The sequence below is a fragment of the Anas acuta genome, chromosome W, assembly GCF_963932015.1.
Source record: "Anas acuta chromosome W, bAnaAcu1.1, whole genome shotgun sequence".
NCBI lineage: Eukaryota > Metazoa > Chordata > Aves > Anseriformes > Anatidae > Anas > Anas acuta.
Window position 1 is genome coordinate 25497936 of NC_089016.1, and position 288358 is coordinate 25786293.

Sequence of the window (288358 nt, forward strand, 5' to 3'; positions counted from 1 at the left end):
CAATGATATGACTAAATTAATCCAGAAGGCAATATAGAGCTCTAAGCAGGCCTTAACAGAGGTCAACACCTCTACTGTCTAGACTGTTCCAGCCTGACTCTTTGGTAACTTCAGTAAACATGGACAACAGAATACCTTTCCTCACAGTTTTTGATACAAAGCCTTAATCATACCCAACTGATCTCTTGTCAGGGAATATTCAAATTTCTTAAGCCCTGTAAGGAGGGGAGGAAAGACTATTATTACATAAATGATCAATGTAGTCATTTTCCACAGTCTCATACATCATACAATCTAGAATTGTTTTTTATATATTATTATTATTATTTTGTCTTCTGAAGTGACTTAATCCTTCAGCACAGCCAGCAGATTATCCCCAATAGTGCTTGCTTCTGCCTTGGACATCATCTTCCTAACCATTAGTGGCATTTCAGTGATCTTCAGCAGCCCCCTCCTCACTTTTCCTTCCTGTCTCTGTTCTCATTTGAAACTGTTCAAGGCAAGTCTCCATCCTTAGTATTTTCCTTTATTCTTCTTGTTTTTAACTCTATGCTTATCCATTCTCAAACCTGGTAGAGCCTTAGTCCTGGCTGGAAACCCCATATATGTTAGTTAGTAACGTAAAAGTGAGACAAGAAAGGAAAAGATAGTAGGAGTGGTGAGAGGAAGAAAGATGGAGACAGTGAGAAATAATCTCTCTCTGTTTTTGACTCTTCTTTCCCAGGTGATCCTTCTACCTGCTAAATTAATATCAAAGCCAAGGGGAGCAGAAAAAGGTTGGTGGGGGAGAAAATGACAACCTTAGGGAAAAAAAAATCCTGATACAAAAAAGTGTCTGTCCCTTGTCTAATTCCTGCAGTGGCCTGTAGCTGATGGTGCTGAGAAAAATACAGCAGCAAGCTCTGACATTTCATTTCTGCAGATAATTGAAAAAGGGCTTGCTGTAATTCATCGCTTCTTGTCACTCAAACCCTTTTTGACAGGAGTACCTGCACTGCCTTTTAACAGTGGCACCACGGTGGCTGTAATTGGACATGAAAAATGATGTTGCATTTCTACTCGCAGAGGAGATTGGGGTGGGGGTAGGTGGGGCAAGTGGTAAGTTGATGTGGGAGGTTGGCATTTGGCATTAGTTGAATGGGTTGGTTTTAGGCAAAAGGAGGGAAAAGCCAAAATGAAGTGTAATGAGTAGAGTGATTTTGACCAAGGTGTGCAAAGGCAATAGTAAAAGTGGTTTTCAGCAGAGGTGAAGACACAAAGGACGAAAAAAAAATGAGCAGTGTGATGCACCTGGAGTTCTTACACCTCCATCAACCCAACCACCTATGGCATTTGTGGAGAAAAGACCTGCAGCACCCTGTCCTGCAGTAGGGCAGATTCACACCTGTACTGTTACACAGTGCCCTTAGTTCCAAAACACCGACAGGGGATCTGAGGCACAGAGGTTGCCTGAGGCCACACTGGTAACCAGATGTGAATAAAACTCTGATTTTCCACAGTTGCTTGTCACTTCTTTGAAAAGTAAGCCTCTCATATGGAACCAGAAACCCAAATTATATTTTCTGGCTCTTGCCTAAATCTCTTTGTGCCTCAGTGGCCCTCAGCACACCTCTGTCTTCACAGTGATGTTGAGTAAGGCCCTTCCAAATAATTACTGTAGCCAAGTTGGGCCCTGCATCATGAATAGGGATAAAAAAAAACAAATTGTCCAGACTTAAAATGGTTTTATGACTATTAAGCATTCTGGTACCATAATGTTGGGAATCTTATAAACACCCCAAATAGATGTTCACAGTTGATGTAGGGAATGAACATTTTTAGTCAGGCCATAAAGGGTAAGAGAGAGGCTAAAGAGGAGATAAGCTCGTTCTGGTTTATCTGATTGATAAAACGCTGTGCTTCTTTCACTGTGACAGCTCAGCAGGGATAATCTAGAGTGAGGAACCATGATCCTATTTCAAAGGAGAGAACAAAGAGCATCCATGGGCAGAGGAAAGGAGGACCACTGCAACAAACAGAAGTGCAGCTATTCCTAGAGGAGAGCCTTCCAGTGTTCATCCAGTCCATCTGTCAGTTAAATGCTGGATCAGCCCACCCAGTTCTTTCCCTGTGATGCCAAATCTCTTTTAAAGATTTTAATGATAGGAATCACTAAAAGCTCACAACCATATCTATAGTTCCTGTGATCCCTTATGGCTGCCCATGGCATTAATCAGATTTGCTGATTGGCATTGGTATCAACACTTTTCTGTTTTCCTCAAATATGAGGTGTCTTCTTGGGCTAGCTAGGGCTCTTATGATTGCTACTACAAGTTCCTACAGAAAGGCTTGTGTGAGAGACATCATTCTTGACTGTACTGGCAGCTATTGGCACATGCATTTCATGACACTGGAGGCATTTGAAGATGTGGAAGAGAAGTTTCATTGGTGTCTGCCTTGGATCTGCCGAGACAGGAGTAAAATGTAACACAAATCCCTTATATACACAGCCAGATCCAGCAGGTACTAGGTGTTTGGATACCAGCCTAAATTGTGCTCCATGTAGTAGGGTGAATGTAAAGCACATGATGGATCCTTCCCAAAGTCTGGAGAAACTGTGCTTTAGACACTGAGACATGGTGTTTTTAAGGCTGCATGTGCTGGCTCTCTCAAAAGTAACTACCAATTCTGGGTTCGAGTTCTCACAAAACCAAGAGGCATCCTCACTAAGTGGCACTGTCTATCTGCAGTGTAATGACATGAGCTCTTCCCTCAGAAGGCATTTGAAAGCAGTAATTTGGGGTCACCATCCTTTCCAGTTCAAGGCAAAGATGGCATTACACAACCTCATTTACTCCAACATGTTTTCCTCCTGTTGTGAGCCCAGTTGAGTGCTGTAGGACTCCTTCTTTCTCCTATCACACTGTAAGGCTCCACCAAGGCAGGACAGATATTAAAGATATCTATACCACTATTCCTCGAAACACTATTCAGGGGACTGTGCTTTGGAGTAGAAAAAAAAATTGGTTTCTTTGCATTAAAACCATGACAGTTCTCAGCTGAAGAATAAGCAGAGAGCTTGAACCTCTGAAATCCCTTCTCTCCAGGCAGGTGCTTCCCCAGACTGGGGAAGGTACCTCTTTCTGCCATTTTATTTCCCCACTTAGCCTTTTTCTGCTCCCCATGCCACCTGCTTGCTCCCAGAGTGGCTGTGTAAGGAAAGGGGGGAAAAAAAGTTCCAAAAATAGAGAGCAGAAACTTAATTATTTTCCTCTCAGTGTTTCTCCCTATAATTGGTGTCTTTCATGTCAAGATGATCTCAATTTGTATTATGGGCTCTGTGCATGCAGTGCTTTCTCTTTGGTCTATAAATAAATTTTCAAGTGTATAAATCATAGTGTACATTAAATTACACTAGCCTTTTACTTATTTCCTCATTTTTTTCTTCATCTGTTGGATACCCATTCCCTCCGTCTATTTTTCCTTGTCTCAGAGATTCTCTTCTTCTCCTCCCTCATGCCCCAATCTCAAAAAATAAGTTACCAAATATCATCTCCTCTCATTTTGCTAAAGGGCCTGATGGTCTTTGCCTGATGGCAAACTGACCACATCCAGCTCTTCACAAGTAGGAAGAGCTATTTCCAGTTCTTCCAAAGGCTGGATCCAAAGGTTACTTGAGTTCAGCAGTGATTTTTGCAGCCATTAGCACACCTCTTCTAAATTCTTAGCTCATGTGACTATTTCTCTTTCTGATTGCCTGGGATGCAGGTTCTGGCTATTTTGGCATAAGCAGCAGGGACCTCCTCTCACCACAGAAGTTAGATTAGCTGTTGTATCCACATTAGTAACCCATATATAGACAGTGAGTGCAGCTGTCAGTTAACAGCTCTGGAGTCGGACCTTGGTATGTGGATGATGTCAACACCAACCTGCAGTAAACACAAACCAGTTACAATGGGGGAAATCAGAGCAGGGAGACAGAGGTGTATTCAGCTTTATTATCCTGTGTATGGGGACTAAGATGTGGTTCATCTCACCTAACTCTAACCTTCCTGCATAGACTACTGACTACCTTTGTGATCAGTGGAGAGGAACAGGCACTGCAGAGAACTATTCATCAAATTCATCTCAGACACCAGTCTGAGGAGTGGCTTAAAATCACATGTTTTAGACATTTTTACTTATATGACATAAATCACACTCATGACCTATGTTTAACAGATCTTTAAATGTCTATAGCAGCTAGCTACTCACATGTGGTTACAGGAGAGCTATGGCAGGCTGTCTGTCCTGCTGATGCCAAATACGTTGCCTCCGGCCCTGATAGTATCTTATGATACACGTGTGAACAACATATCTTTATAATTACAGAAGCAGGGTCTGATACAAGGTTTATCCAGTACCAAATTCTTTGCTGGTTTTAGCACTTAAAATGTCTGGAGCTTTTTAGAGGATACAGGCATACAGGAGAGCAGAAATTACTCAGTAGTGTCTGGAGCCATTGATCCTTCTTTATCCAAATGTGTATCTAACTGTAGTCAGTTTATGTCTAAGTACATTTTCCTCTTGAGACAACAATGCAGCAGGATCTGCTAGGCTCACCATCATCTTAACCTACTTGTCAGCCAGTTTGATAACTTTTTATTACTAAATATTTGTGCAGAGCAATCAGAATAAATCTAAATGATTATGAACTACTTCCAAAAGAAAAAAAAAAAAAGGAAAAAAAAAGAAAAAAGAAACCTAACAGCTTTGCAGCTTTGCTGCCCAACTGCAATTAGCCACAAATAAGGGAAGGGCAGATTCACCCCTACTGTTCTCCAAGGTAATGGAAACACTGGAGGAGAAGCATAGAGATGCTAGAAAATGAGTAGTAAAATATTTAGATATTAAATAGTAGTACTAACTAGATACAGGACATGACAACTAAAAAGCTTGCAAGTCATTCATTGCAAAGCCAAGAGATATAAGATTAAATTTTCCAATGTTTTCTAGAGAAAAGACGATGATTCAGATCTATACCTGTCTGGGATTGGGAAGAATCAGGAATAAAATTTATAATCCCTGCATCTGCAGGCTAAACCCTGACTCCAGCACAAAGCTTCATCAGGGCTGTGGCTTTTGGCGCCAGTGTCTGAGAGCACAGGGGTGGTTATGGTCAATGATTTTTGCAGGCAAGACATGGAGGGCAGCTCTGAGAACCTTTGCATTCTGCCTGAGAGCCAGAATAGCTTTACTGGACTTGCCACAATTATTGTGGGATCCCTGTGGGGGACATCAATCTCTGTAAAATATGCATATTCAATTTAACCCCCATCTGCTTCTTATTTGTTTGTTTGTTTTAATTTTGAGGTGAGGGAGGCATCCTGTGACACTTATCAGCAAATTTTTGGTCTTTGTTAGGAAGATTTCCATTGCCATCTAAATTCCTGCTCCTTGTGATGCCTGTTTGAGTTTACCCTTTCCATAGCTGCCAAACCTAAGGATAATTTCAGTCCACTCAGTTGTGGTCACACAGAAAAAAAATATTTTGAGTAGTTCATCCCCATACTGTTTGTATTGCTTTAAGTGACATGGAGGAAGGGTGGGGAGAGGCTTTCAGAAGAAAATCTCAGCAGTTTCCAATCCAATCTGCATCCCTAGCTATTAACAGGAGGGGAATATCCTCACCCTGTGCATCAGACACCCACGTCATGTTAGGCACCACCAGTTAAGATGGTTGTGGACATCTGCTGCCCCTTTCTCCTGGGAGCGAGCAGCTCTGGGTATAAGGGTATGTAGAAGGAGACACCTCCTTTAAGGGTGTCTGGTCAAGGACCTTTTCCAAGGGAACAAGGGATAATTAGAAAGGGAGGCAGGATTCCAGCAGGGTTATCCGCCCCACTTCTAAGTGGAGAGACAATGACAACTAGCTGATAAGATGTGAACCAGGGGGCCCAGACTGGGAGGGTACAGAAACAGCAGAGCTCTGCAGCCATGGGGGACAAAGCCCCTGGGCCTGGGGCCGGCTGCTGAGGGCCAAGCATCTGCATCTTCCCCAGCCTGGTGTCCACAGGGTGTGCATGTGCATTTGCCAGCAAGCTTCAAGCTGAACAAGCCAGTGAGGAGGCGACCTGTGAAGTGGGCAAGGGGCCTGGGTCCAGGCAGGGGTGCTTGGCTGGCTGTGTCTGCTAGTACGTGAGCATGGTGTGGAAGTGCTGCTGAAGGCAGCCCTTGGCTGGGCAGCCCGTGTGACTGGCTGTGTCAGCGTCCTGTCTGTCCGCGTGCATCCATGTGTCTCTGGGGTATGTGCCCAGCTTTGCTACCTGCTGGGCCTGCAAAAGGGAAAGCGGCAAACATGTCCCCCAGCCTGGGCAGAGACCCTAGTCCCCAGCACCGGGCTGGGCCCCAGCAGCTGGGCAGGAGCTGGGCTGGGCCCAAATGACCGGAGAAGGTGGCTGTGCTCTGCACCTCGCCTAACACCGGTGACAGTGATGGTCCCTAGTGCTTCTCTTACAGAGACAGAGCAACAGGGATAAGCCAGAGAACATAAATCACATTCACAGCACAATGGCAAGGTTTTTATATGTACTTGTGTTCTGATGTGAGAAAGGAAAAAGGCATCTGAAAAATCATAACAGGGAGAGGTTTTGACTTGCATATTACACTCACCCTCTTAAAAAAATCCTCAACACCCAGCATTTCCATAGCATGTGGACAAGCCAGATCTAAGTCTCATTCACCTGGTATGACTCTGATACTCATACAACTGACTGTCCTACCAAGCCAATAGTTGAGGTGGAATTTACTTTCCCATTTTCTTTTCACCATGACAATCTCAAGAAACCTTTGCAATTAAAGTTTCACTGAACCATATGTTCTAACAAAGTACTTCTGTTCTGACACAGTGTTTCCAGAGGGAACTATTAGAAATTTAAAAAGTTACATTTAAAATTTCATGACCTGTGTGAAATGAGTCAGATCCCTCACCTGGTGTGATTCAGCAGAGCCCCTGTTAGGTAAGTGGGGTGACACTGATTCACCTCAAACCAAGAAGCTGCCCAAGCAGCCTGTGCTCTGTTGCCACTTCTTTGCTTACTAATTGCCTTTTTCCCTCCTCATGGAGTCTATTTTGATGCTAACTGATGCACAGTAAAATACAAAGCAAGGCTCTGTATAACAAGGTTTGACTCCATTGCTAAATATCTGTCTCTCTTTGCTTTCTTTTACAGATGAACAGACCAATCCAGGTGAAACCAGCGGACAGCGAAAGCCGAGGAGGTAGTTGACTGCATTGCTTTCATCCACAGTGCTAAGTTGTCGCCTCTGGCTTCTCTCAGGCAATGTGCTGATCAATTAGTAACGTAATCACTGCCACAGAAATTCCCTCTGCAGAAAAGATTCTATTTATTAAATCTCCTTTACTTCATCTCACTTTCCTCATATTCAATTATTATCTGATTTTAAAAGGCAGGCAGGTGCCAGCGATTGCCTGGGAAACAAATAACTGCCTTGTTAAGAAGTGAAGCATCAGGCACTGACTTAACAAAGTTTAACAGCAGTGACGGCTACATAGGTTTTTCAAACCTATGTTAGGACAAGCTGCAGAGGTGTGTAATTTCATTAGGATAAAGCAGATATTTTACGTTTTATCTGATCATGTTGTTTCTGCTTGAACTGAAGCAACTCTGTTTTTGGAAAAGTAAATTCTGAGGAGTTTTCTGTACCTTTATCAGCTTATGTAGATAAACCTGTTGTGGAAGCTGAAGACTTCTCTTAGTACCAGGGAGTTATTCAGGATTTTCACAGGTGTAGCTGGAATCAGGATCTAGTCCTTTGCTTTTCCATGCTGCATGGTGGATTTGGAAGGCTTTGCTAAGAGACCACTCAATGGATCACAAGTGAGAAGGTGTTTTCTGTGAAAGGTTTTCTGACAAAACTGATTTTGTGATACTTCACCCATAAAATGGTCAGTTATTCAGGACAAGTTATTCTGTTTATTTTCTTGTATCAGTACATTTCTATATATACATATATATACATATAACGACATGATACTTCTCAATCCCTGTCTCTTTGAGTGACAAAAAAGGAGAAGCTTTTGTCCATATATGTAGTAAAAACACTAGTGCTTCTGTATCATATAAACATGGGAGTAGATTTTGTCATTTATTAATGTATGAAATGTATGAAAACTCTTTAATTTCCACCATGGACGTAAACTCTTCTTCACTTATGTGACTACTATCTTTGTGTTGGCATTAGTGGAAATCACCAGCACCAACTACTTAAAAGGAGCAAAACACCTCGCAGACAACAGTCCCTGAAATTGTGCTCTTTTTCAGTTGAAAGCTTTGGATTCCAGAGGATTTGACTGTGTAAATGTGGGGCTGAAACTCTTCAGTGACTCAAGTCATTGGAAGACTTTGTACGTAGCTCGTAGTTAAAGGGCTGGTGTCACGGAGTGGTGAAACCAGCAGGTTGGCAGAGGCTCTGTAAGGAAGGTCTGTGGTGCCGTGTAATTGCAGAGCAGGTCAAAAGCTGAATGCTGGAAAAATGTCAGAAAACCCAGGGATAAATATGGCGCTTTTGGAGTCCCCATAAAGTAAATTCAAGGGAATTCGGCCAGCAGTGTGCAGAAAATGTTTGACAGGCTCTGTGATGGCAAGTTCTGCTAGCCATAGCACACTTCTAACCCGCAACAAAGGCATGACACATAACACAGCATCATCCAGTGTTTTTTAACAGAACAGGATTAATTTGCCCCCTTTTCCTTCCCCTCTGAAGATATGGCTCTGTGTCTGGGTAAGTGTTGGTAAGGCTTATCTGCCTGGGCAAATGAGGGGACATTATGCACATTCCAGTGGAGCTCCTGCTGACAGCGAGAATGAAGGGAGGGCCTTTTGTCTATTTAATTAGACATACCAAAAAAAAATAATTAAGCTGGCCAACTTGCTTAGTGCGCCTACACAGTATGTAGCTCCCAATCACTCTTTTTGTTTGTTTGTTTGTTTTTAAATGCAAATCACTGATAGAGAACACATCTGGCTTTCTGGGGAGGGTTTTCAAACACTTACTAAGAGCAGCTGCTTTAAGGAGGGGTGGTTTGACCCTCACAGGACTTGGGTGGTGGTTTGATTCCGCATTATCCGTCACACCAGTAGTTCCCTCTCCATTGTATTTTAGCTAATTATCTCCCCAACTGTCCTGGTTTCAGTTAGAACAGAATTAATTTTCTTCCTAGTAGCTGGTGGAATGCTGTGTTTTGGCTTAGGATGAGAAGAGTGCTGATAACACCCCGATGCTTTAATTGTTGCAGAGCAGTGCTTATACTAAGCCAAGGACATCTCAGCCTTTTGCTCTGTCCTGCCAACGGGCAGGCTGGGGGTGCAGTAAGAGCTGGGAGGGGACAGACCCAGGACAGGTGACCCAAACTAGCCAAAGGGGTATTCCATACCATCTGACGTCATGCTAAACAATATATAGGGGTGGCTAGCTGGGGGGAGGGGGCCGGACTGGTCGGGGTTAGGCTGGGCATCAGTCAGCGAGTGGTGAGCAATTGCATTGTGCATCACTTGTTTGTACATACTATTATTACTTTCGTATTATCACCATTGTATCATTATTATTATTATTGTTATTATTATTTTTGTTATTATTATTTTCCTGTCTTATTAAACTGTCTTTATCTCAACTCACGGGCTTCACTTTCCATTTCTCTCCCCCGTCCCAGAGAGGGAGGGGGGAGGGTGAGCGAACGGCTGTGTGGTGTTTAGCTGCCGGCCGGGTTAAACCACGACACCAACACACACAAACTTTATATTTTCTTTCCCACTCCGTTCCTGTATTGCTCCTGTCGGTGGTGATCATAATGCAGGGTCCAAGCGGGTATGCTCTTCATTGGTGTGAAAGGCACATTGTCCTAATTCCCCACTGACAGGCTGCTTGTGGGCTGGTGAGGTTTCGAAATGGCATGACTCAAGGACAACTAATGGGGGAAAAGAACAATTGGCACCCAAGGGATGCATTGCATGAAAACTTATGTTCTTCATGAGACCACTGGTTAAAGCAGGTGCAGCAAATAGAATGCTAAAAAGGAGGCTGTGAATCTTAGGAGCACATCAAAAGACTTCATTAGGTCTGCAAGATAAAGGTCAACTTCAACAACAAAGAAACTTAAGTTGTAGCTTATTATACCCCGTCCGTGTATAGGGATGGGACATGAGGGAAGTGGGGAGCTTGGTAGATGAAGCATCTCTTCTGCACAGCACAGGTCTGCAGTCTGCTCAGAGCACTTACTCTGAATATGCCTCTGTCTTTTGGCTTGTGGGGAATTTTGGTGCCAGGTATTAAAGAGAGGATGCAGTACTGTTTGAACCTGCAGCTTGCCAGGAGGCTGTACTGGAAATGGTGAGTGGTGTTCTTGAGGAAGTAAGGTTGTGTTTTATACAAGGGCAAATACCTGCATTTTGCTGAAGTGTGAATCCTTGACTTTCCCAGTCAGTTCTCCCAAAACCCAAACCTGATAGGAGTCTGGAATTTACTCCAACAACAACGACAACAAAAAGAGATTCTGCTCAGCCTTTTTACCCCTTTTTTTCTGCAGTCTGGGTTTCGCTGGTCTTTAATCCCTTCTGCGTCCTGATTCTTCGTTGAACCAAAAGTTGGTTTGTTGGCATTTAGTGTGTGTGAGCATGAATTTAATGTATCAGACCATCTAGATTTGGGGAAGACTTCAAACTGTTGCTTGGCACAAATTTCACTCAAACCAACTAAACAGAAATACTGAGTGCCCCTTATTAGTTTTGCTGTTTTTATTATTCTGTTTGTTAATCCCCATATTGGACTAGGAGCAAGACAAAGAATGCAATCCTTTTCAATAAATCTGGCATTATTTACATTTGCCTAATCTCACAGGAACTAGAAATGAATGTATTTTCAGTACATTTCTCTTGGGAAACAGTCTAAATTAATGGGATATTTTTGAATCTTGCATTCCTGCCTGTTTGTGCGTATGCAGATGATCAACTGCAAAATGTTATATAGGAGTATTCCTTCTATCAAATGGTTCATGAAGCTCCAGATATCTCACTGGAAGGTCAGAGTCCTTTGACATTTTATAAAGACCTTAGCAATGATGGAATTCGTAGAACATGATAAAAAGACAAAAAATCAGAGTGTAACTCTAGTTTTATTGAGTATATCTTAAAAACTTTTGTTGGCCTTTGTGTTACCCAAATTTTAGTTTGACTCCATAGAAAGTACTTTGCCATAGGTTAGGTTGTCCCATATGTTTTTAGGGGTGTAAGTTATAATTCCACATTACATTCTCAATATATCCAGACAAATCCCAATTAACCTGATAGAATTTTCATTTCATCATTTCTGTTGATTATTTTTCTTATTTCTTTGCCTTGTGCTCAGCTCTAAAAATAGCCTGTAGCTATCAGTGACTTAAAGTTTTGCAAACTTAGGGAAAGATCTCAAGTCTGCTTTCTGGTTTCAGGCAAAAGTTTGAAGCCATTTCTTATTTTATCCGCAATATCTCTAGCTCTCACTAGACAACTGGCAGGGTTAACCTATGATAAACGCAGCCCCTAGGTACCACTAGCTTTTTCTGGGAGTAACATTTTTAAAAAGGAAAGGACTCTCCTGCTACTCTAGTTGCACTCCATTAGTGATGCTTAGATGTGCCATTGCCTCCCCATTTCTCTCAAAGGACAAGGGAAGGTCCATAAAGGAAGGCATGCAAAGGTGCACACAGTGTGCTACCCAGGCTCAGTGATAACCTTTCTACCCAGAAACACTTCACAGTTGTTTCTGAGTCCTTCTGTATTTTATGAAAGACATACAGCAGGTTCCCGGACTACAGAAAATAAAAAAGCCAAAGTCCGAAGTAGTTTAGAGTTGAAAGGCTGCAGTGTCCTGCAGAGAGGGAGCTGAGAGATTTACAAGAGAGGCTACAGTTCATCACATTGCAGTGTTTTCTGCATGCAAGACTTCACAAACGTACAAAATCCTTTGTGTCTGTCTGTGCTTGCAAGCAAATTTGTTTGTGTATGTTTCAGGGAAGGCATGTGCAGTGTCTTTTTTATGTCTTTTTTTTTTTTTTGTCTGCTGTTTAGGGAACATGATAGCAGCTGCTGGAAGGTTTAGACTGTCATATTTCAACTGACTTGCATCATTTCTCTGGCTGTTATTCAGGGTGCAGGCTCTGAAATTATCTGCTTGGTTATGGTTTATTTCAGCTTCAAAGCAAAATGTCCACTTACAATAAGCAGCAAAACTGTGGTGCCTTGCTCATGCACTATGGTCTGTTTCTTTTTATTCCCTTCCATCAGCTTAGCAATGATGATGGGACCAGAATGGCTTGTCTGCAGTTTCTAAGGCCTATTTTCCTTCTGGGGCAAAAGTCTGGATCTATTTATTTCATCTGTGACATTTCTAACTCTCACTAGATATCTGCTGCAGCTGGCAGGGCTTATCTGTGACAAACAGCCCCAGGTCCCACTAACTGTTCGGCATTTATCTATTTTCCATTTAAATATTCAGAATTCTGCAGCTTGTTTTGATGACTACGACCTCTCATGAAGCTTCCTATCCAGGTACTAGCCAGATTCAGGCCTGTTTAGGTGCTGAAAATAGGCAAGTCTGGATGTCGTCAGCTCAGTTTGGCTTTATGCAGCTATAACAAAGCCACATGGAATGATTTTCTTCTTCTCTGGAAATGCTTTGCAAGGAATAGATCTGGCTGCCCAGCAGGAAGGTATGAAGAAGAGAGTTAAGGATAAGTATGGATATGGCATTCTTGGCAGAGCTCAGCATCTCCCCTCGTGCACTGCTGGAGGTTAGGCTATTCCAACATGCGAGAAATTGTGATGTTTGAGACTATGCATAGATCAGAGTTGTACCTTTGTACATCTTATCTCTTTCTTATCCCTGAGCCATGTGTCTTTCCTGGCACGTTGAGCTCCTTGGAAGCCATTTTAAAAGCAGTTTCCCAGTTTGTATCATTGCTGGCCTTCCTTAATAACTTCCTATTCCACATACTGGAGAGAAGGATGTCTTGTTTCCAAATGGTGATCCATTCAACCCCCTTTTACATTAAATGCCCAGATTTTTCTACTCATTTTTTTCTTTTATGGTCCCCCCACCCATTCAGCATGAGCGGGAAGACGGCACTGGCAAAAAAAAAAAAAAAGCGAGATAATGGGAAGAGAAAGATCCAAGCTGATTTTCCCTGAACACATTCCGGGGGCCCCCATTAACTCTGTCAACATCATCATGAGCCCAGTAGTACTCTCACCCTCACCATTTATAGCTCAAGTAGAGTGGTGTGGCACAAAGAGAGAATTGTGATGATCACAATCACTGCACGTACCAGACTTTGCTGTGACCATGGCACTTCCCAGGATAAGACTACTGGTTGGACAGTAGCAGCTTTGGCTTCACATTTTCTGAGGCCTGGATTCAAGACCTCCGGACAAGTCATTTACTACACACTTGCCATATTCTCCTTCTTTTCCCTCAGTGTCCACAGCAGTTTAAAAAGCATGTATCTCCTTCTTTATCTTCCCTTGCAATTTGAAATGAGATTTTTAACTCCATGTCACAGCATACTTCTAAGTCCCATAGTCTCATACATCTCCTCTTCCTGAGATTTGCTCAGAATATGGTTAATCAACTGTTTTCCACCTTTCTTGCAGGAGGAATTTAAAAAAATAAAATAAAATAAAAAAACAACAAAATGCAACCCACACCCAAATCCAAATATCTTCTCTTTATTAGTTATGTATTCAAGATTAAACAGCTCAGTGGTGCTGAGTTGCAGTAGCTCCACATGAAGGAAAAAGAGAAGGAACAACTGTTTAAAAATAATCTAATACTATGTCAAAAATCCACTGAGAGGAGAGATGAGCTCATGAGTCAAAAGGAAAAAGCAGAAGCTAGAGCCTATGCAGAAGACCTTGATATCATTCTGGGAGGCAGTCTTCTTGCCTTAGAGGCTGGGGAAGTGTCAGGACCCCCAGAAGCCTTGGCACAGTATCACTGACAGGGTGGGCACCTGAGTGTTGCAGGAAGCACGGCCGAAAGCACAACAGACACCAGTAGAGTCAGATCATGCTCCATCTTATTGCCCGAATAGCCTAACTTTTATAGTGAACTTAACAGGGGCGGATAGTGTCTCACACAAGATTATTGGTCAAAAGCACTCAGACAAACAACTACAAGAAAACAACCCCACCTGCAAGAAAACAACCCCCTTGTGATTAGCAGTCACGTAGACCTTGTCCTTGAAGCCGCCCCACACTGTAACCTGTGTCACTTATACTACTCCTATTACCCATGCTGTTAGTGTCAGTGGCATCCTCCTGGTACATTTTCTGTCTTTGTCGCCCCTTACTCTCCCCCTTTTCTTTTTGCCACTGACCATTCACCACAAATGGATGAGACACATGATTGTTAGTTAGGAAAGAGAGTGTAACGTCTGCTATACGGCTGCAGGCAGTGCCAGCTGCAACCGTAGAAGCGGTTTGTGAAAGAGCCTGCCGGTGGTCATTTGGCAGTGTAATCTGTGGCTCTGCACTTCTGCACTGCAATAAAGGTAGTAATAGAGCTAAGTCATCATTAGTAATCTGTACAACGTGGCAACCCCACTGAATATTATCCAGGAACATTTGTACATTTATCAAATTATGTAACAGCATAGTTATAACACTGATCTGGGGACGAATAGTCTTTTTTGCATTGCAAGATAAACCTCTTATAAAAAGAATGCTAGAGAGAAGCAGCACAGCCGCCGCTGCCTCCATGGTTACGTCAGACAGGCTGCAGGGTCCTGATCTCCGCCCCTCTGCTATGTGCCGACTCGCCACACGGTGAGGGTCGGCTGCCGTTGTCCACTGACGCCTCTGGTCTCCCGTAGCAACTCGATCTCGGATGTCCCGCGTCGCACCGCGATTACTTTGTTTCCCGTGTCCCTCCGCGGCTCCCACATGTTCCGCGGTTCCCACGGCTCCCCTTTTCCCGCGTCATCCCGCGGCTCCGTTTCCCCCGTCCCCCCGTGGCTCCGTTTCCTGCGTCTCCCCGCGGTTTCTTTTCCCCGCGTCTCACCATGAGTCCTTTGTCCGGGTCACTGCTTGGAGTTTCTCAATGTCTCTCAGGTTTTCCGGCTTCTGCCAGGTCTCTCCGTGTCTCTCAGAGTCGTCCATGGCTCTGAAGCGTCTCTCAGGGCTCTCTCCATCTGGTAGTAGTCCCTTCGTGTGCCTCGGGTCTCCCGGCACTGCTCCGGTCTCTCGGTGCCTCTCCAGGCTCCCGGCCTGTTCGGGTCTCAGCAAGTCCAGGTCTCAGCGAGTCCGGGTCTCAGCAAGTCCGGGTTTCGGTCTGTGCAGGCCTCAGCCTGTTCGGGTCTCAGCCTGTTCAGGCGCCATATGTTGCAGGAAGCACGGCTGAAAGCCCAACAGACACCAGTAGAGTCAGATCATGCTCCATCTTATTGCCCGAATAGCCTAACTTTTATAGTGAACTTAACAGGGGCGGATAGTGTCTCACACAAGATTATTGGTCAGAAGCACTCAGACAAACAACTACAAGAAAACAACCCCACCTGCAAGAGAACAACCCCCTTGTGATTAGCAGTCACGTAGACCTTGTCCTTGAAGTCAGCTACTGGTAACAATATTTTTCTGAATTCCTCAATTGGGCGATATGGGAACACTGTCACGGGAACTTCTCATAGTTGCCCTGGTAGCTTGGTTTGCTCAGCTGCAGCAAGCCATGGGATTTTTGCTGTTTCAAAAATCCCTCAACACCTAAGGAATGGCCATCAGAGGTGCTGTAGTACTGGGAGGGAGAGATGTCGGTGCCTTCGAGAGCATTCGCCTCCCTGATCATCTGGTCAAGGGCTGCGGAAGAAGCTGGGCCTAGGACTGCAAGGGCTACCTTGGATATCCCATAGTTTTGAGCATCACTCTGGCATCTTCTAGCCTTTATTTCCTGGTTTCCTTCCAATGTGAACAGAAATTCACTGAGTCCAGAATCAAGAAACTCACCCAGATTTGGGCGTTTTTCTTTCCTCGCAGTCCAGGTGTAGCCACAGTCTTTGAGAGGCAGAGCTGGGCTTTAGGCCTCACTGTGTGTGACGGAGCCTCTACAGCAATTCCCAAAGCCACTGGGTGCAAAGGGAATTTGTTCTCCAGGCCAGAACGTCTGTTAAAAACAGCGGTGTTTTTCCTTTAAACCTTATGAGTCTGATAAGCCTGATCTAGAAACAGCATTTTACTACTCATGGAAGACTTCTCTTTCTACCTATGGATTGTCATGGGACTGATTGCAGGCAACGAGAAATGAAAAATCTCCGAGTATATTGTGGAAACTCAGGACTGCATGACCCTACTGAGAGCTGATTCCCTGTTGTGTTCACAGGGCCCTGTTTTCAAGCAGGCAGAAAGTACCAGCAGTGCTGCATGCAAATGGATCAGTTAATTCAAAGTAGCCCAGGATGACCCTGTTTGTGCTCCCTTCTGTCTGGTAAAACTTCATTCTGGGGGAGAGAAAAGGCTCTGGCTCTTCATGTGTAGTGTTTTATATTTGATGACACTGCTGATGTGCTCCACTCCATGCTCACCTGCTGAAAGAGTATAAGGGAAATCAAATTTTTGTTCACGTCTGCCTTTTCCATCATGATTGAAATCGATGGAAGGGTGCCCATCAACAGGAACTGGAAAAGATCCACAGGACATTGTGTTCTAGCACATATCCTAAGGACAACCTTTTAAACCAAGTAGTAAGGGAATAAAAGGGGGGAGAAAAAAATAACCATATTGCACATTTTTCATAAAGCATCTTTAACCTAATAGTTTACTGACAAGAAGGAGCAGAGCCTAGAGCAGAGCCTGGAGAGAGGCTGGGGAGCTCATTGCCTTGAGGTTTTGATATCAGTTCTTTTCTCTGCAGCTGAGCTACCACATGACTTTTGATCAATTATGTAACTTTGATTCTCTTCTCACCCTTCCTGCATTGCCTGCTTAGGTTATGATTTGCTTTGATTTGCTCGTTTCTTGTGGTTAGTGCCTTTGGCATTCCTGCACGCAGGGCAGTCAGTGTCACAGGGTTAAGACACCAGTGCAAGCTTGTAGCTGTGCCCAAAATTATGCATACAGGGCTAAAAATCCAGTATGGTGGATAATAGGCCCCTCACACTGCTCAGTGATGTTTGGAGTTTTTTCTGTTGAGCAAAAATGGAAGAATTAGTGAGTGGAGAAGAGTGGAGGAAATAAAAAATGTAATCCTATTAAAAAATACCGCTTTTGTAAATACAGCTCAAGCTCCTAGGTGAACTCGGGGACACGTTATAATCCTAGTATCTTTTTCTAATGTAAAGGTTGTTTGTCAATGTGTTTTTAGACAGAATTAAAAATACATTTATAGTACAATTATAATACAATTAATTGCAAAGCATTTATGGCACTGAACAGTTAGAATGCATTATGATAATCACTCCTCATGCATTCAATTTATTTCAAAGGTTTTGCTGATCATTATAATTGGCTTGTTATTACACAGGGATATAATAACACCTCTCTGTATAGTAGTTTATAGCACATCAATAGCAAATGCATTCCCTTTACTGGAAGCAGTGTGCATTTTATTAGAATATAGCTGAATAAGTGCAATCCATGTAGACAAAGGAAGTTTCTAATTAACTGTCTCACAAAAGAATTGAAATAACAAGACATTTATTATGTATTTTTCTATTGACAAACTTGTAGTTATGGTTATGTGGGCATTTCTTTAATAAATAGTAGGTATGTTTTGCTGTTCTTTCAGAGAAGCATTTGGGGGAAAAGGAAAGTACAGGCCATTTTTCTACCTGATGTTGAGAAAAGTAAAGGTGACTAATGCTCACGCCTTGCAGATTTAATTTGCTTGTTGAGACTTTCCAAGCTTGTTCCTTGCGAGTTTGGTCTTGTTATAAGTTAGACCACACAATTTACTGGTCTATTGAAATTATTTTATTAGTCAAGTAAGCAGACACAAGCAAAACAGCGCTGGGCGGCTGGGGAGTCTCCGCTCCGCCACGGCACGCAACTTCCCCTTTCCAGTGTCGCTGTTTTATAGCATTCAAGGTCTGGACTTGTCAAGACCTGTTGACTTGTTGACTTGTCGAGACTTGTTCTGAGGCTTCGCAGTCTGTTGTTGGGGGTCGTTATTCTTCCTCCGGTGATCACGTGTTGTGCTTGTGTTCAGGTGGGGGCAAAACAGGATATCTTGCGGTGGGTGGATGGTATCTTACAGAATCTTTGTTTTAACAAGGATGTTTACCCAACCCCCCTTCCCCATTTGTCCCCATGTTACAATGCCGTGAGTGGTGAAACCTTATCTCCTCAGTAGATTCTTTAAATTCTCAAGGACAATGAACAAACCCCTACTAATTTATCACAGTCCATATTAGGAATCCTCTTCACTATAGAAGAAAGAGGAATGATCAGGCAAGCAGGAATGAGACTGTGGGAAAGACAAAATCAGGGAGGTCCTCCAGGGGATGTGAAATGGCCAAATACCAACCCTAACTGGGATCATCAGGCTGCTCAGGGGAGGCAAAATATGAGGGATCTTAGGACCATAATGATACAAGGGATAAAGGAATCGGTTCCAAGGGGACAAAATATAAATAAAGCTTTTAACGAGTGTCAGTGCAGAGACGAATCTCCAACTGAATGGTTAGACAGGCTGAGAAAAAGCCTTCAGATGTACTCTGGTATAGATCCTGATTCCCCTGCAGGAGGGGCACTGTTGAGAACCCAGTTTGTAGAAAAATCCTGGGAAGACATCCAAAAGAACTTGGAGAAACTTGATGATTGGCATGAAAAAGGATTAGAAGAATTATTGAGGGAAGCACAAAAGGTCTTTGTGAGGAGAGATGGGGAAAAACAGAAGGCAAAAGCAAATGTTTTTATGGCAGCAATAAGGGAAAGTCAAAAACCAAGTGGACAGGAAAGCAGGAAAGGATCAGGAAAAAACAGGGTGAAAGAGAACCCATGGATAAATGGAAAGGACAACAAGATAGAATCCCTATCTATTACTATTGTGGCAAAAAGGGGCATCTTCAGAGGAACTGTAGAAAAAAGAAACAGGATGAAAAAATGTTTAAGGAAGACTAGGGGTGTCAGGGGCTATATCTTTTGGGGACCCGAACATCGAATGAGCCCTTAATAAAATTATTAATAGGTCCCCAGAGGGAAGAGGTGTATTTTTTGGTAGATACTGGGGCAGAGAAATCAACTATTAGAAAATTACCAAAAGGGGTTAAGGAAGGAAAGAGGAATACCATGGTAGTAGGAGCAAAAGAGGAGCCCTTTAAGGTTCCTATATTGGAAAATATAGAAATAGAATCAGAAAAGAAACTATGTCTCAATGACCTATTGCTGGTGCCTGAGGCTGAGCACAATCTATTAGGAAGGGACTTAATAATAAGATTAGGGTTGGAAATCAAGAGCCGGGAGAGAATTAAAAATTCAGCTATATACCCTATCCCAAGAAGATGAGGGAGAAATAGACCCACAAGTATGGTATCAAAAGGGAGATTCAGGAAAATTAGATATGGAACCCTTGGTAGTAGAAATAGTGGATCCACAACAGCCAATAAGGATTAGGCAATATCCTATCCCATTGGAGGGGAAAAGAGGACTCAAACCAGTTACAGACAGGTTGCTCCAAAAGGGGATGCTGGAACCATGTATGTCCCCACATAATACCCCCATTTTGCCAATAAAAAAGGCTGATGTATCATATAGGTTGGTTCAGGATCTTAGGGCTGTGAATCAGCGAACCATAACCAAATTTCCAGTGGTGGCTAACCCATATACTTTATTAAACTACCTAACACCTCAGCATAAATGGTACAGTGTAATAGATTTGAAGGATGCTTTCTGGGCCTGCCCATTAAGTGAAGGGTCGTGGAATTACTTCGCCTTTGAATGGGAAGACCCTGAAACAGGAAGGCGACAACAGCTTAGATGCACTGTACTGCCTCAGGGATTTACTGAATTCCCAAATTTATTTGGCCAAACCGTAGAAAAATTATTACAACTTTTTGAGGTAAAGGGGGAAGTGAAATTGTTGCAATATGTGGATGACCTATTAATAGCTGGGGAGACTGAAAAAGAGACACGGAGAACCACTGTTGAATCACTTAGTTTCTTAGGGAAAAAAGGGTTGAAGGTCTCAAAATCTAAATTAGAATTCGTGGAAAAGGAAGTAAGGTACTTAGGACATTGGCTTAGCCAAGGAAAGAAAAAAATTGGATCCTGACAGGGTATCTGGGATTTTAGCCCTGTCATCACCCAAAACGAAGAAGGAAGTGAGGCAACTGCTCGGCCTCTTGGGATATTGTAGGCCCTGGATTGAAGGGTTTAGTGAAAAGGCAAAGTTTTTATATGAAAAATTGACTGGAGAAAAAATTAAGTGGAATGAGGAAGATGAGGAAAAGTTGAGGTTGATCAAGAAAACATTAATAGAAGCTCCAGTGCTGAGCCTCCCAGATTTAGAAAGACCCTTTTATTTATTTGTAAATGTTTCTAACCAAACTGCATATGGAGTACTAACTCAAGAATGGGCAGGAATCAAGAAACCTGTGGGATATTGTTCCAAACTATTAGACCCTGTGAGTAGGGGGTGGCCAGTGTGCTTACAGGCAATTGTGGCTACTGCCTTACTGATTGAGGAAGCTAGAAAAGTCACTTTTAGGGCACCTCTGAAGATATATACTCCACATAATGTTAGGGAAGTACTCCAGCAAAAGGCTGAAAAATGGTTAACTGATAGTAGGATGCTGAAGTATGAGGCCATCCTGATCGACTCCCCTGATTTAGAACTAAAAGTAACTGCTGCACAGAGTCCTGCACAATTTCTATATGGGGAACCCCTAACAGAACTACAACATAACTGCGTGGAAGTGATTGAATTGCAAACCAAAATCCGACCAGATCTCGAGGAGGCAGAATTAGAAACAGGGGAAAAATTATTTATTGATGGATCATCCAAAGTAGTAGATGGAAAAAGAAGATCAGGATATGCCATCGTAAATGGGGATATGGTCCTAATAGAATCGGGACCACTCAGCACTGCCTGGTCTGCTCAAGCATGTGAACTTTATGCATTATTACAAGCCCTAGAACTATTGAAAGGAAAAAGTGGCACTATTTATACAGACTCTAAATATGCTTATGGAATAGTCCACACATTTGGGAAAATTTGGGAAGAAAGGGAACTCATAGGCACCCAGGGAAAAGGGCTGATTCACCAAACTTTAGTTACTCAAATATCGCAGGCATTGAGAGGACCTAGGGAGATTGCTGTGGTACGTCAGAGGACATCAAAAGGGAACTGGCTTCCACATAAGAGGGAATAACCTAACAGATAGAGAAGCTAGGGAAGCAGCTCTTAAGAAGCATGATGTAGTCCTACCCCTACAAGAAATGGATAATCATAGAATCATAGAATCATAGAATATCCTGAGTTGGAAGGGACCCTTAAGGATCATCAAGTCCAACTCTTGACACCGCACAGGTCTACCCAAAAGTTCAGACCATGTGACTAAGTGCACAGTCCAATCTCTTCTTAAATTCAGACAGGCTCGGTGCAGTGACCACTTCCCTGGGGAGCCTGTTCCAGTGTGCAACCACTCTCTCTCTGTGAAGAACCCCCTCCTGATGTCAAGCCTAAATTTCCCCTGCCTCAGCTTAACCCCGTTCCCGCGGGTCCTGTCACTGGTGTTAATGGAGAAAAGGTCTCCTGCCTCTCGACACCCCCTTACGAGGAAGTTGTAGACTGCGATGAGGTCTCCCCTCAGCCTCCTCTTCTCCAGGCTGAACAGGCCCAGTGCCCTCAGCCGTTCCTTGTACGTCTTCCCCTCCAGGCCTTTCACCATCTTCGTAGCCCTCCTCTGGACACTCTCCAACAGTTTCATGTCCTTTTTATACTGTGGTGCCCAGAACTGCACACAGTACTCGAGGTGAGGCCGCACCAGCGCAGAGTAGAGCGGGACAATCACCTCCCTTGACCTACTAGCGATGCCGTGCTTGATGCACCCCAGGACACGGTTGGCCCTCCTGGCTGCCAGGGCACACTGCTGGCTCATATTCAACTTGCTGTCTACCACGACCCCCAGATCCCTCTCTTCTAGGCTGCTCTCCAGCGTCTCATCGCCCAGTCTGTACATGCAGCCAGGGTTTCCCCTGGAAAAGGGACACAAGAGAAAAAGTATACAGAAGCAGAAATAAAAATTGTAAAGAACATAGGAGCAGAACTGAAAGAAGGAAAATGGATTCTGCCTGATGGAAGAGAAATACTGCCAAAGGAACATACTAGGCGTCTACTTTTACGGCTACACCTACAAACCCACTGGGGAACAAAAGCAGAGTGATCAATTTCTAAAATTTTATGGGTGTGTAGGAATATATGAGATAGCCAAACAAACCGTCCAAGGATGCTTAACATGTCAAAAAGTAAATAAGAAGATGATTAGTCAAGCACCTGCTGGAGGAAGAAGAATTGCATATCGACCATTTGAGAGAAAACAGGTGGACTTTACTGAACTACCAAAGAGACGGCTATAAGAACGGTGGAAAAGAGGTGGACACATGCATCACGAGTAAAGGGACCCGTAACAGGAACCTGGAAGGTTGAGTCTACTCCTGGAGATCTGAAAGTTAAGCTTAAAAGAACTTGAAGTATATCAGGGCATACCTACCCTTTGGATGCTAATTGTATGTATGTTAAATCTTGTATTGATTAGAATATTAGCAATCATTGGAAACTCATATAAAGGCCCTAATAGAAGGATTTGGGGACCCCAAAGTCCCATAGGGGGAGTGCCACCTCCAGTAGAGATACCCGCAACATCTTGAATTACCTGAAAATTTAATAATAGGTGGGAAAATTTACCTAGATGATTGGTTATCTGCTTTGAAGCAAGCCCCCACTAACTCGTGGAAAAGTTGAACGCAAATAGAAGAACCATCGGGTGTGTAAGTCTGGACCATTTCCTAAGAAGCATCAGGGAGAGGGCAAGACCGGAGAAGGGACCGGTATTGCGGCTCAAGAAGGTTTACCAAGGGCTGCAACCCCTTAGGGTAATAACCGCCAGGTAACATGGCCTTTACTGGACCTCTCCTAATTACATGCTATTGGTCTCAGAATTGTAGTGAATGTATTGTTAACACCCGGAGGGGAAGAAGGCAGGAACAAACACTACTATGCCTATTAAACCTATGCTATGGAAACCAGAGTATGCTCGATGTAATGAAAGCAATAAGATAACCAGTTATGAGCCAAAAGAGGTCCCCTATCAATGGTGGATAGAGGTAAGAGTTAATAATGAAGGAGGGTTAATTGGGAAAAGTACAATTATTATACACCTTGCGGAATCATGAAAATGAAACACGAGCTAAATATGGGATTCCAACCATTGCTAAAAACTTGTTTATAAAACTTACAGAGAATATTGTGAAAGCATTCTTTTACAGTTCAATTGGCCTTGGCCAAATTCGAAGCCAAGACACGAATTAATGACATTCAAAAGAAGAGGAGGGATTTTTATATATGGAGTGGTAATTCGTGTCAGAAAAATGGTTGATATTAATAAAGAAGGGGGAGATTTGGGAATGTGGCAATGGGGGTCGGAAAGCCTCCTGGTTGGTGATAACATCAGACTCTTAACGATGAGGTCATCAGGAATGTAAAGAGTTTAGAGGAAATAAAGAAGGGTGATTGAGGCGACACCCTGCCATCTGGGGTTGCTTGTTTTCCCCTCTGTTAAGGCATGGAAGTTGCTGGGGGGGTTGCTGGTTAGAACTGTTAACATTTATTGTTTAATGTTATATGATAATAATATTATTAGTGTGGTTTCAAGGGTTAACGAAACGCGGGAAAAGCAATCACGTTTTGTTGCTTTTGGGAACCTTGTGGTGGGCAGAGCATGTGCAGAAGAAGAGGGAGACAGTCAAAGCTGCTCCTGCAGTCTGGAACAAAAGGTTGCTAATGGTGATGGGGAAACCGTGAGACTTTCACCCACAACGACCACCACAAAGAGAATTATAATATGAAGCGGGATAGGATATCCATATGTATAGGCGTACTCGGGTTTCTTGTAAATATGTAACAGCAATGTCCTATATATATTTGGAAAGTTTGACGGTGGGTGTGCGTGTTGGTAGAGCATAGGCTCCCCACGCAACCAGCGCTGTTTACTTGCCTTTTATAAATATTCTTTTATGTTACTAAATTCAGAGTTGAGACTTCATTTATAACAATAACCATGCTTTGGTTTTACCCTTTTCTGAGTTTCATATAGTACACATCCCCCCGATCTCCCCCCATAAATTTGTAATTCAACACCACTCTAGGAAATGGAAAATCAGCATGAAACTATTAATCTTATATAATCTTGTATTGCTCACCTGCAGGACAGAGGGCTTGACTGCCCACAAGGGGAAAGGGGATGGACCCTTGTCTCAGCTCAAAGCACAGAGGCGTCAGCCCCTGACACCCACAGTGCCACCAACCCCCACAGTGTCCCTGGGTAATAGATTCGAGGCTTTCAGGCAGGAAAAGGAAAAGGATGAGGGTCTGGACAGTAGTCAGAACCCGGGAAGCAACCCCGAGAAGCATGACAAGATTGGGGGAAGTACCGAGCATAGGGAGCGGGGCTGGACGGGGCACTGCATCAAAACCAGTGCCACAAAAAAAAGGGCAGAGAGTCTTAGTGATCAGAGACCCCTTGCTGGGGGATACTGAGGCTCCCATTTGTCACCCGGATAACCTCTCCAGAGAGGTGTGTTTTCTTCCTGAAGCGCATGTCAGAGACATTAGGAAGGCTCTGCCACAGCTCATTAAACCGGAAGACTACTATCCTCTTATAGTCATTCAGGCTGGGTCCTGGGAAGCTGTGGCCAAAAAAAAAAAAAGAGTAATATTAAAAAGGACTTTGCATCCCTGGGAAGGTTGTTGAAGGGATCAGGGGTGCAGGTAGTGTTCTCCTCCTGCTGGGTGACTGAGACCCAGAAAGAAGGAAGAGAATGGGACAGGTGAATGCCTGGCTGAGTGTGTGGTGTCTGGACCAAGGATTTGGGTATTTCAACCTTGGGCAGCCCTTTGAGAAGCCGGGTATGGGCTGCTGACCGACTCCATCTCAGCAAGTGGGGCAGAAGTGTATTGGGGAGCAAGCTCTCTGGGCTGATTACTAGGGCTTTAAACTAGGTTTGATGGGGGAAGGGAGGGGAGTTAGACGTGACAGAGAAGGGCTGGGGGAAGTTGTCACTGCTGTCACTGTTGAAGATAGTAGGGAAAAAACGTCTGAGTTGTCCCATGGGATCGTCCGAGGGCTCCTCAGTGAAGGTAATGATCCCGATACCCTGTCCAGAATCTTCTCTCATCCCTCCAGGGGTAACTGTGCCTGCTGCTTCCCTAATGTGCCTGTATACCAATGCGCGAAACATGGGAAATAAACAGGATGAGCTCGAGATTTGTGTTTGGTTGCGGGGCCACGATCTTATTACGATCACAGAGACGTGGTGGGACAGCTCACATGACTGGAATGCTGTCATGGAGGGCTATGTCCTTTTTAGGAAAGACAGGCTGGGGAAGCAAGGGGGTGGGGTTGCCCTTTATATGAGGGAGCAATTAGAGTGTACTCAGCTCCACCTGGGGGAGGGTGATGGACAAGTGGAGAGCTTGTGGGTGAGAATTAAGGGGTGGGCTGGTATGGGGGACACTGTTGTGGGGGTATACTACAGGTCATCAGATCAGGAGGAGGAGGTCGATGAGGCCTTCTACAAGCAGCTGGTAGTAGCCTCATGATCCTGGGCACTGGTTCTCATGGGGGACTTCAATTATCCAGATATCTGTTGGGTAAGAAACTCAGCCAGGCACGTGCAGTCCAAACGGTTCCTACAATGCATTGAAGACAATTTTCTGATGCAGGTGGTGGAGGAGCTGACGAGGCAGGGGGTGCTCCTGGACCTCGTTCTTACCAACAGGGATGGCCTTGTTAGGGATATGAAGGTTGGGGGCAGCTTGGGATGCAGTGACCATGAGATGATGGAGTTCAAGATGGAACTTGGTGGAAGAAGCAAGGCTAAAAGCAGGATTGCTACCCTGGAATTTTGGAAAGCCAACTTCGACCTCTTCTGGGACCTGCTTGGGGGTATCTCATGGGCTAGTGATATAGTATAAACTCACTTTAGGATAGAATAAAACTTGTGGTTAAAAGTTAGCAAGGACAAAGTAAACGACATCTTGTTATCTGTAGACCTTTTGTTATGTTTAAGCATCTTGTTATTTGAAAACATCCCAGTATCTGTTAACCGTTAGTCAGGCTGAGACTTGAGATAACTTGAGTCAATTGTCTTGTCTTGTTAACTGAGACTTCCTGTTATCTGCCGACCCTCAGTTAAACTAAAAGCCAACTCAGCATTTTTACAGCTTGGAAAACAACTGATTAAGCAAAGGTGAAAAGTGCATTACGAGGAAGACCTACGGCCTTCCTCCCAAAGACCACTGCCCACATCCTGGAGACCCCGGCCCACAATTCTTGGAAGGTTTTGCGCAAGCGCAAGGACTGATAAGCTAATTAGCATACGAAGCGAGGGTAGGCGGGGTTAGGTAATGAATATGTATGGATGCTAATTGAATATTAATTGTTTCGCTGTATAAATATGAGGTATTTTGTCACTTCGAACATGCACGATAGGCGGAAGGATCCCCCGTGCATCCAGCGCTGCAATAAAGAATATACCACTTAAAGAAATTTCGGCTTTGATCTTTAAATCAATTTGGCACCCCAGATGGGACAACCTCTCTGCCGTTCCGCAGGACCCGCTGGGGACAGGACTCCCTAGGGTACCCCCGGGATTTCCCGGAGGGACTCCTCGACTCACCGGATCACTGCGGAGGCAGACAAGGACCCCATCATTGTAAGTGAGTATATTCTTTATTCTGGTTTGGTTTTCTGGTAGACCGGTCATCTGGGACTGTCCAGTAAGTCGGAAGGTGACTTCTGCAGGACAGTGTTTGGTATATACTTTGTGGTTAGTACCACAAGTATATCTGGGGACCTTGAGGTCCATCTGTATCTGGAACTGTCTGTTAAGTCGGAAGGTGATCTTCTGCGAGGCAGTGTTTGGTATATACTTTGTGGTAAGCACCATAAGTATATTTGGGGACCTTAAGGAAAGAGCTCGCTTTAAGGTCCATCTGGAATTGTGTTGCCTATTTTGGTTTTCTGACTCATGGAGTATGGTATTTAACTCTGGTTATTGTTACTGCGATTTTGGCTATTTTCTTGGTGATAATAATAAGTTTCGTGACGTTGTTATCGTTAAAGATAAAAGATATCGTTACAGTGTTACATATTTTGGTTTTCTGACCTATCGCATGTGGAATTTGACTCTGATTATTGTTATTGTGATTTTGGCAATATCTCCTGGTAATAATAGTAGTTTTGTGACATTGCTATTGAAAGATACCTGTGTGCCCACAGTTTTGTAAGTGATACATGTATTCTGAAAGTGTGAACTGGAAAATGGGGGGATGAGTAAGCAGTGAAATTCCTAAGAAAAGTACGTTGGGCTGTATTTTGAGTTATTGGAAGGATATAGGGGGGGCTCCGGGTGGAAGTGAAAATAAGAAAACTCTGACAAAATATTGTAATCAATGGTGGCTGCTTTATAAGCTGGAATGTTGAAAAAAGTGGCCTTTTAATGGAGCTTTAAACTATAATACTTTGCTAAAGTCAATGTTGTTTTTGAGAAGGAAAATAGGATGGAATGTTGTATACTGATGTTGTTTCAGCATCTTGGAGGGAAAAGGTATGGAATTAAGTTGGTCCCTGACTGTGCTTTTGATGCTGGCATTAGAAAAGTACAGGCTGGAGAAAGATAAAGGAAGTGTTAAAAGGGTTATTGCAAGTGTTAAAGGTGTTTGAAGTTGAATGAGCAGGGAAAGAGGATGTAGGAATGTTAACAGTTCTGCCTCGGCCTGGGGCTGAGACCTTAAAATCTTGGGTGTTAGCCCTCTGGGGCAAAGGGATCATGATGGGTCCCAGAGAGTCTTCACAGAAACAGAAAAGCAGTTAACTCTGAAAACAACCTGAGTTCATGTGTGAGCTCAGATTGCCGATGGGATCGCTCAGGGAACTGTGGACAATTGCATTTTCCTGACCGACCCCCACTAAGACCCTAATCATCCTGAGAATTATGAACGGTTAAGTAAATACTAGAATCTGGACGAATTGGGAATTGAGAATATGCTTCCAACAAGGTCTAAAAGAAACCCCTGTGGAATTTTTGGACCAACTCTGAAATGTAATGGGGAAGAAAAAAAAAAAAAAAAGAAAAAAAAAAACAAAAAAAAACGGTTTGGACCTGGCTTCAGAGGACAAATCGACTAGCCTTTTTCTAGGGTAATCATCGGCCCCTGATTTCAACAAGTCTAATGGGGACCCGGGGAATCTACCCTAGCAGATCCTCCACTGATTATAATGAAGTTAGGAGAGGAACAGAATTGAAATTTCTTACTGATATGGGGCAACGTATTCAGTTCTAAATCAAGCATTAATGCCTTTACGGAATGATTATGTTAAGGTAAAAGGATGTAACCGAAAAGGCTTATTTTTGTGAACCTTTGAAATACAAGTTGGGGAAATGTTATATATGGAGTGGTAATTCGTGTCGAGAAAATGGTTGATATTAACAAAGAAGGGTGATTCAGGAGACTCCATGCAGTCTGGGGTTTCTTGTTCTCCAGGTGGTTTCTTGTTCTCCAGCTATTAAGGCATGGATGTTTTTGGGTGTTTGCTGTTGTTGTTACATTCAAAGTTGTTTGACTAATTAAACAGTTGTTTTGAAAAGAACTGCTGTGGAGAGAAGGGTATTAGAGGGGAGCCTGCTCTTAAAAAAAAAAAAAAAAAAAAAAAAAAAGGCAACACTATGAAGTTACATCAGTACAGAAGCAGGAAAAAGAAGTGAAGAGGAACAGGCTGGCAGAATGGGGACTGTTAAGTTATGGAACTCAAAGGATTGTTTGTTACCTATCCTGATTGTACGTATGTATAGGCATACTCGGGTCATTATGTAAAGCAATGTTCTGTATACATGTATTTAGAACGTTTGATGTTTGTGTGTGCGTGTTGGTGGAGCGTAGACTCCCTGCACACCCAGCGCTGTTTACTTGCCTTTTATATACCTTTTAGAAATATTTGTTTTATAAGTATTACAAAATTCAGACCTCATTTATAACAGGAAACAAATGGGGATACATAGGTTTTTATATCTACCTAGATCTCCAAAATCTCTATTAGGTTGAGATCTGTTAGAACAATTAGAAGCAGAAATTATCTTCGAAAAAAGGAAAGTGGAATTAAGGATAGGAGAAGAACAACTAATAAATGTGTTAAGCCTGGCACTAATACAAACCGACCCTAAAAGTGAAATACCCTTAGAGATCATAAATCAAGTATATCCAGGAGTTTGGGCCACTGAAGTCTCTGGAAGAGCTAAAAATGTGACCCCAATAATTATTAAATTAAAGCCAGGAGAGAAACCCATTAAGGTTAAGCAATATCCTTTGAGGATAGAAGATAGGAAAGGAATTAAAGAGATAATTGATAGATTTATACAGTATGGATTATTGATTGAATGTGAATCAGAATACAATACACCCATATTGCCAATTAAAAAGGCAGATGGAAAAAGATATAGGCTAGTTCAGGATCTGAGGGCCATAAATAAGATCACTGAGGATATACATCCAGTAGTGGCAAACCCTTATACTTTGCTTACTAAATTAAGGAATAGTCAAGTCTGATTTACCGTACTGGATTTAAAAGATGCCTTCTTCTGCCTGCCTTTAGCCACTGAAAGCCAAAACCTATTTGCCTTTGAATGGGAAAACCCTGACTCAGGCAGAAAGACACAGTTACCGTGGACAGTGCTACCACAAGGATTCAAGAATAGCCCCACTATTTTTGGAAACCAATTAGCAAAGGAACTTGAAACTTGGATACCTCCAGACACTGAAGGGGCTTTGTTACAATACGTGGATGATCTCTTAATAGCTACCGAGACAAAAGAGAGTTGTATTCAATGGACTATAAGTCTCCTTAATTTTCTGGGTTTAAATGGATATCGAGTCTCTCAACAGAAAGTCCAGCTGGTTCAACAACACGTGACCTACTTGGGATTTGGAATTTCGGGAGGTCAGCGAGAACTAGGAACTGAACGTAAGGAAGTCATTTGCCAGACTCCAGAACCTCAAACGGTAAAGGAGCTACGAACCTTTCTAGGAATGACAGCTTCTTTCCTTAGCGGAACTCTGGATGAACCTATAACTCATGATTGTATAGAAACAATGGAGACTCTGTATTCTAATCGACCCGATCTTAAAGAAGAACCTTTAGAAGATGCTGATGAATCTTGGTATACTGATGGGAGCAGCTTTGTAAAACAAGGACAACGTAAGGCAGGATATGCTGTTACAACTGCTCAACAGGTAATCGAGTCCAAACCATTACTCCCTGGGACGTCCACCCAGAAAGCACAGGTAATTGCACTTACGTGAGCACTGGAACTGGCAGCAGGAAGGAAAATAAATATTTGGACAGATTCTAAATATGCATTCGGCATGATACGTGCTCATGGAACGATTTGGAAAGAACGTGGATTGCTGACTGCTCAGGGAAAACAAAAAAGAAAAAAAAAACATGCTGAAGAAATTTTAAAATTGTTAGAGGCTGTAAAACAATCAGAAAAGGTAGCTATCATGCATTGTCAAGGACTCCAAAAGTGAAACGCTGATTTTGAAATTGTAAATCAATTGGCAGATCAGGAGGCTAAACAGGCAGCTGAAATAACTGAGGTGAAGGCATTGTCTTTAATACCAGACGGTAAAATCCAAACTATATACATGAACCAAAAAGCCAAATTATACAAAAGAAGACTTAAAATTAATTGAAGATTTGAAAGGTAAAATGAAACCAGATAGATGAGTATATTTAAAAGATAACTGTGTAATAATACCCTCTAATTTGATATGGCCCATAGTTTTTACAGAACACAATAAAACACATCGGGGAGCTGACACATTGCATAAGAGCATGAGTCAGACATTAGTGGGATGAAATTTATACACAACAATACAACAAGTAACTTAACAATGTAGCATCTGTTTACGTAATAACCCCAATACCAGGACAAAATTTGGAATAATTGGTAAAGGAAATTATCTGGGACAACAGTGGTAAATTGATTTTTTCAGAACTCCCTAGAAAAGGGGGGTTTTGTTATTTACTGGTTCTGACTGACATGTTTCCAGGATGGCCCGAAGCTTTTCCTTGTTGAACAAACAAAGCAAGAGAAGTGGTTAAAGTCTTGCTAAATGAAATAATACCATGCTTTGGGATTCCAGTAGCAATGTCTTCTGAGAGAGGTTCAGATTTTTGTGTGCAAGTGGTACAACAGATAAGTAAGATTCTAAAGATAGATTGGCAACTGCATACTCTTTATAGACTGCAGGCAAGTGGACAGGTAGAAAAATGAACCATTTAATTAAACAACAAATAGTTAAAATCGGACAAGAGGCTAATTTGTCATGGCCTCAATCCCTCCCTTTAGCATTACTTAGAATTAGAGTTAAACCTAGAGTAAAGAAGAATTTGAGCCCCTTTGAAATTTTATATGGAAGGCCATATCAATTTATATTTAGTGGAGAGCATCTAATGCAGCTGGGATCAGAATATTTATATACTTATATAACTGAACTTCAAAAACAATTAAATAAAGTACATAAATTTGTGTTAGGGACTAGGGCTAGAGGGTTGGATCAACCAATCCACCCCTTTAAGCCTGCGGAATATATGTATAAAGACTTTTTCAGGACAACCCCTACAGGAAAAATGGAATGGACTGTATCAAGTGTTGCTGACAACTCACACTGCTATCAAGATTAGAGAACAAGCCGCTTGGATCCACTATTCCCGAGTGAAGAAGGCTCCAGGAGCTCCCTGAAAAGTAACACTAGGTGACAATGAACTGAAACTAAAGCTTAGTCGATCAAGATGAGGACATTATGGTCGGGAGTATTTGGTAATATGGTTGGTAGAAAATTTGTTCATAGAATTGTTTTGTTTTTATGGCTTATAGTTGTAATTGTGATTCAAGAAGGTGCCTCTGTGATAATAGAGAATGGTGGGTGGCCTTGAACTAAAGCCGTAACAACAGAGGATAAGAACTTTAATGGAAAGTTATCAGTTATGGTCATCTGGTGAACAAATGGTAACTATTTATATAAACCATCAGAATGGTGAAAATTAGGAGAAGAGTGGACACAAGATGTATCCTGAGCTCTTAGTTGTATGCAAGCACAGTTATGGTTGCAGGCAACGGCTGCCTTGATCATTAGGGAAGGAAGTAAAGGCATTTTTCCAGCTGAAGTCCAAAAGGCAGTCTGGGACAATGCCAATGATTTTGAGAAGTTCCAGTCCTCGTGGACCCTGGTAAATTGTACTTACGCCCATTATTAACATGGCTACTGCCTTCGTGCTTACTATACGGATGGAGAATGGGAAATGGCAGTCTGTAAATCTAGAATCATGAATCTAGAACCAGGGAACAATGAGGATTTATTTATGAAAGCAATACAGTTGAGGCTCAGGATGTATGTTTTGACACGGAGCAAGGTATCTGTCACTTTGAAATTCATCCAAATACTAGCCAAAAGAATGTGCTTGTATATGTCGGTCAAGGGTGTGTGTGTTTAAGAACTGCTTGTGATTTTGTAGAAGTAGATAAGGAGAACATAACTCTCCATAGCAAACATCATTCTAATTTCTGTATTTGTAACTTTGTTAGAATCGTCGGGTGTGATATTCTATATTTGGCACCAGCGGTATCCCACCAGCTGATCAAGTCTAACAACACAATGTATCATAAGTTACTACTGTCCATCATGATCAGAGTTTTGCAAAGAGTAAAACGAGACACAAGTCACAACTGGTGGGATACACTTTTTGGATGGTTGCCAACTGTAACTGGGATTTTGAACACATTGAGTCACCCAATTATTGTTTTATTGATATTAGTTGGTGTAAGTTTAATATTGTCTTTTATATTACTTGTTTGGAATTGGAAATTGTTACAACGAATGTCCATGTTAACCTCCTTGACAAATGTGCATGGTCAGGTACTGAAGGGTACATATCATAAAGACTGGGAAGAAAATTTCCGTATTAAGTAAAAGAATTTACTAGATTTTCCAGAAAAGGGGGGAATGATATAGTATAAACTCACTTTAGGATAGAATAAAACTTGTGGTTAAAAGTTAGCAAGGACAAAGTAAACGACATCTTGTTATCTGTAGACCTTTTGTTATGTTTAAGCATCTTGTTATTTGAAAACATCCCAGTATCTGTTAACCGTTAGTCAGGCTGAGACTTGAGATAACTTGAGTCAATTGTCTTGTCTTGTTAACTGAGACTTCCTGTTATCTGCCGACCCTCAGTTAAACTAAAAGCCAACTCAGCATTTTTACAGCTTGGAAAACAACTGATTAAGCAAAGGTGAAAAGTGCATTACGAGGAAGACCTACGGCCTTCCTCCCAAAGACCACTGCCCACATCCTGGAGACCCCGGCCCACAATTCTTGGAAGGTTTTGCGCAAGCGCAAGGACTGATAAGCTAATTAGCATACGAAGCGAGGGTAGGCGGGGTTAGGTAATGAATATGTATGGATGCTAATTGAATATTAATTGTTTCGCTGTATAAATATGAGGTATTTTGTCACTTCGAACATGCACGATAGGCGGAAGGATCCCCCGTGCATCCAGCGCTGCAATAAAGAATATACCACTTAAAGAAATTTCGGCTTTGATCTTTAAATCACTAGATTACTAGCAGTCAAGGATGCTTGTGAGAGCTGGGAAACATTTAAACAGCACATTCTTCCAAGCTCAGGATCAGTGCATCCCTAAGAGCAGGAAATCGGGGAAGGTGGGCAGGAAACCTGCGTGGATGAGCAAGGAGCTCATCAACAAGATCAAAAGGAAGAGGAAGGTCTATGAAATGTTGAAAAAGGGCATGTCCTCTTGGGAGGAGTATAGAAGTGTTGTCAGGGCCCGCAGGGACATGACGAGGAAGGCTAAAAGCCCACCTAGAGATGAGGCTTGCAAAAGAGATAAAGGATAATAAGAAGGGGTTTTTTTTTAAGTATGTCAACAGTAAAAGGAAGACTAAGGATAATGTGGCTGCCTTGCTGAATGAGGCGGGTGTCCTGGTAACGAGAGGTGCTGAGAAGGCGGAGATACTGAATGCTTTCTTTGCTTCAGTCTTTGCTTCAAGGACATCCCCCCCCCCCCCCCCCCCCCCCCGCCCAGGACTCCTGGACCCTGGACGGAGGAGAAAGGGTCTGGGAAATGAAGAGCTCCCCCCTGGTTGATAAGGCAGTGGTTTGGGAGCATCTGAGTGGGATCAGTGCACACAAATCCATGGGCTCCGATGGGATGCATCCATGTGTGCTAAGGGAGTTGGCAGAGGTGATTGTCGAACTGCTCTCTATCATCTTTGAAAGGTCCTGGAGAACAGGAGAGGTGCCTGAAGACTGGAGTTTACCCAATGTCACTCCAGTCTTCAAGAAGAGCAAGAAGGAGAATCCAGGAAACTACAGGCCAGTCAGTATCACCTCTGTCCCTGGAAATGTCCATGGTTCATTTATAACAATATCAACCATTTTTCTGACACGAATTACCACTCCATATATAACAGTTATCATGAGATAAAACCATAAAACAATCACAGCCCTTGGAGGACCGGGAGCTCTGTACAGCCTCTCATGTGTCAGATCATCATAGGGTGCCTGGTTATTTTATAAGATTACCTAATGTTAATCTCACCACGGGAATTGACTGCAATAAAAATGTTACCAACTTTCTAATTTTAATTACTGGTTTTCTAAAGATAACTACTTCAATTCTGTAAAAAAACAAATAAACGAACAACAACAACAAAAAACCCACAACCACTCCCCATGGCTTCTCTGAAGCTGGGAGTACTTCAAATATCAAAGTTGTGGATTGGATGACTTTCAATGTCTTTAATTCTGTGATTATTAACTCCCTTCTTCCCTCCTATTTTCACCTGGGCTTCTATACACAAAACAGTATTATATCAATATATGATAACACCATTTCTTCTATTTCTTTCCACAAACTGCACCCAAAAAAAATGTGACATTAAACAGATGAAAAAAACTGAAGCAGAACTCAGCCAATTCCAAAAACCTCCCTTTGTTATCTCACAAAGAGTGATCTGCTCCAAAGCCCCACTCCCTTCAGAGATCCTGGTTAACTTGTTTCTAGTCCAGTTTAGGTCATTCTTTTTATATTTTTAATCAAACCTCATTTTAATCCAACTAAGGTTGTTGTGTTACAACAAAGGGATACAGAGGGAATCTCTTATAAGAGTTGTAACATTGTAAAAACAAAAATAAATTTTTTTAAAAATTACGTCCTAATCACACTGTCATTGGATATTTTCACAGCATTGTAGTTTTATGTAAACAAAACTACAGAATAAATACAGTTGAAAGGAATTTTAAGAATTGATTTCTCATGTTACTCACTAACATGGTACAATTCGCTTACACATCAGTTATTTTCTATATGCATACATAATCTATTACCTGCATTTCTCTTGTGCTTTTAGCATAAAAATGGTTAGAGAAAAGTCAAGATGTGTATTTTTCCTGAGTTCACCTGTTCCTGCTGTTTGTTTCTCACCTGAAGTCATAATCTTGTCTTTGACATCATAATCGTTTGCACAGTCACCAATTGAGATGTCACAGAGGATTATGGCCAGGTGGGGAATAAGTAGCAGGAGCAGATGAACCCTTAAGAAACAAAAACCTTGTTTTCATGCTGTCGTGGTTTAACCCGGCCGGCAGCTAAACACCATGCAGCCGTTCGCTCACCCTCCCCCCTCCCTCTCTGGGATGGGGGAGAGAAATGGAAAGTGAAGCCCGTGAGTTGAGATAAAGACAGTTTAATAAGACAGGAAAATAATAATAACAAAATAATAATAACAATAATAATAATACAATGGTTATAATAGGAAAATAATAATAATATGTACAAACAAGTGATGCACAATGCAATTGCTCACCACCCGCTGACCAATGCCCAGCCTAACCCCGAGCAGTCTGGCCCCCTCCCCCCGGCTAGCCACCCCTATATATTGTTTAGCATGATGTCAGATGGTATGGAATACCCCTTTGGCTAGTTTGGGTCACCTGTCCTGGGTCTGTCCCCTCCCAGCTCTTACTGCACCCCCAGCCTGCCCGTTGGCAGGACAGAGCAAAAGGCTGAGATGTCCTTGGCTTGGTATAAGCACTGCTCTGCAACAATTAAAACATCGGGGTGTTATCAGCACTCTTCTCATCCTAAGCCAAAACACAGCATTCCACCAGCTACTAGGAAGAAAATTAATTCTGTTCTAACTGAAACCAGGACACATGCAAATGTCCTTCATAATAGAGAACAAAGGAACAAAGGAAGAAAAATACAGTGGAGAGAAAATACTAGAAGCAGGATTGTTTCTAAATGCATGATCTCCCTGAAGTTTCCTCAGAGGAGTCAGCTGCTGATTAACAACTGCATAAATCATTACAAAAATAAAAGAGAACTTGACATCTGATGATTGAAACCCCACCCAACCCCACATACACAGTTCTCTATTCAACAGGAAATCAGCAGAAATACTAGGCACTTGGAAAGAACTTGTAACCTTCAGAGGTATTTATAAACATTATGCCTGAATATTCCTGGCAGTAACTAAGCACTGTTATCCTTGTTCTATTGATGAGGACATTGAGGTTAAAAAAAATTCAAATACAAGGGGATACCCTGAATCCTAGTCACAATTGGACTGTGGAGTGCATAAGCATTAAAAAATTCAAAGCTGAAGTGGCCCAGATTTCAGAGTACAGAAATCCCAGAAATTTCTATTCCTCCAGTCCTACAGGAGGCTGTTACAGAAAGGCTTCTCTGGGTTCCAAAGGGTTAAGAGAATTATGAACTTCTTTTTATTAAGAAATCATTCATAAATTAATCTCTCTAAAATGGATTCTAGCTATCAATCTGAATGTCAATATTCAGTCACTAAAATTAACAAAAAATAATTTAAAAATTAAATAAAACTGCAATCCAGATCCAAAACAACAGAATCTTACACATAAAGAGAAATCCAACTGGCTACACTGACTCTTCCTTAACTGTAATGTTGCAGCAAAAAACATCTACCAGATGTTCTTCTGGTTCCATTTCTAGCCTCTTTCATTCAGCTTTGGTTATGCAGTGCTAAATTGTAAATTGGCTAAATGGTCACGTGTTGCAGGAAGCATGGCCAAAAGCACGACAGACACCAGTAGAGTCAGATCATGCTCCATCTTATTGCCCGAATACCCTAACTTTTATAGTGAACTTAACAGGGGCGGATAGTGTCTCACACAAGATTATTGGTCAGAAGCACTCAGACAAACAACTGCAAGAAAACAACCCCACCTGCAAGAAAACAACCCCCTTGTGATTAGCAGTCACGTAGACTTTGTCCTTGAAGCCAGCTGCTGGCAACAATATTTTTCTAAATTCCTCAATTGGGCGATGTGGAACACTGTCATGGGAACTTCTCATAGTTGCCCTGGTAGCTTGGTTTGCTCAGCTGCAGCAAGCCATGGGATTTTTGCTGTTTCAAAAAATCCCTCAACAGTCACGTTCTTGGCACTGCTGCTATACCCATACCAGCAAAATCAGAGTTTCTGCACCACCACAATTAATAAATATAAGAAATTCATTTTTGGGAACAGTCAAAAAAAGTTGGTGTTCCATATACTTTTGTTCTGCCTGTGAGAAACAATCCGTAGCCAATAACTTAGGCTCAGGTGAGGATCTCAGTGAAGTAGTAATTTATTCGCGATTTCAATGGCGGGCACCTCACAAGCAGGAGCATGGGACTACTAGTTCCAAAACACAGTTTATATACTTTTTGATGACAGGACCCTCCCCTGTTTCCCCACTGAGTGGGTAATCCAGCTTCACAATCTATCTGATGCTTCACAAACAATGCATGGCCTTCAGTTGCCAGCCTGTTAAATTTCAAATTTCTTGACTTTTTTACTGTTTGCAGTGGTAATGTTTCTTCACTTATCTGACTTGACTTACCACTGTGATTTTCACCTAATTGTCCTAAGGAGTCTGTTTGTCTGCATTTTACAAGGTCACCTGCTAAGCTTTCTTATCACTGTAAGCATATCTCAATACCACATTCCTTCCCTCTAAACAATGTAACTGCAAAAACAACATCTCTATTCCCACAATTCCCCCCTTTTCTTCTTTAAAAACTTGATTTTTGAAAAACTTTTCTCTAAGGTGTAATTTGGTAGATATCTTCTTCTTCACTTTCTTTGTTTTCCATCTCCTCATTATCACCTTATCTAAGTAAGGTGGTGGCTCCATCATCATTTGCTTCAATACTGTGGTTTCAGTAAACCACTGTACTAGTCCACTTACACAGGGGATAATGCAGCAACCAATGGCTGTCAAAATTCCTACAACTACGATCAAGGATGTAAATATGCATAATTTTTCTGCCAATTCACTGGAAAGTGTGGTAAGCCCTTGCAATGACCTAGTTACTGAGCCATCTGGGAGAGTACTGTTGGGTATATTATAAATGAAATCTCAACTCAATCTGAATTTAGTAATATTTATAAAAGGAAGATTTATAAAAGGCAAGTAAACAGCACTGGGTGTGCGGGGAGCCTATGCTCCACCAACACGCACACACAAACATCGAACCTTCTAAATACACAGAATATTGCTTTTACATACTAAACCCGAGTATGTCTATACATAAAGAAAAGGTAACAAACAATCCTTTAAGTTCCATGACTTAACAGTCTCCATTTTCCATTCCTTTTCTTGATTACAAACAACTCTCCATTTTCCATTCCTTTTGAATAATATGTCTCGCTTTAAGTTGTTAAGCAACTCAGCCTTCGGGCCTTATGTATCCCGTTCTTCCCGGATCGAAGAAAAGAATATCCATCTCCTTTTCAAGGCCAATAGGCCTGGGTCAAAAGGCACGTCCAGGTCAGCAGGAGGCATAACAGCAAAAGCCTTCGATGGCTGAGGATGCAGCACAGGGGTGATGGCGTAGCACTCGGATCACTAAACGAGTCCTCAGCTCCCTCACTATCTGGCAAACCACATGCTTCTGACTGTGGTGCCACAGGGCTCTTTAAGGCCTCAGAGACTGCTCACCAGGTGCCGAGCAATCCCACTGAAACCTTGTCATTTTAAGTTGCATAGTCCCACACCTTGACCTCAGTTTGGTCCCATGTTTCAGGATCATAAACTGTCCAATTGTTAATAAGGAGAATAAGCTGTAAGGCTACCAGGACAGTCTTTGTTCCTAAGGACGTATGATTCCCCATAATGCACAACTGCTTACCAGTGAGAGGCAGTTGTGTGCGTGGGTCCACTTCTCTCAGCTCGAGCTTCTCTCCAGCTCCAGTGCGCCTGTTTCCATCGACTTTCTGTACGAGCTTCTCTGAGCGGTTTGCTGAGTCTGGCCGAACCTATCTTCATGAGGCAATCAATGTGCCTGTTCCCGTCCTGGTCTCCATTCTGCCAGCCTGTTCCTCTTCACTTCTTTTTCCTGCTTCTTTATTGATGATGTAACTTCATCCTGTTGCCTTTTTTTATCTTGAGGGCAGGTTCCCCTCTTATACCCTTCTCTCCACAGCAGTTCTTTTCAAAACAACTTTTCATTGGTCAAACAACTTTGAATGTAACAACAACAGCAAGCACCCTGAGACATCCATGCCTTAACGGCTGGAGAACAAGAGAACCATCTGGAGAACAAGAAACTGGAGACTGCATGGAGTGGTAATTCGTGTCAAGAAAATGGTTGATATTAATAAAGAAGGGGGAGATTTGGGAGTGTGGCCATGGGGGTTGGAAAGCCACGTGGTTGATGATAACATCAGACTCTTAACAACGAGGCCATCAGGAATATAAAAGAGTTTAAAGGGAACAAAGAAGGGTGATTCAGGAGACTCCATGTAGTCTCGGGTTGCTTGTTCTCCAGCCGTTAAGGCATGGAAATTTCTGGGTGTTTGCTGCTGTTGTTATATTCAAAGTTGTTTGACCAATGAAAAGTTGTTTTGAAAAGGACTGCTGTGGGGAGAAGGGTATAAGAGGGGAGCCTGCTCTCAAGATAAAAGAAAAGAAAAGAAAAGAAAAGAAAAGAAAAGAAAAGAAAAGAAAAGAAAAGAAAAGAAAAGAAAAGAAAAGAAAAGAAAAGAAAAGAAAAGAAAAGAAAAGAAAGGCAACAGCATGAAGTTACATCATCAATAAAGAAGCAGGAAAAAGAAGTGAAGAGGAACAGGCTGGCAGAATGGAGACCAGGACGGGAACAGGCACATTGAATGCCTCATGAAGATAGGTTCGGCCAGACTCAGCAAACTGCTTAGAGAAGCTCGTACAGAAAGTTGATGGAAACAGGCGCACTGGAGCTGGAGAGAAGCTCGAGCTGAGAGAAGCAGACCTGTGCACACAACTGCCCCTCGCGGGTAAGCAGTTGCGCATTATGGGGAATCATACATCCTTAGGAACAAAGACTGTCCTGGTAACCTTACAGCTTATTCTGCTTATTAACAATCGGACAGTTTATGAGCCTGAAATATGGGACCAAATTGAGGTCAAGGTGTGGGACTCTGCAACTAAAAATGGCAAGGTTGCAGTAGGATTGCTCGGCACCTGGTGAGCAGTCTCTGAGGCCTTAAAGAGCCATGTGGAACCACAGTCCCAACGTGTGGCTTGCCAGATAGTGAGGGATCTGTGGGCTCGTTTACTTATCCGACTGCTATGCCATGGGCCCCTCTGCTGCTACAGCCATCGAAGGCTTTTGCTGTTACGCCCCCTGCTGACCTGGACGTGCCTTTTGACCCAGGCCTCATTCGCCTTGAAAAGGAGATGGATATGCTTTTCTTTGATCTGGGAAGAATGGGATACATAAGGCCCAAAGACCGAGTTGCTTGACAACTTAAACGAGACATATTGTTCAAAAGGAATGGAAAATGGAGACTTGTCAGTAATCAAGAAAAGGAATGGAAAATGGAGACTGTTAAGTCATGGAACTTAAAGGATTATTTTTCACATTTCTTGATTGTATGTATGTATAGGCATACTCGGGTTTAATATGTAAAAGCGATGTTCTATATGTTTAGAATGTTTGATGTTCGTGTGTGCGTGTTGGTGGAGCATAGACTCCCCATACCCAGCGCTGTTTACTTGCCTTTTATACCTTTTATAGCTTTTATACCTTTTATAAATATTTGTTTTATAAATGTTACAAAGTTCAGATTGAGTTGAGACTTCATTTATAACAAGCTGAAATCATTTTTGTTCAGTTTGGGAGGGTTTTGTTGTGCCTTCCCTCCTCTCCCTCCCGTCTTGCTGTTTCGCTGAGTAAGGATGCCGAGCTGTGCGGTGACTGAGCCCCGTGCCCCGCGGGAGATCCCCTGCCCTGCACTCCTGCCCTCAGCACCCAGGGGCTGCCAGCTGCCCTCAGGGACACCAAAAGCAGCCCTCAGTCAGGGTCAGCACCTCTGAAGCAGTATCTTCCAGCAGCCAGAAGCAATTCCCTTGCAAAGCACTCTGCAGGGGACTTCATCCCTCCCTCCCAGGCCATCACACTCTGCAGGCAGTGGACTAGCACAAGTCATGCCCACACATCTCTGAATGGCTTGTGGCATCCCCCAAGGTATTGCCCGTGAGAGCACTACCTAGGCAGGGCTAGCACCAGCTAGCAGCAAAACAGGGATAACCAGGGCACAGCACCAGTGTCCGAGCCCCCATGTCAGGCAGTAAGATGTCTGCAGGTTTTTGGCCCTCCCCAGCTACTAGAACTGCCCCTAGGAACCATAAGCTGTGGCTTCATGCTGGTGAAAGAGTAATCAGAGAGCAAGTGAAAAATCAGTAAGAGAAGGAAGCAGCCTGTGTGACCTCAGTGAAGCAGCCAACCTCCCCCTGCATCTGTTTTGCCACCTGCAGCTCAGCTGTGATGGTTGGGTAGGGAGGCTGCATACAGCTGCATTTGTAATGCTCTTCAAGATGTGGGGGAGATGACTGTAATTAAATGGAAGCGGTTAGGCTGGGCTGCTGTGTTTGGGGAGGAAACCTTACTGCAGTAACGCTGTGGCTCTGCAGTCAAGCACTCAGACATCAGGAAAGAGGTTAAGGTTGCCTCCGTGATCTTAACTCTTCCTTCTTCTGAATGTGTATCATAATAAGGCTGTCGACCAAACCCTCACTTGGTGGAAGTCTGTGTAACACCACTGAAGATTTAAAAAGTGTGAATTTATATTGCATTATATTAGCAAAGGAACATTACACTAGCAGGAAAAGAGGCTGACATCAATGGAGCTGTGCTGATTGACACCAGACAAAGAGCTGCAGTTTCCAGCAAGCACAGACTGGCTTTCCAGGTAGTACGATGTCGCTACAGGTGACTTAGATATAGCATTGCCATATTTCCACAACCTGTTTGTCTCCGTGAATGCTCACACTGTTTTCACTCTGTCAGAGTAGTCCATGCTATCCTTATCAACTTAGATAGTTTATCTTCTCCCTATGGCTCATATTGTAGTCATCCAGGCTCCTACTATCAAGTCTGAATTTGCTTTTCAAACAGCAGGGTAGCCTTACTGAGGTATAATTCAGGGGGATATGGCAATTCCATTACTATGAAGCTCATTTAGCTGCACACTTGGGTGGTCTATATACTCCAGTAAATTTTCACTGTTTATGCTGTGGCTGTAAATAACCTCTTGAGTGCTGTTCTGTTCCAGATAGGTTTTCATCCTGTTCTCAGCACCAGCATAGTAGAATGCCTTCCAATTATGCATTAAGCAATATGGCCAGTTTCTCTCCAGTGCAGCCCCTTTTCTCATTTTCTTCTCAAGGGGGCAAAATTAGGTACAAGACCACTTTGGTTTTGTTAGTTTTGTTTTGAAAGTCTATCTTAGCGCCTGTGCTTGAGGTCTGCATCAGATAAGGCAAGCTGAAGAGGCGTCCCTAGATCTACAATCGAAAGGTGGCTGTGGTCTGCAACAGCCATAGTTTGTGTGGGAGTTGCTTCCCCAGAGGTGTTGAGAAACCACTGACTGTGCTGTGAGCCCTTGGTGCTTCAGTGCTGATGCTGTCATTCAGACCCTCTGATTCTGGAGGGAAGTTGTTGTTCATATGGGGCCAAGTGCAGAATATTTACGGAGTCCAAATGCATATAGGGTAAGGAGCACAATCATGGGGCTCTTCTCCTTTGCTCTTTAGAAGAGCTGGGGACTTCTGGACTGAAGTGTCAAGCTCAGAAAAGGTTTTGCAGGGAGAGGTAGCAGAGATGCTCACAGAACTAACTGTTTCCACATCTTGTTCCTCCATCCTGAAGGTGCAGGAGACCTTGTAGATACTACAGAGTGGGTGGGCTTCATAGCATTGGTTTCACTCCCTGACATATTCCCACATCCAGTCTGCAACTTGTACTGGGTCTGGCTGGAATGTTAACTTTCCCAGCAGCAGCCCATACAGTGCCGTACTCTGTACTTGTAGCTGAAACAGCAGTGTTATCACACCAGTGTTGTGTCTACTGCTGAGCAGCAGTGGCACAGCATTGGGCCTTTCTCTAACCCTCCTAGGGGATGGGCAAAAAGTGAGGAGAGAAACATCACTAGGGCAGCTGACCTAAACCAATCAAAGGGATATTCCATACCATGTGATGTCACACTCAGCAATAAAAGGTGGAAACAGGAAGAAGAGGGGAGGGGTGGGCTCTCATTGAGAAGACGTCGGTCCTCCTCTCAACACCGGCTGCGTGCGTTGAGGCCTTGCTTCAAGGACGTGGTCAATCATCGCTCATTTGTGGGAAGTAGAGAGTAATTTTTTTCCTCTGCACTTCCATATAGCTTTCATTTATTTTGTTTGTTTGTTTTCCTCCCTTCTTTTTATTTTTCCTTTTCCCCTCCCTTTTCCCCTTTCCCTTTTTATTTCCCCTTAGTTAAATTGTTTAGTTCATGGTAGTCTGTCTTTAATTGTTATTATTATTTCCCTTTAATTAAATTATCCTTATCTCAACCCGTGAGTTGTTCTTTGCTTTACTTCTCCCCCTCCTCATCTAAAGGAGGGGGAGTGAGAGAGTGGTTGTGGGGTTTAGCTGCCCAGCACGATAAAACCACCACAATATATGGACCAAATTCAGATACCTCCACCCTGTCTGTGACCATCCTGGGAGAGATGTTTTGATCCCATCAAAAGCCCATATGTGCATTCACTTTCTCAGTGGCCTGATCCAGCTGTAGATCAGGGTGGGCATCTCCCAGCAACAATCTCTGGTGAATAAATACAGCCAACCAGCACAGGCTGCCTGTCGTTGATCCTACAGCATCTTCCTACAACATATAACTTAGATTACAGATTAGTTTTATCTCAAGGTTAAATCTCCTTGAGGCACGCACTCGATATAACCATTCTTTTGCATGACCCACCAGGTATACCCTGGTCCTTGGGCGAAGACAATCTCACGAGTGGGTTTGCCTTTTCCCGAGGCAGGAGCAACCCACACTGCCTTCCCCATCCACTTTCCTACATGCACTACGAGGACTTTAGCTCCTTTCACAGTGTGTAGGGGTTTTGTTTCCACAGGACCAGCACGGCTGTCAGATCCCCCTATTGTTAACTAGCCAAGTGGCTTCTTGTAGATTTATGTCCCATTGTTTCCATGTCCCAGCACCCAATGCTCCTAACATAGTCTTTAACAGTCCATTGTACCTCTCAACCTTCCCAGAGGCTTGTGGGTGATAAGGGATGTGATACACCCACTCAATACCATGCCTCTTGGCCCAATTTTCTCTGGTGTACAATGACGCCACAGCACTTGCCTTTATAGACCCAAGATAGTGTTTCGGGCCATGGCACGGTTTACGGGGTATGTTTCCAGACACCCAGTAGTTGCTTCTACCATGGTGTGTATGAACCGTTTGCTTTGGCATGTTTGTGGGAGTGGTCCGATGTAGTCAATCTGCGAGGCCTCACCATATTAAAACCCTAGCCATCTCCCCCTGTTCCAGGGAGATGTTACCTTCATGGCTTTCTTGATTGCAGCACAGGTCTCACACTCATGGGTAACCTGTGTGATGGCCTCAATGGTCAGGTCCAACCCTTGATCACGAGCCCATCTGTAAGTGGCATCCCTCCCCAGATGCCCTGATGTTTCATGGGCCCATCGAGCTACAAACAGCTCACCCTTACGTTCCCAGTCTAGGTCCACCTGAGCCACTTCAATTTTCGAAGCTCGATCTACTTCTTTGTTGTTCTGATGTTCTACAGTAGTGCGACTCTTGGGCACGTGGGCATCTACATGACGTACTTTAACATCCAGGTTTTCTACCCAGGCAGCAATATCTTGCACAGGGTAGCAGCCCAGATAGGTTTACCTCTGCGCTGCCAGTTGCTCTGTTTCCATTGCTGCAGCCACCCCCACAGAACATTTGCCACCATCCATGAATCAGTGTAGAGACACAGTGCTGGCCATTTTTCTCTTTCGGCAATCTCTAGGGCTAGTTGTATGGCTTTTACTTCTGCATACTGACTCGACTCGCCTTCCCCTTCCATGGCCTCCACAACTCGTCGTATGGGACTCCACACAGCAGCTTTCCATTTCCGATGGCTCCCTATCACACGGCAGGATCCGTCAGTAAACAACACATACTGCTTTCTGTCTTCTGGCAACTCATTATATGGTGGTGCCTCTTCAGCACGGGTTACCTCTTCTGTTGGCACTCCGAAATTTCTGCCTTCCGGACAGTCTGTGATCTCTTCCAGGATTCCTGGGTGATTAGGTTTTTCCCATTCGAGCCCGCTGTGTAATTAACGCTATCCACTTACTCCACGTAGCATCAGTTGCATGGTGTGTAGTGGGAATTTTCTCTTTGAACATCCAATGTAACACAGGTAGCCGTGGTCCCAAGAGGAGCTGTGCCTCTGTACCCACAACTTCTGAAGCAGCTCGAACACCCTCATATGCTGTGAGTATTTCTTTTTCAGTTGGGGTGTAATTGGCTTCTGATCCTCGATAGCCCCAGCTCCTGAACCCCAGAGTTTGACCTCGAGTTTCTTCTGGGGTTTTCTGCCAGAGGCTCCAGGTGAGGCCATGCTCCCCAGCTGCAGTGTACAGTATGTTTTGCACAGCTGGTCCAGTATGGACAGGCCCAAGGGCTACTGCACAAGCTATTCCTTGTTTGATTTGTTCAAAGGCCTGTTGTTGCTCGAGGCCCCACTTGAAGTAGTTTCTCTTTCGAGTCACTCGATATAGAGGACTCACAAGCTGACTATAGCCTGAAACATGCATTCTCCAGAATCCCACGAGGCCTAGGAAAGCTTGCATTTCTTTTTTGCTAGTTGGCGGAGACATTGCTGTTATTTTATTGATCACATCCATTGGAATATGGCGACGTCCATCCTGCCATTTTACCCCCAAGAACTGGATTTCCTGTGCAGGCCCCTTGACCTTGCTCTGTTTAATGGCAAAACTAGCTTTCAGGAGAATTTGGATTACTTTCTTCCCTTTCTCAAAAGCTTCTGCTGCTGTGTTGCCCCACACGAGGATGTCATCTATGTACTGCAGGTGTTCAGGAGCTCCCCCTAGTTCCGGTGCAGACTGGATCAGTCCATGGCAAATGGTAGGACTGTGTTTCCACCCTTGGGGCAGTCTATTCCAGGTGTATTGATTGCCCCTCCAAGTAAAATCAAACTTCGGCCTGCATGCTGCTGCCAAAGGGATGGAGAAAAATGCATTTGCAATATCGATTGTGGCGTACCACTCAGCTACCTTTGACTCTAGTTCGTACTGAAGTTCTAGCATGTCCGGCACTGCAGCACTCAGCAGTGGCATGACTTCCTTCAGGCCGCGATAGTCCACCGTTAGCCTCCACTCGCCATTAGACTTTCGCACTGGCCATATAAGACTATTAAAGGGTGAGCGAGTCTTGCTGATCACTCCTTGACTCTCCAGACGGTGAACCAACTCATGGATGGGAATCAGGGAGTCTCGGTTGGTGCGATATTGCTGTAGGTACACTGTTGTGGTAGCGATTGGTACCTGCTGTTCTTCAACGTTCAGCAATCCTACAACAGAAGGGTCTTCTGAAAGGCCAGGCAGGATAGAATCAAAAGCTCAAAATGCTCAAAGCAGCTATTGCAAAAGCCCAGCGGAACCCTTCTGGGTCCTTGAAATATCCTCTCCTGAGACAGTCATTGCCAAGGATGCATGGAGCATTGGGGCCAGTCACAATGGGATGCTTTTGCCACTCATTCCCAGTTAGACTCACTTCAGCTTCCAGTACAGATACTTGTTGGGATCCCCCTGTCACTCCAGAGATACAGGTGAGTTCTGTCCCTTGGTAGCCTGATGGCATTAAGGTACATTGTGCGCCAGTGTCCACTAAAGCTTTGTATTCTTGTGGTTCTGATGTGCCAGGCCATCGGATCCACACAGTCCAATAAATCCGGTTATCCCTCTCCTCTACCTGGCCAGAGGCAGGGCCCCTCTAGTCGTGACTGGAGCGTCTGCCACTTAATTCTTGCAAATGAGAGGCAGAGGTCCCTTCATCAGGGTCAAGAATAACATCAGCTCTTCTACTGCCTCTGGGGTACTGCCCAATAGAAACTGGAGCATCATTTTTCTTAGGAGCCCCTCTTCTTGCTGCTGTATTTCCTTTCAGTTCACGTGCCCAAGCAGCTAGGGTTGAAGTAGGTACACCATCCCTTTTCCTCCTATCTTCCCTGTGGTCACGCAGATAAAACCACAAGGTGCCACGTGGTGTGCATCTTGGGTACTCTCTCTCTTGAGCAGAAAAATGCTGATTCTTAGTGGCTGAAATATCACTCCGTCTAGATGAGGGGGAATATGCTCGTTCTACGAGGTGGTCAAATCTTTCAGACAGTTTCTCCACAGCTGAGACACAGGACTGTAGCGGAGCAGAGAGATGATTGTCTTCATATATTTGAAGCTGGCAGGACAGATTATACACTGTTGGTCCCATCCCCTCATCCCACTGAATTACTGCCAGTGTACTGGCATGTGCTGATGGTGCACTCCGCACAAATTTATGCCACATGGATGTTGTGCACTGGACTTCATCGGGGTCTTGAGGTGTCTGGGCATTGTCCAAATCACTATAAATCATCTCCTGCACAGCTAATTCCCGCAGATGCTGGAGACCTTTATCTATAGTGGTCCACTTGCCTATTTGATATACAATATCTTCCTTATGGGGATATCTTTCTCTCACAGCCGCCAGGAGTCGTCTCCAGAGGCTGAGGGCCTGTGCCCCTTTCCCAATTACTTTGTCAATTACCCTTTCTCTAGAGAGGGATCCCAACTGCTTGACTTCATTTCCTTCTAATTGTTGGCTATTGGCCCCAGCATCCCAGCATCGGAGCAGCCAGGTGAGGATGTGTTCACCTGGGCGTCGACCATAATCCTTTTGTATTTCTCACAACTCACTCAGGGATAGGGATCCAGTGGTTTCTGATTCCTTTATGATTTCCATCTCTTCTTTCTGCTGTTTTTGTGATGGCTCTGCTTTAGAGGTGCCTGCCATTTCCCCTTCTCCCTCCTTCTTAGGAGAGGCTTCTTCCCTTACTAAACGAGCTGACCTCCGTTTCCATTGTTTTGACTTGATGATGGGGGCGACTGATACCATAGTTGGTTGGTCCTCTGGGTCAGCCACAGCATGTGTTATCTGGTCATCAGATTCAGAGACTTCCTCCCTCTCTTCAAGTTGCTGGATGATGTTAAACAGTGTTTGATAGGAGTAAGTCAGGACCCAGCACAATGCTGCAAGCTGTCGTTCTCCGGCATTAACAGGGTCAGGACATACAACTCTCAAACATTCTACCAGGTTTTTAGGATTTAGCACTTGTTCTGGGGTGAAGTTCAAAACTATTGGAGGAGACACTCGTGACAGGTATCTGCCAACATCATCCCACACACCTTGCCACTCACCACAAGACTGTTTCGGGACAGATTCCCAAGTAAGTTTTCTAAACAATCGACTAATCTTAGAGAGAAGAGGAAACCCATTATTCAGAATTAGAAATAGCAATATATGAGTTACACATGGATCTTCAAAATACTCAAAAACTGCTGTAATTAGCCCACTGTGAAAGAAGGAGGAGGTACCATTCCTGATATTATTCATAAACTGGTGTCCAGATGAGAAAAGGAAGGCAGTGTAGTTCTGAATATTCTCTAAAAGATAGTTTCCATGAGACCCAAATGATAACAGCGCACAGCCTGAATGCCAGATTAAACTCAAGGCCAGTGTTTGGCAGCACAGCGAATTAAAAAAAATGAACACAGATTGTTCGTTTTTTTACAAACTGCTGTTCTAGCTACAAGTGCAGAGCTCAGCACTGTATGGGCTGCTGCAGGGAAAGTTAACATCCCAGCCAGACCCAGTACAAGGGCTCGAGAGGGCAGGGTGTTGACTTCTCTAGGAAAGTAAATCTCTAGAGGAGCCACCAGCAAAAGACCAACATCTCCCAGGCCTCGTAATTCCCAAGCAGCTCTCACACAGTAGCTGCTTACAGGGCACATAATTTTTCAGGCTGCCACTGTGTCCTGGTTTCAGTTAGGACAGAGTTAATTTTCTTCCTAGTAGCTGGTAGGGTGCTATGTTTTGGCTTAGGATGAGAAGAGTGCTCATTACATGATGATGTTTTAATTGTTGCAGAGCAGTGCTTATACCAAGCCAAGGACTTTTCAGCTTCTCGCTCTGTCCTGCAAGCGGGCAGGCTGGTGGTTCAGCAAGAGCTGGGAGGGGACAGACGCAGGACAGCTGAACCAAACTGGCCAAAGGGGGAATTCCATACCATCTGAAGTCATGCTAAACGATATATAAGGGTGGCTAGCCAGGGGAGGAGGGCCGGACTGCTCGGGTTTAGGCTGGGCATCGGTCAGCGTGTGGTGAGCAATTGCATTGTGCATCACTTGTTTCGTACATATTATTATTCTTAGTACTATTGTCATTATTATCATCATCACTTTCCTGTTTCTCTCCCCCATCCCAGAGAGGGAGGGGGGAGGCTGACCGAACGGCTGTGTGGTGTTTAGCTGCCAGCCGGGTTAAACCACAACATGCTGTTACTCAGTTTTCATCTAAGCAGTCATGCAACAAGCAACACTTTCAAACAATGGTGTGTTGATTAATTGTTATGTTAACAATGATGCAATTCCCCAGATAGACTTATTACTCTTGTTTTGTATTATTTTGTGCCTTATGATTAGATTTTATTATTAATGGGTACACTTGCATTTCATTTTGTTGTGACTTCCTTTCTTGGGGAGGGGGAATTCTTGATGCAGTCCAAAAATGTTTGTGAATAAATGTTTAGTGGCAGACATCACGCGTGTGTTGCAGGGCTATAGGCGTGTTTTCAACCTGATGATGCAGTAGTAAATCAATTAAAACTATGATTGCTTGTGACTCGCGGAAAGCTGACTCCACAATCAGTATGATTGTATAGTAGGTATGTTTATTCAGCGCTGGGCAGCATGGGGGGTAGTCCCACCAAAGTCATGCGCACCTAACGCAGCAACTTGCTGTGGTTATATGCAGTAAAGAGTTACATATGCATGAAGTTTCCCAATACACCCATACATATGTATAACCTGTCTCCACTTAGTATTAAAATTAGCTACAAGAAGTCATTTCCATAAATTCCTATTGTCTGCACTTGCTCAGTGCCTTGTGGTGGTGGGCACTGAGGGTCGTGGGGATGAGGTAAGATGCCTTCATCAGGGCTGAACTTTTCACCTCATCTCTTTGCTCATGTTCTCTGAGGCCTTGGTCACAATCTGGGCCAGAAGGTTGGTTTGATCTGGTTCTTGGGGTCTGAGGGGCTCCTGTTATCTCGAGGCCTTGCATGTTTGACATTCCTTATCTTGTCCCTTTGTAAGCAGTCCTCCTTATCTCTGACCCCTTGGTTAAAGTCTGAACCATCAGGGGCTCCTGTTATCTGGAGGCCTAAGCGCAGCACAGGTGCAGTACATTGCAAATATAGCACCTAATCATTCTTAATCAATCATTCTCTAATTTCTAATCCCAATGATTCAGTTGGGGCAAATTCTCTTGTGCCTCTGGATTTCACATTGCCAAAGTCAGGCTGTATATGTCTAATAATATATTACCTGTGCAGGAATTGTCTGGCTGGTATCTGCGGGGAGAAGAGCTGTGCACATAGCTAAGGCAGGAGCAAGGGCTAAACCAGCACCAGCATATCCTGCAGCTCTGCTCCCACCCAGAGCACAGGGCCCCATCCCACCAGTGCTTTTAACTCCTTTTGGCAACATTTGACTAGTATTCCCTTTACTGGAGGATAAAATAAATCGAAAGCACTCTACACAGAGAAGTTCATTCAGATTAAGATATGGTGTGCATTAAACGTGGAATAACTTTACAGAACAGAATCACAGAATCACAGAACTGTAGGGGTTGGAAGGGACCTTGAAAGATCATCGGGTCCAAGCCCCCTGCCAAAGCATGTTCCTCAGAGAAGGCTGCCCAGGTAGGCGTCCAGACAGGCCTTAAATATCTCCAGAGGAGACTCCACAACCTCCCTGGGCAGCCTGTTCCAATGCTCCGTCACCCTCACCGTGAAGAAGTTGTTTCGCATGTCAGCGCGGAACTTCCTGTGCTCTAACTTGCAGTCATTGCCCCTTGTCCTATCCCCACAAACCACTGAGAAGAGGTTGGCTAAATCCTTCTGTCCCCCACCCCTCAGATATTTATATACACTGAGGAAATCCCCTCTCAGTCTTCTCTTCTCCAGGCTGAACAGACCCAGGTCTCTCAGCCTTTCTTCTTAGAGAAGATGCTCCAGGCCCCGTATCATCTTGGTGGCCCTCCGCTGGACTCTTTCCAGGAGATCCCTGTCTTTCTTGTACCGGGGAGCCCAGGACTGGACACAGTACTCCAGGTGAGGCCTGCCCAGGGCAGAGTAGAGGGGGAGGATCACCTCCCTTGACCTGCTGGCCATGTTCCTTTTAATGCATGCCAGGATCCCATTGGCCCTCTTGGCCACGAGGGCACACTGCTGGCTCATGGCCAACCTGTCGTCCATCAGGACCCCCAGGTCCTTCTCCTCAGAGTTCCTCCCCAGCAGGTCATCCCCCAGCCTGTACTGATACTTCGGGTTGTTTCCTTAATTAATTCCCTGTCTGGATGCTCTTTTTTTCAGGCAGACTGCTGTAGCCCAAATTAGATTAATCGACTTTGGGTATTCTTGCTAGCTATTACTTTCTCCTATTACTAAACCTCATTAATATTAGTTATTAGAAATTAATGATTCCAGAATAATTCCCCACATTTAGTTATGTCCCAAACAGCAATGGGATGTGTCTGCTGAGCAGAGTTAAGCACTTTAGTTTAAATATCAGTTAAAAAATCTTCTGTCCTAATATTCTGCTGGTTTAAAAATCTTCTGTAAGAAGAGCATATTCAGAAACCACTGCTCAGCAGACAGCAGTGCAGGGGAAATGAGGTGCAAAGAATGAGAGAGCCTGCAAAGACACAAGCTAAGGACAGGACATTACCTCCCTGTCTCCCACAGACCGATCCCAGGCTTCATCCCAAAGCCAGAAGTGTCAGAGCAGGAGCACTGCGCCATACCATCCCGAGATGCTGCTGCATCTCAGTGCGTGCAAGTCTGCAGGTACAGGCAGGGAAACCATGTACATGACTGTGTGCTTGAATATAGATTTCAGAGACAGTGTGCATAAATCTGGGTAATTTATACAGTGCCACAAATACAAACAGCAGCTGCCACCCCTCTCCTTTCACAAACTCATATACACAAATGCACCACTTAAATTCAGACAGGCTTGGTGCAGTGACTACTGTCTGAATTTAAGAAGCGTTTGGACTGTACACTTAGTCACATGGTCTAAAATTTTGAGTAGACCTGTGTGGTGGCAGGAGTTGGACTCAATGATCCTTATGGGTCCCTTCCAACTAGGGATATTCTATGATTCTATGATTCTATGATCCTACCTCAAATATGAATAATGTAATGACAAAGTGAGCTGCATTTGTATGGACATCATTGGTATCAGCAGTTAGGAATAATAGTTGTCTAATTGTAGTCTTTCATTGTTTGCTATGTCAAAGCGTGGGCAAATAATTGCAAACATCAAAACCCTTTCAGAGTGTGTGCAAAGCCCCAACCCCCATCAGCTGCCGTTAAGCTTATCTGATCCACCACACACACGCACTTACCAGGCAGATGAATTAGCTAGATGGGCTGTGCTATTAGTATTAGTATTAGTATTAGTATTTTTTCTTTTGTTTAGTGTTTTCCTTCCCTCAGGGTTGCATCTGGGTTGTGAAGGGTTGTTAGACTTTTTTATTATTATTATTGTTAGTCATATTTTTCAACATGTATGTGAACACTTTTTGGGTGAGATAATTTAGACAACAGACATCAACAATTATACAAAATAATATGGTAACCAGCAACTGAAAAAAATAATAATTGATTCTCATGGGCTGCTAAGTGTTACAATTTGAATGTCTTTCTATTAAAATCCTTGTAATAGACACGGAGAAAGCAGGGAGGAATGGAGAGGGAAAGAGGGAGAGGGAAATCTGTTCTTTTTCAAATATTACTCATAAGATGGAAGAGAAGAATGCAAGCGGGACTGATTGCCATTAACATAATCCCATTTCTAGTATTATTTTATTAATATAAACATCTTGGCTCTGGGAATGCCTCCCGGATCATATAAACTTACTGTATTTTGCATTGGGTTTAGGGGAAAATCAAGGAGAGCGCTAAAAAAAAATGAGCCTATTTATTATATTCATTCTGAATTGCCACCTGTACAGTACCTGAGTGGAGCAGCAGATTTGATTATCAAATACAATTAAAGCCTATTTTTGTCGATGTGGACTACCATGTAAGTGCATATTGTATATATCCATCTAGAAGACAGCAACAGCACAATCATGTGGGCTATGTACTCTGTCTTGCTGCTGGAAAGGACTTGCAGTGATTTTCTCTGGTTCACCCTCCCACAGAAAGGTGACCATCTCACCATCTCAGTGCTCTAACAACAGCTATTAGAGAGACCACATCTTGTGCAAGGAATTCGTAGGTGCATGGGTAGATACCTGCTTTAAGCCTTCACAGGGTCTCAGCTCTGTTTGTTTTGGTTTGGTTTGTGGTTTTTTTTTTGTCTCACTTCATGTGATAAATCATATTTATTTGTTATCAACATATAGTATCTTCAGAGACTCAGCAGGTTACATTGTTTTTGCTGCAAGCATTTGCTGTTGCATCTGTGGCTTTCATGGGTGGCAAACGCAATATTGTACAGGATGTGTGCGATCAAACTTCTGTAATAAGACAGTTTAGAGGGCTACATAATCTCTCCCAGGAAGTAGTAGAAACCCTGCAGTGGTGGAGAAATTCAAGCAAAAGGGGGATTTTTACTGGGTACAAGGAAGAAAGTCCTCATGATGAATCTTCATAGATCATGGAGGTGGGTCCCAAGGGGAGGACATGTAACTTGTAATTTGGGCAACTTAACATGAGGATAGGCAAATTGTTATGGAATGTTGGGCTGGGAAATGTCCTATGTTTTTAATGGGTAACATAACCTAAGAAGTCTTTTTCCCCTCTGATTGCTGTGAGTCATCCTCATAGTGCTCCCTGACACTTGTCCTCAGTCTGCTTGCTCAGAACTTGCTTCTGTCTGTGGACAGAAGAATGTGGATGCACCAAAATGTACGTACATTGAAGACCTCAGAGCAATCAGAAATGGGGATGGTACTGAAGGGAAGATGCTACAAAGTATGTGTTTGGAAATGTTATAGACTCTGTTTTTTTCCTAAGGGAAAGGTATAGCCACTACTGAGGTCACAGTTGGTCAGACAGCAGAACACGTCTGGAAATCAGGAGAGCAGAATTCTGGTCTTATTCTTGCCAAGTAGTATGGGCAAGTAGGTTGTGGGGAGGGTTCATCTCCCTTATCTTCTGTCTTGTGAAGGTTAGGTGATTATTCCAAGCTGGTTATCTGAGATGTTTCGCCAGTCAATGAAGAAGCAGATGGGTATTCCCACAGGGTGTTTAATTCACTCCTAAGACAAGTGAGGATGAATCATTCTATGGAAATTCACTGGCATCTCCCCGCATATCTTGTAGAGTCTGGCCAGCTAGTTTTAAGTAAATTCCTAGAAAACAAATGTTAGGGGAGAAAAATGCCTCCTTTTGGATATAATTCCCCTCCATGAAGGAGAAATGCAGACATTCCCTTTAACTTCAGGAAATTCTGAATTTGAGGACCTGTAACTAGCTTCTTGTCATCTGTTAATCTGAAAGACGTCCAGTTCCATTTCCCACTGTTCTCTGCCAGCAAAAATTGGTCTGAATTGAAACAGCCGGATAGAAAGCTACTTTATTAGATGGTTATTATATACAAAATGAGTGCTGAGGGAGACAATTTTTTTTTCAGGCAAAAATGTTAATTTTTCATGATTCAGACTCTGGACACAAAAGTAGTAAACTTGATGAAACTTTTACTGGATAAGTTTCTGAGGTGGACTTTCCAAGATGGACTTTTTTTGCAACAGCAGGTGCTTCAGCATATAAGCCATGCTCTGATGACATGGAAGACACCTGTGCAGTTGAGTTGTCCTAACAGCGGAGCTCATGGGAATTTTAGGTCAGGAAGGGTGATGATGTCAACCCATGCATTTGGGAAAGGTCATGGTCCAGAATCGAAATAATGCACAAAGCCTTGACGTTTTCTGCTAAATGAAATTCTTGTTTTCCAATTCATCGTAATTAAGATTGGGCTGAGAAAGGCATGTCGTGGGGAAGCACTGTACCATGCAAGTGCTTTTACAGAGAGCAGAAAAAGCTCCAAACTTTCCACATCTTAAGGACAGGAAGAGAGAAGAACACAGAGAAACAAAAACAGAAAAGAGAGTAAACAGTGAGACAAGTTTCATAGCAAGAAGAGAAGTGGTTTCAAAGCATGTACAGTCTTACTGTTGTCAAAACTGTATGTGAGAATCATAGCAAGGGGGACACATTTTAGAGGAATTTCAGGGAACATCCCGAGATGGGATTGCAGCTCTCTTTAAGGAGCTCCTACCATGCATGAAGGGGCAACATGGGAGAAAACAACAAGATACTTGTCTAAAAAATTCAATTACTGAGTGTTAGGGGATGTTATCAGCAGATAACCAAAGATGGGAGCTGGCATTTTAATAGCAAACGAGAGATGTTAGGTAGAGGGGAGATAGACAGTGAAGAGCATTTCAGAGGTCCCTGTATGGACATTAAACCATAACAGCTACTCATCACTACTATAAAACTACCAGCAGCAGTATCCCCAGGCTAAGATGCAAGACACTTCTTGGCAAGCTTGTGTACCACACCGTGCCATCGGACAGAGCCCGTTCTACTGAAAAATGAATCCCTTCGAGTTCCCTGGAACAACAGCGGCTGGAGGGGAAATAACAGTAAAATTCTATGGCTGTAATAAAATGTGTTAGCCATCTCAACACTCATTTCAATCAAATAATGCAGCCTATTCATATTTGAACAGGAAATATTGTTTAATGTTTATGGTAATGATCAAATAAAATTTTAAAAATTAAACATGAAATTAAACATTAAAGTGAAGTTCCAACATTTGGCACTTGGGATGCTATTTCCAAACCACAATATGGCTGCAGTCACCAGGGTCTAACCTCTTACCCTCCCTTCAACACGGATCAACACAGCCAAGTGCAAGGTCCCTGACTCCCTATGGGTTAGAATAGGCGGGAAGGCCAACAAGGCAAGCATCCTGGTCTGTTATAGACTGCTGAACCAGGATAAGGAGACGAATGAGGAGTTCTACAGGCAGAGGACAAAAATTGCGAAATTGTCAGCGCTCGTTCTTGTGGGGGACTTCAACTTCCCAGATATATCCTGGAAGCACAACACAGCCCAGAGAAAGCAGTCTAAGAGGTTTCTGGAGAGTGTAGAAGATAGCTTCCTGATGCAGCAGGTTAGTGAGCCTACCAGGGGAGGTACCCCGCTAGATCTTCTCTTCACAAACAGGGAAAGGCTGCTGGGAGATGTTGTGGTTGGAAACTGTCTTGGGCAGAGTGACCATGAAATGGTAGAGTTCTTCATTCTTGGAGAAGCCAGGAAGGGGACCAGTAAAACTGCTGTATTGGACTTCTGTAGGGCCGACTTTGAACTGTTCAGGACACTGGTTGGTAGAGTCCCTTGGGAGGTGGTTCTGAAGGGCAGAGGAGTCCAGGAAGGCTGGGCGCTCTTCAAGAAGAAAATATTAATGGCTCAGGAGCGGTCTGTCCCCACGTACCCAAAGATGAGCCGGCATGGAAGAAGACCAGCCTGGCTCAACAGAGAACTGTGGCTTGAGCTTAGGAGAAAAAAGAGGATTTATACTCTTTGCAAAAGAGGGCAGGCCACTCAGGAGGACTATAAAGATGTTGCGAGGCTGTGCAGGGACAAAATTAGAAAGGCCAAAGCTCATCTGGAGCTCAATCTGGCTACTGCCGTTAAAGATAACAAAAAATGTTTTTATAAATACATCAACACAAAAAGGAGGACTAAGGAGAATCTCCATCCTTTACTGGATGCGGGGGGAAACTTAGTTACAAGAGATGAGGAAAAGGCTGAGGTGCTTAATGCCTTCTTTGCCTCAGTCTTTAGTGGCAAGACCAGTTGTTCTCTGGATACCCAGTACCCTGAGCTGGTGGAAGGGGATGGGGAGCAGAATGTGGCCCTCACTATCCACGAGGAAATGGTTGGCGACCTGCTACGGCACTTGGATGTACACAAGTTGATGGGGCTGGATGGGATCCACCCGAAAATACTGAGAGAACTGGTGGAGGAGCTGGCCAAGCTGCTTTCCATCATTTATCAACAGTCCTGGCTATCGGGAGAGGTCACACTCGACTGGCAGCTAGCAAACGTGACGCCCATCTACAAGGGCCGGAGAGCAGACCCGAGGAACTATAGGCCTGTCAGTTTGACCTCAGTGCAAGGGAGGCTCATGGAGCAGATTATCTTGAGTGTCATCACGCGGCACTTGCAGGGCAAGCAGGTGATCAGGCCCAGTCAGCATGGGTTTATGAAAGGCAGGTCCTGCTTGACGAACCTGATCTCTTTCTGTGACAAAGTGACGTGCTTGGTTGCTTTAGGGAAAGTCTGTGGATGTGGTCTACCTTGACTTCATCAAGGTTTTTGACACCGTCTCCCACAGCATTCTCCTCAAGAAACTGTCTGCTAGTGGCTTGGACTTGCGTATGCTTTGTTGTGTTAAAAACTGGCTGGATAGCCGGGCCCAAAGCATTGTTGTAAATGGAGTCAATTCCAGTTGGAGGCCAGTCACTAGTGGTGTTCCCCAGGGCTCGGTACTGGGGCCAGTCTTCTTTAAGATCTTTATTGATGATCTGGATGAGGGGATCGAGTGCACCCTCAGTTAGGTGTGTGTGTTGATCTGCTTGAGGGTAGGAAGGCTCTGCAGGAGGATCTGGATAGGCTGGATCGATGGGCTAAGATCAACTGTATGAAGTTCAACAAGGCCAAGTGCCGGGTCTTGCACCTGGGGCGTAATAACCCCAAGCAGAGCTACAGGCTGGGAGATGAGTGTTTGGAAAGATGCCTGGCAGAGAAGGACCTGGGAGTATTGGTTGATGGTTGGCTGAATATGAGCCAGCAGTGTGCTCAGGTGGCCAAGAAGGCCAACAGAATCCTGGCTTGTATAAGAAGCAGTGTGGCCAGCAGGGCTAGGGAAGTAATTGTCTCCCTGTACTCGGCTCTGGTGAGGCCGCACCTCGAGTACTGTGTTCAGTTTTGGGCCCCTCGCTACATGAAGAACATGAGAGAGAGTCCAGAGAAGGACTCTCGAGAGAGAGAGTGTCCAGAGAAGGGCGATGAAGCTAGTGAGGGGTCTGGAGAACAAGTCCTACGAGGAGTGGCTGAGGGAGCTGGGTTTCTTCAGTCTGGAGAAGAGGAGGCTCGGGGCGACCTTATTGCTCTTTATAAATACATTATATATATACATTACATTTCAAGGCCTATTGGCCTTGAAAACGAGACGGATATGCTTTTCTTCGATCCGGGAAGAAGGGGATACATAAGGCCCGAAGGCCGAGTTGCTTGACAATTTGAAGCGAGACATATTGTTCAAAAGGAATGGAAAATGGAGACTGTTAAGTCATGGAACTTAAAGGATTGTTTGTTACCTTTTCTGATTGTATAGGCATAGTCGGGTTTAGTGTGTAAAAGCAATGTTCTGTATTTTTATAATGTCTGATGTTCGTGTGTACGTGTTGGTGAAGCGTAGACTCCCTGCACACCCAGCACTGTTTTCTTGCCTTTTATACCTTTTATAAATATTCTTGCCTTTTATAAATATTCTTGCCTTTTATACCTTTTATAAATATTCCTTTTATAAATATTACAAAATTCAGATTGAGTTGAGACTTCATTTATAACAATATGAAGTACTGTTATTATTTTAAGGAAAAAGGAGACCACCAGGTGCCTGTGCAGACACTCCTTGGCAGCCTATGCCCCTCCACCGTACAGAGGTGTTACCACTGACTACCACCCCTGTTTCCCGTATGTCATCCCCTTTTGTTCACTGCCATTTAGATGCTCGCAGGTTGGCTTTTTATTAAGGTAAGGGTAGGCTGAAGATTCCATATGTGGGTGCTTGAGAGATCCTCCCCTTCACGGCAAGCTCAGCTTTCTCAGTTTCAGTTCAGGCTGACATTATATCAAACTGTGTTTCTCCCCAGTGGAGACAACCATGGATTATTTACAAGATACAACAAGAATGTCACACTAAATGAAGACAAAAGACATGCAGGAAGTGTGATTGCTGTCTGAGCCTTCTTAGGAACTGCTTATTAAGGAAATTGTCCTTTTAAGCAGCAAACAGACACCAGAATTGGCCATATTAGGTAGTAGGGATAGGATCTGACTTGCTACCAAGCACCATCTATTGATAACGTTCCTCCAGTGGTAATAATGCAGATGCTAATGAGCACATTAATAATGAATGTCAGTTTGTACGTTTATTATGTCCCCTATTGAAAGGCTTGAAAATGTTTACGAACAAGAAATTGTGAAGCCCCAAAGAAGCCCTTTCTTCCGTGTGTTACCATAAGCAGAGGGACTTTTGTCATCTGTGATAGCAAAGGGAAGTGGCAGTGAAACTGCTGGATTCCAGTCACTAGTGTTGCTGATTCATGATGTGAACTTGGGGGAGTTATTTCAGTGCTCTGAGTCTGAAGTTCACCATCTGTAAAATCAAGATAATTATATTTACAGGGATTACCTCATAGAGCTGCTGTGAAGATTAATTAACGCATATATATTTACAAAGTGCTTTGAGAACTTCAGGTGAAACCTGCTGCATATGTGCAAAATATTATTTCTCTAAAATATCTTGAACCCTCAGGAGCAGCAGAGTCTTACTGGCTGTTACCATGTTTTTGAATGCTTTTACTTTTTGTCTAAGGAAGTTGTTTTGTAGGTAGCAGTTTCATATTGTGTTAATGGTGGAATACTTTGCAAATAGTAGCTTTTCCCAGTTCCTTTTGACTTTTCCCAGTTCCTTTTGACTTGTTTTCCTTCTCATGTACTAAGTACAAGAAGATTATGGGTCCGTTGAACGGTAATTTTAGATTAAGTCGCATCTTTTGAGATTATTTTATTTTACCTCTGTAGATTTTATCACAAAGAAAATCTGTGTTTATTTGATATTGGTTGTTCCAACTGTGTTGGTTGTTTGTGATTGGTCAGATAAACTATGATATATATCTGTACCACTTCCATTATAACATATCTGCAGGCACAGTTAAGGATCAAAGACTATGTGTGTTTAATTTATATGCCATGGGTGGGATTCAGCTCTTCTAAATTTAGCCATCTGAATATTAACTGCTTAAGTCTAAAGTGGTCGCTTGAACTTACTTTACACTTAGTTGAAGGAGATGGGCACTTGCCCAGAGCAGTTTTCCCAACCTTTCTTAGATAAGTAGATAAGTAGATAAGTAGACACTTAGATTACATCTAAAGATGTTTAGATGTAGAGCTTAGTGATATGGTTTAGTGGAGGACTGGTTAGTGTTAGGTCAGAGGTTGGACTCAATGATCTTGAGGTCTCTTCCAACCTAGACAATTCTGTGATTCTGTGATTCTGTAAATCAGCATCTAAGAGTGTCAGGACTTGATAACACAAAACTCATATGCATTTAGCAGTTCTTATCTCTGCTTATCTGAGCTATTCTATAATTGTGCACTTTAGTTTTATTGTGTCTAAAGTTCTTAAATTGTGGTATTTTCACCTACTTTCTTTTAAGATAACTTTCCCATCTTCGGAATTCAGTGCAAAGAAGCCATTCAGCAGAATTTTTCTTCCTTAATTTTCCTCTTACATGCAGTTAAAGCCCTATGAATCACATCATTCAATTCTTCCATCTCTTGGTGGTTATAGATACACCTCCAGATAACTTCCACATCCATACACACAAGCTTTCTTCCTAATGTTTGCCATTCATTCTAGTCACCTTTGCAAAATTTCTGTCTCCTAGATCTGTGAAAGAGTGAAAAGAATATTTACACGTGCACACAGCTATATACAAATGTGACTTGAAGCCAGTGTGTTCAACTCATGGCAGGAAGCAAACAAGTAGCATATACATGTATCTAAGCATCTTCATATACCTTGTCTACTTCAGAGTACCAACTGACAATCTACCTTTATATGCACACTCACACACAGATGTATGTATGCATATATATATAAGTACATATATATATAAATTTGCACTGGAGACGGGGAGAAGAATTCTTTTGATTTTCTCTGGACATCTGATGCTCCTTAAGGCAGTTATCATCCCACATTAATTTGTCTTGTTCTGCCTCAGCTCACTCCTTTTCATCTTAAATGCCATATTACCAAATGTTACGAGCTCCCCATCTCCTTTGGCAGACCCACAGTCCACCTGGGCATGTAGGGAAGCATGCCATAATCCTCCTTGACACGTCAGCAAACATCTCATCAGGGGCTCAGCTGTGTCACCTCCAATGATACTGATACTGCATGGCAAGATCACTCCTTGACTACATTACACCCCATCCTGCCCTCCAGGAGGTGGGAAGGGCTATGCTAATTGGTTCTGGCCCTCCAAATCGAGAGGAGAAATTGCCTTCATCCAGTGCATCTTGCCAGATCTGTAGAACAGAAACTAGGGTGCTGCAATGTATGTAAACCCATCAGTGCATATGCAAGATGGCAGAAGCCCATGTCAGTGTGTACGTACATGTGGTGAAATAAGGTACAATACCTGAGATGATTCAGGTATGCCTGAATTTATTCTCAATCTACAGAAGGCCCTCTGTCCCAGCCCTTCGACATAGACTGGGGACCCTGCAATATTAGATCCAGGGACAGAACTGAGGTTGTCTCATTTTTTTATATATGGTCTGCCTTGCTTTAAGTTGAAACCATGCCAACAAGCCTGCATCACAGGTTTCTGTTGCATTCAGCACAGTGTCCGCCAAAGACAAGAGCATCTCAGCCTGGCCATGGGGTTATGAAGTCATGTGCTTGAGCCCTGCCACATAGCTGTTACTTCTGTGGTCTTCAACGCCCACTCTGAAGGCCTGGCTTCTCTGCAGACTCCTGCACCCCAGGGACCCCAGAAGTCAGTGGGGGTGAGTATACAATTCAGGAAAAACACAGAAAATCAATATGTTTCAAAATACCCTAGCTTTTCTTCAGTCTCTTGAAAAAAATGAAGTTTTCTAGTTTGCTAGAGGGTATCACCTACTCTGCACAGCTAACAGAATACTAAATGCGGGGAGACCCAGGAACTCCTGCTCTTGCCTAGATCTTGCTCTCAGCCTGTGCAGAGCCTGACCCTGAATAAATGGACCAGAAGAACAGCAAGGGGATTAAAGCTCCAGTTGTTCTCTGACCTGGCTCTGTACGTCCACTTTATCAGCCACAGACACTGTTGTGCTGCTTTGTCACTGTACTAAAGGGAAATGAAGGATCGAGTGCTGCAAGCTTTCCTCCCTGCACATTCATTCTTTTATTTTTGTCTCTCTCTCGCTTTCCTTCTTTTCCTTACTCCATTTCCTGCTTTAATCATGCCTCACTAAACTCTGTGTTTGTTTGCATTTGACGCCAGATGATGTGCAGAAGTTCATGGCTTTAGGTTTCCCGAGCATGCAGATACTTCAGGGTACCTTGTCCTTTGCTTGGCAAGAACCAGGAGCTGACACCTCCAACAGAACTGGATTCCTTTTCAGAGCATGTGTGCTCAGTGACGTTGCAGAAACATATCAGAAGAGAAATGAAGGTGGGCACACTATGTGAAACAGTTAAAGCAACACTGAATAAAGAAGATAGGAATTAAATCTAGTAGCCTGGTTAGGATCAAGCTTTTCAGTAGCACCAGGTGTTCTGGAAGAAGCAGAAGGCAGTTTTAAGATAGCCTAACACCAAACCAGTTCCTTGCCAGTTTTCCTGAATTAGATGTTAGCTTTCATCCTATGCAATAGATATTTTGTCTCCCTCTAAGACTCAGAAACAGCTAGTCCTTGTGGAACAATTTCTAGCAGAGAAAACTCCTTTCTACCGTGTGCCAAATCAAATAACTTCTTCTGCAGCTCAGGGTAGGGAAGTAGGGGATTAGTAGGACCTTAATACAAGTTTTTTTGGCGGGTTGTTATTTGGTTATCAAAGTAATGCTGAGTATGTGGTAACATTTTGCTTGTAACTGCCTGGGTTTAAATGCACGCACACACACACACACACACACACACACAAACACAAACACATACAATCAAGTTCTTCAGTGCTGGGGGAGTGAGGATCTGTCAGGACTATGTCATGGCAAAGGTATCCCATCAGCTAATAGGGGAGATTTTCTGGGCCTTGGTTTGAGAAGCAGACAGATGACTGACAGGGGTTAAAAGCTTCTTGCTTTCTTTTCTGCATTGCCTCCTTGATGGTAAAGAGTTCCATGTCCCTCACACACAAGGTGCTCTCTGATTTCAAAGTATTTTGCTGGAAATACTGTACAATCTGTAATCATAGAATCATAGAATATCCTGAGTTGGAAGGCACCCATAAGGATCATCAAGTCCAACTCCTACCCAAAAGTCTACCCAAAAGTTTAGACCATGTGACTAAGTGCACAGTCCAAACACTTCTTAAATTCAGACAGGCTTGGTTCAGTGACTACTTCACTGGGGAGCCTGTTCCAGTGTGCGACCACCCTCTCGGTGAAGAACCTTTTCTTGATGTCCAGCCTAAACCTCCCCTGCCTCAGCTTGACACCGTTCCTGTGGGTCCTGTCACTGGTGATTAAGAAGAACAGGTCACCTGTCCCTCCACTCCCCCTCGCAAGGAAGTTGTAGACCGTGATGAGGTTTCCCTTCAGCCTCCTCTTCTCCAGGCTGAACAGGCCCAGTGACCTCAGCCGCTCCTCATATGTCTTCCCCTCTAGGCCCTTCACCATCTTCATTGCCCTCCTATGGACACTCTCCAACATTTTTACATCCTTTTTGTACTGTGGTGCCCAGAACTGCACACAGTACTCAAGGTGAGGCCGCACCAGTGGCTGAGTAGAGGGGGACAATCACCTCCCTTGATCTACTAGCGATGCCGTGCTTGATGCACCCCAGGGTACGGTAGGCCCTCCTGGCTGCCAGGGCCCACTGTTGGCTCATATTCAACTTGCTGTCAACCACAACCCCCAGGTCCCTCTCTGTGGGGCTGCTCTCCAGCGTCTCGTCACCCAGTCTGTACGTATAGCCAGGGTTGCCCCGTCCCAGGTGCAGGACCCAGCACTTGCTCTTGTTAAACTTCATGCGGTTGGTGATTGCCCAGCTGTCCAATCTGTCCAGATCTCTTTGCAAGGCCTTTCCACCCTCAGCTGAGTTCACAACTCCTCCAAGTTTGGTGTCGTTGGCAAATTTGCTCAAAACACCTTCTAGTCCTACATCCAAATCATTTGTAAAAACATTGAAGAGGACTGCCCTAAAATGGAGCCTTGAGGGACCCCACTAGTGACCATCCGCCAGCCTGATGTGGCCCCATTTACCACAACCCTTTGAGCCCTGCCCGTCAGCCAATTGCTCACCCATCGGATGATGTTTTTGTTAAGTTGTATGCTGGACATTTTGTCCAGTAGGATCCTATGGAAAACTGTGTCAAAAGCCTTGCAGAAGTCCAAAAAGATCACATAGAATCACACAGAATCACACAGAATTTCTAGGTTGGAAGAGACCTCAAGATCATCGAGTCCAACCTCTGACCTAACACTAACAGTCCCCACTAAACCATATCCCTAAGCTCTACATCTAAACGTCTTTTAAAGACTTCCAGGGATGGTGACTCCACCACTTCCCTGGGCAGCCTGTTCCAATGTCTAACAACCCTTTCGATAAAGAAGTTCTTCCTAACATCCAGCCTAAAACTCCCCTGGCACAACTTTAGCCCATTCCCCCTCGTCCTGTCACCAGGCACGTGGGAGAACAGGCCAACCCCCACCTCTCTACAGCCTCCTTTAAGGTATCTGTAGAGAGCAATAAGGTCGCCCCTGAGCCTCCTTTTCTCCAGGCTGAACAAGCCCAGCTCCCTCAGCCGCTCCTCGTAGGACTTGTTCTCCAGGCCCCTCACCCTTGTCGCCCTTCTCTGGACCCGCTCAAGCACCTCGATGTCCTTCTTGTAGCGAGGGGCCCAAAACTGAACACAGTACTCGAGGTGTGGCCTCACCAGAGCCGAGTACAGGGGGACAATCACCTCCCTAGACCTGCTGGCCACACTGTTTCTGATACAAGCCAGGATGCCGTTGGCCTTCTTGGCCACCTGAGCACACTGCTGGCTCACATTCAGCCGACTATCAACCATCGCTCCCAGGTCCTTCTCTGCCTGGCAGCTCTCCAACCACTCATCTCCCAGCCTGTAGCTCTGCTTGGGGTTATTGTGCCCCAGGTGCAGGACCCGGCACTTCCCCTTGTTAAACTTCATGCAGTTAACCTCAGCCCATCGGTGCAGCCTATCCAGATCCTCCTGCAGAGACTTCCTACCCTCAAGCAGATCGACACACGCACCTAACTTGGTGTCATCTGCAAACTTACTGAGGGTGCACTCAATGCCCTCGTCCAGATCATCGATGAAGATATTAAAGAGGACCGGCCCCAGCACCGAGCCCTGGGGAACGCCACTAGTGACTGGCCTCCAACTGGACTTGACTCCATTTACCACGACTCTTTGGGCCCGGCTATCCAGCCAGTTTCTAACCCAACGAAGCGTGCGCCAGTCCAAGCCTAGGGCAGCCAGTTTCTTGAGGAGAATGCTGTGGGAGACGGTGTCAAAAGCCTTGCTGAAGTCAAGGTAGACCACATCCACAGCCTTTCCCTCATCCACCCAGTGCGTCACTTTGTAGCCATCTTTCAGGTTGATACAGATTTGTCTACAGATACTAGGGTTTTGGCATTCATCAATATCTCCACAGTTTCCCAGCTGGACAGTCACATTTATTTATATTGCATTCCTTCAGGGGCTCATCACCCCAGTCCTTGCAGTGTCTCTGCTGGTTACACACTTTATTGATATCTATGCATTCTCCACTTCTGCACTTGAATTTGCCAGGTCCAGAGCACTGAATAACATTGTTACAGTTTGCTTCATCAGTGCCATCCAGACAATCTCTCACACCACTGCACTGCCTACTTCCATGGACATAGTTCCCATCTTCACATCTGAACTGGTCTAGCCTGCAGGTCCGAGAAGGGCAGTTAATTTCATCACTTCCATCCTTACAGTCAGGATCTCTGTCACAGTCTTTTTCACCATCACATTTCCAGGACACTGGGATACACTGGGTTGACTGAGGACCACAGCTGATTTCATTTACCTGGCATGTTCTCATATGACACAGATCAGCACTCTCGTCAGACCCATTTTCACAGTCCGGATCCCCATCACACTGCCATCTGTTTGGCACACACTGACCACTGTTGCACACAGAGTCAGATTCAGCACACGTCTTCTTCACCTGTGTCACTTATACCACTCCTATTACCCATGCTGTTAGTGTCAGTGGCATCCTCCTGGTACCGTTTCTGTCTTTGCCGCCTGTCGTGTTAAAGGGATGTAGCTGATTAACCGTTACGGGCCCGGTTGGATTCAGAGTACTGAACCAGTCGGACATTCACCAAAAACACATTAACCGCCTGGGGGTCCAGTCAGACATTCACCAAAAACGCATTAACGGTCTGGGGGTCCGTTCGGACATTCACCAAAAACTTATTAACCGTCTGGGGGTGTGGGTAGTTAGGGTCTGGTGGCCGGAAGATGTCGCGCTGTATGGAAAGGTGGAGCCCCTCCCTTGATGGACAGTAGTGTGTGGCCTGTGATGTAAGCAAGTGGAAGTGACGCTATGGGCCTCGGGTATATAACCCCATGTGACTCAATAATAAACGCCATTTGCCATCCACCACATTGGTGTCTGTGAGCCGATGGACCGAGCGGCCTGGGGTTGGTCGCCGTGCCGTTCCTGAACCAGGTCGCCACTGCCCCCTGAAGGCAACAGGGGGTCCGTTCAGACATTCACCAAAAACGTATTAACCACCTGGGGGTCCGTTCAGACATTCACCAACAACGCATTAACCGTCTGGGGGTCTGGTTAGATTCAGAACACTGAACTATCACGGATAACCACCCTCACCCTAGTTGCATTAATGAGAGCTATCACAATGCAATCAAGTATGGTTTATTACAGCAACAGATAATCAGGTTCTTTTGGATTGCCGGTGATAGTGACTATCTGCAAAAGCAAGCTAGTATGCATGAAATACACAGGTGTTATAGGTGTTACAGATGTTATACAGGTGTTGTAGGTGTTACAGATGTTACAGATGTTATAGATGTTATAAGTGTTACAGGTGTTATAGGTGTTACAGGTGTTACAGGTGTTACAGGTGTTACAGGTGCGCAGCCTAGAAATAAACGCGTTAAAAGGATCAAAGACTCTATAGAGATTTATAAGCAAGTATCTCACCCAAAGGCGTCCCAATGGGGGGGGAAGAGAGGCTCAGCCCGTTGACTGATCCCAGGAATCAGGAGGTCCTAAGGATGTTGTATGTCCTCGGGATAGTATCTCCCCTGACGATGGTATCTTCCCTAACATCCCCTCTCTCTTGGGCCAATTTATATTATTTTCTATCTTTTAGGTGGAGCTTGAGTGGCTCTAGTCAAGCATATCTTAGTTATGATTGGTGTAAAGTTTTCCCGTCTCCGTTTAAAGTAATAGGCTCCGAGAAATTCAGAGCGCATGCTCAGTGAGGGGTGGTCGCACCTTGGAGGCGGGTAGCTTTTGGGATGGAGGTGTGTTTGGGTATTATAATGATATTATAATGAGCAAAAAGTACACTAGGGTACAGCATTTGTCAAAACATGACAGGTCCTTGGCTCAGGGTGGCAAAAAGTGCAGCTTTGTGCACAAGAACAATCGAGGCCCCACCTGATTACAGAGCCTAGCCGTGGTGTCTCCACTCCACTCCACGCTCCGTGGTGTTCCTTAGAGCTAGCACACCAAGTTTCCCCAGCGTGATAGCATCTAAGGTTGGGAGCCTAGGGAATGCTCAGGTAATGCAGTTGTGCCCTACCCTGAAAGCCTCTTCAATGCTGTACCTTTTCCTTAAAAATGTGAATGTTAGTTTTACTTTCCTAGTTACTTCAGGCATTTACACCACACCACCCCTTACTCTCCCCCTTTTCTTTTTGCCACTGACCATTCACCACAAATGGATGAGACACATGATTACTAGTTAGGAAAGAGAGTGTAACGTCTGCTATACGGCTGCAGGCAGTGCCAGCTGCAACCTTAGAAGCTGTTTGTGACAGAGCCTGCCGGTGGTCATTTGGCAGTGTAATCTGCGTCTCTGCACTCCTGCCCCGCAATAGAGCTAAGTCATCATTAGTAATAGTTATAACACCGATCTGGGGACGAATAGTCTTTTTTGCATTGCAAGATAAACCTCTTATAAAAAGAATGCCAGAGAGAAGCAGCACAGCTGCTGCTGCCTCCATGGTTAGGTCAGACAGGCTGCAGGGTCCTGATCTCTGCCCCTCTATGTGCTGACTCGCCACATGGAGAGGGTCGGCTGCCGTTGTCCACTGACGCCTCTGGTCTCCCGTAGCAACTCGATCTTGGATGTCCCGCGTCGCACTGCGATTACTTCAATTTCCTGCGTTTTCCTTTGTCCGGGTCGGTGCTTGGAGTTTCTCAATGTCTCTCAGGTGTTCCGGCTTCTGCCAGGTCTCCCGGCGCCGCTGCGATCTCCCGTCGCCGCTCCGGTCTCTCGGCCTGTGCGGGCCTCTGCCTGTTCGGGCCCCATATGTTGCAGGAAGCACGGCTGAAAGCACGACAGACACCAGTAGAGTCAGATCATGCTCCTGCCTTTTTCTTGTCACAGTTAAAACATTTAAGAGCAAAAATAGGATACACAAGATACACAAGATACACCGGGCCCATATATTAGGCACCACCACTCAAAACTTGGATAAAACAGCACTTCTTTTCAGTCTGTCACGCACTTCATTCATCTCTGCCCACTCCCCTTGCGGAGAGTACGGAACAACGGATTGGAACTCTGCACTCGCTTTGCAGCAACGCTGCGTCTCACTCACACAGCACAATCGCACACGGAGGCCTCCAGCACATCTCATTCATACCACAGTAATATAATTTAGAATGATAACCAACCAAACAAGTATTGTCTCTGACTGTGTTCTTCGTGAAGTGACTTGTAACACTTTGTTTCAAACCCTTACATTTACACAAATACTTTCAACACAAAATACATACATAAAAACACATACAATTATTAACACTACAGTTAGTATTCCTCCAGCAGCTGAAAACATACCGTTTGTCTGCAGTTTCAGGAGATCCTTGCTCCTGCGGTGAGCAGCTGAGAGTGGAGCCCCCTCCGAGCAAAACACTCAGGGTGCACCTAGGGGCGTCCACGCTGCAGCCGATCCCACAGCCGAGCAGAGTGTCTCCTGCCTGGCTCACCAGAATGACTCACAGAAAGCTGACTCCACAATCAGTAAGATTGTAAAGTAGGTATGTTTACTCAGTTCTGGGCAGCACGGGGCGGGTAGTCCCACCAAAGTCGTGCACGCCTAACGTGGCAAATTACTCTAGTAAAGAGTTACATATACATGAACATTCCTATACATATGCATAACCTGTCCCTTTGTGAACAGGCCTCCTTATCTCAGACCCCTTGATTAAAGTCCGAACCGTGAGGTTGTTTTTGATCTGGTTCTTCGGGGTCCGAGAGGCTCCTGTTATCTGGAGGTATAAGTGCAGCACAGGCACAAATGTAGCACATATTCATTCTTAATCAATTGCTCTCTAATTTCTAATTCCAATGTTTCAGCTTGCTCTTTTCCGGATTGTCTTGGTTTCAGTTAGAACAGAATTAATTTTCTTCCTAGTAGCTGGTGGAATGCTGTGTTTTGGCTTAGGATGAGAAGAGTGCTGATAACACCCCAATGTTTTAATTGTTGCAGAGCAGTGCTTATATCAAGCCAAGGACATCTCAGCCTTTTGCTCTGTCCTGCCAACGGGCAGGCTGGGGGTGCAGTAAGAGCTGGGAGGGGACAGACCCGGGACAGGTGACCCAAACTAGCCAAAGGGGTATTCCATACCATCTGACGTCATGCTAAACAATATATAGGGGTGGCTAGCCGGGGGGAGGGGGCCGGACTGCTCGGGGTTAGGCTGGGCATCGGTCAGCGAGTGGTGAGCAATTGCATTGTGCATCACTTGTTTGTACATACTATTATTACTTACCTATTATCACCATTGTATCATTATTATTATTATTGTTATTATTATTTTTGTTATTATTATTTTCCTGTCTTATTAAACTGTCTTTATCTCAACTCACGGGCTTCACTTTCCATTTCTCTCCCCCATCCCAGAGAGGGAGGGGGGAGGGTGAGCGAACGGCTGCGTGGTGTTTAGCTGCCGGCCGGGTTAAACCACGACACGGATCCACGGGTATTCTACTATTAATGTTCAAAGCCTGACAGACCCTGTCCTCCGTGGATCAAAATACATGGGGTCTTAAGGGTTCTTTTGGTCATTCTATCATATAATACTGGATCATTTTTAATTTACTCTTTAATTTTCTGGGGCCCCTATTGTTCCAATTTCTAATCATTATTCATAATGGACTTTTTGCTCCCTTCTTCCTGGTCCTTGGTCTTCGATTTTATCTGACCCATCTTGGAATTTTACTTGTGGCAATTCCCACAGCCCTTGGTTGCCCCCAGTGAGAGTGTCTTGCAGGGGGTTTAGGACCTGTCACCCACGTATCACTCCCTTCACCGGCCCCGCCCCCCCACAGGAGATTAGAACTGGTGAGAAAACAAAAAGACCTCCACGCTGACTTTAGAAGTCTCAGTTACACTCTCACACACACAAACACTGGCAACCGCACCTTTACCCAACCGGATGGTATCTTACGAATCAGTCATCTTTGTCCAGAATCCAATCAGACGGTATCCACCAGCGTCTCTGCTGTCTTCGTCTGGGATCGAACCAGACGGTATCCACAAACGACTGTCGTCTTCGTCCGGTTCGATCCCGGACACCGGAATCCAACCAAACAGTATCCAAACGACTCTGTCGTCTTCGTCCGGATCTTCGCGCGCAGAATTACGGGCAAAAAACAGCCAGCAAGGGAGCTCAAAAAAAAATCAAAAAAATCAAATTCTTTGCTTACCTTTATTCAGGTTCAGGATGGCATTAGTCCCGATCCGATTCAAACAGGAGCCACCAAATGGGGGGGCGCCTCTCCTAGATTAAATCAGAATTCAGGAACTATAGCCATCCCGGACGAGCCCCCAAATTGTTAGAAATGGCTCAGGATTCAAATTAGGATTAAATAAAAAAATAGGATTTATTAAAAGAATATAAAAGAATAGAGGTAAGCAAACAGTGCTGGGTGCACCGGGAGTCTCCGCTCCACCAGGACGCACACCAGTTATATCAAGTAGCTGATTTTTATGCTCCTAGACTAATACATATTCATTACTACTTCTAAAAAAAAACAGGTTATTATAATTAGCTTCCGGGGTCCAGTCCCTCCTACTGGAGCATGCGCATCAGTCTCCGGTGGTCCCTCTGGGGGTCTCTAGGGGTCTTTCATGCTGAAGGCTCGTAGTCTTCCTCTCCAAGTTTTTTTCTCTTCCTTCCCCTTTATACTCCTTTGGCACCGTACCAAGTTTATAGAACATCTCCTGCAGGTCTTGTCTCCCAGCCGTTCTTCAGCTTCTTTTTTCTTCTTCTTAATCTCTTGGCCACCTGGCCAGATACCAGAGGCTTGCATAGTATCCCATAACAGTCACTAGTTATCAGTTGTTCTGAAACCACCAGACATCAAAGACTTCATACAAACACAAATAACTTTCTTATTGACACTTCACCAGTAATTAAAACATTCTTCACCAGCCATTCACAGGGACAGTCATACCTATAGCAGTGTTAAGTTAATCTCGAAGAAGACAAAAAAAGGCTGTAACTGTTAGAAATAGAAGTCCGGAATAACAAAAGCAAACAGGTTCATAAATTTGAGGAGTATTTTCTGAAGACTTGATAAATTGACTAGAATGAGGGGGAGACTGGGACACACTGCATCTGTGGTTCAAGAATTAAATTGCCAGTGCAGGGCCCAGAGGCAGACAGGACTGTTCTTTATGGACACGAATTGTTAAAACATTCCTCACAGCAGCAAGTTGGGGGGAAATAAACTAATAGTGAAGGTTACCAAAGCAATCTGTGAGAAATTAAGAGCAGGAAAAACAAAACGAAAGAGAAACAAACAAAAGGAAAGAGAAACTTCAAAGTGGCTTTCACGAAGATCACTATTGCAGTTGGTGGAGAAAGTGGTGGCACTCAGCTCTGAGACTATGATCAATATTAAGTGAAAACAATAATAATAGCATCTGAGATTTTCTGCAAAGCCCATGAGTTTGGTACTTAACTTTTCATGGGGTAGTTTTACATTCCCCATAGACTCCCTTGCAAATCCCTTATGGGGAGATTAATTTTACTCACCCTTTGTCTGCCTCACACTTAATCAGTTCCCTCTCCAGAAGAGGTGTGGGTTTGCTCCATTCATGCCTCATTTTAACATGAAGCTGTAACATCTAGTGAACAGAAGCTGGGACCTATGGTCCCATTGCCCAGCATTGCTTTTCTAAGAAGAACAGCTTCAAACTTCCTAGAAGATGCAGGAAATCTCACAGACTCGCAGACGTGGGAGAATTTGTCTCCTTAAAAGGTCCCCTGAGCCCGAAGCTGAGAGAGCATGACACGTGCTGCAAACGCCTAAATCGATGAGATCTCACCTCAAAAAGTCATGCCTTCTGAGCTTCATTATTTAAATGTTTCTATGCCTGAAAATAATTATGCCAGACAACTATCATGAAAACAACTTCTCCTTAGCCAAGAGATGGTCTAATGGGCAGCAGTAAATAGAAGCTGTGTCTGGTAGCTCTCAGGTCCAGTCGTGGGGTTTCTGTTGTGTTGATCCATTAACTGTTGCCATTTCTGAGTGAGGATGGGGTGTTTCATATGTGCCACTCGGTCTTCAGCAACATCAGGATGTTATAAATGGCTCAGGATTCAAATTAGGATTAAATAAAAAAATAGGATTTATTAAAAGAATATAAAGGAATAGAGGTAAGCAAACAGCTCTGGGTGCACCGGGAGTCTCCGCTCCACCAGGACGCACACCAGTTACATCAAGCAGCTGTTTTTATGCACCTAGACTAATACATATTCATTACTACTTCTAAAAAAATAGATTATTATAATTAGCTTCCGGGGTCCAGTTCCTCCTACTGGAGCATGCGCATCAGTCTCCTCTGGGGGTCTCTAGGGGTCTTTCATGCTGAAGGCTCGTAGTCTTCCTCTCACCTTTGTACTCACTCGGCACTATTCCAAGTTTATGGAACACTCTCTGCACACTCTCTGCAGGTCTTGTCTCCCAACCGTCCTTCAGCTTCTTTTTTCTTCCTCTTAATCTCTTGGCCCCCCTGGCCAGATACCAAGGATCCACATAGTATCTCATAACAGTCACCAGCAGTCACCAGTTATTATCAGTTGTTCTGAAACTCCCAAACAGCTTGATGACTCACGAGCAATTAAAACATTCTTTCCCAGCTATTCACAGTCATCTATATAACATCTATAGCAGTGTTAAATCAATCTCGAAGAAGACAGAAAAAACCTGTAACTGTTAGAACTAGAAGTCAGGAATAACAAAAGCAAACAGGTTCATAAATTTAAGGAGTGTTTTCTGAAGACTTGATAAATTGACTAGAATGAGGGGGAGACTGGGACACACTGCATCTGTGGTTCAAGAATTAAATTGCCAGTGCAGGGCCCAGAGGCAGACAGGATTCAAACAGAATTGTTCTTTATGGACACGAATTTATGGACACGAATTGGAATTGTTAAAACATTCCTCACAAGGATGAGCTTTGCCAGCTAACGATGCCTTTGCCAGGGGAATACAGATGCAGTTCAACAGCACATGGCCTAATGTAGACTCTGACCCATTGAGTGTGATTAAATGGGTCTCGCTTGGCTACAGCATAATATTAGAACCATTTTTTTGCACTTTGCAAAGCAAAATATTCAATTAAGCAAACAGAAACAGGAAATTAATAAACATTATATTTCTGTGTTTTTCTTCTATCGGTTCATTCAATTGGCTCTTCCTAATAAACAAGATCCATCCAGGATCAACAGGTCTCCTGACTGATTTTCTCTTATCATCAAGGGGAGTCAGCTTTGTTGTTAATCTTTCCATTTATTTAAAATGCCCTAGATTTCATATTCAATTTTTATGGTCCCTGTTTCTGATTGTTTCATTGAAATGTGAACTTCAAGGACTTTGATAAATGGATTGAAAGGTTGCCTTATTTCTCTATCCCTTCTGCCTTTGAGTCCTCTGCAAAATGCTATTTTTCAAATTATAAAGCAGGGGACTGCAGTAAGTATTCATCAGAGTAAGGCACAGAAAGCTGTAGGGGCATAGCAGATTAGATAGTCCCAGTGAGGGGCCAGCAGTGAGTGCTGATATGAAACAGTCATGAGCAGAAATTAAGACAAAAGGACATAGGCTGGATACCAGTGCAGTCTTTCTGGCAGTGGTCTCTGTTAGCTGAAAGCAGTTTTCCACTGCTGTAGTCTGCAGATCAGCGGTGGTCTGGAACCCAGGGAGAAGGGCCTTCAGTGGGTTCGTGAGACTGCTGAGGATTTCATTTACTTATTTGGAACTCATTTACACCATTTTTCTAACTCCCATTGCAAGTGTGCTGATACAGGTATGCATGAGGCTGTGAGAAAGGCTGATCCAACTCTGCACAAATTGTTGTCTAAAATGCAAATGATCCCTTAGCCCTAGAAAAAGATAGGATCACCATTGCTGGGGTATTCGGCATTCCTTTGAACAAAGCATTGCAAATAAGTATCTTCCCCAGAACAGGTTTTCATGAAATGAGTCACAGCAAGTACATGTAAACACCCGGAGCCCCTGACTCTACTTCCAATTCAGCAGAGTCCTGTTTGGGGGATGCAGCTTTCTAACAGCCCCCAGTGAAACTAGTGGAGCCTGCAGCCATGTGTTGCCAGGAGGGTTTCACCCCTTTGCTGGAACTGGCATAGCTTCACCTACACTCAGACCATCCTCCCTGGATCCAACAAATTGCCACAATACTTTCCCCACTGAAGCCACTAGCAGGCCCACACTGTACCTCCCTTTAATCAGTTGGACTCAGGGCTTAGATAATTGCAGAATGAGAAATCTTAAGCACTAAAGAGGTTTCCTCCTGGATGAGCTGAAATTGGGTTTCTGTTCCTCCTGCGTTGCTGTAGTCATTGATTGTACCAGAGCCTACAGGGGAGCACCCAAGGATCTTGTTGAATCACGCTTGCACCACAGCAGCTGTCCATTTTGTGGTGGAGGCAGTCGGTCAGGAACATCCCCATGTCACCACACATGAGGTGTGCCACCTGGGACAGCCAGCTGTCCTGCCCTTCCCCTGCCCAGTTCGAGTATGCCCCCCAGAGCCCCTCACTGCCCCAGACAGGCCTCCCCTCCATCTCCTGGGCTCACCTGGCCCCACAGGCCCAAACATCTCACTGGGAGCTGAGCTGAGGGGTGACCATGTCCGCAGCCCGCAGTGCTTCACAAGGAGCTGCCTCCTCAGTGCGATGTGACGGTTGGAGCGCAAAGCTCTTCCCAGCAGTCCCAACATGTGATTACTGCACTTGTCCCTTCACACACCTCCGTAAGGGCAGCCAGGAGCCATGTTCCTTCTGGTGCTGCACTTTGCACTCCTTTTTGCTGTGTTACTATGGCAGAGGAGGGAAATGTTCAGCTGCCAGCTCTGAGTCATCGCCACCCTACCAAACACAGATGTGTCCTGGGCTGATCCTTCAAAGGAGCTGCTGAGCACACAGCCCATTTTTCTCCTTAGCTTCTTAGGTGGCCACAGACTATACCTTGTAGCAGGAGCCGCAGATGCTATTAATAATCCCTGTTTACAAGAGGCCTCTTCAAAGCACAGGATCCAAAAGCACTTGATGCATTCTACTACCTGCATGTTGCCAATCCACGGCCTCGTAGGGATTTCACAGCTGTCACTGATGCAGGCTGAGCTCCTCATACCTGCAGAGCAACAGCACGGACAGACCTCGGGTTCTTCCTTGACATTTTGACAGGCATATTTAATGCTTTAAAAGGGAGGAGCTAAAATCTAAGAGCAGCTGCTTTCTTTGACTACTTTACAGGCCATAGTCTTTCTCCATTTTTGGCAAGCATGACCTACAAATCTGATTTTGTGTTCTGACCATTTAAAGGAGAAATTATATGTCTGTTCTAAATAGGGGTTCCTAATTACCCTTTAAAATCCTTCTCCACTAAGGTTTCCAGAAATTGTAAGGTGTTTTCCCTGGTCACTGTGCATCTCCTGACATGGCTGAACAGACTGCGGAAGGATTCTTGTGTTATTGAGCTTTTAGAAATGCTTATGAAAGAATAATTTTTGTTTGTTTATTTTAAGAGTCAATGCAAGATCCACATTTTTAGGGGAAACTTACATTTTTACCCCACTTCTTCAAATTAAGTTCTCTGTCCAAATTATCAAAAGCCATACTGCATTTCTTAGATCTTATTTTTTTCTAACTGTCGTGGTTCCGCTCGAGTGGGCAGCCGAGCTCCACCACAGCCGCTCTCTCACTCCCCCTCCTCAAAGAGGAATGGGGAGAAAATATGTAAAAAGGGCTCAAAGGTTGAGATAAGGACGAGAAAATCATGCAGTAATTATTGTAACGGGCAAAACAGACTCGGCATAGGTAGACAGTAAGATTTATTGCTTATTACTAACAAGCTAGAGAAGTGAGAAAAAAAAGAAAGAAACCAAAAGCACCTCCCCCCCCCCATCCACCATCTTCCACCTCCTCCCCCCGAGCGGTGCAGGGGAACGGGGGAATGGGGGTTATGGTCAGTCTACAGCACTTCTTCTCTGCCGCTCCTTCTCGGTCACTCTCATCCCCTGTGCTGTGGGGTCCCACCCACGGGATACAGTCCTCGATGAACTGATCCAGTGTGGGCTTCCCACAGGCAGCAGCTCTTCTAGAGCTGCTCCAGATATGGGTCCGTACCACAGGGTCCATCCCTCAGGAGAAAACTGCTCCAACCTGGGTCCCCCACAGGCAGCAGCTCCTGCCAGGTCACCTGCTCCTGCGTGGTCTCCTCTCCATGGGCTACAGGTCCGGCCCGGAATCTCCTCCGGCAGGGGTCTTCCACAGGCGGCAGCCTCCGTCGGTGCAGGGCCACCTGCTCCACCGTGGTCTCCTCCACGGGCTGCAGCATGGAACCCTGCTCCACCGTGGTACTCCATGGGCTGCAGGGGGACAGCCTGCTTCACCATGGTCCTCACCACAGGCCGCAGGGGACTTCTGCTCCGGCGCCTGGAGCACCTCTCCCCCTCCTTCTACACTGACCTTGGTGCCGTTCCTCACTCCCTTGACTCTCCCAGCTGCTGTGTGGCGCAGTGTTTTTTTTCCCTGTCTTAAATATGCTCTCACAGAGGCGCAAAACAACATTGCTTATTGGTTCGGCTCTGGTCAGCAGTGGGGCCCTTCCCAAACATGGGGCAGCTTCTAGATCCTTCTCACAGAAACCACCCCTATGGCCCCCTGCTACCAAAACCTTGCCACGTAAACCCACTACACTAACCAAAGGCATTTTCAGTTGGATCTAGATCAGTACTTCATCTTATAGTTTAAAACATATAACTCTTTCCTTTCTCTTGTTAGTACCCAGCATGGTTCAGTGCCACAACCTTCTGATCTAAATATTAACAGATTTCCTCTTTTCTTTTTCTTCCAAATGAGTCACTGCATATGAGGAGGTTATTTGTGTTTTTGTATTTCTTTTTCTTTTTTTTTTTTTCCCCACTTATTTCAGTTTTAGTTTTGTTAGCTGTTTTTCACAGAATCACAGAATCACAGAATTGTCTAGGTTGAAAGAGACCTCAAGATCATCGAGTCCAACCTCTGACCTAACACTAACAAGTCCTCCACTAAACCATATCGCTAAGTTCAACATCTAAACGTCTTTTAAAGACCTCCAGGGATGGTGACTCCACCACTTCCCTGGGCAGCCCATTCCAATGCCTCACAACCCTCTCAGTAAAGAATTTCTTCCTAATATCCAACCTAAAACACCCCTGACGCAACTTTAGCCCATTCCCCCTCGTCCTGTCACCAGGCACGTGGGAGAATAGACTAATCCCCACCTCGCTACAGACTCCTTTAATATATTTATAAAGAGCGATAAGGTCGCCCCTGAGCCTCCTCTTCTCCAGGCTGAACAAACCCAGCTCCCTCAGCCGCTCCTCGTAAGACTTGTTCTCCAGACCCCTCACTAGCTTCATCGCCCTTCTCTGGACTCTCTCGAGCACCTCGATGTCCTTCTTGTAGCGAGGGGCCCAAAACTGAACACAGTACTCGAGGTGCAGCCTCACAGAGCCGAGTAGAGGCCATTTTTCACACAATGGCCTCCATAAAAAGCAATGTATTGGTTTGAAAAGCATGGCCAAAAGCTATCCATCACTATTTCTGCCTTCTGAACAGAAATTTCTGGACTGTACAACAAGAGAAGCTTCTAGTCCTTCTATACCTATTAGGTTGCCCCAACCTAACCATAAATGAGGTATCAAATATGCAATGACATAAAGGGGAGAGATGGTTAGTTTCCTATCTAAGTAATGGTCAGCAAGGAGCAAGATTCTCATTCTTTACATTGCTACACAAAGAACAGATCTATTTCAGAGACTCCCCAGGACAGGAGAGAACTAATAAAAAATAGTCATTAGTACAATTTGTATTGCACATTCATGATCTGTTTCTTTTTGGTTTTGCTGATTTTTTTTTTCTTTAAAAAGGAAGGAAGGAATTTTCCTTCCCACTATGAAATACTACCAACAGGAGGGTGATTTTATGGTGACCGTCTCTTGTAGATGAAGAAAGATGACTGTTTTTTTTCAGTAGCTGCAATGTTCATATAGCTTCTTTATTAAGAATTTGCAAATTCAGTGGGTTCCAAGAGAGAACCTGGGATCAAAGAAATGAATATTAAGATGAGAAATATAGTGGGACACCTCTGATGGGAGCTTCAGTAGTTACTTTCATCTTGTTTATATGGTACAACTCCAAGAAAAACGATGTAAAAATGGTCATCTTCATTCAGCAACACTCATAGACTCATAGAATCTCTGAATCATTTGGATTGGAAGGGACTTTAAATATCATCTAGTCCCAAGTCCTATGCTATCTGCAGGGACACCTTCCACAAGTACAGGCCTGTAATAAATGGCTAAGTCCCAAATAGGGTTACAATCAAAGTTTACAATTTATTAAAGGAATAGAGGTAAGCAAACAGCACTGGGTGTGCCGGGAGTCTCTGCTTCACTAAGACACACACCAGTTACATCAAGCAGCTGATTTTTATGCTCCTAGGCTGATACATATTCATTACTACTTCTAAAAAAAAACAGGGTTATTGTAATTAGTTTCCGGAATCCAAACCCTCCCACTGGAGCATGCGTATCAGTCTCCGGTGGTCCCTCTGTGGTTCTCTCGTGCTGAAGGCTCATAGTCTTCCTCCCTCTTGTCCTTCTCCTTTGTCCAACTTGGCTGTATGTCAGAGACTTGTGCAGCGTCCCCTGCAAGCTTTGTCTTTTAGTCATTCTTCATCTTTCCCCTTCTCCTTAATCTCCTGGCCAGATAGCAGAAACTTGCATAGTGTCCCATGCAATAGTCATAATAGTTAGCAGTTACTCTGAACACCCCCCCCCCCCAGATATCAGAGACTTCAAGGAAAAGCCTACAAATACATTTTGCTTCAAGCTCTCTATTGACACAAATTGCTAAAACATTCCTTTGCAAGACACAAGAACTATATACAAGATACAAGATACAATAACTATATACATTAACCATTCTGTTTTTCTTAGACTTGTGGTTATACAAGGGTATGTAAGACAGAAGGTCACATTTCATCATGCAGCCCTAGCATTGTTCCATATTGACACGAATCAGATGAACACATTTCACAATCCCCCATCTCCTTTTTCATGGTATTGATTCGTGTTTTCCTTTCCAGTTGAGTCAATACTTGCCAAATTGATACCAATTTTGGATCTTCTTTTGTTTTTATTATCATCAGGTAATGGGTTTTCACTTTCCCTGGTGCTGGGTCAACGGGTACTGCAGATATTTGCATTCCTTGTATAACCGAGTGTATTAGTCATCTTTAATATAAGGTATTGTATTTAATACAATATTTTGTATTTGTATTTTTGTATTTGTATTTTCTACCTTGGGCAATTCAGTGAAATCAACTTGTACTTTCTCAAAAGGCCTATAAGCTGTGTTGTTGTGTTTTTCTCCCTCCCGTGGCTGCTTGCTGAAACACTTTCTCATCTATCTTCTGACAAGTTAAGCAACCTTGTGTAATTTGCTTTGCTATTTCAAAAAACCCAATGCAACCAAATTGTGTAAGTAAATGATCACTTAACGCCTTTGTACCCCAATGTGTTTGTGCATGCAAACGTCCCAATATTTGCCTTGCATAAGCTTTTGGCAATATCTTTCGCCCCTCGGGCAGTGTCCATTTTCCTTGTTCTAATTTATCCCCTATTTTCTCCAGTTTCTCCAGTTTACTAGTTACTGTCCTTTGTTTCAATTTACACTAAAACCTTTTTACTGTGGGTTTTTACTATCTTTTCCTAATCTTCTTCCCCAATGTCCCAATTCAATTCTCTGGGATTAAACTCTTCTTCCCACATACAAACTTTCCTATTTCAGATTATTAACGAGCCCCGTTTCAATCATAAAGGCACAGAACTTCAGGAAAACAGCTGAAGCACTCAGCCTTCCATCTTCTATACAAACATTACCACCTTTTCCACAAAACTTTACATTTCAACAGGACCGAATTTCAAGCCGAATGCCAATTTTTCTCATGCACTTTGTTAGTAAGCCCATACAAATCAAGGAATCACTCCTGTGTATCCTTCAATATGGGGGTTTAAAGGGTATTGAGGCCTAAATAAATTCACTCTCCCCCTTCTTACCAAATTCCCAGGGCTCAAGCCTGAACCACCAAAGAAATGACTCCATTCTACCGCTTTGATAATCAGTCAGTCCGCTCCCCCCCAGTACTTGGGAAAATGACCAAACACCACAGCAAGTACACCAACACTTCTCAACTGTTAGTTACTTAGATAATGCTCCCGCCTTTTTTCTTGTCACACTCAAAGCATTTAAGAGCAAAAATAGGATCACAAGATACACTGCCAGGCCCATATGTTGGGCACCACCAATCAACACTTGGATAAAACAGCCCTTCTTTTCGGTCTGTCATGCATTTCGTTCGTCTCTGGCCGCTCCCCTCACGGAAAATACGGAACTGCGGATCGGAACTCTGCACTCGCTTCGCAGTGACACTGCGTCTCACTCACGCAGCACAATCATGCAATCACACAAAGAGGCCTCTAGCACATCTCATTCATACCACAAGAATATAATTTAGAATGATAACCAACCAAACAAGTATTGTCTCTGACTGTGTTCTTCGTGGAGTGACTCATTCCACTTTGTTTCAAACCCTTACACTTACACAAATACTTTCAACACAAAATACCTGGACATTTAAGAATAAGACATACAATTATTAACATTCCAGTTAGTATCCCTCCAGCAGCTGAAAACATACCATTTGTCCACAGCTTCAGGAGGTCTTTGTCTGCTCCTGCAGTGAGCGGCTGAGAGTGGAGTCCCCTCCAAGCAAAACACTCAGGGTGCATTTAGGGGCATCCGCTCCGCAGCTGATCCCGCAGCCGAGCAGAGTGTCTCCTGCCTGGCTCACCAAAATGACACACAGAAAGCTGACTCCACAATCAGTAAGATTGTAAAGTAGGTATGTTTACTCAGCGGTGGGTGGCATTTGGGGGGGGTGGGGGTAGTCCCACCAAAGTCGTGCACGCCTGTCGCGTTAAGGGGTGTAGCTGATTAACCGTTACGGGCTCAGTCGGATTCAGGGTACTGAACCAGTCGGACATTCACCAACAACGCGTTAACCATCTGAGGGTCCGTTCAGACATTCACCAACAACGCATTAACCGTCTGGGGGTCTGGTTAGATTCAGAACACTGGACTATCACGGATAACCACCCTAGTTGCACTTAATGAGAGCTATCACAATGCAATCAAGTATGGTTTATTACAGCAACAGATAATCAGGTTCTTTTGGATTGCCGGAGAAAGTGACTATCTGCAAACGCAAGCTATCATGCATGAAATATTCAGGTGTTACAGATGCGCAGCCTAGAAATAAACGCGTTAAAAGGATATAAGCAAGTATTCAGATCTCACCCAAAGGCGTCCCAATGGGGGGGGAAGAGAGGCTCAGCCCGTTGACTGATCCCAGGAGTCAGGAGGTCCTAAGGATGTTGTATTTCCTCGGGATAGTATCTCCCCTGACGGCGGTATCTTCCCTAACATCCCCTCTTTCTTGGGCCAATTTATATTATTTTCTATCTTTTAGGTGGAGCTTGAGTGGCTCTAGTCAAGCATATCTTAGTTATGATTGGTGAAAAGTTCTCCCATCTCAGTTTAAAGTAATAGGCTCCAAGAAATTCAGAGCGCATGCTCGGTGAGGGGTGGTCACACCTTGGAGGCGGGTAGCTTTTGGGATGGAGGTGTGTTTGGGTATTATAATGATATTATAATGAGCAAAAAGTACACTAGGGTACAGCATTTGTCAAAACATGACAGGTCCTTGGCTCAGGGTAGCAAAAGTGCAGCTTATCGGTCTTGGTGTGCACAAGAACAATCGAGTCCCCACCTGGTTACAGAGCCTAGCCGTGGTGTCTCCACTCCACTCTATGCTCCGTACTGTTTCTTAGGGCTAGCACACCAAGTTTCCCCAGCGCGATAGCATCTAAGGTTGGGAGCCTAGGGAATGCTCAGGTAATGCAGTTGTGCCCTACCCTGAAAGCCTCTTCAATGCTGTACATTTTCCTTAAAAAATGTGAATGTTAGTTTTATTTTCCTAGTTACTTCAAGCAATTACACCACAATGCCTAACGTGGCAACTTGCTTTGGTTATATCCAGTAAATTTCTAATTCCGTGTTTTAGCTGCAACATACTTGCTCTCTTCCGGATCCACGGGTATTCTACTATTAACATTAATGTTCAAAGCCTGATAGACCCAGTCCTCCGTGGACCCAGATATCGGCCTAAATACATGGGGTCTTAAGGGTTCTTTTGGTCATTCTATCATATATTACTGGACCATTTTTAATTTACTCTTTCATTTTCTGGGGCCCCTATTGTTCCAATTTCTAATCATTATTCCTAATGGACTTTCTGGTGGTATGTCTGGTAGCCCTATCTTTGGACCACCCATGGGATCAGAAGGCTTGCTTTTCTTCTGTCCCATCTTCTGAGGTGCCTCCGTACACACACGCTCCCCTTGTTTGTGGCCCACGCCCTCGCGGGCAATGGGAACTGCACTACAAGAGGGTCCGCACTCGCTTCGTTCCTCAGGAACGTCTCAGTCAGTCACACCTCAGGAAACCCACCCCGACTGAACAGAACCACTCACCAATACTTACTCAATCTTGAGTCTTCGTTCGGATCTTCGTGCACAAAAATTATGGGGTACTGCGGGATTCTTTTGCCTGCTTACCTGAATTTAAAGTTCGGACGTACAGGATTTGGACAAGGGATCAGTCACCCAAGGGCCATCCGAAGATGGGGCGCCCCCCTCAAGCTCTGATTCCAGACCAAATTTTCCTGTATCCGAGTCACGGCACCAAATTTTTATAAAAGCTAGAAGTCATTTGTACTTATCAAAACAGAATTTATTCAAGCAAGCAGTCAAGCAGGTAAAACAGCGCTGGGCGGCCAGGTAGTCTCTTGCTCCACCAACAGCGTGCCTTACCCCTGCCAGGGTCCCCTTTTATTGTCTAGTGGTCCCGGGTTGAGTGGCACATCCTGGTTTCTTCTGTGGTTGCGCAACCAGTTGCTAGGGGGTCGTCACGGGCTCTCTGGTGGTCATGGGGATGAAGGTCATAGTCTTCCTCTGCCTGGCGGATTGATCGTCCTTTCATTATTTGGGCATTTCAGTTACTGCAATTGTTATCTTGCAGCAGGTAGTTATCACAATTGTCTGCTCAACAGGATGTGGTGGTTGGAGATAAGTTACAGAGGTTAAACAGCTTATCCTGTTACCCCCACCGGTTTGATAGACAAATTCTTTATACAATCTTTATTACAATAGGGACTGGAGCCAGGTTCAGATCTGGCTTGCACAGCTTTTCTTTCTCCAGACACCCAAAAAAGCATTGCTAGCCAAAAAGAATTATTAGTGATCGTGAAGGTGGAGGTAGAAAGAGCCTACAGATACTGGTTATATCTTCCCACATGGACAGTGAAGCTCCAGTAGCTGGAAACTGTCATTTTTGAGACTTAGATTTTGTCCTTGTTATATATGGAGTGGTAATTCGTGTTAAGAAAATGGCTGATATTAATAAAGAAGGGGGAGATGTGGGAGTGTGGTCATGGGGGTCGACAAGCCCCATCATTGATGATAACATCAGACTCTTAACGATGAGGCCATCAGGAATGTAAAAGAGTTTAGAGGGAACAAAGAAGGGTGATTCAGGAGACCCCATGCAGTCTCAGGTTGCTTGTTCTCCAGCCATTAAGGCATGGAAGTTGCTGGGTGTTTGCTGTTGTTGTTATAGGCAAAGTTGTTTGACCAATGAAAAGTTGTTTTGAAAAGGACTGCTGTGGAGAGAAGGGTATAAGAGGGGAGCCTTCCTTCAAGATAAAAAAAGGCAACACCATGTGATGAAGTTATGTCATCAATAAAGAAGCAGGAAAGAGGAATTAAAAGGAACAGGCTAGAAGAACGGAGACCAGGATGGCAACAGGCACATTGATTGCCTCTTGGAGATGGGTTCGGCCAAACTCAGCAAACTGCTCAGAGAAGCTCGTACTGAAAGTCGCTGGAAATGGGCGCACCGGAGCTGGAAAGAAGCTCAAGCTGAGAGAAGTGGACCCGTGCACACAGCTGCCCCTCGCGGGTAAGCAGTTGTGCATTACGGGGAATCATACATCCTTAGGAACAAAGACTGTCCTGGTAACTTTACAGCTTATTCTCCTTATTAATCAGACAGTTTATGAGCCTGAAACATTGGACCAAATTGATGTCAAGGTGTGGTACTCTGCAACTAAAAATGACAAGGTTGCAGTGGGATTGCTCGACACCTGGCGAGCAGTCTCTGAGGCCTTAAAGAGCCATGTGGGACCACAGTCAGAAGCATGTGGTTTGCCAGATAGTGAGGGAGCTGCAGGCTCCTTTACTGATCCTTCTGCTACACCATCGCCCCCCCCACTGCTACAGCCATCGCAGGCCTTTGCTGTTACGCCCCCTGGTGACCTAGACGTGCCTTTTGACCCAGGCCTATTGGCCTTGAAAAGGAGATGGATATGCTTTTCTTCGATCTGGGAAGAACAGGATACATAAGGCCTGAAGGCCAAGTTTCTTGACAACTTAAAGCAAGACATATTGTTCAAAGGGAATGGAAAATTGACACTTGTATGTAATCAGGAAAAGGAGTGGAAAATGGAGACCATTGAGTCGTGGAACTTGGAGGATTGTTTGTTACCTTTTCTGATCGTGAATATGTATAGGCGTACTTGTGTTTATTATGTAAAGCAATGTTCTGTATATTTAGAATGTTTGATGTTCCTGTGCATGTGTTGGTGGAGCGTAGACTCCCCACATGTTGCAGGAAGCACAGCCGAAAGCACGACAGACACCAGTATGGTCAGATCATGCTCCATTTTATTGCCCAAATAGCCTAACTTTTATAGTGAACTTAACAGGGGCGGATAGTGCTTCACACAAGATTATTGGTCAAAAGCACTCAGACAAACAACTACAAGAAAACAACCCCACCTGCAAGAAAACAACCCCCTTGCGATTAGCAGTCACGTAGACCTTGTCCTTGAAGCCAGCTACTGGTAACAATATTTTTCTAAATTCCTCAATCGGGCGATATGGGAACACTGTCATGGGAACTTCTCATAGTCGTCCTGGTAGCTTGGTTTGCTCAGCTGCAGCAAGCCATGGGATTTTTGCTGTTTCAAAAAATCCCTCAACACCCGCACACAGAGCGCTGTTTACTTGCCTTTTATAAATATTCCTTTTTTTAAATATTACTAAATTCAGATTGAGTTGAGCATTCATTTATAACACCCTGAATCTGGGAATAAATTTCTTCAGGTACTGCCCTCAGGCAGGAGTGGGATAAAGGGCTGTCCTGGTTTCAGTTAGAATTAATTTTCTTCCTAGTAGCTGGTGGAATGCTGTGTTTTGGCTTAGGATGAGAAGAGTGCTGATAACACCCCGATGCTTTAATTGTTGCAGAGCAGTGCTTATACTAAGCCAAGGACATCTCAGCCTTTTGCTCTGTCCTGCCAACGGGCAGGCTGGGGGTGCAGTAAGAGCTGGGAGGGGACAGACCCAGGACAGGTGACCCAAACTAGCCAAAGGGGTATTCCATACCATCTGACGTCATGCTAAGCAATATATAGGGGTGGCTAGCCGGGGGGAGGGGGCCGGACTGCTCGGGGTTAGGCTGGGCATCGGTCAGCGAGTGGTGAGCAATTGCATTGTGCATCACTTGTTTGTACATATTATTATTACTTTCCTATTATCACCATTGTATCATTATTATTATTATTGTTATTACTATTTTTGTTATTATTATTTTCCTGTCTTATTAAACTGTCTTTATCTCAACTCACGGGCTTCACTTTCCATTTCTCTCCCCCGTCCCAGAGAGGGAGGGGGAGGGTGAGCGAACGGCTGCGTGGTGTTTAACTGCCGGCCGGGTTAAACCACGACAGTCTTTTTGGCGCCCAACGTGGGGCCCGAAAGGTTGAGATAACGGCAGATCTGACCAGAGTGTGTTAAACTAAAATTGGTGTAAGGATTAGACCTGCTTAATAGTCACTTGTCATGATGCTGATTGCTTTAATATCAACTCTGCTGCGCCTGTTTTCCAAATTGAGTATTATAATACATTATTTTCCGTATTTGCTCTCTGTAGTGTTGTTTATCCTCTCCGGGCCCTGGTTTCAGATCATTATGGTACTGAGTGTTATAGCAATTGCTTATGAGACGATAAGATATCAGGTCATGACTCTAACTTGGTATTTATACTCAGTAACATCGTGGACTCTGTACTTTGGAAACAGTATCTTGGGAACTATTAGCAATTATACCTATTGTTTTTCTCCATTAGAGAGTCAATCTGTGGAGGGGAAAGGGGAAGATATTTTTTCTTACTTGATTACTCTCCCTTTCTCCTTCACCACCCCTGTATCCTCCTGGATCACTCTGCCTTCCTCCTTCACCACCCTCTTATCCCCTGAGCTTGTCACAATAGCTCTCCAAGATATTGAATATCCTTGGGATACTCAGACCACCATAGTCTTGTTGTTCTGCCTCCTGAATGCACTTCAGGTTCTGCTTAAAGTTAAACAACTACTTAGGAAGCTCATCCGGAGATCTGCCCGGAGGCAGGATAGTTGTGGGTGGCAGGGAGTATGGGTGGATATGGGCAGGCATCTAGAGCAATTGGCACCCCCAGTGTTTTGGAAATTCACCCCTGAACAATGGCAAAATCCTCAAAAACTGGCAGAATGCTTGAAAAAAAGGTGTCATGATTCTGGCAGTTCCAAAGTAACACAAATCATTGTAACGTGCTGGGGCCTGGCTCATGCCTATCGAGCTGCCATTGATACTGCTATCAACTTAGTGACAGACCCTGCGGCCACTCCAAGCCCTGTGACAGATCCAACGGCCACTGTGACCCCTACGGTGGACTCTGCAGCCGCTCCAGTCCCAGCTCCTGCAGCCACTCCAGTCCCAGCTCCTGCAGCCGCTCCAGTCCCAGCTCCTGCAGTCGCTCCAGTTCCAGCTCCTGAAGCCGCTCCAGCTCCAGCTCCTGCCACTACTCCAGTCCCAGCTCCTGCAACTGCTCCAGCTCCAGCTCCTGCAGCCGCTCCAGCTCCAGCTCCTGCCGCTACTCCAGTCCCAGTTCCTGCAGCCGCTCCAGCTCCAGCTCCTGAAGCCGCTCCAGCTCCTGTGGCCGTGTCAGAGAAACGAGCTGTAGCAGTGCAAGTTGACCCTGCAGAGGGTATTCCAACCCCTGTAACGGGGTCAGAGAAACGAGCAGTAGCAGTGCAAGTTGACCCTGCAGAGGGTATTCCAACCCCTGTAACGGGGTCAGAGAAACGAGCAGTAGCAGTGCAAGTTGACCCTGAAGAGGGTATTCCAACCCCTGTAACGGGGTCAGAGAAACGAGCAGTAGCAGTGCAAGCTGCCCCTGTAGAGAAGGTGAAAAAATGGTATAGAGATTCAGGTCGTTTAGAACGCAGAGAGTCTTCCGCCAATCCAGGTAAGGCTTCTGCCAAAACTAGGTATAGAGATGACGAAGATGACGACGACGCTGGGCCATCAAGGATTCAGGAGGAGGAAGATGAGGATGCCGAAAAAGCAACAGTAACTACCCGAAGCCTAAACGAGCGCGAGCTACGAGATGTGCGAAAAGATTTTGGTCGCTGTATAGGTGAGCAGCTTGTCACCTGGCTGCTCCGGTGCTGGGACTCTGGAGCCAATTGTGTGGAATTAGACGGCAGGGAAGCCAAGCGGCTGGGATCCCTTGCTCGAGACGCCGGCATTGACAAAGCAATTGCAGATGGAGCACAATCCACCAGCCTCTGGAGGCGTCTCCTCTCAGCTGTGAGGGAAAGGTATCCCTTCAAGGAAGAACTTTTATGTCTACCAGGCAAGTGGACCACTATGGAGAAGGGAATCCAGTACCTGAGGGAATTAGCCGTACGGGAAGTGATTTATGAGGATCCAGACCTCAGACAAACATCCAAAGACCCAGATGAAGTCAAGTGTACACGACCCATGTGGCGGAAGTTTGTACGGAGTGCACCATCATCATATGCCAGCTCATTGGCAATAATGGCCTGGAAAGAGGATGAGGAACCCACAGTGGATGAAGTGGCTAAACAACTCCGGCAGTACGAAGAAAGTCTCTCCTCTTCCTTACAGGCCTGCGTCTCAGCTGTGGAGAAACTTTCTGAAGAGTTCCACCAACTTAAAGAGAATCTATCTTCCCCCCAACCTGAACCAACCAGTGTCCAACGACTGAAAGAGAACACCTGGGAGAAACTTTCTGAAAAGTTTCACCAACTTGAAGAGAGATTATTCTCCTCCGCACCTGTACAGAGCAGTGTCTCAGCTATCAGGGGTAGGCGTTCACCCACACAAGGAAGACGATATGGTGGGTACTCACCCCGTGCCACCCTGTGGTTTTACTTACGAGACCATGGAGAGGACATGAGAAAATGGGATGGAAAATCTACCGCGACCCTAGAGGCACGGGTACGTGAGTTGCAAAAGAAAACACTCAGGAAAAAGGGATTCTCCGAAAAGTTTGCTGCTCCAACTTCCAGCAGACAGTCCTTCAAACACAGAAACGAAGAAGATTCTGACCAGGATTAGGGGGGCCCTGCCTCCAGCCAGGGGGAGGAAAGGGACAATCGAGTTTATTGTACTGTGTGGATTTGATGGCCTGGCACATCACGCGCACAGAAGTATAAGGCTTTAGTAGACACCGGTGCACAATGTACTATAATGCCATCGAGCTATAAAGGACCAGAGCCCATCTATATTTGTGGAGTGACAGGGGGATCTCAGCAGTTGACTGTATTGGAGGCTGAAGTGAGTCTGACTGGGAATGAGTGGGAAAAGCACCGCATTGTGACTGGCCCGGATGCTCCATGTATCCTTGGCATAGACTATCTTAGAAGAGGATATTGCAAGGACCCAAAAGGGTTCCGGTGGGCTTTTGATACAGCTGCCTTAGAGACAGAGGGCATTAAACAATTATCTACCTTGCCTGGTCTCTCAGAGGACCCTTCTGTTGTGGGGTTGCTGAGGGTCGAAGAACAGCAAGTGCCAATCGCTTCCACAACTGTGCACCGGCGGCAATATCGCACTAACCGAGACTCCCTGATCCCAAACCATAAGCTAATTCGTCAATTGGAGAGCCAAGGAGTGATCAGCAAGACCCATTCACCTTTCAATAGTCCCATATGGCCAGTGCGAAAGTCTAATGGCGAGTGGAGACTAACAGTGGACTATCGCGGCCTGAACGAAGTCACGCCACCACTGAGTGCTGCAGTGTCGGACATACTCGAACTTCAGTATGAACTTGAATTGAAGGCAGCCAAGTGGTACGCCACAATTGATATCGCTAATGCATTTTTCTCCATCCCTCTAGCAGCAGAGTGCAGGCCACAATTTGCCTTCACTTGGAGGGGAGTCCAATATACTTGGAATAGGCTGCCCCAGGGGTGGAAACACAGCCCTACCATTTGCCATGGACTGATCCAGTCTGCGCTAGAGCAGGGGGAAGCTCCTGAACATCTGCAGTACATCGATGACATTATTGTGTGGGGTGACACAGCAGAGGAAGTTTTCGAGAAAGGGAAGAAAATAGTCCAAATCCTTCTGAAAGCCGGTTTTGCCATAAAAAAAAATAAAGTCAAAGGACCTGCACGAGAGATCCAGTTTTTAGGAATAAAATGGCAAGATGGACGTCGTCAAATCCCAATGGATGTGATCAACAAAATAACAGCTATGTCTCCACCAACTAACAAAAAAGAAACACAGACTTTCCTAGGTGTTGTGGGGTTTTGGAGAATGCACATCCCAAATTACAGTCTGATTGTAAACCCACTCTACCAAGTAACCCGTAAGAAGAATGAGTTTGAATGGGGCCCTGAACAACGACAAGCCTTTGAACAAATCAAGCAGGAAATAGTCCATGCAGTAGCCCTTGGGCCAGTTCGAACAGGACCAGATGTAAAGAATGTGCTCTACACTGCAGCCGGGGAGAATGGCCCCACCTGGTGCCTCTGGCAGAAAGAACCTGGGGATACTCGAGGTCGGCCCCTGGGGTTTTGGAGTCGGGGATACAGAGGATCTGAGGCCCGCTATACTCCAACTGAAAAGGAGATATTGGCAGCATATGAAGGAGTTCGATCTGCTTCGGAGGTGGTCGGTACTGAAGCGCAGCTCCTCCTAGCACCCCGATTGCCGGTACTAGGCTGGATGTTCAAGGGAAGGGTCCCCTCTACGCATCATGCAACTGATGCTACATGGAGCAAGTGGGTTGCACTGATTACTCAGCGGGCTCGAATAGGAAACCCCAGTCGCCCAGGAATATTGGAAGTGATCATGGACTGGCCAGAAGGCAAATACTTTGGGATATCATCAGAGGAAGAGGTGGGTCGTGCTGAAGAAGCCCCACTGTACAACCAGTTGCCAGAGAATGAAAAGAAATATGCCCTGTTCACTGATGGGTCCTGTCGTATTGTGGGGAAGCATCGGAGATGGAAGGCTGCTGTATGGAGTCCTATGCGACGAGTTGCAGAAGCTGCTGAGGGAGAAGGTGAATCGAGTCAGTTTGCAGAAGTGAAAGCCATTCAGCTGGCTTTAGACATTGCTGAACGAGAAAAATGGCCAGTTCTCTATCTCTACACCGATTCATGGATGGTAGCAAATGCCCTGTGGGGATGGTTACAGCAATGGAAGCAAAACAACTGGCAGCGTAGGGGCAAACCCATCTGGGCTGCTGCATTGTGGCAAGATATTGCTGCTCGGGTAGAGAACCTGGCTGTGAAAGTACGCCACGTAGATGCTCATGTGCCCAAGAATCGGGCTACTGAAGAACATCAAAACAACCAGCAGGTGGATCAGGCTGCTAAGATTGAAGTAGCTCAGGTGGACCTGGATTGGCAGCATAAAGGTGAATTATTTATAGCCCGATGGGCCCATGACACCTCAGGCCATCAAGGTAGAGATGCAACATACAGATGGGCTCGTGATCGAGGGGTGGACCTGACCATGGACGCTATAGCACAGGTTATTCATGACTGTGAAACATGTGCTGCAATCAAGCAAGCCAAACGGTCAAAGCCTCTTTGGTATGGAGGACGATGGCTGAAATATAAATATGGAGAGGCCTGGCAGATTGATTACATCACACTCCCTCAAACTCGCAATGGCAAGCGCCACGTACTTACAATGGTGGAAGCAACCACCGGATGCCTGGAAACATATCCTGTGCCTCATTCCACCGCCCGGAACACCATCCTGGGCCTTGAAAAGCAAGTCCTATGGCGACATGGCACCCCAGAAAGAATAGAATCAGACAATGGGACTTACTTCCGAAACAACCTTATAGACACTTGGGCCAAAGAACATGGTATTGAGTGGGTGTATCACATCCCCTATCATGCACCAGCCTCCGGGAAAGTTGAACGATACAATGGCCTGTTAAAGACTACCTTGAAAGCAATGGGCGCTGGGACGTTCAAAAACTGGGATACGCATTTGGCAAAGGCCACCTGGTTAGTCAATACTAGGGGATCTACCAACCGAGCTGGACCAGAGAGGGAGGGGGGAGGGTGAGCGAACGGCTGCATGGTGTTTAACTGCCGGCTGGGTTAAACCTCGACATGGGCTTTTATATTTGCTAATCTGGCCAGAGCAGTTTTGGTGGGGAAAATAATTTGATCATCGCATATGTCTGTTGTGGCGTAATGACCACACGGACACCAGGGTTCTTTTAGGATCAGTAACTGCTGCTACTTTTTTGATGACATAGCTTCATTCTCTCTTACTGAGGGCCTAACTTCATCTCTCATATTGAGGGGGTAACTTCATTATCCTTGTTGCCTCCCGATATTGAGGACAGGCTCCCCTCTTATATCATTCGCCCACAGCAGTACTTTTCCACTATTCATTGGTCAATAACTTTGCCCGGCTACCGCAAACACCCAGCAACTTCCATGCCTTAATGGTTGGAGAACAAGCAACCCAAGACATCTAGGCATCTCCTTAATCACCCTTCTTTGTTCCCTCTAAACTCTTTACATTCCTAATGGCCTCATCCTTAAGAGTCAGATATTATCACCGACCATGGGGCTTGTCGACCCCCATGGCCACGCTCCCACAGTCTGTATTGTTGATTTACACTTGCTAAAGACCTTGTTTCACAAAGCTTTTTAGGTTTATGCTTAGTGATCATTTATTCCAGAGGAGTGGTCTTCTGCTGCAAGTACTTTCAGCATGGACAATTTTCATGGCAAGAGAAAGACAGTAGTACTGTTAATATGGTCTAATTACTATTAGATGAAACAGAGCGCTGACAACAGAAAATTACTTAACAAATATTTATCTTGTTCCCATCATAGCATTGTTCTGCAATCTCCTTCTGTTACCCAAACTTTTTAGATATTGAGTTCCTTCCTGTAAGACTCCCCTTCTGTGCAGACTAAGAGATGCCCCTCCTCTTGCAGTTATTGTATGGAAGTACACAGTCCCTGGTCCCCTTCTCTCTCTGCTCGTGCTCCTTCATGAGTTGCATGTTATGGAGTCTCAAGTATGAGTGTGGAATGGTACATGTGGGATCAAGTTGTGGCTTAAGGCCAAGATTTTATCCAACTCCTAGATGAGTAAGGAGACTAGTGCATAAAGCCTGAAAGAAACCAAAGGAAATAATGCTCCTTCAGAGAGTGCAGGACCACCCAACAATACCATCTGTACTGAAGCAGAGCCTTAAGTCAGTCAGTACAAGTTAGTAGGTCATGTTAGGCTGAACTGTGAAGATCTTTAAAAGATCACTGAAAAGAAGAGACTCGGTAAGGGGACAGGCAACGCTGGGCTTGGCCCTGAACACATCCATCTCCCTGCATGCCAGGGAAGAAAAGGATGGAGAACACCTCTACTGGTGCAAGCCACCGATACATCATAAACATCCACTACAGCCAGTGTAAATTTGCTGTGAGTTGAAAGGACAGCAGCCCAAGCTCAGAGTCATGGGACTGTCTCCACAGGCATATCAGGCAAAGTCTGACTAAACCTTGAATGGCCCCAGTCCTCACTCAGGCTCACAATACCACCACCAGTGGCATCCTCACAGTGTTCCAGTCCTGCAGCCTCTGCACACCTGGAGCAGCTGAGTGAGCAGAGAGGTCCCATGTCTTCTCCTGGCCAAGCCCACCCCTGAAACCCAGCTGCAAATGGAGCTACCAGGAAGATCAGTGCCTGGAGTAAACTGCCTCTGCAGAAGGAGGCTGTTTATGAACTATTTTTTACTGCTGGCATAGCACCGGGCTCGTTTTCACCTTTCTTAAAGGTTAACCTCATTTCCCTCTATTAGTTGTTTTTACCGAATGCCATTCGGCACAGAAGGTCTGTCATAAAGAGCTCTGTCATAAAAGTGGCATTTAGAGACAGTCAGAGTTGAAAGCTGGAGGAGTGAGAGGGGAGGGTGGAAGAAATAATCTTCAATAGAATGTTTACAGGGGGATAAGCGACATAAAAGGGATCTCACTTTCCCCAGTGAAAGATCTTTGGCTCTGTGTGCTGAGGGCGATGCTTCCCTGAGTCTGAAGTGTGCCCAAATTTAGAGAGATGGAGTGCTTGGGGGGTTCCAACCTGGGGCAGGGGGCATCCCACATCTATGGTAACTCCTTATTGGGTCTAGCAGGTTCAGGTTTGTGCTGATTGTTGATTTTGGTAAAGGAAAGTTCCTCTGTGGCCATGGGTGTGTTGGTTATAAATTTTATCCCACCTTTTGTCATGCGCTTCCATTTCTGCAATGGTATTTCACATAACACTATTTAATCATAGTTTTCCTGCATTCCCTCACTGCTCATGGGCAATCACGAACTGTATGAAATTTAACAAGAGCAAGTGTTGATTCTGCACCTGGGATGGTGCAACCCTGGCTATACATACAGACTGAGGGATGAGAGGCCAGACAGCAGCCCTGCAGGAAAGGATGTGGGGGTTCTGGTTCACAGCAAATTGAATATGAGCCAGCAGTGTGCCCTGGCAGCCAAAAGGGCCAGCCATACCCTGGGGTGCATCAGGTACAGACAGTTAAGGAAAGGGATTGACCTGCTCTGCTCTGTACTCATACAGCCTCACCTCAAGCATTGCGTGCAGTTTTGGACACCACATTGTAAAAAGGACATAAAACTATTGGAGAGTGTCCAAAGAAGGGCTACGAAAATGGTGAAGTGTCTGGAGGGGAAGATGTATGAGGAGCAGCTGAGGTCCCTGGGTTTGTTTAGCCCAGAGCAGAGAAGGCTGAGCGAAGGCCTCATGGCAGCCTGCAGCTCCCTCACGAGGGGAGCATAGGGGCAAGCACTGAGCTCTGCTCTCTGGGGACACTGACAAGACCCGAGGGAATGGCATGGAGCTGGGACAGGGGAGGGTCAGGTTAGATATTAGGAAAAGGTTCTTCTTCAAGATGGTGGTTGAGCACTGGGACAGGCTGCACAGGGTCACAGCACTGAGTGTGCCTAGAGTTCAAGGAGTTCTTGGACAAGGCTCTCAAACAGATGGTCTGATTTTAGGGTGATCCAGTGTGGAGCCAGGAGTTGGACTCGATCCTTGTGGGTCCCTTCCAACTCAGGATATTCTATGATTCTGTGCTCTGAGCTGCTGTTTTAAAATTTGGAGTCAGGCTTGCAAGAAAGTCTTCCACTCAGAGGAAGGAAGGGTTTTGGTGAAAATAAGCTAAGAAAAGAGGCAGAATCAGGAAAATATGTAAAGGGAAATATATAGATTCCCAAACCCTAGCACATGAAAGGTGTGACCAGCATCATTCAAGCTCTGCTGTCCTTTTCCTCCATCGTCACCAGACCTCCCCTGGCACTGCTGTAATACACCGTTCTGCATCAGGGAGATTTTCCCAACAGTGTGTGTGTGTGGGGGGAGGGGGGTGGAACGACAAACTTCAATAAGCTTCAGCTTTAACCTTGGATCTCTGATGTTTATTTCAAGCACTGGTGTAGCATTGCTTGGAATATGTTCTTTCGCATACACACCTTGGGGTAATGGTCTAAATGAGTGTGAGAAACACTCTGTAATCAATAACTTAGGCTCAGGTGAGGATCTCAGTGAAGTAGTAATTTATTCGCGATGGCAGGCGTCCCACAAGCAGGAACATGCCTACTAGTTCCAAAACACAGTTGATATACTTTTTGATGACAGGACCCTCCCCTGTTTCCCCACTGAGTGGGTAATCCAGGTTCACAATCTGTCTGATGCTTCACAGACAATGCATGGCCTTCAGTTGCTGGCCTGTTAAATTTCAAATTTCTTTTGACTTTTTACTGTTTAAAGTGGTAATGTTTCTTCAGTTATCTGACTTGACTTAACACCGTGATTTTCACCTAATTGTCCTAAGGAGTCTGGTTGTCTGCATTTTACAAGGTCGCCTGCTAAGCTTTCTTACCACTGCAAACGTATCTCAATACCAGATTCCTTACCTTTAAACAGTGTAACTCTGCAAAAACAACATTTTTATTCCCACAAGAGTATGTGGATAAGTTAGGCCAGATCCTGCCAGGCAGCATTCTGAAGCAGACCCATTCATTTCTTGGGTCATTTGTTGAGCTGGCCAAAGCATTTCAAAGTAACGGTTATCTAGCTGAATGTGAAGTTTTGTAAAAGGCAAAGCATTCCCCTGGAACACGTCCGTTTCAATGAGATTTTTGCCAGGGGACGGTTTTTTTTTTTGAAATGCATCAAGTTCTCATTTCAGGAGGCACAAACCTGTCATTTTAACGGAATCTTTTTGATTAATTTTGTTTCAAGTCTGTATTCTATTAAACCACTAAGAACATAAGAGTTTCTGTTTGGGGTTAGACCAAAGGATTTTTCTACTCCAGAAGTGCCCATTAAAAGAGTAAGAACAGGGCTTTTATAAAGAGTGACCCTTCCCTTAATATCCTTCAGCTACCAGCAGACACGGATTCAATGATTAAGATAGATTTTGCATATGGATCTTCATGTTTAGTAGCAGCAAGTGGATGCTCCTCATTCCTTTGGATCTAATTTATGACTTTTACCTTCAACAACATCCCATGGCAGAAACTCTTTCCTTTATTCATAGTTATAAATGAGGTCTCAATTCAATCTGAATTTTGTAATATTTATAAAACAAATATTTCTAAAAGGTATAAAAGGTATAAAACCTATTACCACTCCATATATAACACTACATGTAAGGTCCGCTTTTCACTCTCTGACAACACCAGGGCGAGACTGAGCCTGAAGGGCTGTTTGGTTTTCACACTCATTCAGACCAAAGCTTAGAAGCTTCTTGACAAACTCCGCAGGATCACTGGTGTCAAGGCCGGTTTGTCAGGAAAATAAGTTTCAGTTCTTAAACTCATCCCACTTGTGGCCTGTCAGGGCTTTGAAACCTTTTCCAGAAGCCCAGAACGCCACGACATTAATCCATGATAGCACTCAAGCCTTGAGCACTGAGGGTTGTTGGAACAGCAAAGACACGAGAGAAAAGGGGGTGGGAAGGACATATTTTCTCTTGCAGGAGCTGTGACATTTCAGGTCAAATTAAACTTCGGTTTTTAAAGAATTCAGTGGAGGTAATTGAAACACTTCCTCACAATTGCCTGAACCTAAGTGTTATCTCTCTTTTCTCCTATATATCATCTATTTTCCCCCGAGCCTGAGACAGCCCTGCATGGCCACAGCCTCCTTAATATTAAAGATGGTGATTAAATGGGATTCGCCAAAAGACAAAGGGCTGAAAACCTGCCAATTGTTAATCCCTCTTTCACTGTGCTTAAAAATTCCATTTCCTTCATTTGAAGAAAAGTGTGGGGGGAGGACGGAGAGAGATAGAAAAGAGAATTATACGCCTATGTCTAATGTAAATTCTGGCATTGCAGGTCCTGTTCTCTTCTCCTTCTCTTGACGTCTGAATATATTCCTTTATTACCATTATTACAGCTTTCTGATTGCATTAAAATTTATCCACACACTTCTCTCCACATTCCACTTTTCTTTTGCCACTTTTTTTGCTAATTCCCTTTTTCTCTCCCCTGTTCCCTCCCCACTTTCAAATTATACAAAATGTCATTAAAGATCTCCACAAAAATGCCTCAGCTCCTTTCTCTCTTGCTTTTTATAAACTTGCTGGCTTCTTTCCTCTCCATCCTTTCAAACAAACAAAGAAAATGAAGAAGGAGAGGCAAAAGAATATAATAATAATAAAGGAATCCAAGCAGCATGTCTTATAGGTCTCAATAACAAATCTCCTACATCATTCAGCTCCGGGCCTAATGCTCACTTCAGTTATGAAGCCATATTTCACATGGAAGTTTTGTGTATTATTTGTTTGATGCTTGTATCTGGAATCCACAGCTAAAATCAGAGTGGAGTGTGCCAGGCTGTGTACGTAAGCGTGGAAAGAGACAGTCCTGCCTGAGACTATAAGCAGAAAAATTGGAAGGTTTGAAATAGAAATTTAATTTCACTGTGCTTTACTGAGCAAGAGCTGAAACCCTGTCAGGATTTGCCTATGGATGTGAGCAGCAGAGTTGGGCATGGGGTGCACGTTGGGTGCAAGACCTGAATTTAAATGGGATCCACCCATTGAACCCTTCAGACATCCCATACACTGCAAGGAGGCCTTGAAAGTGATGTTTTATCCCCAAAGGACAGACCCACACCACCTAAACATATCCAGTGTATCTTTCCTTAAGCCTGTCCTGCTTTATCTAGGTGGAATTTTATCTAGGCTCCTTTCCTATAACGAATACCATCTGACTTACAGGTATTTAAACTATAGACTTGGGGCATGACACAATGCCAGTATGATCAGGAGGGGGTGACTGATCCCCCTAACCTGTCCCTGTGACCTTCCTAGCCCAGCTGGGAGGAAGAAGCTGCTGTTGTGAAACTTTCATTCATTCTCTCTAGCTCTTCCTAGGATGCTGAAGTGGGTTTTGTTTCTTTGTTTGTTTTTATTATTTTTTGCTGTCACCTTCGATTACACTGATATAATGAAATGACTGAAACTGGATGAAAAATGGAATTTTCTTTCTATAGGAAATACTTATGTCTTAAAAAATGTGCTTCAACTTTGAACTGGAGAGGCCAAAGTTCTTGTGAAATGGAAATACTTCAGTTGTGAAATGTTACAGGGTTTTGTGTCAGAGGAATACAAAGGCTTTGTCTTAATAACATCAAAACATAAAATATATAAAGCAAAATGGTTGTAGTTTTCAGCAAGATAAAAGAAAGTATATTTTCACACACAGTATTGTTATATATGGAGTGGTAATTCGTGTCAAGAAAATGGTTGACATTAATAAAGAAGGGGGAGATTTGGGAATGTGGCCATGGGGGTTGGAAAGCCCAATGGTTGAGATAACAGTAGACTCTTAACGACCAGGCCATCAGGAATATAAAAGAGTTTAGAGGGAACAAAGAAGGGTGATTCAGGAGACTCCATGCAGTCTCAGGGTTTCTTGTTCTCCAGGTGGTTCATTTGTTCTCCAGCCATTAAGGCATGGATGTTTCTGGGTGTTTGCTGTTGTTGTTACATTCAAAGTTGTTTGACCAATGAAAAGTTGTTTTGAAAAGAACTGCTGTGGAGAGAAGGGCATAAGAGGGGAGCCTGCCCTCAAGATAAAAAAAGGCAACAGGATGAAGTTACTTCAATAAAGAAGCAGGAAAAAGAAGTGAAGAGGAACAGGCTGGGAGAATGGAGACCAGGATGGGAACAGGCACTTTGATTGCCTCATGAAGATAGGTTCAGCCAAAGTCAGCAAACTGCTCAGAGAAACTCGTACAGAAAGTCGCTGGAAATGGGCGCACCGGAGCTGGAAAGAAGCTCAAGCTGAGAGAAGTGGACCCGTGCACACAACTGCCCCTCGCGGGTAAGCAGTTGCTCATTATGGGGAATCATACGTCCTTAGGAACAAAGACTGTCCTGGTAACCTTACAGCTTATTCTCCTTATTAATAATCAGACAGTTTATGAGCCTGAAACATTGGACCAAATTGATGTCAAGGTGTGGTACTCTGCAACTAAAAATGAGAAGGTTGCAGTGGGATTGCTCGGCACCTGGTGAGCAATCTCTGAGGCCTTAAAGAGCCATGTGGGACCACAGTCAGAAGCATGTGGTTTGCCAGATAGTGAGGGAGCTGCGGGCTCCTTTACTGATTTGACTGCTATGCCATGGGCCCCTCTGCTGCTACAGCCATCGAAGGCTTTTGCTGTTACGCCCCCTGTTGACCTGGACGTGCCTTTTGACCCAGGCCTATTGGCCTTGAAAAGGAGATGGATATGCTTTTCTTCGATCTGGGAAGAACGGGATACATAAGGCCTGAAGGCCGAGTTGCTTGACAACTTAAAGCAAGACATATTGTCCAAAGGGAATGGAAAATGGAGACTGTTAAGTCATGGAACTTAAAGGATTGTTTGTTACCTTTTATGTATAGGCGTACTTGATTTTAGTAACTTATGGAACTTAAAGGATTGTTTGTTACCTTTCCTGATTGTACGTATGTATAGGCATGCTCGGGTTTAGTATGTAAAGCAATGTTCTGTATATTTAGAATGATTGATGTTCGTGTGTGCGTGTTGGTGGAGCGTAGACTCCCCGCACACCCAGCGCTGTTTACTTGCCTTTTATACCTTTTAGAAATATTTGTTTTATAAATATTACAAAATTCAGATTGAGTTGCGACCTCATTTATAACGGTAGGAATTAAGATGTGTTAAATTCCCCAGAACCAAAGGCTGCAGGAGTTGTATTCAAATCTGAGCTGTCTCTGAAAGATGAGTGTAAAAGCGTGATGTAATTCAGTGTTTGTTTGAGGTATCATTTGGTAGTACAAGACAGTCTTCTCCTTCACCTCCTTCTTCAGGAAATCCATCAAGCTGGCTGAGGGGTCATCTGTAGATCTGCAGGAGCTGGAAACCCAGTCATGGAAAATCCTGCAAAACTTAGATACAGCACAGCTACATGCCTCCACACTTCTGTTCTGGGTCTCCCTTGGTGCTTTTCTTCCATGAATATCTCAGTGCACCAGCTCATGGCCAGGGCTATTCCCAGGAAACTGCAACCATAAGCACGGGCTGTTAATATTTAGGGAAAGATGTGTGTTGTTGTTGTTGTTCTTGTTCTTATTCTTGTTGTTTTCCATGATTGGAAGGTTGATTTGAGTTCAGTTATTCTTTCTATTGTGGAGAGACAGAGAAGAGAAGCTGGGTTCCTGGTCTATACATCAAATTTAAAAAGATCAAATTTTGAATCCTGAGTCTTTTCCCAAAAAAACACTGCCTCATGAATCATTCTCAGAAATACTCTAGTTGGGTGTTTCAGATAATGAATAAACTTGTAACAATTATGATCTGCTAGACACAAATCAGGCAGAGTCCTTGTGCTTTTCATGACACCAGCTCTAAGACTTTTCTCACCACCAGATTTCCTAAGTAAAGGCTACTAATAAAGTGGGTTGTTGCAAGTTGTTTTCCCGGCTCCATATCAAACGCCATAATACCTGTCATTTAAGATCTGCACAGGGAGTAGCATCTCTTGGCAATGGACAGTTGTGATGGCACTGTTCAGCAAGCCAGTACTGTTGATATTTGTCTTGGGGTTATAATATTCTCAGCTGTGCAAGGAGGTTCTGCTGTTAGAAGAATTGCTTAGTCTATCTCTTAATGGAAGGGTTTACTTGGCCTGTTGCCCTGGTTTTGTCCATAACCTGTCCTGTATCTACACAGAGGAAGCCTGAGTGTGCTTTCCTCTGAGCTACAAGCCTGTAGGTGTACACTTGGATTTCACTTCTCTGCAGGTAGGTAGTGGGTACTGCAACAGGAGCACAGGCCAGCAAAGCCCAGAGAGTGATCGTCCTCCTAGTCTGAACTTTCTTCTCCATCTCCTTCCATTTTTTGTCCCAGCTCCATTATTTATGTCCCTGCTCTCCCAGACAACTTCTGGACATGGTTCAGCAGCTGGCAAGGACCAACAAGTTCTTCCAGTACTCTGTCAAGCAGGTCTCTGTGCTCAGGAGGATAAGCCAGCAGTATGGTTGAGGGCCTTCAAAACAGAGAATAAGCCCTGACATGTTTAATTTGAAAACATAATCTTAGACTATGGGTTCACCAGCTGGCAAAATGTTAAATTTCTTTCCAGTTACTCATGAGGCCAACAGTTATCATCTGTGTTCTCTTGGACACATTCACCTAAATTACTGTGACAATGTGTTCAGGGGTCATACCACTGAAGGGCTTAAAAATCTCTCCCCAGAAGACCCCTCCAAGATGCATGCTTGGTGTTATTTGCAGAAGTAGGGCTTTCCATTCAGAAATGAACCTTGCCTGGATTTACCCTCACCGTGGAGCTGGGGGAAGCTTCAGCCACCTTAATCTGATAGAGACCACCAGAGGGTTCAGCCAGAGATCTGACCACCAGCTGGCCAGATGACATTTAGTGTTATTGCCAGAACTGTTTGCATTTGTGGCTCTTGGCAAACACTGAAGAACCTCAGCAATGCCAAACTAGGTGTGGTGGAAACACCCATCTATTCTTTTTACAGATGGGGAAACTGAGGCTGCCTTTTTCCCTGGGTGTTTATTATATCCCATGTTTCCACTGAGGCCCTTGTCCTTGGCAGAGACGTATTGTAAGTCTTTTGTAACAGTAACTACATGGTTTTTTGTCTTGCTAGTGCCAAGAATAACAAATCACATTAAGGGAAAAGTGATTTTGCTTTCCATAATATCCATATCACAGCTTGAGATGGGACCCAGGAGTTCCAAATACCAGTCGGAAATGTACAGATGGCAACTTTGGCCAAACTCTTGCATATCCTCTTGGGTCCACTCTTCCATAACTGAATCAGGAGTGATTTCCACTCTCTCCCAAAACAAGATGCAGGGCCTGTCAGTGGAAACCAGTTAGCAGCATGCTCAACATAAACAAAAGGAAGCGGTTTGTAACACAATGCATGATTAAGCTGCAGAACATCTTGCTGCAGGATGTGCTGGATGCTCATAGTCCTCATGGGTTCAAATCCCAGTGAACAGTTACATTGAAGAAAGAAAATTTGAGGGCTGTTGTATACAAAAATACCACTTTAGGCTCTGGAAGTCCCTAAACTGCAGAGTGCTGAAGTCTGGAGAATATCTGGGGAGATTAACAAAATTGTTTACCTTGTTTACTCTTTCCTAGACATCTGCAGTTGGCCATGGTCAGAGGCAGTGCTCTGAGTCAGACACACCATCTCTTGTACAGCTGTTCTTCCACTTTGTGTGCAGTATCCACATCCAAGTCAAGGCCCAGAGTGCAGGCAAGCAATTAAACAAGAGAAATCCTTCAAACTAAATTTTTCATATTTAACAGTGGAGAGTAATGCACCTGTGGGACAAACCTTCCTTCTTTGTGCAGGAGAATTATACTCCCACACCTGGGCTTATATTCATTTGCGCTTGTCCCCATCACACAGCTATTCAGATTAGCTGTTGTTCTTTCTAGCCCAGGTGTCTCAAAGTCTCTGTCTCCAGCAGTCGGAGATCGGCAGCTGTGCAATCATATCTGCTAACACATGGGATATAAAGAATCTGTTAAGTAAAACTGAAAAGGGGAGGGAGGAGGGGAAGAGATCAGCACAAAGAAATCACTCCTGCTAAGATATGATTAGGGATGCCCCACAACACCCAGCTGCAAGGAATGGGTGAACGTGGCAAACATTTTAAAGCCTGCAGCAGAATTAGCCCCTGTCCTGGTTTCAGTTAGGACAGGGTTAATTTTCTTCCTAGTAGCTGGTAGAATGCTATGTTTTGGCTTAGGATGAGAAGAGTGCTGATAACACACCGATGCTTTAATTGTTGCAGAGCAGTGCTTACACCAAGCCAAGGACATTTCAGCTTCTTGCTCTGTCCTGCCAATGGGCAGGCTGGGGGTGCAGCAAGAGCTGGGAGGGGACAGACCCAGAGCAGCTGACCCAAACTAGCCAAAGGGGTATTCCATACCATCTGATGTCATGCTAAACAATATATAGGGGTGGCTAGCCAGGGGGGAGGAGGGCTGGACTGCTCAGGGTTAGGCTTGGCATCGGTCAGTGGGTGGTGAGCAATTGCATTGTGCATCACTTGTTTTGTACACATTATTAGTAGCAGTACTCTTATCATCATTATTATTATTGTTATTATAATTTTCCTGTCTTAATAAACTGTCTTTATCTCAACTCACAGGCTTCATTTTCCTGTTTCTCTCCCCCATCCCAGAGAGGGAGGGGGGAGGGTGAGCAAACGGCTGTATGATGTTTAACTGACGGCCGGGTTAAACCACAACAGCCCCTTATGGGTATTGTTGGATATGTGGACGGGGAGTGAAAAGGGGGGAAATAGGTGCCTGTGCAGGTGGAAGGAAGATTCATTTGCTATTGTTCAGAGTTAGGTAGAAGTAGGTTTTTGCTGTTTCCAATGTGGGTTGGGTTTTTGTTTTTTGGTGTTGTTTTTCCCCCATCCTAATTTTTGAAACACCTCCGTTTTGCAAGATTCATGTATTTTCCAGCAAGGTACAACAGAGAAGATAATTAGCTAATTTACAACTAGCTACAACAGATTTTGTAATCGTTTCCCCTGTGGAAAGGGATGTAATCATCATGGAGCTGTAGGACTGCTGTGAAAATGGCAGTAGGAGTGTGCAGCCCAGGCCCCAGGAAATGCCCTGCTTTTAGCCTATTGATCCATCTGATTAGCACGGGATGAGCTGAGCGGCAGGGCACTCTGGCTGAGCGCTGGGTTGAGCCTGCAGCTTGGAGTTCAGAGCTGGATCTCAACCCAAACTTTCATGATGTTCAGGGGCTCACAGCTCACCCCTCTGCTCTGTAGTTCCTTCTTTGGATACCATGATTGTCTGAAATACCCCATGTTTATAGCTCCTCCATGGATTTGGCACGTTCCTGACCCTAGTGTATGGCTGTCTGGTCCATCCCTCCCTGATGGACGCCCTTAGTGCCATTGCCTCTCCCTTTCCACCAATGAACTGATCAGGAAAACAGGCAAGGAAGATCCACTCTGTTTCTTTTTTCCTTTGTGGTCGATGTGCCCCTCAGTCCTGTGTACTGGCATTTTCTTCTTACCCACACCTGCATGGCAAACATCTCTGGGCTGCTCATTTGTTCATTCGCGGTTCCAAGGAGATGAGCCTAAAGGCCTTCCCAGTGCCTGGGCTGAGGCTCTGCAGCTGGTCCCTCACTGTGTGTGCAAGCAATGTTTGGGGAGGAGGGAAACAGCATCAGGGGCAAATAATTATTAGCTATATAAATAATGGAATTAATTAGCATCTTCTTTCTGAAACAAAGCCATACGTCAACCTGGTCGTGATGCTTAGAAAGCCGAAGGCATTGAGTAACATTAAAGATCTTCTCTGGTGAAAACCATGTTCCCACAGAAGACGTGTTCCCATACAGAAATACACAAATGTGAGGTTTGCTCTTGCATGGAGAAGCACATGCACCATCCATCTGTGATGCTGTAGCAATGAACTCATGATAAAATAGGGATGCTTGTAGGTTTTAGAATGAGAGGTTTGATGGTTGGAAGGGACCGTAGTGACCTTCTGGTTTGCCCTCCTTATTAGCCCGGGCCACAAAGGTGGTGGATCTGTCCCTCTTTATTTCCAAGGTCTTGGATATGATGTTCTAGATGGTAAAGCCAGCTTATGCTTTCCTGATACAAGGATTCGACCTCTTTGTTTTGCATGAGGAATACAAGAATACAAATGTATTTATATACTCTTATCTAAATGTACCCCCACACGCACACATACATTATCAAGAGCTATCTGGATAAACACAAACCTGTGTCATGTCTCTCTGAGAGTGACCCTAATTTTCCCTCAGTCCTTCCACAATTGCTGTGATTCTTGTTCTTGTCCTTTTGCTCCACAGAGGGTCAAACATCTTGTGTTGCAAGAAGAACGGCCGAAAACATGACAGACACTAGTATGGTCAGATCATGCTCTCTCTTTATTACCCAAATAGCCTGACTTTTATAGCGAACTTAACAGGGGCGGATAGTATCTCACACAAGATTATTGGTCAAAAGCACTCAGACAAACAACTACAAGAAAACAACCCCACCTGCAAGAAAACAACCCCTCTTGTGATTAGCAGTCACGTAGTTCCCATCCTTGAAGCCAGCTGCTGGCAACAATATTTTTCTAAATTCCTCAGTTGGGCGGTGTGGGAACACTGTCATGGGAACTTCTCATAGTTGCCCTGGTAGCTTGGTTTGCTCAGCTGTCATGGCTCCTTGCTGTTTCAAAAATCCCTCAACAATCTCGCATCTCATTGTCCCTTCTGTCTCTTTAATTAGTGCCCATCCTCCCCCTTCTCCCCCTCGCTCCCGTGTTCCCCCTTCCCATCTCCTCTTGGCACTTGGTTTGCAGTGCTCTATTATTTCACCTTTCATGCGTGTCATTTCCTTTGCCTGGGCCTGTCTGACCCCTCTGCCTTATGCTTATCATAAAAACATAACATTTAAATACAAATAGAACAGGGAATAATTTAACCCCTATTTGCACTGGAGAAAGTGCTGAGGCTTTGTATAAACACAGCTGGGGAGACTTATAGAGAGCGTATATTTATCTGACGTTACATTTCTTCACTGCTGCACCTTGCAGACAGTTTGTCCTGATTTGAACAAGCCTCTGTGGCTGGCAGAGCGGTCAGGAAGATGTGCAGGCTAGTTTTGGGGGAATATTGGAAATGTCACCAAGGGGACACCTCTGAGATCTTGTGATTGCTGAGGCCTTTCTCTCCCTACCTCTCTTCCTGGGAGGAACAGGGAGTGCTGGCTCCTCTAGTCGCTGTGGTTTGTTTATGGCTAACTGGGGCAGACTTGAGATGAATTTAGTTCCCAACATTATGGGGGTGCCTCAGGTCACTCATGGTGAGGGTCTCTGGCTCTTCTGGGAAAGATTAGCACAGAGGAATAACCATCTATGGTTATTTCCCTGGGCCAAGTATGCATGATGGACTCAGGTTGTTGGGAAAGACTGATGATGGGGTTAACACTAATGAAAGAAAACAAAACTGTAGAGAGAAGAGGCTTACATGAACACCCCACTGAGCCCCTATGCTTCAGGGCAATGTGACTGCTGGTAAGGGCTGCCCCTACAGCGAGGCTAGAGAGGTTTCTTCACTGACACGTAAAATTTGGGCATGAAACGCAAGGGTCCTGAGACACATCCGTATGGGATGTCCCGTGAAAGAGGAAGAAGCATGGGACTCATTGGGATGGTAGGGGTGGACCCTACACCCTACAGAGCTGTAGGACGGCTTGATCTGGGGACTGCTGTGAGCTTGTATGCAGCCCAAACCTCTGTTTTTTGTAGCATGTAGAAGTGGCCTGAGTGACGGCCTGTTCCCATCCAAGGACACTGCACAGGTCCAGCAGGGAGCACCCGCAGGTGCACATGTGCTCACTGCCGCTGACACCAGCACATCCTCTCTGCTTTTCATGCTGGCAGCCCCACAGTCTTGCTTGGACACATGTACAAAGCAGAAGTAGTTGCCGTGGTGAACAGCAGTCAGTTTTTTGTCTGGGACCTGGCAGAGCAGCACACGGGCCATGCAAAGTATGAGAGGCTCACACAAGCACATTAGGGGATAAACTCATTAGCCAAGATTGGGAACGTGCTGAATGGGCCCAGCTGCTGGCCCCCTCCCTCTCTCTTCCCATGCTGGTGTGAGAAACACTCTGTAGCCAATAACACAGGCTCAGGTGAGGATCTCAGTGAAGTAGCATTTTTATTCGCGATTGCAATGGCAGGCGTCCCACAAGCAGGAGTGCGCCTACTAGTCACATAGTACAGTTTATATACTTTCTTTCTCGATGACCGGGACCCTCCCCTGTTTCCCCATTGACTGGGTAGTCCAGGTTCACAATCTATTCAATGCTTCACAGATAATACATGGCTTTCAGTTGCCAGCCTGTTATTTTTCAAATTTCTTTTGACATTTTTTACTCTTTGAGGTGGTAATGCTTCTTCCCTTACCTGGCTTGACTTGATACCATGAATTTCACCTAATTTTCCTAAGGAGTCTGGTTGTCTGCATTTTACAAGGTTGTCTGTTAAGCTTTGTTATCATTGCAAGCATATCTCAATACCACATTCCTTCCCTCTAAACAATGTAACATCTCTAGAAAAAAACTCTTTCTTACATGGTCACATACATCCAGTAAACGCTTTTCTGTTGAATATCAATTTAGTACTTGTCTTTCTCCCCCTTCCCCCCCCCCCCCCCCCCCCCATACATTGGGCATTCCCAAGAAGCAGCATGTCTGGTACTTCCTGTGCTTATGTTAACAATTCTGGTACAAAAACAAATGTTTTGTTCCCTCACTGGGCATGCAAGGGATGCAGGGATGCTGTTAAAACACTCTGCTGAGCTCCCTGGCAGGGCTGGGACGTGAAAGGTAAACACAGCACTTTGTTAGAAGAACTTCTCTGAGAAAAAATGCATGTTAAACTGACTCATTTTTTATAAGCTGAATGTGTGATCATGTAGATTTTTGAAATGGCAGGTGTGACAAATGATTCCCCTGACGGCCCATGGCATGGTTTTTTGGGAGGGAGAGAGGGTGCTGATCTGGAGGTGGGGCTGGAGGTGGTGTCCAGGCGGTGCTGAGCCCTGGCTGGCCTCAGGGTGCCGCTTTGGGCCACCTGCCCTGGAGCAGCTGGGCCAGCAGCCACTGAGGAAGGTGGTCCTCGCCCTCGGCAGAGACTGTTCCTGGTGGTCTGATGGCCACCTTGTGGGCAGCTCACAAAGCACTGCATCTCCTGCCAGCCAGCTCCGGGGACAGGCGTCATGTCACCCCTCCCGGTGTCCTGCAGAGATGCAGAAAAGGGGGCTGAAATAAAATAAAATATAAAATTAAGTGTTTCCTAACACACCTGGTTTAAGCTTTGCATAAACTAAACCAGACAAGGCAGTTTCAGGCCAGTTACACACTACAGAGTTTTGCTGACAGAGGAGGGATGTGATTTTTTTATAATGATACATTTATATTATCATAAAGCCTGGTGAATATACAGTTACAGAGCTATAGAAGTGCTTCTGCTGATACAGCTTATTTCAAACAGGGGAAACTGTATAACGTACAATATAACAGACACTTCCTCTGTGCTGGAAGTATTTACTAGACACAAACTCCCTTGTCAAAGCCCTTTGCCAGTGGTGTTCCCAGCTCACTCCCACCCATCTGCTCCCATCTTCCAGGACAGCTGTTCTCACTTTGCAGGTGGGTTTTCCTCGTGTATGTGGACAACCCTTGGAGTTTGGACTCAGCTTTCTCCAAGGCTTTGTCTTTCCCTAGCCTAAAAGACACCCAACAGCACACATTCAGCTTCAGTTGACACTTTATACCTCACCTCTGAGAGTCTCTTTTGCACATCAGTTTAGCCATCAAGTAAAGTGATTTCTGCTGGCACCTACAAAGTGTTCCATGAAAACAGGAGTTAGGTCATGCAGAAGAGATGTTTCTAAAGCTGAATTCCCACCTGGCTCTTCATCATTTGGTTACTTGACTGAGAAATGTCATTGGTCCACCACAGGTGAAGGAAAGCCAAGGAGGTCCCTCAGGCCCACAGGGATGTGACCTGTAGGGAGCATTTTAACTACTGAGTTCATTCTTTGCCATTATTGGATTGAAATTACTCAAATCCTTTCTAAAAATACTGGGCAAAGCACTGACAAGTACGTTTTGAGGAAAAATATCCTGTGATTATACAGGTTCCCCTGATACAGTTCCTTGGGGTTCACAATCCATTCACTGAGCCTAATTGCCAATGCCATTTTAACTCCTGGATGGAGCCAGGAACAAAAACCACCCTGAAAATGAACCTTTGCGATGTCCAAAGCAGCTTCTCTTGAGGTGGGGACAACACACACAGGACTAGTTAGGGCTTTGTGCATTATCATTAAAGCCTCAACTTTGTGTTGCCAGCAAAGACCTCAAAGAGTCCCTTTGCCTAATCAATGCCAATATAAAGTGGGCATATTTCTTGCTTTTAACATGTCTATCAGAAGGTTATTCCTGGTTTTTCTCTTCTATCAGAAAAGCACACGTACCCTCCTCAAACTATTTTTCCTACCATTTCAGCAGCCTAACTGAAAGCAACATAACTCCTTGTTTTCTGTGGGCAGTGCACTCTTGGTTCATGTGGATAACTCCACTGCAGGACTGAAAGCTCCTAATATCCTCAGTAGATATCAACTGCGTGAAAAATTATCCTCGTCCAAGGCTAGAGTAATTTGCCAATTTGCAGGTGCATCTCGGAAAGGGGAATTTTGATCAAACACTGGTTGAAGCAGAACAGATTGTCTACACTAATGATTTCTCAGTGAACATAAGTGACATAAATCACCCAGTTAGTCAGCCAAAACATATTTGTTGCAAAACAATGTTTTGTTCATCTTTCGATTAATATGTGCATTAAAAATAAATAAAAAATTCAAAGTGTTTATTTACATTTATTTATTCAAATTGGTTACATCTGCTCTGTAAACTGCTCTAAAAAAAATCATGATTCACTCATTTACATAGTGTTTAATGAATGATAAATAAGACATTAATGAATCGTGTGAAAATGACCTGTTTGCATACAAGATGTAAACTATGTAAATTTCTCTCTTTTTTTTTTTTTTTTTCTTTTATGGTGTAATGGTAGTAGTCTCTAAATATAAACCTGATTTATAGGCATCCCTCTGAGCCCCCTGAGATCTTTCTAACAACTCAGTAGCCCTTGGTTTGGTCTGTTTTCACAAACATTTTCTCAAGGTGTTTTGTTCTGGACTGAAGCTCTCCATACTTGGTATACGTCCAAGTATAAATAATCTTCATCTTTCAAAATACAATTATCTGTCAGCAGACCCCATCCTGCTTTAACATGAAACAGCATCTTCTTGAGCAAACTCAGATATTAGCATTCGTATAAGTTAACTTTGTTTCAAGAGACAATATATGTTTTCAAAACTTTGGGTTTATTTCAAATTAACTTTATATATATATATATAAATATAAATATAAATGCATCCAAACTTGTAGGTACGTGTCTGTGAGTGGGTATGAATGACAAATCTCAATTTACTGGCTGTGGCTTCAGTTATATCCTGATTCAAAACAGCTTATGTTAAACATTTATTTTTCCTGTGACTTATTTAGTATTGCGAGGGCTGCTTACTAATTTATGTTGTTTTTCAGTTGGACTTTATTTATGTATGCTATCTTTATTCACATTTCACTTAGATGGCAGTCTGAGCAATGTTGTCATTTCAGTTACTGCAAGCTGACTGCAAAAATTGATCAGAAAAAGCTGATTTGGAAGACTTTGGTGCCTAGATTTTGAGACGCAATTAAAACATTTTAGATATTTCTGGCATTTGGGAGGTTTTTTTTCTTCTTCGAAATTGTCAAATTATTTTCAAGTACTCACTGAAATTCAGATGTTATTAAGGTGTTTTGAGCAAGGCACCTGAAATGACTATCAGCTTCTGAAATATGTCACCTCAACGAAATCACTGTTTCTTCTGCATGTGATACTGAGCTATCTTGGCTTTCACATCCCTCCAGAAATATGGTAAGCACCTCCTTATTTTGTTCCAGAAGACAGAAAACTCTTTGTGGGCATGATCAATAAGCAGCAGTCAGAAGATGACGTGCGCAGGCTATTCGAGGCATTTGGCAACATTGAGGAGTGCACAATTCTTCGGGGACCTGATGGCAACAGCAAAGGTAAGACAATGGCTTATGGCACACCATGGCTTTAGCTTCGAGCTAGACCCAGTCTTGGTGTATATATAACTTCCTGTCACAACAAAGTCACTAGGTGGCTGCCAGGTTGGCATCTCTTATGTTAGGAAGGGTCACATTTGCCAAGGGAGGTCATTTCTTTGCTGATTGCTGTCTGCTTGTTCATGAGAACAGAGTTGATTGCACCTAAAAACATCTTCCTCCACAACAAGCTGTGTCTGACCACATGCAAACTGCTGCCTATTGCTGTTTCTTTACAGGACAGCCTCCACTCTGAATGCAAAACCTTTATATTTGCTCAAGATCTGCTCTCCTCACCAGCCTTAGGAAAGTTGTGAGTTTCTTCCCCTATTGAACAGGCTCATTCTTTCCTTAAACAAAGCTGTATTTTCTGTTTTACATCCTTACCAGCTCCGCCATTGTCTCTGCTTATTTATCACCCACCAGCCCCAGGTCCTCCTCTTCTTCAGTTGGTTCTTGCACACCAACCAGTGACCACTATTTCAAGCATACAGGATCTGATGTAAATAGTACACTCAGTAGGTATTTGCTGCTTGAAACATCTCAATGCTTAATTGCAAAACTAGGTGTCTTACCTCCTTCTGCCAGTTTTTGGCATGTCTCGTTACCTGGATAGCACAAGGAAACCTTTTCTAGAGTCCAGGCTTCTCTGTTAAACATAAGGGTCTTTTTTTTTTTTCCCCTGTCACTTTCTAGACAAAGTAACTTCAATTTGAATAGGAAGCCCTCTTCTCTTGACAGTATAATGTGTCCATTAAATATTGATCTGCATATAATACATCATAAACTGTGCTAGAATGTGCAGTACCAGGGAAGAGACTGGTCTTGCTGATGCAGTTCATATCTCACTGGATATTTTGACACGTGACAACATCAACCAGCATATTTTTGCAACAGGGAGGTGAAAAATCCAAATCACAGTTATACACTGAAAAAAAGATACTGCTATTCTGTAAAATCACTGTTAGCCAAAAAAGATTTCACTCTGGCATTATAGGGCAGTATTTTGATGTATGTCAGGAAAGCCCAGCCTTCCTGATACAAATAGCTGAAAATAAACTGTGGGTAACTTCTTTTGATTTTATGGCTACTTTAGTTTCATGACACCCAAAGGTTTGATACACCAAGAAGAGTTTCAACTATCATAAATGGCAGGCAGTTTGGCACTCCCATCACTGAACAAATCAATAAATTGGGGAAAAGCAAAAAAAAGTCTGTCTTCCTCCACTTGGAATTGTACAGAACAAAATCTATGACAGACGAGCTAAACAGAGTAATAATGAAGGCAATAATGTCTGAGATCTGTAAGAAACAGATTCCAAAGGAGATACAACCCCCAAACTTGTATTCATTCTTGCTCTCTCTCTTTTTTTTTTTCTTAAACAATTTCATTATAAGTCTGAATCTGAGTGGCAGCTCCATATTGCTAACCAGTTTAATTATTAGTGCTAGCAGGCTTCAGTCTTAGGCTTGTATTTCACTGAGATGTTCAGGATCAATACTGAACCTTGACAGAGTTAATATTACCAGCTTCCATTTGCAGGTGCTATTTACTGAGAATGTGAAGCTCCCAATTTCCACACACACAGATATATACACACACACACAGAGCATTCAATCCAAACTTAAGGGTAGTGCTCTTATCGTAAGACACAGTCAGGTGAGCCACAACTCCCACAAACTCCCAGTCTGTAATGTTTTCCATCTGCTAGAAATCAACATGACACATACTGCTTATGAGATACTTATTTTGGGTAAAACCCATAAGGCATAAATTCCACCTAAATTGAGTTTTAGGAAGATTAACTAAGTGCATAGACTTCAGTCCTAGCAAAGCCATTACATGAAGCCTCACCAGGCATCCCTGTGATGAGCAAGCTTTGAAGACACCTCAATGAAAGCAATGTTTGGAGGAGGTAGGTCCCAGCTTCCCAGTGAATAACACGACAGGCCAGTCATAGTCAGAAAGGCATCTGAGACTTTCCTGAAGCCCTGGGAGGATGTCCAGAGCCATGTCCTCCATGCAAGCTCCATCTCCTGCACGAGTCACCCAGAGTCAAGCATAACAGTTACTAGAGCATGCAACCAGGTGGCAGGAGAGCTGGGACCAGGACATTTTTCTGCCTTAAGGGAAGTGCAGAGTCTGTCTGTCCTGGGAGAGATAGGTGTCGTGGTTCCACTCAAGTGGGCAGCCGAGCTCCACCACAGCCGCTCTCTCACTCCCCCTCCTCAAAGAGGAATGGGGAGAAAAAACGATGAAAAGGGCTCAGAGGTTGAGATAAGGACAAGAAGATCACACAGTAATTATTGTAATGGGCAAAACAGACTCGGCATAGGGAGATAGTAAGATGTATTGCTCATTACTAACAAGCTAGAGAAGTGAGAAACAAAGGAAAGAAACCAAAAGCACCTTCCCCCCCCATCCACCATCTTCCACCTCCTCCCCCTGAGCGGCGCAGGGGAATGGGGGTTATGGTCAGTCTACAGCACTTCTTCTCTGCCGCTCCTTCTCGGTCACTCTCGTCCCCTGTGCTGTGGGGTCCCTCCCACGGGATACAGTCCTTGATGAACTGATCCGGCGTGGGCTTCCCACAGGCAGCAGCTCTTCCAGAACTGTTCCAGATATGGGTCCGTACCACGGGGTCCATCCCTCAGGAGAAAACTGCTCCAACCTTGATCTCCCACAGGCAGCAGCTCCTGCCAGGTCACCTGCTCCTCTCCATGGGCTACAGGTCCAGCCTGGAATCTGCTCCGGCAGGGGTCTTCCACAGGCGGCAGCCTCCGTCGGTGCAGGGCCACCTGCTCCACCGTGGTCTCCTCCACGGGCTGCAGCATGGAACCCTGCTCCACCGTGGTACTCCATGGGCTGCAGGGGGACAGCCTGCTTCACCATGGTCCTCACCACAGGCCGCAGGGGACTTCTGCTCCGGCGCCTGGAGCACCTCTCTCCCTCCTTCTACACTGACCTTGGTGCCGTTCCTCACTCCCTTGACTCTCCCAGCTGCTGTGTGGCACAGCGTTTTTTTTCCCTGTCTTAAATATGCTCTCACAGAGGCGCAAAACAACATCGCTTATTGGTTCGGCTCTGGTCAGCAGTGGGGCCCTTACCAAACATGGGTCTGCTTCTAGATCCTTCTCACAGAAACCACCCCTATGGCCCTCTGCTACCAAAACCTTGCCATGTAAACCCACTACAATGGGACATGAATGAGCCTGCCTGTATCTCTCTGGGTAAGGCTCACCTGTGTGCATCCAGGAGCGCAGGAGTACTCAGGTGAGGAAGCCACCATGAAATGGGATCCAGTTTAGTAATCCAGCAGGACCCACAGGATTGCAGCTGCCTGGACAGCCTCTTGGTTCTGTTTAGTTTGTTTTTAATTCTGCAGTTGTCTACTTTAGTAACTCAGAAAGTAAAGATTTCCCACAACACCGGAAGTCCCTCAAGAGGAGTCTATCACCCTCTGCAGTCATAACCTTGGGCTCTGACTCTGCAGTCTCCTCCATTCCTGCAGAAGAGCTGACAAGACAGTCAGAGAAGCCCTTCCAGCTCTGTAATCCTGAAATAAGGAAAGAAAGAAAAAACATACGAGCACATGTATCTCTCTGTTTGGCACAGGTTATATATCTCTCTATGTGTCAAAATCCCTTAAAACTCCAGAGCTGTTCCTGTCACGGGGACACTGTTGTTTTGAAGAGTGGTATGATTCATGTCCTCAGCTCATGAGATCCTGGAGATCACCTCAATTCTGGTGATAAGGGGCAGAAAGAAGATTATGTACACATTTGGTGTTGTGTTCAGAAGCCATCCCACTGAATGCACAAATAAAGGGATCAAAACGTTAGGGTCTCTGCTACTACTGCCTTGCCACCATATACAGGTGAAAGCTGAGTTTTCACCTGTTTTTCTACTTGAAAACATATCAGAAGCAATGGAGGGATCTCATTAGCATCTCAGGTATTAAACAAGATAAATTCCTTCTGTTCCCTTCATTCCCATTTTTATCCAGCTCCGTTCATCCATCAGGTTGCTCAGCACAGGGGTGAATTTCACCTGAATAGAGTGAAACCCTCAACATGACAGCAACATGGAAGCCAAAAATCCTGCTCTAAATACAATGGGTGACTGAAGCTGGAAAGCTTTTGTATATTTGCTAATCAGCATCTTCTTTTTAGAGGCAGAAAGTAGAAAAGAATCTGCAAATAATTAAACACCCTAATTCTGGATTATCTCTGATTAATGAAGAGGAAGGTACAATATCTCGGGAGCCTGGGAATGCTGGACTGCAGTTATGTCATAATTGATCCCTATTGTTTCCAGCTGAAGTTTATCTATATCATTTTCTCACAATTGTCTCCTCTCAGCTCCTTATAAATTATATTCAACTAATAGCAACAGCTGCTATGCTTTCCCTGAAATACAGTCTGAGCATAATGGTAAGGAGGAATGCAAAGTGAGGGACTCCTGACTACAAACTACTTTCATATGCGTGTGTTCTTTTTAGAAGGGGCTACTATTGTTTCCTTTGATTCTACTTCTGCCAGCCTGTAGCGATGATTATAGAGACTTTTGTTTCTCGTTTTTCTAGTTTGCAAGTGTTTTAGCACTGCAGTTTGCACCATGCACTGTATGGATCTGTGAGGGCATGCTGACCTTCTAAAGATGCTACAAAGGGAATAAAGGACAGCTGTCCCATTGTTAGGGCTGGCATCCCTTGTGCAGTGACCTGTGCCCCTTCAGGGTGTTATAAATGAAGTCTCAACTCGAGCTGAATTTAGTAATATTTATAAAAGGCAAGTAAACAGCGCTGGGTGCGTGGGGAAGTCGACGAGGTAGTCAACTCCACGCCTCAGGACTGCCTCCACCAAGACAGAAAGAAGGGTGATTGTTGTGGGCAACTACCTTCTCAGGGGAACAGAGGGCCCTACTTGTTGGCCTGACCCTACCCGTATGGAAGTCTGCTGCCTCCCTGGGGCAAGGGTCAGGGACATTGCCAGAAAGCTTCCCAACCTGGTTCGCCCCTCTATTATCCTCTTTTAATAGTCCAGGCTGGCAGTGATGACATTGAAGAGAGAAGCCTGAAGACTATCAAACGGGACTTTAGCGGACTGGGACACTTAGTGGATGGAGCGGGAGTACAGGTGGTGTTTTTGTCCATCCCTACGGTGGCAGGGAGGGGTACAGAGAGGACACCAAAAGCCCACCTGATAAACACGTGGCTCAGAGACTGCTGCCAACACAGATTTTGTTTTTTTTTGACAATGGGGCACTTTACTCGGCACCCGGCCTGATGGCCGCAGACGGGTCCCTATCTCTAAGGGGAAAACGGATCCTAGGCCGGGAGCTGTCGGGGCTCATTGAGAGGGCATTAAACTAGGTAAGAAGGGGGATGGGGCTGAAACAAGGATTGTTAGAGCTGTGCCGGGGGAACAATGGCAAGGCTGGGAGAGAAGGCAATGGCCCAACTGAAGTGCATCTACACTAATGCATGCAGCATGGGCAACAAACTAGAGGAGCTGGAAGCCATCATGCGGCAGGCAGGCTACGACTTGGTTGCCATCACAGAAACATGGTGGGACCACTCTCATGACTGGAGTGCTGCAATGTCTGGCTATAGGCTCTTCAGAAGGGACAGGCAGCACAGAAGGGGTGGTGGTGTGGCTCTCTATATCAGAGAGAGTTTTGATGTCGTGGAACTTGAGGCTGGGACTGATAAGGTTGAGTCCCTTTGGGTTAGGATCGACGGGAAGGCCAACAAGGCAAGCATCCTGGTGGGGGTCTGTTATAGACCGCCAAACCAGGATGAGGAGACGGATGAGGAGTTCTACAGGCAGCTGACAGAAGTTGTGAAATCGTCAGTGCTAGTTCTCGTGGGGGACTTCAACTTCCCTGACATATCCTGGAAGCACAACACAGCCCAGAGAAAGCAGTCTAGGAGGTTTCTGGAGAGCGTGGAAGATAGCTTCCTGACGCAGCTGGTTGGTGAGCCTACCAGGGGAGGTGCCCCGCTAGACCTTCTCTTCACAAACAGAGAAGGACTGCTGGGAGATGTTGTGGTTGGAAACTGTCTTGGGCAGAGTGACCATGAAATGGTAGAGTTCTCTATTTTTGGAGAAACCAGGAAGGGGACCAGTAAAACTGCTGTATTGGACTTCCGGAGGGCCGACTTTGAACTGTTCAGTACAGTGGTTGGCAGAGTTCCTTGGGAGGCGGTTCTGAAGGGCAGAATAGTCCAGGAAGGCTGGGTGCTCTTCAAGAAGGAAATATTAATGGCGCAGGAGTGGTCTGTCCCCACATACCCAAAGATGAGCCACCGTGGAAGAAGACCGGCCTGTCTGAACAGAGAATTGTGGCTTGAGCTTAGGAGAAAAAAGAGGGTTTATAATCTTTGCAAAAGAGGGCGGGCCACTCAGGAGGACTATAAGGATGTTGCAAGGCTGTGCAGGGACAAAATTAGAAAGGCCAAAGCTCATCTGGAGCTCAATCTGGCTACTGCCATTAAAGACAACAGAAAATGTTTTTACAAATACATCAATGCAAAATGGAGGAATAAGGAGAATCTCCATCCTTTACTGGATGTGGGGGGAAACCTAGTTACAAAAGAAGAAGAAAAGGCTGAGGTGCTTAATGCCTTCTTTTCCTTAGTCGTTAGTGGCAAGACCAGTTGTTCTCTGGATGCCCAGTACCCTGAGCTGGTGGAAGGGGATGGGGAGCAGAATGTGGCCCTCACTATCCACGAGGAAATGGTTGGCGACCTGCTATAGCACTTGGATGTACGCAAGTCGATGGGGCCAGATGGGATCCACCTGAGGATACTGAGAGAACTGGCGGAGGAGATGGCCAAGCCGCTTACCATTATTTATCAACAGTCCTGGCTATCGGGGGAGGTCACACTCGACTGGCGTCTACCAAATGTGACACCCATCTACAAGAAGGGCCGGAGGACTGACCCGGAGAACTACAGGCCTGTCAGTTTGACCTCAGTGCAAGGGAAGCTCATGGAGCAGATTATCTTGAGTGTCATCACGCGGCACTTGCAGGGCAAGCAGGTGATCAGGCCCAGTCAGCATGGGTTTATGAAAGGCAGGTCCTGCTTGACAAACCTGATCTCCTTCTATGACAAAGTGACGCACTGGGTGGATGAGGGAAAGGCTGTGGATGTGGTCTATCTTGACTTCAGTAAGGCTTTTGACACTGTTTCCCACAGCATTCTCCTCAAGAAACTGGCTGCTCATGGCTTGGACTGGTATACGCTTTGTTGGGTTAAAAACTGGCTGGATAGCCGGGCCCAAAGCATTGTTGTAAATGGAGTCAATTCCAGTTGGAGGCCAGTCACTAGTGGAATTATTACTCCATATATCACAAGGGGAACAACTGGGTATTTTCAAATTGAGCAAAAGCTCAAAAATCTTTAGTAGTAATAGAAGGGGATAGAAGGCAGAACTTCTCAGATTTCTTCCAGTTTGTTCTAAAAACCACCTTAGCATATGGAAATTATTCTTCTCTCTGAGTCAGTTTGCTTGTAGCTAAGAATTTTATCAATACTTTTCCCCTCTCTAGTGGTGCATGTAATCCTTCGAAGTGTTGATCATTTCTGTACTTTAGCACATTTTCATAAATGCACCTCTGTGACCTAAAACCTTAAGTAGGAGTTCAGGCAGTGTGAAATTCCTCACATGGCAGTGCAGGCCAGAGGAGCACTGCCTGCATTTCTCTGATGTCTGCAGGAAAGCACCCATAGAGGCACTGGCTCTGCAAATTGTGATATAATATTTGCTGTAGAAGACTGATTCAGATTTCAGTGGTAGCAAGATGGCAGTCATCACATGTAGATCTCTCCCATCTCTACTTTTTTATTAGAAGGTATTTCATGCTTTGTTTAAAGCTGTTTGGAGCCTGGACAAGCACTGAGCAGTCTGTGTAATGGAACGCTACCAAGCAGTGATACAAGACAGAGACATTATGTGTTTGGAGCAAGCAGAATGCCTCTATATCTGGCCTGTGGTTGCTTGTAACAAGCATGTGCAGCTTTCTGTTGACTTTCACACAGCTCCTCACTGTTTCCCATAACACCAGAGGGAGGAGCATTCAGCATTATGTCAAATACAAATAGAAGGAAAATTGTTTCACACAATAAATTATAAAACATATATTCATGAGACGCTATGGAAGTCAAAAGATAAGTAGATTCAAAAAGTACTCAGTAAGTTTGGGTCTGACAGTGCCTGCTGCAGACAGTATAGGGTTTTGTGATGCAGCTGTGTTTAATGGCTGGGCTTTGAGAAGGAATAACTGGTTTGCTATACTTTCTCCACTAGCTTCTTTATTGCCAGTTCTGAGAACAGGACACTTAGCTAGATAGACTGTTGTTGGTACCTCTGCAACCTTTCTAATATTCTTTTTCCTCTTCTAGGGTGTGCATTTGTGAAATACTCTTCACACGCGGAGGCCCAAGCAGCTATCAATACCTTGCATGGCAGCCAGACAATGCCAGTGAGTAGCTCTGTAACATGGCACGTGAGGATTTGTCCAGACTTTGCTGTCCTGTGGCCTGATGGAGGAGGAGGGATGATTTATCTATGCTTTGCTACTCGTCTTCTGGGAAGGATGGCTTAAGCATGTGGGACCTTGGGTGTGTTTAACTCATCAGAGGGAAGGCCAGGATGACACTATCAGTTCATCACACCTTCACAGAACTCCAAGGAGTGCTGTGTTCCATCACCAGCAGTTTTGATGCACTGAAAAAAAAGACATGGTTCACAGATGCAAAAAACATTGGGTCAAATTCACCATGAGCTTAAGGACTTAAGTTTCAGAGGGATGAATCATGCACAAACTTGTGTCTAGGGGCTTTTGTTTTCCCTCTCCAAAGAGTCCCTGCTTCTACATGAAGGAAATTTTTGCCAAAACTGAGCAGAAAGCAGCATGCTCACATGATAGCACTAGAAACTAGAGATGCATCACACCATGATGTGCACTCTCACTGCCTTTCTGCTGCTAAAGTGCCTACCTGGGCATAAATGTGGTCCCTTACATCCAGCTTTTGAAAGACAGTCAAACGCTACTGAATCTTCCAGGAAATGTTTGAGGTAATGCTTGGACTAATGTCTAGTAATACGTTTCCAAGCTGATAGTTCAGGGAAGTGGAAAATAAAATGGAAATGTGTTTTCTATGCAAAATTATACTTGTACACCACCATGCAGACCTGGAGGAATATAAGACATTCCATTATCAGCACAGAAAGGCAATCTGGTCCCATATGTTTTGGTTTATTATAATAGTATATTATTATTACTAATTATTCACAGTGTAAATAAGGAAAGGCTAAGAAGCATGCTGAAGACTTGTAAAGGATACAGGGAATCTCAGTATTCAAAATCTCCCTTTCAATAAGAACCTCTGATCTCAATTCATAAGTTTATCCAAATAATTTTAAAATGGGCTGGGTGGATTGGCTCTAGGTCTGTGCAGGGTTGAAAATGGGAAGTTTGTCACAGGGGAAGAGGTTTCTGGTAGCAGCGAATCATCAAGACTGTGCTTTTAAGAACTCAAGCTCAGACAGGTCAGATTAGAAAATGGCACTTTTACCAGTGAGGTTATTAAAAGGTGGCATCTAATGACTTGCTGAGCCTGCAGCGGAGCAGGGGATCAGGACAGGCAGGGCTTTTTTTCCGGCATCGAGCCCACTTGAGGGAGCTGCCAGGACCCAGCAGCCCTTGCGAGGGAGGCTGACGAGGCGTAGGCGGAGCCAGCAGTGCCCCCTCCATGGCTGTTCAAAAGCTGCCCCTAGGGAGAGCAAGCGACCAGGGTGGGCAAACAGGGCGTGGCACATCAGAAAGGAGTGGCGCGGCAGTTCGAGCAGGGAGGGCAGAGCATTCCCCCCACCCACCCATATGAACACCTCCTCTAATGGCGGTCTACCACTAACTCAGCTGCAATGGTGTACACAAGGCACAGTGCTTTCTCTAGGAAGTCTGTACACACCCAGACTGACTGCCCGCGCAAAAACGCAGCAGTTTGGGTCTCTGGATGCAGGGAGTGTCTGCCTTTTGCTGCCATCTGTGGGAGGCAGAGAGACTGTATGTGTGTGAGGTGTGAGCAGGTGAATGACCTGGTTCACCTGGTGGCAGAACTCAAGGAGGAGGTGGAGAAGTTGAAGGCTATCAGGGAGTGCGAGTGGGAGATAGACTGGTGGAGAAACTCCCTGCAGGGTCTGAAGGACAGGTACTGGGGTGAGACACCCCAAATGGGGGTGGACCCCCTCCCCTGTCGCTGTCGCTGAAGGCTATCAAATGGGACTTTAGGGGACTGGGATGGTTAGTGGATGGAGCAGGAGTAAAGGTGTACTATAAGGATGTTGCGAGGCTGTGCAGGGACAAAATTAGAAAGGCCAAAGCTCATCTGGAGCTCAATCTGGCTACTGCAATTAAAGACAACAAAAAATGTTTTTACAAATACATCAATGCAAAATGGAGGACTAAGGAGAATCTCCATCCTTTACTGGATGTGGGGGGAAACCTAGTTACAAAAGAAGAGGAAAAGGCTGAGGTGCTTAATGCCTTCTTTTCCTCAGTCTTTAGTGGCAAGACCAGTTGTTCTCTGGATGCCCAGTACCCTGAGCTGGTGGAAGGGGATGGGGAGCAGAATGTGGCCCTTACTATCCACGAGGAAATGGTTGGCGACCTGCTATAGCACTTGGATGTACGCAAGTCGATGGGGCCAGATGGGATCCACCTGAGGATACTGAGAGAACTGGCGGAGGAGATGGCCAAGCCGCTCACCATTATTTATCAACAGTCCTGGCTATCGGGGGAGGTCCCAGTCGACTGGTGTGGTGGTTCTGCTCGAGTGGGCAGCCAAGCTCCACCACAGCCGCTCTCTCACTCCCCCTCCTCAAAGAGGAAAAAGGGAGAAAATACGATGAAAAGGGCTCAAGGGTTGAGATAAGGACAAGGAGATCACGCAGTAATTATTGTGACGGGCAAAACAGACTCGGCATAGGGAGACAGTAAGATTTATTGCTTTTTACTTGTTGCAGGAAGAATGGCCGAAAACACAACAGACACTAGTATGTTCAGATCATGCTCTCACTTTATTACTCGAAAAGCCTGACTTTTATAGCAAACTTAACAGGGGCGGATAGTGTCTCACAGAAGATTATTGGTCAAAAGCACTCAGACAAACAGCTGCAAGAAAACAACCCCACCTGCAAGAAAACAACCCCCTTGTGATTAGCAGTCAAATAGATCCTGTCCTTGAAGCCAGCTGCTGGCAAAAATATTTTTCTGAATTCCTCAGTCGGGCAGTGTGGGAACACTGTCATGGGAACTTCTCATAGTCGTCCTAGTAGCTTGGTTTACTCAGCTGCAGCAAGTCATGGCCTCCTTGCTGTTTCAAAAATCCCTCAACAATTATGAACAAGCTAGAGAAGTAAGAAACAAAGGAAAGAAACCAAAAGCACCTTCCCCCCCCATCCACCATCTTCCACCTCCTCCCCCTGAGCGGCGCAGGGGAATGGGGGTTATGGTCAGTCTATAGCGCTTCTTCTCTGCCACTCCTTCTCGGTTACTCTCGTCCCCTGTGCTGTGGGGTCCCTCCCACGGGATGCAGTCCTTGATGAACTGATCCGGCGTGGGCTTCCCACAGGCAGCAGCTCTTCCAGAACTGCTCCAGATATGGGTCCGTACCACGGGGTCCATCCCTCAGGAGAAAACTGCTCCAACCTTGATCTCCCACAGGCAGCAGCTCCTGCCAGGTCACCTGCTCCTGCGTGGGCTCCTCTCCATGGGCTACAGGTCCAGCCCGGAATCTGCTCCGGCAGGGGTCTTCCACAGGCGGCAGCCTCCGTCGGTGCAGGGCCACCTGTTCCACCGTGTTCTCCTCCACGGGCTGCAGCATGGAACCCTGCTCCACCGTGGTACTCCATGGGCTGCAGGGGGACAGCCTGCTTCACCATGGTCCTCACCACAGGCCGCAGGGGACTTTTGCTCCGGCGCCTGGAGCACCTCTCTGCCTACTTCTTCACTGACATTGGCACCTGCAAGGCTATTACTCACTCCTCTCACTCTCCCAGCTGCTGTGTGGCGCAGCGTTTTTTTCCCTGTCTTAAATATGCTCTCACAGAGGCACAAAACAACATCGCTTATTGGCTCGGCTCTGGTCAGCAGTGGGGCCCTTACCAAACATGGGGCAGCTTCTAGATCCTTCTCACAGAAACCACCCCTATGTCCCCCTGCAACCAAAACCTTGCCACGTAAACCCGCTACAACTGGTGGCTAGCAAACGTAACGCTCATCTACAAGAAGGGCCAGCGGGTAGACCCAGCTTACTATAGGCCTGTCAGTTTGACCTCAATGCCAGGGAAGCTCATGGAGCAGATTGCTTTGAGTGTCATCACGCGGCACTTGCAGGGCAACCAGCCGATCAGGCCCAGTCAGCATGGGTTTATGTACGGCAGATCCTGCTTGACGAGCCTGATCTCCTTCTATGATAAAGTGGCATGCTGGGTGGATGAGGGAAAGGCTGTGGATGTGGTCTACCTTGACTTCAGTAAGGCTTTTGACACTGTCTTTTCCTCCCGAACCCTGAATCTTCTCTCTTCCACCTCCATTCTCAGTTGCTGTGAATAACATTATCATCCTACCTGTCAGTCATGCTCCTACCTAAGTATCATCTTCAGCTTGGTTTTCTCTTTCTCTCTGTGTCTTCACATTTGGGCAACAGCCAAATGTTGAAGAGGCATTCTGCACAACTCGTCTAAGATATGGCCTTGTATGTTCACCCACACAGAATAAACTCTCCTTAGTGATTCATCACTCATACCAAAATTGCAGCAGCCTTTATGCTACCCTTAAAGTACACAGGGTTAAATATTATACTACTGTTGCATCTCTCTGGCTATCTCACCCACCTCAGAATGGCACCTCAGAATTTCTTGTTCTTGTGAATTAATCCCTGAAAGGGGTAAAACTAATTTTACCTATGTGTTGTTTGTTTGTTTGTTTGTTGCACAGAAGCAGATAAGGTGAAGAGGAATTAAGAATGTAATTCATTTTATTTAGCTTTAACAGCCTGAAAATTTGCAATCTATTCTAAATGTTTTCCCACAAAGGAGGGAGGGGGAGAGAGAGAGGGAGAGAGAGAGGGGAGGAGAGAGAGAAAGAGATTTCTAGAGATTTGTGCATTCTAGAATATTTCCAGGGTAGGTACATTTTTAATAAATACAGAACTAAAAATACATTATCTTCTAAACCTTGTTACTCTTAATTGGAAAGAGAAACCTACTTTTTTTTTTTAATTCTGTTTTGTAGGTTTTCTTCAAATAGACAAAAAGGAATTATTTATTGCTTTCATATTTCTAAATAGCAGGAAAGAATTTCTAGCCTACTGGTGTAAGAACACTTACCATTTCATAATGCATTAAGGAAGGTGAATGAATCTGCAAGGACATAGACTGAGCTGAAAAATGCAGACCTGCTCGAGGAATTCAGCTTTGAAGTTTAGGTTGTTTGGATACCTGACTTTGATCTGAGGGTCATACTAATACCTGGGTTATATACAGAATTCTTTTTAATTAGAATTGGCTATGGTGTCACCAGAAGTCAGTGATTCTGTTGCCCTGTGGAAAGCAATAACTTTAGCTCAGTGAGACACCTGCTAAGTAGTGTATGGGCAAGTAAAACCGAAATCAAGCTTCCACTCCAAATAAATTACAGTTCTGGAGACCTGTGAAGGGAAGTACCTGCAGCAACTCTCTCTGTTTAGACATTGCATGAAGAATCCCCTCTACTGAGGGAGCAGCATTATCAAAGGGTCTGTCACCCCAGCCCTGCATGAACGACTCCTTTCTCCACTCTTGTTTCAAGTTTGTCTAAACCAGCTCTCAGGACTGTACAGTTGAAATTGCTCCTAGTGACTGCTGTCCTACTCATCTTTCAGATGAGATGTGAAATCGGAGCCCTGAGTACAGCATGTCTCACAAGAGGAGAGGGATGTTAGTCCTGGTCTTCTGGCCATCTTCCAGTATGGGTAATTACATCTCTATGTAGCTAAAATTCCCTCTGCTCTACAGTTTTAATTGGATGGTAGTTTCTTTCTCACTTGTCTAAAATCCCAGGTTTGGGTTCAAGCCCCCTGCTGGCTTATTCAGCAGCCCTCTTTTTCAGAAGAGCTACACAAATTCACACCACCACCACCCCCAATCTAGTTTTGTTTTCAAATTTAGGAGACATAATACCAAATACCCTGATCTGATGGAGCCTGAAGCAAAGAAATCCCCCTTTGGCTTTCGAGGCCTAACATCAGGGATCCTTTTGTGGAAATACCACCTTGAATGGCCTGATGAAGATCAGCATCCTCCCAACTCTGCTTTGCAGTCATGAAGAGTGCTAAGGCAAAATGTCCAACACAAGCAACCCTGTTCACATGGTGAAACTTAAGAAGGTAGTCTGCCCAAATGGGAAGTATCCAGCAGTGTCTATTCATTTAATACCTGGTATGCGTGGCTGCATTTTGGAAGGTACTTAATGGGATCTGCACATTCAGAGCTCTTATACTCAAGAGCTTTATTCACTAGAGCTTTAATGTGACAAGTCATTTTAAAATATTTTTAGTCCAAAATTTTAACTGGCTCCATTTGAGCTAACCATGAGATAACAGTCCACCTGTATGAGACAGACATCGCTGCAGTACTTAAATATATGCTTACATCCAATAGGACATTATGTTTCTCTTTAAGCTTAATTAATCTTAATGGCTGTGATTAATTGGGCCCAAATTCATCAGTTTTGCAAGAAAAATATGTCTAACTGTTTCTAGAGGTAGGTAACATACTAGTCAGAGAAGACTTACAGGGCTGACAAAGAAAGGAAAAGAAAGAATATATTCTGCAAGGAAACATCTTCACAAAATTTTGTCTATGAATATTGTTCTAGGGAGAAGCAGATTTCCCTGATGTTGTACAAGTCTGTTGGAAACATTAAACTTAATTTGTGCATACCCTCCATTTGGAAGGGCATAACTAATGGAAACCAGTCCCAACATCCAGGCAAAATATTTGTTTTCCTTAGCTTTTAAATTGAATATCAATGGATGAATATTTTATTTTTAGTTGAATATGAAATTTCACAAGTGACCCATCAAGCTCCTCTTTTCAAGAATGACTTTATTTCACATGTCATGACAGTCTGGGAAATTAGTTTTTCCCACAGAGGACTCTGATTAGGGATTACAAAGTGAGTGTGGTGCAGAGTGATTTTTCTTCAATCTTTTTCCTCACCCCACCAGCCTGGAGAACATCTGACTGCTGACTAAGGGGAGCAATTCATTACTGTTCATGGGAGGGGGATGGGAAGCAAGATAGTCATATTAAGTAGACTTGCTGGTCCAAGAGAGAATGGGGAAAGCATAATAATACTTAGCCCTTATATTATTCTTTTCATCAGTAGATATCAAAGCACTTGAAAAAGAAGGTTGATTTGATGGGAAAGGAGATAAATGCCAATTCTAAGTAGCCTACTGCAGAGGCGCCAGCAGGAAGGTTCACTTTCATAGTAGTCTCTTTTGACTGTGGATCTGCAAGGCAGAGAAATAAACATCTTTTCCTTGGTAAAATGCAGAATTAACACAGATCTCATGGTATATTTCAAATACTATTGATTTACCTACTGTAGCTCTTTTGGGGGTTGGGGAAATGTAACATCCAGTCCAACAACCAGGGAGAGCAAGGGTGAGGCTTATGTATTACTAATAAATGACCAAGCAGACAGGACCTATTGCCTTTGTCAGCAGACGACAAGAGATTTACACCATGGTTTAACTGCTCACAGAAGCAATAAATATTCCAGATGAAGGGCTCTGTAGTTTATACACCACTGAAAATTGGATGCATTCTGTGGTATTTCTAATGTTATCTAGTGGATACCACAGAACATTAGAAACTGTTCGGGCACCACTGTGGGTGCGAGACCCTCTGATTTCGGCGCGGGGAAGCAAGTGATCAACTCAATATGAGTGGTAATACAAGCTTCAACTTTATTGCGCAGATATCCGTATATTTATACACACAGCGATAATTATGCCTACTGGTCACTATCCTATTGGCTAAGCCTAGAAGTGTTGCAAAAAATACTGTTTCTCCTACTTGCAGTTACAGCGTATAAGCTACTTCCTTATCTTCCCAGGCCTCAGATCCACCTGTTTATCTCTCTCTCAAGGACAGACTGCTCCTTGCATATTTTCACAAAAATGCTTCTCATCCGGCCTACTCCATGGCTATAAACTCTGTATTTTCTTTGCCTTGCTTGTACAATTCCTCTAGGGACCCGTGCCCTTGCTCTTTGAGCCATTCTTCAACACCTTTCTGCCCTGTGTATATGATAGTGGTGGTCAAAGAGGCCTGAAGTCCTGCTATGACAGGCAACCCAGAAAAACATCTCATAAGAAGCAGTCTTGGATCCCATTGGGTCAAATGGCTGCTGTGCAGTGACTGTAACTCACATCAGGAGGGAAGAACACTCCAGGGGCAAGAACTTCATATGGAGCTTACCCATGTTTTCATGATGTCATCTACAATAAAAGCTTGGGGTGAGAAACAAAGTTGTGTTTTTGCAATAGAAGGTGCTTTTGCAGTGGAAAATTCCACTAACCTTGCAGAATCAAAAGTGATTGTGCAGCCTAGCAGTGTGGAGTATGTTAAGCAGATAAGGGGAAGGTCCTACTGTCACAAAATAAGGAGGATACCTAAGGAAAACAGGATGAGCAGCATGAAATTAGTAAAAAAAAAATCACGGGACCTCTAGTCATGAGAGAAGAAGGGAAAAAAAAAGTAAAAGGAGAAATTAACAGTTGGTCAGATCAAATTGTACATATATGGTATAGAAGTGCATCGAGTAGGTTGTGAACCTGTAGTACTCAGCCAATGAGGAAATGGGGGAGAAATCAGGTGTCCGGTAATAGGGAATATAAGGCTATGATAAACTTTTACTGTGCACTCCTAATTGGCAGGATGCCCACCATTGCAATTGCGAATAAAATAGCTTCACAGAAGTTTTTTTTTTTTTTTTTTTTTTTTTTGCCGAGGCGATCGGCTCCGGGGCAGACGCGTTCTTCAGCGGAGCGGGGGATCGCGCCAGGCAGAGCTAATTTTTCCGGCATCGAGCCTACTTGAGGGAGCTGCCAGGACCCGGCAGCCCTCGTGAGGGAGGCTGACGAGGCGTAAGCGGAGCCAGCAGCACCCCCTCCCCAGCCGTTCAAAAGCTGCCCCTAGGGAGCGCGGCGACCAGGAAAACAGGCAAACAGGGCGTGGCGCGTCAGAAGGGCGTGGCGCAGCAGTTAGAGTGGCAGTTCGCGCAGGAAGGGCAGAGCGCTCCCCCCGCCCATACGAACACCTCCTTAATGACAGCCGTTAGCTAGGTGATAATGGTCTCCACCAGGCACAGTGCGCTCTCCAGGAAGTCAGTACACACCCAGACCGACTACCCGTTAAAAAATGCGGCAGTCCAGGTCACCGGATGCAAGGAGTGTCTGAGCCTGTTGCTGCCATCGGCGGGAGGCAGAGAAACTGCGTGCGTGAGGTGCGAGCAGGTGGATGGCCTGGTCCGCATGGTGGCGGAGCTCAAGGAGGAGGTGGAGAGGTTGAGGGCCATCAGGGAGTGTGAGCGAGAGATAGACTTGTGGAGTAACTCCCTGCAGGGCCTCAAGGAGAGGTACCGAGGTGAGACACCCCAGATGGGGGTGGACCCCCTGCCCTGTCACCGTTGGGCAGAGGGAGGGGACCTGGGAGTTGAGGAGGAATGGAAACAGGTCCCTGCTCGACATGGCAGGCGATGCCCTCCCCTTCCGGCCCCACCTTCCCAGGTGCCCTTACGCAACAGGTTTGAGGCCCTGGAGCTCAACAGACCAGTAGCTGAGGAAGAGGTAGCAAGTGTTCCCGGGAGGATGCCTAGGGCGAGGAAGTCAACTCCACGCCTCAGGACTGCCTCCACCAAGAAAGAAAGAAGGCTTATTGTTGTGGGAGACTCTCTTCTTAGGGGAACAGAGGGCCCTATTTGTCGGCCTGACCCTACCCGTAGGGAAGTCTGCTGCCTCCCTGGGGCCAGGGTCAGGGACGTTGCCAGGAAGCTTCCCAACCTGGTTCGCCCCTCTGACTATTATCCTCTTTTGATAGTCCAGGCAGGTAGTGACAACATTGAAGAGAGAAACCTGAAGGCTATCAAATGAGACTTTAGGGGACTGGGACGGATAGTTGATGGAGCAGGAGTGCAGGTGGTGTTTTCGTCCATCCCTACGGTGGCAGGGAGGGGTACAGAGAGGACACGGAAAGCCCACCTGTTAAACACGTGGCTCAGGGGCTGGTGCCAATACAGAAATCTTGGGTTTTTCGACCATGGGGCACTTTACTCGGCACCCTGCCTGATGGTCGCAGACGGGTCCCTATCTTTTAGGGGAAAAAGGATCCTGGGCCAGGAGCTGGCAGGGCTCATTGAGAGGGCTTTAAACTAGGTAAGAAGGGGGATGGGGCTGAAGCAAGGATTGTTGGAGCTGTGCCAGGGGGAACAATAGCAAGGCTGGGGGATAAGGCAATGGCCCAGCTGAAGTGCATCTACACTAATGCATGCAGCATGGGTAACAAACAGGAGGAGCTGGAAGCCATCGTGCAGCAGGCAGGCTAAGACTTGGTTGCCATCACGGAGACGTGGTGGGACCAGTCTCATGACTGGAGTGCTGAGTTAGAAATGGCTCAGGATTCAAATTAGGATTAAATAAAAAATAGGATTTATTAAAAGAATATAAAAGAATAGAGGTAAGCAAACAGTGCTGGGTGCACCGGGAGTCTCCGCTCCACCAAGACGCACACCAGTTACATCAAGCAGCTGATTTTTATGCTCCTAGACTAATACATATTCATTACTACTTCTAAAAAAAACAGGTTATTATAATTAGCTTCCGGGGTCCAGTCCCTCCTACTGGAGCATGCGCATCAGTCTCCTCTGGGGGTCTCCAGGGGTCTTTCATGCTGAAGGCTCGTAGTCTTCCTCTCCAAGTTTTTTTCTCGTCCTTCCCCTTTGTACTCCTTTGGCACCGTATCAACTTTATAGAACATTTTCTGCAGGTCTTGTCTCCCAGCCATCCTTCAGCTTCTTTTTTCTTCTTCTTAATCTCTTGGCCACCTGGCCAGATACCAGAGGTTTGCATAGTATCCCCTAACAGTAACTAGTTGTCATCAGTTGTTCTGAAACCCCCAGACATCAAAGACTTCATACAAACACAAATAGCTTTCTTATTGACACTTCACCAGTAATTAAAACATTCTTCACCAGCCATTCACAGGGACAATCACACCTATAGCAGTGTTAAGTTAATCTTGAAGAAGACAAAAAAAGGCTGTAACTGTTAGAAATAGAAGTCCGGAATAACAAAAGCAAACAGGTTCATAAATTTGAGGAGTATTTTCTGAAGACTTGATAAATTGACTAGAATGAGGGGGAGACTGGGACACACTGCATCTGTGGTTCAAGAATTAAATTGCCAGTGCAGGGCCCAGAGGCAGACAGGATTCTTTATGGACACGAATTGTTAAAACATTCCTAACAGCTGCAATGACTGGCTATAAGCTCTTCAGAAGGGACAGGCAGCACAGAAGGGGGGGTGGTGTGGCTCTCTATATTAGAGAGTCTTTCGATGTTATAGAACTCAAGGCTGGGAATAACAAGGTCGAGTCCCTTTGGGTTAGGATCGGCAGGGACAACAAGGCTAGTGTCCTGGTTGGGGTCTGTTATAGACCGCCGAACCAGGATGAGGAGACGGATGAGGAGTTCTACAGGCAGCTGACAGAAGTTGCAAAATCTTCAGCGCTTGTTCTCGTGGGGGACTTCAACTTCCCTGACATATCCTGGAAGCACAACACAGCCCAGAGAAAGCAGTCTAGGAGGTTTCTGGAGAGCGTGGAAGATAGCTTCCTGACGCAGCTGGTTAGTGAGCCTACCAGGGGTGGCGCCCCACTAGACCTTCTCTTCACAAACAGAGAAGGACCAGTGGAGGATGTGATTGTCGGGAGCTGTCTTGGGCAGAGTGACCACGAAATGGTGGAGTTCTATATTCTTGGCAAGGCTAGGAGGGGGACCAGTAAAACCGCTGTATTGGACTTCCGGAGGGCTGACTTTGTGCTGCTGAGGACACTGGTTGGTAGAGTCCCTTGGGAGGCGGTTCTGAAGGGCAGAGGTGTCCAAAAAGGCTGGGCACTCTTCAAGAGGGAAATCTTAATGGTGCAGGAGTGGTCTGTCCCCACATACCCAAAGATGAGCCACCGTGGAAGAAGACCGGCCTGTCTGAACAGAGAATTGTGGCTTGAGCTTAGGAGAAAAAAGAGGGTTTATAATCTTTGCAAAAGAGGGCGGGCCACTCAGGAGGACTATAAGGATGTTGCAAGGCTGTGCAGGGACAAAATTAGAAAGGCCAAAGCTCATCTGGAGCTCAATCTGGCTACTGCCGTTAAAGATAACAAAAAAGTTTTTATAAATACATCAACACAAAAAGGAGGACTAAGGAGAATCTCCATCCTTTACTGGATGCGGGGGGAAACTTAGTTACAAAAGATGAGGAAAAGGTGGAGGTGCTTAATGCCTTCTTTTCCTCAGTCATTAGTGGCAAGACCAGTTGTTCTCTGGATGCCCAGTACCCTGAGCTGGTGGAAGGGGATGGGGAGCAGAATGTGGCCCTCACTATCCACGAGGAAATGGTTGGCGACCTGCTACGGCACTTGGATGTACACAAGTCGATGGGGCCAGATGGGATCCACCTGAGGATACTGAGAGAACTGGCGGAGGAGATGGCCAAGCCGCTTACCATTATTTATCAACAGTCCTGGCTATCGGGGGAGGTCACACTCGACTGGCGTCTACCAAGTGTGACGCGCTGGGTGGATGAGGGAAAGGCTGTTGATGTGGTCTACCTTGACTTCAGCAAGGCTTTTGACACCATCTCCCACAGCATTCTCCTCAAGAAACTGGCTGCCCTAGGCTTGGACTGGCGCACGCTTTGTTGGGTTAGAAACTGTCTGGATAGCCGGGCCCAAAGAGTCGTGGTAAATGGAGTCAAGTCCAGTTGGAGGCCAGTCACTAGTGGCGTTCCCCAGGGCTCGGTGCTGGGGCCGGTCCTCTTTAATATCTTCATCGATGATCTGGATGAGGGCATTGAGTGCACCCTCAGTAAGTTTGCAGATGACACCAAGTTAGGTGCGTGTGTCGTCCTGCTTGAGAGTAGGAAGGCTCTGCAGGAGGATCTGGATAGGCTGCACCGATGGGCTGAGGTTAACTGCATGAAGTTTAACAAGGGGAAGTGCCGGGTCCTGCACCTGGGGCGCAATAACCCCAAGCAGAGCTACAGGCTGGGAGATGAGTGGTTGGATAGCTGCCAGGCAGAGAAGGACCTGGGAGCGATGGTTGATAGTCGGCTGAATGTGAGCCAGCAGTGTGCTCAGGTGGCCAAGAAGGCCAACAGCATCCTGGCTTGCATAAGAAACAGTGTGACCAGCAGGGCTAGGGAGGTGATCGTCCCCCTGTACTCGGCTCTGGTGAGGCCGCACCTCGAGTACTGTGTTCAGTTTTGGGCCCCTCGCTACAAGAAGGACATCGAGGTGCTTGAGCGAGTCCAGAGAAGGGCAACCAAGCTGGTGAGGAGCCTGGAGAACAAGTCCTACGAGGAGCGGCTGAGGGAGCTGGGCTTGTTCAGCCTGGAGAAAAGGAGGCTCAGGGGTGACCTTATTGCTCTCTACAGGTACCTTAAAGGAGGCTGTAGTGAGGTGGGGATTGGTCTGTTCTCCCACGTGCCTGGTGACAGGACGAGGGGGAATGGGCTTAAGTTGCGCCAGGGGGAGTTTTAGGTTGGACCTTAGGAAGAACTTCTTTACCGAAAGGGTTGTTAGACGTTGGAATACGCTGCCCAGGGAAGTGGTGGAGTCACCATCCCTGGAAGTCTTTGAAAGATGTTTAGATGTAGAGCTTAGGGATATGGTTTAGTGGGGACTGTTAGTGTTAGGTAAGAGGTTGGACTTGATGTTCTTGAGGTCTCTTCCAACCTAGAAATTCTGTGATTCTGTGATTCAGAAGGTCCTGTCTGAAGAAAATTATTGAGGTCTGTTGTGGTTTTACCATGCTAGGCAGCTAAACACCACAACTGCTCTCTCATTCCCCCTCCTTAGATGAGGAGGGGAAGAAGTAAAGAACAACTCACGGGTTGAGATAAGGATAATTTAATTAAAGGGAAATAATAAAAATTAAGGAAAGATTATTATTAACTAAATGATTTAACTAAAGGGGGAAAAAAAAGGAAAAAAAAAAAAGGCTATGTGGAAGTGCAGAGGAAAGAAATTACTCTCCTTTCCCACAAATGAGCAATGCTTGACCACGTCCTTGAAGCAGGGCCTCAACGCATGTAGCCGGTGTTCGGGAGGAGGACCAACGTTTTCATAACAAGAGCCCACCCCCACCCCCCTTCTTCTTCTTGTTTCCACCTTTTATTGCTGAGTGTGACATCATATGGTATGGAATATCCCTTTGGTTGGTTTAGGTCAGCTGCCCTGGTGATGTTTCTCTTCTCACTTTTTGCTCACCCCCTAGGAGGGTTAGAGAGAGTCTTGATGCTTTGCCAGCACTGCTCAGCAGCAGACACAACACTGGTGTGATAACACTGCTGTTCTAGCTACAAGTGCAGAGCACAGCACTGTATGGGCTGCTGCAGGGAAAGTTAACATCCCAGCCAGACCCAGTACAAGGTTTTTCTCACAATTTGGGGGCTCATCCAGGATTTGAACACAGGACCTTATTTCTCACATTGGTTTTCAAAAACGTGAGGGATCGGCAATTTCCTAAGGCAGGTCTCCAGCCCTAACACTTCCAGGGCAAACAGAGATAAAAGGAAAAGTCAAAGGAAAAAGACACAAACTTATTTTCACTTCTCTTTCCTGCTGTCTAGAACAGGTCACATCTTCAAAACGCATTTGCAAAGAAGAATACTCATTCAGCTTATTCAGTCTGGAAATCCTCCAAGCTGTATTGTGCCCACTATGCTGCAGCCTCTGCTCTGCAAACCACAACAGCTCTGAACAGCCTAATCTGCTGTGGACCACTGTCTCCTTCCAGTACAGCTACAAATAGCTTTAAATCATAGAATCATATAATCATAGAATATCCTGAGTTGGAAGGGACCCTTAAGGATCATCAAGTCCAACTCTTGACACCGCACAGGTCTACCCAAAAGTTCAGACCATGTGACTAAGTGCACAGTCCAATCTCTTCTTAAATTCAGACAGGCTCGGTGCAGTGACCACTTCCCTGGGGAGCCCGTTCCAGTGTGCAACCACTCTCTCTGTGAAGAACTTCCTCCTGATGTCAAGCCTAAATTTCCCCTGCCTCAGCTTAACCCCGTTCCCGCGGGTCCTGTCGCTGGTGTTAATGGAGAAAAGGTCTCCTGCCTCTCGACACCCCCTTACGAGGAAGTTGTAGACTGCGATGAGGTCTCCCCTCAGCCTCCTCTTCTCCAGGCTGAACAGGCCCAGTGCCCTCAGCCGTTCCTCGTACATCTTCCCCTCCAGGCCTTTCACCATCTTCGTAGCCCTCCTCTGGACACTCTCCAACAGTTTCATGTCCTTTTTATACTGTGGTGCCCAGAACTGCACACAGTACTCGAGGTGAGGCCGCACCAGCGCAGAGTAGAGCGGGACAATCACCTCCCTTGACCTACTAGCGATGCCGTGCTTGATGCACCCCAGGACACGGTTGGCCCTCCTGGCTGCCAGGGCACACTGCTGGCTCATATTCAACTTGCTGTCTACCACGACTCCCAGATCCCTCTCTTCTAGGCTGTTCTCCAGCGTCTCATCGCCCAGTCTGTACGTGCAGCCAGGGTTTCCCCATCCCAGGTGCAGGACCCGGCACTTGCTCTTATTGAACTTTATGCGGTTGGTGATCGCCCAGCTCTCCAACCTATCCAGATCCCTCTGCAAGGCCTTTCCACCCTCAACAGAGTCCACAACTCCTCCAAGTTTGGTGTCATCAGCAAACTTGCTCAAAATACCTTCTATTCCTACATCCAGATCGTTTATAAAAATATTGAAAAGTACCGGCCCTAAAATGGAGCCTTGAGGGACCCCACTGGTGACCGCCCGCCAGCCTGACGCAGCCCCATTTACCATAACCCTTTGGGCCCTGCCCGTTAGCCAATTGCTCACCCATCGTATGATGTTTTTATTTAGCTGTATGGTGGACATTTTGTCCAGTAGGATCCTATGGGAAACCGTGTCAAAAGCCTTGCTGAAGTCCAAAAAAATCACATCAGCTGGTTTCCCTTGGTCCACCATATGTGTGATCTTATCATAAAAGGAAATCAGGTTAGTTAGGCAGGACCTACCCTTCACAAACCCATGCTGGCTGGGACCAATGACTGCTTTGTCCCCCAGGTGCGCCTCAATAAGTTCGAGAACCATCTTCTCCATGATTTTACCAGGCACTGACGTGAGACTGACAGGCCTGTAATTGCTAGGGTCTTCTTTCTGACCCTTCTTGAAAATCGGCACATTTGCCAGCTTCCAGTCTACCGGGACCTCTCCAGATTCCCAGGATCGTTGAAAAATAATTGAGAGAGGTTCCGCGATGACGTCCGCCAGCTCTTTCAGCACCCGGGGATGAATCCCATCCGGACCCATGGACTTGTAGGGATCCAGGCGGAGTAGCAAATCCCGCACATGTTCAGGGTCGGTTGGGAGTTTGTCATCCCCACCGTCCCGGTCCTCCAGCTCAGGGCACCCTGGGTCCCGAAGCCCATCATCGGCATTGAAGACAGAGGCAAAGAAGGCGTTAAGCGTCTCTGCTTTGCCTATGTCATTGTCTGTGAGGAGTCCTTCCCTATCAAGGAGCGGCCCTATGTATTCTTTAGTTCTCCTTTTTCCATTCACATATCTAAAAAAACCCTTTTTATTTTCTCTCACAGACACAGCCAGCTTCAACTCTAGATTAGATCCAGGTTACCAAACAGTTTCTTGGATCAGGGTTAATTAAATGAGTGTTGAAATCTAATTAAGGACTGGTCCAGGTGATAATTAGCAGGAAATGTATGCATTAAAATATTCATTTGTCAATGAGCTGCAATTAAGAGTGTGATTTGGGGAAGGATCAATAACTATATCATGTGATTTAAAAAAAAAAAAAAAAAAGTTGCCCAGTCTTGAGCAGAAATGTGGGGGAATCTTGACTGGATTTTTTTTTTTATCCCCCCCTTCCCCCCCTTCACTCCTGTGTTCTGTTTTGCTCTCATGATAACTTCTGAAGACTGCTCTCCACACTTGAATAGAGCATTCATCTCTCCCTGCCTTTGTTTTCCTGAAGTACTTCTTTCAACCCCTTCTTCTTCACCACATTGTTCAATTGGGTTATAGATTTATTAGAGAAAGAGTAACAGGTCAAAAAGAAAGATTCTTTGCCAATGAAAATCACTTTCTTCCAGAGCAGGCTGCTAACCCAGGCGAACAATGCTCATTGTGTGGCCTTAGATTGTTTTCTTTTTTAGCAAGTTAATTCCTCAACTCCTTATTCATAACTGAGGATCTGGAGAGGCTATTGAATATGCAAAGCCTGGATTTATATATATGGTACGTCTGTAGTTGTTGTTTACTACACTATTCCCAATTTCTCATGGAGCAACTCTGCTTTCCCTGAGACTGTTTTTGTTCTGGTTGCAGGTACATAGGTGTATGTGTAAGCGTGTTAACTACACTTTGTGGGACTGTGTTAATTACAGTCCCACGTAATCCCACCTCTGCAGGAACACAGAGGGCCCCACAACAACCCAGCTCCTCTGGCACGGAATTGGCATTCCCCTATTGCTGACTGTATTTCCATCAGTGAATACCGGTGTGTCAAAAGGGAAGTGTACCATGGGAACATCATGATTTCAGCTGCTCTTTGTCAGTCTCCTGACAGCTCACCTGCCCTTCTCCCCAGGCACGGTGGCAGCCTAACTCCCAAGGCAACAGTCTGCCTGCTGTCAGGGCTGCATCCCTGTCCCCCTGGGGAGACTGCGCTGTAGGGAATCAAGCAACCCATGAAGTGAGGAAGTCCTTGGAGCTAGCCAAAACAATCTCAGTGCATGCCTTCCTAAGCAGATCTATTTCTTCCCATCTATGCCTCCTATCAGAAATTTAAGAATCACAGTCACTGACCTTTCATCTCATTTTGGGGAGGAGAGGGATTCCTTTCATTCCCAAAAGCTCTACATTTTTCAGACTCCTGCAGCCATCTGTCACGATCATCAGTAGTTCTGCATTAGTGTTGACTGCAGACAGAATCCAAGCATTGTGTAACTTGCCCAGAAAAAATGTAAAAAAAAAACAACATTTGGCCATTTGGGCTCTTTTGTAGTAGCCTCTCTATTCCCTGCTGTTCATGGATGGGGAACTCAGATCGATCAGGTCCTATTTTTGCTCCCCTGATTTAATAGTGCTACCTAGATGCTGCTTGGTGAGGGGACTTCTGCCCTACCCCGCATACTGAATCCTGCCTCGAAGGCTTGGCAGGGTTTTCGCACTAGACATAGGGGTTATGAGACACCACAGTGTGGAAGAATGTGACCATCTTAGTGGTCTGGCATGCACAGAGCTAACACATTCCGTCAATTCACAAATCCCACAGCATAACTCCAGCAAAAGCTTCTACATTTTGCGGCTCCCAGGTCCTCGCCCTCTGTTGAGAGCTAACAGGCCAGAAGGTTTTCTACAGTTTGAAAGAGTAAGGCAACAACTTTTGCAGAGAGTATATTTATGACAGACTGGAAGTTTGAATTTTGGAGGAAACTAGGAACTGGGCTGCTGGCCTCAGATGTTCATCCTCCTTAATGTCCTTTTTTTCCTTATGCCCTCAACCTCTTGCAGAGGTCCAATTCAAAAGGCCAGAGAGTTTGTGTGGGAAAAATCTCTGTCATCTGGATCCAGCACTACCTAGTCTGCGTGTGCTGTATGGATTGCATGAGCCAATGTGTACCTGGCTAATTCCCTTGCATGTCTCCTTTTGTGTCCTGTCCTGCAGGGAGCCTCTTCAAGCCTGGTGGTGAAGTTTGCAGATACAGACAAGGAGCGTACGATGAGACACATGCAGCAAATGGCAGGACAAATGGGCATGTTCAACCCCATGGCCATCCAGTTTGGAGCCTATGGTGCCTATGCACAGGCAGTAAGTATAAACATTGCCTCTATGCATGTTCACAGGGACAGGAATAGCATGTAGAAAGCACAAAAGCACACGTGAGCAGAGAGACAAGTACAACAGCAAAAGAGGAACAAGTGATTTCTTCATTAGTTGAATGATGGGAGCAAACTGAGCTGTGTCATCCTGGGGTAGGTGAGGGCATCTCCCAGACAAGCTCCAGAGGTGCAATAGTTGCTTGTAGTAGTAACCAGTCCATGTGTGTACCTATGCAAGACAGTTCCCGTGGCATCTAAGCCATTGCTGTTAAATCCAAACACAACTAACCTTTGAGTTTTGGGAGCAAAATAGGCCCTGAATTTAGCTCACCCTAGTTCTCTGTCCCATGTCAGAGTTGTCTGGCCCCAGAGAAGGTTTTTAAAGGCATAAATAACTTTCCTGTTCTGCTAGGCCACACAGATGGAGCTGAACAGTGGACATGGCTCTTTGCTCCATTTGGCCAAACTCCTTCTGCCCTGTGCATCATTGGGGGTAACTTTGGAGTGATCATGGGATAAAATAGCAGCTGCTGAAAGAAGTGCTTTTATGTTTATGGAAGCATGCTAGTTTATACTAAAATGGAAAAGCAGATATATGCACACACACAGTTCTGACTCCCCAAAGCAGTATTGTTTAAGCACCCTGGGAGAACACGTCAGCTATTCAAAGCATTGTTGTGATGTCTAACTTTTGGTATCTATCTTACACACCTAACCTAGACGGTGGGCCTTTGGGACATTCATGACTGGACAGGGAGCTGGGCTCCTGACATAGTCCCGGAATGGATGCTTCTAGCATAAGTACCTTTCCTTAGGCTAAAAATAACAAGGATCTGCAAGACAAGATCAGATTCAGGTCTCTCTGCCAGGTAGAGATGATCCCTGCAATAGGCAGACACAATACTGCCAGGTGACTTTGTATGACTTTTCTGGAGTTGGGAAGATGGGAAAATGCAGAAGAGCAAGGCAAGAACAAAGGAAGGAACCTTGGAAAGTGACAAATACTGTATAAATTATTTAATTTTAAAATTATTTAAAATAAGATCAAAGTCATAAATCAAGTTTGCATAAAAAATAGGGTGGGAGTGTTAGCCACAGTCTCCTGGCCAAATTCCAGTCATGGCACTGATTGTATCCTGCAGCAGGGGACAGGCATAGATTTAGTGAGTGAAAATAGACAGATGGGGACAGAGGCAGAATAGACAATGGTAACATTTGCTTTCTGGCCTAGAGCAAGTCCTTTCCCCTCAGTAAATCCCAGCTCCCCTCCCTCTGAAAAGGTGAAAATGGCTTTGGCTTCTAAACTGCAGACAGTAACTGCAACACATCCAGCACTGCACAGATCTCAGTCATAATCAGAAGTGGTCACCTTGGGATTTTGGGGTGGCAATGACTCTATGGTGCTGACCATGAAACCTAGCTGGTCACCTCTGCCTCCCTGCTCCAGCTCCTGGGGAGCTGAAAGGGTTTTTCTGCTAAATGATTTGAGGTAGTGCTGAAGGGAAGAATCACTCTTTCCAGTGTTTATTCAATTTGTACTGTAAATTTATTTTGGATATATCTATATATACATATATATTAAATCTAGCCCTACAAAATCAGGGAAAATTTTGCTTTATATAGACTGTGTTCTCCATAGCATTATTTTATTTAAATGACCAAAATAGGACAGTATACTTGGTAAATGCTACCAGTTACGCATATCAGTTGTTCTGATCTGTTCTAGAAGAGGAAGCTATTTTGAAGTCATGGTACTTCGTAGCAGGGCTAATACCATATTTCTGATTGTCATTTCCTTGGTATTTCAGGAAAACTGAGTAGCAGGGAATGAACCATGACATGGCCATTTGCACATTTGGGCTCTGTTATACATTCCAAGTCAATTTTGCTTTATAAGATTTATTTATGGGGTTAATAAAAGGCAAGTAAACAGTGCTGGGTGTGCGGGGAGTCTGGGCTCCTCCAACATACACACACGTTACATCAGGTGGCTGGTTTTTATGCTCCTAGGCTAATATATATTCATTACTACTTCTAGAAAAGGCAGGGTTATTATAATTAGTTCACTCGAGTGGAACCACGACAACATGACCAGCTGTAGGTCACTACATATTTTGTGTGTTTGTTCGTGCAGCTCTGATCAGGTTTGGAGGAACACAGAGAAAAGTCAGCAAAGGCCAGACTGGGACTGACCCCAGCCCTTGCAACTGCATCCATCTCAGAGAGATGCTACTTGGATCAGCAATGTTAAATGGATCCTATAGGCACAGATCTTGGCCATCATTTCTGCAACCAGCCAATTATATCCTCAGCTGTCCCCAGGTGAAAATACCTGGCACAGAAAATGAGATATGGGTCAGTACACCCAGTGCTGGAGTCAATCCAGTGTTAAAGATGGATGGATTCCCCTTTTTTCATTCACTTTCATTGGCATACTTAATAAAATCACCTGCTCAGTGCCTCATTTGGAGAATAAACTCAAATGATGCCTAGAAACAAATGTACTCCTTAAAGGGGAATCAGCATTGTGCTATAATGGAAAAGATTGTCTAATCATTCCATCAGTAATTACAAAGAACAGGATATCACTAATTAAAATGTGAAAGAGTCTTATGCAAGGTATAATAAAAAAGGGTAATTAACAGTCAAAGGAGAAGCCACCACCTTGTCACCAATCTGCATGAGGCTACAAAAAATAACAGTACTCAGCTCTACTACAGCACTCTTAATCTGTAGATCTGAAGGCACCCCTGCATGGGGAGACAGATATCCTGTGCCTCAGTTTATAGCTGGAGAAACCAAGGCAAGTTTACGCAATTTGTCCATGGTTATACAGCAGGTCAGTGGCAGAGCATCCTTTAATTTTGTCTCTTCACAGATGGTGACAAGGAAATTTTCAGCATTTGAGTGAGAGAAGTGATTTAAAGGATTTGTTTCAGTGTGTATATGTAAGAACAGTCAATTTAATATTTCAATATTAAACAGTAAGGGACAGATTTTGTCATGACTTCGTCAGACTTTCTCACAACTTTGTCATGACTTTTTTGTCGTGACTTTTGAAGTCTGAGAAACATATCCCATGTGCTTAAACAACAGCATCAGAGGGTTTTCTTGATGGGAGAGAAAGTAAAATTACAGAGAGCATCAAAACTCATCCTGAAGACAGAAAAGACGTGAGTCACTTGTAATCTTTATAAAAAAAATAATTTCCTTCTCTGCTGTTATCATCAAATTGTGTTACCAGAGGCTGGGGAATGAATAGAGTGAGGTTTCAGTCCCTGCTCATCCTCTTTCAGTGGCCATTTGAAAACACCTCTCAAAAGCAAAAACAAACAAACAACAACAAGAAAGTAGCCAACAAGGAAATGCATCAGGATTTGGTTTTTGGTTACTATATATCTATTTAAAAAACCTCACAACATGTCCTATAATTCTGACTTATCTTCCCCATCCTTTCTCTAAGCATCCACCGTCAGTCACTACTGGGGGTTGGACACTGTCTCACAGGACCTCAAATGTACCTTGTCTGGCTCTTTGTACAGCTCCAGGGAAGGGAGACAAGAGGCAGCTTCATCAATGATAGCAAAGTCTGGTTTTAATATAGGAAGCATTTCTGGCATAGTTACCCATTTTCCACCCTTCTCTTCCAAAATTCTTACTGCAAAATGCCTGAAAATATAGCCCAGGTTCCTTGTTTCTGCCTTTTGTAGGTGCTTTAGAAGAGGCAGCATTTTGATGACATTTTGGAAAAAAAAATAAATAAGGAAATCCCAGCAGCATGAGAAAGAGTGATTTTTCTCACCACCAGATGAAAATGGGTCAAGTTATCCCCAGAGAACTACCTCAGCTTACTGCTCTGGAGAAGGGATCCTCTCTCCTCACTGCTCCACATGCACTGGTCTCCCCTCAGCAGCCACCAGTGTTTTCCCAGAGCTTTGATACAAGCAACATAAGCCATGAAACCTCTCTGCTCAGGAACATATAAAGTGTTTTCTCTGCCTTTCTCATCAAGGAAGGGCCTGGCAGTCAGAGTGTTGAGTCCAGCTCACAGGAGGCCTCCACACAGGGGAACACAATGGGGATGTGGGGGCCATAAAGACCCCAAGATGCAATGATACAATTTGCCTCCTGTAGTGAGAAGGAAGGCCAAGGTTGGGGGGAGTACCACAGATGTGGTGAGCTGACATCTCAAACCAGAGGGATCCCTCACACCCCGGTGTGTGGCCTCCATCCTGGTGCTGGTTCCCCAGGCTGTTCTGCTGGTGATCGCGTGGTATTTTTTCCCTGCTCTCTTTGTTCCAGCTGATGCAGCAGCAGGCCGCGATCATGGCATCGGTGGCGCAGGGTGGCTACCTGAACCCCATGGCAGCCTTTGCCGCAGCCCAGATGCAGCAGATGGCGGCTGTGAACATGAAGGGCCTGGCGGCTGCCCCCATAACACCAACCTCAGGTAAGGGGCCGAGAGGGGTAGAAAGGGCAAAGTGCAGGAAATGCTGGCCACGTGGCAGAGGAGACATGGAAGGATGTGTTAGCTGTCAGCTTCTCCTACAGTAAGTGTTTTCTAAAATGGTGGTCTTGCTGGTGAAGGCCACCAGAAGGAAGGAGCAAGGTGACCAGATCCATTTTGGGGGCTGGAAGAGGGAACCTCTGCTGGGACTGGGTCCAGCTGGGGGTCAGTGTCTGTATCACGAAAAAGGTGTGATAGCAAAGTCAAAGAGGGGACCAGTAGTGAACTGTTGGGCTAGTAGTACGCTGTGCTGAGCAGCACTCACTGGTTGGTGAGGAGAATGAGGGGGCTGAGACCCACCAGAGATGGGATGCAATGGGTTTTGGAGGAAGGAGGGAGCATGCCAGAAGGGAAGGCATTGGGAAGGGCTCCCAGCCATGAACCTTTGTGTTATCCCTTATACAGCTTCCCCTTAGCTCTTAGCATCAATGGAACAACATCACAAAACATCCCAGTGACCTGTGCTGGTTTATTGGTTGTTCATAGACACATGAAGGATCAGTGCTAGTGCTGTCACAACCAAGCATGTCCAAAAACAAACAAAATAAGGTTTGTGGTGAGATGCTATGTTGTTAATGAGATGAGCTGTGTCTTTGGCACACGTAAGCATTGTGCTGGTGTGAAATAGTACTGAGGTGCTCAGGGAAGACCTTTGGTGCTACCTGGAATGCAAGCATTTGGCGAGAAGGTTTCTTGCTGCTGGAGCAGAGACAGGTAGTGAAGGGCTGCCAGGGTCTAGCTAGACTGTGACAGGTCACAAGAAGCCTGTGCTAGGAGGTGGGTTATGTTATTCAGAGGCAGAGAATTAATCTGGGATGGAAACAGGACTGGCTTTCCTGGGGCTTGAAGCACAGGTCAAGGAACTGGGCAGGACAGGTAGTCATGCAGTGGCGGGTGGCCTAACAGCCAAGCACTAGGGTGGCAGCTGGGGAAAGCAGGGCCAAACTGTGAAAGAAGTGAGAATTTTGAGAGCTTTGTAATGTACTGCTGACTCTGGTAGGGGAGCAGAAGATTCAAGGATGTAACTGCAGAAAAGGACCATTTCTAAGGGACAGTTTGGGATAGAAGTGTCCCAGGGGTGATGCCAGTTGTTCCTATGAGAGATACTGGAGGTGATACTGAGCTCAGTGACATGGCATTGCAGTGAGCAATGCACTGAAGCACTGAGCTAGCCTGGAGAGGAGCAGTTTGACATGGGTTTGGGTTGAGATGTGGCAGGACTGAGCTAGGCCTGAGCCAGCCGTGGTGCAGCCAGTGGTGGGAAGGCAGGATCTGGGACTCCTGCAGAGAAGAGTTGTAAGAGAGCAGCTTCACTGCTGAACATGGAGAAGTCTGCACCAGCACTGGAGCAGGAAAGGGCCAACTGACAGAGCAGCCAGGAAAGATACCTCATGGCTGAGAAACACTGGATGGCAGGGAGATAAGGTACTGCAGCAGAGCAGGCTTGGAGGCTGTTGAATACAGTTCTAATGAATCCAGTTCTGCTAACTCTGCCTGCCAAAAAAACCCTCTCCATTAACACACAGCTTAGCATCTCTTTGCAATCTGTAGCTGGGAACAATGTCAGCAACACCTGGGTCAGATTGTATTATATGAGAGGGTGGAGGGGAAAGGGGAGAAAGAAAGATAGATCTCATTCCACATGAATTTATGGAGAACCAAGAAAAAGTGCTTGACTCAAAAATCTTACACCACACATTTTGAAATATATGTTTACACAACAATAAATTTATAAACAAAGAGTCGATGAAGCTACTGTGAATCCAAATAGAAAAGTAGCTTAATTATATGTGCACCCTTTAAACCCACTGCTGGAAAGATTATCATATTTGCATTAGCTAGATTTGTTTTGTGTTGGTGGGAGCAGAGAGAATGACAAACGTTCTTTAGTCACATGGTCTAAAATTTTGGGTAGACCTGTGCGGTGCCAGGAGTTGGACTTGATGATCCTTATGGGTCCCTTCCAACTCGGGATATTCAACAATTCTATGAAACAAAGAATGCCTGGAATTCAAATGTTCTCAGGTCCTGGAAAGCTGAATCCAGGCTGTGGTTCATGATGGCCTCACCCCAAAAAGCACAAGCAATTTTGCATATAAATGTCTTGAGAATTAGCAGTCCTGTGATATAGGTGTGTAAATGCCAGTGCAACAGCCAAATCCTGTGTCTGCCATGATATCCAGGACATGAAAAATATCCTAGCTCTTCTTCCGTGTAAGTTCTGCTCCTCTTCTGATGTGCCCACTGTCTTCTGGGAACTGTTAAACTCTTATTGTCAGAATACAGGAGGAAAGAAAGGTCATGTTTTTTACATGCTTTCCAGAGCACCCATGACTGGTCATTACTGAAAATAAGATGCTGGTTTAGATGATCCCTTGATCTCTTTCATGGTGGCAGATTTTGCACTCTCCTTATGACATATTTTCAATCATGGAGCACATGCACTTTGGCATTATTGCAGATTTACCTTAAATGTGTTGCTTCCTTCATGAAAATCCTCTGTAATGGGTTGTGGAAATGTCCACTGACAATTATTCCTTGGGTGAAATGTTTAGACTTTGAAATGACTCCTTGTATTACTGCCACACTCACAAAGCTTGTGATAAGATGCATAGAAAATGTTTCACATACGTCTGAGCAAGCAAGCCTACAACACTAGCAATGATTTCTGAGTAGCCAAGAGATACCTGAAGCCTAAAGTGAATTTTCCTGATGGCTTTTGTTAGCATTCAGAAAGCCAAATGGAAAATGATCATTCTGCTTCATAGCAGGATTTCCAGTCATTGAAGTATATCTTTGTTCTGACTTGGAATGAAAATGAAACATTTCAAACTTCTGTGAAAAACAAGTGCTAGAAAAAGTGTTTGGAACATTGAGAAAAAAAAACATGTTTTGATCTTTCCTAAGAAAAAGAAAAACTGCTAGAAAAAAAGACTTTGGTAACCCAGAATTCCTAAAGGCATTGGAGATAGTAGCTGGGAACCGTGCCTCTGTGTTGGTATATTCAGGCCCTTTGTGTTCTCACCTCCCTTTCAGACCAGAACCTGCTCCTGCAGAATTCCTAATCCAGCCCCCAGGACAACAGGTTTCTCAGGTCATGGCCATGAGTTCATTGATGTTCATGAGTTCCCATGAGACCTGGGAACTTCAAGAGTCTTGGATCCAGGCAGATCTAACAGACTAGAGGCAGGGTGCATCTCACGTGGCTTTAACCATACAAAAATTAGACACCCAGTTTGAACTAGTCATCTGGCTTGCCTGCAGTCAATGCAAAGCAGTAGGCAGTCCCAGTGGGTAACTCAGACCAGAATAACTATGCTACTTGCCTGCATTTTGATGACGCCTGTGATATACTGAGTAATAATTTGTTCCAAGAAGATGGTTGATATTAATAAAGAAGGGGGAGATGTGGGAGTGTGGCCATGGGAGTCGACAAGCCCCATCATTGATGATAGCATCAGACTCTTAATGATGAGGCCATCAGGGATGTAAAAGAGTTTAGAGGGAACAAAGAAGGGTGATTCAGGAGACCCCATGCAGTCTCAGGTTGCTTGTTCTCCAGCCATTAAGGCATGGAAGTTGCTGGGTGTTTGCTGTTGCCGGGCAAAGTTGTTTGACCAATGAAAAGTTGTTTTGAAAAGGACTGCTGTGGGGAGAAGGGTATAAGAGGGGAGCCTGCCCTCAAGATAAAAAAGGCAACATGAAGATATAGAAGTATCTTCAATAAAGAAGTAGTAGTTACTGAACCTAAAAGAACCCTGGTGTCCATGTGGTCATTATGCCACAATGGTGTGAGCAGTCCCTTTCTTTGTGAGAAAATTTAGAAGATTTTTCATTTACTGCATTTTCAGAAGGCTGGTGGTGACAGTGACTTGCGGAAAAGGGACTCCACAATCAGTAAGATTGTAAAGTAGGTATGTTTATTCAGTGCTGGGCAGCATGGCGGGGGGGGGGTAAGTCCCACCAAAGTCGTGCTCACCTACTAGTTCCAAAACACAGTTGATATACTTTTTGATGACAGGCCCCTCCCCTGTTTCCCCACTGAGTGGGTAACCCAGGTTCACAATCTATCTGATGCTTCACAGACAGTGCATGACCTTCAGTTGCCGGCCTGTTAAATTTCAAATTTCTTTTGACTTTTTTACTGAAAGTGGTAATTGACACTTTTGAAGTGGTAATGTTTCTTCACTTATCTGACTTGACTTAACACCATGATTTTCGTCTAATTGTTCCAAGGAGTCTGGTTGTCTGCGTTTTACAAGGTTGCCTGCTAAGTTTTCTTATCACTGCAAGCATATCTCAATACCACATTCCTTACCTTTAAACAATGTAACTCTGCAAAAACAACATTTTTATTCCCACAATCGCAAATGTAGCACTTATTCATTCTTAATCAATCGCTCTCTAATTTCTAATCCCATGTTTCAGTCCCCCCTTTTCTGGAAAATCTAGTAAATTCTTTTACTTAATACAAAAATTCTTCCCAGTCTCTAAATGTATCCCTCAATGCCTTGCCATGTACTTTCATCAAGGACTTCTACAAAAGCACAAGCAGTTCTTAAACACACACAGCCTTGACCGATATATACAAGCACAGTCTTTTGACTAGTATTTGGATTCATTTCAAAGTGGCAAACACCTTGCTCAGTGTCAAGATATACGTCCTGAGCATCAATTGTGTTGCTTTCACAGATAAAATCCTTGTTGTTCCCGGGTAACACATGATTCCAGATTTACAGACTGCCATTTCCCATTCTCCATCCGTGCCAATGTTCTATGCTCCAAAGGACAGAGCACTGTCTCCTCATGGTTTAATCCTAGTGCAATGATGGGGTAGATAACATAAACTGTGGCATTACGTATAGTAAGCACAAAGACAGTAGCCATGTTAACAATGGGATCATAGGTAAAATTTACCAGAGTCCACCAATATTGGAACTTCTCAAAATCATTGGTGTTGTCCCAAACAGTCTTTCAGACTTCAGCTGGGAAAACGCCTTCACTTCCTTCCCTAATGATCAAGGCAGCCGTTGCCTGCATCCATGACTGTGCTTGTATACAACTAAGAGCTAAGGATACATTATCTGGAACCATACTAAGTGCATCTATTATTAGTTTGTGGTCTTGGTCTTCAGCCTTTTCCCATCTCGGTAACACCTTTGAGACTTGCCATTGGCTAGTTCCCAATGCCAATAAGGATGATTGTAGGGGCTGTTAATCATTTGGCACCCAATTTTAATTTCATTCCCTATGGTTCTTTGATGTGTTCATTCTTCTCCTAATTTTTGCCATTCTTTTAATGTATATAAATGGTCACCATTTGTTCACCATATAACCACAATTGCTAACTTTCTATTAATACTCTTATCCTCTGTTGTTACGGCTTCAGACCAAGGCCACTCACCATTCTCTATTATCATAGAGGCACCTTCCAATTCTTGAATCACAATTACAACTATAAGCCACAAAAATAAAACAATTCTGCTATTTTTTCTGCAAATTATATTACTAAATACTCCTGACCGTAATGTCCTCATTTTGCTCGACCGAGCTTTAGTTTCAATTCACCATTACCCAGCATTACTTTCCAGGGGGCTTCTGGAGCTTTCTTCACTTGAGAATGGTGAATCCAGGCACTCTGTTCCTTGATCTTAATTGTGGTGAAGGTAGTAAGAAGCACCTGGTATAGTCCTTCCCACTGTGGTTTCATAGTTTTTTCTACAAAAGACTTAGTTACCTCTCAGGCTTTGGCAGTCCTAGTGGGGAAAACCTCTGGCCATCCTGAAAAGGTATCTGTTAACACCAGTAAGTATCGACACCTCCCTTTTCTTGGAAGTTCAAAAAAGTCAATTTGCCACTGTTGTCCGGGCCCATGGCCTTTTCCAATTTGACTCAGTTTTGGTTTGGGGGCATTTTTGGGGTTCATCTGGAGAAAAAGATCACACTGTTAAGTTATTTGAGTGATGGTAGCATATAAGTTCCTGCCAATATTTTTTCCAATTAGATAGTTACACAAAGCGTCTATTCCATAATGTGTTTTATGGTGTTGCTTCTTTACCAGTGGCCACAATAACTTGGAGGGGATGACTAGCTTCCCCTTCCCTTCTTTGGTAAGAGCCCAACCCTCTTGGTTATATTTTCCTTTTTGTCTTTCGATTCATTTTCTATCCTTTTTGTTATATGCAAGCTTACCTTCAAGGGGAGTTTGCCTGTCTGGAATCAGGGCTCCCTCAGTTGCTACCTCACCTTCTGCTGCTTCTTTTGCCTCTCTGTCTGCCAGATCATTTCCTTCCTCCAATTCTGAGCTCACCTTCTGGTGTGCCTTAATGTACATGATTGCTACCTTTTCAGGCAGCTGAGCTGCTTCCAATAATCTCATTATTTAGTCCCTATAGATGTTTATTTTCCAGATTCTGTTATGTCTTTGCAAGTGGTAACTGCATATACAGCACGTCACTTTCCGCTGACGACGTAGCTGCTTCCATATTTCCACACCATCAAAAGGAGTGTCCTTCAGATCTGGACGGCTGGAGTAGGTAGCTTCAATGGTCTCCAGGCAGTCATGGTGTACTGGCTCCCCTTGGTTTCTGCTGATTTCAGGACCCTTTGTGGGGAAAGCCAGTGACCACCTTTCACTTCCAGCACTGTGGACACTGTGTGAGACACTAGCACAGTTATTTTCTGTCCCAAGGTGAGCTTGCGTGCCATCCCTTGGCGGCAGCATCCAGCTGCTTAGAAATATAAGCAACTGCCCTTCGATATGGGCCCAGGTCCTGTGCTAGTATTGCCAGGGCAATCCCCTGTTTCTCATGGGAGAAGAGGAGGAATGGTTTATTTACATCTGGAAATCCCAGAGCTGGAGCTGACATTAAAGCCTTCTTTAATTGGTCAAAGGCTCGCGTGGCCTCCTTTGTCCATTGGAGGTCCCTGTTCCCATTTGCAATGAGCACATACAGCGGTTTTAAAAACGATCCGTAATTATAGATCCACAATATGCACCATTCCCAAAAAGGTTCGCAGTTCTTTTATTGTCTCTAACCCTCCTAGGGGATGGGCAAAAAGTGAGGAGAGAAGCATCACTAGGGCAGCTGACCTAAACCAATCAAAGGGATATTACAGGCCTGTCAGTCTCACGTCAGTGCCTGGTAAAATCATGGAGAAGATGGTTCTCGAACTTATTGAGGCGCACCTGGGGGACAAAGCAGTCATTGGTCCCAGCCAGCATGGGTTTGTGAAGGGTAGGTCCTGCCTAACTAACCTGATTTCCTTTTATGATAAGATCACCCGTATGGTGGACCAAGGGAAACCAGCTGATGTGATTTTTTTGGACTTCAGCAAGGCTTTTGACACGGTTTCCCATAGGATCCTACTGGACAAAATGTCCACCATACAGCTAAATAAAAACATCATACGATGGGTGAGCAATTGGCTAACGGGCAGGGCCCAAAGGGTTATGGTGAATGGCGCTGCGTCAGGCTGGCGGGCGGTCACCAGTGGGGTCCCTCAAGGCTCCATTTTAGGGCCGGTACTTTTCAATATTTTTATAAACGATCTGGATGTAGGAATAGAAGGTATTTTGAGCAAGTTTGCTGATGACACCAAACTTGGAGGAGTTGTGGACTCTGTTGAGGGTGGAAAGGCCTTGCAGAGGGATCTGGATAGGTTGGAGAGCTGGGCGATCACCAACCGCATGAAGTTCAATAAGAGCAAGTGCCGGGTCCTGCACCTGGGACGGGGAAACCCTGGCTGCACGTACAGACTGGGCGATGAGACGCTGGAGAGCAGCCTAGAAGAGAGGGATCTGGGGGTCGTGGTAGACAGCAAGTTGAATATGAGCCGGCAGTGTGCCCTGGCAGCCAGGAGGGCCAACCGTGTCCTGGGGTGCATCAAGCACGGCATCGCTAGTAGGTCAAGGGAGGTGATTGTCCCGCTCTACTCTGCGCTGGTGCGGCCTCACCTCGAGTACTGTGTGCAGTTCTGGGCACCACAGTATAAAAAGGACATGAAACTGTTGGAGAGTGTCCAGAGGAGGGCTACGAAGATGGTGAAAGGCCTGGAGGGGAAGACGTACGAGGAACGGCTGAGGGCACTGGGCCTGTTCAGCCTGGAGAAGAGGAGGCTGAGGGGAGACCTCATCGCAGTCTACAACTTCCTCGTAAGGGGGTGTCGAGAGGCAGGAGACCTTTTCTCCATTAACACCAGCGACAGGACCCGCGGGAACGGGGTTAAGCTGAGGCAGGGGAAATTTAGGCTTGACATCAGGAGGGGGTTCTTCACAGAGAGAGTGGTTGCACACTGGAACAGGCTCCCCAGGGAAGTGGTCACTGCACCGAGCCTGACTGAATTTAAGAAGAGATTGGACTGTGCACTTAGTCACATGGTCTGAACTTTTGGGTAGACCTGTGCGGTGTCAAGAGTTGGACTTGATGATCCTTAAGGGTCCCTTCCAACTCAGGATATTCTATGATTCTATGATTCTATGATTCTATATCGCTTCTTTATGATCTTGCCCCAAGGTCTGTTGTCCGGCACTAACCTCATAACCCAGGTAGATCACCTTCTGCTTTACCACCTGAGCCTTCTTCTTCGATACCCTGCACTCCTGTCCCAGAAAGTTTAGGAAGCTTGTGGTCCAAGCCACTCATGCTTCTTCTGTCTGGATGGCTATTAGGAGGTCATCTACGTGCTACAACAGCCTTCCTTCTCCTGGTAGGGCTTCCCAGGTCTCCAAGTCCTTTGCAAGCTGTTCTCTGAACAAGGTGGGTGAGTTCTTAAAGCCCTGAGGCAACCTTGTCCATGTGAGCTGTGTTTGGCGCCCACTCTTAGGGCTTTTCCAATCAAATGCAAAGATTTTCTGTCTGGCTTCATGGAGAGGAAGGCAAAAGAAGGCATCCTTCAGGTCTAAAACAGTAAACAGTTAGCTCTGGTGTTAAGCATGTTGATCAATTATCGGGCTAATTCCTTCTCTATCTTCTGTATAAATGGCTCAGTCTTCAAAATAGGACTATAAAAAAGTTTACAATTTATTAAAGGAATAGAGGTAAGCAAACAGCGCTGGGTGTGCCGGGAGTCTCTGCTCCACCAAGACGCACACCAGTTACATCAAGCAGCTGATTTTTATGCTCCTAGGCTGATACATATTCATTACTACTTCTAGAAAAAACAGGGTTATTATAATTAGTTTCCAGCATCCAAACCCTCCTACTGGAGCATGCGTATCAGTCTCCGGTGGTCCCTCTGGGGGTCTCTCATGCTGAAGGCTCATAGTCTTCCTCTCTCTTGTCCTTCTCCTGTGTCCAGCTTGGCTGTATGTCAGAGACTTTTGCAGCGTCCCCTGCAAGCTTTGTCTTTTAGTCGTCCTTCAGCTCTCCCCGTCTTCTTAATCTCCTGGCCAGATAGCAGAGACGTGCATAGCGTCCCATGCAATAGTCATAATAGTTAGTTATTCTGAACCCCCCCCAGATATCAGAGACTTCAAGGAAAAGCCTACAAATACATTTTGCTTCAAGCTCTCTATTGACACGAATTGCTAAAACATTCCTTTGCAAGATACAAGAACTCTATACATTAACTACTCAGTTTTTCTTAGACTTGTGGTTATACAAGGGTATGTAAGACAGAAGGTCACATTCATCATACCATGCGGCCCTAGGATTGTTCCATATTCACAAGAATTAGATGAACACATTTCACACTTCCTTTTTCAAGGGGTACTGTTTAAGTGCATGTGGTGGTTTTACCGTGCTAGGCAGCTAAACACCACAACCGCTCTCTCACTCCCTCTCCTTAGATGATGAGGGGAAGAAGTAAAGTAAAGAACTCACGGGCTGAGATAAGGATAATTTAATTAAAGGGAAGAAATAATAATAATAATAATAATAATAATAATAACAATAACAATAATAATAATAATAATAATAATAATAATAATAATAATAATAATAATAATAAAGGAAAGATTATTCTTAATGAAACAATTTAACAAAAGGGAAAAAAAAGGGTAAAGGGAAAAGGGAAGGGAAAAGGGAAAAAGGGAGGAAAACAAACAACAAATAAAGGCTATGTAAAAGTGCAGAGGAAAGAAATCACAGAATCACAGAATTTCTAGGTTGGAAGAGACCTCAAGATCATCGAGTCCAACCTCTTACCTAACACTAACAGTCCCCACTAAACCATATCCCTACGCTCTACATCTAAACGTCTTTTGAAGACTTCCAGGGATGGTGACTCCACCACCTCCCTGGGCAGCCTGTTCCAATGTCTAACAACCCTTTCAGTAAAGAAGTTCTTCCTAAGATCCAACCTAAAACTCCCCCTGGCGCAACTTAAGCCCATTCCCCCTCGTCCTGTCACCAGGCACGTGGGAGAACAGACCAACCCCCACCTCGCTACAGCCTCCTTTAAGGTACCTGTAGAGAGCAATAAGGTCACCCCTGAGCCTCCTTTTCTCCAGGCTGAACAAGCCCAGCTCCCTCAGCCGCTCCTCGTAGGACTTGTTCTCCAGGCTCCTCACCAGCTTGGTTGCCCTTCTCTGGACTCGCTCAAGCACCTCGATGTCCTTCTTGTAGCGAGGGGCCCAAAACTGAACACAGTACTCGAGGTGCGGCCTCACCAGAGCCGAGTACAGGGGGACGATCACCTCCCTAGCCCTGCTGGTCACACTGTTTCTTATGCAAGCCAGGATGCTGTTGGCCTTCTTGGCCACCTGAGCACACTGCTGGCTCATATTCAGCTGACTATGAACCATCACTCCCAGGTCCTTCTCTGCCTGGCAGCTCTCCAACCACTCATCTCCCAGCCTGTAGCTGTGCTTGGCGTTATTGCGCCCCAGGTGCAGGACCCGGCACTTGGCCTTTTTGAACTTCATGCAGTTGACCTCAGCCCATCGGTGCAGCGTATCCAGATCCTCCTGCAGAGCCTTCCTACCCTCAAGCAGATCAACACACGCGCATAGCTTGGTGTCATCTGGGAACTTACTGAGGGTGCACTCAATGCCCTCATCCAGATCATCGATGAAGATATTAAAGAGGACCGGCCCCAGCACTGAGCCCTGGGGAACGCAACTAGTGACTGGCCTCCAACTGGACTTGACTCCATTTACCACAACTCTTTGGGCCCGGCTATCCAGCCAGTTTCTAACCCAACGAAGCGTGCGCCAATCCAAGCCAAAAGCAGCCAGTTTCTTGAGGAGAATGCTGTGGGAGACGGTGTTAAAAGCCTTGCTGAAGTCAAGGTAGACCACATCCACAGCCTTTCCCTCATCCATCCAGCGCGTCACTTTGTCATAGAAGGAGATCAGGTTCATCAAGCAGGAGCTGCCTTTCATAAACCCATGCTGACTGGGCCGATCAGCTGGTTGCCCTGCAAGTGCCGCGTGATGACACTCAAGATAATCTGCTCCGTGAGCTTCCCTGGTACTGAGGTCAAACTGACAGGCCTGTAGTTTCCCGGGTCAGTGTTAGAGCACGTTGCAGGAAGAACGGCCGAAAGCACAACAGACACCAGTAGAGTCAGATCATGCTCCATTTTATTGCCCGAATAGCTTAACTTTTATAGTGAACTTAACAGGGGCGGATAGTGCTTCACACAAGATTATTGGTCAAAAGCACTCTGACAAACAACTACAAGAAAACAACCCCACCTGCAAGAAAACAACCCCCTTGTGATTAGCAGTCACGTAGACCTTGTCCTTGAAGCCAGCTGCTGGTAACAATATTTTTCTGAATTCCTCAATTGGGCGACGTGGGAACACTGTCGTGGGAACTTCTCATAGTTGCCCTGGTTGCTCGGTTTGCTCAGCTACAGCAGGCCATGGGATTTGCTGAGGCCTACTCCTGGTTGCTTAAAGCAAGCTCAGATCGAACAATTGTTCCACGAACTCATGTCCACGCCCTTTCTGCCAACTCCCAACAGGTCAGTCCTCCGGCCCTTCTTGTAGATGGGCGTCACATTTGGTAGACGCCAGTCATCTGGGACCTCCCCCGATAGCCAGGACTGCTGATAAATGATGGATAGTGGCTTGGCCAGCTCCTCTGCCAGTTCTCAGTACACTTGGGTGGATCCCATCCGGCCCCATCGACTTGCGTACATCCAAGTGCAGTACCAGGTCACCAACCATTTCTTCGTGGATAGTGAGGGCCACATTCTGCTCCCCATCCCCTTCCACCAGCTCAGGGTACTGGGCATCCAGAGAACAACCGGTATTGCCACTAAAGACTGAGGCGAAGAAGGCATTAAGCACCTCCACTTTTTCCTCATCTCTTGTAACTAAGTTTCCCCCCACATCCAGTAAAGGATGGAGATTCTCCTTAGTCCTCCTTTTTGTGTTGATGTATTTATAAAAACTTTTTTGTTATCTTTAACGGCAGTAGCCAGATTGAGCTCCAGGTGAGCTTTGGCCTTCCTAATTTTGTCCCTGCACAGCCTCGCAACATCCTTATAGTCCTCCCTAGTGGCCTGCCCACTTTTCCAAAGATTATAAACCCTCTTTTTTCTCCTAAGCTCAAGCCACAACTCTCTGTTGAGCCAGGCTGGTCTGCTTCCACGGCGGCTCATCTTTGGGCACGTGGGGACAGACCGCTCCTGCACCATTAAGATTTCCCTCTTGAAGAGCGCCCAGCCTTCCTGGACTCCTCTGCCCTTCAGAACCGCCTCTCAAGGGACTCTACCAACCGGTGTCCTCAGCAGAACAAAGTCAGCCCTCCGGAAGTCCAATACAGCTGTTTTACTGGTTCCCTTCCTGGCCTTGCCAAGAATATAGAACTCCACCATTTCATGGTCACTCTGCCCAAGACAGCTCCCGACAATCACATCCTCCATCAGTCCTTCTCTGTTTGTGAAGAGAAGGTCTAGCCACCCCTGGTAGGCTCACTAACCAGCTGCGTCAGGAAGCTATCTTCCACTTTCTCCAGAAACCTCCTAGACTGCTTTCTCTGGGCTGTGTTGTGCTTCCAGGATATGTCAGGGAAGTTGAAGTCCCCCACGAGAACAAGTGCTGAAGATTTTGCAACTTCTGTCAGCTGCCTGTAGAACTCCTCATCCGTCTCCTCATCCTGGTTCGGCGGTCTATAACAGACCCCGACCAGGACACTAGCCTTGTTGTCCCTACCGATCCTAACCCAAAGGGACTCTACCTCGTTATTCCCAGCCTTGAGTTCTATAACATCGAAAGACTCTCTAATATAGAGAGCCACACCACCCCCCCTTCTGTGCTGCCTGTCCCTTCTGAAGAGCTTATAGCCAGGCATTGCAGCACTCCAGTCATGAGAGTGGTCCCACCACGTCTCCGTGATGGCAACGAAGTCTTAGCCTGCCTGCTGCATGATGGCTTCCAGCTCCTCCTGTTTGTTACCCATGCTGCATGCATTGGTGTAGATGCACTTCAACTGGGCCACTGCCTTATCCCCCAGCCTTGCTATTGTTCCCCCTGGCACATCTCCAACAATCCTTGCTTCAGCCCCATCCCCCTTCTTACCTAGTTTAAAGCCCTCTCAATGAGCCCTGCCAGCTCCTGGCCCGGAATCGGGAAATTAATCTCTACTTCCCCCAAATGAGCGATGATTGACCACGTCCTTGAAGCAGGGCCTCAACGCACGCAGCCGGTGTTCGGGAGGAGGACCGACGTTTTCATAACAAGAGCCCACCCCCACCCCCCTTCTTCTTCTTGTTTCCACCTTTTATTGCTGAGTGTGACATCATATAGTTTGGAATATCCCTTTGGTTGGTTTAGGTCAACGGCCCTGGATATGTTTCCCTGCTCACTTTTTGCCCACCCCCTAGGAGGGTTAGAGAGAGAGACCCGATGCTGTGCCAGCACTGCTCAGCAGCAGACACAACACTGGAGTGATACCACTGCTGTTCTAGCTACAAGTGCAGAGCACAGCACTGTATGGGCTGCTGCAGGGAAAGTTAATATCCCAGTCAGACCCAGTACAACCTCCACAATTCCATAACATTTGTGTCACACTCAGATCCCCATACTTTAGCATACAAGTATTCTCATCATTATTCCTTGTCCTTTAACAGAACAGGATTAATAGGCAGGTGTATCTTTTTTTTCCATAGGTCTTTCTTGGAAAATGTTCATAAGAACTGTTGATGATTAGGTCTTCTTCTGCCGAAGTGGCCACTCAGGGCAGGTGGAGTTGGATGCCTCAACACCAGCACCATCTCCTTTAGGCACACACTTGATATCCCCATTCTTTTGCATGACCCACCAGGTATACCCTGGTCCTTGGGCGAAGACAATCCCACGAGTGGGTTTGCCTTTTCCTGAGGCAGGAGCAACCCACACTGCCTTCCCCATCCACCTTCCTACATGCACTACGGGAACTTTAGCTCCTTTCACAGTGTGTAGGGGTTTTGTTTCGGCAGGACCAGCATGGCTGTCAGACCCCCTATTGTTAACTAGCCAAGTGGCTTCTGGTAGATTTATATCCCATTGTTTCCATGTCCCAGCACCTAATGCTCGTAACATAGTCTTTAACAGTCCATTCTACCTCTCAAACTTCCCAGAGGCTTGTGGGTGATAAGGGATTTGATACACCCACTCAACACCATGCCTCTTGGCCCAGGAGGTAACAAGATTGTTTCGGAAATGACTCCTATTGTCAGACTCAATTCTCTCTGGTGTACCATGATGCCACAATATTTGTCTTTCCAGGCCCAAGATAGTGTTTCGGGCCGTGGCATGGTTTACAGGGTATGTTTCCAGCTACCCAGTAGTTGCTTCTACCATGGTGAGTATGTACCGTTTGCCTTGGCGGGTTTGTGGAAGTGGTCCGATATAGTCAATTTGCCAGGCCTCACCATATTGAAACCCTAGCCACCTCCCCCTATTCCAGGGAGATTTTACTTTCATGGCTTTCTTGATTGCAGCACAGGTCTCACACTCATGGGTAACCTGTGTGATGGCCTCAATGGTCAGGTCCACCCCTCGATCACAAGCCCATCTGTAAGTGGCATCCCTACCCAGATGTCCTGATGTTTCATGGGCCCATCGAGCTACAAACAGCTCACCCTTACGTTCCCAGTCTAGGTCCACTTGAGCCACTTCAATTTTCGAAGCTCGATCCACTTCTTCGTTGTTCTGATGTTATTCAGTAGCGCGACTATCGTGGTTTAACCCGGCCGGCAGCTAAACAACACGCAGCCGTTCGCTCACCCTCCCCCTCCCTCTCTGGGACGGGGGAGAGAAATAGAAAGTGAAGCCCGTGAGTTGAGATAAAGACAGTTTAATAAGACAGGAAAATAATAATAACAACAACAACAATAATAATAAAAATAATAATAATAATACAATGGTGATAATAGTACTACTACTAATAATATGTACAAACAAGTGATGCACAATGCAATTGCTCACCACCCGCTGACCGATGACCAGCCTAACCCCGAGCAGTCTGGCCGCCTCCCCCCAGCTAGCCACCCCTATATATTGTTTAGCATGACGTCAGATGGTATGGAATACCCCTTTGGCTAGTTTGGGTCACCTGTCCTGGGTCTGTCCCCTCCCAGCTCTTACTGCACCCCCAGCCTGCCTGTTGGCAGGACAGAGCAAAAGGATGAGACGTCCTTGGCTTGGTGTAAGCACTGCTCTGCAACAATTAAAGCATCGGGGTGTTATCAGCACTCTTCTCATCCTAAGCCAAAACACAGCATTCCACCAGCTACTAGGAAGAAAATTAATTCTAACTGAAACCAGGACATCTATCCACCCCTTATTCCATACCATTTATGTCATGCTCAGGTTACACTCTTTTCCATACATTCTAATTAGTCACCTATAGTAGTCATGGTAGTGATAACATACAGTATTATATAGTAATTAACATGGTACAATTCAGTTCATGGGCTATTCTCACCCAGTATTAAATCTCCTTGAGGTACACACCGCACCTCTCCGTTCTTTTGCATCACCCACCAAGTGTATCCAGGTCCCTGAGCGAAAACAATTCCACGAATAGGTTTGCCTTTTCCTGAGGCAGGAGTAGCCCAGACTGTTTTACCCAGCATATTTCTTACATGCACTACAGGAACTTTATCCCATCTACAGTACGTAACAGGTTTGATTGGGCAGGTCCAGCTCGGTTGGCAGATCCCCTAGTATTGACTAACCAGGTGGCCTTTGCCAAATGCGTGTCCCAATTTTTGAATGTCCCAGCGCCCATTGCTTTCAATGTAGTCTTTAACAGACCATTGTATCGTTCAACTTTCCCGGAGGCTGGTGCATGATAGGGGATGTGATACACCCACTCAATACCATGCTCTTTGGCCCAAGTGTCTATAAGGTTGTTTGGGAAATGAGTCCCATTGTCTGACTCTATTCTTTCTGGGGTACCATGTCGCCATAGGACTTGCTTTTCAAGGCCCAGGATAGTGTTCCGGGCGGTGGCATGAGGCACAGGATATGTTTCCAGCCATCCGGTGGTTGCTTCCACCATTGTAAGTACGTGGCGCTTGCCATTGCGAGTTTGAGGGAGTGTGATGTAATCAATCTGCCAGGCCTCTCCATATTTATATTTCAGCCATCGTCCTCCATACCAAAGAGGCTTTGACCGTTTGGCTTGCTTGATTGCAGCACATGTTTCACAGTCATGAATAACCTGTGCTATAGCGTCCATGGTCAGGTCCACCCCTCGATCACGAGCCCATCTGTATGTTGCATCTCTACCTTGATGGCCTGAGGTGTCATGGGCCCATCAGGCTATAAATAATTCACCTTTATGTTGCCAATCCAGGTCCACCTGAGCTACTTCAATCTTAGCAGCCTGATCCACCTGCTGGTTGTTTTGATGTTCTTCAGTAGCCCGATTCTTGGGCACATGAGCATCTACGTGGTGTACTTTCACAGCCAGGTTCTCTACCCGAGCAGCAATATCTTGCCACAATGCAGCAGCCCAGATGGGTCTGCCCCTACACTGCCAGTTGTTTTGCTTCCATTGCTGTAACCATCCCCACAGGGCATTTGCTACCATCCATGAATCAGTGTAGAGATAGAGAACTGGCCATTTTTCTCGTTCAGCAATGTCTAAAGCCAGCTGAATGGCTTTCACTTCTGCAAACTGACCTCGACCCACCTCCTCCTCTGATGATATCCCAAAGTATTTGCCTTCTGGCCAGTCCATAATCACTTCCAATATTCCTGGGCGACTGGGGTTTCCTATTCGAGCCTGCTGAGTAATCAGTGCAACCCACTTGCTCAATGTAGCATAAGTTGCATGATGCGTAGAGGAGACCCTTCCCTTGAACATTCAGCCTAGTACCGGCAATCGGGGTGCTAGGAGGAGCTGCGCTTCAGTACCGACCACCTCCGAAGCAGATCGAACTCCTTCATATGCTGCCAATATCTCCTTTTCAGTTGGAGTGTAGCAGGCCTCAGATCCTCTGTATCCCCGACTCTAAAACCCCAGGGGCCGACCTCAAGTTTCCCCAGGTTCTTTCTGCCAGAGGCTCCAGGTGGGGCCGTTCTCCCCGGCTGCAGTGTAGAGCACATTCTTTACATCTGGTCCTGTTCGAACTGGCCCAAGGGCTACTGCATGGACTATTTCCTGCTTGATTTGTTCAAAGGCTTGTCGTTGTTCAGGGCCCCATTCAAACTCATTCTTCTTACGGGTTACTTGGTAGAGCAGGTTTACAATCAGACTGTAATTTGGGATGTGCATTCTCCAAAACCCCACAACACCTAGGAAAGTCTGTGTTTCTTTTTTGTTAGTTGGTGGAGACATAGCTGTTATTTTGTTGATCACATCCATTGGGATTTGACGACGTCCATCTTGCCATTTTATTCCTAAAAACTGGATCTCTCGTGCAGGTCCTTTGACTTTATTTTGTTTTATGGCAAAACCGGCTTTCAGAAGGATTTGGACTATTTTCTTCCCTTTCTCGAAAACTTCCTCTGCTGTGTCACCCCACACAATAATGTCATCGATGTACTGCAGGTGCTCAGGAGCTTCCCCCTGCTCTAGCGCAGACTGGATCAGCCCATGGCAAATGGTAGGGCTGTGTTTCCACCCCTGGGGCAGCCGATTCCAAGTATATTGGACTCCCCTCCAAGTGAAGGCAAATTGTGGCCTGCACTCTGCTGCTAGAGGGATGGAGAAAAATGCATTAGCGATATCAATTGTGGCGTACCACTTGGCTGCCTTCGATTCAAGTTCATACTGAAGTTCCAGCATGTCCGGCACTGCAGCACTCAGTGGTGGCGTGACTTCATTCAGGCCGCGATAGTCCACTGTTAGTCTCCACTCGCCATTAGACTTTCGCACTGGCCATATGGGACTATTGAAAGGTGAATGGGTCTTGCTGATCACTCCTTGGCTCTCCAATTGACAAATTAGCTTATGGATGGGAATCAGGGAGTCTTGGTTGGTGCGATATTGCCGCCGGTGCAGAGTTGTGGTAGCGATTGGCACTTGCTGTTCTTCGACCCTCAGCAACCCCGCAACAGAAGGGTCCTCTGAGAGACCAGGCAAGGTAGATAATTGTTTAATGCCCTCTGTCTCTAAGGCAGCTATACCAAAAGCCCACCGGAACCCTTTTGGGTCCTTGCAATATCGTCTTCTAAGATAGTCTATGCCAAGGATACATGGAGCATCCGGGCCAGTCACAATGCGGTGCTTTTCCCACTCATTCCCAGTCAGACTCACTTCAGCCTCCAATACAGTCAACTGCTGAGATCCCCCTGTCACTCCACAAATACAGATGGGCTCTGGCCCTTTATAGCTCGATGGCATTATAGTACATTGTGCACCGGTGTCTACTAAAGCCTTATACTTCTGTGCGCGTGATGTGCCAGGCCATCGAATCCACACAGTCCAATAAACTCGATTGTCCCTTTCCTCCCCCTGGCTGGAGGCAGGGCCCCCCTAATCCTGGTCGGAATCTTCTTCGTTTCTGTGTTTGAAGGACTGTCTGCTGGAAGTTGGAGCAGCAAACTTTTCAGAGAATCCCTTTTTCCTGATTGTTTTCTTTTGCAACTCACGTACCCGTGCCTCAAGGGTCGCAGTAGATTTTCCATCCCTTTTTCTCATGTCCATCCCATGTTTCATTCATGTTAATGAATGCCAGGATCCCATTGGCCCTCTTGTCCACCAGGGCACACTGCTGGCTCATGGCCAACCTGTCGTCCACCAGGACTCCCAGGTCCTTCTCCTCAGAGCTCCTTTCCAGCAGGTCACCCCCCAGCCTGTACTGATACTTTGGGTTGTTCCTGCCCAGGTGCAGGACTCTACACTTGCTCTTGTTAAACCTCATTTGGTTTCTTCCTACCCATCTCTCTAGCCTGTCCAGGTCTCTCTGAATGGCATCACAGCCTTCTGGCGTGTCAGCCACTCCTCCCAGCTTTGTGTCATCGACATACTTGCTGAGGGCAGACACTATTCCCTCATCAAGGTCATCGATGAAGATGTTGAACAAGACTGGACTCAGCACCGATCCCTGGGGAACAGCGCTGGTCACAGGTCTCCAGCCGGACTCTGTTCTGCTGATCACCACCCTCTGAGCTCGGCTAGTCAGCCAGTTCTCAACCCACCTTACTGTCTGTGGTGCTTTTACCATGCTGGGTGGCTAAACACCACAACTGCTCTCTCGCTCCCCCTCCTTAGATGAGGAGGGGGAGAAGTTATGCAAAGAACAACTCACGGGTTGAGATAAGAATAATTTAATTAAAGGGAAATAATAATAATAATTAAAGAAAGATTATTATTAACTAAACAATTTAACTAAAGGGGAAAAAAAAGGGGAAGGGGAAAAGGCAGGGGGAAGGAAAAAAAAAAAGGAGGAAAACAAACAAATAAAACAAATGAAGGCCATGTGGAAGTGCAGAGGAAAGATATTGCTCTCTACTTCCCATTAATGAGAGATGATTGACCACGTCCTTGAAGCAGGGCCTCAACGCACGTAGCCGGTGTTCGGGAGGAGGACAGATGTTTTCCCAATGAGAGCCCCCCCCCCCCCTTCTTCTTCCTGTTTCCACCTTTTGTTGCTGAGTGTGACATCACATGGTATGGAATATCCCTTTGGTTGGTTTAGGTCAGCGGCCCTGGTGATGTTTCTCTTCTCACTTTTTTTCCCACCCCCTAGGAGGGTTAGAGAGAGTCTTGATGCTGTGCCAGCACTGCTCAGCAACAGACACAATACTGGTGTGATAACACTGCTGTTCCAGCTGCAAGTGTAGAGCACAGCACTGTATGGGCTGCTGCCGGGAAAGTTAACATTCCAGCCAGACCCAGTACACTGTCAAGTCCTCTATCCCACACTTTCTCAGCTTTGCTAGTAGGATGTTGTGGGAGACAGTATCGAAAGCCTTGAGAAAAGTCAAGGTAGAAGACACCCACTGCTCTCCCGTCATCTACCCAGCTGGTGACACCATCATAGAAGGCAACGAGGTTGGTCGAGCATGAATTCCCCTTGGTGAATCCATGCGGACTACTCCTCATAACCTTCTTCTCTTCCACTTGCTTGGAGATGGCATCCAGAACAAGCTGTTCCAACACCTTTCCAGGGACAGAGGTGAGACTGACTGGCCTGTAGTTTCACGGATCCTCCTTCTTGCCCTTCTTGAAGACTGGAGTGACATTGGCTATCCTCCAGTCTTCAGGCACATCTCCTGTTCTCCAGGATCTTTCAAAGATGATAGAGAGCGGTTTGGTGATCACATTTGCCAGCTCCCTTAGCACACGCGGATGCATCCCTTCGGGACCCATGGATTTGTGTGTGTTGACCCCACTCAGATGCTCCCGAACCACTCCCTTGTCAACAAGGGGGGAGATCTCCATTTCCCAGACTCTTTCTCCTCCCTCCAAAGTCGAGGAGTCCCAGGGGGGGTTCCTTGAAGCAAAGACTGAAGCAAAGAAAACATTCAGTATCCCCGCCTTCTCAGCATCTCCCGTTACCAGGACACCCCCCTCATTCAGCAAGGGACCCGCATTATCCCTAGTCTTCCTTTTACTGTTTACATAGTTAAAAAAAAACTTCTTAATATCTTATTTTCTCTTTTGCAAGCTTCATCTCTAGGTGGGCCTTCCTCGTCGCGTCCCTGCAGGCCCTGACAACACTTCTGTACTCTAAAAAGTATACGAACTCTATGAACTCTATGAACTCTAAAAGCTTTGTGTGGGAGGGAAAAAGTCTGCATTTAAATGCCTGTTGTTCCAAAACCCTTTAAATAAAGCAATTGCCCAGTTTTAATATTTAATCTTAAAGGTGAACGGTGATTTTTAGCACATATTACCTACACTGAATGGCTTACTTCCGATGGGCAGAGTATGACTGCGAAGAGAGGCAAGATATCCTCACATGGGGTAAGGAGAGCAGCTCCCCAGTGAGCTGGGAGGTCCCATTCAGTTTCTAGCAGTAGCACAAAGACAACAACTGTCCCAGGATATCATCTTCGTCATCCAGATGATGTGATGCTTCTGGAGCTGCTGACACCCATTCTCCCTGAGAAAGTGATCAACCCCACCAAGATTTAATCCATTTTAAAGGTCTAAGCCCAGAACTGTGTCCAGGGAAAGATGTTTAATTGTGAGAAATAATTTATTCTGATCCAAACCAAAATCAGTAAAAGTATCAGATTCCCTAAAGGAAAGGCAAAGCCTGCACTCTCAGGCCTGAGAAGCCAGAGGTAAAATAGCTTATTTGGAGGGTTTTGTCACTGTAGCAGCACCCCGTGGGCAGGATACACTCAGGTATAGCTGGGAGAGTGGGCAGTTTCCATGCATGCCCAACTAAGGCAAGGAAGAAAGAAAAGGACCACAGTTGGATAGGTACAGCTCCATGTATCACCAAAGAGGCAGTCATTGCTAATTTCTAGCATGTCAGAGAAGGAAACAACATGCCCAAGTCCAGCCTCAACTTTAACACTATCTTTCTGCATGGCCTGCAGATTGAGCAATGTCAGCACAGACACCTTGGAAGAAATTTTCACTAGCCATACTGCTGTAATGCCCCAGGACATCAGCTAAGTGCTCTGCAACAGCCTGCAAGCCCCAGCAACCCAGTGTGGGGGCTGGTATCTCATCCTATACCATGCCCTCCTGGGAAACTGATTTTTGGTTTCTGACAGGTGTGACCTTCTGCTCCAGCTAGACTAACCCAGGACAGAGAAAGGAAATGCTGAGTGTATCTCCTGAGCAGCAAAGAGAATTTCTTTTTCTAGCTCAATAAGCAGATGGGTACCACCAAGAAAGGGCAGTTGCCTTTGGGGCAGACACAGTAGATCATCTCCTTTCCTTCAGAGTGGAGGCCATAATTCTCTTATAAAGATTTTCTCCCTCTACCACGTCTCCTTTCTCACCTTGCTCAGGATGTGCCTTCTATTTGACAGAACATGGTCTATTTGGGGAGTCCAAGTTATTAAGATCCTTTCTCCCATGGGAGCGCAGGAACTGGTGTATCACTCAGCCTTTCATAACCATTCAGTTTTCTTCTGGAGCAATATGCTCAACAGCCTGTTTTTAGCGGAAAACACGTTTGAACAGAGGTTAAAAAGAATAGACTTTGGTCACTTCCTTCTTCCAGAAGGGAGGAGTAAGTGGAAAACAGATTTTATGTTTTGCAAGCATTTCCTCCAATTTCCTGCAGCATCTAAATTTTAAAAATACAGTGTTACATCCCCACTATGCCTTCCACTGATCTCCAGAGGTTTTAAGGAATTCTCCTCATGCCCCTTTTCAAGGGGTGCAAATCCTTACAGTAATGCAGTGCTTTTCCATTCCACATGCGTACTGTGGAGGCTGCCAAAGCAATTCAACCAGCCAACTTCCAGCCTAAGACTACAGACCCACCTGTTTCTTCCTTTGACTACCCTGATGATCTAGTAATACCCATAATCAACAGGAGCCTCCAAGACTTAGCCAGGTAATTGAGTTTCTCCCCTCCAATGTTGGTCTTACCATTCATCTTTGCACTTGGGGAGATAAATGTACTAGGAGACCTTACAAGCTGCCATCAATGGTAATCTTTGCCATTAAGGATCAAATCTGTAATTGCATCTGTAACACAGCACTTTGTCCATGTTCCCTGGGTCCATAGCACTCATGTTTGCCACTGCATCACACACTGGCATGTAGCCAGTCTCTCTCCTTGGCTAGGTCAACAGCACCAGCAGATTTCCTTCCAAGAAGCCTCCATCGAGTGCACCCTCCAAGCCCTTTCCTCCAGCTACACCTCTGCTCTTGTAGGAGGGAATGTCGTGGTTTAACCCGGCCGGCAGTTAAACACCACGCAGCCGTTCGCTCACCCTCCCCCCTCCCTCTCTGGGACGGGGGAGAGAAATGGAAAGTGAAGCCCGTGAGTTGAGATAAAGACAGTTTAATAAGACAGGAAAATAATAATAACAAAATAATAATAACAATAATAACAATAATAATACAATGGTGATAATAGGGAAATAATAATAATATGTACAAACAAGTGATGCACAATGCAATTGCTCACCACTCGCTGACCGATGCCCAGCCTCACCCCGAGCAGTCCGGCCCCCTCCCCCCGGCTAGCCACCCCTATATATTGTTTAGCATGACGTCAGATGGTATGGAATACCCCTTTGGCTAGTTTGGGTCACCTGTCCTGGGTCTGTCCCCTCCCAGCTCTTACTGCACCCCCAGCCTGCCCGTTGGCAGGACAGAGCAAAAGGCTGAGATGTCCTTGGCTTAGTATAAGCACTGCTCTGCAACAATTAAAGCATCGGGGTGTTATCAGCACTCTTCTCATCCTAAGCCAAAACACAGCATTCCACCAGCTACTAGGAAGAAAATTAATTCTGTTCTAACTGAAACCAGGACATCTATCCACCCCTTATTCCATACCATTTATGTCATGCTCAGGTTACACTCTTTTCCATACATTCTAATTAGTCACCTATAGTAGTCATGGTAGTGATAACATACAGTATAATATACTAATTAACATGGTACAATTCAGTTCATGGGCTATTCTCACCCAGTATTAAATCTCCTTGAGGTACACACCGCACCTCTCCGTTCTTTTGCATCACCCACCAAGTGTATCCAGGTCCCTGAGCGAAAACAATTCCACGAATAGGTTTGCCTTTTCCTGAGGCAGGAGGAGCCCAGACTGTTTTACCCAGCATATTTTTTACATGCACTACAGGAACTTTATCCCCATCTACAGTACGTAACAGGTTTGATTGGGCAGGTCCAGCTCGGTTGGTAGATCCCCTAGTATTGACTAACCAGGTGGCCTTTGCCAAATGCGTGTCCCAATTTTTGAATGTCCCAGCGCCCATTGCTTTCAAGGTAGTCTTTAACAGGCCATTGTATCGTTCAACTTTCCCGGAGGCTGGTGCATGATAGGGGATGTGATACACCCATTCAATACCATGTTCTTTGGCCCAAGTGTCTATAAGGTTGTTTAGGAAGTGAGTCTCATTGTCTGACTCTATTCTTTCTGGGGTGCCATGTCGCCATAGGACTTGCTTTTCAAGGCCCAGGATGGTGTTCCGGGCGGTGGCATGAGGCACAGGATATGTTTCCAGCCATCCGGTGGTTGCTTCCACCATTGTAAGTACGTGGCGCTTGCCATTGCGAGTTTGAGGGAGTGTGATGTAATCAATCTGCCAGGCCCCTCCGTATTTATATTTCAGCCATCGTCCTCCATACCAAAGAGGCTTTGACCGTTTGGCTTGCTTGATTGCAGCACATGTTTCACAGTCATGAATAACCTGTGCTATAGCGTCCATGGTCAGGTCCACCCCTCGATCACGAGCCCATCTGTATGTTGCATCTCTACCTTGATGGCCTGAGGTGTCATGGGCCCATCGGGCTATAAATAATTCACCTTTATGCTGCCAATCCAGGTCCACCTGAGCTACTTCAATCTTAGCAGCCTGATCCACCTGCTGGTTGTTTTGATGTTTTTCAGTAGCCCGATTCTTGGGCACATGAGCATCTACGTGGCGTACTTTCACAGCCAGGTTCTCTACCTGAGCAGCAATATCTTGCCACAATGCAGCAGCCCAGATGGGTTTGCCCCTACGCTGCCAGTTGTTTTGCTTCCATTGCTGTAACCATCCCCACAGGGCATTTGCTACCATCCATGAATCGGTGTAGAGATAGAGAACTGGCCATTTTTCTCGTTCAGCAATGTCTAAAGCCAGCTGAATGGCTTTCACTTCTGCAAACTGACTCGATTCACCTTCTCCCTCAGCAGCTTCTGCAACTCGTCACGTAGGACTCCATACAGCAGCCTTCCATCTCCGATGCTTCCCCACAATACGACAGGACCCATCAGTGAACAGGGCATATTTCTTTTCATTCTCTGGCAACTGGTTGTACAGTGGGGCTTCTTCAGCACGACCCACCTCTTCCTCTGATGATATCCTAAAGTATTTGCCTTCTGGCCAGTCCATGATCACTTCCAATATTCCTGGGCGACTGGGGTTTCCTATTCGAGCCCGCTGAGTAATCAGTGCAACCCACTTGCTCAATGTAGCATCAGTTGCATGATGCGTAGAGGGGACCCTTCCCTTGAACATCCAACCTAGTACCGGCAATCGGGGTGCTAGGAGGAGCTGCGCTTCAGTACCGACCACCTCCGAAGCAGATCGAACTCCTTCATATGCTGCCAATATCTCCTTTTCAGTTGGAGTATAGCGGGCCTCAGATCCTCTGTATCCCCGACTCCAAAACCCCAGGGGCCGACCTCGAGTTTCCCCAGGTTCTTTCTGCCAGAGGCACCAGGTGGGGCCGTTCTCCCCGGCTGCAGTGTAGAGCACATTCTTTACATCTGGTCCTGTTCGAACTGGCCCAAGGGCTACTGCATGGACTATTTCCTGCTTGATTTGTTCAAAGGCTTGTCGTTGTTCAGGGCCCCATTCAAACTCATTCTTCTTACGGGTTACTTGGTAGAGCGGGTTTACAATCAGACTGTAATTTGGGATGTGCATTCTCCAAAACCCCACAACACCTAGGAAAGTCTGTGTTTCTTTTTTGTTAGTTGGTGGAGACATAGCTGTTATTTTGTTGATCACATCCATTGGGATTTGACGACGTCCATCTTGCCATTTTATTCCTAAAAACTGGATCTCTCGTGCAGGTCCTTTGACTTTATTTTGTTTTATGGCAAAACCGTCTTTCAGAAGGATTTGGACTATTTTCTTCCCTTTCTCGAAAACTTCCTCTGCTGTGTCACCCCACACAATAATGTCATCGATGTACTGCAGGTGTTCAGGAGCTTCCCCCTGCTCTAGCGCAGACTGGATCAGCCCATGGCAAATGGTAGGGCTGTGTTTCCACCCCTGGGGCAGCCGATTCCAAGTATATTGGACTCCCCTCCAAGTGAAGGCAAATTCTGGCCTGCACTCTGCTGCTAGAGGGATGGAGAAAAATGCATTAGCGATATCAATTGTGGCGTACCACTTGGCTGCCTTCAATTCAAGTTCATACTGAAGTTCCAGCATGTCCGGCACTGCAGCACTCAGTGGTGGCGTGACTTCGTTCAGGCCACGATAGTCCACTGTTAGTCTCCACTCACCATTAGACTTTCGCACTGGCCATATGGGACTATTGAAAGGGGAATGAGTCTTGCTGATCACTCCTTGGCACTCCAATTGACGAATTAGTTTATGGATGGGAATCAGGGAGTCTCGGTTGGTGCGATATTGCCGCCGGTGCAGAGTTGTGGTAGCGATTGGCACTAGCTGTTCTTCGACCCTCAGCAACCCCGCAACAGAAGGGTCCTCTGAGAGACCAGGCAAGGTAGATAATTGTTTAATGCCCTCTGTCTCTAAGGCAGCTATACCAAAAGCCCACCGGAACCCTTTTGGGTCCTTGCAATATCCTCTTCTAAGATAGTCTATGCCAAGGATACATGGAGCATCCGGGCCAGTCACAATGCGGTGCTTTTCCCACTCATTCCCAGTCAGACTCACTTCAGCCTCCAATACAGTCAACTGCTGAGATCCCCCTGTCACTCCACAAATATAGATGGGCTCTGGTCCTTTATAGCTCGATGGCATTATAGTACATTGTGCACCGGTGTCTACTAAAGCCTTATACTTCTGTGCGCGTGATGTGCCAGGCCATCGAATCCACACAGTCCAATAAACTCCATTGTCCCTTTCCTCCCCCTGGCTGGAGGCAGGGCCCCCCTAATCCTGGTCAGAATCTTCTTCGTTTCTGTGTTTGAAGGACTGTCTGCTGGAAGTTGGAGCAGCAAACTTTTCAGAGAATCCTTTTTTCCTGATTGTTTTCTTTTGCAACTCACGTACCCGTGCCTCTAGGGTCGCAGTAGATTTTCCATCCCATTTTCTCATGTCCTCTCCATGGTCTCGTAAGTAAAACCACAGGGTGGCACGGGGTGAGTACCCACCATATCGTCTTCCTTGTGTGGATGAACGCCTACCCCTGATAGCTGAGACACTGCTCTGTACAGGTGCGGAGGAGAATAATCTCTCTTCAAGTTGGTGAAACTTTTCAGAAAGTGTTTTCTCCCAGGTGTTCTCTTTCGGTCGTAGGGCACTGGTTGGTTCAGGTGGGGAGGAAGATAGATTCTCTTTAAGTTGGTGGAACTCTTCAGAATGTTTCTCCACAGCTGAGATGCAGGCCTGTAAGGAAGAAGAGAGACTTTCTTCTTACTGCCGGAGTTGTTTAGCCACTTCATCCACTGTGGGTTCCTCATCCTCTTTCCAGGCCATTATTGCCAATGAGCTGGCATATGATGATGGTGCACTCCGTACAAACTTCCGCCACATGGGTCGTGTACACCTGACTTCATCTGGGTCTTTGGATGTTTGTCTGAGGTCTGGATCCTCATAAATCACTTCCCATACGGCTAATTCCCTCAGGTACTGGATTCCCTTCTCCATAGTGGTCCACTTGCCTGGTAGACATAAAAGTTCTTCCTTGAAGGGATACCTTTCCCTCACAGCTGAGAGGAGACGCCTCCAGAGGCTGGTGGATTGTGCTCCATCTGCAATTGCTTTGTCAATGCCGGCGTCTCGAGCAAGGGATCCCAGCCGCTTGGCTTCCCTGCCGTCTAATTCCACACAATTGGCTCCAGAGTCCCAGCACCGGAGCAGCCAGGTGACAAGCTGCTCACCTATACAGCGACCAAAATCTTTTCGCACATCTCGCCCGGCTAGCTCAGTCGGTAGAGCATGAGACTCTTAATCTCAGGGTCGTGGGTTCGAGCCCCACGTTGGGCGCCAAAAAGACTGTCGTGGTTTAACCCGGCCGGCAGTTAAACACCACGCAGCCGTTCGCTCACCCTCCCCCCTCCCTCTCTGGGACGGGGGAGAGAAATGGAAAGTGAAGCCCGTGAGTTGAGATAAAGACAGTTTAATAAGACAGGAAAATAATAATAACAAAATAATAATAACAATAATAACAATAATAATACAATGGTGATAATAGGGAAATAATAATAATATGTACAAACAAGTGATGCACAATGCAATTGCTCACCACTCGCTGACCGATGCCCAGCCTCACCCCGAGCAGTCCGGCCCCCTCCCCCCGGCTAGCCACCCCTATATATTGTTTAGCATGACGTCAGATGGTATGGAATACCATGAAGTTCATACAGTGAAGTTCAATAAGAGCAAGTGCCGGGTCCTGCACCTGGGACGGGGAAACCCTGGCTGCACGTACAGACTGGGCGATGAGACACTGGAGAGCAGCCTAGAAGAGAGGGATCTGGTGGTCGTGGTAGACAACAAGTTGAATATGAGCCGGCAGTGTGCCCTGGCAGCCAGGAGGGCCAACCGTGTCCTGGGGTGCATCAAGCACGGCATCGCTAGTAGGTCAAGGGAGGTGATTGTCCCGCTCTACTCTGCGCTGGTGCGGCCTCACCTCGAGTACTGTGTGCAGTTCTGGGCACCACAGTATAAAAAGGACATGAAACTGTTGGAGAGTGTCCAGAGGAGGGCTACGAAGATGGTGAAAGGCCTGGAGGGGAAGACGTACAAGGAACGGCTGAGGGCACTGGGCCTGTTCAGCCTGGAGAAGAGGAGGCTGAGGGGAGACCTCATCGCAGTCTACAACTTCCTCGTAAGGGGGTGTCGAGAGGCAGGAGACCTTTTCTCCATTAACACCAGCGACAGGACCCGCGGGAACGGAGTTAAGCTGAGGCAGGGGAAGTTTAGGCTGGACATCAGGAGGGGGTTCTTCACAGAGAGAGTGGTTGCACACTGGAACAGGCTCCCCAGGGAAGTGGTCACTGCACCGAGCCTGACTGAATTTAAGAAGAGATTGGACTGTGCACTTAGTCACATGGTCTGAACTTGGGTAGACCTGTGCGGTGTCAAGAGTTGGACTTGATGATCCTTAAGGGTCCCTTCCAACTCAGGATATTCTATGATTCTATGATTCTATGAATACCCCTTTGGCTAGTTTGGGTCACCTGTCCTGGGTCTGTCCCCTCCCAGCTCTTACTGCACCCCCAGCCTGCCCGTTGGCAGGACAGAGCAAAAGGCTGAGATGTCCTTGGCTTAGTATAAGCACTGCTCTGCAACAATTAAAGCATCGGGGTGTTATCAGCACTCTTCTCATCCTAAGCCAAAACACAGCATTCCACCAGCTACTAGGAAGAAAATTAATTCTGTTCTAACTGAAACCAGGACAGGGAAGAAGGTGGGAAGGAGGGGGAAAGCAGCAGTTCCCTAAGGGGATCATCCTAAAAGTACAAAGCTGGAGGGACTGAATAAACGTAGAACTATGCAGCACCAATAAATACAAATTAAACTCATAACAGGAAGTGAAATATTAGGGCCAAGGTAACATTTGGACTGGAGGTTCAGCCAAGCTTTGCTTTAAATATTTTATTGCTGCAGATAAAGAAAGAGCTTATCCAACACAAATTTGTCTGCCTTCTTCTCTGAAGTCACTCAGGGCAGCTGGGGGACTGTTATCATAGAGGGTCTTCACCACACTGTCTGTAGGGTGATCAAGCTGCTTCTCCTCTGGAACCTTCAGCCTCTGGGTTTGTCTGTCCAACACCACCCATCGATGAGGGAAGAGAAAGAGGGCCCATCCGTCATATTTTAATCCCTTAATTCCGTCTTTCTCCTGTCTCCACAGCACAGAGCCCCACTGCAGCAGACCCCTTGCAACAAGCCTACGCTGGAGTGCAGCAGTATGCAGGTCGTTAGTATTAACACTTTCTCCCAATAAACCTTTTTCTTCTCTAAAGCCTTTAATCTCTGAACACACCTAAGGGGGCTGGGGGAAGGGAGGTATTTGCTGAGACAGGGGCACCAGGACCACAGATCCTCAGATTAAATTTGCATTACTCATGAAAACAAAGACCCAGGGTCTTCTTCCCCTAAGGAGGCAATCTTCTACCATAAAACACCAGGGAAAGGCTCCCACTGACCTGTACCTTGGTGAAGCTTCTTTGACAGGACCAGGTTGGGTCTCCTTAGCACAACGAACAAGTGGAAAATCAGGACACTTGGTTTGGGGGCCACTTTCTGTAGCAACAAAATTGGGTGTTTCCTGAGTGCTGTGATGTGTAGGGGAGATGAGCAGTCAGACCCTGCTGTGCCTGGCAGGTTTTGGGATGTCTGCACATTTCCATGTTGTAGGGTATGTCTACGCTTTGCAGGTTGGCCATGCGTGAGACACCTCAGCACTGGTTAGCACTTGTGTGGCTGGAGGTGCAGCTGCTGAAGCAGGGGCTACCACACCAACCCCAAAAGCTATTGTCTCTGGGGTCAGCCTTAACACACCGCTGGCCATATCCTGGCTAGTTAGTCTGAGACCTGCTTAGAAGCTGCAGACGTACTCCTGGTTCCTCAGCAGCTTCTTCACAACTTCCAGTGGATCAGCTTCTGCTGACTCTCACGTTGCCCTGCACGCAGAGCTGCTCCTTTGCGGCTGATGGACTGACACCAGCCAAAGTGACTTGGTGCATATCATGACCCTGCTGTGTTCAGCCTCCCCTTGCAACGTGTCCATGGCCAATGTTGCGAGGAAGCTGCCACCCCAAAGTCATTATTTCCTGTGGTAACTGGAGCAATCACGAGCTCCTGCTGAGGAATGGTTATTATCTCATGTCAGCATTGTATCCGGAAACTTAATTTAATTCTCCATGTAGGGCTTCATTTGCCAGTGTTTTAGTTATTGTCATTTATTTCTTGTGAGGTTTGATAGCTGGGAAGCAGCTCAACCCTTTGAGCTGTTAATTAACCCCTCTGCACACACATGGCTCCTATCCCCCTCTCTCTGGGCTCACAGGTGACCCATACTCTGTATTTTTAGCAGCACGGCACATCATCTACCATCTGTGGTACTGAATGGCTCCCCTTGTCTGCTTGGTGGGGGAGCTGAGGTGGGGAAAATTGTTTAACTGGCGCACACTGTTTCCACCGTGTCTGTGTGAAAGAGAAAGTGTCTGTAGACATAAAAGGAAATATATATCTGAGAGTGTATGCACAAGTGTGCCCACACAGGGTGTGTGCATATGAAGGTTATAGTAAGAGAGAGGAAATACATGTGTGAACTGTTACTATGAGCATGTGAATTAGTCAGAGTGCAAAAGAGATTACACAGGGAAACGTGAATGGGTGCTGCACGTGACTGCCAGCACGGGCATCAATGTGCTAAGTTTGTCAGTGAGCGTGCTTGTGATACCATCAGGGATGGTTATGCATCTCAGTGGAGACCCCCGTTTAGACCACGTGGCTGTCCTCAGTGCTACTGTTAGGATGCTGAAGGGAGGTTGGGTCTTCAGGGCCAAGTGTCATCACCTGGAGCACCACTGTGAAGTTTCTACTGCATCTCAGGCTGTATGAGGTGGTTAAAATACAGGGAGAAAGTCCACCTCCGGCTTGGTGTGATTGTTTAGTGTGAAAGCTCCATGCTTCCCAGCACTGAAATCTGTCCTTTCTTCTCTCCCTTTCTCTCCCCTATAGCTGCTTATCCTGCTGCTTATGGCCAGATTAGCCAAGCGTTCCCACAGCTGCCTCCCATGATCCCACAGCAACAGAGAGAAGGTGAGTGAATGGCCTGTTCTTTCTGGACCCAGCATGCCATCCCCACCACATTGGTTCCCCTTCTCACACACCTAGAGAGCATCCATTAAATGCCCCATTGCTTCAAATCCCTGGTCTACTGAGCCTTTTCTCAATTTCCATATGTAGCATCATTGTCATTAACTATAATATGCAAGAACATCCTTGTGGGGAATAGCTGCTGAGATCTATCTTCTCAGCCCCCAGGGACAGGAGCACGCTGATGTGCATGGGCCATGGAAAGGCCTGGTAGCAAAGTAGGCAATAACATAAAGTGTTTTTTTTTAAAGACAGTCAGCGAGAATGTGGATCAAAACCACAATCGCATTGGAATAAATAATTTAATAGGAAAAAAAGCACTGGTGGCCCTTAATTAGAGGCCAGTAATGTTATTTCAGACACCTGCTATTTAGTGGAGCTGATAGAGTCCTTTCAGCCTCCCTCAGTAATCAGGAAACAGAAATCAGCCCTTTTAGAGTGCAATATCTGTATCAGGGTGAGATGAATCATCTAACAAAGGTACCTATTTCTTTACATTGACTGTGAGAGGAGCCAGGGTTAAGTAGTCTATAGGACAGGCAGCACTAGAGACATGAAAAGTAAGGAGAGATGAATCTCCCCTAAATACATGTAAATGTTTTGGGAGATATCCACGTCAGGCAATGCTTTGCAACCAAAGGGTTGCCTGAATGAAGAGAGGAGTCCATCATGTTTCCTTTACAGTCAGTGGGTAACAGTGGGATCCTCAGAGGCAACATACTCAGGTAGTCCAAACTGTCCTTCAGGGAGTCCACTGCTCTCACTTGAATAGAAGAGGAGACTGCTTGCCTAAGTGAGGCATTTAAATCAGATGCTTCAGCCTAGTGTAGAGACCCTCATTTTAAAATTTATATTTCAGCTTTTATCCTCTATTAGGTCACTCATTCAGATATATGATATGTGCTATTATATATATATTATAACATTTAATATTTTAATATAGTGTAACAGAGTGAAATGAATCAAGATTATACTATCAAACTAAAACATTCTGATGGCCTAGAATTACTTTGAAGGAGAAATCTGATTTTGTGAGAAAATTGGAAATGTTGGCATTTCGATCTAATTTGGAATTATTTTTTTTCCCATGTCAGAATTTCCTGGGGAACATTAATTTTGTTAATAAACCAGCCCTACCACAACAATAACATTGATGATCACATTGTTAATAATGATACTAACTCTCAGCTTCTGGATCCTGGTTGGATAACAAGCCCAGAGCTGCTTGGCTGCTGCATCATTCCAGTAGAGATTAGTCATTGCTTCCACATGAGTGCTGAGGCTGCTGGCAGTGGATGGGGTGCATAGGGTGGAATAGATCCAAAATGATCGAAGGTAGAGATGACAATGATCAAAGGTAGAGGCGAAGTCTTGATTCAGACTATGTCAAACAAGCAAAACTTGGGGGTAATTTCAAATTTGTACGGTATTACTCATCTTGACATAGTTTCTGAAACTCAGAAATGCACATTAAAATAAAGTGATGCAGGCTTGTGACTCCTGCATTCAAACATGCTGAGGACTTGAATAGCAAGTAGATGCAGAAGAGGCAATGAAGTTACAGCCTCTGAGTGTCTGCTGTAGAGGTGAGGTGTATATGCCACTTACTGTGCATCCAACCAAAGGGCTGCAAAAATTCATACAACCTTATGGCACAGCTCATTTTTACTTACTGTTGGAAGAGCTCTCTAGTCTCCTTATGACACTGATTCACAGTGCTGGGGATGCGATCACAGATAACTAATCTCAGCTCAGGTATGTGGAGTTTACTCATTTAGACATTGGACACCCAAGATAGGTTGGGACGGCTGCTGTCCCCAAGCCAAGTAATTATTAGCAATCTGGAGGGTGAGGAGCATGGGCAGAGCAATGACTTAGCAGCTCAGGTCCAACCAACCCAAATAAAGAGGGACCCACAGCAGATCTCTTTGCCATGTGTTCCAGTGTTCCCACTGTCCTGGTTTCAGTTAGGACAGTTAATTTTCTTCCTAAATAGCTAGTAGAATGCTGTGTTTTGGCTTAGGATGAGAAGAGTGCTGATAACATGCTGATGTTTTAATTGTTACAGAGCAGTGCTTACACCAAGCCAAGGACTTTTCAGCTTCTTGCTCTGTCCTGCCAACAGGCAGGCTAGGGGTGCAGCAAGAGCTGGGAGGGGACAGACCCGGGACAGGTGACCCAAACTAGCCAAAGGGGTATTCCATACCATCTGATGTCATGCTAAACAATATATAGGGGTGGCTAGCCGGGGGAAGGAGGGCTGGACTGCTCGGGGTTAGGCTGGGCATCAGTCAGCAGGTGGTGAGCAATTGCATTGTGCATCACTTGTTTTGTACACATTATTACTAGTAGTACTATTATCATCATTATTGTTATTATTATTGTTATTATTATTTTTCTGTCTTAATAAACTGTCTTTATCTCAACTCACAGGCTTCACTTTCCCATTTCTCTCCCCCATCCCAGAGAGGGAGGGGGGAGGGTGAGCGAACGGCTGTGTGGTGTTTAGCTGCCGGCCGGGTTAAACCACAAAACTAAGTACAAGTGTTTCCATTAACTAACATGGTTTGCCTGTAATATAAAAACTATTCATAAACTGTGTGTTTCTCTACAACTTTTCTTTCCCTTTGTCTGAACCAAGACTATCCATGCTTCTAGTGTATTAATGAGCAGAAATATATATTACATAAAGCAATAAAACCTAAATCCATGGAAGGTGTCAGGGTAGAAATGAACCTTGATTCTCTTTTCATAGTGTCACAAAGGTTAGATTTTGAGCTGACTTACAGCCCTTTCAAAAACCAAAGTGAAGTGCTTAGCAAAGAATTTTAGTAATGTATTCAGCCCTGAACTGCCAAATTTACTGATCTCCAATAATCCGTTAACTCAGTCCAAAACAAGACCTTTCTCTTGACAGTTAGTTTTCACTGAGGTTTTGCCATACCAACAGGGATCTTGCTCCAGTGATCCTGATCCCTTCTAAACTCATTGGCTATGTGCACTGAGAACTAACTTAGCTCTTCAGAGCATTCTGAGCTGAACAACTCTTGCATTCAGTTTCTCGAAAATATACATATATGTAAAAAGCAGTGACCATACACATAACTGTGTGGTCTACCATGGACTGCCTAGATTAGCTTGACTAGGAATAAAGAAAAAACAAAATAGAAGGGCTGAGAGAGAGCTTGTTTTGTGAATTCTTTACCAAAGAGTCTAACTGTGATAGGTAACTTACGCACGGATGGAGTTAACAAGAAATTTCTTGTTAAATTCTAATAGCAGAATTTTCATATGTGAGAATGATTAAACATCAAACTATCCCAGGTTGTTTCTCAGTAGCAGGTGGAGTTTTCAGCATCGAAAATTAGCAAAAATCTTCTGTAGTTGGGAATGGAGTGAGTTTGGCCTTAAATATCTGAGTCAGTATGGGAAGCCACAGCATGGGTTTCACAGCCACATTTCAGAGCAGAACTGGGCTTTGAGGATTGTCTCTGCCCTTTCAGCTCCTCCTGGTCTCTTCCTCTCGGTCTCTGAGCACTGTGAGTGAGACAAAGCTGAGCTTAAGGTGAGCTAAGGGTTGTTTTTCCTTGAGCCCAACCTCTAAGCCTGGTGTGGAAGAAATTGCATGCCTTCTGATCTGCCTTATGCCTTAGTAGGTGTTTCTCAGCATATGCAGGTAGAATCCCTACTCATACACAATACATCCAAGACCCCAGGAAATGCAGTTGGCATTTCTGAAAGAATTTTCCAGTTTTACAGAGCAAACTGCTGGCTCTGGTGATGACAGTGGAAATTTTGCAACTAATTGCAGCAAAGCCAAGATTTTACCCATTCTATAATAATGTGGATCTCAAATCTCACAGCAGAAGTGCTCTGGGGTATATTCAAATGAAATTTTCCCTGCTATTCTGGACCATGGTCTTCTCCTGGGCAGAATTTTCTCAATCCTAACAGACACCTAAGGGGGTCAGTGTTTGTTTAACACTTTCAGACTGTTTCATATCTAGTTTATTATGCCAATAACTGCACATTGCATCTAACTGGACTGCAGCAAGGACTGGGGAAGGGATAGTTGCTTAGTTGGGAGACTGAGGAAGAGGCAGACAAGAGGTGAGGGGAAGAATGAAAAGCTTGGCATGAAATAGGGGAACCTGACTGTGGGCCACTGAGGTTCAAAAGTAATTTAGTTAAGCAGATGACCGTGTGCCTAATTAGTTAATTATCCCACCATCCCACTATCCCCTCCATTTGGAAGAAACCCTGTCACCATCCTCATGACCTCCAGGAAATACACAAGATGCAAAGGATCAGCTGTTCCTTTGTGACAGTCCTTTTAACAAATTAGTGGGGAAAATTGTGCTTAGCAAATATTCATTAGGACTTCATTTTCCATTAATCCAAAAGGAAATGTGGAGAGTTTGTGACTTCAGTAATGCTGAGGCCCAGGAATTTTAATGAGATTTAAATGGGCAGCTGTCAGAATCCTGACTTTGCTGTACTTCTCCTGCCAGCCAGGGGGGTAATTGCTAATAAAAGGTGGGAGCATCTAGGCAAACTCCTCTCCCTAACAGGAAAGGCAAAGTTGTAATTTGCTGTGTTATGACACCGTAATTATGCCCTGATGAAGAAAAGGAGCGTATTAAGAAACCCTTTACTTCCCCACACTGTGCCCCAGCCATAAATGCGGGAAAGCTGGCTCAGTCAGGTCACAGGGTTGTAGGCACAGGGACTGGGTGGGAGGAGTATTACCTGGTATTCCTTCCACACTTCCTATTTCTCTCTGTCCTCTTACCATCACAACAAGGAACATGCACTAATTCCCCTTCATCTTGACCCCCCTGAGCAAACCAGAGTTGGAGTTACCTTTGGAGGTGTCGTGGTTCCGCTCGAGTGGGCAGCCGAGCTCCACCACAGCCGCTCTCTCACTCCCCCTCCTCAAAGAGGAATGGGGAGAAAATATGTGAAAGGGGCTCAAGGATTGAGATAAGGATGAGAAAATCACGCAATAATTAGTGTAACGGGCAAAACAGACTCAGCATAAGAAGACAGATAGTAAGATTTATTGCTCATTACTAACAAGCTAGAGAAGTGAGAAACAAAGGAAAGAAACCAAAAGCACCTCCCCCCCATCCACCCTCTTCCACCTCCTCCCCCCGAGCGGCGCAGGGGAACGGGGGAATGGGGGTTATGGTCAGTCTACAGCACTTCTTCTCTGCCGCTCCTTCTCAGTCACTCTCGTCCCCTGTGCTGTGGGGTCCCACCCACGGGATGCAGTCCTTGACGAACTGATCCGGCGTGGGCTTCCCACAGGCAGCAGCTCTTCCAGAACTGCTCCAGATATGGGTCCGTACCATGGGGTCCATCCCTCAGGAGAAAACTGCTCCAACCTGGCTCCCCTATGGGCAGCAGCTCCTGCCAGGTCACCTGCTCCTGCGTGGGCTCCTCTCCACGGGCTACAGGTCAGGCCCGGAATCTCCTCCGGCAGGGGTCTTCCACAGGCGGCAGCCTCCATCGGTGCAGGGCCACCTGCTCCACCGTGGTCTCCTCCACGGGCTGCAGCGTGGAACCCTGCTCCACCGTGGTACTCCATGGGCTGCAGGGGGACAGCCTGCTTCACCATGGTCCTCACCACAGGCCACAGGGGACTTCTGCTCCGGCGCCTGGAGCACCTCTCCCCCTCCTTCTACACTGACCTTGGCACCTGCAAGGCTGTTTCTCACTCCCTTGACTCTCCCGGCTGCTGTGCTGTGCAGCGTTTTTTCCCTGTCTTAAATATGCTCTCACAGAGACACAAAACAACATCGCTTATTGGCCCAGATCTGGAAAACAATGGGGCCCTTCCCAAACATGGGGCGGCTTCTAGATCTTTCTCACAGAAACCACCCCTATGGCCCCCTGCTACCAAAACCTTGCCATGTAAACCCACTACAGGAGGTCAGTGCAAAGCTGGGCAGCAGCTGGAAGTACCCTTGGAAATAATCCCAAGAAAAAAAACAATCCCAGCCTTCTGAAATTATACAGGTTTCTGCTAGTGGACACTGCAAGTGGTTTAAATGCTTTTTTTTTATTATTATTATTATTATTATTATTATTATTATTATTATTATTATTTTCCAACAAAACCACTTTGAAACAAATGTTCCCTCTGGATTTTTACTCAATGTATTTATACACTATACTTAAAAATAAAAGTCACACTGATAAGCTTCGTTCTAAGCCAGAGGCAGATTCTCCCTCTTCTACCCCAAAATTTGATTCCAACAGAACATGTTCTGATTCTTTAACAAAACTGAATATTCCAATGAAAGACAATGAAAGACTCCTCTCTGGATATTTTTCCAAGTACCCTCTGAAGTCTGTAACCCTTTGAAGTTTGTTACAGCACTGACGCAAAAAAAAAAAAAAAAAAAAAGGCAATTTCTGTCCTGATGTCTAGTATTTTGGATTTGAATCCATCTATCATCTCTTTTGAAGAACCCTGTAGAACTGGGGGACATGACCAAACTGCCCAGATTTGGGGGAGTTCTTGGGCTGAGTCAAGCTGGGGAGGCTGAATGTAAAATTCTAAAATCAAAATAAGCCTGGGGGTTTCTGCATCTCTTTTTACTTGTTATCACAGTCCTCCCACAGACACGAGAAAGATAATGAAGCTTCTGTGTGCAGACACTGAGAAGAGGCAAGGGTTAGTGGTGGTCACCCAATACTCTACAGATTAAATGACGTTATGGGGAGCAAAGGAAAACTGTGATCTGCATCTTTCATTCTTTTTGCTCTTATTCCTACATTCTCTCTTTCCATGGTCACATGTGCTCTTGCATTCCTCTGTCGACCAGGTTTTATCATGGTGTTTATCCTGGGAAGGTTAACATAGCCTCTGGGTGGCTTTCTGAACTCCCGGTCTTCTGAAAGTGTTTTGAAGACCAATATAGGAGAATAGGGAAGGGTCATTAGGACAGATGCCACATTGCTAGGAATATAGTTTTTCAAAGAGGATAAAATGGTAAAAATAAACAGACGAGCCAAGAAAACCTGTGAAAACACATCCCACAGCCACTCTTTCCCAGCTGAGTAAAGTCAGACATGCAGAGGTGTGGTGGTTTTACCATGCTGGGCAGCTAAACCCCACAACCGCTCTCTCACTCCCCCTCCTTTAGATGAGGAGGGGGAGAAGTAAAGCAAAGAACAACTCACGGGTTGAGATAAGGATAATTTAATTAAAGGGAAATAATTATAATAATTAAATAAAGACTACCATGAACTAAACAATTTAACTAAGGGGAAATAGAAAGGGAAGGGGGAAAAGGGAGGGGAAAAGGGAAAAATAAAAAGAAGGGAGGAAAACAAACAAATAAAATCAATGAAGGCTATATGGAAGTGCAGAGGAAAGAAATTACTCTCTACTTCCCACAAATGAGCGATGATTGACCACGTCCTTGAAGCAAGGCCTCAACGCACGCAGCTGGTGTTCTAGAGGAGGACCAACGTCTTCTCAACGAGAGCCCACCCCTCCCCTCTTCTTCCTGTTTCCACCTTTTATTGCTGAGTGTGACATCACATGGTATGGAATATCCCTTTGATTGGTTTAGGTCAGCTGCCCTAGTGATGTTTCTCTCCTCACTTTTTGCCCACCCCCTAGGAGTGTTAGAGAAAGGCCCGATGCTGTGCCACTGCTGCTCAGCAGTAGACACAACACTGGTGTGATAACACTGCTGTTCCAGCTACAAGTACAGAGTACGGCACTGTATGGGCTGCTGCCGGGAAAGTTAACATTCCAGCCAGACCCAGTACAACCTCCACCCCTTATTCCATAACATTTGTGTCACACTCAGATCCCCATACTTTAGCATACAAGCATTCTCATCATTATTCCTTGTCCTTTAACAGGACAAGGATTTAATAGGACAGGATTAATAGGCAGGTGTATCTTTTCATTCCATAGGTCTTTCTTGGAAAATGTTCATAAGAACTGTTGATGATTAGGTCTTCATCTGCCAAAGTGGCCACTCAAGGCAGGTGGAGTTGGATGTCTGGACACGAGCACCAGCTTAGCTCAAGTCCTTGTTGCACTGCCCGGCTCCTTGCAACATTGACCTGTCGTTGATCCTACAGCATCTTCCTACAACATATAACTGATATTACAGATTAGTTTTCTCTCAATGTCAAATATCCTTGAGGCACACACTTGATATCCCCATTCTTTTGCATGACCCACCAGGTATACCCTGGTCCTTGGGCGAAGACAATCCCACAAGTGGGTTTGCCTTTTCCCGAGGCAGGAGCAACCCACACTGCCTTCCCCATCCACCTTCCTACATGCACTACGGGAACTTTAGTTCCTTTCACAGTGTGTAGGGGTTTTGTTTCGGCAGGACCAGCACGGCTGTCAGACCCCCTATTGTTAACTAGCCAAGTGGCTTCTGGTAGATTTGTGTCCCATTGTTTCCATGTCCCAGCACCTAATGCTCGTAACAGGCAGGCAGGGCAGGAGGCTGGTGTGGCTGACCAGGAACATTCTAATGGAGATTAGGCGGAAACAGAGAGTGTCTCGCTACTGGAAGGAGGGCCAGGTGTCATGGAAAGAATACAGGGATGCTGTTCGTGTTTGTAGGAAGAAAATTCGTGTGGCTAAAGCACACCTAGAGTTGAAGCTGGCTGTGTCTGTGAGAGAAAATAAAAAGGGTTTTTTTAGATATGTGAATGGAAAAAGGAGAACTAAAGAATACATAGGGCCGCTCCTTGATAGGGAAGGTCTCCTCACAGACAATGACATAGGCAAAGCAGAGACGCTTAACGCCTTCTTTGCCTCTGTCTTCAATGCCGATGATGGGCTTCGGGACCCAGGGTGCCCTGAGCTGGAGGACCGGGACGGTGGGGATGACAAACTCCCAACCGACCCTGAACGTGTGCGGGATTTGCTACTCCACCTGGATCCCTACAAGTCCATGGGTCCGGATGGGATTCATCCCCGGGTGCTGAAAGCGCTTGTGGACGTCATCGCGGAACCTCTCTCAATTATTTTTCAACGATCCTGGGAATCTGGAGAAGTCCTGGTAGACTGGAAGCTGGCAAATGTTGTGCCGATTTTCAAGAAGGGTCAGAAAGAAGACCCTAGCAATTACAGGCCTGTCAGTCTCACGTCAGTGCCTGGTAAAATCATGGAGAAGATGGTTCTCGAACTTATTGAGGCGCACCTGGGGGACAAAGCAGTCATTGGTCCCAGCCAGCATGGGTTTGTGAAGGGTAGGTCCTGCCTAACTAACCTGATTTCCTTTTATGATAAGATTACCCGTATGGTGGACCAAGGGAAACCATCTGATGTGATTTTTTTGGACTTCAGCAAGGCTTTTGACACGGTTTCCCATAGGATCCTACTGGACAAAATGTCCACCATACAGCTAAATAAAAACATCATACGATGGGTGAGCAATTGGCTAACGGGCAGGGCCCAAAGGGTTATGGTAAATGGGGCTGCGTCAGGCTGGCGGGCGGTCACCAGTGGGGTCCCTCAAGGCTCCATTTTAGGGCCGGTACTTTTCAATATTTTTATAAACGATCTGGATGTAGGAATAGAAGGTATTTTGAGCAAGTTTGCTGATGACACCAAACTTGGAGGAGTTGTGGACTCTGTTGAGGGTGGAAAGGCCTTGCAGAGGGATCTGGATAGGTTGGAGAGCTGGGCAATCACCAACCGCATGAAATTCAATAAGAGCAAGTGCCGGGTCCTGCACCTGGGACGGGACAACCCTGGCTGCACGTACAGACTGGGCGATGAGACGCTGGAGAGCAGCCTAGAAGAGAGGGATCTGGGAGTCGTGGTAAACAGCAAGTTGAATATGAGCCAGCAGTGTGCCCTGGCAGCCAGGAGGGCCAACCGTGTCCTGGGGTGCATCAAGCACGGCATCGCTAGTAGGTCAAGGGAGGTGATTGTCCCGCTCTACTCTGCGCTGGTGCGGCCTCACCTCGAGTACTGTGTGCAGTTCTGGGCACCACAGTATAAAAAGGACATGAAACTGTTGGAGAGTGTCCAGAGGAGGGCTACGAAGATGGTGAAAGGCCTGGAGGGGAAGACGTACGAGGAACGGCTGAGGGCACTGGGCCTGTTCAGCCTGGAGAAGAGGAGGCTGAGGGGAGACCTCATCGCAGTCTACAACTTCCTCGTAAGGGGGTGTCGAGAGGCAGGAGACCTTTTCTCCATTAACACCAGTGACAGGACCCGCGGGAACGGGGTTAAGATGAGGCAGGGGAAATTTAGGCTTGACATCAGGAGGGGGTTCTTCACAGAGAGGGTGGTTGCACACTGGAACAGGCTCCCCAGGGAAGTGGTCACTGCACCGAGCCTGCCTGAATTTAAGAAGAGATTGGACTGTGCACTTAGTCACATGGTCTGAACTTTTGGGTAGACCTGTGCGGTGTCAAGAGTTGGACTTGATGATCCTTAAGGGTCCCTTCCAACTCAGGATATTCTATGATTCTATGATTCTATGAACAGAGTCTTTAACAGTCCATTGTACCTCTCAACCTTCCAAGAGGCTTGTGGGTGATAAGGGATGTGATACACCCACTCAGTACAATGCCTCTTGGCCCAGGAGGTAACAAGATTGTTTCGGAAATGACTCCCATTGTCAGACTCAATTCTCTCTGGTGTACCATGACGCCACAATACTTGTCTTTCCAGGCCCAAGATAGTGTTTCGGGCTGTGGCATGGTTTACAGGGTATGTTTCCAGCCACCCAGTAGTTGCTTCTACCATGGTGAGTATGTACCGTTTGCCTTGGCGGGTTTGTGGAAGTGGTCCGATATAGTCAATTTGCCAGGCCTCACCATATTGAAACCCTAGCCATCTCCCCCTGTTCCAGGGAGATTTTACCTTCATGGCTTTCTTGATTGCAGCACAGGTCTCACACTCATGGGTAACCTGTGTGATGGCCTCAATGGTCAAGTCCACCCCTCGGTCACGAGCCCATCTGTAAGTGGCATCCCTCCCCAGATGCCCTGATGTTTCATGGGCCCATCGAGCTACAAACAGCTCACCCTTACGTTCCCAGTCTAGGTCCACTTGAGCCACTTCAATTTTCGAAGCTCGATCCACTTCTTCGTTGTTCCGATGTTCTACAGTAGCGCGACTCTTGGGCATGTGGGCATCTACATGACGTACTTTAACATCCAGGTTTTCTACCCGGGCAGCAATATCTTGCCACAGGGTAGCAGCCCAGATAGGTTTACCTCTGCGCTGCCAGTTGCTCCCTTTCCATTGCTGCAGCCACCCCCACAGAGCATTTGCCACCATCCATGAATCAGTGTAGAGACACAGTGCTGGCCAATTTTCTCTTTTGGCGATATGTAGGGCTAGTTGTATGGCTTTTACTTCTGCATACTGACTCGACTCACCTTCCCCTTCCATGGCCTCCACAACTCGTCGTATGGGATTCCACACAGCAGCTTTCCATTTCCGATGGCTCCCTACCACACGGCAGGATCCGTCAGTAAACAACGCATACTGCTTTCTGTCTTCTGGCAACTCATTGTATGGTGGTGCCTCTTCAGCACGGGTTACCTCTTCTGTTGGTACTCCAAAATCTCTGCCTTCCGGCCAGTCCATAATGGATTCCTGGGCAATTGGGTTTTCCCATTCGAGTCCGCTGTGTAATTAACGCTATCCACTTACTCCACGTAGCATCAGCTGCATGGTGTGTAGTGGGAATTTTGTCTTTGAACATCCAATGTAACACAGGTAGCCGTGGTGCCAAGAGGAGCTGTGCCTCTGTACCCACAACTTCTGAAGCAGCTCGAACACCCTCATATGCTGTGAGTATTTCTTTTTCAGTTGGGGTGTAATTGGCTTCTGATCCTCGATAGCCCCAACTCCAGAAGCCCAGAGGTCGGCCTCGAGTTTCTTCTGGGGTTTTCTGCCAAAGGCTCCAGGTGAGGCCATGCTCCCCAGCTGCAGTGTACAGTATATTTTGCACAGATGGTCCAGTACGGACAGGCCCAAGGGCTACTGCACGAGCTATTTCTTGTTTGATTTGTTCAAATGCCTGTTGTTGCTCGGGGCCCCACTCAAAATAGTTTCTCTTTCGAGTCACTCGATATAGAGGATTCACAAGCTGACTATAGCCTGGCACATGCATTCTCCAGAATCCCACTAGGCCTAGGAAAGCTTGTGTTTCTTTTTTGCTAGTTGACGGAGACATTGCTGTTATTTTATTGATCACATCCATTGGAATATGGCGACGTCCATCCTGCCATTTTACCCCCAAGAACTGGATTTCCTGTGCAGGCCCCTTGACCTTGCTCTGTTTAATGGCAAAACCAGCTTTCAGGAGAATTTGGATTACTTTCTTCCCTTTCTCAAAAACTTCTGCTGCTGTGTTGCCCCACACGAGGATGTCATCTATGTACTGCAGGTGTTCAGGAGCTCCCCCTTGTTCCAGTGCAGACTGGATCAGTCCATGGCAAATGGTAGGGCTGTGTTTCTACCCCTGGGGCAGCCGATTCCAGGTGTATTGGATGCCCCTCCAAGTGAAAGCAAACTTCGGCCTGCATGCTGCTGCCAAAGGGATGGAGAAAAATGCATTAGCAATATCAATTGTGGCATACCACTTGGCTGCCTTTGACTCTAGTTCGTACTGAAGTTCTAGCATGTCTGGCGCTGCAGCACTCAGCGGTGGCGTGACTTCATTCAGGCCTCGATAATCCACTGTTAGCCTCCACTCGCCATTAGACTTTCGTACTGGCCATATAGGACTATTAAAGGGTGAGCGAGTCTTGCTGATTACTCCCTGAATCTCCAGCCGGTGAACCAACTCATGGATGAGAATCAGGGAGTCTCGGTTGGTGCAATATTGCCACTGGTGCACTGTTGTGGTAGCAATTGGTACCTGTTGTTCTTCAACCTTCAGCAATCCTACAACAGAAGGGTCTTCTGAAAGGCCAGGCAGGGTAGACAGCTGCCTAATCTTCTCTGTGCTCAAAGCAGCTATGCCAAAAGCCCACCGGTATCCTTTTGGATCCTTGAAGTTACCTCTCTTGAGGTAGTCTATGCCAAGGCCGCACCTCGAGTACTGTGTTCAGTTTTGGGCCCCTCGCTACAAGAAGGACATCGAGGTGCTTGAGCGGATCCAAAGAAGGGCGACGAAGCTGGTGAGGGGCCTGGAGAGCAAGTCCTATGAGGAGCGGCTGAAGGAGCTGGGCTTGTTCAGCCTAGAGAAGAGGAGGCTCAGGGGTGACCTTATTGCTCTGTATAAGTACATTAAAGGAGGCTGTAGCGAGGTGGGGGTTGGCCTGTTCTCCCATGTGCCTGGTGACAGGACGAGGGGGAATGGGCTAAAGTTATGCCAGGGGAGTTTTAGGTTAGATGTTAGGAAGAATTTCTTTACTGAAAGGGTTGTTAGGCACTGGAACGGGCTGCCCAGGGAGGTGGTGGAGTCACCATCCCTGGAAGTCTTCAAAAGACGTTTAGATGTAGAGCTTAGGGATATGGTTTAGTGGGGACTGTTAGTGTTAGGTCAGAGGTTGGACTCGATGATCTTGAGGTCTCTTCCAACCTAGAAATTCTGTGATTCTGTGAAGGTTGCACGGAGCCTCTGGGCCAGTCACAATGGAATGCTTTTGCCACTCATTCCCAGTTAGACTCACTTCATCTTCCAGTACAGATAGTTGTTGGGATCCCCCTGTCACTCCAGAGATACAGGTGAGTTCTGTCCCTTGGTAGCCTGATGGCATTAAGGTACATTGTGCGCCAGTGTCCACTAAAGCTTTGTATTCTTGTGGTTCTGATGTGCCAGGCCATCGGATCCACACAGTCCAATAAATCCGGTTATCCCTCTCCTCTACCTGGCCAGAGGCAGGGCCCCTCTAGTCGTGACTGGAGCGTCTGCCACTTAATTCTTGCAAATGAGAAGCAGAGGTCCCTTCATCAGGGTCAAGAATAACATCAGCTCTTCTACTGCCTCTGGGGTACTGCCCAATAGAAACTGGAGCATCATTTTTCTTAGGAGCCCCTCTTCTTGCTGCTGTATTTCCTTTCAGTTCACGTGCCCAAGCAGCTAGGGTTGAAGTAGGTATACCATCCCATTTCCTCCTATCTTCCCCGTGGTCACGCAGATAAAACCATAAGGTGCCACGTGGTGTGCGTCTTGGGTACTCTGTCTCTTGAGCAGAAAAATGCTGATTCTTAGTGGCTGAAATATCACTCTGTCTAGATGAGGGGGAATATGCTCGTTCTACGAGGTGGTCAAATCTTTCAGACAGTTTCTCCACAGCTGAGACACAGGACTGTAGCGGAGCAGAGAGATGATTGTCTTCATATATTTGAAGCTGGCAGGACAGATTATACACTGTTGGTCCCATCCCCTCATCCCACTGAATTACTGCCAGTGTACTGGCATGTGATAATGGTGCACTCCACACAAATTTACGCCACATGGATGTTGTGCACTGGACTTCATCGGGGTCTTGAGGTGTCTGGGCATTGTCCAAATCACTATAAATCATCTCCCGCACAGCTAATTCCCGCAGATGCTGGAGACCTTTATCCATAGTGGTCCACTTGCCTCTGTGATATACAATATCTTCCTTATGGGGATATCTTTCTCTCATAGCTGCCAGGGGTCATCTCCAGAGGCTGAGGGCCTGTGCTCCTCTCCCAATTACTTTGTCAATTACCCTTTCTCTAGAGAGGGATCCCAGCTGCTTGGCTTCATTGCCTTCTAATTGTAGGCTATTGGCCCCAGCATCCCAGCATCGGAGCAGCCAAGTGAGGATGTGTTCACCTGGGCGTCGACCATAATCCTTTTGTATTTCTCGCATCTCACTCAGGGATAAGGATCGAGTGATTTCTGATTCCTTTATGATTTCCGTCTCTTCTTCCTGCTGTTTTTGTGATGGCCCTGCATTAGAGGTGCCTGCCATTTCCGCTTCTCCCTCCTTCTTAGGAGAGGCTTCTTCCCTTACTAAACGAGCTGACCTCCGTTTCCATTGTTTTGACTTGACTATGGGGGCGACTGATACCATAGTTGGTTGGTCCTCTGGGTCAGCCACAGCGTGTGTTACTTGGTCATCAGATTCAGAGACTTCCTCCCTCTCTTCAAGTTGCTGGATGATGTTAAACAGTGTTTGAGAGGAATAAGCCAGGACCCAGCACAATGCTGCAAGCTGTCGTTCTCCGGCATTATCAGGGTCAGGACATACAACTCTCAAACATTCTACCAAGTTTTTAGGATTTAGCACTTGCTCAGGGGTGAAGTTCAAAACTATTGGAGGAGACACCCGTGACAGGTACCTGCCTATATCCTCCCACACACCTTGCCACCTGCCACAAGACTGTTTCGGGACAGATTCCCAAGTAAGTGAAGGCTATATGGAAGTGCAGAGTGTCCTGGTTTCATTTAGAATTAATTTTCTTCCTAGTAGCTGGTGGAATGGTGTGTTTTGGCTTAGGATGAGAAGACTGCTTTTAACACCCCGATGCTTTAATTGTTGCAGAGCAGTGCTTATACTAAGCCAAGGACATCTCAGCCTTTTGCTCTGCCCTGCCAACGGGCAGGCTGGGGGTGCAGTAAGAGCTGGGAGGGGACAGACCCAGGACAGGTGACCCAAACTAGCCAAAGGGGTATTCCATACCATCTGATGTCATGCTAAACAATATATAGGGGTGGCTAGCCGGGGGGGAGGGGCCGGACTGCTCGGGGTTAGGCTGGGCATCGGTCAGCGAGTGGTGAGCAATTGCATTGTGCATCACTTGTTTGTACATATTATTATTACTTTCCTATTATCACCATTGTATCATTATTATTATTATTGTTATTATTATTTTTGTTATTATTATTTTCCTGTCTTATTAAACTGTCTTTATCTCAACTCACGGGCTTCACTTTCCATTTCTCTCCCCCGTCCCAGAGAGGGAGGGGGGAGGGTGAGCGAACGGCTGCGTGGTGTTTAGCTGCCGGCCGGGTTAAACCACGACAGTTTTTTTGGCGTCCAACGTGGGGCCCAAAAGGTTGAGATAACGGCAGATCTGACCAGAGTGTGTTAAACTAAAATTGGTGTAAGGATTAGACCTGCTTAATAGTCACTTGTCATGATGCTGATTGCTTTAATATCAACTCTGCTGCGCCTGTTTTCCAAATTGAGTATTATAATACATTATTTTCCGTATTTGCTCTCTGTAGTGTTGTTTATCCTCTCCGGGCCCTGGTTTCAGATCATTATGGTACTGAGTGTTATAGCAATTGCTTATGAGACGATAAGATATCAGGTCATGACTCTAACTTGGTATTTATACTCAGTAACATCGTGGACTCTGTACTTTGGAAACAGTATCTTGGGAACTATTAGCAATTATACCTATTGTTTTTCTCCATTAGAGAGTCAATCTGTGGAGGGGAAAGGGGAAGATATTTTTTCTTACTTGATCACTCTCCCTTTCTCCTTCACCACCCCTGTATCCTCCTGGATCACTTTGCCTTCCTCCTTCACCACCCTCTTATCCCCTGAGCTTGTCACAATAGCTCTCCAAGATATTGAATATTCTTGGGATACTCAGACTACCATAGTCCTGTTGTTCTGCCTCCTGAATGCACTTCAGGTTCTGCTTAAAGTTAAACAACTACTTAGGAAGCTCATCTGGAGATCTGCCCGTAGGCAGTATAGTTGTGGGTGGCAGGGAGTATGGGTGGATATGGGCAGGCATCTAGAGCAATTGGCACCCCCAGTGTTTTGGAAATTCACCCCTGAACAATGGCAAAATCCTCAAAAACTGGCAGAATGCTTGAAAAAAAGATGTCATGATTCTGGCAGTTCCAAAGTAACACAAATCATTGTAACGTGCTGGGGCCTGGCTCATGCCTATCGAGCTGCCATTGATACTGCTATCAACTTAGTGACAGACCCTGCGGCCACTCCAAGCCCTGTGACAGATCCAACGGCCACTGTGACCCCTACGGTGGACTCTGCAGCCGCTCCAGATCCGGTTCCTGCAGCCGCTCCAGTTCCAGCTCCTGCAGCCGCTCCAGTTCCAGCTCCTGCAGCCGCTCCAGTCCCAGCTCCTGCAGTTGCTCCAGTTCCAGCTCCTGCAGCCGCTCCAGTCCCAGTTCCTGCAGTTGCTCCAGTTCCAGCTCCTGAAGCCGCTCCAGGTCCAGCTCCTGCCGCTACTCCAGTCCCAGCTCCTGCAACTGCTCCAGCTCCAGCTCCTGCAGCCGCTCCAGCTTCAGCTCCTGCAGCCGCTCCAGTCCCAGCTCCTGCAGCCGCTCCAGCTCCAGCTCCTGCAGCCGCTCCAGCTCCAGCTCCTGCAGCCGCTCCAGTCCCAGCTCCTACAGCCGCTCCAGCTCCAGCTCCTGCAGCCGCTCCAGCTCCAGCTCCTGCCGCTACTCCAGTCCCAGCTCCTGCAAATGCTCCAGCTCCAGCTCCTGCAGCCGCTCCAGTCCCAGCTCCTGCAGCCGTTCCAGCTCCAGCTCCTGAAGCCGCTCCAGCTCCTGCAGCCGCTCCAGCTCCTGTGGCCGTGTCAGAGAAACGAGCTGTAGCAGTGCAAGTTGACCCTGCAGAGGGTATTCCAACCCCTGTAACGGGGTCAGAGAAACGAGCTGTAGCAGTGCAAGTTGACCCTGCAGAGGGTATTCCAACCCCTGTAACGGGGTCAGAGAAACGAGCTGTAGCAGTGCAAGTTGACCCTGCAGAGGGTATTCCAACCCCTGTGGCAGACCCTGTAACAAGGTCAGAGAAACGAGCTGTAGCAGTGCAACTTGAACCTGCAGAGGGTATTCCAACCTCTGTGGCAGACTCTGTAACAAGGTCAGAGAAACGAGCAGTAGCAGTGCAAGCTGCCCCTGTAGAGAAGGTGAAAAAATGGTATAGAGATTCAGGTCGTTTAGAACGCAGAGAGTCTTCCGCCAATCCAGGTAAGGCTTCTGCCAAAACTAGGTATAGAGATGACGAAGATGACGACGACGCTGGGCCATCAAGGATTCAGGAGGAGGAAGATGAGGATGTCGAAAAATCAACAGTAACTACCCGAAGCCTAAATGAGCGTGAGCTACGAGATGTGCGAAAAGATTTTGGTCGCTGTATAGGTGAGCAGCTTGTCACCTGGCTGCTCCGGTGCTGGGACTCTGGAGCCAATTGTGTGGAATTAGACGGCAGGGAAGCCAAGCGGCTGGGATCCCTTGCTCGAGATGCCGGCATTGACAAAGCAATTGCAGATGGAGCACAATCCACCAGCCTCTGGAGGCGTCTCCTCTCAGCTGTGAGGGAAAGGTATCCCTTCAAGGAAGAACTTTTATGTCTACCAGGCAAGTGGACCACTATGGAGAAGGGAATCCAGTACCTGAGGGAATTAGCCGTACGGGAAGTGATTTATGAGGATCCAGACCTCAGACAAACATCCAAAGACCCAGATGAAGTCAAGTGTACACGACCCATGTGGCGGAAGTTTGTACGGAGTGCACCATCATCATATGCCAGCTCATTGGCAATAATGGCCTGGAAAGAGGATGAGGAACCCACAGTGGATGAAGTGGCTAAACAACTCCGGCAGTAAGAAGAAAGTCTCTCCTCTTCCTTACAGGCCTGCATCTCAGCTGTGGAGAAACATTCTGAAGAGTTCCACCAACTTAAAGAGAATCTATCTTCCTCCCCACCTGAACCAACCAGTGCCCTACGACCGAAAGAGAACACCTGGGAGAAAACACTTTCTGAAAAGTTTCACCAACTTGAAGAGAGATTATTCTCCTCCGCACCTGTACAGAGCAGTGTCTCAGCTATCAGGGGTAGGCGTTCATCTACACAAGGAAGACGATATGGTGGGTACTCACCCCGTGCCACCCTGTGGTTTTACTTACGAGACCATGGAGAGGACATGAGAAAATGGGATGGAAAATCTACCGCAACCCTAGAGGCACGGGTACGTGAGTTGCAAAAGAAAACAATTGGGAAAAAGGGATTCTCTGAAAAGTTTGCTGCTCCAACTTCCAGCAGACAGTCCTTCAAACGCAGAAACGAAGAAGATTCTGACCAGGATTAGGGGGGCCCTGCCTCCAGCCAGGGGGAGGAAAGGGACAATGGAGTTTATTGTACTGTGTGGATTCGATGGCCTGGCACATCACGCGCACAGAAGTATAAGGCTTTAGTAGACACCGGTGCACAATGTACTATAATGCCATCAAGCCATAAAGGACCAGAGCCCATCTATATTTGTGGAGTGACAGGGGGATCTCAGCAGTTGACTGTATTGGAGGCTGAAGTGAGTCTGACTGGGAATGAGTGGGAAAAGCACCGTATTGTGACTGGCCCGGATGCTCCATGTATCCTTGGCATAGACTATCTTAGAAGAGGATATTGCAAGGACCCAAAAGGGTTCCGGTGGGCTTTTGGTATAGCTGCCTTAGAGACAGAGGGCATTAAACAATTATCTACCTTGCCTGGTCTCTCAGAGGACCCTTCTGTTGCGGGGTTGCTGAGGGTCGAAGAACAGCAAGTGCCAATCGCTACCACAACTGTGCACCGGCGGCAATATCGCACTAACCGAGACTCCCTGATTCCCATCCATAAGCTAATTCATCAATTGGAGAGCCAAGGAGTGATCAGCAAGACCCATTCACCTTTCAATAGTCCCATATGGCCAGTGCGAAATTCTAATGGCAAGTGGAGACTAACAGTGGACTATCGCGGCCTGAACGAAGTCACGCCACCACTGAGTGCTGCAGTGCCGGACATGCTGGAACTTCAGTATGAACTTGAATTGAAGGCAGCCAAGTGGTACGCCACAATTGATATCGCTAATGCATTTTTCTCCATCCCTCTAGCAGCAGAGTGCAGGCCAGAATTTGCCTTCACTTGGAGGGGAGTCCAATATACTTGGAATAGGCTGCCCCAGGGGTGGAAACACAGCCCTACCATTTGCCATGGGCTGATCCAGTCTGCGCTAGAGCAGGGGGAAGCTCCTGAACACCTGCAGTACATCGATGACATTATTGTGTGGGGTGACACAGCAGAGGAAGTTTTCGAGAAAGGGAAGAAAATAGTCCAAATCCTTCTGAAAGACGGTTTTGCCATAAAACAAAATAAAGTCAAAGGACCTGCACGAGAGATCCAGTTTTTAGGAATAAAATGGCAAGATGGACGTCGTCAAATCCCAATGGATGTGATCAACAAAATAACAGCTATGTCTCCACCAACTAACAAAAAAGAAACACAGACTTTCCTAGGTGTTGTGGGGTTTTGGAGAATGCACATCCCAAATTACAGTCTGATTGTAAACCCGCTCTACCAAGTAACCCGTAAGAAGAATGAGTTTGAATGGGGCCCTGAACAACGACAAGCCTTTGAACAAATCAAGCAGGAAATAGTCCATGCAGTAGCTCTTGGGCCAGTTCGAACAGGACCAGATGTAAAGAATGTGCTCTACACTGCAGCCGGGGAGAACGGACCCACCTGGAGCCTCTGGCAGAAAGAACCTGGGGAAACTCGAGGTCGGCCCCTGGGGTTTTGGAGTCGGGGATACAGAGGATCTGAGGCCCGCTATACTCCAACTGAAAAGGAGATATTGGCAGCATATGAAGGAGTTCGATCTGCTTCGGAGGTGGTCAGTACTGAAGCGCAGCTCCTCCTAGCACCCCGATTGCCGGTACTAGGTTGGATGTTCAAGGGAAGGGTCCCCTCTACGCATCATGCAACTGATGCTACATTGAGCAAGTGGGTTGCACTGATTACTCAGCGGGCTCGAATAGGAAACCCCAGTCGCCCAGGAATATTGGAAGTGATCATGGACTGGCCAGAAGGCAAATACTTTAGGATATCATCAGAGGAGGAGGTGGGTCGTGCTGAAGAAGCCCCACTGTACAACCAGTTGCCAGAGAATGAAAAGAAATATGCCCTGTTCACTGATGGGTCCTGTCGTATTGTGGGGAAGCATCGGAGATGGAAGGCTGCTGTATGGAGTCCTACGTGACGAGTTGCAGAAGCTGCTGAGGGAGAAGGTGAATCGAGTCAGTTTGCAGAAGTGAAAGCCATTCAGCTGGCTTTAGACATTGCTGAACGAGAAAAATGGCCAGTTCTCTATCTCTACACCGATTCATGGATGGTAGCAAATGCCCTGTGGGGATGGTTACAGCAATGGAAGCAAAACAACTGGCAGCGTAGGGGCAAACCCATCTGGGCTGCTGCATTGTGGCAAGATATTGCTGCTCAGGTAGAGAACCTGGCTGTGAAAGTACGCCACGTAGATGCTCATGTGCCCAAGAATCGGGCTACTGAAAAACATCAAAACAACCAGCAGGTGGATCAGGCTGCTAAGATTGAAGTAGCTCAGGTGGACCTGGATTGGCAGCATAAAGGTGAATTATTTATAGCCCGATGGGCCCATGACACCTCAGGCCATCAAGGTAGAGATGCAACATACAGATGGGCTCGTGATCGAGGGGTGGACCTGACCATGGACGCTATAGCACAGGTTATTCATGACTGTGAAACATGTGCTGCAATCAAGCAAGCCAAACGGTCAAAGCCTCTTTGGTATGGAGGACGATGGCTGAAATATAAATACGGAGGGGCCTGGCAGATTGATTACATCACACTCCCTCAAACTCGCAATGGCAAGCGCCACGTACTTACAATGGTGGAAGCAACCACCGGATGGCTGGAAACATATCCTGTGCCTCATGCCACCGCCCGGAACACCATCCTGGGCCTTGAAAAGCAAGTCCTATGGCGACATGGCACCCCAGAAAGAATAGAGTCAGACAATGAGACTCACTTCCTAAACAACCTTATAGACACTTGGGCCAAAGAACATGGTATTGAATGGGTGTATCACATCCCCTATCATGCACCAGCCTCCGGGAAAGTTGAACGATACAATGGCCTGTTAAAGACTACCTTGAAAGCAATGGGCGCTGGGACATTCAAAAATTGGGACACGCATTTGGCAAAGGCCACCTGGTTAGTCAATACTAGGGGATCTACCAACCGAGCTGGACCTGCCCAATCAAACCTGTTACGTACTGTAGATGGGGATAAAGTTCCTGTAGTGCATGTAAAAAATATGCTGGGTAAAACAGTCTGGGCTACTCCTGCCTCAGGAAAAGGCAAGCCTATTCATGGAATTGTTTTCGCACTTGATGGGTGATGCAAAAGAACGGAGAGGTCCGGTGTGTACCTCAAGGAGATTTAATACTGGGTGAGAATAGCCCATGAACTGAATTGTACCATGTTAATTAGTATATTATACTGTATGTTATCACTACCATGACTACTATAGGTGACTAATTAGAATGTATGGAAAAGAGTGTAACCTGAGCATGACATAAATGGTATGGAATAAGGGGTGGATAGATGTCCTGGTTTCAGTTAGAATTAATTTTCTTCCTAGTAGCTGGTGGAATGCTGTGTTTTGGCTTAGGATGAGAAGAGTGCTGATAACACCCCGATGCTTTAATTGTTGCAGAGCAGTGCTTATACTAAGCCAAGGACATCTCAGCCTTTTGCTCTGCCCTGCCAACGGGCAGGCTGGGGGTGCAGTAAGAGCTGGGAGGGGACAGACCCAGGACAGGTGACCCAAACTAGCCAAAGGGGTATTCCATACCATCTGACGTCATGCTAAACAATATATAGGGGTGGCTAGCCGGGGGGGGGGGGGCGGACTGCTCGGGGTGAGGCTGGGCATCGGTCAGCGAGTGGTGAGCAATTGCATTGTGCATCACTTGTTTGTACATATTATTATTACTTTCCTATTATCACCATTGTATCATTATTATTATTATTGTTATTATTATTTTTGTTATTATTATTTTCCTGTCTTATTAAACTGTCTTTATCTCAACTCACGGGCTTCACTTTCCATTTCTCTCCCCCGTCCCAGAGAGGGAGGGGGGAGGGTGAGCGAACGGCTGCGTGGTGTTTAGCTGCCGGCCGGGTTAAACCACGACAGGAAAGAAATTACTCTCTACTTCCCACAAATGAGAGATGATTGACCACGTCCTTGAAGCAAGGCCTCAACGCACGCAGCCGGTGTTCAAGAGGAGGACCGACGTCTTCTCAACGAGAGCCCACCCCTCCCCTCTTCTTCCTGTTTCCACCTTTTATTGCTGAGTGTGACAAGGACATCGAGGTGCTTGAGCGGGTCCAGAGAAGGGCGACGAAGCTGGTGAGGGGCCTGGAGAACAAGTCCTACGAGGAGCGGCTGAGGGAGCTGGGCTTGTTCAGCCTGGAGAAGAGGAGGCTCAGGGGCGACCTTATCGCTCTCTACAGATATCTTAAAGGAGGCTGTAGCGAGGTGGGGGTTGGCCTGTTCTCCCACGTGCCTGGTGACAGGACGAGGGGGAATGGGCTTAAGTTGCACCAGGGGAGTTTTAGGTTAGATGTTAGGAAGAACTTCTTTACTGAGAGGGTTGTTAGGCACTGGAACAGGCTGCCCAGGGAGGTGGTGGAGTCACCATCCCTGGAAGTCTTTAAAAGACGTTTAAATGTAGAGCTTAGGGATATGGTTTAGTGGGGACTGTTAGTGTTAGGTAAGAGGTTGGACTCGATGATCTTGAGGTCTCTTCCAACCTAGAAATTCTGTGATTCTGTGATTCTGTGATCACATGGTATGGAATATCCCTTTGATTGGTTTAGGTCAGCTGCCCTAGTGATGTTTCTCTCCTCACTTTTTTCCCACCCCCTAGGAGGTTTAGAGAAAGGCCCGATGCTGTGCCACTGCTGCTCAGCAGTAGACACAACACTGGTGTGATAACACTGCTGTTCCAGCTACAAGTGCAGAGTACGGCACTGTATGGGCTGCTGCTGGGAAAGTTAACATTCCAGCCAGACCCAGTACAAGAGGAACAAAGGGAGCCCTTTCTCCAAGACCCATTAATGCAGTCTGGGCTCTACAGACTGCTTCCTTGCAGTGACCCTTCAGCTGTCAGAGAGAGGGGACACCAAAGTAAATCTCCACCATGTGCTTCTCATATCCTATTAATTTCCATTCATGGCTCTTTTTTTCTCTTGACAGGACCAGAGGGCTGTAACCTGTTTATCTACCATCTGCCCCAGGAGTTTGGGGATGCTGAGCTGATGCAGATGTTCCTGCCTTTTGGTAATGTCATCTCCTCGAAAGTGTTTGTGGATCGGGCGACAAACCAAAGTAAATGCTTTGGTGGGTAAAGATAACAAAACAATTAGATTCATCCAGGAAAGGGCTTTCTCTGAATACTTCACCTTTCAAACTGCTTTCTTTCTGCTTAAGCTTTATGATTTCTCTAGATTTACTCCTGTCGATACTTCACCCCTTCCCTCTTTGTATCCTAATTGTCTCATGCTCAGAATTGTGTGCTCTGCTAAGAAGCGAAGGTTTGACATTTCACTGGCAGCTGGGTGCTGCAGTTGCTGCTGGTGGGGTGGAAAACACCCCCCCCCCCCCCTTGGAAGGGGAGGTGGGGAGGGTGCAGAAAAGACTAGAGCACATGGAGGAAAATGGAGGAGGCCAGGGAGTAGGTGAACTGCTGATGGAGTCAGCAGTGGGAATTTCTGCACCCAAGTGAAAGGAAAAACAGGTTGTGGAGTTGAAGGGAGGACAGAGCTTGAGGGACAGCTATCTAGCGGATGTGATGCATTAAACTGCAAAGGGCCAAGGGCTGAACACCATCAGCTGAAAGCCTGGGATGGTTGCTCAGCAGACTGCAGGCGGCTGTGCTCTGAGCCTGCCACACCTGAGCCAGAACCACGGCACGTACAAATAGCTCCAGCTAACCCTGTGCCTCAGCCAGCAAGCCATGCTAAGAGGCTGGGTCTGAAAGCAATGCCATTCTCACACAGCTCCGGGCCCAACTCCACCAGCTGGAGCATGAGCAGAACACAGCTTCAGCTGCATGTGGGCCACCAGGCAAGAACACCCCAAGGTGCACCCACAAAGGGTGGGATCAGTCTGCCAACTGCAGTGTGCTGATATGTGCGTGATGTCTCAGTGGGATCCCGCTGTTCGCAAAGGTGCTGCTGTGAAAGGTCCCTTCTGGCAGCCCCAGAAAGGTCCCATCCCACCTGGTGGATGGGGGCTCTCCTCTCACCTGCCACTGGAATGTGCAGTTTTTTGGTAATCCACCACTCAGTGTTCTTTGCAAACTTTCTCTGAGAATTGCAATGGGACAAACTATTGCTTTTCTTTTCCTGTTACTTGCATCTGATCTGGACTCTGTCTCTCAGGCAAACTTCCAGAGTTAAGACTTGTTGGAATTTCATTTGATTTTAAAGTCACTCAGTCTCCACATTATGCTTCCCTCCCATGTTGCCTTCCCCATTCCCTTCCTGGACAGCCCACCTCCCAAAACTCTTACCTTATTCCTTGCTAGCTATGGTGCATGGCAGACAGTACTTCCAAGACATCTGTGCCCCTTCTCTGTGCAGTTTCTCCTGCCCATCCACAGAGGGTCTGAACAGGCTGCTTTTTGATTGAAAAAGCCTTGCTCCCTAGTGTGAGGGGACACGGCAATCCCTTCACCAGTAGTCATGGGATTGCTGCACTCTCAAGCATTAGAGAACAAAAGAGTTTATTAAGAAGAACTTGGGAAGTTCAAATGAGAGATTTAGAGCTTTAACCGTATAAAAGCTCATAACAAAATAAGCAGACCAGCAAAGCTCTAGGTGACATTGAACACTAATGCTCCAAGGATATCAACAAGTGGACCTTTGTCAGTGAAATTGCTATTCCTATCATAAATAATATTTAGGGGAGTACTGAGCCTGTCTCCCCTTATACAGGCAAGGGGGAAGGGCAAAGGTAAATGGAGAAGAAATGAGGTGGGAGCCAAGTCCAGTAAGGAAGAGTATCTTCTGGACAGAGATTCACCTCATATCCTCCTGTTTCAAAGATTCTTTGGCTATAAGGCTTAATGAGGGTAATAACACATACCTAGCTTGTGGGGCAGGGTTATGGGGCTGGCTTTGTTGCTGTTTCCAAGGTACTGTGAAGTTGTGGCTGATAGCTGAGCAGGGATTGAGGGATCTTAGCAGAATTTTTTCTTATTGTGAGTCTTACTGGAAGAACCTAAACCACAGCTTGTTTGATGCAGTAACTTCCAACACCAATGGTAGAGTATTCCAGCCTGAAAGCAGGAAGGTGCACTTTGGATGTGTAAACCCAGGCAAGCAAAAGCAGGAACTAGAGAATGATGATGGATTTTAGTCACCTTATATTAGTTTCTGAGACACCAATATCCAGTCAGTTTTGGGTTCCAGGCATCAAGCCCCAGTTTTCTCTGACTTTAGCTAAGTTTCCCATAGAACTGAGTGCCTGATGTGACTGTTGGTTTCACTTACACTGCCATGTACACCTCCTCCACAAGGACAGAAATAGCAGACATACAGGTAGCTAATTATCACGAGTATGTCATACTGCTCTTCAAAACCTCCCACCCCACTGACCTTCAACTTTAGAGCAATGTAAAAATATGGACATTATTACAGATAACCAGGCCATTCATTTGTTGTACTAAGTCCACTGAAGTTGGCACTGATTATAATTCCTTGTTCAGAAACTCAGCTTTTTAAAAAAGGGAAATATTACTTTTTCCTAAAGGAAAAGAAGGATTTTTAACTTTGAAAGTAAGAAAACTCTTTCCTTTTCTGCTTAAGCATTTCCCCAAACTCATAATATAAAAACATAGCATTTGCATTCTGTTTCACTTTTTTTTCAACCAGCCAGAGCTCTCCAACTAGTAGCCTGGGGGGACAATTCTGTCTGGCCCCAGAAAGATACTCCACCATTATATGACCTTTTAAAGTATATCTGCTATGCAGATCCCAAGTAAATTGCTATAACAGAGTCTAGCCCAAGGTTGTTGAGAAATTGTCAAGAAGTCCTTCTTTAGACAAACTCAAAAAATTCCATGGATAAAAATGTCACCATATTTTTCTTCCATGGGAGGAGAAAATACTTCATTTGCTGCTCTTTTCTCACTATTGAACTACCAGTAAATAGCCAGCCCAAAGTGCAAAGTGCATCAGTAGAGCAGCATCTCAAAAAAAAAAAAAAAAAAAAAAAAAAGACTTGTATTCCTTTGTGTTCAGTTCTGAACCTCCCCTGTGCTTCCAGCACAAAGATGGATGCATTATCTCCTTTAGCCACTGCTGGCAGGATTGTGTAGGGGCAACTGTGGGAGAAAACAAGACCAGCCACAAGCCGTTCTCCCGGTTTCCCAGGGTCCACCATCCTGCTGAGACCCATTAGCACCTGTGTATGTTGAAGAAACCACACTGCAGTTATGAAGCCTTGGACGTTCTCAGTTCAGAGGTTGCCTCCTGGCTTGACAATGAGCACTGCAGAACGGTGACTACAGCAAACACCAGTCTTGTGCAAAAAAAATGTGAAAGTGGTCAAAATATGGCTGTTGTTTACCATAGCAGGTCTGCTTCCTGCCTGAGACACAACCCTGACCTCACTAAAACATTCATTGAAGTTGGGAGGCATCTTTGTCTGGGACTTTCCTCTTGCTGCATTCATCCAGTCTAGACCCAAATCCTCCCTTTTTTACTACAATTTTTCAGGCCCCTGGCTTTTATTTCCCCCTTATCCTGATGCATCTGAAATATGTCCCACTACAGACCACACTTCTTTCTCCCTCGCACTCATCACCATCCTGTCTATCCCCATGGCCTGAGCCTCCATCACACCAACCACATCAGCATCTCCTTGGGATTCTCCTCTGGTACTGCCCTTTCCACCCTCTTGGATTCAGAGTTATTAATATTACTTTCACAGCCTTTCACCATTCTCTCTGTCTTTCTCCTCTCCCACCAGCTCTTCACAGCTCTTCAGTGCCCAATCTGTAGCCTCTTCCCATCCATTTCTTTTATACTTAGCACATTTCTCCTCACTGGGACTTGCTGTTCTTTCCCAGTGAAATGGCAGGGACACCACAGGAGTTGTCTCACTTGAGGAAAAATTACACTTAATAAGGCTTTCCTTGAAGACAGCAACTCCCATTCTCACAGCAGACTGATCTGGAATGTCTTAAACAGAGGCACAATGTGTCACAGCCTAACCATCAGCTTCTGCAGGACCCTGTCGTGGTTCCGCTTGAGTGGGCAGTTGAGCTCCACCACAGCCGCTTTCTCACTCCCCCTCCTCAAAGAGGAATGGGGAGAAAATATGTGAAAAGGGATCAAGGGTTGAGATAAGGACAAGAAAATCACGCAATAATTATTGTAACGGGCAAAACGGACTCAGCATAAGAAGATAGTAAGATTTATTGCCCATTACTAACAAGCTAGAGAAGTGAGAAACAAAGGAAAGAAACCAAAAGCACCTCCCCCCCCCCATCCACCCTCTTCCACCTCCTCCCCCGAGCAGCGCAGGGGAACGGGGGAATGGGGGTTATGGTGGTCTACAGCGCTTCTTCTCTGCCGCTCCTTCTCGGTCACTCTCGTCCCCTGTGCTGTGGGGTCCCACCCACGGGATGCAGTCCTTGATGAACTGATCCGGCGTGGGCTTCCCACAGGCAGCAGCTCTTCCAGAATTGCTCCAGATATGGGTCTGTACCACGGGGGCCAACCCTCAGGAGAAAACTGCTCCAACCTGGCTGCCCCATGGGCAGCAGCTCCTGCCAGGTCACCTGCTCCTGCGTGGTCTCCTCTCCACGGGCTACAGGTCCGTCCCGGAATCTCCTCCGGCAGGGGTCTTCCACAGGCGGCAGCCTCCGTCGGTGCAGGGCCACCTGCTCCACCGTGGTCTCCTCCACGGGCTGCAGCGTGGAACCCTACTCCACCGTGGTACTCCATGGGCTGCAGGGGGACAGCCTGCTTCACCATGGTCTTCACCACAGGCCACAGGGGACTTCTGCTCCGGCGCCTGGAGCACCTCTCCCCCTCCTTCTACACTGACCTTGGCACCTGCAAGGCTGTTTCTCACTCCCTTGACTCTCCCGGCTGCTGTGTGGTGCAGCGTTTTTTCCCTGTCTTAAATATGCTCTCACAGAGGCGCAAAACAACATCGCTTATTGGCTCAGATCTGGAAAACAACGGGGCCCTTCCCAAACATGGGGCGGCTTCTAGATCTTTCTCACAGAAACCACCCCTATGGCCCCCTGCTACCAAAACCTTGCCACGTAAACCCACTTCACCTGTGCCTGCACAGCATGCTATTTACTTCCACCGCCTCTAAAAATACTTTGATTTTAGATAGAGTAGATGAACCCTAATTAGATACAGCTGATCCTCCATATGCTCCAAGGATATTTCAGTTTTAAATGCAAACACCCCCATGTGTAGAAATGCCAGAGGAGAGTCTCTAGTGCTACTTTCATTCGGTCCAGAAGTTTCTGTTCAGAAAACAGTTAACACTTCAACAGGCAGGCCCATTTCTGAACTCAAGGTGATTGAACTGCTGAACATGGACTTACCACATCCTGCTCTTGTGAGATTGCAGACCTACAACAACATTTAGGCTTTCCATTACATCTGTTTTTATTTTGTTTTCCCAAGATCTCTCTCATTCAATGTAAATTTGAGCTGTAGAACAAGTGTTTCTCCATCCACCCATCCACCCATCCATCCATCCATCCATCCATCCATCCATCCATCCATCCATCCATCCATCCCCACATATTTATCTTCAACTTCTTTATATCTGTCTGTCCTTTTTCATTTGCTGCACAGGACTGCGCTTCAGCATTTTGAAGTCTGTCAGCTAGCTTGTTACAGAGCAGCTGTTCAATAGGTCCTCACAGCTCTCTGCTTGGCCCCAGGCCTTCCTTCCTGCACAATATTCAAATGTTGCTATGAATATGAATTTATTATTATTTTCTCATCTGTTTTCCTAAGGCCCTTCCTAGCAGAGCATTTGAGAGGTTCATGGAACTGAGAAACAGCATTTTCACAGTACTCATGTCGTCTTCATTTCACCAAGGGGATGGTGAGACATAGAAAGATATTCAAAACTATTTATTAATCTTGAATGCCTCATCTGAGATGCCATGAGCCTGATTGGTCTGTTTGTGTGTTTTCTCAAAATGTCTAACACAATGCAGAGCATGCTATGTTTATGTTCATTTCAGATCCAGTACAGGCACGCAGCCTTTCTATACCAGCAAAATCTCAGGTCACACACTGACTGAGCACCAAGAAAAAAATAAAGAGGCCTCACATATCAGCTCATGCACTATGTCATAACTATCCATATCTTTTTAACATTTGTATGCTTTTGGCTCTAGTTGGGCCAGGACGTCTTTGGGGCATGGCTCAGGGGTGGCAAGGTACAGGGACCGTCCCTAGACAGTAGTATAGACAAGACCACTCCTCTTTTAGGGATAAGAGAGTTTAGTCATAAGGATAGAAGCCATGATGTGCCATTTGCACTCAGAGCCTGCAGATTTTATTTACTAATAAGAAAGTAGCCTAGGAGATCTTATTAAGGGGTTTTGTGACATGTTATTTACCCACCATAATTGGGATGTCATGCCAAAAATAGGCGTCAAGTCCATTTCTCCAAGGCAGCATTTGGTTGTACAACTACATCACAGAACCATCCTTTTCCTATTTACTGTCTGTATTCCAACACTAGCAATAATGAGTCTGATACATTGCCATCTTCTTCACCATGTTCTTATTCATTCTCTACAGTAATTAAAACAAGGATGCCATGAAAAAGAAAAATACAGAAACATGTGGTTAGAAGTGATGCCTTAATGCATATACAAAACAATACAAAACTAAAATTTTATGTATAGCATCAATTCTTGCATTTTTTAACTCCTGAGTGCTTCATTTTGTAATCTTATCATTGCTTTAGTGTATTGGTGTGTGTGATATCTTGCTTTTTCAAGTAAGCAAACCAAAACCAATGTATGAGATGAGATGAACAGATAGTGTATACTGACATCACAAAGGTTGTCATCAGAAAAACGATTTTCAGATCCCCATAAAAATAGGTACCTTTCCTCACCATTCCTACTTCCAACTATTTCAAATCCCCAACCATATTCAACCTCATCCCCACTCTCCTCATTCCTGATCTGTAATATATTACATATGTATATGTATATTTATATGTATTTATATATATATTTCTCCAATAGTGAATATGCCTGCAGTTTCTCAAAAACAATTAAAACAGCTGAACTAGGGATGCTTAAGAGCAGTTTAAAGATGACTATAAAATTGTAGCCTAATGTTAAGTAGGTGAATTTTCTGAGTAAATGATACAATGCCTGTTGCTAGCTTGCAGCTGATTTCTGTAAATGAGCTAGTAAAAGCCAGGTGGAATAAGAAATTCTGAATGGAATCAGATGAAGTCTATGGGCAAAATGCTCTTATGTTAAACCCTGTGAAGAGGTGTTCCTATAACATCCTTTCTACTTTCATTAGCTAAGAGATGAGTGTATAATCATTGGAAACATGAGCGTTACGTAGAAAATAAGGCTTTATAATTATGATCAGTACTTCCATTTTGTGTTTATCCATCATAATTTTGTTAAGGTCACTGTTATTATTAATCATAAATTATGGAAATTAATGTTTCTGTCTATTAATAGATTCACAGAGCTTGTCAGGGACCTGAAAAGTCCAACCTCCTGACCAAAGCAAGGTCAGCTGTGGGGTCAGATCTCAGGATTGCTCAGGGATTTATCTAGTCAGGTCTTGAAAACCTCCAAGGATGGAAATTCATTTGGTCAACCTGCTCTAAAACTTATTGGCCTTCATGGTGAAAAAGCCTTTCTTTATATCCAGTCTAAAACTCTCTTGTTTCAATTTCTGCCCCTTGTCTCTTGTCCTCCCACCATGCACCACTGTGAAGAGACTATGTCATTTCTTTCTCAAAGGGCAAGTTCGTCAGCCCTTGGCCATCCTGATGGACCTATGCTAAACTCATTCTGTTTTGTTACTGTCTTTCCTATGCTGGAGTCAGGGTGGCTGGGAGGAGGGTGCCCAAAACTGGATGTCGTATCCAGATGTGATCTAGTGAGTGCTGAGCAGAGAAGAGTAATCATTTCCCTGTTTGACTGCCTGTGCTCTTGTTAATAGAGCTCAAAATACTAATGCCCTCCCTTGCAGCTAGGGCACACCACTGGTGAGATCTAGTGATGTAACCCATGTAAAGCCTAGAGACAGTGGGACTCAGCCTTCGTACACCAGCCAGGTATCAGTCCCCTTGACATTTTGACAGGCATATTTAATGCTTTAAAAGGGAGGAGCTAACATCTAAGAGCAGCTGCTTTCTTTGACTACTTTACAGGCCATAGGCTTTCTCCATTTTTGGCAAGCATGACCTACAAATCTGATTTTGTGTTCTGACCATTTAAAGGAGAAATTATATGTCTGTTCTAAATAGGGGTTCCTAATTACCCTTTAAAATCCTTCTCCACTAATGTTTCCAGAAACTGTAAGGTGTTTTCCCTGGTCACTGTGCATCTCCTGACATGGCTGAACAGACTGCGGAAGGATTCTTGTGTTATTGAGCTTTTAGAAATGCTTATGAAAGAATAATTTTTGTTTGTTTATTTTAAGAGTCAATGCAAGATCCACATTTTTAGGGGAAACTTACATTTTTACCCCACTTCTTCAAATTAAGTTCTCTGTCCAAATTATCAAAAGCCATACTGCATTTCTTAGACCTTATTTTTTCTAACCAAAGGCATTTTCAGTTGGATCTAGATCAGTACTTCATCTTATAGTTTAAAACATATAACTCTTTCCTTTCTCTTGTTGGTACCCAGCATGGTTCAGTGCCACAACCTTCTGATCTAAATATTAACAGATTTCCTCTTTTCTTTTTCTACCAAATGAGTCACTGCATATGAGGAGGTTGTTTGTGTTGTGTGTTTTTTTTTTCCCCACTTATTTCACTTTTGGTTTTCTTAGCTGTTTTTCACAGAATCACAGAATCACAGAATTGTCTAGGTTGGAAGAGACCTCAAGATCATCGAGTCCAACCTCTGACCTAACACTAACAAGTCCTCCACTAAACCATATTGCTAAGTTCAACATCTAAACGTCTTTTAAAGACCACCAGGGATGGTGACTCCACCACTTCCCTGGGCAGCCCGTTCCAATGCCTAACAACCCTCTCAGTAAAGAATTTCTTCCTAATATCCAACCTAAAACACCCCTGGTGCAACTTTAGCCCGTTCCCCCTCGTCCTGTCACTAGGCACATGAGAGAATAGACCAATCCCCACCTCTCTACAGCCTCCTTTAAGGTATCTGTAAAGAGTGATAAGGTCGCCCCTGAGCCTCGTTTTCTCCAGGCTGAACAAACCCAGCTCCCTCAGCCGCTCCTCATAAGACTTGTTCTCCAGACCCCTCACTAGCTTCATCACCCTTCTCTGGACTCTCTCAAGCACCTCCATGTTCTTCTTGTAGCGAGGGGCCCAAAACTGAACACAGTACTCGAGGTGCGGCCTCACCAGAGCCGAGTAGAGGCCATTTTTCACACAATGGCCTCCATAAAAAGCAATGTATTGGTTTGAAAAGCATGGCCAAAAGCTATCCATCACTATTTCTGCCTTCTGAACAGAAATTTCTGGACTGTACAACAAGAGAAGCTTCTAGTCCTTCTATACCTATTAGGTTGCCCCAACCTAACCATAAATGAGGTATCAAATATGCAATGACATAAAGGGGAGAGATGGTTAGTTTCCTATCTAAGTAATGGTCAGCAAGATGCAAGATTTGCATTCTGTACATTGCTACACAAAGAACAGATCTATTTCAGAGACTCCCCAGGACAGGAGAGAACTAATAAAAAATAGTCATTAGTACAATTTGTATTGCACATTCATGATCTGTTTCTTTTTAGTTTTGCTGATTTTTTTTTTTTCTTTAAAAAAGAAGGAAGGAATTTTCCTTCCCACTATGAAATACTACCAACAGGAGGGTGATTTTATGGTGACCGTCTCTTGTAGATGAAGAAAGATGACTGTTTTTTTTCAGTAGCTGCAATGTTCATATAGCTTCTTTATTAAGCCTGTAATAAATGGGTAAGTCCCAAATAGGGTTACAATAAAAGTTTACAATTTATTAAAGGAATAGAGGTAAGCAAACAGCGCTGGGTGTGCCGGGAGTCTCTGCTCCACCAACACGCACACACAAACATCAAACGTTCTAAATATACAGAACATTGCTTTACATACTAAACGCAAGTATGCCACCAGTTACATCAAGCAGGTGGTTTTTATGCTCCTAGGCTAATACATATTCATTACTACTTCTAGAAAAAACAGGGTTATTATAATTAGTTTCCAGAATCCAAACCCTCCTACTGGAGCATGTGTATCAGTCTCCGGTGGTCCCTCTGGGGGTCTCTGGGGGTTTCTCGTGCTGAAGGCTCATAGTCTTCCGCCCTCTTGTCCTTCTCCTGTGTCCAGCTTGGCTGTATGTCACAGACTTGTGCAGCATCCCCTGCAAGCTTTGTCTTTTAGTCGTCCTTCAGCTCTCCCCGTCTCCTTAATCTCCTGGCCAGATAGCAGAGACGTGCATAGCGTCCCATGCAATAGTCATAATAGTTAGCAGTTATTCTGACCCCCCCCCAGATATCAGAGACTTCAAGGAAAAGCCTACAAATACATTTCCCTTCAAGCTCTCTATTGACACGAATTGCTAAAACATTCCTTTGCAAGATACAAGAACTATATACATTAACCACTCCGTTTTTCTTAGACTTGTGGTTATACAAGGGTATGTAAGACAGAAGGTCACATTCATCATACTGTTATAAATGAGGTCTCAACTCAATCTGGATTTTGTAATATTTATAAAACAAATATTTCTAAAAGGTATAAAAGGCAAGTAAACAGCGCTGGGTGTGCGGGGAGTCTACGCTCCACCAACACGCACACACAAACATCAAACGTTCTAAATATACAGAACATTGCTTTACATACTAAACGCAAGTATGCCTATACATACGTACAATCAGGAAAGGTAACAAACAATCCTCTAAATTCCATGACTTACTAACCTCGAGTACACCTATACATATTCACGATCAGAAAAGGTAACAAACAATCCTCCAAGTTCCACGACTCAACAGTCTCCATTTTCCACTCCTTTTCCTGATTACATACAAGTCTCCATTTTCCATTCCCTTTGGACAATATGTCTTGCTTTAAGTTGTCAAGCAACTCGGCCTTCAGGCCTTATGTTTCCCGTTCTTCCCGGATCGAAGAAAAGCATATCCATCTCCTTTTCAAGGCCAATAGGCCTGGGTCAAAAGGCACGTTCAGGTCAACAGGGGGCGTAAGAGCAAAGGCCTTCGATGGCTGTAGCAGCAGAGGGGCCCATGGCGTAGCAGTCAGATCAGTAAAGCAGCCCGCAGCTCCCTCACTATCTGGCAAACCACACGTTTCTGACTGTGGTCCCACATGGCTCTTTAAGGCCTCAGAGACTGCTCGCCAGGTGTCGAGCAATCCCACTGCAACCTTGTCATTTTTAGTTGCAGAGTCCCACACCTTGACCTCAGTTTGGTCCCATATTTCAGGCTCATAAACTGTCCGATTGTTAAGAAGGAGAATAAGCTGTAAGGTTACCAGGACAGTCTTTGTTCCTAAGGACGTATGATTCCCCATAATGCACAACTGCTTACCAGTGAGGGGCAGTTGTGTGCATGGGTCCGCTTCTCTCAGCTCGAGCTTCTCTCCAGCTCCAGTGTGCCTGTTTCCAGCGACTTTCTGTACGAGCTTCTCTGAGCAGTTTGTTGAGTTTGGCCGAACCTATGTTCATGAGGCAATCAATGTGCCTGTTCCCGTCCTGGTCTACATTCTGCCAGCCTGTTCCTCTTCACTTCTTTTTCCTGCTTCTTTATGGATGTGACTTCATCACATCGTGTTGCCTTTTTTATCTTGAGGGCAAGCTCCCGTCTTATGCTCTTCTCTCCACAGCAGTTCTTTTCAAAACAACTTTTCATTGGTCAAACAACTTTGAATGTAACAACAACAGCAAACACACAGAAACATCCATGCCTTAATGGCTGGAGAACAAGAGAACCATCTGGAGAACAAGAAACCAGAGACTGCATGGAGTCTCCTGAATCACCCTTCTTTGTTCCCTCTAAACTCTTTTATATTCCCTTCTTTTATATTTATATTCTTTTATATTTTACCACCATTTGTGCTGTAGCTCGTGCTATGGGATAAGTTTCTACCCATTGTGTTAAATGATCTACTATTATCAATAGATATTTTATCCGCTCTACCTTGGGCAATTCAGTGAAATCAACTTGTACTTTCTCAAAAGGCCTATAATCTGTGTTGTTGTTTGTTTGTTTGTTTTTTCTCCCTCCCGTGGCTGCTTGCTGAAACACTTTCTTATCTATCTTCTGACAAGTTAAGCAACCTTGTGTAATTTGCTTTGCTATTTCAAAAAACCCAATGCAACCAAATTGTGTAAGTAAATGATCACTTAATGCCTTTGTACCCTAATGTGTTTGTGCATGCAAACGTCCCAATATTTGCCTCGCATAAGCTTTTGGCAATATCTCTCCACCGTCGGGCAGTGTCCATTTTCCTTGTTCTAACTTAGTCTCTATTTTCTCCAGTTTCGTTTGTTTGTTTTGTTTTGTTTTCCATTGCATTTCAAAGTTGGTCCAAAAATTCCATAGGGGTTACTTTTGGAACTTGTTGAAACAGATTCTCAATTCCCAATTTAACCAGATTTTGGTATTTACCGTTCATTATTTCCAGGGTGCCTATAGTCTCAGTGTGGGGTCGGTCAGGGGAATGCAATTGGCAACAGTTCCCTGAGCGGTCCCATTGGCAATCTGAGCTCACTCATAAACTCAGGTTGTTTTAAAAGTTAGCTGCTTTTCTGTTTCCATGACAACTCTCTCGGACCCATCATGGTCCCTCTGCCCCAAAGGGCTCAAACCCATGATTTTGAGATCACAGCCTCCTGTTGAGGCAGAACTATTAACATTCCTACATCCTCTTCCCCTGCTCATTCAACTTCAAACAGCTCTGTTAAATACTACATGCCACACCTTTAACACCTTCAACAACTCTTTTAACCCTTCCTTTATCTTTCTCCAGACTGTACTTTTTCTCATGCCAACACCAAAGGCTCAGTCAGGGGCCAGCTTAATTCCACTCCTTTTCTCTCGAAGATGCTGAAACAACATATCAGTATACAACATTTCATCCTATTTCCCTTCTCTCCTCAAAAACAACATTAATTGCAAGATAGTGTTATAGTCGATTGATCCATAAAGTGGCAATTTAGTTTATGTAGTGGCCACCATTGATTGCAATACTTAGTGAAAGTCCTCTTGCTTTCTGTGCCCCCAGTTCTAACAATATCCTTCGAATGTGCCAATATGCACCCAAGGAGGCTTTCTTTAAAATGTCTTTGTTTTGGATATTACTCATTTCCTTGATTTCCCATTCCCTTTTATTTATTTATTTATTACTGTTCCTTACTAGTTACTGTCCTTTGTTTCAATTTCCACGCAAACCGTTTTACTGCGGGTTTTTACTATCTTTTCCTAATCTTCTTCCCCAATGTCCCAATTCAATTCTCTGGGATTAAACTCTTCTTCCCACATACAAACTTTCCTATTTCAGATTATTAACGAGCCCCGTTTCAATCATAAAGGCACGGAACTTCAGGAAAACAGCTGAAGCACTCAGCCTTCCATCTTCTATACAAACATTACCACCTTTTCCACAAAACTTTACATTTCAACAGGACCAAATTTCAAGCCGAATGCCAATTTTTCTCATGCACTTTGTTAGTAAGCCCATACAAATCAAGGAATCACTCCTGTGTATCCTTCAATATGGGGGTTTAAAGGGTATTGAGGCCTAAATAAATTCACTCTCCCCCTTCTTACCCAATTCCCAGGGCTCAAGCCCAAACCACCAAAGAAATGACTCCATTCTACCGCTTTGATAATCAGTCAGTCCGCTCCCCCCCAGTACTTGGGAAACTGACCAAACACCACAGCAAGTACACCAACACTTCTAAACTGTTAGTTACTTAGATAATGCTCCCGCCTTTTTTCTTGTCACACTCAAAGCATTTAAGAGCAAAAATGGGATCACAAGATACACTGCCAGGCCCATATGTTGGGCACCGCCAATCAACACTTGGATAAAACAGCCCTTCTTTTCGGTCTGTCATGCACTTCATTCATCTTCCCTTCAAGCTCTCTATTGACGCGAATTGCTAAAACATTCCTAAACATTCCTTTGTAAGACACAAGAACTATATACATTAACCACTCTGTTTTTCTTAGACTTGTGGTTATACAAGGGTATGTAAGACAGAAGGTCACATTCATCATACCATGCGGCCCTAGCATTGTTCCATATTGACACATTTCACATGTGTATTTGACAAACATTTGAATCATGGGGTCTCCAAAGACCGGCTGGAGCCTGAATCCTTCACTTCTTCCATCCATTCATCGGACGACTTCAACTCCTACTTAGCAAAATGGGTAGACCCACAGTCTGCAGCATCAGACAAATAGTTGCTCATCCTTTATACAAGTTGTGTACACAGGAAAATAAGAGAATAAGATAAGTTTTTAGCATTGCCTCCATTCGTAGGATGAAAAATCCATTGTGGTTTTCTATATCAGATTTTTGCTTCTTCTTTTCCTCTTTTTAGAAAACATTGGTCCTGATCAGGTGCCCTGGTTGCAGATATATGCGAGTCAAAACCCCAGATCAGACCATACAGTAATTTAAACTGTCCAAATTTTGGTCTAATCTTGAATTTTAACCATTTGCTTTCAGTGGAGTCATGTAACTAATTTCTATATGAAAGAACAGATTGTGAAAGAGAAGAATAATAGAACTAAAAGTCTTTCTTGGTTAGAATCACCATATTCAGGGTCAGCATCTACAGCCCTCAGTCTTCAGTGCCTGCTTCTTTCAAGCAGTATCTGGGTAGCATCCAACTGACTATACACAATAACAGGTACCACTTCTCTGTACATTCAAGCTCACACTTCCCGCACTCTACGGAAGTGGTTGCATGCATGGGAAGATGGGAAGGTGACATCAGGAAGATGCTCATGTATTTCTAGTTACCTTTTGCACTGGGCATTCTGACCTTTAGAGAAAGTTAATCATGCCATCTACTTTCACTCTTCATTTCTCTTCATTTTCTCTTCATTCACATCTCCCCTTCCCATCTGTTTAGTTTTTCTCAGCTGGAAGTAAGATGAAGAACGAGTACCAGTCAGCTGTCTCAGTGGTCCACAGCCCACACTTTGGGGCCATTTATTGTAAGGCATTAGCGTCAATTGTTACCTCTGTTATGACAGTTACTGCAGTCCATGCCAGATTAGTAGGCAAGAAATGATTTTCTAAATATCTGAAAAATGAAATGAACGATAGACAGATAGATGTGCAGTATCAGAAGGGACTGTTCTGATCCTTTGGACTGAACTCCAAAATAACATATGCCAGATACCTTGGCTCATGTGACAGGTTCAAACCTTCTGCTTGAGTCATAGCATCCCTTTTAGAAAATCTCTTAATCAAGATTTCATGTGATAGGTGCTCCACCCCTATTGCCGAACAATATGTTCCAAAATAGTTAATTACTTATTTCCATTTTAAATTTGTCAAACGTCTGCTTCCATCCAGTGGAAATCGTCAAACTATTTTTTTTCCGTATTAAAAAAAAAACAAAAACAAAACACAAACATTCTATTAGAAATTATTTATAGACAATGATTGGAAGACTGTTTAACCTCTTCAATGAACTGTGGCAACTCTTGTTACTTTTTCAGACCTAGAATTATTCTTGCAGTTCTGCATAATTCCTAGACTTTATTTTTTTTTTAAGAGAAATCACCTGAACTAAATGTAGAATTCCAATATGGACCTTTCATGAACCATATTCACAGGTAACATCTCCTCACTATTTCTAGAGGATAATCTCCAAAGACTGGCTTTATCCAGAGAATGTACTGAGCCCTATAAGTATTTTGTATCACAGAATCACAGAATCACAGAATTTCTAGGTTGGAAGAGACCTCAAGATCATCGAGTCCAACCTCTAACCTAACACTAACAGTCCCCACTAAACCATATCCCTAAGCTCTACATCTAAACATCTTTTAAAGACTTCCAGGGATGGTGACTCAACCACTTCCCTGGGCAGCCTGTTCCAATGCCTAACAACCCTTTCAGTAAAGAAGTTCTTCCTAACATCTAACCTAAAACTCCCCTGGTGCAACTTAAGCCCATTCCCCCTCGTCCTGTCACCAGGCACGTGGGAGAACAGACCAACCCCCACCTCTCTACAGCCTCCTTTAAGGTATCTGTAGAGAGCGATAAGGTCGCCCCTGAGCCTCCTTTTCTCCAGGCTGAACAAGCCCAGCTCCCTCAGCCGCTCCTCGTAGGACTTGTTCTCCAGGCCCCTCACCAGCTTCGTCGCCCTTCTCTGGACCCGCTCAAGCACCTCAATGTCCTTCTTGCAGCGAGGGGCCCAAAACTGAACACAGTACTCGAGGTGCGGCCTCACCAGAGCCGAGTACAGGGGGACAATCACCTCCCTAGCCCTGCTGGTCACACTGTTTCTGATACAAGCCGGGATGCTGTTGGCCTTCTTGGCCACCTGAGCACACTGCTGGCTCATATTCAGCCGACTATCAACCATCGCTCCCAGGTCCTTCTCTGCCTGGCAGCTTTCCAACCACTCATCTCCCAGCCTGTAGCTCTGCTTGGCGTTATTGCGCCCCAGGTGCAGGACCCGGCACTTGCCCTTGTTGAACTTCATACAGTTGACCTCAGCCCATCAGTCCAGCCTATCCAGATCCTCCTGCAGAGCCTTCCTACCCTCAAGCAGATCAACACACGCACCTAACTTGGTGTCATCTGCAAACTTACTGAGGGTGCACTCAATGCCCTCATCCAGATCATCGATGAAGATATTAAAGAGGACCAGCCCCAGCACTAAGCCCTGGGGGACGCCACTAGTGACCGGCTTCATCTGGATTTGACTCCATTTACCACGACTCTTTGGGCCCGGCTATCCAGCCAGTTTCTAACCCAACGAAGCGTGCGCCAGTCCAAGTCTAGGGCAGCCAGTTTCTTGAGGAGAATGCTCTGGGAGACGGTGTCAAAAGCATAACTGAAGTCAAGGTAGATCACATCCACAGCCTTTCCCTCATCCACCCAGCACGTCACTTTGTCATAGAAGGAGATCAGGTTCGTCAAGCAGGACCTGCCTTTCATAAACCCATGCTGACTGGGCCTGATTGCCTGCTTGCCCTGCAAGTGCTGCATGATAACTCTCAAGAGAATCTGCTCCATGAGCTTCCCTGGTACTGAGGTCAAACTGACAGGCCTGTAGTTTCCCGGGTCAGTCCTCCGGCCCTTCTTGTAGATGGGCGTCACGTTTGCTAGCCGCCAGTCAACTGGGACCTCCCCCAATAGCCAGGACTGCTGATAAATGATGGATAGTGGCTTGGCCAGCTCCTCTGCCAATTCTCTCAGTACCCTTGGGTGGATCCCATCCGGCCCCATCGACTTGTACACGTCCAAGTGCCATACCAGGTCGCCAACCAGTTCTTCGCAGATAGTGAGGGCCACATCCTGCTCCCCATCCCCTTCCACCAGCTCAGGGTACTGGGTATCCAGAGGACAACCGGTATTGCCGCTAAAGACTGAGGCGAAGAAGGCATTAAGCACCTCCGCCTTTTCCTCATCTCTTGTAACTAAGTTTCTCCCCGCATCCAGTAAATTTTAGCATAATCCTGAGAGCTCATGTATTTGGCTTTTACCAAGATATTTATGTTCTTGTTATAAACACTGTTTTCTATTTTAGAATTCTTTTTTTAATGAGCTATCCACCTGCTTTTTTCCTGTGGATACTTAATTTTACATCTTGTTGGGTTAAAATGAACACTCTCTGACTGAATCCAGCCTACACAGTGACCCAGGTCAGCCTGACTTCTGTCATTATTTACTGCTTCTAGTATGACTGGCAAATTTTACCAGTAAGTACTTTAGATATCTTACAGGTAGTGTTAGAGAAACTGAATATCACAGAGATTTCAGCGTACTCCTAGAGGAGCCTACTAGAAACTCCTCAATATTATAGGTCACAATTTACTTTTTTTTTCAGTGGTGTATCAATTATCCAATTTTTTAGAAGTTTAATATGGGCTGCTTTCATCTTCTGTAAAGAAAATCTCTGTCAAATACTCTAGAAGGGTTTAAGTAAACTTTATAAAAATTTACTTCATTAACCAAACTTGCAATTTCATGAAATCAGATTCATTTGATAGATTGTATTTTCCATGAAACCATGCTGATTAGTATTAATTGTACAGCACTTAGTTTTTTATCATATAATCTCATGTCAAGATTTTCATAGTTTTACTTAGGCTTATAAAAGATTAAGTTTACCAGGTCATCTGGTTTACATCCGTGAAAAATAAGAATAGATTTTTTTATGGAGCACTTTGAAGCTTTTCTAATATTCAATAAATATCTAAAATCCGCCTGGTGGCAGAGCTCAAGGAGGAGGTGGAGAGGTTGAGGGCCATCAGGGAGTGGGAGCAGGAGATAGACTGGTGGAGCAGCTCCCTGCAGGGCCTGAAGGACAGGTACCTGGGTGAGGCACCCCAAATGGGGGTGGACCCCCTCCCCTGTTGCTGTTGGGCAGAGGGAAGGGAACCTGGGAGTTGAGGAGGAATGGAGACAGGTCCCTGCTCGACCTCGCAAGCAATGCCCCCCCCACCGGCCCTACCGGCCCCACCTTCCCAGGTGCCCTTATGCAACAGGTTTGAGGCCCTGGAGCTTGAGAGACTGGTGGATGAGGATGAGGCAGATGCCTAGGGCGAGGAAGTCAACTCCACGCCTCAAGACTGCCTCCACCAGGACAGAAAGAAGGGTGATTGTTGTGGGTGACTCCCTTCTCAAGGGAACAGAGGGCCCTATTTGTCGGCCTGACCCTACCCATAGGGAAGTCTGCTGCCTCCCTGGGGTCAGGGTCAGGGACATTGCCAGAAAGCTTCCCAACCTGGTTTGCCCCTCTGATTACTATCCTCTTTTGATAGTCCAGGCTGGCAGTGATAATATTGAAGAGAGAAGCCTGAAGGCTATCAAACAGGACTTTAGGGGACTGGGACAGGTAGTGGATGGAGCGGGAGTACAGGTGGTGTTTTTGTCCATCCCTACGGTGGCAGGGAGGGGTACAGAGAGGACACCGAAAGCCCACCTGATAAACACGTGGCTCAGAGGCTGCTGCCAACACAGAAATTTTTTTTTTTTTGACCATGGGGCGCTTTACTCGGCACCCAGCCTGATGGCTGCAGATAAGTCCCACCTATCTCTAAGGGAAAATGGATCCTAGCCCAGGAGCTGTCGGGGCTCATTGAGAGGGCTTTAAACTAGGTAAGAAGGGGGATGGGGCTGAAACAAGGCTTGTTGGAGCTGTGCCAGGGGGAGCAATGGCAAGGCCAGGGGAGAAGGCAATGGCCCAGCTGAAGTGCATCTACACTAATACACGCAGCATGGGTAACAAACAGGAGGAGCTGGAAGCCATCGTGCAGCAGTCAGGCTACGACTTGGTTGTCATCACGGAGACGTGGTGGGACCACTCTCATGACTGGAGTGCTGCAATATCTGGCTATAAGCTCTTCAGAAGGGACAGGCAGCACAGAAGGAGTGGTGGTGTGGCTCTCTATATCAGAGAGATTTTTGATGTCGTGGAACTTGAGGCTGGGAATAAGGTTGAGTCCCTTTGGGTTAGGATCGGAGGGAAGGCCAAGGCAAGCATCCAGGAGGAGGAGACTGATGAGGAGTTCTACAGGCAGCTGACAGAAGTTGTGAAATCGTCAGCGCTTGTTCTCGTGGGGGACTTCAACTTCCCAGATATATCCTGGAAGCACAACACAGCCCAGAGAAAGCAGTCTAGGAGGTTTCTGGAGAGCGTGGAAGATAGCTTCCTGACGCAGCTGGTTAGTGAGCCTACCAGGGGAGGTGCCCCGCTAGACCTTCTCTTCACAAACAGAGAAGGACTGGTGGAGGATGTGGTGGTCGGGAGCTGTCTTGGGCAGAGTGACCACGAAATGGTGGAGTTCTATATTCTTGGCAAGGCCAGGAAGGGAACCAGTAAAACTGCTGTATTGGACTTCCGGAGGGCTGACTTTGTGCTGCTGAGGACACTGGTTGGTAGAGTCCCTTGGGAGGTGGTTCTGAAGGGCAGAGGAGTCCAGGAAGGCTGGGCGCTCTTCAAGAGGGAAATCTTAATGGCGCAGGAGTGGTCTGTCCCCACGTGCCCAAAGACGAGCTGGCAGGGAAGAAGACTGGCCTGTCTGAACAGAGAATTGTGGCTTGAGCTTAGGAGAAAAAAGAGTGTTTATAATCTTTGCAAAAGTAGGCAGGCCACTAGGGAGGACTATACGGATGTTGCAAGTCTGTTCAGGGACAAAATTAGACAGGCCAAAGCTCATCTGGAGCTCAATCTAGCTACTGCCGTTAAAGATAACAAAAAATGTTTTTACAAATGCATAAACACGAAAAGAGGATTGATTCTGAGTATTTCTGGTGGGGCTTGTATACGTAAGGATTTTGATTCAGCAATTAACACCACTTTGAGGAGTGAACCATACAGGCACTAGCCAGCAGCACAATCTTACCTTGAGATGTGAGTCCCAGCTGCAGAACTGGTAAACCTTGCTTTAAGCTAGGTGCCTGCTTTCACTGCAGTCAGTGCCTATCCCTGCTAAACAGCCAGTGGGTTTTACAGTGTGATTCGTTTGTGCACAGCTAGCAGTGTCCCCCCCCCACCCCCCACAAAAAAAAAAAAAAAAGAGAAAAATTACATTCTATACTCCACGGAGTGTATTGGCTAGACCTCTATTGATTATTTTAAGATCCCAAGGTGATTTGCTCACAAATGGATGCCTGTGTAGACACACTCTAAATGTATGTGTTTAGCCAGTAGGAAGTACTTTGCAACAGGACCAGTCACAAGAGTAGAAATCAAAGTTCACAGGCAAGTTATGTTCTCCAAAGACATGATATAAGCAATTGTGCAGCTGCAGCCAACTCAGCTTTGATATTTGGTATCTGTATCTATATTAGTAACATAAACGTACCTGGCACTTTTCTCGAGCACTGGTGCCAGCTGACACAGAATGGTCCACACCCTAACTATTAAATCCTGTTACTTTCCAGAATATCATGGCAACCTCCAAGCGAACTACTGAAAACAGCTTCTGTCCTGTGCTAATATTCATGCTGCGTCCAGGAATTGTTTGGAGTTAGGCATCAGCCAAACTATGTCAAGAACCTTTCTAAAAATTCAATGGTATAGATGATTGGGCTTCAGTTTCTCTGAGCTTCCCTGGCACATTTTTAGTTTACTGTTAGGGCTGATGGGTCTTGGACAGCAGTATTAACAGTCCAGAGGTGATTTTAAAAAGAACTGTCTTTCACTGCAGCTATATTCAAGGATGTGAGATAGCTAGACAACAAATTTCAAGTTGAAGATCAAATAAAGCATTTCCAAAGGAGCTGCCAACAGTATTTAAAGACTGAATCAACTCAGGTGAAATCAGGAAGTGCTTAGTTTATTCCTTTGCTGAGACCAAATCACAGGGCCTTGTTGACTGATAGATTATTCAACTAGTCAGATGTAAACTGAGAACATTACCAGGTGCTTACTGGCTAAAAAGTAATTGCAAATGCAGATCCATTGCCATTTAATAATACGTAGGCTCATTACTCACCATAACTCTCTAGTTTTCTGTCTAGAGATTGATGACTGCCATGAGGCTCAAGCAACACTTCTGCTCATACCTTCAGAGCTGCAGTGTTGGTACCTCCTCATCCAGGTGTCTGGCAGGATAACTGCGTGGAGAGCCAGTTACCTGGAGCTTTGGCTTCAAGAGGGGAGGATGAGGAGGGATGCCTGTTTATTTCATGGGCCTCCCTCTTAAAACCACATCTGCCACACTTAATAAACCTGTTGTCTCAATCTGAGGCTGAGATCATAGGTTTTATGACCTCTCATAAACCTTTGTTATAAGCCAAAGGCAGGGAGTACAGCTTTAATGCAAGAGTGAGGTGGTTTGTTTTCGTTTGTGTGTGTGTCTTTTCCAAACAAAAGCCATCCTGTGTCACGTGCGAGCCTTGCTTTCGAGGAGGAACTAGACCAGAGAGGAGGTGCTGCTGAATGAAGTCACAGAACAGCCCAAGGCTGTAAACCATGTCCGGTGCTGTTGTCAGGAGCAGGTGTATACCTGGCAGCAAATGCTTAGCATTATCTTTTTGAGGGGCTCTAAAGCTGTCTCTTCATTTCAGCCTGTCTGTCTAGAGACACTGGGTTTCTGGGGATGATTTGTGCTGCTGGGGCTGATTTGTGCTGCCAGAGCTTTGCAGGGGTGGGAAAACAGATGTCTTTGTCTGGACTGTAGGCTTGTCCAGGCTAGACTTACCCAGAGTTTTTGCTCAGAAATATTTTTGGCGAACAAGGAAATTTCTGGCAAAGGTAGCACAGGCAATTCTTGTACAATGTGATGGCCCCCTGTCTCAGTCATATCTCAGTCTCCTGGTCACTCCAGCTACAGTCATGTACAGTATGTGCAAACAAGGTCTCCTCCTGGAGCGAACATAAGAAAAAGAAAAAAAAAAAGAAATTACAAAACCTTCCTCAAAGCTGAATGAGCTAGATGCATTGCATCTAGCTTGGTTCTGAGCTATCTTGCCTCTTCTGATCCTCTTCCACTGAGACAAAGAATGAGTGGCCTGTAGGTACAATATTCAATCACTATAGGTGCTTCTATTGCTGGATGGAGTCCATGGCTGATTAGATGGTGTGCTGGCAAGGTATGAAACTAATTACAGAAACCATGTTAGGAAAGCACTAGTGTTCATATTTCTCAACTGCAGCATCAACATAAAGTAAAGGTCTACAGTAATTGCCAGTTAATAAAGCTCCTCATATTCTTATGTGGCCAACAATCAAACTATTCGTGCCAATGAATACCATAATGGAGAGCTTATTAAATTCACATTTTGCTTATATTGCCATAATAAGGAGGTAGCAGTAGGTATATCAGGTTCCCTTCATTTTGAATATTGGAAGGCAAAGGAAAGGTTATGTTGGGGAGTGAAGGAGGGTCTAGAAAGAGACGTTACCCAGTCACAATGGAGGAAAAAAGAACAAGATAGAGAACAAGTGCCTTGAGACCATGCATCACATCTGCTCTAGGGTGATCCAAATCTTCCGTGTGCTGGTACTGTGGCACCAGGCTTTGGATCCCCATGCTTCACATAGTCTCGTGTCTGAACTGGTACTCAGACCAGGCACAGCATCCTGGGACACCAATCTGTAACAACCCCTCCTACTCTCTGTCCCCCATTGTCAACCATCCTCTCCTCACTTTCCTGCCTGCCCACCCTCCTACCTGCTCACTTACTCCCTCCCACCACCCTCACCCTCTACCCCATGTTAATTCTCAGTGGTAGTTGCATGTACATGCTTTGGCCCCCTTCAGCTCATTAAGCCCTCTGCCTTGCCTCATGTTTTGACAGGTTTTGTGAGTTTTGACAATCCTGACAGTGCCCAAGCTGCCATCCAGGCTATGAACGGCTTCCAGATTGGCATGAAGAGGCTGAAGGTGCAGCTGAAGAGGCCAAAGGACGCTAATCGTCCCTACTGAAGGGTTGTGGGAACCACTGGATACAAAGCACTAGCACAGGTATCTGCATGGGGAAGGGGATGTCAGCTGTGATTGTAGCCTCTCCTTTGTGCTGTAGACCCTTAAAAAGATTCATCTCTGCAACTCTCTGGCTTCTGCCTTTTCCACTTAGGCCTCTGGCTAGAGCCACACCACACAGACACCTACCTACACATAAACCAGAAACTGTTTGTGCCTCATTAGAAAGAGAGATGGAAGGATTCTTAACAACAGTTCCCCACCCCAGTAGCATCCTGCATCTCTCCAAATTCTTCCTGGTCACTAGAGGGGAGGCAGCAGCTGTCCTAATTCCCCTTGCTCAGCCAAAGGCAGCGTTTCTAGTGACTGAAGAAAATCAGCAATTAAGCGATGGGACTGGGCTGCAGTTTAATTCCAGGTAACAGGACTGGGACAGTGTCTGTCTCAATAGCTCTGTGTTGCAAATGTTTCAAAGCATTCTTCATTCTTCATGCAGTATAGTCTGTATCCAATTTCATCCCAGCATAATAACTATATGTAAATATGTCTCCGTGACAACTAAATAACACCTGTTTCCAAGCCCAATGAATTAATAGGAGGATCCATGCTGTCATCTTATTCAGTTGCTGTTAACTTCTGTGTATAGATAAAACCCAAACAAAGCCAAGGAAGCTTTGCTTGAGTGAGGACCTAGACGTATCTGAATGAGGGTCTCATTGTAAGACTCAAGTGCTTTGTGTTGTTGAAAAGGAGACAGCTTAATGCTACAAGTGAACTTTGAATACATGTAACAGTGTCAAAAATATCAGAAGCAGCAGCTTGTTTCATTGGTATTCCAGCCTATTAGCAACAACAACAATAGAGATGTTTCCAAAAATGGAAACATTTTCCACTACTGACTGGCCTTTCCATTAGATAATCCCTAGAGAAATTAAATATATAAAATGTATGTGTTTGTTGCAGGGATGGCAAGTCTCTGCTGTTAAAACCATTACATACCAGAGATTCCCCAATAAACCCAGCACTTAGGGTCACCCTAAGTTGCAACAAGCAGTTTGCATTCCTAAGTTAGTGACAGAGAGATGGGTTAGGTAAGTTTCCTAGGCCATTATGACCATAACATCTAAGATTCAGTGATTTTTGACGCACCTAAGGTTCAGGCAGAAAGTCCCCTTCTTCAACCCTCCCATAGAACTATGAAGTGATCTAGTTTTTCACTGGTATCTCTAATATCTTTGAAAATACCTTATTGTGGTCTGCAGAGCAGTATCCTTTCTATTGAGAATTAAGGAATGGGATTAAAATGTCTTTGAAAGAGGTGCTGCACTGAACAAAACATGGAGCAGAGTAAGAAAACTTCCAATAAATGTATTAGGTGCATGTGCTAATTTCAAAGGGGCTTTTAGTATCTCTCTGGCAATAATGACTCAAGATACAACTGACATGGTCCAAAATCTCCATTATATGTGACTATACGAAGATAATTTTCACTGCATTTTCCCTCTTCACATACCTCTTTTCTTTTCCTTGCTTATGACAAGGCCTCTTGGAAGCTTGAAACCAAAATATGTTTCCATATCAAAATGCTTTTTGCTTCATCACACTGGCTTTTTTTTACTGCAGGTTTTGCTCAGAAGTGTTGGGAGAGAGCGGGAGATGCATGCATGCTATTTTGTTAAAGCAGGGACTGTCTTTGTTGGGGAGATTTTCAATAACACCTGCAAAGGCATGAAGGAACACATGTATCTCCCTAGTTGTTTGGCACCAAGCAATAGCTTTATATTGTAGTGTAACTGTGAACGCTGAGGATATGCTTGTTTCTTATGGCTGTGTAAGAAAGTGCAGGGCTGTAGACTCCAGTGTTGCTAAAGACCATGGGTATGAGTCTGTGGTATTTTCCTTATCATGGATCATCATGAAGTGTTCTAGGTCTAGCTTTTCATAACCAGGCTGACTTTTAGGTCTTAGTTTGTTTCCTCCCAAAGAATCACTCAGTAGTTTTTGTGGTTTTGGTTTGGTTTGGGTTTTTGCATCTAATAAAAGGGATTAGCCAAGTATATGTGGCCCCTGGAGGGCACTTAAGGAGTGTATATAGCCCAAGGAAGGTTCTGATTTAGCATAGGAGGTTGTCAGGTCAGACTGAAGAGGACATTTAGTGAAGGGCAAGGGTAGTCAAAACCTCAGAAGGACTTAGATCCAGATCTCTCTTCATCTTATTTGTTTTCCAGTGCTAGGAGACATCTATACCAGCACCCTAGAAGAAAACACAGGGTTTTTAGTCATGATGGCTCAATACAAGGCAGTTTACGGCCAGGGCACAGGGCTAACCCCTCAATAATTAGCCCTACTTAGAGATAGATCAGTTGTCCTTGGCTCAGCACTGTGTTATTGTACCCCATGGCTGGTTTCATGTGCAACCTCTAGTCAGCCACCAAAATACCGCTGGGAGTCTCTGACACACCTACTCAGTAGACAGTAACATTAATACAACAATAAGTTTCCTAAAAACACTAAAGTAAAAGCCAGCTAGATCCATAGGCACAGATATCTACTGCAAGGCTAGAAAGCAGGTAGCTCCTTTAACTGTCAGAAACACAATAACTCCTGTATGGTTTTTATCTTCTTTTACTTTGGTCACAGCTCTTCAGTCCTTAGTTCCAATCTGAAGCATGTGATTAACCATACTGATATCAGGGCAATTACTCATGTGTTTCAAGAGTATGCTCAAGAAACTTTTTCATTGAGGATTTTCTAAGGAAAAGCTTTGTTTTATCAAAGTCCTTTCCAAAAATAAGAAGCTGCCAACAAAATCACAGGCCACACCCAGTTTGATGTAATCGACCAGACTGTTTTTTCTCAACCAAGAAAGAAAGCTATTTGCTCCATTTTAATTCTGTATGCACTTTTTTAAAACTTATAAATCTCCCTTTTGGGACACAAGCAGTCTAGGCCACAGTGATTCGAAGTCTTTTGTTTTCCTTGCAAGTGCTCTAAAGTTGCTGTCAAACACTGAAAGGGTCACTGTGATGTGGCAGATAAGTCCACAAGTTGCATCAAGCAAAGCCCTGAAGAATTCAGAGGGCAAAACATCTCCACTCACCATTAGACTTTTGCACTGGCCATATCAGAGAATCACAGAATAATTTAGGTTGCAAGAGACATCCAAGATCACAAGCCCAACCTCCGACCTAACATTAACAAGTCCTCCACTAAACCATATCACTAACCTATACATCTAAACGTCTTTTAAAGACCTCCAGGGATGGTGACTCCACCACTTCCCTGGGAAGCCCATTCCAATGCCTAACAACCCTCCCAGTAAAGAAGTTCTTCCTAATATCCAACCTAAACCTCCCCTGGTGCAACTTTAGCCCATTCCCCCTCATCCTATCGCCAGGCACGTGGAGGAATAGACTAATCCCCGCCTTGCTACAGCCTCCTTTAGGTACCTGTAGAGAGCAATAAGGCCACCCCTGACCCTCCTCTTCTCCAGGCTGAACAATCCCAGCTCCCTCAGCTGCTCCTCATAAGACTTGTTCTCCAGACCCCCTTCTCTGGACTCTCTCGAGCACCTCGATGTCCTTCTTGTAGTGAGGGGCCCAAAACTGAACACAGTACTCGAGGTGCGGCCTCACCAGAGCCGAGTACAGGGGGACGATCACTTCCCTAGACCTGCTGGCCACACTGCTTCTTATACAAGCCAGGATGCCGTTGGCCTTCTTGGCCACCTGAGCACACTGCTGGCTCATATTCAGCTGTCTATCAACCATCGCTCCCAGGTCCTTCCCCGCCAGGCAGCTTTCCAACCATTCATCTTCTAGCCGGTAGCTCTGCCTGGGGTTGTTGCGCCCCAGGTGCAGGACCTGGCACTTGGCCTTGTTGAACTTCATACAGTTGACCTCAGCCCATCGGTGCAGCCTATCCAGATCCTCCTGCAGAGCCTTCCTACCCTCGAGCAGATCAACACACGCACCTAACTTGGTGTCATCTGCAAACTTACTGAGGGTGCACTCAATGCCCTCATCCAGATCATCGATGAAGATATTAAAAAGAACTGGCCTAGTACTGAGCCCTTTGGGACGCCACTAGTGACCGGCTTCATCTGGATTTGACTCCATTTACCACGACTCTTTGGGCCCGGCTATCCAGCCAGTTTCTAACCCAACGAAGCGTGCGCCAGTCCAAGCCTAGGGAGCCAGTTTCTTGAGGAGAATGCTCTGGGAGACGGTGTCAAAAGCATAACTGAAGTCAAGGTAGATCACATCCACAGCCTTTCCCTCATCCACCCAGCACGTCACTTTGTCATAGAAGGAGATCAGGTTCGTCAAGCAGGACCTGCCTTTCATAAACCCATGCTGACTGGGCCTGATTGCCTGCTTGCCCTGCAAGTGCTGCGTGATGACTCCCAAGAGGATCTGTTCCATGAGCTTCCCTGGTACTGAGGTCAAACTGACAGGCCTATAGCTCCCTGGGTCTACCCTCCGGCCCTTGTAGATGGGCGTCACGTTTGCTAGCCGCCAGTCAACTGGGACCTCCCCCAATAGCCAGGACTGCTGATAAATGATGGGTAGTGGCTTGGCCAGCTCCTCTGCCAATTCTCTCAGTACCCTTGGGTGGATCCCATCCGGCCCCATCGACTTGCATACATAGAATCATAGAATATCCTGAGTTGGAAGGGACCCTTAAGGATCATCAAGTCCAACTCTTGACACCGCACAGGTCTACCCAAAAGTTCAGACCATGTGACTAAGTGCACAGTCCAATCTCTTCTTAAATTCAGACAGGCTCGGTGCAGTGACCACTTCCCTGGGGAGCCTGTTCCAGTGTGCAACCACCCTCTCTGTGAAGAACCCCCTCCTGATGTCAAGCCTAAATTTCCCCTGCCTCAGCTTAACCCCGTTCCCGCGGGTCCTGTCACTGGTGTTAATGGAGAAAAGGTCTCCTGCCTCTCGACACCCCCTTACGAGGAAGTTGTAGACTGCGATGAGGTCTCCCCTCAGCCTCCTCTTCTCCAGGCTGAACAGGCCCAGTGCCCTCAGCCGTTCCTCGTACGTCTTCCCCTCCAGGCCTTTCACCATCTTCGTAGCCCTCCTCTGGACACTCTCCAACAGTTTCATGTCCTTTTTATACTGTGGTGCCCAGAACTGCACACAGTACTTGAGGTGAGGCCGCACCAGCGCAGAGTAGAGCGGGACAATCACCTCCCTTGACCTACTAGCGATGCCGTGCTTGATGCACCCCAGGACACGGTTGGCCCTCCTGGCTGCCAGGGCACACTGCTGGCTCATATTCAACTTGCTGTCTACCACGACCCCCAGATCCCTCTCTTCTAGGCTGCTCTCCAGCGTCTCATCGCCCAGTCTGTACGTGCAGCCAGGGTTGTCCGGTCCCAGGTGCAGGACCCGGCACTTGCTCTTATTGAACTTCATGCGGTTGGTGATCGCCCAGCTCTCCAACCTATCCAGATCCCTCTGCAAGGCCTTTCCACCCTCAACAGAGTCCACAACTCCTCCAAGTTTGGTGTCATCAGCAAACTTGCTCAAAATACCTTCTATTCCTACATCCAGATCGTTTATAAAAATATTGAAAAGTACCGGCCCTAAAATGGAGCCTTGAGGGACCCCACTGGTGACCGCCCGCCAGCCTGACGCAGCCCCATTTACCATAACCCTTTGGGCCCTGCCCGTTAGCCAATTGCTCACCCATCGTATGATGTTTTTATTTAGCTGTATGGTGGACATTTTGTCCAGTAGGATCCTATGGGAAACCGTGTCAAAAGCCTTGCTGAAGTCCAAAAAAATCACATCCGATGGTTTCCCTTGGTCCACCATACGGGTGATCTTATCATAAAAGGAAATCAGGTTAGTTAGGCAGGACCTACCCTTCACAAACCCATGCTGGCTGGGACCAATGACTGCTTTGTCCCCCAAGTGCACCTCAATAAGTTCGAGAATCATCTTCTCCATGATTTTACCAGGCACTGACGTGAGACTGACAGGCCTGTAATTGCTAGGGTCTTCTTTCTGACCCTTCTTGAAAATCGGCACAACATTTGCCAGCTTCCAGTCTACCGGGACCTCTCCAGATTCCCAGGATCGTTGAAAAATAATTGAGAGAGGTTCCGCGATGACGTCCGCCAGCTCTTTCAGCACCCGGGGATGAATCCCATCCGGACCCATGGACTTGTAGGGATCCAGGTGGAGTAGCAAATCCCGCACACATTCAGGGTCGGTTGGGAGTTTGTCATCCCCACCGTCCCGGTCCTCCAGCTCAGGGCACCCTGGGTCCCGAAGCCCATCATCGGCATTGAAGACAGAGGCAAAGAAGGCGTTAAGCGTCTCTGCTTTGCCTATGTCATTGTCTGTGAGGAGACCTTCCCTATCAAGGAGCGGCCCTATGTATTCTTTAGTTCTCCTTTTTCCATTCACATATCTAAAAAAACCCTTTTTATTTTCTCTCACAGACACAGCCAGCTTCAACTCTAGGTGTGCTTTAGCCACACGAATTTTCTTCCTACAAACACGAACAGCATCCCTGTATTCTTTCCATGACACCTGGCCCTCCTTCCAGTAGCGAGACACTCTCTGTTTCCGCCTAATCTCCATTAGAATGTTCCTGGTCAGCCACACCGGCCTCCTGCCCCACCTGCCTGACTTGCGATATTTAGGAATTGCCTGATCTTGTGCTTCTAGGAGGCATCGCTTAAAGAGTGACTAGCACTGGTGGACATCGAGGCCTTCAAGAGCAGTTTCCCAGGGGACCTTGCTAACTAGTTCCCTGAGCAGCCTGAAGTCCGCTTTCCCCATATCTAGGGATGAGGTTTTGGTGGCACTTTTCCTTCTGTCACAGTAAATTTTGAACTCAACCACTTCATGGTCGCTATGACCGAGGCGGCCACCAATCACCACATCTCCCACCAGACCCTCTCTGTTTTCTAGCAACAGGTCTAGGAGGGCACCTTTCCTAGTTGGCTCCCTTAGCACCTGTGCCAAGAAGTTATCATCTAGGTGCTTCATGAACCTCCTGGACTTGCTCGTGTCAGCCGTGTGGCACTCCCAGTTAACGTCTGGCAAGTTGAAGTCCCCCATAAAGACAAGGGGAGTTAATCTCGAGGCCTCTCTTAGTTCTGTAAAGAATAATTTATCGGCGCTATCGTCCTGGCCAGGCGGTCTGTAATAGACTCCCACAACGACATCCCCTTTATTCGTTCGTCCCTTTATTCGTACATCCAAGTGCCATAGCAGGTCACCAAACATTTCCTCATGGATAGTGAGGGCCACATCCTGCTCCCCATCCCCTTCCACTAGCTCAGAGTACTGGGTGTCCAGAGAACAACTGGTTTTGCCGCTAAAGACTGAGGCGAAGAAGGCATTAAGCACCTCCGCCTTTTCCTCATCTTTTGTAACAAGGTTTCCCCCCACATCCAGTAAAGGATGGAGATTCTCCTTAGTCCTCCGTTTTGCATTGATGTATTTGTAAAAACATTTTTTGTTGTCTTTAACGACAGTAGCCAGTTTGAGTTCCAGATGAGCTTTGGCCTTTCTAATTTTGTCCCTGCACAGTCTCGCAACATCCTCATAGTCCTCCTATATACATAACATCCTTATAGTCCTATCCTGTTATGGGATGTGCCTCTATCTCAGAGGGGGATAAGGTGTTTTGCTCACGAGTTGGCGGGACTGATAGATAGGGCTTTAAACTAGAGTTGAAGGGGGAAAGGGATAAAACCAGGCACGCTGGTTATGAAGCTAGATCCACCCCTGTTCAGGGGTGAATTTTCAAAACACTGGAGGTGCCCACTGCTCTAGATGCCTGCCCATATCCTCCCTTACTCCCTTCCACTCACAACTATCCTGCCTCAGGACAGATCTCTGGATTGCATTCCTAAATAGTTGTTTAACCTTAAATAAAATATGAAGCGCATTCAGGAGACATAACAATAACACCATGCTAGTCTGAACATCCCAAGGATATTCAAAATCTTGAAGAGCTATCGTAACTAGCCTGGAGGATAATAGGGCAGTGAAGGAGAAAGGGAGAGGGAACAAGTAGGAAAAAATATCTCCCCCTGTCCCCTCCATAGATTGGCTCCCTGACGAAAAAAGGTAATAGGTGTAATTGTTAATAGTTTCTGAGATATGGTTTCCAAAGTATAAAGTTGACGACAGTGCTGAGTACAAATACCAGGTTAGTCTCATGACCTGCAATTTCATCATATCATAGGATTCCTTAGTCCTTCGTTTTGAGTTGATGTAATTGTAAAAACATTTCTTGTTGTCTTTAACAGCAGTAGCCAGATTGAGCTCCAGATGAGCTTTGGCCTTTCTTTTTCCTGCACAGATTCGCAACATCCTTATAGTCTTCCAGAGTGCCCCGCCCTCTTTTCCAGAGATTATAAACACTCTTTTTTCTCCTAAGCTCAAGCCACAGTTTTCTGTTCAGCCAGGCCGGTCTTCTTCCACATTAGCTCGTCTTTGGGAACGAGGGGACAGACCACTCCTGCACCATTAAGATTTCCTTCTTGAAGAACGTCCAGCCTTCCTGGACTCCTCTGCCCTTCAGAACCACCTCCCAAGGGACTCTACCAACCAGTGTCCTGAACACTTCAATGTCAGCCCTCCGGAAGTCAAAGAAAGCAGTTTTACTGGTCCCCTCCTGGCTTCACCAAGAATGGAGAACTCTACCATTTCATGGTCACTCTGCCCAAGACAGTTTCCAACCACCACATCTCCCAGCAGCCCTTCTCTGTTTGTGAAGAGATCTAGCGGGGCACCTCCCCTGGTAGGCTCACTAATCAGCTGTGTCAGGAAGCTATCTTCCACACTCTCCAGAAACCTCCTAGACTGCTTTCTCTGGGCTGTGTTGTGCTTCCAGGATATATCTGGGAAGTTGAAGTCCCCCACGAGAACAAGCGCTGACGATTTCACAACTTCTGTCAGCTGCCTGTAGAACTCCTCATCAGTCTCCTCATCCTGGTTCAGCAGTCTATAACAGACCCTGTAGTGGGTTTACGTGGCAAGGTTTTGGTTGCAGGGGGACATAGGGGTGGTTTCTGTGAGAAAGATCTAGAAGCTGCCCCGTGTTTGGTATGGGCCCCACTGCTGACCAGAGCCGAGCCAATAAGCGATGTTGTTTTGTGTCTCTGTGAGAGCATATTTAAGACAGGAAAAAAACGCTGCGCCACACAACAGCTGGGAGAGTGAGAGGAGTGAGGAACAGCCTTGCAGGCTCCAAGGTCAGTGAAGAAGGAGGGGGAGAGGTACTCCAGGCGCCGGAGCAGAAGTCCCCTGCGGCCTGTGGTGAGGACCATGGTGAAGCAGGATGTCCCCCTGCAGCCCATGGAGTACCACGGTGGAGCAGGGTTCCACGCTGCAGCCCGTGGAGGAGACCACGGTGGAGCAGGTGGCCCTGCACCGACGGAGGCTGCCGCCTGTGGAAGACCCCTGCCGGAGGAGATTCCGGGACGGACCTGTAGCCCGTGGAGAGGAGACCACGCAGGAGCAGGTGACCTGGCAGGAGCTGCTGTCCGTGGGGGAGCCAGGTTGGAGCAGTTTTCTCCTGAGGGATGGCCCCTGTGGTACGGACCCATATCTGGAGCAATTCTGGAAGAGCTGCTGCCTGTGGGAAGCCCACGCCGGATCAGTTCATCAAGGACTGTATCCCGTGGGTGGAACCCCACAGCACAGGGGACGAGAGTGACCGAGAAGGAGCGGCAGAGAAGAAGCACTGTAGACCACCATAACCACCATTCCCCTGTTCCACTGCGCCGCTCGGGGGAGGAGGTGGAAGATGGTGGATGGGGGGGAAGGTGCTTTTGGTTTCTTTCCTTTGTTTCTCACTTCTCTAGCTTGTTAGTAATAAGCAATAAATCTTACTGTCTCTCTATGCGGAGTCTGTTTTGCCCGTTACAATAATTACTGCGTGATGTTGTCCTTATCTCAACCCTCGAGCCCCAAGTTGGATGCCAAAAAGGACTGTGGTGGTTCTGCTCGAGTGGGCAGCCGAGCTCCACCACAGCTGCTCTCTCACTCCTCCTCCTCACTTTCCACCCCTCGCCTCTGTTAAAAGCATATTTAAGAATAATCACAATAAACTCTTACTTTACAGTTATCACAACCTTCACAAACTTCACTTACATCAAAAAGAAAAAGAATTCACCACACCAAATTAAACATGACATCATCACAGCACCGACAAGGTGGACATTTTACACACACACCACCCCTCGTCCCTTCACCACGCTAACATCTCACATTTACTGCTTTCTTAAATTCTTCACAACTTGTACATTCATAACAATCATCCTGTCCATATTCTGCCCGTTACTTCTATCAACTATCATTCTTATCTCAAATTCCTCGAGACCCAGGTTGGGCGCCAAAAACGACTGTGGTGGTTTTACTCAGGTGGGCAGCCGAGCTCCACCACAACCGTTCTCTCACTCCCCCTCTCTCTTTGAGAAGAGGGGGAGCGAGAGAGCGGTTGTGGTGGAGCTCGGCTGCCCACCTGAGTAAAACAACCACAGATCCCCACCAGGATGCTTGCCTTTTTGGCCTTCCCGCCGATCCTAACCCATAGGGATTCAACCTTATCAGTCCCAGCCTTGAGTTCCACGACATCAAAACACTCTGATATAGAGAGCCAGACCACCAGCCCTTCCAAGCTGCCTGTCCCTTCTGAAGAGCCTATAGCCAGACATTGCAGCACTCCAGTCATGAGAGTGGTCCCACCAAGTTTCCATGATGTCAACCAAGTCGGAGGCTGACTGCTGCATGATGGCTTCCAGCTCCTCCTGTTTGTTACCCATGCTGCATGCATTAGTGTAGATGCACTTCAGCTGGGCCATTGCCTTCTCTCCCAGCCTTGCCATTGTTCCCCCGGCACAGCTCCAACAAGCCTTGTTTCAGCCCCATCCCCCTTCTTACCTAGTTTAAAGCCCTCTCAATGAGCCCCGACAGCTCCTGGGCTAGGATTCATTTTCCCCTTAGAGATAGGGACCCGTCTGCAGCCATCAGGCTGGGTGTCGAGTAAAGCTAAACACCACATGGCTGTTCGCTCACCTCCCCCCCTCCCTCTCTGGGATGGGAGAGAGAAACGGAAAAGTGAAGCCTGTTAGTTGAGATAGAGACAAGAAAATAACAATAACAATAACAATAACAATAACAATAACAATAACAATAATGACAATAATGATGATAATAGTACTACTTTTAATGTGTACAAAACAAGTGATGCACCATGCAATTGCTCACCACACGCTGACTGATGCCGAGCCTAACACCGAGCAGTCCAGACCTCCTCCCAGCTCTTGCTACACCCCCAGCCTGCCCGTTGGCAGGACAGAGCGAGAAGCTGAAACATCCTTGGCTTAGTGTAAGCACTGCTCTGCAACAATTAAAATATCAGCATGTTATCAGAACTCTTCTCATCCTAAGCCAAAACATAGCATTCTACCAGTTACTAGGAAGAAACACCTTCATCATCAATCTCTAAACAGCAATTACTAAAGTTAAATTTTCCTCCTTCTTGTGCTAGTAAATAATCCAAAGCTAAGCAATTTTGATACAAAGCAGTCCTCATCTTGGTATTTTGCTTTGCAATCAATCCAAGTGCATCTCCGGTTTTATTTACAACTATTTCTATTACAGCTTGTAACCTAAGTATCCTATTAAGCATATTGGGGTCCTATAGCCCCAGGATCCATCTTCTGCCCACGTAGCTGGATCATAATAGGCAAACGCCTTCAATCAAGGAGTTGGGCCTGCTTTCAGGGTCAATTTGGGCTTGTGTTACCGTTCAGCCTGTTGCAGTGATCCAGCTCCTGGAAAACGAATCACAATTTTATATGGGTTTAAAAAAGGTTCTTATGTTATTTTCTCGGGACAACCTGACCTTAGTGTGGGAGAAGTCCGGTTGAGGCCCTCTCACTCGGCAGTCAATACCCATAGGGGTTGCCTCCCTCGGTAGACCATACACACCACAGTGGAGGGTCCTGCCCCGGTCTTGCCTTCTCCCTTTCACAGAATCACAGAATCACAGAATCACAGAATCACAGAACTGTAGGGGTTGGAAGGGACCTCGAAAGAGCATCGGTCCAACCCCCCTGCCAAAGCAGGTTCCTCAGAGCAGGCTGCCCAGGTAGGCATCCAGACAGGCCTTGAATATCTCCAGAGAAGGAGACTCCACAACCTCCCTGGGCAGCCTGTTCCAATGCTCGGTCACCCTCACCATGAAGAAGTTCTTTTGCATGCTGGTGCGGAACTTCCTGTGCTCTGACTTGCAGCCATTGCCCCTTGTCCTATCCCCACAAACTACTGAGAAGAGGTTGGCTACATCCTTCTGTCCCCCACCCCTCAGATATTTATATATACTGAGAAGATGTTGATGAGATCCCCTCTCAGTCTTCTCTTTGATGAGATCCCCTCTCAGTCTTCTCTTCTCCAGGCTGAACAGACCCAGGTCTCTCAGCCTTTCTTCTTAGGGAAGATGCTCCAGGCCCCGTATCATCTTGGTGGCCCTCCGCTGGACTCTTTCCAGGAGATCCCTGTCTTTCTTGTACCAGGGAGCCCAGGACTGGACACAGTACTCCAGGTGAGGCCTGACCAAGGCATCCCCAGGAGGGGATGAAGCTCAGGAGAAGTGCTGAGACATAGGTAGAGCTTGTGTTGAGACATAGGTAGAGCTTGTGTTGTGTCATTAAAAACAGTTGGCAGATCAAGATGGCAGCGTGGTGGCAGAATGGTAGGGTGGGAGTTGCAAGGCAGCAGGCAGGTCATGACAGTCTGCAGAGTTTCAGCTTGGAAGCTGAAACAGAAAGAGCAGAAACATGGAGAGACTGGGGCATTGGCAAAGCTATGCAGGGCCCCAGGACCAGGGGCACTGCACATCAGATCTAAAGTGCATTGGCAGCATTCCATAAGACGTAAGAGTGGAACAACAGACCCTGAGGTGCACCAGAAAAATATTGTTCAGCACCTGCTCACAATGTGCCTCCAACAAATCCTGAAAAAGCTGGCAGTTTCTCATTTAGTTAAAAAAAAAAAAAAAAAAGTCTCTCCTTAAATTCATCCAAGGAAATTAACAAGTCCAGGAGTAAGGTGATGTACTGGTAAGAAATTCCAGCCCCATGTTCCCGTCCCATCTGGGTGATGATGGATTATCCAATCTGTGTGCTTCTGTTTACCCCTCTTGTAGCAGGACACTGATTCCTTTGCATGGGGATTTTAGATATGTAGATGAGGAGAGTTATTTATCAGCTCAAAGGTTTTTTTGGTTTGAGGTTTGTTTGGTGTTTTTTTTTTCTTTTTTCCTGTTTCTTCCTTTTTCTCACCAGATAAAGGAATTAGAAAGCACTTGGGAAAGAGATGGAGCTCTGCTTGCTAGTATTACCAGTACTATGATTAAATTGATTTTTTTTCCTTTTTACCTTTAACCTGATTTCAAACTTCCTAAGAAAAATCTCTGCCCCAGACTTTCTTTCTGTATCCCACAGATTTAGATTATGTCCTTTGTTTTGCATGATCTATGACAATTAATTTTGTTTCAGTTCCCTGGACAATATGATATTGTCATAGCCATATAGCTATGGGTTTCAGGCCAAAGCTCTGTAATGAAAGAGTGTAATGAAAGAAACCACTAATTTTAGCACCTGAGTTGAGACAATATGGGAACAATCTTCCAAGTGTATTAAAATACAGAAATACAGAAATGTATATTTGCTAGCTCCAAATATTATAAATATTATAATCCAAAGCAGCCAGGCTCTAAGACTTCAGATCCACAGAGTGAGGAAGGGACAGTTTTCCAGGTGATAAGGAAAGAGTTGTGTAAGAAAGTGAAGGAAGAGTTCATCAAACTTACTGCACAGCACCTCCAACCACTGCAGTTGGTTGGGGGAGGTTTTAGGGGGAGGAGGAGGAGCGGGAGAAGTATTAGGGCTATGAGCCACTATTCATTTACAAACTATAATTGATTTGATGTTTAGATTAATTTGTGATGCACTCTCAAAGGTGCACTGAAAGCATTTTTCCTTTATTATAATGGTGATTGCTTACTGGGGAGATAAATCTAACTGTCAGTTATGCACTGACTTACCAAAACTCTCAGACCAAGCAAGCATGTATGCATAAGGAACAGCTGTTTGCAGCTCTCCAGTTAAAGGGATAGCTCTGTCTTTTCCCAATAACTCACATTAAAGAAAATCTATATATTCTACACAGGGACTTCTGCTTTCTTTTGTAGTTTAACAATTTATTAGACAAGAATATGTTAGCAGAATCTATGTTCTATTTATCTGTCTGTCCTTGTGTCTATCACTATTCTATCCATCTCTGCACCCAAGTGATAGATGTAGTCCATCCAGAATATGTCTAGAAGTTATGTATATGTCTGTACGTACCTACTCGCATACACACACAATCATTTAAAACATTTTTACTCATGGTGTGATTAGATGGAGGAACTCATTACTGCAGGGTCTTTGTGGTTACTCATTTAATGAACTTCAAAGGAGGAATGGACATTTATGTGACTAATGGAAATGACCAATGTTAAGAGTTAATGCCAGAAGAAAGAAAAGAAAAAAAAAATTTTGAAAGAGGTTAAAAACTTAATGCTCTAGGCTTCAAACTGATCCTTTCGGAACTAGGAAAAGAACCTGAAGGGATTTTCACATGTGCCTGCACAGCATGCTATTTACTTCCACCGCCTCTAAAAATACTTTGATTTTAGATAGAGTAGATGAACCCTAATTAGATACAGCTGATCCTCCATATGCTCCAAGGATATTTCAGTTTTAAATGCAAACACCCCCATGTGTAGAAATGCCAGAGGAGAGTCTCTAGTGCTACTTTCATTCGGTCCAGAAGTTTCTGTTCAGAAAACAGTTAACACTTCAACAGGCAGGCCCATTTCTGAACTCAAGGTGATTGAACTGCTGAACATGGACTTACCACATCCTGCTCTTGTGAGATTGCAGACCTACAACAACATTTAGGCTTTCCATTACATCTGTTTTTATTTTGTTTTCCCAAGATCTCTCTCATTCAATGTAAATTTGAGCTGTAGAACAAGTGTTTCTCCATCCACCCATCCACCCATCCATCCATCCATCCATCCATCCATCCATCCATCCATCCATCCATCCATCCCCACATATTTATCTTCAACTTCTTTATATCTGTCTGTCCTTTTTCATTTGCTGCACAGGACTGCGCTTCAGCATTTTGAAGTCTGTCAGCTAGCTTGTTACAGAGCAGCTGTTCAATAGGTCCTCACAGCTCTCTGCTTGGCCCCAGGCCTTCCTTCCTGCACAATATTCAAATGTTGCTATGAATATGAATTTATTATTATTTTCTCATCTGTTTTCCTAAGGCCCTTCCTAGCAGAGCATTTGAGAGGTTCATGGAACTGAGAAACAGCATTTTCACAGTACTCATGTCGTCTTCATTTCACCAAGGGGATGGTGAGACATAGAAAGATATTCAAAACTATTTATTAATCTTGAATGCCTCATCTGAGATGCCATGAGCCTGATTGGTCTGTTTGTGTGTTTTCTCAAAATGTCTAACACAATGCAGAGCATGCTATGTTTATGTTCATTTCAGATCCAGTACAGGCACGCAGCCTTTCTATACCAGCAAAATCTCAGGTCACACACTGACTGAGCACCAAGAAAAAAATAAAGAGGCCTCACATATCAGCTCATGCACTATGTCATAACTATCCATATCTTTTTAACATTTGTATGCTTTTGGCTCTAGTTGGGCCAGGACGTCTTTGGGGCATGGCTCAGGGGTGGCAAGGTACAGGGACCGTCCCTAGACAGTAGTATAGACAAGACCACTCCTCTTTTAGGGATAAGAGAGTTTAGTCATAAGGATAGAAGCCATGATGTGCCATTTGCACTCAGAGCCTGCAGATTTTATTTACTAATAAGAAAGTAGCCTAGGAGATCTTATTAAGGGGTTTTGTGACATGTTATTTACCCACCATAATTGGGATGTCATGCCAAAAATAGGCGTCAAGTCCATTTCTCCAAGGCAGCATTTGGTTGTACAACTACATCACAGAACCATCCTTTTCCTATTTACTGTCTGTATTCCAACACTAGCAATAATGAGTCTGATACATTGCCATCTTCTTCACCATGTTCTTATTCATTCTCTACAGTAATTAAAACAAGGATGCCATGAAAAAGAAAAATACAGAAACATGTGGTTAGAAGTGATGCCTTAATGCATATACAAAACAATACAAAACTAAAATTTTATGTATAGCATCAATTCTTGCATTTTTTAACTCCTGAGTGCTTCATTTTGTAATCTTATCATTGCTTTAGTGTATTGGTGTGTGTGATATCTTGCTTTTTCAAGTAAGCAAACCAAAACCAATGTATGAGATGAGATGAACAGATAGTGTATACTGACATCACAAAGGTTGTCATCAGAAAAACGATTTTCAGATCCCCATAAAAATAGGTACCTTTCCTCACCATTCCTACTTCCAACTATTTCAAATCCCCAACCATATTCAACCTCATCCCCACTCTCCTCATTCCTGATCTGTAATATATTACATATGTATATGTATATTTATATGTATTTATATATATATTTCTCCAATAGTGAATATGCCTGCAGTTTCTCAAAAACAATTAAAACAGCTGAACTAGGGATGCTTAAGAGCAGTTTAAAGATGACTATAAAATTGTAGCCTAATGTTAAGTAGGTGAATTTTCTGAGTAAATGATACAATGCCTGTTGCTAGCTTGCAGCTGATTTCTGTAAATGAGCTAGTAAAAGCCAGGTGGAATAAGAAATTCTGAATGGAATCAGATGAAGTCTATGGGCAAAATGCTCTTATGTTAAACCCTGTGAAGAGGTGTTCCTATAACATCCTTTCTACTTTCATTAGCTAAGAGATGAGTGTATAATCATTGGAAACATGAGCGTTACGTAGAAAATAAGGCTTTATAATTATGATCAGTACTTCCATTTTGTGTTTATCCATCATAATTTTGTTAAGGTCACTGTTATTATTAATCATAAATTATGGAAATTAATGTTTCTGTCTATTAATAGATTCACAGAGCTTGTCAGGGACCTGAAAAGTCCAACCTCCTGACCAAAGCAAGGTCAGCTGTGGGGTCAGATCTCAGGATTGCTCAGGGATTTATCTAGTCAGGTCTTGAAAACCTCCAAGGATGGAAATTCATTTGGTCAACCTGCTCTAAAACTTATTGGCCTTCATGGTGAAAAAGCCTTTCTTTATATCCAGTCTAAAACTCTCTTGTTTCAATTTCTGCCCCTTGTCTCTTGTCCTCCCACCATGCACCACTGTGAAGAGACTATGTCATTTCTTTCTCAAAGGGCAAGTTCGTCAGCCCTTGGCCATTCTGATGGACCTATGCTAAACTCATTCTGTTTTGTTACTGTCTTTCCTATGCTGGAGTCAGGGTGGCTGGGAGGAGGGTGCCCAAAACTGGATGTCGTATCCAGATGTGATCTAGTGAGTGCTGAGCAGAGAAGAGTAATCATTTCCCTGTTTGACTGCCTGTGCTCTTGTTAATAGAGCTCAAAATACTAATGCCCTCCCTTGCAGCTAGGGCACACCACTGGTGAGATCTAGTGATGTAACCCATGTAAAGCCTAGAGACAGTGGGACTCAGCCTTCGTACACCAGCCAGGTATCAGTCCCCTTGACATTTTGACAGGCATATTTAATGCTTTAAAAGGGAGGAGCTAACATCTAAGAGCAGCTGCTTTCTTTGACTACTTTACAGGCCATAGGCTTTCTCCATTTTTGGCAAGCATGACCTACAAATCTGATTTTGTGTTCTGACCATTTAAAGGAGAAATTATATGTCTGTTCTAAATAGGGGTTCCTAATTACCCTTTAAAATCCTTCTCCACTAATGTTTCCAGAAACTGTAAGGTGTTTTCCCTGGTCACTGTGCATCTCCTGACATGGCTGAACAGACTGCGGAAGGATTCTTGTGTTATTGAGCTTTTAGAAATGCTTATGAAAGAATAATTTTTGTTTGTTTATTTTAAGAGTCAATGCAAGATCCACATTTTTAGGGGAAACTTACATTTTTACCCCACTTCTTCAAATTAAGTTCTCTGTCCAAATTATCAAAAGCCATACTGCATTTCTTAGACCTTATTTTTTCTAACCAAAGGCATTTTCAGTTGGATCTAGATCAGTACTTCATCTTATAGTTTAAAACATATAACTCTTTCCTTTCTCTTGTTGGTACCCAGCATGGTTCAGTGCCACAACCTTCTGATCTAAATATTAACAGATTTCCTCTTTTCTTTTTCTACCAAATGAGTCACTGCATATGAGGAGGTTGTTTGTGTTGTGTGTTTTTTTTTTCCCCACTTATTTCACTTTTGGTTTTCTTAGCTGTTTTTCACAGAATCACAGAATCACAGAATTGTCTAGGTTGGAAGAGACCTCAAGATCATCGAGTCCAACCTCTGACCTAACACTAACAAGTCCTCCACTAAACCATATTGCTAAGTTCAACATCTAAACGTCTTTTAAAGACCACCAGGGATGGTGACTCCACCACTTCCCTGGGCAGCCCGTTCCAATGCCTAACAACCCTCTCAGTAAAGAATTTCTTCCTAATATCCAACCTAAAACACCCCTGGTGCAACTTTAGCCCGTTCCCCCTCGTCCTGTCACTAGGCACATGAGAGAATAGACCAATCCCCACCTCTCTACAGCCTCCTTTAAGGTATCTGTAAAGAGTGATAAGGTCGCCCCTGAGCCTCGTTTTCTCCAGGCTGAACAAACCCAGCTCCCTCAGCCGCTCCTCATAAGACTTGTTCTCCAGACCCCTCACTAGCTTCATCACCCTTCTCTGGACTCTCTCAAGCACCTCCATGTTCTTCTTGTAGCGAGGGGCCCAAAACTGAACACAGTACTCGAGGTGCGGCCTCACCAGAGCCGAGTAGAGGCCATTTTTCACACAATGGCCTCCATAAAAAGCAATGTATTGGTTTGAAAAGCATGGCCAAAAGCTATCCATCACTATTTCTGCCTTCTGAACAGAAATTTCTGGACTGTACAACAAGAGAAGCTTCTAGTCCTTCTATACCTATTAGGTTGCCCCAACCTAACCATAAATGAGGTATCAAATATGCAATGACATAAAGGGGAGAGATGGTTAGTTTCCTATCTAAGTAATGGTCAGCAAGATGCAAGATTTGCATTCTGTACATTGCTACACAAAGAACAGATCTATTTCAGAGACTCCCCAGGACAGGAGAGAACTAATAAAAAATAGTCATTAGTACAATTTGTATTGCACATTCATGATCTGTTTCTTTTTAGTTTTGCTGATTTTTTTTTTTTCTTTAAAAAAGAAGGAAGGAATTTTCCTTCCCACTATGAAATACTACCAACAGGAGGGTGATTTTATGGTGACCGTCTCTTGTAGATGAAGAAAGATGACTGTTTTTTTTCAGTAGCTGCAATGTTCATATAGCTTCTTTATTAAGCCTGTAATAAATGGGTAAGTCCCAAATAGGGTTACAATAAAAGTTTACAATTTATTAAAGGAATAGAGGTAAGCAAACAGCGCTGGGTGTGCCGGGAGTCTCTGCTCCACCAACACGCACACACAAACATCAAACGTTCTAAATATACAGAACATTGCTTTACATACTAAACGCAAGTATGCCACCAGTTACATCAAGCAGGTGGTTTTTATGCTCCTAGGCTAATACATATTCATTACTACTTCTAGAAAAAACAGGGTTATTATAATTAGTTTCCAGAATCCAAACCCTCCTACTGGAGCATGTGTATCAGTCTCCGGTGGTCCCTCTGGGGGTCTCTGGGGGTTTCTCGTGCTGAAGGCTCATAGTCTTCCGCCCTCTTGTCCTTCTCCTGTGTCCAGCTTGGCTGTATGTCACAGACTTGTGCAGCATCCCCTGCAAGCTTTGTCTTTTAGTCGTCCTTCAGCTCTCCCCGTCTCCTTAATCTCCTGGCCAGATAGCAGAGACGTGCATAGCGTCCCATGCAATAGTCATAATAGTTAGCAGTTATTCTGACCCCCCCCCAGATATCAGAGACTTCAAGGAAAAGCCTACAAATACATTTCCCTTCAAGCTCTCTATTGACACGAATTGCTAAAACATTCCTTTGCAAGATACAAGAACTATATACATTAACCACTCCGTTTTTCTTAGACTTGTGGTTATACAAGGGTATGTAAGACAGAAGGTCACATTCATCATACTGTTATAAATGAGGTCTCAACTCAATCTGGATTTTGTAATATTTATAAAACAAATATTTCTAAAAGGTATAAAAGGCAAGTAAACAGCGCTGGGTGTGCGGGGAGTCTACGCTCCACCAACACGCACACACAAACATCAAACGTTCTAAATATACAGAACATTGCTTTACATACTAAACGCAAGTATGCCTATACATACGTACAATCAGGAAAGGTAACAAACAATCCTCTAAATTCCATGACTTACTAACCTCGAGTACACCTATACATATTCACGATCAGAAAAGGTAACAAACAATCCTCCAAGTTCCACGACTCAACAGTCTCCATTTTCCACTCCTTTTCCTGATTACATACAAGTCTCCATTTTCCATTCCCTTTGGACAATATGTCTTGCTTTAAGTTGTCAAGCAACTCGGCCTTCAGGCCTTATGTTTCCCGTTCTTCCCGGATCGAAGAAAAGCATATCCATCTCCTTTTCAAGGCCAATAGGCCTGGGTCAAAAGGCACGTTCAGGTCAACAGGGGGCGTAAGAGCAAAGGCCTTCGATGGCTGTAGCAGCAGAGGGGCCCATGGCGTAGCAGTCAGATCAGTAAAGCAGCCCGCAGCTCCCTCACTATCTGGCAAACCACACGTTTCTGACTGTGGTCCCACATGGCTCTTTAAGGCCTCAGAGACTGCTCGCCAGGTGTCGAGCAATCCCACTGCAACCTTGTCATTTTTAGTTGCAGAGTCCCACACCTTGACCTCAGTTTGGTCCCATATTTCAGGCTCATAAACTGTCCGATTGTTAAGAAGGAGAATAAGCTGTAAGGTTACCAGGACAGTCTTTGTTCCTAAGGACGTATGATTCCCCATAATGCGCAACTGCTTACCAGTGAGGGGCAGTTGTGTGCATGGGTCCGCTTCTCTCAGCTCGAGCTTCTCTCCAGCTCCAGTGTGCCTGTTTCCAGCGACTTTCTGTACGAGCTTCTCTGAGCAGTTTGTTGAGTTTGGCCGAACCTATGTTCATGAGGCAATCAATGTGCCTGTTCCCGTCCTGGTCTACATTCTGCCAGCCTGTTCCTCTTCACTTCTTTTTCCTGCTTCTTTATGGATGTGACTTCATCACATCGTGTTGCCTTTTTTATCTTGAGGGCAAGCTCCCGTCTTATGCTCTTCTCTCCACAGCAGTTCTTTTCAAAACAACTTTTCATTGGTCAAACAACTTTGAATGTAACAACAACAGCAAACACACAGAAACATCCATGCCTTAATGGCTGGAGAACAAGAGAACCATCTGGAGAACAAGAAACCAGAGACTGCATGGAGTCTCCTGAATCACCCTTCTTTGTTCCCTCTAAACTCTTTTATATTCCCTTCTTTTATATTTATATTCTTTTATATTTTACCACCATTTGTGCTGTAGCTCGTGCTATGGGATAAGTTTCTACCCATTGTGTTAAATGATCTACTATTATCAATAGATATTTTATCCGCTCTACCTTGGGCAATTCAGTGAAATCAACTTGTACTTTCTCAAAAGGCCTATAATCTGTGTTGTTGTTTGTTTGTTTGTTTTTTCTCCCTCCCGTGGCTGCTTGCTGAAACACTTTCTTATCTATCTTCTGACAAGTTAAGCAACCTTGTGTAATTTGCTTTGCTATTTCAAAAAACCCAATGCAACCAAATTGTGTAAGTAAATGATCACTTAATGCCTTTGTACCCCAATGTGTTTGTGCATGCAAACGTCCCAATATTTGCCTCGCATAAGCTTTTGGCAATATCTCTCCACCGTCGGGCAGTGTCCATTTTCCTTGTTCTAACTTAGTCTCTATTTTCTCCAGTTTCGTTTGTTTGTTTTGTTTTGTTTTCCATTGCATTTCAAAGTTGGTCCAAAAATTCCATAGGGGTTACTTTTGGAACTTGTTGAAACAGATTCTCAATTCCCAATTTAACCAGATTTTGGTATTTACCGTTCATTATTTCCGGGGTGCCTATAGTCTCAGTGTGGGGTCGGTCAGGGGAATGCAATTGGCAACAGTTCCCTGAGCGGTCCCATTGGCAATCTGAGCTCACTCATAAACTCAGGTTGTTTTAAAAGTTAGCTGCTTTTCTGTTTCCATGACAACTCTCTCGGACCCATCATGGTCCCTCTGCCCCAAAGGGCTCAAACCCATGATTTTGAGATCACAGCCTCCTGTTGAGGCAGAACTATTAACATTCCTACATCCTCTTCCCCTGCTCATTCAACTTCAAACAGCTCTGTTAAATACTACATGCCACACCTTTAACACCTTCAACAACTCTTTTAACCCTTCCTTTATCTTTCTCCAGACTGTACTTTTTCTCATGCCAACACCAAAGGCTCAGTCAGGGGCCAGCTTAATTCCACTCCTTTTCTCTCGAAGATGCTGAAACAACATATCAGTATACAACATTTCATCCTATTTCCCTTCTCTCCTCAAAAACAACATTAATTGCAAGATAGTGTTATAGTCGATTGATCCATAAAGTGGCAATTTAGTTTATGTAGTGGCCACCATTGATTGCAATACTTAGTGAAAGTCCTCTTGCTTTCTGTGCCCCCAGTTCTAACAATATCCTTCGAATGTGCCAATATGCACCCAAGGAGGCTTTCTTTAAAATGTCTTTGTTTTGGATATTACTCATTTCCTTGATTTCCCATTCCCTTTTATTTATTTATTTATTACTGTTCCTTACTAGTTACTGTCCTTTGTTTCAATTTCCACGCAAACCGTTTTACTGCGGGTTTTTACTATCTTTTCCTAATCTTCTTCCCCAATGTCCCAATTCAATTCTCTGGGATTAAACTCTTCTTCCCACATACAAACTTTCCTATTTCAGATTATTAACGAGCCCCGTTTCAATCATAAAGGCACGGAACTTCAGGAAAACAGCTGAAGCACTCAGCCTTCCATCTTCTATACAAACATTACCACCTTTTCCACAAAACTTTACATTTCAACAGGACCAAATTTCAAGCCGAATGCCAATTTTTCTCATGCACTTTGTTAGTAAGCCCATACAAATCAAGGAATCACTCCTGTGTATCCTTCAATATGGGGGTTTAAAGGGTATTGAGGCCTAAATAAATTCACTCTCCCCCTTCTTACCCAATTCCCAGGGCTCAAGCCCAAACCACCAAAGAAATGACTCCATTCTACCGCTTTGATAATCAGTCAGTCCGCTCCCCCCCAGTACTTGGGAAACTGACCAAACACCACAGCAAGTACACCAACACTTCTAAACTGTTAGTTACTTAGATAATGCTCCCGCCTTTTTTCTTGTCACACTCAAAGCATTTAAGAGCAAAAATGGGATCACAAGATACACTGCCAGGCCCATATGTTGGGCACCACCAATCAACACTTGGATAAAACAGCACTTCTTTTCGGTCTGTCATGCACTTCGTTCGTCCCCGGCCACTCCCCTCGCGGAGAATAGGATCGGAACTCCGCTATTGCTTCACAGCGACGCTGCGTCTCACTCACGCAGCACAATCATGCAATCACACAGAGAGGCCTCTAGCACATCTCATTCATACCACAAGAATAAAATTTAGAATGATAACCAACCAAACAAGTATTGTCTCTGACTGTGTTCTTCGTGGAGTGACTTATTCCACTTTGTTTCAAACCCTTACACTTACACAAATATTTTCAACACAAAATACCTGGACATTTAAGAATAAGACATACAACTATTAACACTCCAGTTAATATCCCTCCAGCAGCTGAAAACATACTGTTTGTCCGCAGCTTCAGGAGATCTTTGTCTGCTCCTGCGGTGAGCGGCTGAGAGTGGAGTCCCCTCCGAGCAAAACACTCAGGGTGCATTTAGGGGAGTCCACTCCGCAGCCGATCCTGCAGCCGAGTAGTGTCTCCTGCCTGGCTCGCCACAAAAATGACTCACAGAAAGCTGACTCCACAATCAGTAAGATTGTAAAGTAGGTATGTTTACTCAGCGCTGGGGGGCATTGGGGGGGAGGATAGTCCCACCAAAATCGTGCACGCCTAATGTGGCAACTTGCTTTGGTTATATCCAGTAAGGAGTTACATATGCATGAAGTTTCCCAACACTCCTATACATACGCATAACCTGTCCCTTTGTGAACAGCCCTCCTTATCTCTGACCCCTTGGTTAAAGTCCGAACCGTGAGGTTGTTTTGATCTGGTTCTCGGGGTCCGAGGGGCTCCTGTTATCTGGAGGTCTAAGTGCAGCACAGGCACAGTACATCACAAATGTAGCACATATTCATTCTTAATCAATCGCTCTCTAATTTCTAATTCCATGTGTCAGCTGCAGCATACTTGCTCTCTTCCGGATCCATGGGTATTGTACTATTACCATTAATGTTCAAAGCCTGAAAGACCCAGTCCGACAGACCCAGTCCTGACAGACCTAGTCCCAGTGGACCCAAATATCGACCAAAATTCATTGGGTCTTAAGGGTTCTTTTGGTCATTCTATCATATAATACTGGACCATTTTTAATTTACTCTTTCATTTTCTGGGGCCCCTATCGTTCCAATTTCTAATCATTTATTCCTAATGGACTTTCTGGTAATTTGCTCCCTTTCTTCTGGTCTCTGGTCTTCGATTTTGTCTGACCCATCTAGGAATTTTACTATGGCAAGTCCCACAGCCCTTGGTTACCTTAGTAAGAGTGTCTTGCAAGGGGTTTAGGACCTATCACCCACCCACGAATCCTATAGGAATCGCTTCAGTCCTTCACCGGCCAAGTCCCTCGCGGGAGATTGGAACCACGGTTAGAAGACCTCCACACTCGTTTCGGAACTGAGTTCCGTCTCAGCCACACTCTTACACACACAGGCAACTGAATCCCACCCAACCAAATGGTCGTCTTCGTTTGGATCTTCACGCGCAGAATTACGGGCAAAATACAGTGCTGCAGCCGGCAAGGGAGCTCATAAAAAAAAATCAAATTCTTTGCTTACCTTTATTCAGGTTCAAGATGGCATTAGTCCCGACCTGACTCAAACAGGAGCCACCAAATTGTGGTGCGCCTCTCCTAGATCAAATCAGAATTCAGGAACCAAAATCATCCCGGACGAGCCCCCATTTGTAATAAATGGCTCAGTCTTCAAAATAGGACTATAATCAAAGTTTACAATTTATTAAAGGAATAGAGGTAAGCAAACAGCACTGGGTGCGCCGGGAGTCTCTGCAAATACATTTCCCTTCTAGCTCTCTATTGACACGAGTTGCTAAAACATTCCTTTGTAAGACACAAGAACTATATACATTAACCACTCTGTTTTTCTTAGACTTGTGGTTATACAAGGGTATTTAAGACAGAAAGTCACATTCATCATACCATGCGGCCCTAGCATTGTTCCATATTGACAAAAATCAGATGAACACATTTCACACACTAACTGTCTCAGTCCTCTAAAATCCCGTTTGATAGCCTTCAGGCTTCTCTCTTCAATGTCATCACTGCCAGCCTGGACTATCAAAAGAGGATAGCAATCAGAGGGGCAAACCAGGTTGGGAAGCTTTCTGGCAATGTCCCTGACTCTGATCACAGGGAGGCAGCAGACTTCCCTATGGGTAAGATCAGGCCGACAAATAGGGCCCTCTGTTCCCTTGAGAAGGGAGTCGCCCACAACAATTACCCTTCTTTCTGTCCTGGTGGAGGCAGTCTTGAGGCGTGGAGTCAGCTTCCTTGCCCTAGGCATCCTCCTGGGTAGACTTTCTACCTTAGCCTCAGCTACCGGTCTCTCAGGGACCTGTCTCCATTCCTCCTCAACTCCTAGGTCCCCTCCCTCTGCCCGACAGCAACAGGGGAGGGGGTCCACCCCCATTTGGGGTGTCTCACCCCAGTACCTGTCCTTCAGGCCCTGCAGGGAGCTGCTCCACCAGTCTATCTCCTGCTCACACTCCCTGATAGCCCTCAACCTCTCCACCTCCTCCTTGAGCTCTGCCACCAGGCGGACCAGGTCATCCACCTGCTCGCACCTCACACAGTCTCTCTGCCTCCCACAGATGTCAGCAAAAGGCTCAGACACTCCCTGTATCCGGAGACCTGACCTGCCACATTTTTGAGCAGGCAGTCAGTCTGGATGTGTACCGACTTCCTGGAGAGCGCACTGTGCCTGGTGGAGACCATTGCAGCCTAGCTAGTGGTAGACTGCCATTAGAGGAGTTGTGCTCATGGGAGGGGGGGGAAAGCTCTGCCCTCCCTGCTCGCCCCGCCTGCGCTAACTGCCATGCTAACTGCTGCGCTAACTCCCTTTTCTCTGAATCGTACACTACCTTAAGCCTTTAAAAGCATATCATCCCTGTTCTTTTGCTTCAAAAAATGGAGATCAGAGTAAAGAAGGATCAATAGGAAATAAGTAGTCTGCATTTTCTCAGGTGTCAATGTAAAAGAGGTCAGGTGTCACACACTAGGCAGGAAAGAATACATGGGGGGGGGGAGTGCTAGTGTGTATTCAGGTAAGGACCATACATTGTGACAAAGAAGAAGGTGAATCCTGTTGCCCATGCAGCGGGTAGATACAGGAAAGGTGGTGGTGATACATCCTGTCAAGGATGCTCAGGCCACACTAAGATCTGGGTTTTCTCTGTACATGAGGGGGATATGGAGAGGAGAAGAAGCACCAGTTGATGGGAACAGTAGGGACATCAACCTGCCAAGCTGCCTGCAGAGCCAGGAGCTGCCTCCTAATGAACGCGAGTGGCTGGTCACAACTGGAGGCGAGCTGTTCCCCATTTGTTTGCGTTCCGCAGAGTGGTGGGTATCTGCTCTTCAGCAGAATAATCCAATTGAACAAAATGATTGATATTAGCAGGTGCATATTTCTGAGGCCAGAGCAGAACCCTGGTGTTACTTTAATAAATAGCGTTCATTAAACTAAGCTGAAAATATAATCTGGAGAGACTGATGGGGTGAACAGAGCAAAGAATAAGCAAAAGGAGTTATCAATTATCAGATGTCATTTGTTCTACTGGTGCCATGGAATTGGGACTTGTTTGATGAAATCTTAATTTCATTTCACTGAGGTAGAATCCATCAGAGAAGCTTGCGCTGCAGCTATGATTCTTGATTCTCAAGCCTCAGTAGGGAACTGGACATTTTTCTTTTTCCCTTTTCTACCAAACAGAGCCTCTTGCAGAGCAAGTGTACACACTGAAGGAGCACAGAGAGCCCAGGGATAGGCAACATGGAGGAAGCATCCTTGCCTTTGCCAATAAAAGGCTGCTAAGTTCCCTGTGCTGCAGTGCAGAGAGCACGGGAAGAGCCCTCAGAGATCCTCAGCACCAGTCTGAGCATGTAGATATTCCCAGATTGTCTGTCATCTCCTCTCCATACGAAGGGGGTTTATACATGCTCCTCATTTGGCTTCTGGAGTGTTTTACACTCTGTAGGTGCCAGTGGAAATGACTCTGCAAAGGCTGAGATCTTCTTGGTTGTTGGGTCAGGGAAGCTCCAACCAGCTGTGACCAGGATGGCCACCCAAGCAGACTTAGCAGCATTTCATGGAGCACAGGGGAGGATGCACAGGCCCTGAGGAGCTCACAGCAGTGTGAGAACAACCCTGATGGTCCCAGGCTGCCTCCTTAAAGCACAGCTCACACCCCACTACCGTCTTGGCGAGTTGCTTGGCATTAGCATTTCTGGCCATGTGTCTTCACATGAAACGTTGAATCCAGAGGGCCTGCTCTTGGGAGACAGAGCTGCCTTTCCATTTCCCGTTGAGCAGAGACAAGCTTCTTGGGTCTGACTCACAGCAATTTATGGTCAACACTTGAAGACTGGCTGGACAAGCTGTTTCTTTCAAATTGCATTTGTTTGGTTTAGTTCTAACTTCTCCCCACAGATATTCAAATGGTCTTTGGCATGCTCCAGAGGACAGAGAGAAAGGCTTTTATATTTATAGACTTGCCAGGGCAGCGCTCAAGTCCCAGCCAGTCAGAAAAAAATCAAAAGAATAATGGAGAAGGGAAACCTTGACCTCATAAGCTTTCAGCGTTGATTAGTTTGTTGGTGTCAGGAACATTTTCTTGTTTGGGGCAGACTAGCTGTGAAATTATTTTTTCCCCTTCTCCTGTATTCCCGTGGGGAAGGAGGAGCCAGTACCTGCCTTCCCGAAGCCCTGCTTCAGAGCAAGCAAATGAATGGACCAGCAGCAAGGGGATGGGTTCTTTTTCAGAGACTCATCTTCTCAATGTACCCTTTGGCAAGAGACTAAGCACCTTCAATTTCCCTCAAGATTGTGTAAGAAACAGTTGCAGACATGAGCTGTTCCAGAGCTGGTCAGAGGTTGTTCTTGCCCTGGGGAGTATGGGAGAGGGAGAGAGGGTTGCAGAGATGGAAGCATCTTTCTGACATTTGTTGTAGACCCCACATACACTAGCATCCACATCCATGGAGGTGGATTAGACATGTACACCATCCCATGCTACCCCACCACCAGTCCTCATTCAGGTATATCCCCAGCCCTTGGGCACTGGGAAGAGCATAAAGATTAGGCTAACACAAGCCTGTCATTTGTACGAGATTGGTGAGAAATGTATTGAATTCATTGCAGCACAGAAATCTTACTCATCTGACATCATCATGGCCCATGTGAAATGAGCTCATTGGTCTCAGCTTTGTTCCTCCCAAGCACATCCATATAACACGTAAGCCTCAGTTGTTACCCAAGCTAACAAGTGCATTTGAGAGCTGAGAAATGGAAGAAGGGAGAGACCTGAGAACATCTTGCATCCCTCTTATAAATATATTGGCTAATGAAAGCTCTCACTGCCAAAGTCCATTTGTGGTCACCTTTCACAATGTCACATTGGCACTAAAAATGTAAATATATATATATAAATAAATAAATCTAGATGAAATATATAGATTATAGTCTTAGAAATAAAAAATAAGCATTAATCCTTTCTGCAGTTCTTTTGAGGCCCATAGACAAAATTTCAGGACCTCAGAAGACTACAGTATTTTTCTAAATACCAAACCAATGAGACCATTAATATTAACATTAGGGAATGAAATTACCCAGCTAGGGTGCAAGGCTAGGGCACTGGACATCCCTCTACGGCTCATGGTCATAGCCACACTTAAGCCTCCACCTCCAGCTGCTCAGTGTCTCCCCCCCACCGTGCTTCTGCCAGCTAAATGTCTCGTGCAGTAGCCTCCTGGCATGTTTAAAGTCAGCTAGACCAGCAATGACCTGCTGTTTCAGCCATTTAAGACACACAGGTTGATTTTGAATAAAATGGGTTGAATAGAGCGAATCCATGCAAAGTGGCAGAGCTAAAGGAGTCCAGCCTTGAGGTTCAGCTCTCTGAGCTCAGGGGTGGTAGCATTCCCAACCAGCATAGCAGCTGCAGGCACAAGAGGACAGGCATCTTTAGCATGGTCTGTCTGAGGTGACAGTGAGTCAGAAACCCAAAGTTCTGAAACTGTTCAGACACTCTTCACTGAATGCAAGTGGAATTTGGAGTTTCTTGTCAATATTTTTTCAAAGTACGTTGAACCAGCCACCATAGGAATGAAGAAATTAGCACACTGCTTTTCAGTGCTTTCAAAAACAATTGTTTTGGTTTTGATGTTTTTTTTAATTCTCAGAGAAAAAGTTTTGATTATTTTCTTAGCAATCATAGTTTGACTGATCACCTGCATTTTCAACCAAGAAAGACTTTGAACAAAAATGTGATCCAGCTCTGAATTAGAATATTATTTATATAATACCCCAGCTAAAGCAGTGAAATGAGTCACATACGTAAGTCACATACATCAGTCACATACATTTACATAACTGTTTTCAGAATCAAATTCTGAAATATTAAAATTTGCCAAGAGCTGTGAATTCTTCAGATGGAAACCGATCCAACTATATGGAGGGATTCCTGTTCTATCTTTCTCAAACTTAGAGTTATCATCTCCTTAGTGAAAGTAGCCTTTTTCAGAAACATCTTATAGAATGTGGCTTTGGGAAGGTTTTTTTTTTTGTTTTGTTTTTAATAAAAATTAATAAATTTTAATAATTAATAGAACTGTGTAAGCTTATTGAGTCATCCTGGGCTTTAATCAATTTGAAATATTTGGGGCACCAATTTCCACTTTATTGCTCCTCGCTGGAGGTGCATTAGAGTTTTAGTACAATTAAAACGAAGCAGGAAATATTTTTAGCTAATTGCTCTGTGCACCTTGAAGGTAATTTGAAGCTTCAGACAAAAAAATATATATATATCAGAAGGAGTAATTGAGTGTTGCAAGCTGGGAGTATGTGTTCCTGGCTGCATTCTGATTCGGAGGGATTCAGAGACTAGGAGAGGTGCTGAACAGGCTTGGCAGAAGATGGGTAAAGTCTCACCTGGTCCCAGGGAAGTGGACCGGTGAGTGCTGAGGCTGCATGGGATGTGCTGCAGGGTACAAGTCCTGCCTTACAGGGATGGGGCTGCCTCTGAATGAACGTGGGTGTTTGCTGCCCTCAGGCAGTCTTGCATGGCCGTGGGGCACTGAGTGTCCCTGCCATCCCACTGTTGGGGACCCGTGCCTGGGGCTTCAGCTGGGAGAAGAGCTGGGGTCTCCTCATTTCCTGGCCACAAGGCCACACAAGCACCCCCCCAGTGACTGTGTCCCGCTCCTGGTGAAGATTTACAGACAAAATCGCCGAGGCAATCGGCTCCGGGGCAGACGCTTTCTGCAGCAGAGCGGGGGATTGGGACAGGCAGGGCTTTTTTTCCAGCATGGAGGCCACTCAAGGCAGCTGAGGGAGCCGCCAGGACCCGGCAGCCCTCAAGAGGGAGGCTGATGAGGCGTAGGCGGAGCCAGCAGCACCCCTCTACCCTGATGTTCAAAAGCAGCCCCTAGGGAGCGCAGCGACCAGGATGGGCAAACAGGGCGTGGCGCGTCAGAAAGGCGGGGCGCGGCAGTTCGCGCAGGCAGGGCATGCTCAGGTGGGGCAGAGTGTCTCTCCCTGCTCAGGAGAATCATAGAATCATAGAATCATAGAATATCCTGAGTTGGAAGGGACCCTTAAGGATCATCAAGTCCAACTCTTGACACCGCACAGGTCTACCCAAAAGTTCAGACCATGTGACTAAGTGCACAGTCCAATCTCTTCTTAAATTCAGACAGGAACAGCTCGTCTATCAGCTGCAGGGAGTGCCTGAGCCTGTTGCTGCCCTCAGAGGACGGCAGAGACGCTGTGTGTGTGAAGTGCGAGCAGGTGGATGACCTGGTCCGCCTGGTGGCAGAGCTCAAGGAGGAGGTGGAGAGGTTGAGGGCTATCAGGGAGTGTGAGCAGGAGATAGACTGGTGGAGCAGCTCTCTGCAGGGCCTGAAGGACAGGTACTGGGGTGAGACACCCCAAATGGGGGTGGACCCCCTCCCCTGTTGCTGTCGGGCAGAGGGAGGGGACCTAGGAGTTGAGGAGGAAGGGAGACAGGTCCCTGCTGGGCATCGCAGGTGATGCCCCCCCCCCACCAGCCCCACCTTCCCAGGTGCCCTTACACAACAGATTTGAGTCCCTGGAGCTTGAGAGACCAGTGGGTGAGGCTGAGGTAGTAGGTCTACCCAGGAGGATGCCTAGGGTGAGGAAGTCGCCTCCACCAGGACAGAAAGAAGGGTAATTGTTGTAGGCAACTCCCTTTTCAGGTGGGAAAAGGATGATGTTGAGGGTCTGGACAGTAGTCCGAACCCGGGAAGCAAACCTGCAAAGTGTGTCAAGATTGGGGAAGTACTGAGCATAGGGATCAGGGCTGGGTGGAGCACAGCATCACAACCAGTGCCACAAAGAAAGAACAGAGAGTTTTAGCGATCGGAGACTCCTTGCTGAGGGGCACTGAGGCTCCTATTTGTCGCCCAGATAAACTATCCTGAGCGGTGTGCTGTCTTCCTGGGGCACGTGTCAGGGATGTTAGGAAGGCTCTGCCACAGCTCATTAAACTGGAGGATTACTATCCTCTTGTTGTCATTCAGGTTGGATCCCGGGAAGCTGCAACTAGAAAAATGAGGAATATTAAAAAGGAGTTTCCATCTCTGGGAAGGTTGTTGAAGGGATCAGGGGCGCAGGTAGTGTTCTCATCTGTCCTCCCTCTGGGTGACTGGGACCCAGAAAGAAGGAGGAGAACGGGACAGGTGAATGACTGGCTGAGGGGGTGGTGTCTGGACCAAGGATTTGGGTATTTCAATCTTGGGCAGCCCTTTGAGAAGTCAGGTATGTGGGCTGCTGACTGACTCCATCTCAGCAAGTGGGGCAGAAGTGTATTGGGGAGCAAGCTCTCTGGGCTAATTACCAGGGCTTTAAACTAGGTTTGACGGGGGAAGGGAGGGGAGCTAAAAGTGACAGAGAAGGGCTGGGTGAAGTTGTCACTGCTGTCACTGTTGAAGAGAGTAGGGAAAAACACCTGAGTTGTCCCATAGGATCGTCCAAGGGCTCCTCAGAGAAGGTAATGATCCCGATACTCCATCTGGAATTTTCTTCTTCTTGCATCCCTCCAGGGGTAACTGTGCCTGCTGCTTCCCTAATGTGCCTGTATACCAATGCGCGAAACATGGGAAATAAACAGGATGAGCTCGAGATCTGTGTTCGGTCGTGGGACCACGATCTCGTTGCAGTCACAGAGACATGGTGGGACAGCTCACATGACTGGAATGCTGTCATGGAGGGCTATGTCCTTTTTAGGAAAGAAAGGCTGGGGAAGCAAGGGGGAGGAGTTGCCCTTTATATGAGGGAGCAATTAGAGTGTACTCAGCTCCACCTGGGGGAGGGTGATGGACAAGTGGAGAGCTTGTGGGTGAGAATTAAGGGGTGGGCTGGTATGGGGGACACTGTTGTGGGGGTCACCAGATCAGGAGGAGGAGGTCGATGAGGCCTTCTACAAGCAGCTGATAGTAGCCTCATGATCCCAGGCACTGCTTCTCATGGGGAACTTCAATTTTCCAGACATCTGCTAGGTAAGCAACTCGGCCAGGCACGCGCAGTCCAAACGGTTCCTACAATGCATTGAAGACAATTTTCTGATGGGAGTATTTCATGGGCTAGGTTGCTAGCAGTCAAGGGTGCATGTGAGAGCTGGGATACGTTTAAACAGCACTTCTTCCAAGCTCAGGATCACTGCATCTCTAAGAGTAGGAAATCAGGGAAGGGGGGCTGGAGACCTGCGTGGATGAGCAAGGAGCTCATCAACAAGATCAAAAGGAAGAGGAAGGTCTATGGAATGTGGAAAAAGGGCCTGTCCTCTTGGGAGGAGTAGAGAAGTGTTGTCAGGATGCAACGAGGAAGGCTAAAAGCTCACCTGGAAATGAAGCTTGGGGCAGCTTGGGATGTAGCGACCATGAGATGGTGGAGTTCAAGGTGGAACTTGGTGGAAGAAGTAAGGCAAAAAGTAGGATTGCTACCCTGGACTTTCGGAGAGCCAACTTCACAGAATCACAGAATCATCTAGGTTGGAAGAGACCTCCAAGTTCACCTAGTCCAACCTCTGACCTAACACTAACCAGTCCTCCACTAAACCATATCACTAAGATCTACATCTAAAACTTCGACCTCTTCCGGGACCTGTTTGGGGGTATCTCATGGGCTAGATTGCTGGAAGGCAAGGGTGCTTGTGAGAGCTGGGCAACATTTAAACAGCACTTCTTCCAAGCTCAGGATCAGTGCATCCCTAAGAGTAGGAAATCAGGAAGGTGGGCAGGAAACCTGCGTGGATGAGCAAGGAGCTCATCAACAAGATCAAAAGGAAGAGGAAGGTCTATGAAAAGTGGAAAAAGGGCCTGTCCTCTTGGGAGGAGCAGAGAAATGTTGTCAGGATGCGACGAGGAAGGCTAAAAGCTCACCTGGAAATGAAGCTTGAAAAAGAGATAAAGGATAGTAAAAAGTTTTTTTTTAAGTGTATAAACAAAGGAATTTTTAAGTGTAAAACAAAGGAAGACTAGAGATAATGTAGGTCCCCTGCTGAATGAGGGGGGTGTCCTGGTAACTGGGGATGCTGAGAAGGCAGAGGTACTGAATGCCTTCTTTGCTTCGGTCTTTGCTTCAAGGACTCCCCCCTGGGACTCCTCGACCCTGGAGGGAGGAGAAAGGGTCTGGGAAGTGGAGATCTCCCCCCTTGTTGACAAGGGAGTGGTTCGGGAGCATCTGAGTGGGCTCAACGCACACAAATTCATGGGTCTCGATGGGATGCATCCATGTGTGCTAAGGGAGTTGGCAGAGGTGACTGTCGAACCGCTCTCTATCATCTTTGAAAGGTCCTGGAGAACAGCAGAGGTGCCTGAAGACTGGAGGATAGCCAATGTCACTCCAGTCTTCAAGAAGGGCAAGAAGGAGGATCCGGGAAACTATAGTCCAGTCAGTCTCACTTCTGTCCCTGGAAAGGTGTTGGAACAGCTTGTTCTGGATGCCATCTACAAGCAATCGGAAGAGAAGAAGGTTATGAGGAGTAGTCAGCATGGATTCACCAAGGGGAAGTCGTGCTTGACCAACCTCGTTGCCTTCTATGATGGCATCACCGGCTGGGTAGATGAGGGGAGAGCAGTGGGTGTCATCTACCTTGACTTTAGCAAGGCTTTTGGTACTGTCTTGCATGACATCCTGATAGCAAAGCTGAGAAAGTGTGGGATAGAGGAGTGGACAGTAAGGTGGGTTGAGAACTGGCTGACTGGCCGAGCTCAGAGGGTCATGATCAGCGGCACAGAGTCCGGCTGGAGGCCTGTGACTAGCGGTGTTCCCCAGGGGTCGGTGCTGGGTCCAGTCTTGTTCAACATCTTCATCGATGACCTTGATGAGGGAATAGTGTCCGCCCTCAGCAAGTACGCTGATGACACAAAGCTGGGAGGAGTGGCTGACACGCCAGAAGGCTGTGCTGCCATTCAGCGAGACCTGGACTGGCTGGAGAGATGAGCAGGAAGAAACCAAATGAGGTTTAACAAGAGCAAGTGTAGAGTCCTGCACCTGGGCAGGAACAATCCAAAGTATCAGTACAGGCTGGGGGACGACCTGCTGGAGAGGAGCTCTGAGGAGAAGGACCTGGGGGTCCTGGTGGACGACAGGTTGGCCATGAGCCAGCAGTGTGCCCTCGTGGCCAAGAGGGCCAATGGGATCCTGGCATGCATTAAAAGGAACATGGCCAGCAGGTCAAGGGAGGTGATCCTCCCCGTCTACTCTGCCCTGATCAGGCCTCACCTGGAGTACTGTGTCCAGTCCTGGGCTCCCTGGTACAAAAAAGACAGGGATCTCCTGGAAAGAGTCCAGCGGAGGGCCACCAAGATGATACGGGGCCTGGAGCATCTTCCCTATGAAGAAAGGCTGAGAGACTTCGGTCTGTTCAGCCTGGAGAAAAGAAGACTGAGCAGGGATCTCATCAATGTGTATAAATACCTGAGGTGTGGGAGACAGAGGGGTTTGGCCAACCTCTTTTCAGTGGTTTGCGGGGACAGGACAAGGGGTAATGGCCACAAAATGGAGCACATGAAGTTCCGCACTGACATACGAAAGAGCTTCATTACGTTGAGGGTGATGGAGCACTGGAACAGGCTGCTCAGGGAGGTTATGGCTTCTCCTTCTCTGGAGATATTCAAGGCCTGTCTGGATGCCTACCTGGGCAACCTGGTCTAGGGAACCTGCTTTGGCAGGGGGGTTGGACCCGATGATCTTTCAAGGTCCCTTCCAACCCCTTCAATTCTGTGATTCTGTGAAAATTCTTCATCCCCAGGCTGGCTGGCAGCTGTGGGTTATTATGTCTCTTATCATTTGTATGTTATCATGCCAGCATTCGAGCCCCAGGTAGGGTTTATCAGGGAACCTGTATAGAGGTCACATGCAGGATAACCCTGCCTGTTGAGATCCAGGGGCTGGGATTATTTATCACTCTTGAGATCATCCCTGGAGGTGCTGTTGTCTGGTGGGAAGAAAGGAAAGGGTGGAGTGTAGAAAGGTAGCTTCCACACAGCTTAATTTCTTCTCCCACCCAATGTTCACTGGCAGCAAAAGGAGGAGTGATTGCCCTGTATGATGCAGGACACATGTTCCTCAGGGCATGGGCCCTGCAGAGATGGCCAGCAGAAGTGGAAAAGGCTACAGGCTTTGCCAGAAAAGTAGCCACATGACATACATTTGACTTTTACCATGGCTACTGCCCTGCTTCCCAAAATGGCCTGAGTTTATTGCACTGACCTTTGTCTGCAAAGCTCTTGGTTGGTAAAACACAGCTGAGAGAGGAACAGGATCTATGGCTACATAGCCATAGATTTGCATGAGCAAATACATTCCAGGCATTGATGAGGAGGGCTGTGACCATTCAGTCCTTACCCATTGCTCCCCACCACTGCGTCCCTGCTCCATCCCACCCCAGCCCCACTCTCCATCACTCTCCACACCTAAACATCTCCTTCAGGGTGTCCTCCTAAGATCCCCATCATGCTGTGCCCACCTCTCCTGCCACCACTCAGGGGCAGGGCAAGAAAAAGCAACACTGCGTGGGGAACCAGTGACATTTTCTGACCGACCGAGCTGGCTTCCCAAGGAGCAGCCATTCTGTTGCGATGCTTTTTCATCCACTTCTTGAGACTAATGGCTCTAGAAAAAAATAGATAAATCAGAGGTGACACAGCTATTGCTGCTTGACAGGTTTTCATCAAACTGGTTGGGAGAGGAGGGGGTGACCAAAAAGTGACATTTTGACCAAACTGGATGTTTCCATGGCAAATTTTCATTCTAGTAGATTAAAAAAGAAATGCCAACAGCACAAAAACAAACAAACAAAAACTGTCTTGATTAAAAATATTGGCATTCAAAACACGAAATTTCTGTTAAAAATGGACTGGTTTTCAGACTGATTTAAAAAAAAAAAAATTAATCTCTTCCACTAGCCGCCTTCCTATTTTTTTATTTATTTTTTTTTAACTAAAATATTCACAGGAAAGAAAGCCAAAATAATGATGATTTTCCCCTAGAAAATAATTGTCATTTTTCAACCAGCTCTTAATGTAATATAGTTTTGGGTAGACCTGTGTGGTGCCAGGAGTTGGACTTGATGATCCTCATGGGTCCCTTCCAACTTGGGATATTCTATGATTCTATAATAGTTAAATGAGAACAATCCTAGTAACAACACTACACAGCAAGTAAGTCATATAATTATTTGAAAGAAGGGCATTACAATTTAAAAGCTAATTTTTATCGTCACTTTTAATTTATAAATGGGAAAAATGAGGCAGGGACATCAAGCATCTTAAAAAAAAAAAAAAGAAAACAGAAAACATTAGCATTTGAAATGCTGGACTCCCATCTCCCTGTTAGATCTCATTAGCTTCTCTGTCTGTATATGTGTAATTGTGTCTGTTGATATATATGTATATATAGTACCTCTGTATGTATACATATGTATGATATGTATGTGTGCATATTCATGTATATATAGATTCATATATGCTGTCTCCTTTTTAACCTTCAGATGTTAGAACTGAAGAACTGAAGCATCTGACAAAAACATTCCTTTTTTTTTTTTTTTTTTTTAAAGTAGCATCCCAAGAGCCCGGGTAAATGCATTGATTTCTAGGATAAATGATCAGGCTTCATTTAATCCCAGCATGGATGCAAAGTTCTTTGCTGCACTGCCCTCCCTGCTCGAAGACATTTGGGCTCCTGATCTCAGACTCCCCACGACAGCCTTATTACAGTGGTTGTTGCAGGGATGGAGCAAGTTTTGGAGAGCCATGCCTCCTTCCTCCACCTCTGCTGGGCAGTTCGGGTAGGGGCTGGAGAAGGGGATATCTGTGCAGGTTGGTGTCTGGACATGGTAAGGAGGAGGGCTGGGACAGAGGGGAAGCAGAGCCATCCAGCACTGGGAGAAAGTTGGTGCAGAGGCATTAAACACAGAGAGAAATTGCTATAGAAGGAAGAAAGGCGAGGGAGAAAAACACAGGTTGGAATTTAAATAATACTGATCAGCCTCAGAGGCAATAGCTGTAAAGATCTGTCACCTGTAGGAAAAATATCTCCACCACCTTGCTAGAATTACTCTCAGGCACAGGCTCCAACAGACAGAGGGACAGGATCCTGACTGCAGTTTTGGATGGGTGTGAAAACAGAGGCTAATGGATACTGCATAAAGGTGAAGAAACCTACATATGGGGTGCGCAATGTTCAGCCATGAATTTCAGTGTGAGCACAGGAGATTGTCGCTTTGATGCTGGAAGAAGTGAGGGCTTTTGAGTTCCTTCAGGGAGAGGTTCCATGCCTCCAAGCCAGCACAGAAAAAGGGATGGAGAAGATCCATGGAGACTTGAATAGAAAGGATTAAGTGGAGGGACACAGTGCAAATAATGAGAAACAAAAGGCAGCGTATGTATGGAGCGGAAGGAGTAGAGCATCAACCTGGCAGTGCAGCATGATAGAGACAGTGTTGGGCCAATTTTGTGCTCCTGTGAAGACAGAGCAATGTTGCATGTGTTGTTGGTTGTACTCGGAAGCTGAGTAGATACATTCATACCCTGACAGCAGGCAAATGCCCTGAGAGGTGTGTACAGGGTACTGCACAAACCTAGCATTCCCTAGACTATATAGTGCATGTCACAGAGCACAGGAGCTGCATAGTTTTAAAGATCATCTGCACATCCTTAGTTCTTAAAGTCTTTTGGACAGTACAACAGGTTGTTGTACAGCTGGACACAAATCCTTCTCCACATAACAGCTTGACTTTGTCACAGAAATATTCACTAGCAAGAACAGAGATCCATCTCCCATTGACACCGGGGCAGTTTGCACCAGCAAAAAAAAAAAAAAAAAAAACACTCAAAAAATGATCTAGCAGTCTTGGCAGTACAGCCTTGCTTAGCTCCAGAACCTTAGGTTTATGGCTATCAGGTCTCAGCAATGATGCAGCCCTGTGTAGAGAAAACAAAACAGGTAGGAATAGCTGAAAAATTAGAACTAGATGCAAAGGACATTGTTGATCTTTAGCAAGGCAGTGTGTTGTAGTTAAGTAGGGATGGAAGATATGAGCAGATTGCCATTAAATGTCTCAGTCTTATTCTGGGGTTACCACTCATGAAAGAAAGCAGCCACAAAGAAGCTTCTCATGCATTGTTCACTTGGCCTAACTGATTTACCAAGTTGTTCTAGATCTTCTTTGTAGTCTTTGGAGAGTAAGGGAGACACCTTTAAGGCCCATTGAGACCTTAGCTAAGCAGAGTCATTGTTCCTCTTCACCTCCATGGTCTTTGCAGAGTTTAGAGAAAATAGATTCCTAAGCTGAGTGCTTATGTTTGGGTAGGATGAGCCCAAATGAAACACTTCAGGAGGAAGGAAATCTTAGTCCAGCTTAAACACAGGCAATGAATGTCTCCCACAGTACAGAGAGATCCCTACAGTTTGGTCAGAAGCTATTGTTCAAAGCTTTCCTGTGACAGTGGTGTTTGAAAGACAGAGCTACTGTGGTGACAGTAGAGTTGGGAGGGTTGCAAGGACATGACTAAAGTCATGTTTGCTCTGAGGCTTTGGATGAGATTCATTTCCCCTCATTTTATAGATTCACAGAGTAACTGCCTCCATCAAAGCTAGTCATTGAAAGTCCTCATTGTAATCAAGAGAGACATAGGTCCTATTTGGCCATGATTCACAGACTGATCAGAAGGGGTCCTTTAGGATGAATTGGGGACTGCAAGCCCTGTTTCTCTCCACTAAACCCAGCCTGGTGTGATTTGCTCAGATATAGATGTTGCATCTTGAAGCCTAATTAGGGCTTTAAGCCATTATCTCCATTCAATGTTCAAAGAGAATGGTCTCTGGCTTCACTTAGATGCTTCAAAGAAGAAGCTGGTTTAGAGGAATATTGGCACTTACCACGTGCATTTGGCTATGGTTTGCTCAGTGGGGCAAGTTCCTGGTCAGTGTTACCTGCAGCAAAGAAATTTTGCCTAATCTGTCTTTGTGCACAGGCCCCACGTGCTCAGGAAGTAACCTTCCTCTTTATCTCCAAGGCACCACTTCTTGAACTAGGCTGTATATACTTGTCTTCATAACCTTAACACTTCTATTCACAAATGTACTTCAGCAATACCCAAAGTTTATACCTCTTCCCAGCAAAGTGCATTGCTTTTCTTAAACAGATGAGTTTGGCTGGCGTCCAGTCTAACACAGATACCTAACTTGCCTCTCAATTTCAGGCCACTAATGAAGCAGTCCTCATAAGATAGGTACCTAGCTCCTCTACCTAGTCAACAGAGAAAGACAAGGTCTTTTTCTCGTCCTCATGCAGAGCCCAGACCTGTATGGTTCACACTGCTTGTCCTTGGGTACCCAGAGATGCAAGTGGGCAAGTGATAACAGCTCTGCCCTGGGCCATCTTCAGAAGGACAGTTTTCTCCCTCTTGGCTTGAGAAATAAATGTAGACCCAAAGCTTGTATCTCCCTAGGGGAACCAGTCTATTCCCTGCACCCGAACCCCAGGAAGTTCAGGCTGACACTTCCAGCTCATCCACCTGCAGGATTTTGGGGTCAGGCCATCAAGAAGGAGTCAACAGCCCAAGGCAGCAGCCAACTGTGGGCAAAGTATGGAGCTGAAGCCAATGCTCAGTTCAGGGCTTAGTTCAGCACCATCTCTTGTCAGCTGAGCATAACAGCTCTAGCCAGAAAGCATGTTTCAGCTCAGAAAAAATAGAAACAGACAAAAAAAAAAAAAAACCCTCTAGCCAGCATGCATGATTTCAGGATGAGAACCGCCAACAATATTCTTGTGACACCCAAAATCAAGGTGAAATTTTATTTGTGTGCAATGACTTTAGAAGTTGGCTGGGAGGAGAGAGATGAGCCCTGCCAAGGTGACAGAAAGGCAATACCTGAGGAACAGGGTGCAGGGCTGCCGGATGAGACAAAAATATCGTTGTGTGGAATGATTTTTGGTGTTTACTGAGGCAAAACTCCCTGGGCCAATAAAGGGACATTTTCTCTGGTAGGAAAGGAACAGGGTGTTTCTAGAGATTGTACCAACCAGCCCCTGGCAGCTTTCCTTTTCCTTTTCCTTTTCCTTTTCCTTTTCCTTTTCCTTTTCCTTTTCCTTTTCCTTTTCCTTTTCCTTTTCCTTTTCCTTTTCCTTTTCCTTTTCCTTTTCCTTTTCCTTTTCCTCTTTTTCTTTTTCATTCTTTCCTCTTCCTTTTCCTTTTTCCTTTTCCTTTTTTCATTTTTCCTTTCATTTACATTTTTCTTTATGCTTTTCTTCTTCCCTTCCCTTCCCTTCCCTTCCCTTCCCTTCCCTTCCCTTCCCTTCCCTTCCCTTCCCTTCCCTTCCCTTCCCTTCCCTTCCCTTCCCTTCCCTTCCCTTCCCTTCCCTTCCCTTCCCTTCCCTTCCCTTCCCTTTTCCCTTCCCTTTTCCCTTCCCTTTTCCCTTCCCTTTTCCCTTCCCTTTTCCCTTCCCTTTTCCCTTCCCTTTTCCCTTCCCTTTTCCCTTCCCTTTTCCCTTCCTCCTTCCTCCTTTTTTTAATTCTTAGTAGCCAAAGCAGCTCATGGTCTTTTACTGCCCTTTAAACTTCCTGGGATGTAATTACATTAGAACAGTGTCTGCTCCGGAGTCCATCTGAGGAAATGGCAAAGCTCCCAGCAGAATTTGGCTAGCCATCCCTCGAAGCCCTGGAGGCTGGGGGTGGTTCAGGAGAGGCTGGTGCTTTACAAAAGCATTCTGGTTGGCAGCAAATGTATTTATTTTCCACACTTTGCAAACCGATCTGTGTCTGCGCTCATTCATTCAGTGCATGCTCTCCTCAACAGCCGCTGCACAGCATTCTGTTACTGTTCACTGTTGACCATGTGTCTACATTTAAGTGTATGTTTTATGTGTGTGTCTCTGGCTAGGCCTCCTCCATCCTTCTTCTTTTTTTTTTCTTTCTTTCTTTTCTTCTTCCTTTCTTTCATTTCTTTCCATTCAGTTAGTTTTTTTTGCTTTCCTTCTTGTTTCATTTTATATAGTTTAATGGCAAGTATTTCCATTACAGCTTGTTGATTGATGTTGTGTTTGTAACTTTTTATTATTATTATTATTATTATTATTATTGTATATATCTTCTTTCCCTACCTTTCATTTTTTCCATGCAATATATAAATATATAAATCTATAAATCTATAAATCTATAAATCTATAAATCTATAAATCTATAAATCTATAAATCTATAAATCTATAAATCTTTTCTTCTTTTGTCATTCAATCAAATTCCAACAAAACCAACCAAGAGCCAGTCAAATCCACCACAGTCTCATGCTGAGCTAGGAAAAAAGTTCATGTAATGACATGAAAGTGGAGAATACAGTCCCCCAGGCCATAAGTTCAAATCAACTCGAAGTTGAAAGTGTGACATGATGGCATCATGTAAAAAGCTAAGAATTGGTTGCATGACATGCCGTCAAGTTTCGCGCAGGTGCCATGACTGAAGCATTTTTCTTGGATGTTGTATCAGTTGATTGGCCAGTCATGATCACATGTGCCTTTTTTGACTTTGTGTTGCCACAGTTTTTTGTTGTGCTCATTTTTGTTTCGTTTTTGGTGCTTGCAGTGGTTTCTTTATTTGTTGTTTGATTTCTCGTTAGTGTTTTATGCTTCTCTAGATGTCACATAGAAGGACAAAAAAAAATGGGTTCCTAATTCTTTAGAAAAAAAAATGTGAGTGTTATAATTGTATAGATAATTAAAAAAAAAAAAAAAGAGAGAAAAAAAATGTGTGGTTAATTTTTTTGCACTGAAAATCTTGTGATTTTATTATTATTTTTTTTCTGGAGAATTGGGGGCCTTTTTCAATTGACACCTTTGTTACCCCTTAGGATATTTCAAATCACTCTCCAATTTTTTTATTTTTTATTTTTTATTTTTTATTTTTTATTTTTTATTTTTTATTTTTTAAAGCAAAATGATAGTAACAGTAGTTTGAAAACTATAGCATTAAAAAAAAAAAAAAGACAACCCCAAGAAAAGACTCGTTGTATGTCTTTTCAAGAATTCCTAATTCTAAGGTTCTGTATTACAGCAGCTCCAGCCAAAATGAATTGCTCAGGGAAGGGGGGTTTGTTTTGAGTGGGGAAAAAAACACATCCAGATCAAAATGCAAAATGCATCTTTTTGTTTACAACTGAAAAAGGGTCCTTGACAAGTGTTTTTTATTTTTTTATTCTATTATTATTTTTGGCATTGGAATTGTTTAGACTGCTGTGTATGGTTTGCTGTTTGTTGAACCAACAGTATGAAAACCTGCCAGCATGGATTGATATTCCGCATGACACTTTTCCACCAGAGTGGACCTTTTGCAGTTTCTAAGTTTCTTGATGTAATAAATCACCGAGTGTATAAGAACCTGCTTGCTAGAAAGAGATAAGAGCTAATCCTTAAAGATTAAGCATCCCACTTAAATGTCAAGCCTAGTTGGATCATGATTACATTTAAAAATATTTTTTTTATTTAAGAAATATTAGCTTTACATTTTAAAAAAAAAAAAAAAAAAAGTTTATTCCAACAGTCTCTTTTTTTTATCTAACCTCCCATAAATTGCCTGTTCAAAGTCCTACTTTCTGACATTCACAAGGATGTAGATGTTATTGGCAGCTATGTCTCCACAGAAAGCTCCTACACTGTCATAGATGGCACCCCATTAAAATATAGGGCAATTCTTTCTCAATGCCTTTCACACTATAAAAGCCCACCAAGCAAGATTATTATCTGGCATTGTAAAGTGGCACTTAAAAATAATTAAAATGCAGCTATCTGTACATACATAGTGATACAGATTTGCATAGATATGCCTTACTATTATTTTGATTTATGATTATTATTACTATTAGGAACAATTGTATTTTTCTCTATCATGATCATGACTACCTTGCTCACTTTGGTTTTGATCAGGTTCTCACTGAAGTCAAGGGGAATCTTTCTGTTGACGTGAGTGGGAGCAGAATCAGAGCCAATACGTCCAAAAGCAAATCACCAAAGCAGAAGCCCCATCCTGTCCCAATTGAAGGGAGAAGAAAACACTCATTAGTTTCAACAGGAGCAGGATTGGGCCCAAACAAACAGGCTTGTTTTTAATTTCGTTTTCATTTTTTAGGTCTCTCCCCTGTCCCAAATATCCCCCTCCTTCTCTACTTCCCCTTCCCCTTTTTGATTTAATTTGCAATCATCTTCTTCATTTTTTAGGGCAGCAGCTGAATGGGCCACATTTAGGAAAAAAAAAGAAGTATATATATATAAAAAAAAGCAGGAACTGTTGGATTACACCTTTGACATATCAGCAAATATCAATCAAGCTGAAGACTTCAGACTTATTCTCTTTGATTGTTTAGACTGTAACATTTCTTCAAGAAATGTATCACTTCTGCTGATTTCAAAGGACATGCGCTTGAAAACAAACAAACACATAAGTAAAGTCAGAACAGGAACAAGATCAACCAGGATTTCTGAAGAGACACTGATATCACCACAGGGGCTTTTCTTCAAACTGGAGATGCAAACCTGGATACTGACAAAGGAGTGCCTGTTTGCCACCAAGAATGTGGTTGCCATGTGTGACTCATGGTAACAATCACTGAGCATCTTTATCTGTCATTCCTTAGCTATATAGGGACCAAAGGACAAAACTTTTTACCGCAGACTTGTAGCTGTATGTAAAATATGGAAGTTCTTTCCTTTTCTCTGAGTTGTTCCTAAAACAGTTTTTGAGAGCGATTATATGAAATATGTAAAAATTAAAAAAAAAATGCTTAAATGCTTTTAAAATGGCAAGATAATAGTTCTTTGATACTTTGGGAGGTTCTTTGGTTATACATTAATTAGAGTCTATGAAGCTTTCATATAGTTTTCTGTATAATACATAAGGATCGTGCTGTTAAAGGCAGGTAAGATGGATATCTATGAAAAGCAAAAAAGTAAATAAATAAATACTTACATACATAAAAAGGCATAGACAAGAGAAAGGAAAGATGGTTGATATTAAAATGGAAAACAATAAAGGTTTTTAAATGCTTCTAATTCTCCCCATTTAAAATCCTAATAGTTGTACAGAATTAAAAAAAAAAAAGTTTAAAATACCTATATAATAGAAAAAATTAGACAACGTAAAAAAACAAAAACAGAAAGGCAAAAAAAAAAATACATAGAAGTTAACATTAATGCTAAAAACAAAGATGTTGTAGAACTGTAATTTTTGTAGAGTTTAGATTGAGCATAAATTCCTACTCTCCGACAATTGCTGTTGGATGCTGTTATTTATTGAGGAGAAAAAGGAGAGAAATGGTTATTTTGGCAGCTTTTTTAATGGCAAGCATTCCAGCTAATAAAAAAAATAAAACTCGATTCTGTAGACAATGCAAATGGGAAACAAAACAGCTGTCTTTTTATCAGATGTTAGTTCTAACTTGAACAACAAAACACAGCTAAACGCTTCATGTCTTCATGATCTGCTGTCCGCAAAATTCCCATCATCCTATGCTTCAGTAGCTTCCATATTTGCTCTAGAAACCTTCAGGGCAAAGGGTTAGCCTAGAACCTTAATCTTAAAAACAAAAGAAAAAATGTAAAAAATAAAAACAAACAAAATAAATAAAAAAAAAATCTCTGAAGAATTTCTGAAACTGTTTACAAGGAATTTTGAAAAACAGGGGCATGTTTAAAAAAAAGATGCTGGCTCTGATTTTCTGTAAATAAATTTGCATATTTTGTAGGACTTTTAATAGTAATGATAGAGAAAAACAAGGAAAACTATTTAATGAAAGCACAATATTTATCTTTGTTAAATGACTTTACAGCAGTTAAAAAATAAGACATTGCTTTAAAAAATCTGACTCAGAAAAAACAATGAATTATTTAAGAACACATTTTAAAGTATATCATATTTATTATAACTTATTTTCACAGTCTTAAAACTTGATTTACATCATTTTCACACTTGTTTGCTTCAACTGAGCAGTGTGATAATTGTTTCTGATTCTTTATTCAATTTTACTCTGTTTTAATGTTTGTTGTTCTTAGGTGTGTTTTTTTTTTATCTTGATATTAAACTTCTTTCTTCCTTTCTTTCTTTTTCTTTCTTTTTTTTTTTCTTTTTTTTTAATTCCCTATTGGGCCTAATCTTCCCGTCCTTACTCTGGCAGAACTCCCACTGGGATGTGCGAGTATTTTGCCTGATTAAGAACAGCCAGACTGAGCCCACAGCTAGGAAGTACAGATGTGTTATGCAGCTGCAGTTCCATACAACTGATTTTTCACTCAATTCCCTAAAACTTATTGTAATCTTCTGTAATTATTGAATGACGCTTTCCAGCTTAGCCCTAAATAAAGCACAGTTTAAAGAAAAAAAATATCCATGTTCCTTACTTCTTGATGGCTTTCCTTAATGTGTTTGCTTTGAGAACAAAATGAATCCATTTCGACTCTTTCATTTATATACATCGTTTGAGTATCAGAACAAATCCCTTTGTTATATAAAACATATCTCATTGGATTGAATTGATGACACTGTTTTATTTAATGTCTGCTTGATATTCCGCTGTGGTTTACCTTAAACCTAGTAGGTTAGAAGATCAAATAATGGTACATACAAATTAGAGTCATTGTAGCTCCTCCCATTTGAAGCCTGTTGTTTGATTTCACACTCATTTTTTTTTCATGCTTATAAGTATCGAGGCCAAAGCTTGGGACATTGCTCCTTTTGCTGCTTTGGGACAACCTTGTGAAATTCAGCAGGCTCCAGAGATGAGGCTCATTTTCTTCCCAAGCACTCCTCACATCTTGTCTTTTGAATGATGGTGCATGTCCCCTGCACCCCGCCCTCCGAAATGGCTGTACCAGATCATCTGAGCTGAAGATGGGGTTGAAATTGGGAGCCTTTGCATTTTCTTCCTGATTCTTGCAACTGTGTCTGCATTTGGACAAGTTGCACCAATTAAATCCATCTCTAAATGGAACTAATTCTGCTTGTCCATAATTTGAATGCCACAAATGGAAGGAGTTCTATTAATAGAAACTCCTATTATTACTATTATGAGTTATTAATGTCTGTTCAGGGCTATAGAAATAAATGTAAATCAGGCGATGAATACAAGGAGGGAATATGGTCAGGGTTTTTTTGTTTGTTTTTGTTTTGTTTTGTTTTGTTTTGTTTGTTTTTTATCTGCAAGTAAGGGTAAATACAGAGGAGCACATACATCGCTCAAATTTCTGCACAGAAGATGCTCAGAAAAAGCTGAAGATGTGGGAATAGGCTTCAAAAGTCTCTGACCTAGAAAAGGAGGACAAGGTCTCCAGTAAGAGGTTTCTGCCCCAAAGGCCGTTCAGCCATTCAGCATCCTGCCCTGAGCTGCATGGACACAGAGCACGTCCTCTGACATGGGCCAGTTTGAGAGTTAAAGGGCTGGTGAAGATCATCCAAGACCCTTCAAAGAGGGGAAAAAATAAATAGGGAAGGCTCATTTTCCCACAGTGGCTCGCTAAGCATGGCACTGAAAGTTGTTTCCTGATTCCCTCCCCATTTCTCAGGCTGCCCTCCCAGCTCTCCCTTGTGACCCCCAAGCTCCCCAGATCCCTTCTCTCCCCTGCCTTGGGGCACTTGCTGTATCTCTGCAGTGGATTTGGGGATGTGATGTGCGACCTGCACCACACAGTGTGGTGCATCAAAACCTATCTTACATGGCCACGCCATGTGGCCATGTAAGATAGGTTTTATCCCTGGGGCATCCATCTGGGAATGTCACTGGCCATTGAGACATCTGGGGGCTGTTGGTTGATGGCTGTGAGACAAGATTTCAGAATCTTTTCTCAGGTACCCTGCAGTATGCAGAAGACAAAATGTCCAGTGCTGGGGACCAGCCGCCTCCCAGATGGAGGCCAAAAAACACTATTAAAGCTACCTGTGTTGCACACAGGCACCACGACACTGCCCACCCACTTCAGGTTCATTAACACCAGTGTGCAGGGGAATAAAGCACTGCTGTGACCAGACTGCTGCCTGAACTAAGTGGTGTTTACTTGCTGAGCTCAACTCTCTGGTTATGGTGGAAACACAGTAAAACGGGGTGTGCTGAAGCACAAATGTAGACATGGTCTTATGGTTGGCTAAACACCCTTCTCTGGGCTGTCCACACATACGTGCCCTGCTTTAAGATTTAGTTGCTTGTTACATGGAGACCCCGTGCTTCTGTCTGAAGGAAGTTCACCCCTTCACACTGTGTAAAGGTGCTATATAGTACAACAAATAAAGCTTTGCAGCATGGTTTGGTTTCAGCATGGGCCTGTACTGTAGCCCAAGAAAAGACCTAGTCCAAACTATTGAAAATGAAGAGAGAGGCCAAGCCAACCTGAAAGCCTGTAGCTTCCTGCCCATATGCACCAGAACACAACAGCCCAGGAACATTTTATTATGGAGGTTCAAAAGCCACTGGCTGTTTTATGTTTGCTCCTCTCTCTTACTTGTGGCTGCTAAATCACATTACATGAAACTACAGGTTTATTGAAGGTCAAGAATCAATCCTTCGCCAAGGTGTTCCATGGCACCAGTGTGATTACAGCAAGCTACAATACCATCCCCATGAATAGCTGGGGGCAACCTTTGGTACATGTACAAGGCATGGCTTGCAGTCACTCTTTCTGCAGTCCTGTGGAGACACTTCAAGCATTAATCACACTTCTGTGTCTATAAGACATTAAATCCCTTCCTTGGTTCAATTTTCCATATCAGCATTCCCTGACATAGTCACAGAGCCACTCTTCTTTTGCACACACAAGAGGAAAACTTTCCTCTCCCCACCTCCACCCCATCTCCACTCTACACAGCTGTCCACTAAACAAATTATTATTACTATTAAGAGATGATCTGGACACTGAATGAATCTACAGAGCTCTGCTCATTGACCCTTCATGTAACTAACATTGTGATACTGCTTGGAAATGTTTTCCTGAAGCAAGGTGAGCACTTTTCAACCTTTTCCATCTTTCAGCCTCCAATAGCACTTTCCCCTTGTTGCGAATACACCAGGGCAGTTACTGCCCCATGGGTCATGCCAAGTATTCATGGTTTTGATGCCACGAAGCCACTCAAACTTCACAGGGCTTTTGCAAGTGGGTAAACATATCACTAGGTGATTCAGTGTGATGTGCAAGCTCGGTTGCAGCATCACTTGGAGAAGAAGGTTACTGATGCTGTTGTCTACAAAAGTCCCTAGGCAAATTCAGTTTGAGAATACCTGACTTATCCTATCACTCCAAAGCCAATGAAATGGGGCTAGGCCATGGTCTTAGGTTAGTCAGCTGTGGAGTCTGAAAATACCTTTTGGAATGTAACAGGTGTCCGACTTATTGATGAGAACAGACCTTAATTCAAATTTTAGTCACAGAGTTTCCCTCTCACTACAGTAAGAACTGTCAATAGATAAAACAAATCCAAAATAAACCTTTGGAAAGTACCAAGCTGGGGCACTGTGTTCCATTTCTTGAGGGAATGACAGCACTCTGTTGTCTCTTTGTACACTTACAGTCACCACTGGTATTGGTACAAGCTTTTCTTAGTGCTTAGCCAACCTTGAACATCCCCACATTGCTTCTGAGTAACCTATATAGCACTATTACTGATAAACACACAACCGGTTCTGGTTGCAAGAAACACCTTTCTAGCAAATGTCCTCTCCCCATGGCATTCAGAAGCCACCCTGAATTCTGGATCATGATCTGATAAGTTAGGAACTTATGGACTATCTCCAGCCAGGCACAGACTGGAGGAGGACGAATTACTCCTGGTATGTGTGTATGCATACAGGTAAGCATACCCTTTTCCTGTAAGCAGCAGCCTCATGGTATGTGGTGCATTCACATCAGAAATGATAAACCCAGGTTCAGATTCTTCCTTTGGCTGCCTGGAAGCTGGGATTTGTCCCCTGAGACTCCCATGAAGAAGAAATCGACCTACCTCGTTTTATTTAAAAGGTGGAAATAGGGACAGAAACAGGAAACGAATGACTCCATAACCTTGCCTAGGAGACCCAGGCTCCTCACACTGCTCCCTTGCAGGCGACGTGCATTATACAGCATAGGACACCTTTCCAGGAGGAAGGGACACAGCCTCCCTCCCTGGTACACCTTAGTCTGCTGCTCAGCACACTCTCCTGGGAAGACTGCATTGCTGGGTTACAGCTATTGCTTTCAGCTCTGCAAGTCTTCAGGCATATGGTGAGTGGGTGGGTTAACTCTTCCCAGCAGGGAACCACAGCATGACATCCCCAAAATGAGTGTCTCCCCTCCTCAGAGCAGCAGAGGCCCTAAACTTCTCACCCTTTGAAACAAATCAGATCATGTGTTTTGCTTTTTACACACACTGCATAGAGAATGCAATTGCCTAATTCAGTGCTGTGAATCCTACCAGACAGCAAAGCACCCACAAATTAGGCATCATGACAGTAATGACTACTTTGTGAGTCCCTCCTCCGGGGGTAAGGGAGACGATTCCACTCTAGTGAACTACAGAGCAGACTCCAGCACTGGGATGGCTGTCAGCAGGCACATTGTACACAGATCCTCCTACCAACTCCTACAAGAAAAGATTACCTTCTTTCAACTAGAACAAAGAGCTGTTAAGTGAGACAATGGGCCTAGCAGTACTGGTGAACCAGCTGTCATCAAGTGTTAGACATTAACAATATCTTTTTTAAGCCAAGCCAGTAGAAGCCCCCAGCCACTGTTACAATAGCAGAGAAATGCACATGAAAAGTGTCAGCCTACTTTTTCCTAAATTTAACCCTTTCCACTCGGTCTGTTCCATTATTGCTGGTTTCTGCAGCAACCCCAGAGCATGCTGGAACATATGAATCTTGCACAGCAGGCATCCAATGTACTGGGTCTGGCTGGAATGTTAACTTTCCCGGCAGCAGCCCATACAGTGCCGTACTCTGTACTTGTAGCTGGAACAGCAGTGTTATCACACCAGTGTTGTGTCTACTGCTGAGCAGCAGTGGCACAGTATTAGGCCTTTCTCTAACCCTCCTAGGGGGTGGGCAAAAGGTGAGGAGAGAAACATCACTAGGGCAGCTGACCTAAACCAATCAAAGGGATATTCCATACCATGTGATGTCACACTCAGCAATAAAAGGTGGAAACAGGAAGAAGAGGGGAGGGGTGGGCTCTCGTTGAGAAGACGTTGGTCCTCCTCTCGAACACCGGCTGCGTGCGTTGAGGCCTTGCTTCAAGGACGTGGTCAATCATCGCTCATTTGTGGGAAGTAGAGAGTAATTTCTTTCCTCTGCACTTCCATATAGCCTTCATTTATTTTGTTTGTTTGTTTTCCTCCCAATGCTGGAGAACGACAGCTTGCAGCATTGTGCTGGGTCCTGGCTTATTCTTATCAAACACTGTTTAACATCATCCAGCAACTTGAAGAGAGGGAGGAAGTCTCTGAATCTGATGACCAAGTAACACACGATGTGGCTGACCCAAAAGACCAACCAACTATGGTATCAGTCGCCCCCATAGTCAAGTCAAAACAATGGAAACGGAGGTCAGCTCGTTTAGTAAGGGAAGAAGGCTCTCCTAAGAAGGAGGGAGAAGGGGAAATGGCAGGCACCTCTAAAGCAGAGTCATCACAAAAACAGCAGGAAGACGAGACGGAAATCATAAAGGAATCAGAAATCACTCGATCCTTATCCCTGAGTGAGTTGCGAGAAATACGAAAGGATTATAGTCGACGCCCAGGTGAACACATTCTCACCTGGCTGCTCTGATGCTGGGATGCTGGGGCCAATAGCCTACAATTAGAAGGCAATGAAGCCAAGCAGCTGGGATCCCTCTCTAGAGAAAGGGTAATCGACAAAGTAATTGGGAGAGGAGCACAGGCCCTCAGCCTCTGGAGACGACTCCTGGCGGCTGTGAGAGAAAGATATCCCCATAAGGAAGATATTGTATATCAAATAGGCAAGTGGACCACTATAGATAAAGGTCTCCAGCATCTGCGGGAATTAGCTGTGCGGGAGATGATTTATAGTGATTTGGACAATGCCCAGACACCTCAAGACCCCGATGAAGTCTAGTGCACAACATCCATGTGGCGTAAATTTGTGCGGAGTGCACCACCAGCCCATGCCAGTACCCTGGCATCAATTAACTGGGATGAGGGGATGGGACCAACAATGTATGATATGTCCTGCCAGCTTCAACAATATGAAGACAATCTCTCTGCTCCGCTACAGTCCTGTGTCTCAGCTGTGGAGAAACTGTCTAAAGGACTTGACAAGCTTGTGGAATGATTATATTCCCCCTCATTTAGACAGAGTGATACTTCAGCCACTAAGAATCAGCATTCGCGCGCTCAAGAGAGAGAGTACCCAAGACGTACACCACGTGGCACCTTGTGGTTTTATCTGCGTGACCATGGGGAAGATATGAGGAAATGGGATGGTGTACCTACTTCAACCCTAGCTGCTCGGGTACGTGAACTGAAAGGAAATACAGCAGCAAGAAGAGGGGCTCCTAAGAGAAATGCTGCTCCAGTTTCCATTGGGCAGTACCCCAGAGGCAGTAGAAGAGCTGATGTTATTCTTGACCCTGATGAAGAGACCTCTACCTCTCATTTGCAAGAATTAAGTGGCAGACGCTCCAGCCAGGACTAGAGGGGCCCTGCCTCTGGCCAGGTAGAGGAGAGGGATAACCGGATTTATTGGACTGTGTGGATCCGATGGCCTGGCACATCAGAACCACAAGAATACAAAGCTTTAGTGGACACTGGCGCACAATGTACCTTAATGCCATCAGGCTACCAAGGGACAGAACTCACCTGTATCTCTGGAGTGACAGGGGGATCCCAACAACTATCTGTACTGGAAGATGAAGTGAGTCTAACTGGGAATGAGTGGCAAAAGCATTCCATTGTGACTGGCCCAGAGGCTCCATGTATCCTTGGCATAGACTATCTCAAGAGAGGGTACTTCAAGAATCCTAAAGGATACCGGTGGGCTTTTGGCATAGCTGCTTTGAGCACAGAGAAGATTAGGCAGCTGTCTACCCTGCCTGGCCTTTCAGAAGACCCTTCTGTTGTAGGATTGCTGAAGGTTGAAGAACAACAGGTACCAATTGCTACTACAACGGTGCACCGACGGCAATATCGCACCAACCGAGACTCCCTGATTCCCATCCATGAGTTGATTCACCGACTGGAGAGTCAGGGAGTAATCAGCAAGACTCGCTCACCCTTTAATAGTCCTATATGGCCAGTACGAAAGTCTAATGGCGAGTGGAGGCTAACAGTGGACTATCGTGGCCTGAATGAAGTCACGCCACCACTGAGTGCTGCAGTGTCGGACATGCTAGAACTTCAGTACGAACTAGAGTCAAAGGCAGCCAAGTGGTATGCCACAATTGATATTGCTAATGCATTTTTCTCCATCCCTTTGGCAGCAGCATGTAGGCCGCAGTTTGCTTTCACTTGGAGGGGCATCCAATACACCTGGAATCGGCTGCCCCAGGGGTGGAAACACAGCCCTACCATTTGCCACGGACTGATCCAGTCTGCACTGGAACAAGGGGGAGCTCCTGAACACCTTCAGTACATTGACGACATCCTCGTGTGGGGCAACACAGCAGAAGAAGTTTTTGAGAAAGGGAAGAAAGTAATCCAAATTCTCCTGAAAGCTGGTTTTGCCATTAAACAGAGCAAGGTCAAGGGGCCTGCACAGGAAATCCAGTTCTTGGGGGTAAAATGGCAGGATGGACGTCGCCATATTCCAATGGTTGTGATCAATAAAATAACAGCAATGTCTCCGCCAACTAGCAAAAAAGAAACGCAAGCTTTCCTAGGCCTCGTGGGATTCTGGAGAATGCATGTGCCAGGCTATAGTCAGCTTGTGAGTCCTCTATATCGAGTGACTCGAAAGAGAAACTATTTCGAGTGGGGCCCTGAGCAACAACAGGCATTTGAACAAATCAAACAAGAAATAGCTCGTGCAGTAGCCCTTGGGCCTGTCCGTACTGGACCAGCTGTGCAAAATATACTGTACACTGCAGCTGGGGAGCATGGCCTCACCTGGAGCCTTTGGCAGAAAACCCCAGAAGAAACTCGAGGCCAACCTCTGGGCTTCTGGAGTCGGGGCTATCGAGGATCAGAAGCCAATTACACCCCAACTGAAAAAGAAATACTCACAGCATATGAGGGTGTTCGAGCTGCTTCAGAAGTTGTGGGTACAGAGGCACAGCTCCTCTTGGCACCGCGGTTACCTGTGTTACATTGGATGTTCAAAGAGAAAATTCCCACTACACACCATGCAACTGATGCTACATGGAGTAAGTGGATTGCGCTAATTACACAGCGGGCTCGAATGGGAAAACCCAATCACCCAGGAATACTGGAAGAGATTATGGACTGGCCGGAAGGCAGAGATTTCGGAGTACCAACAGAAGAGGTAACCCGTGCTGAAGAGGCACCACCATACAATGAGTTGCCAGAAGACAGAAAGCAGTATGCGTTGTTTACTGACGGATCCTGCCGTGTGGTAGGGAGTCATCGGAAATGGAAAGCTGCTGTGTGGAATCCCATACGACGAGTTGTGGAGGCCATGGAAGGGGAAGGTAAGTCGAGTCAGTATGCAGAAGTAAAAGCCATACAACTAGCCCTACATATCGCCAAAAGAGAAAATTGGCCAGTATTGTATCTTTATACTGACTCATGGATGGTGGCAAATGCTCTGTGGGGGTGGCTGCAGCAATGGAAAGGGAGCAACTGGCAGCGCAGAGGTAAACCTATCTGGGCTGCTACCCTGTGGCAAGATATTGCTGCTCGGGTAGGAAACCTGGATGTTAAAGTACGTCATGTAGATGCCCACATGCCCAAGAGTCGCGCTACTGTAGAACATCGGAACAACGAAGAAGTGGATCGAGCTTCGAAAATTGAAGTGGCTCAGGTGGACCTAGACTGGGAACGTAAGGGTGAGCTGTTTGTAGCTCGATGGGCCCATGAAACATCAGGACATCTGGGGAGGGATGCCACTTACAGATGGGCTCATGATCGAGGGGTGGACTTGACCATTGAAGCCATCACACAGGTTACCCATGAGTGTGAGACCTGTGCTGCAATCAAGAAAGCCATGAAGGTAAAATCTCCCTGGAACAGGGGGAGATGGCTAGGGTTTCAATATGGTGAGGCCTGGCAAATTGACTATATCGGACCACTCCCACAAACCGTACAAGGCAAACGGTACATACTCACCATGGTAGAAGCAACTACTGGGTGGCTGGAAACATACCCTGTAAACCATGCCACAGCCCGAAACACTATCTTGGGCCTGGAAAGACAAGTATTGTGGCGTCATGGTACACCAGAGAGAATTGAGTCTGACAATGGAAGTCATTTCCGAAACAATCTTGTTACCTCCTGGGCAAAGAGGCATGGTACTGAGTGGGTGTACCACATCCCTTATCACCCACAAGCCTCTGGGAAGGTTGAGAGGTACAATGGACTGTTAAAGACTATGTTACGAGCATTAGGTGCTGGGACATGGAAACAATGGGACACAAATCTACCAGAAGCCACTTGGCTAGTTAACAATAGGGGGTCTGACAGCCGTGCTGGTCCTGCCGAAACAAAACCCCTACACACTGTGAAAGGAGCTAAAGTTCCCGTAGTGCATATAGGAAGGTGGATGGGGAAGGCAGTGTGGGTTGCTCCTGCCTCAGGAAAATGCAAACCCACTCGTGGGATTGTCTTCGCCCAAGGACCAGGGTATACCTGGTGGGTCATGCAAAAGAATGGGGATATCAAGTGTGTGCCTCAAGGAGATTTGACACTGAGAGAAAACTAATCTGTAATATCAGTTATATGTTGTAGGAAGATGCTGTAGGATCAACGACAGGTCAACGTTGCAAGGAGCCGGGCAGTGCAACAAGGACTTGAGCTAAGCTGGTGCTCGTGTCCAGACATCCAACTCCACCTGCCTTGAGTGGCCACTTTGGCAGATGAAGACCTAATCATCAACAGTTCTTATGAACATTTTCCAAGAAAGACCTATGGAATGAAAAGATACACCTGCCTATTAATCCTGTCCTATTAAATCCTTGTCCTGTTAAAGGACAAGGAATAATGATGAGAATGCTTGTATGCTAAAGTATGGGGATCTGAGTGTGACACAAATGTTATGGAATAAGGGGTGGAGGTTGTACTGGGTCTGGCTGGAATGTTAACTTTCCCGGCAGCAGCCCATACAGTGCCGTACTCTGTACTTGTAGCTGGAACAGCAGTGTTATCACACCAGTGTTGTGTCTACTGCTGAGCAGCAGTGGCACAGTATTAGGCCTTTCTCTAACCCTCCTAGGGGGTGGGCAAAAAGTGAGGAGAGAAACATCACTAGGGCAGCTGACCTAAACCAATCAAAGGGATATTCCATACCATGTGATGTCACACTCAGCAATAAAAGGTGGAAACAGGAAGAAGAGGGGAGGGGTGGGCTCTCGTTGAGAAGACGTTGGTCCTCCTCTCGAACACCGGCTGCGTGCGTTGAGGCCTTGCTTCAAGGACGTGGTCAATCATCGCTCATTTGTGGGAAGTAGAGAGTAATTTCTTTCCTCTGCACTTCCATATAGCCTTCATTTATTTTGTTTGTTTGTTTTCCTCCCTTCTTTTTATTTTCCTTTTTTCCCCTCCCTTTCCCCTTTCCCTTTTTATTTCCCCTTAGTTAAATTGTTTAGTTCATGGTAGTCTTTATTTAATTATTATAATTATTTCCCTTTAATTAAATTATCCTTATCTCAACCCGTGAGTTGTTCTTTGCTTTACTTCTCCCCCTCCTCATCTAAAGGAGGGGGAGTGAGAGAGCGGCTGTGGGGTTTAGCTGCCCAGTACGGTAAAACCACCACATCCAACTACCACTTTGCTTCACATTTCATGCAAGTGCAGTAAAGTTGGCTCTGGGGAGCAGCCTGCCTTGGTTTGAGGCCAGGCAAACAGGAGACTGATGAAAAACCAAGAGGTATTTGTCCCTCCTGTCCATCCACACACTCCACACACTCCACAGCACAAATACCAAAGAAAAAGGAGTGCTGAGTCTCTGCGCATGCCTCATCTAGTTTATAACAGGACACTGAGATTAGACGGAGGAACCTCACAGACAGACAAGCAGGCTGGTCCTACGTCTGGGTCCAGTTATTAGCCCCCTCTGCCCAGTCTGAGCATAGCATCCCACAGATGGCTTGGTGGGTGGGTGTCAAAGCCCTGTTCTGATCGTCAGGTTGTGCACAGCAGTCCAAAAACTGGACAAAGAACTAGAGAGCTGCCTGGCACTGCAGATTAAGCCTTGCAGTTTAAGTGCGAGTTGTCCTATATCTAGCTTATTTATACCCTTTCTGTTTCTAGCCCAAAAGCCTGATCTTAAACCTTTACCAAGTAAATATTTTCTATGCTTATCTACCAAGCTTTTGCAGGGCTGGGAGAGACTTGTGTTTGGGTGAAATACTGTACGTTTAAGGTGTTTTATTTTCCTATAGGTAGGGTATCCATGTAAAGCAACACGCTTGCCTGAAAGACTTACAGTCCAGATCCAGTTTAATCAGAGACTGGGGAACTTTTCCTTCCGTGAAGAGTCTGATACTGCCGAATGCCCAATTTTAGGAAGGGTTCTTATCCATCAGATTTAAACAAGCTCTCCTTCCCTATTAACTGCAAATAGTGAAGAAACATGGGCAGGGTTCTGTGCAGCTGGGGACAGCTGAGGTGAGAGGACCAATTTGGTCTGACGAGGCCTTGCTTTGCCTGTACACCAGACCACTAGCAATAGCTACTTGACTCCAGCTGGTCAGTAAGCAGGTCCTGTTTGACAAACCTGATCTCCTTCTATGACAAAGTGACACGTTTGTTGAATGAGGGAAAGGCTGTGGATGTGGTCTACCTTGACTTCAGTAAGGCTTTTGACACTGTTTCCCACAGCATTCTCCTGAATAAACTGTTTGCTCGTGGCTTAGACTGGCGTATGCTTCATTGGGTTAAAAATTGGCTGGATAGTCGGGCCCAAAGAGTCATGGTGAATGGAGTCAAATCCAGTTGGAGGACGGTCACTAGTGGCGTCCCCCAGGGCTTGATACTGGGGCCAGTACTCTTCAATATCTTCATCGATGATCTGGATGAGGGCATCGAGTGTCCCCTTAGTAAGTTTGCAGACGACATCAAGTTAGGTGCGTGTGTCGATCTGCTCGAGGGTAGAAAGGCTCTGCAGGAGGATCTGGATAGGCTGCACTGATGGGCTGAGGCCAAGTGTATGAAGTTCAACGAGGCCAAGAGCCAGGTCCTGCACCTGTATGGTGGTTTTACCGTGCTGGGCAGCTAAACCCCACAACCACTCTCTCACTCCCACACCTTTAGATGAGGAGGGGGAGAAGTAAAGCAAAGAACAACTCACGGGTTTAGATAAGGATAATTTAATTAAAGGGAAATAATTATAATAATTAAATAAAGACTACCATGAACTAAACAATTTAACTAAGGGGAAATAAAAAGGGAAAGGGGAAAGGGAGGGGAAAAAAGGAAAATAAAAAGAAGGGAGGAAAACAAACAAACAAAATAAATGAAGGCTATATGGAAGTGCAGAGGAAAGAAATTACTCTCTACTTCCCACAAATGAGCGATGATCGACCACGTCCTTGAAGCAAGGCCTCAACGCACGCAGCCGGTGTTCGAGAGGAGGACCGACGTTTTCCCAACGAGAGCCCACCCCTCCCCTCTTCTTCCTGTTCCCACCTTTTATTGCTGAGTGTGACATCACATGGTATGGAATATCCCTTTGATTGGTTTAGGTCAGCTGCCCTAGTGATGTTTCTCTCCTCACTTTTTGCCCATCCCCTAGGAGGGTTAGAGAAAGGCCCAATGCTGTGCCACTGCTGCTCAGCAGTAGACACAACACTGGTGTGATAACACTGCTGTTCCAGCTACAGGTACAGAGTATCGCACTGTATGGGCTGCTGCCGGGAAAGTTAACATTCCAGCCAGACCCAGTACAACCTGGGGTGTAATAACCCCAAGCAGAGCTACAGGCTGGGAGATGAGTGGTTGGAGAGCTGCCAGGCAGAGAAGGACCTGGGAGTATCGGTGGATAGTCGGCTGAATATGAACCAGCAGTGTGCTCAGGTGGCCAAGAAGACCAACAGCATCCTGGCTTGTATCAGAAACAGTGTGACCAGCAGGGCTAGGGAGGTGATCGTCCCCCTGTACTTGGCTCTGGTGAGGCCGCACCTCGAGTACTGTGTTCAGTTTTGGGCCCCTCGCTACAAGAAGGACATTGAGGTGCTTGAGCGAGTCCAGAGAAGGGCGACGAATCTGGTGAGGGGCCTGGAGAACAAGTCTTACGAGGAGCGGCTGAGGGAGCTGGGCTTGTTCAGCCTGGAGAAAACGAGGCTCAGGGGTGACCTTATTGCTCTCTACAGATACCTTAAAGAAGGCTGTAGCGAGGTGGGGATTGGTCTGTTCTCCCACGTGCCTGGTGACAGGATGAGGGGTAATGGGCTAAAGTTGTGCTAGGGGTGTTTTAGGTTGGATATTAGGAAGAACTTCTTTACTGAGAGGGTTGTGAGGCATTGGAATGGGCTGCCCAGGGAAGTTGTTCAGTCACCATCCCTGGAGGTCTTTAAAAGATGTTTAGATGTTGAACTTAGTGATATGGTTTAGTGGAGGACTTGTTAGTGTTAGGTCAGAGGTTGGACTTGATGATCTTGAGGTCTCTTCCAACCTAGACAGTTTTCTGATTCTGTGATTCTGAGATCCTTCATCCTGGAGAAAAGAAGACTGAGCAGGGATCTCATCAATGTGTATAAATACCTGAGGTGTGGGAGACAGAGGGGTTTGGCCAACCTCTTTTCAGTGGTTTGCGGGGACAGGACAAGGGGTAATGGCCACAAAATGGAGCACAGGAAGTTCTGCACTGACATACGAAAGAGCTTCATTACGGTGAGGGTGATGGAGCACTGGAACAGGCTGCCCAGGGAGGTTGTGGAGTCTCCTTCTCTGGAGATATTTAAGGCCTGTCTGGATGCCTACCTGGGCAACCTGGTCTAGGGAACCTGCTTTGGCAGGGGGGTTGGACCCGATGATCTTTCGAGGTCCCTTCCAACCCCTTCAGTTCTGTGATTCTGTGAGATCCTTCCTGCTGAAATATTTTCTGCAAAGAAAGGTCAATTTTGATACCTCCTTCTTTCCCCTCCTTGGTTATTATTCATAAGAAAAATATTTATTTTTGGGTCTGCTGAATTTAAAGGGCTTTGTTGTTGCTTGCATGTGTCAGGGTCCATGTGAATTGCTGCAGTACCTGGCAGGAGGCTCAGTTCATGGAAGCCATACATCCATTCTCTTCTCGTCCTTCTCCTTTAGTGAACACTATTTCCCATAAAATTCTGAAATGTCTTGTAAGTTGTGAGCTTTTCCAGAAAGCTTTGCTGCTTGTGAATCAACAGCTTTCTTCATTTGTAAGTTTCTATATTTTAAATGTTTTGGCCTCATTTAGACTATAAAATGTACATTTTCCAGGCTGGAATTAGTTTATTTTTCCAGTGAGGCCTGCTAGGGAAATGTGTAGTAGATTTTACTCCCCCCTTCTTTCCCCACAAAGTTCAAGTAGGTCAAATTCTACCGTCGATAATCCAACTTCAGTTTTACTACTTCAAATTCCCACCAGTCTCCTGGACTTAATTTAAAAGTCCTTTCATGTCACTTCATGATTTAGTGGGAGGAAGTGAAAATTATGGGCCACAGGCAGGGTTCCAATAACTGCTCTCTCTTTCTTAGAAAAGGGCTGGCATCTTTCCATGGGCCTTCACTGTATTTTATAGACATACTACGGTATTTAACGGAATAATTTAGTAAGTGTTGGTACTCCATAGCAGAGTGTGGGGAAACCCTCTTATTCAACCTCTGTCAATGTGCACTGATTCAAATAACGCACCATGAGGCAACATGAAAGTTTTCTTGAAATGAAATTGGAGTCAGAAATGCCCTTCTTGGTCATCAGCATAAATATTGGTGTCATCCTGATGTAGGAATAGAAATGTTGTTTTTGCAGATTTACATTGTTTAGAAGGAAGGAATGTGATACTGAGATACGCTTACAGTGATAAGAAAGCTTAAGCAGGTGACCTTGTAAAATGCAGACAACCAGACTCCTTAGGAGAATTAGGTGAAAATCACGGTGTTAAGTCAAGTCAGATAAGTGAAGAAACATTACCAGTGCAAACAGTAAAAATGGCAAAAGGAAATTGAAATTTGACAGGCCAGCAACTGAAGGCCATGCATTGTTTGTGAAGCATCAGATAGATTGTGAAGCTGGATTACCCACTCAGTGGGGAAACAGGGGAGGGTCCTGTCATCAAAAAGTATATAAACTGTGTTTTGGAAGTAGTAGGTGCACTCTCCTGCTTGTGGGGCGCCCGCCATTGCAATCGCAAATAAATTACTACTTCACTGGGATCCTCGCCTGAGCCTAAGTTATTGGCTACGGAGTGTTTCTCACAATTTTGGGGGCTCGTCTGGGATCCAGTCACCTACTGCCGCAGCAGCAGGAAGGCATGCCCCGCTGATTTCAGCAGTCCTGCGCATCGACGGTGGCGGTTCTGCGGAAAGCTGACAGAGGGCCCGAGAGTGGTTAAAGAGGCAGGATCCATGAAGTAGTGGGGAAAGGAAGAAGGTAGGCACTCCGGGTTTTTAAGAATCGATCCAGTAACTGTGCACAGACCAAGGTAAGAAATATTAAGTATTGCCTTGGGGGTCGGGTGAGACTCTGTGTGAAGAGTCTCGGGAAATCTGGTGTATGGTAAGCCCTTGCATGAAGTGCTGGCACTACACCAGGGAAATTTGGTGTACGGTAACCCTTGCACAGGAAAGTGCTGGGTAGTACACCAGGGAATCCGGTAAACTCATAGGTGTGCGGTAACCCTTGCACGGGGAAGTGCTTGGAAGTATACCAGGGAATCTGGTAAACTCATAGGTGTGCGGTAACCCTTGCACGGGGAAGTGCTTGGAAGTACACCCCCATTTTTCAGAACGTTAGTGTGTGGTACACCGCAGAAGGGAAATTTCTGTAGCAACATAATGACGAGGGCTAGGAAAAATGGGAAATATGAGTTCCAGGGGACAGGGAGATATCCCTGGGGGAGTGCCTACCAATAGTTCTTCCTGAAGAATGATAAGAAATTGGAAACATAATCCCAAAATTAGAGGGATTGTAAAAAAAAAAAAAAAAAAAAAAAAAAGGTTAAATATTGTGTATCAGTCTGGACAAAAGAATCAATTAAGGAAACAGCAGTATTTTGGCCAAAATACGAGTCTGATGAAAATTGTGTAAACAATAAGATTCCTTTTTTGGAGAAGGAGTCAAGTTATGCTGCCTATAATCCTAATATTGTACCCGTGGCAGCAGCAGTCATTCCAGGAAGGGAGACAGGGACTGTAATTAACACTGTCCCTAAAGAAGGATCATACTCTAGGCTCTGGCAAGAATTAGAACAAGGTAGAAGAGATATTGAGAATTTTGCCTTCCCTGATGCTAACAGTACTAACACTAACTGTGTATCCTCTTAGGTGAACTACCCCCCCTCCTTACCAGCAGAGACGTTAGGACTTTTAAGAAGGAGAGGAAGTCTTTATTCGAGGACCCCAACAGCCTAGTTGAACAATTAGACCAGTTCCTATGACCTGACATATTATACTCTTGGGGGAGGGAATTATGTCTATAAATATGTTGTTTACAGAGAAAGAAATGGGAATAATCAGGAGGAGAGCTGCTATACAAAAATGGGAAAGAGCTCATCCTCCAGGACCAGAGGTAATACCAGCAGGGCAGAAATACCCACTTGCCAATCCTGGCTGGAATAATAATAGTGTGCAACACAGAAATCATATGAGAGACTTGGGGTCAGAATGAGAAAGTACTCAGGGATGAATCCTGAGGACCTGGTATCCCAAGGGCTCTTGAAAGTTCATTGTGTGATTAAAGCCTGGCAAGATACATGAAAAATGAGGCAGAGGGTTGGAGGAAGAGGAAGAAAATCTTCAGGGTGAATCAGGGCCAGGATGGAAAGGAGAGGAAGAGAGATGAAGGAATGGCAGGCAAAGAAGGCTGCCTGTGTTGTGGCCTGAATCCTAGCAGGGACAGACTTTGATAAGATGTTTTAAATGTGGCCAGGCTGACCACTTCGAGTAGGAATATCCGGAGTGGAAGAAAGAGGAAAGAAGGAAAATAGGATGAAATATGGTATACTGATATGCTGTTTCAGTATCTTGGAGGGAAAAGGTATGGAATTAAGTTGGACCCTGACTGAGCCTTTGGTGCTGGTATTAGAAAAGTACAGGCTGGAGAAAGATAAAGGAAGTGTTAAAAGGGTTGCTGAAGGTGTTAAAGGTGTGGTATGTAGCGTTTGACAGAGCTGTTTGAAGTTGAATGAGCAGGGAAAGGTGATGTAGGCATTATCTAAGTAACAGTCTAGAAGTTTTGGTTCCCACCAGTTTCTTCCTGAGACAAGGACAGGGATTTTTTAATTTCTGTTCGTGTCACACCTTTCATAAATTTTAAGCACGAGAAGATCACTTATCCACTGTTATTGTGCATCATTGTACTTGATTTTTTTCTTTCAGTTCATAGAATATATGAAATGATTAAAGAAAATCAATGTCCTTGCTGTAAATTACGGATATAGCCTAAAGGTATCTGTAGAAGACCTGCTGCAACACAAAATCTGAGTGAAACAGTTTCCCACCCTTCCAACTGTGGTGCCTCTTCATTCCTCATGCACTTTAAAAGTTTGGGAGAGGTAGGTCTGGCTGGGATCGTGGACTTCTGAACACGGGGGGAAGGGAAAGCATGGACTCTTCTGAGCTGTCACAGAGGCCATTTTGTGTTTACCTCAGCTGTACAGCTACCATCTGTGGAAATTGTCTTACCAGAGCATCAGAGAGACCACACGTCAAATCAAGCAGGAGGCAGCAGTTGCATCAGAATCTGATCAGATATAAACTCCTGAAGAGATTTTATTGGGTTCTCCATCTTAGAAGGCTGCAGTGACCCATCATAATCTCTATCAGTTGTAGCAGACTTGTACACAGCAGAAAAAGACACTGAATCCATGTAATATGATCCGTCACACTTGCAGTCACAATACTAAGGCTCTCCTGCAGGAACTGCTGCAGT

At 45.4% G+C, this 288358-nt stretch overlaps 1 protein-coding gene and 1 non-coding gene across 2 annotated transcripts; both read left to right on the forward strand.

The window, feature by feature from the left end:
- Positions 1-7190: 7190 nt before the first annotated feature.
- LOC137846718 (CUGBP Elav-like family member 4) lies at positions 7191-224008 on the forward strand. The gene is made up of 14 exons (XM_068664832.1): positions 7191-7242; positions 39522-39533; positions 52286-52300; positions 112473-112598; positions 121049-121128; positions 139711-139854; positions 144168-144315; positions 174414-174476; positions 176249-176319; positions 181527-181548; positions 182373-182407; positions 185245-185254; positions 200370-200513; positions 223848-224008. Exons 1-14 carry the CDS (start codon positions 7191-7193, stop codon positions 223973-223975), a joined length of 1050 nt encoding a protein of 349 aa, XP_068520933.1. The 3' UTR covers positions 223976-224008.
- On the forward strand, positions 172468-172540 carry TRNAK-CUU (transfer RNA lysine (anticodon CUU)). The gene has a single exon. It is a non-coding gene; the product is annotated as a tRNA-Lys (tRNA).
- Positions 224009-288358: the final 64350 nt, after the last annotated feature.

What these genes read in the sequence shown, in the direction of transcription:
- LOC137846718 (XM_068664832.1), top strand. Translation starts at nt 7,191, where the DNA reads ATGAACAGACCAATCCAGGTGAAACCAGCGGACAGCGAAAGCCGAGGA. An exon ending in ATGGCAGCCAGACAATGCCA is followed by an intron (nt 121,129 to 139,710) that starts GTGAGTAGCTCT and finishes CCTGTCCTGCAG; the next exon opens with GGAGCCTCTTCAAGCCTGGT. An exon ending in CTCCCATGATCCCACAGCAA is followed by an intron (nt 176,320 to 181,526) that starts CAGAGAGAAGGT and finishes ATCCACCCTCTT; the next exon opens with CCACCTCCTCCCCCCGAGCG.